Source organism: Pogona vitticeps, chromosome 4 (genome assembly GCF_051106095.1).
Source record: "Pogona vitticeps strain Pit_001003342236 chromosome 4, PviZW2.1, whole genome shotgun sequence".
NCBI lineage: Eukaryota > Metazoa > Chordata > Lepidosauria > Squamata > Agamidae > Pogona > Pogona vitticeps.
In genome coordinates, this window is record NC_135786.1 from 154401435 (window position 1) to 154689792 (window position 288358).

The 288358-nt window shown below is 40.6% G+C and overlaps 1 protein-coding gene and 1 long non-coding RNA gene across 4 annotated transcripts; both read left to right on the forward strand.

Annotated features, from left to right (window-relative positions):
• The first annotated feature begins 19224 nt into the window (after window positions 1-19224).
• Window positions 19225-219952, forward strand: CDH20 (cadherin 20). 2 transcript variants are annotated; one of them, XM_072998524.2, is made up of 12 exons: window positions 19225-19363; window positions 158861-159232; window positions 172367-172661; window positions 178636-178755; window positions 182297-182464; window positions 186399-186586; window positions 193617-193870; window positions 202300-202436; window positions 205345-205466; window positions 208265-208382; window positions 217454-217705; window positions 218378-219952. In XM_072998524.2, exons 2-12 carry the CDS (start codon window positions 158984-158986, stop codon window positions 218866-218868), a joined length of 2394 nt encoding a protein of 797 aa, XP_072854625.1. In that variant the 5' UTR covers window positions 19225-19363; window positions 158861-158983; the 3' UTR covers window positions 218869-219952. The 2 variants fall into 2 exon arrangements, with proteins under 2 accessions (XP_072854625.1, XP_078249518.1); XM_078393392.1 differs by lacking the exon at window positions 158861-159232 and having other exon boundaries at window positions 19282-19363.
• Window positions 219953-256801: 36849 nt separating this feature from the next.
• On the forward strand, window positions 256802-266578 carry LOC144589193 (uncharacterized). Of its 2 annotated transcripts, none has more exons than XR_013545157.1 (3): window positions 256802-256918; window positions 257413-257505; window positions 266451-266578. It is a non-coding gene; the product is annotated as an uncharacterized LOC144589193 (long non-coding RNA). The 2 variants fall into 2 exon arrangements; XR_013545156.1 differs by lacking the exon at window positions 266451-266578 and adding an exon at window positions 259437-259567.
• The last annotated feature ends 21780 nt before the right edge of the window (window positions 266579-288358 follow it).

Genomic DNA, 288358 nt, shown 5'->3' on the forward strand with positions numbered 1-288358 from the left:
TCAAGGTATTGATGCTAACTTACAAAGCCCTTTACGGTCTAGGATCTTGCTATCTGTCAGAGTGCTTCTCCCTCAGGTAATCTTCCCATCCCACCCATGTCTCCTAGTCTTTAATGTTGCAGATGGCCACTCCAAAGGAGGCCTGGAAGGTATCAACTAGAAACCGGACCTTTGGAACTCTCTTCCTGTGGAGGTGCGACTGGTCCCCACCCTCCTGGGCTTCTGTAAACAAATTAAAACCTGGATTTTTACCCAGGCCTTCCCAAGCACCATCCTTTTGTAAAATTATGCTGGCCTGTTGTCTCCCATCCTATGTCCCAGACTGGTGACTTGGGGGGGGGGGGTAAGGTTTTGTTGGTTTTCTTCTAATATGTTTTATATGGTTTTAATATTTTTAGCTGTATGTTTTATAATATTTCGTAAGCCGCCCAAAGTAGTGGCATGCTCATTAAATGGGCAGAGTATAAATCTAAATTAAAAAAAAAAATATAAATAAAATAAACTGCTTCCATAAAAAATGGAAACATGTTCACATCACTGTTATATGAACACATATTATGCATGTCTGGAAGTTAGAAACTTGTGTTGTATACCCTCGCCCCCACTCTTATTCTCTTGTTATATATCTGAGAACACTCTAGGGTGTTCTGTGTTGTAATATATAAGCATAGCTTTATGTACTGTAGATTATCCTAAATTATAACCTAGAGCACTAGATAGTATCTGCATTTTATTTTCATGGTGCTGTGGCATACAGAATAATCAAAGTATATTCATAGCAAGCTCGACTCTATTAAAGCTGTCATATATATTTTATTCTGCCTCACTACTCCCACTGTTGCTACACTGTAACTTATTTAAAAATTGAGATTCAGAGATTTGACAGTAAGGTGGCTTTTATTAATTTACTAGTGAAATACCTGTCATTATAATAGGTGGTGCGTGGGCAGAAGAGGGCCTGAATATTGCAATGACCTGCTGAGTTTGAGTATGCGTATGTGCAAACTCTTCTGTATCTCTGTGCTGGCACATGCAGTTCAACTCTGGATATACTGCATTCAAAGACTTGTTCCATTTCCTGGCCTTTAGCTCCATAGCCAGTTGCTTTTCTGTAGTATAAACACAGGAGCCATTTTGTGAATGAGTACTATATCCCTACAGGTTAGCGGTCTTGTGATGGTGCCCATGGCAATTTCTCAAAATTCGACATAGACCCAGTAGCCCAAAAGGGAAGAAAGTGCTTCTTTACCTTTTCAGTCCAAGAATGGGAAAAGGAAAGCAGAGAGGCATTTTTGGTATAGCAAGGAAATTATTTTAGCTTGCCAGGCCTCCTTCCAAAGTTACCTCAAGCCCCCTTTTCCCTGGGGAACAAATGTGGTCATGGGGGAGACTCTTCACTTCTACTCGTTGACCATTGCATTTATTTGTTGTTGTTTTTTGCTAAAATAATCATAATCATAATCCTGTTTTTTTTTTCACTCCAAAAAGAAGCCAGTGCAAGTGGCAAACAAATCTAAATATAGATTTTTTTTTAAAAAAAAATCCTTCATTAATACTGTACTAGATTTATGTGTTTGTGTGCACACATGCTTTTAGAAATTATTTAAGTCACACTGTTAATTTAACTGCTGTAAATATTTTTTATTTAATGAAATAGGTGTGTACAATATTACTTATACAGAATCTTTCTTTGCTTTAGCAATTTCAGCTCTCTGTCCTTCATTGTTGTAATAATTTGTATCTTATCCTGTCTTGGGGGAAAAAATGAAATAATCTCAAAACCAATCCAGATATAACTATTAAATAAGCCACTCTCTAACAGTGTAATCCTCATCCCCCCCTGAAGTAAATACTACTGAGTTCAGTGTGAGTTACCCCAAGGTAAATGGGTAAGGATGGCATCTTTAAATACAAGATACTCATGACTAAATGGCCTGCAGAGGTTTAATCCCAGATTGAGGGTTGCTTCCAAATAGGTAGCTGCTAAACAAAAGATCTTGCACAAACTGTTCAACTTCCCCCTCATTAATGGTTTTGTGTAGTAAAGTAAGAATGCTTCCAAACAGAGCCTTTCTTATTCAGTCACACTTCTCTGAATTCAAGGAATTATACTGAGCATCCAAGCAAGGACATATTCAATTTACAGCCTTCCTATGTATTCTCATTATTTCTTCTTCTTTTTTTCTTACCAGAGAAAATCATTAAAGAAAAAAAGAAAAAAAAACTGAAATAACTTCATAAAACAGTAGGAGGCCTTTGTCTGTAAGCTTCCTAAGAGATGGAAGAAGCGATGGGAAAACATAGGAGGGTTACAAATGGAAGATGCTGCCACCAGGATACCCTGTACGATTTCATGAATGAAACAAGAGTGATTGCACATTCACCACAGCCCCCTAAAAACCAATGCAAATGAGATTGTCTCTCAGTGACGGAAGATGATGCTCCAGCTGTGACTAGCCTTGAAGGGACCATAGTTTAACTGTTACATTTAAAACATTTCTGTTTCTTTCCGAACCTCACTACTAAGGTATCTCTAGGATACCGAGGATAAACAAAAATAATGAGCATGCGCAGGACAAGAGCGGCTCCACAAATTGTATGAAATGGCACAGGAGAAATCACAGACATAATGGAACCATAGTTAATTAATTAGTTACATGCTCTCTGACTTATGATGACCTGTTCCAGGGTTTTCTAGGTATATACAGACATCATCTTCTGGGGGCACTCTAGGATTGTGCGGTTTGCCCAAGGCTGCACAGGCTGGCTGTTCTCTGGAGAGGGACACTGCTGAATTTGAACTCTTGAACTGTGCCACCCAACTCACTGAGTTATCCAGCCAGCTGAAGCCTTCATTATTAAGACATCATACCATTAAAGATTTTGGTCCGTATCTAGTACAGTTCCATCAACTGTTCTTTCTTTAAAGACACCAATGAGGGGCAGGCAAGCTGTCCCAGTTCCTGAAAGGGGAAGTAAAGTGCCTCCCCATAGGGTGGTAATTCCGAGGTGGTAATGATGCCAGCGGAGATGAAGAGCAGTGTATTCACTGTCCCCAGCATCCTATTATCTGACAGTATGACACTACTTCATTGCAACTGTGATAGAGCCAGCTCTGCCTCCAGTTTAATTCTAGTTCAGGTATTACTTTTAAAAAATGGTTCAGTAACCAGTTAAGTCACCATGTAGTGGTTCAAGTGCATACAGATTATTCCAAGCTTGCATGTCTTGCTGTCCTTCAAAGATAATGAAAGAAATCCAGCCAATATATTGTGACCTGACAGACACAAGCAGGAAAAAAATTAGGCAGACTAATGGTTAGCTGGTGGGTTTTATACAGTTTCTCAGTGAACAATATCTGCAGGATTGGATTAATGTCACTCACTCTTGGAATTATAATTCCTTTAGAACTAATAAAATCAGATATATGCAATGCTTGAAAAAGTTACTTTCTAAAGGCTACAATTTCCCGAATCCCTCAGACAGCTATTTAGTAAGTATTTTTTTCTAAGCTTTGCAATTATGTAACTGCTCTACTTTCAGCATATCATGAGAAGGCAGGATTCTCTGGAAAAGACAGAGAAGGTGGAAGGTAGCAGGAAAAAGGAAGCCCAGATTACAAGATGGATTACTCCCTAAAGGAAGCCACAGGCTTGAGTTTATAAGAGCTAAGCAGGGCTGTTGACAAAGGACATTTTGGAGGTTGCTCATTCATAGGGTTGCCATAAGTTGGAGGTGAAGTGACTGCACATAACAGTAACAAGCACAACTTCGATTATGGCGTAGTCATATTTAGAGAGCCATGTCCAGCTGAAATCAATGGGACACACACAGAGAACACACACACACACACACACACACACAAACACACACACACACACAAAGGACAAAGGTATTGGGGCAGACTTTTTTTTGCATCCTTTACAAGAATTCTGACCTATTCTGCCTAGGGACTATGATATTATCTGTGTGTTTCGGAATCACTGTTTTTTATTTGTTTAATCTTGCGAATGGGTTGAATGTCTATGACCGGGGAGGACTACATAGCATCCTAATTGTGTGCCATAAACAGTCACACCCTCTCAATCCTAACAGGATAATAATAATTTCAGTAACATTTAGTGAACTAAGCTAGTAAACTAAGCTCAGGAAGAGAGTATAGAAAAAGAAAAATATCCAGGAAGGGAAAAGACTACCTAAAGAGCAACAAAAGTCTTCCTCTTTACCATGCAGTTCTGCAAAATTGCTGGCAGAGTAGTTGCAAGGGAATATATATTCCATGTGGTGACTTCAGTTTGAGACCTCTCTAGCTCCCTGGTATTTAGTGTCCAGGGGAAACCCTGGTCAACTTGGTGGGGTGTGTGTCAGCTGTCACACACCTCTTTTGACACCAGCAGCAAATAGTGTGATCACACAGAGAAATACATCACAATTTGGGTTGCCTGTCCAGTGTGATCTATTTTCTGGGAATCACAGAATGCGCAGAGAAATATCCCAACCCAAATGTCCCAACCTGGTCCTGGATTTTGTGTGTGTGCTGCTGCTGCTGGGCTACTACTTTTTGGAGACAGGCTGTTGCAATTCCCCAGCAGACAGAAGAGTCGCTTTAAGGAGATCACACCCAATCAAGCAGTGGTTCCCCAGAGGTTCTTTGACTAAAATTCCCAGAAGCTTTCACTACTATCTGTGCTGGCTAGGCTTTCTGGGAGTTGTAGTCCAAGAACCTCTGGGAACCCAAGGCTGGGAACCACTGCATTGATGTGTCTCTTTCCTATGTGCAGGCATGCCTTTGAAGCTGTCTGACTGCACTGTGAGTATATTCTTTTACTTTTGATTTCCCCTTTCCTCACTTCAGATCCCTGACTATCCTTTTAATCCCTTGGATGCGGAATGAAATATGAAGGATCTGTTGTGGTCTTGTTCCCCTTGGGGTGAACAGCAGCTCCTTGCTCAGAAATTCTACAGATGCTCCTGATCTGGTCCAGTTTTTAATATTTGCTAAAAGACAGTGCACATGCCTGAACAGGAATAATTTTAAGTCCCCTGATTTCAGTATATCTATTCTGAATACAAATCCAGCCCAATATTACTATTGTTTCCAGTATGCTATTTTGGTGCACTAATACCACATGCTACAGAAATATGTCAATCTTAACAGCCCACTTAATGTACAGAATTAATTTTGTTCTACATTGACTTGCAAAGAACAGAAAGCACAGGTTTGTTCTTCCTACTCTTAAATAAATTTCTCTTAGCAACAAAGAACAGGATGCAGGTTGTTATATAAATCTTTCACATGGTCACTTTTGTTCATGTTCTCTGAGGAAAATGGGGAATCACCAAGGTAGTAAAGGCTGCTGACAGCACCAACCTATCATTAATCACAAGTAAGTCACACTGAGCACAACTGTCCAGGTAAGTAGATTCCCAAATAACTAAGGATTTAATTCACCTTACTATGAAGACAAGCTAAAGCCTATGATTTCAGTTTGAAGGGTGAAAATAAGTAGGAACATGACAGAAGTTTATACAGGTAGAAATAGCTAGACAGAATAAGCAGCTTTTTATCAGTTCCACAACTGGGACACAAGCAATGAAGTTAGAGATCTAGGATGAACAAAAAACAAGTATTCTATTATGTGATGATGTTGGCCATAAAAAAATTAAAGCCTTTGACAGACCTGTTCTCTAAGAATGGTGAACATTCCATCTCCAGAAGCAAATTATTTCTGAGGAGTAAACTGCTCTTGAAAATAGAAGTTACACTTAGCTGAAAACGTTATTATTCGAGGTTGCATGAATGAAATCTGTCCTTCTTTTAATTGGAGGATAACAACTGAAGATGGCTATCATAGTCAGGCCTTCCATGTAGTCAGCAGAGGCATCTGGCTGCTTGCAGCTGGAAGGAGAAGGCTTAACCTGACAGAACATGGTCTAAGACAGTTCTTATTTTCTCATTTATGCTTCCACTTAGATCAAGTATGAAGAACCTGTATCACTCCAGATATTGATGAGCTAAGTTCCCATCAGTCACAGCCTGCTGGTCAGTGGCAAAGTACAATGGGAACAGTAAGTACTTCATCCTCCTTCATGGATTGCTGCCATGTCGAGGCGAAGGGGCTTGAATAATTCAGAGAAGCTATGGGCTATGCCGTGCAGGGACACCCAAGATGGACAGGTCATAGTGGAGAGTTCTGACCAAACGCAATCCACCTGGAGCAGGAACTGGCAAGCCACTCCAGTATCTTTGCAAAAAAAACCTCCATGGACAGAAACAGAAGGCTAAAAGATATGACACTGGAAGATGAGCCCCTCAGGTCGGAAGGCATCCAACATGATACTGAGGAAGAGTGGAGGACAAGTACAAGTAGCTCCAAAGCTAATGAAGTGGTTGCGTCAAAGCCAAAAGGACGCTCAGCTGCGGACGTGCATGGAAGTGAAAAGAAAGTCCGATGCTGCAAAGAAAAATACTGCAGAGGAACCTGGAATGTAAGATCTATGAACCTTGGTAAGCTGGATGTGGTCAAACAGGAGATGGCAAGAATAAACATTGACATCCTGGGCGTCAGTGAACTAAAATGTACGGGAATGGGTGAATTCAATTCAGATGATTATCATATCTACTACTGTGGGCAAGAATCCCATAGAAGAAATGGAGTAGCCCTCATCGTCAACAAAGGACTGGGAAAAGCTATATTGGGATACAATCTCAAAAGTGATAGAATGATGTCAATACGAATCCAAGACAGACCTTTCAAAAACACAGTAATCCAAGTTTATGCACCAACCACCAATGTTGAAGAGGCTGAAATTGATCAATTCTATGAAGATTTAGAACACCTTCTAGAACTGTCACCAAAGAAAGATGTTCTTCTCATTACAGGGGATTGGAATGCTAAAGTAAGGAGTCAATGGATAAAAGGAACAACAGGAAAGTTTGGCTTTGGAGTTCAAAACAAAGCAGGGCAAAGGCTAATAGAGTTTTATCAAGAGAACAAGCTGGTCATCACAAACACTCTTTTTCAACAACACAAGAGGCTGCTCTACACATGGACACCAGATGGGCAATACCGAAATCAGATTGATTATGTTCTATGCAGCCAAAGATGGAGAAGTCAGCAAAAAACAAGAAGACCTGGAGCTGATTGTGGCTCTCATCATCAGCTTCTTATAGCAAAACTCAAGCTTAAACTGAATAAAGTAGGAAAAACGACTGGGCAACTCAGGTGTAATCTAAATCAAATCCCTCATAAACACACAGTGGAAGTGAATAACAGATTTAAGGAACTCGATTTGGTGGACAGAGTGCCTGAAGAACTATGGATGGAGGCTCGTAACATTGTACAGGAGGCAGCAACAAAAAACATGCCAAAGTAAAGGAAATGCAAGAAAGCAAACTGGCTGTCCAATGAGACCTTACAAATAGCAGAGAAGAGAAGGGAAACCAAATGCAAGGGAGATAGGGAAAGTTACAGAAAATTGAAAGCAGACTCCCAAAGAATAGCAAGGAGACACAAGAGGGCCTTCCTAAATGAAATTTAAGAAGAAATAGAGGAAAAAATAGAAAGGGAAATAGAGGAAAAGAATAGAAAGGGAAAACCAGAGATCTGTTGAAGAAAATTGGAGATATTAAAGGAACATTTTGTGCAAAGATGGACATGATAAAGGACAAAAATGGGAGGGACCTAACAGAAGCAGAAGACATCAAGAAGAGGTGGCAAGAATACACAGAGGAATTATACCAGAAAGATCTGGATATCCCGGACAACCCAGATAGTGTGGCTGCTCACCTTGAGCCAGACATCCTGGAGAGTGAAGTCAAGTGGGCCTTAGAAAGCATGGCTAACAACAAGGCCAGCGGAGGTGATGGCATTCCAGTTGAACTATTTAAAATCTTAAAAGATGACACTGTTAAGGTGCTACACTCAATATGCCAGCAAGTTTGGAAAACTCAGCAGTGGCCAGAAGATTGGAAAATCTTCCTTTGGGACCTGACCGGACGAGCGTGCCTGCTGACAGAGGGAACAAGAGACCATCTGCCGGCCACAGCCCACTAGGTGAGAGGCAGTGGAACTGTGGTCGGGCCCCTGTTGGATGCCAGCTCTTTCTCAAGGGAGCTGGCTCAGCCTTCCCCTGTGCCTGCAGGATCAGGCCCTGCTGCTCCCGGCTGCCTCATCCCCTACCAACACCGGCCACCTGGCCCAGGGGGAGAGAAAGGTTTTAACCGGAGCTTCCTTTGGGACCTGACCGGACGAGCGTGCCTGCTGACAGAGGGAACAAGAGACCATCTGCCGGCCACAGCCCACTGGGTGAGAGGCAGTGGAACTGTGGTCGGGCCCCTGTTGGATGCCAGCTCTTTCTCAAGGGAGCTGGCTCAGCCTTCCCCTGTGCCTGCAGGATCAGGCCCTGCTGCTCCCGGCTGCCTCATCCCCTTCCAACACCGGCCACCTGGCCCAGGGGGAGAGAAAGGTTTTAACCGGAGCTTCCTTTGGGACCTGACCGGACGAGCGTGCCTGCTGACAGAGGGAACAAGAGACCATCTGCCGGCCACAGCCCACTGGATGAGAGGCAGTGGAACTGTGGTCGGGCCCCTGTTGGATGCCAGCTCTTTCTCAAGGGAGCTGGCTCAGCCTTCCCCTGTGCCTGCAGGATCAGGCCCTGCTGCTCCTGGCTGCCTCATCCCCCTCTCAACATGAGCTACATGGCTGGGAGGGAGAGAAGGGGCTTTAGAAAAGTTTTATTTTATATATGTTTTAAATGTTTTTAAATTGTTATTAATTGCCATCAATGAAGAAGAGACCCACAGTGGATCTAATGGAACAGGAAGGGGGGAGGGTGTTGGAGGGGGCAGCCATTGAGGTGGTGCTGGGTAGGGGAAGGAATGGCGGTGGGGGTAGGACATGCCCGCGTAGGAGAAGAGAGGTTAGATATCTTACATCTATCCCCTCTTCTAGTTCTACCCCCAACCAGATGGTATCAGGCGACCATATCAGCAAACCCTCGAGCCACACGGTGCTGTTGATGAACGCCAGGTCAGTACAAAATAAAACTGCCCTCATCCATGATGTAATTCTGGATGAGGGGTCTGACCTGGCGTGCATTACTGAGACCTGGGTGGGAGAGGAGGGTGGTGTTCCCCTCTCCCAGCTATGTCCGCCTGGGTACTCAGTCCAGCACCAGGGTCGCTCGGAGGGTCGGGGAGGGGGAGTTGCTATAGTCTATAGGAGTTCTATCTCCTTGACCAGGCTTCCTGTCCCTTTGAGAGGAGGTCTTGAGGGCCTGTATTGTGTGTTGGGCTCGCGAGACAGGTTAGGGATTCTGTTGGTGTACCGCCCACCCTGCTGCGTACCAACAGTCTCCCTGCCTGAGCTGACAGAGGTAGTCTCGGACCTGATGTTGAGGACTCCCAGGCTGTTGGTGCTAGGGGACTTCAACATCCATGCCGAGGCTGCCTTGACTGGGGCGGCTCAGGACTTCATGGCCACCATGACAACCATGGGGCTGTCTCAATGTGTCATCGGTCCGACGCATGAGAAGGGCCACACCCTGGACCTGGTTTTCTCAACGGGACTGGAAAATGGTGGTTTGGATGTGGAGGGGCTGGTCGTGACCCCATTGTCATGGTCAGACCACTTCCTGGTCAAGTTCAGTCTATTAGCGTCTTCTTCCCTCTGCAAGGGTGGGGGATCTATTAAGATGATCCGCCCTCGGAGACTAATGGATCCAGATGGATTCCTGAATGCTCTGGGGGATTATCCGTCTGATATGGTCGGCGCTCCTGTCGAAGCTCAGGTCACCCTATGGAATAGGGAGATGACCCGGGCGGTTGACACGATTGCGCCTAAGCGTCCTCTCCCTGCTCGCCGAGCCCAGACAGCTCCTTGGTATACTTCTGAACTGCGGGCGATGAAGCGAGAGGGGAGACGGCTGGAGCGCAGGTGGAGGAAATCCCGCTGGGAGTCCGATCGAACACGACTTGGAGCCCATTATCGGGCCTATTTCGTGGCAATACGGCTGGCGAAACGGCAATATTTCTCCAGCCGCATTGCTTCCTCAGAATGTCGTCCAGCAGAGCTGTTTCGGGTGGTCCGGGATCTTCTTCAACCGGGAAATCCGGTGGAGGTCCCGGACTGCTCATCAGCTCGCTGTGATGAGTTTGCCATACATTTTGAGGGAAAAATCGCTCAGATTCGCAGTGGGTTGGACTCCACAGTTACTGCAGAATCAGAGGATGTGTCCAGTGCGCCGTGCTTAGGTCCAGTATTAATGGATGAGTTTCAATTGTTGAGACCTGATGATGTGGACAGGGTGCTTGGATCTGTCCGTTCTACCACCACTCCGCTCGACCCTTGCCCATCCTGGCTAATTGGAAGATCAGCCAGGGGGGTTCGCACCTGGGTCCAGGAGGCCGTGAATGCCTCTCTGAGAGAGGGAGTGGTCCCTACCGCCTTGAAAGAGGCGGTAATTCGACCACTCCTTAAAAAGCCTAACCTGGACCCAAGGCTGGTGGTCAACTACCGACCAGTGGCGAACCTCCCTTATTTGGGCAAGGTGTTGGAGCAGGTTGTGGCCGGGCAACTCCAGGCGCTGCTGGATGAAACGGATTTTCTGGATCCATTTCAATCGGGTTTCAGGCCGGGTTTTGGTACAGAGACTGCTTTGGTCGCCCTGTACGATGACCTTTGCCGGGAGAGAGACAGGGGGAGTGTGACCCTGTTGATACTCCTAGACCTCTCAGCGGCTTTCGACACCATCGACCATGGTGTCCTTCTGGATAGGCTGGCTGGGTTGGGAGTTGGGGGCACTGTTTTACAGTGGTTCCGCTCCTTCCTGGCTGACCGTGTCCAGAGGGTGGTGCTGGGGGACAGTTGCTCTGCCCCATGGCAGTTATGTCATGGGGTTCCTCAGGGCTCAATACTGTCCCCCATGCTGTTCAACATCTACATGAAACCGCTGGGAGAGGTCATCAGGAGGTTTGGGCTGAGGAGTCAGCAATATGCTGACGATACTCAGCTCTACCTCTCGTTTTCCACCAATCCAGGTGAGGCAGTTTCTGTGCTGAACTCGTGTCTGGACCTGATAATGGACTGGATGAGGGTTAATAAATTGAAACTCAATCCAGACAAGACGGAAGTGCTGTTAGTGGGTGCTTCACCGGACAGGCTGGAGGGCCATTTCCCTGCCCTGAATGGGGTTACACTCCCCCTAAGGGACAGGGTCCGCAGCTTGGGGGTGCTCCTGGACCCCAGTCTAACACTGGAAGCCCAGGTGGACTCGGTGGCCAGGGGCGCCTTCCTTCAGCTGCGGAAATTATACCAGCTACGGCCCTACCTGGACGAGCGGAGTCTCATGACAGTCACACATGCACTGGTAACATCCCGCATAGATTACTGCAATGCGCTTTACGTGGGGCTGCCTTTGAAGACGGTCCGGCGATTGCAACTGGTCCAGAATCGAGCTGCGCGGCTGGTGAATGGTGCAGCTGCCACGGAACATATCAAGCCGATTCTGTATAAGTTACATTGGCTACCAGTTGCTGCCCGGGCCCAATTCAAAGTGCTTGTTTTGACATATAAAGCCCTAAACGGCTTGGGCCCTGGATACCTGAAGGACTGCCTCCTTCCATATGAACCTACCCGGCAGTTAAGATCTAGCCAGGGGGCCCTTTTGAAAGAGCCGTCCCTTAAGGAGGTAAGAGGGACGGCTTGTAGACAAAGGGCCTTTTCGGCAGCTGCCCCCAGACTATGGAATGCCCTCCCGACTGAGATTCGTCTGGCGCCGACGCTGATGACATTTCGGCGCCAGGTCAAAACCTTCCTGTTCCAGAAGGCTTTTAATTGAAATAATATTAGCTGTGGGTCTGATGGCAATTTTAATTGTATTTTAATTGTATTTTAATTATTTTATCTTTTGCTGTATTGAATTTTAATTATTGTAAGCCGCCCAGAGACCTCTGGGTAGTTTGGGCGGCATATAAATTGAATAAATAAATAAATAAATAAATAAAAGATCATTCTATATTCCAATCCCAAAGAAGGGCTGTGCCAAAGCATGGTACAACTAAATTGCACTCATTTCATGCGCTAGCAAGGTTATGCTCAAAATCCTCCAAGGTAGGCATCAGCAGTATGTGAACCGAGAACTCCCAGAAGTACAAGCAGGATTTCGAAGGGGCAGAGGAACTAGAGACCAAATTGCTAACATGTGCTGGATTATGAAGAAAGCCACAGAGTTCCAGAACAACATCTACTTCTGTTTCATGGACTACACAAAAGCCTTTGACTGTGTGGACCACAGTAAACTATGGCAAGTCCTTAAAGAAATGGGAGTGCTTGACCACCTTATCTATCTCCTGAGAAATCTATATGTGGGACAGGAAGCAACAGTTAGAACTGGATGTGGAACAAATGATTGATTCAAAATTGGGAAAGGAGTACGACAAGGCTATATATTGTCCCCCTGCTTATTTAACTTATATGCACAATACATCATGTGATGTATGAGCCTACCCGGCAGTTAAGATCTAGCCAGGGGGCCCTTTTGAAAGAGCCGTCCCTCAAAGAGGTAAGAGGGATGGCTTGTAGACAAAGGGCCTTCTCGGCAGCTGCCCCCAGACTATGGAACGCCCTCCCAACTGAAATCCGTCTGGCGCCGACGTTGATGACATTTCGGCGCCAGGTCAAAACCTTCCTGTTCCAGAAGGCTTTTAATTGAAATAACAACTGTGGGTCCTGATGATGGCAATTTTAATTGTATTTTAATTGTATTTTAATCATTTTATTGTATTGAATTTTAATTATTGTAAGCCGCCCAGAGACCTCTGGGTAGAGTGGGCGGCATATAAATTAAATAAATAAATAAATAAATAAATAAATAAATAAAGAAAGAAAGAAAGAAAGAAAGAAAGAAAGAAAGAAAGAAAGAAAGAAAGAAATAAATAAATAAATAAATAAATAAATAAATAAATAAATAAATAAATAAATAATGTGAAAGGCTGGACTGGAGGAATCCCAAGCCGGAATGAAGATTGCCAGAAGAAATATCAACAACCTCGGATATGGAGGTCATACAACTCTGATGGCAGAAAGTGAGGAGGAATTAAAGAACCTCTTAATGAGGGTGAAAGAGGAGAGTGCAAAAAATGGTCTGAAGCTCAACATCAAAAACACTAAGATCATGGCCAATGGCCCCATCATCTCCTGGCAAATAGAAGGGGAAGATATGGGGGCAGTGAGAGATTTTACTTTCTTGGGCTCCATGATCACTGCAGATGGTGACAGCAGCCACGAAATTAAAAGACACCTGCTTCTTGGGACAAAAGCAATGACAAACCTAGATAGCATCTTAAAAAGCAGATAAGTCACCTTGCCGATAAAGGTCCATATAGTCAAAGCTATGGTTTTTCCAGTAGTGATGTATGGAAGTGAGCGTTGAACCATAAAGAAGGCTGACTGCTAAAGTATTGATGCTTTTGAATTGTGGTGCTGGAGGATACTCTTGAGAGTCCCCTGGACTGCAAGGATATCAGACCTATCCATTCTAAAGAAAATCATGCCTGAGTGCTCACTGGAAGGACAGATTCTGAAGCTGAGGCTCCAGTACTTTGGCCATCTCATGAGAAGAGAAGACTCCCTGGAAAAGACCCTGATGTTGGGATAGTGTGAAGGCAAGAGGAGAAGGGGACAACAGAGGATGAGATTGCTGGACAGTGTCATTGAAGCTACCAACATGAATTTGACCAAACTCTGGGAGGCAGTGGAAGACAGGAGGGCCTGGTTTGCTCTGGTCCATGGAGTCACGAAGAGTCGGACATGACTAAACGACTAAACAACAACAACAAGTACTTCATCAACATCTTTAGAGATAAATTTCCCAGTCCTCGGATCAAATGAAGCGTTTTGATAAAATATTCAGGCAGGAAAGAATAAGTCTATGGGCATTCCCTTGGCTACACTTCACTTTTTCCTTGGAATGTGTGAACTACATGAATGAACAATGTGTAATTCACAATTACATCACTGAAACTTCATGACTCTTCCCCAAGACATCTACATTAAAACCAGAATGGAAATATCCTTGGCTTGGAGGACATTTTGCTCCATTTTCTAGCTATACTAAGAAAACATGTCCTGTAAATATTATGAATTTGTCTAAAGTAGTCACCTTTCAAAGTAATTCATATGATTTACAGGCTAGTATAGCTACTGTGATTCCAAGTATAGTGTAGTGAATAGAGTGATGGACTAAGGCTCTGTAGAACAGGGCTTCAATCCCCTCTTGACCATGGAAACTCACTGGGAGGAGTGGAACTGGTAAAGCCACTCCTTAAATATCTCACTTACCTTGAAAGCCCTATAGCAGTGGTGTCCAACCTTGGCCCTCCAGATGTTCTTGGACTTCAACTCCCAGAAATCCTAGCCAGCAGAGGTGGTGGTGAAGGCTTCTGGGAGCTGTAGTCTAAGAACATCTGGAGGGCCAAGGTTGGACACCACTGCCCTATAGGGTCACTATAAATGAGTTCTGACTTGATGGCATGGAACACACACACAAACACGCACACACAATTTGAGAGAATTGCTGTATTCCAATACAATTAAGAATACTGACATTTTAAATGAGGTAATTTACACAATGACAGAAGTAAGAAAATCATGATTAACCCTTAAGTTAAATGACTGACCTTCTACAAGAAATTATAAATTTTGCAGTGCAGTGAACCATATAAAATATTGGCTGAAATCCTGTTCCATAAGATATACCATATATGTGACATCATCAACTTTATGCAGTGTAGTTGCAGAAACAGGATTTCTGTCACTGTCTGCAATACAGGAAAGTGTGCATTTCCAACAGCTGAAATTCATTTCAGATAAATTAAATCAAAATTTGCCTGTAGCAATAAAGTTCTTGATTCCATTTCAGTACTAAAGCAATTTTAAAATGTATAAAGAGCACTAAATAAAGTACTAAGTGAGATGAGAAAGAGGTCCTTCTTTTATATCTCAGAAGAACAGTAAAGATTTGTGGTAAATGTTTCATAACTTTGGAAATGTTGTTTTCAATCAAGGCTAATTTATGAAAGGGTAAATTGGGAAGGAGAAAATGTACGTATGTTGTTTACTCTTGGTTTGGACTGGAGGGGGGCTACAGTGTTTATTGGTCTGCTGGTAGTTTGACAGTTAACTGTCAGTATATATCACTGAAAGTCAAACCAAAATAACTACATCAAACACACCAATGAAGTTTTTTTAAAAAAATGGGGGTGGAATTTTTAAATAAAAACAGATGGGGAAGGTTTAAACCTCCCTACATGTATGTGATTGTCCTGACCTGGATTGGCACTGTGTATACTGACTCTAGGGTTGTTGTTGCTGTTTTTGTTTTTTGTTTTTTGTTTTGGTTTTTTTGGTTAAACAGTAATCATACTGCACGTTTAGGGTGGTGTGAAGTCTGATACTGCAACTCCGATGAGAACTGGATTTCAGGTTTGTATAAGGAATCCAAATAAGCATGTCTTTTCTTTAACGTCCAAAGTGGCATATACATAAGTATGAAGCAACATATACAAGAAAGTGAAGTATCTCTGAGCATGCACAGATTTCTCTTATTATCGAACAACCGTAGGCTGTCCTGATACATTCTGAAATAAAGGAATAGAGCTTCCTTCCAGAACAAATGGCAGTGCTCTGATTTAAGTATGTCCACCCAACATCTTTTTAAAAATTAAGAACTGCCAGAAAGCATTCTGAGAAAACAGCCAAAGAATATTTTTGAGTTTTTTGCAGACAGAGCCCAAATTGCTCTGCTGGACCAATGGGGAAAAAGGCCACATTCAGACACCCCTACAATTTCATAGACAGACTAATTTAGCCGCACTAAAACCCAGGCTTCCACTATTTCACTTGCCATATTCCCATGTTCCAATAGGTCTGAAGAGCTCTATCTTTCTCACCCTGAAGTTGGAGAAGTACTCTGCAGTTAACCAGTTAGTTCATCATCAGTCTCCCCACTCCTAAGCTCCAAAGCAGGGAAGAAAATTGAGACTTGCTTAGCAGAACTGAAAGGGACCCTATGGATCATCAAGTCCAGCCCCTGTCTAGAAAGCACAGTGAGGAATTGAATTCCCAACCTCTGGCTTCGCAGCCAGATACTTAAACCACTAAGCTTTGGTTTTTAGCAATATATATTAGAGGCGGGAGTATTCATATACAAATATCCCCATGCAGCTGGACTTACCGAGGGGCTGGCCTCTGGGGCTGGACCATCCACTCATGTGTCCATTGGTGGCAGCAGTCTCATTCATCCTTCCAATCACTCCCAGAGCTCTGGTCTCTTCCTGCTTGGCTAGGAACTCAGCAGCCATACAGGGAGACTCGTCCTCCCTCCCATTGCCTGGAGTGGCCAGGTGAGCAGGAAGAGAGCGAAGCTCTGGGAGCAATTGGAAGGATGAGCGAGGCTGCCAGCCGTGGACATGTGAGTGGACAGGCCAGCTGTAGGGGCTGGCCCCTTGTTAAGTCCAGCTGTGCAGGGATATTTGTATTCATTTCTAATATATACTAAACATGGGGAAGAGGGTATCATAAGCTGCTCTCCTTGAGACATAAAAAAATATATCTTGGAGTGGTCCTGAACACCAAGGTATCTAAGAATACATCATGCAAACCAATGAATGCCACATATCTTTTGTGGTCTGAAAGCTGGACAAGATTGCAGTGAGTTCTTTGGCTGCTATATTGCCAGGAAACTTAGAAGGCTTTGGCCAAACCAAGCAAGCCCCTACCACCTTTTTAGCTCCACTCATGGAGAAGGGAATTAATGTAATGCCATGTAATGAGTTAGGTATCTGGCTGCAGAGTCAGAGGTTGTGAGTTCAATTCCCCACTTTGCTTCATTGAGTACAGCCAGCCTGCGTGGCCTTGGGGCAAACTGCGCATTCCCAGGATCCCCACAGAAAAAGGGATTGGTAAATGACCTCTAAGTATCTCTACCTAGAAAACCCTGAAAACGGTCACCATAAGTCAGTACTGACTTGGCAGCATATACAGTACTTAGTTTTATGTAATGTCAGCGACTGCCTATGTTGCTTGTATGGTTTGAGCTCTTCCATCTTTCCCAGATGCCATAGTGGTTAGGGTATCAAACGGGGACCTGGGAGATTTGGGTTCCTGTTCAAATGAACAACTGAGCCACAAAAGTCATTGGGTGATCTTGGGCATGTCACTCTCTCTTAGGGTAACCTACCTCATAGAGTTCCTATGATGTTAAAAGAAGCAGAAAAAGACTCTCCGCCATGAGAGATATTTAAAAGGAGATCTGATGGCTACCAGTGAGGGATGCTTTAGTTGTGGATTTCTGACTTCAGTAGGGGGTTGGACGCAATGACTCTAGGGGTCCCTTTCAATGATTCTATGGCTGAAATCTTATCACTTATTATAGTAAATTGCAATTACAGTGGGTCCATTGAATCAATGGAACATATGAAGAAGCTGATTCTCCAAATCCCAGCTAATTCAATGGGCCTACTCTGGTTGCAACATACTATGCTAAGCAACAGAATTTCAGCCTATGAGTGCCACGGGATTCATTCAGATACAGAATTTGTTTCTGCAGAAATATCAAATTCAAAATTGGTTTCTGCATTTTCCTGCCATCCAGATGTTACATGAGATATCTTGATGTCACCAGTGCCTTTCCCCCTTTGGTCCCCTTTCCAGATTTCCTTGTTCCTCCTGAAGGCATGGTTTATTTCATTCTGGTTTCTTCTGGAAGAGGGGGAAGCAGAGTTTAGTGCTATGGTGCTTTCTATACAGATTTCATTTCAGCATCAGAGCCTCACAATTAAGGTTTTCAATCTGTGTGCCATTGTAGCATTACTATATCAGAAGAGACACGAAAGCTTCAGCAAGGAAATAGATTTCTGGGAAAGAGTTCAAATCTCCTAAAGAGAAGCCATTTCTAGCCAATTTCTTCGACACAGTTCAATATGGATCCATCCCAAGCCCCGCAAGGTGGGCCAGGACGGGTGCAGTGGTCCCCTCCCAGGGTCAACGGCCAGAGCTCACTGAAGGAACAAGGAGCAGAGAAAACTATCCAGCTCAGAGCAATAGCCCTCCTGCACCACCGCAAGACAAGACGGGACGCTCCAAACTACTTCGCTTTCGCCCTTGTATTTGCGTGCCTTTCCACGGTGCAGTGAGAAGTGTGGACTGCAAATCGGGGGACAAATCCCAGGCCGTGGGTGTATCGGGGTGGGTGCAGGGAAAGGCAGGCTCTTGCTGAGGCACCCATTGAGAGCTGCTGCCGCCCCTGCCCCTGCCGGCTCCTCAAGGTGCCAACTGGCCATTAATTATTTCCAGACAGCTCCTCCAGGAGGAAGGCGCGCTCCCCTTCCTGGCACCAATTGGCTAATTCAATTTACTTCAGCAGCGCTCGTTTCGGTCAGAATATTCATGAAGCGGAGGAAAGAGGACGGCGAGCTTGGGCAAGACGGGAGCCACCTGGACCGCCAGCGGACCGGGAAAGGAAAAAAAATAATTCTTCCCCCCCCACACACACACACACACCCTCACCAATAAAATAATTTTTTTAAAAAGGCTCCTCTCCAGCCTCGTGTTCTCAACTAGCGGGAGCTGAAGGAGCTTCCCCCGCCCTCCGTCCGCCTACCTGAGGGAGAGCGTTTCTCAGAGAAGCCGCCGGCTCTGGCGAGAAGAAAAACTAACGCCGTTCTCCTCAAGAGAAGCCACGCCACTAAGCGGAAAGCCGAGGGAGAACCCGCGCGACTTTTCCCGAGAGCCTCAAAAAAAGGAGGGAAACGGGACCGTCCGAGACGGGCTTTTATTTATTTTTATTTTTTAAAATACGGCCCGTTGACTTTTCCTCTTTACCAGGCAGGAGGAGACAGACGGCTTTCTGTAGACAGCGCTAGCCAGCCGTCAAAGGAGGCGAGCGGGGAACGGTTCTTCCTAAGACACGCGGCTCCTGAGGGGGAGAAGGAGCTCGCAGGAAACTCCCGGGAAGACCCAGCGCCTCGGCTTGAAGGAGGGAAAGGGCGAACCCCGGGTCGGCGCGCCGGGCATTTCTCGGGGATTGGTCGGGCTGGAGTTTTTCTCGGGACCTTGAGGAAGCGCGCGCGGGGAGAGGCGCCTCTTGCCTGGCTTGGTGGGCGTGTGTGTGTGTGTGTCTATTCCGAGAGGTTGAAAGGAGGCCGGGTGTCCCCGCGACGGCGCGGGTGGCCATTCTCGCGGGCTTCCCTGAGGAGGCGAGGACGGGATTCGAAAGCGGGCAGGCAGACGTGGGCGAGAAGCTGTGCACTCCCTTCTCCTGCCAACTTAACTCGGGACCAGAGGAGGCGCCGCCTGGCCGGGTAAGGGATGCGCGGCGGCTCTCAAGGGGCTTGGTTGGCAGGGGCAGGTCGCCTCCGAGCTGAGGAGGGGGTGGCGGCCGCATGGGGTGGACACTGGCTGGGGTTCGGAAGTGGCTGTGGAGCGTCCTCTGCATCGAGGAGGCCGCTGCATGGAGGAATTGGTGATGGGTGGCAGAGAAGGAGTCGTTAACGGACCTGTTCCGATCATGCTTGCTTAGAATTAAGGAGAAGCCGTAACTCAACGGAGAAGAGGTGAAAGGGACTAAGGGGAATGCCGCCGTTACCCCCCCCCTCCACCGACCCCGTGCTGTCTCCTGAGCATTGCCATTTCTGGAGGCGGGCAAGGAAGTTTGCCAGCCAGAGGAAGGCAGTGGGCACACCTGGCGCTTCTCTTCGTTTTCTGAGCATCGCAGAAGAGAGGATTGGGGCTCCGTCTTTCCTGACTAAGCTCTTTCCTTGCTCTGGTCCTCTCCTTGTCTTGTTCTTTCTTTCTTTCCTTCTCTCTCAGCCCACCCTGTCCCCTCCCTTTTTCTGCCTATGGGTGCAGGATAACATTGTAGGACCAATAACTTCACTCTCTGGCTCCTCTCCTCTGTCCCTCTGAGAACCAGGATGTTAGTGATAAAGGCCATCTGGCCCAAATCCTTCATATACTACATCCTAGGAGGGAATGAGTGAAGGGACAGAGGAAGTGGCCGTTTTTTGTAGGACTTCATCCTGGCTTCTGAATGGCCCTACTAAATTTGCCCTAGTGCATCACCCTATGAGACAAGGTGTGCTGGCAGCATCACCTTTCTAGAGGGGAAGTTGCAGGTGATAAAATCTACAGCTAACACTTGCCTACCTCTTGATGCTGAGAAAAAGAGAGTAGGTGAACAGGCAAAGAAAAATCATCAGATCATTTCCTCCTTTGGCTCCTTTCCTTCTTCTGGATGGTCCTACTGAGTCAAATCCTGCCTGCTCAAAGGAGGATGTGCGAGCAGTAGAGCAATGCAGAGGGAGATGGCAAGTGAATGCTCAGAGATCTTGGGCAAGCATCACTCTCTGTCTTCGTTGCCAAAAAGAAGAAAGACTCAGTGGTAGTGTCCAGGCAACACTTGTTATTCTGTTTACTGGAGGAATTCTCACCATTGTGATGCCCAACAAGGAAAAGGATGAGCTGGTGACTCAGTCAAGGACAAACTCTGTGCACTGCATTACCTAGAGCAGTGGATCCCAACCTTGGGTAACCCAGGTGTTCTTGGGCTGCAACTCCCAGAAACCCTGGCGAGCACAGTTGATGGTGAAGGCTTCTGGGAGCTGCAGTCCAAGAACACTTGGGTTATCCAAGGTTGGTGGCCACTGACCTTGAGATACAAGGGTAACTGAACAAGTAGAAGTGATTTGGATCACCCTGTTCTGGTGCCCAGATAAACTAGGTGAGCTGTCTCCACAGTATTTTTCACCCTTCTTTTTGGCAGAAAGGTTGGGCAAGTGATTCTTCACCTGCCCGCTCCCTCTGGAACTTTCTACTGCTTAAGCAGTCTTTGAGTGATCTGGCAGGAAGAACTGGGCCTAGCAGGGCCACCCAGAGGGAAGGAGCAAGATCCTTTGCCTCCTGTATCCCTTGCTGTGGAGGAGTGTTGGGTCCAGCCCTCACATCACTCAGTACAAGCAAAGTGAATGAGAGGATGCTCTTTCAGTGACCTTTATGCTGCATTGTCCAGAGGGAGAGTGTGAGAAAGAATGAGAAGGCAGAATCAGCCACTGCTCTGCTTGCTCCCACATTTCCCGGTCTATTACCAGAATGGACAAAGTCTAAAGGAGAGTATGCCTGGGGGTAGGGTGACCTGGGACATCTTAGCTAGACATCTCTATTCCTTGTTCTTTTCTAGTCTTCTCTTTCATTAATATTTGTTCCAACAGATCAGCTTCTTTCCTTTGAAAATAAAACTGGCAGTGTAAAAAACTTTAAGGCCATGTCAAAAATGCCTCTAGAACTGCAAAACTGTCTCTATGACACTTTTCAGTTGTCTTGTATACCTCCCAAATGTAGTATTAAAGCAGCATAAAACCCTCCTTTCAGTTCATGGCATGGTTATGGGAATTCTCATTTGCATTAACAACTGCTATGGAACTAGAGGAATTGAGCAGGGTAATTTATTAAAGGCACAAATTGCCATTTGGCTCATCATTTTTAATATCGCTCTGTATTTATTTAATAAATCTGTTATCATACCTTTGTCTTAAAAACAACATTCAAGGCAAGTAACAATTTAAAAATAAAAACAAATACAATTAAAATGTTAAAGAAGTTTTAAAAAACAGAAGACAACAGCAGAGCATCATTCAGTTATGAACCGATTTAGATGCAGTTTTTGTTATCGTGTGAAATACTACTTAGTAACTATGTATTTTAATGTTACTATGAAGGTGTGTTTTGTAAGCTTCTTTGAGTTCACGTGGTGAAAAAAAGATATGGTACTGTATATATTTTAAAATCTAAAATAGCCTCTACAAGTGGAAGATGTAGTTGATAAGGATACATTTGTGGACTGAAAGGAGATGATCCATGTAAAAGTCTGAAGAGGAGGAGAATAAATAGAGTTTATCCTGTAGAATGGTGTGTGGCAGATCCTGTGTATATAAGACTTCGTAAAGACCGAAACTTAATCCAGATGAGACAGAGGTGCTCCTGGTGAGTTGAAGGACAGAATGAATAATAGGGTTGCTGCACCTCTGAAAGGGTTACACTCCCTCTGAAAACACAGGTATGCAGCTTAGGGAGGCACCTGGATCTATTTCTGAGTCTGGATGCCCAGGTTTATGTGGTGACCTGGAGTGTATTTGAGCAAGCTGTGCCCATTCTGGAGAGGTCTGATCTGGCTACAGTGACACGTTTTTAAGTTACATCTTAGCTGGATTACTGTAACAGACTCTACATGGGGCTGCCTTGGAAAATGTTGGAAAATTAAGTGAATCTAAAATCTGCAGCAAGATTGTAACTGGGACTGGTTTCAGAGATCCTGTAATCCTTTTGTTATAGCAGCTTCACTGACTGCCGATCCAGTTCCTGAAACAATTCAGAGTGCTGGTTTTAACCTGTAAATCCCTAAATGGCTTGGGTTCAAGCTATCTCAAGGACTGTATCTCCCATTATGAGCCTACCTGGGTATTAAAATCATCAGAAGAGGCCTTTCTCTCGACCCTGCCACCTTCACAGGTGTGTTTGGTGGCAACATGGGAGAGGGCCTTCTCTGGAATGCCCTCTCATGGGAAGCCAGACTGGGCCCGTCTTTACTGTCCTTCCAATTGCAGACAAAGATCTTTCTCTTCAGACAGGATTTCCCTTTCGTGTTTGGCTGTCTGAGAGAGGTTTTTTAATGGGGTGTTTTGCCTTCATGCTTTCACTATGTTTTAGTTATTCATTTTGTTTACCATTTTTAGTGAGATTTGATTCTTTTAAAATATTTGTATCCTTATTGTTCGTAGTTTTTAAATATTGTATTTTAGACGTAGAATCAAAGAATAATTGAGCTGTAAAGAGCCTATATGGTCATCAAGTCAGTGCAGGAATCCAAAACAAAGCAGATCTGGCAGATGGTTGTCCAGCTTTCTCTTGAATGCTTCCAGTGTTGAAGCGCTCACCACGTCCCAAAGTAATTGGTTCCATTGTACTGCTCTTACAGTTAAGACATTTTTCCTGATATTCATTCTGAATCTGGTTTCCTGTAGCTTGAGCTCATTATTACTTGTCCTGCACTCTGGGATGATCGAGAACAGATCCTGCCCCTCTTCTGTATGACTGCCTTTCAAGTACTTGAAAAATGCTGTCATATCTCCCTTCATTTTTCTTGTTTCAAGGCTAAACATTAGCCTTAGTGATGTAAGCTGCCTTGACTCCTTCTTAAGGAGAAAGTGGGGTGAAATATTATAAATAAAAACTTACACGCACCTGCATAAAATGGATAACTAAGCACAAGAAAATCCTCTAACGTAGTTGCAGCCCAATGGCTATCGAGATACCTGAAGGTTGAGTAGAATAGAAAGTTCTGAAATTTGCCTTTAAAGTGCTAAACAGGTTGGGACCTTGAGACCTGGAGTGATGTCTCTTACATCTTAAGATCTTGTGGTGAAGGTTTCCCCCAGCACAGTTTCTCATCAGACGTGCTATGTAATTACAAAAGAGGTTTCTCAGTGGTGGCACCCAAACTTTGGAGTACGAGCCTTCCACAAGGAGGGTCATCCAGTACTTAGATGCCAATACATTATTAGATAGTCAGACATCTTTTAATATATGCAGTGCTTCAGCATATCACCTGAAATCTTAAGCAGTAGAGGAAGGTGCATATGTGTTCAGAACATATACATTTCTGATACAAGGAGGGAACTTGTATCGCTCAGTGGAGTATTTGTTCTGAGAATGGGGATTTCAATCAGGGGTGCATAGGAAGACAGGAATGATGAGTAGAAAGAGTAGATTGTTTGATAAGTCTATTGAGGAGAGCAATTGTGTCTCTAAAACAACCATGGGGAACATATGACCATCCGTCTTGGCTATACTGGCTAGGCATGATGGCATTTGCAGTCCAGCAACATCTGGAGAGGAGCAGAGTCCCCACCCCTATTCTAAAAGCTGACTTGGTCCATAAATCAATAGGTAATAGCTGCACCTTTCCCACCACACAATAACAAGCACTGGGAGGAAAGCAGAGAGCCTTATACAGATCTTTTTATACAAAGATTATTGTGTGAGCTGCACACATTAGAAAACTAAAAAGGCATCAAGGCAATAAGGCAGCAAATTTTGAAAAACTGTGGGCACATGAAGCTAAACAGAAGAGTCCTCTAGGTTTAGAGAACATTGGTAAATGTTTGGGGTTCTGTTCAAAGAAGGAAACTCTCAGCAGGACAAAAGATCCTGTTTAAATCTGCCATGTCCCTTATCCACCACAAGTGAAAATGTGGGGACATTTATATAGTAATATGAAGTCGAGCATTCTATTAAAAGAAGAGGCACAATGAAAATTGTGACTGTTGGAAGGTGAAGATCTGTTCATAAAGGAAGATCTGTATACTAATCACTGGGGGGGGGGAGGATTTATATGGCATGTCATATTTTTTTCTGCAACATATGTTTAAGTTTATAGGTACAGTATTTATAAGTAATCTGGTAAGAAAGGCCAGATAACTCATAAACATGTTTGAACTTGCTTGTCAGTTCAAATGTAGGATGCAGAGAAAATGTAATATGTCACAGAAATCCTCCCCCTACCTATCACTATGTGTCCTCCCACACCCTGTGCCTACTTCCCCGCACATTGATTTCACTTGCATCTGGGAAAGTGAGCAGCTGGTGGTTTTACCCACCCAGTTTTAAAATAATTATGAAGATCTCTTACACACTTGATCTTAGTTAAAAGGCTGAGAAGCAATACTCTGGTTTATCTTCAGATTGTATAAATCTTTCATGTTGTACATGATTGTTTGCCCACTTTTTGGCCTCTTCACAGAATCAGTGTGTGTTCTCTTTTTGCGACTGGTTTAACTGATGAGTTTTAGCTGATCCCAGACATCCCTTCCATAAGGTACTTCAGATTCAGGAAGTATTTTTTGTTGCTGTTTATGAAAGGGGGGGGAGTGGTAGAGAGGATGGAGATGAGGTAGAAGAAAAATAAATGTAGAAAAGATACGGAAGGAAGAGACCCAGTGGCTGGGACATAAATCAGGCAGAATATATGGGGCATTGATGCAAATAGTTCTTTTCACCCATTTTTTTTAAAAAAGTGCCCACTTAGAAGAAAGAAAAAGACTGGTTATTGGCACCCAGCTCCGAAACCAAGGCAGCTGATGCTGAGAAGAGCCAAAGGGTGCAGTTCTTCTTAGTTTAAAAACAGCAAGGCATTCTTTGCCAAAGATTGCAGTAAACACTGAATAAAGATTTCATTGTGGGCTGGTGTGACTAGAATAATTAGTCAGTTAATTGTTCATTCTGATTCAAAGGTGCAGTAATCACTAAGACATGGAGGGGTGTTTTTAGGGAGGGGAGAATAGCAACAAGTGAAAAAGAGAGCCAGTATTACAAGCTAGTGACTTGTAATATTGTGCCCCTAATATTTATTGTCTCTTTAATACGGTAAAAGCAAGAAAACTGAACTTGGTGGCTGTTCTTATTTCAAAGGCAAATCTTGGCACACAGTGGTTTTTTTTAATGCTTTGTGCCTATCCCTCCCTTTCAGTTTAATGTGATGGTTGTGATTCTCTGTCTTTCTCTTTAATTGGGGGGCGGGATGTGAAGGTGGCTACAAAATGAACATCTTAAATAGATTGACTAATATCAATTGATATATTCTTCTTCTGTGCTCACTTTACTGCCAGCTCAGCATGGAAGAAAGCTAATGGTGCCAGCTTTTGTGCTGCTCTAACATTCTTCTTGTAGGCCTGCAAGATTCAAGCTGTACACTTTTGGATGGTGTGTATGTGGTTTTAATGCTGTAATTATTGTGTCTGAAGCAAGTTATTTTTCAAAACGATTGTTCTGCCAAACGCTTCCCAAAAGTTTTCACATCGTTATCTATCCTGCATGACTTCACAGGGGCATGAAATGTTCACAAGTGCCTTTAAATTAGAGAAATGAATGTCATTATTTACATAAAATCATTAATGTATGTAGTGCTCTGTAGTAGGAGCAGAAACAAACAAGAAAACTAGTTCAAGCCCCAAGGAATTTATTATTTAAAGTCAGGCAGTGAAGAAGGAAAAGGGGGAGATTTATGAAGGATGAATGTCAGAAAATGGTCTCGCACATATTTAACAACCCTGTCCTATGTATTTTTACTCTGGAGTAAGTCTTCTTGTGTTCATCTCTATATGAATGTTTAGGATTTCAGCTCCCTTCTTCACTGGGAATTAGGATGGGGGGGCAGAAAAAGCAAGGGATTAAGAGTTTTAAGGAGTGATTTGAGGGAAGAGAATTTCCAGTGATTTCTTGACATTTGCTGGGGAAAATGGGGGAAAGGAGGAAGAGCAATGTAAGTGAAATGTGACTGTAACCTCATCTACCTTATAAGCTGCAACTGTCATCTGTCTATTGACATCAACAGGGTGCTACAGCGCTCTGGACTGGAAACACTAAACCAATTTACAGGAGGAAGGTGTCATTCAAAAGTCAATGGCTTGCAGACAAGTCTGTCTTTCACAAATCTAATGCCCCATATCTTCTTAATATGGTGCTGAAGCTATTTTCACGAGGAATATTTTTAGGAAGAATACAATAAAATAAAAATATAGAATTAAAAATGACTATCCAAACCAACACATCAACATTAATTGTTGAAAGCCTGCTGGGGACAACAAGATGAAATAGAGGATAGGGCTCCTGTACGTTCAGTAGCTGCTTGGAAGACATTTCAGATAGTGGTGGACTTTCCTGAGAGAATATCTTCCTCAGGTGGAGTAGGGTCATGATAGAAAGGGCACTGTTCCATGCTGCTGTAATATTACTTAACAACAGAATGTGAAATTGACTCCCTTGTATGTTGTTAATAAAAAGGAGGATTTATGTATAGAGGTACACATTAGAATGTTAAAGATTAAAGCAGTGGTTCTTAACCTTTGTTACTCGGATGCTTTTGAACTGCAATTCCCAGAAACCCCAGTCAGGACAGCTAGTGGTGAAGGCTTCTGGGAGTTGCAGTCCAAAACTCCTGAGTAACCCAAGGTTAAGAACCAGTGGATTAAAGCCAGCCATTTAGGGCATAAGAAGTCAAAAAATAGCATTTTATTTACTGTATCCTAAGGATCAAGTTCAGTTGCAGTATGTTAATTATTCCATCTTCACATACACCAGCATTCAGTTTAAACAAGATTGTCTTATGCCACTTATGTAGAGGCTTGGTCTTTGGAAGATCTTCAGGGAAAAACCACTTTACAGCCGTATGTAAACCACCAGAAACTTCTTCTGTGTTGCAGTCCTGACATGATGTAACTGAGGTACTCAAAAAGAGTGTTTATGGACAGATATAAAAGGTGTCATAAACCTTTTAGGTCTGCTAGGCTCAGGCTGTTTAGAACGGTCAACAATTTGACGTTAAACTGGAATTCTAGACATTGGAGGATTGCTGTAACATGCTCCCAGTAATCCATCCCAATCAAAAGGTAGGTCAATTCCATTCCAACTATAGCTTTGCTACATGCTCCAAGAAAAGTGTTATGCACAGTGCATGAAAGTAATCTCAGTGTAAAAAAATTTAATGCTACCAAAACAAAATAAGAAGACCAGATTTAGAATATATTGATGCTACTGGCTGATTGATCCTAATGTCACAGTGGCTCTCAACAGTGTTGTGCCCCTGCTGTGAGATCTGGTCAACTAATCATATGGTAGGAAGACATTCCACAACCCACCTACTAATACAAAGCCCCACTATATAGAGATGTTACTAGCAATTTTGGCACTCAGGATAAGCAGCACAAAGTATGCTCCCAAATCAACTTTGAACTCATGTTGTGAAAATAGTTTTATAATAAGAAGTTATTACGGCACTGACCACTTTGCTGGCCTCTCCCCTCCTCCAGAGCAGATCAACAGCACTATCAGATCTATAAAAACAACAACAGTGTTTTAAGAAAGAGACAGAGTCAAGACAGAGTTCAGGATACTGCATATATTAGTAAGCTAACTTTCTGTGCTATTCAGTCTAGATACCTGGTCTGTTAAGATCTGGGCAGTCTCTCCCTCCAATGGGGTGGGTGATCTACCCATAAACAATGCCTCCTCCAAGTCTGGGCCAAAGCCCCACTCTAATGAGTTGCAAGTAGACCACCTTTCCTCTTCTCTTTCCTCTGGTGACCTGGTCTAGCTGCTGAAATTCCCCCATGGAGGCCTGATCTACCTGCCTCTATCTTTTCTAGGGCAATAGACGAGGCTGCTGGACCAATCCTGGAAGTCTGCTAGGATAGTAGTTCTGAACATTGGGTGACTCAAGTGTTCTTGGACTACAGTTCCCAGAAGCCTTCACCACCAGCTGTGCCAGCTGGGGTTTCTGGAAGTTGCAGTCTAACACCTGTGTTATCCAAGGTAGGGAACCACTGTGCTAGGAGATAAATGTCTCTACCATGAGCAATCAGGGAAGGGGTGGTGCCTTCTAAATTTGGTGCTCTGGAGCCAAGCCCTAGTTCCCCCTCTTTGGTTACAGCCCAATCTAATTATTTGCCGTCAATCAGTTCTGACTTATGGTGACCCTTGTCTTGCATGTTTAATACAAATTAAGTTAATAAAATAAACATAATGTTAAACAAAACAGGGGAAGAAACGAGATGGGATACTCAGAAGAATCCAGTCTGATGATTTGACTGAAAGGTAGGGTATAAATTTTAATATAAAGTTAACACTATTAAATATTCAGGACAATGGAAATGAAATTATTGTTGTACCAATAAACTTTCCTAGTTTCTAACAAGCATTTCCAAAGCTGTGTATCAAAAGGTAGAATGAGATAAATCTGATTACAGTATATCCTGCAATGAAGTTTCAGAAACTTTAATGGGATTATTTCAAGTCTAATATTGAATATTGGGTCTATTAATCTTTAGTATGACTCAAGTGACAGGCAGGATTTTATGCCAGAGACTAATTTGGCTTTCAGTGCAAATTCAGAGAGCTCATCTGCATTATTATGTCATGCTTAATGGTTTGGTAGTGCTCAGTTCTGTTTTTGTGTGTGTGTGGTTTTTTAAAAAAACAGCCACAGTTGTCATACCTGTCACTGTCATATATTGAAAAGCTGGGAAGTTTCTAGTAAAGGAAAGGAAGTAGAAGGGCTGTAGGCAGGCATCCATCTCCCAGTCTGAAAGTAAGGTGTATTATTATTTCTGAGTGCAGCTGACCTTTGACAGTGTTATTATGCTAGAGAAGGGAAAAGTCACAAATTGGCTCAGGAATAACTTGATTGTTTTCTTTAGGCTTTTGGCCTGAAGCAACAAAAAGAACAGTACACAATACGACCTGTATATTCCAAACTCCAACAAAGCACATGGAATTTTTACAGTACAATGGTTTGACTGACTATGAGAAGTTTATGAAGCATGCAGAGAAAAAAGATACAATATATAGCACTCTATAGCCTTTTGTCTGAACTTCTATGTTTAAATGATAAGAAAGGTGGTATGTTATTGTAGGTCACAAAAATAAAATGAAATTCAGAAATGACATAGCTAGAGTAAAAATGATGTATCTAGACAAGAAAAGTATTCTTGTTGGTGATTTGCTTTCTTAACACAGTGTTTCAAGGCTACACTGCAATTTGCGGTTTTTACAAGAACCAGCTGAAGACACTGACAGAATCAAGCCACTTTGGCGAAGAATAAGGAGGAAATGGATTAAGGTCTTTTTGTGTCCTAACCCTAGAGAACTTGTGCTTGATTTTCAAGCATGAAAATATATTTCTAATGGCTCCCTGCATTCTTCTCTCTTTAATGTGATAGATATAGAATGGTCAGTTACCTGTCGTCAAAGAAAGAGAGAGAGCGCCGTCACCAAAATGAGGACAAGAGGTTACAGAAATTTGGATAAAATATACATATACTGGTTATATGGATCGATTGAAATTTAGAAATAATTGTTGTTGTTTTTTAGTTGTTAAGTTGTGTCTGGCTCTTCGTGACCCCAGGGACCAGAGCATGCCAGGCCTTCCTGTCTTCCACTGCCTCCCAGAGTTTGGTCAAATTCATGTTGGTAGCTTTGATGGCACTGTCCAGCCATCTCCTCTGTCGTCCCCTTCTCCTCTTGCCTTCACACTTTCCCAACATCAGGTTCTTTCCCAGGGAGTCTTCTCTTCTCATGAGATGGCCAAAGTATTGGAGCCTCAGCTTCAGTATCTGCCCTTCCAGTGAGCACTCAGGCTTGATTTCCTTGAAAATGGATAGGTTTGTTCTCTTTGCAGTTCAGGGGACTCTCTAGAGCCTCATCCGTGCCCTGTCCCATCCTCCTCTCTGCTCCTTCTAACTTTCCATAAATAATCACATTTATTGTGGCATTTTTAACATGCCTTGCCCTTTTCATTATATATATTGGGCTTTCTTATGTTGTATAACCCATTGAGTTAAAAAAAAGTAGGATGTACATAATTTGGAATCTGAAAAGGTTGCTGTTTCGGAGTTCATCTCCTGGCATTACCTAGCATAGTTTTTAGTCATAGCAGCTGGGAGATTCTGGGAGCTGTAGTACAGAAAAGTAACTTTAAAAGTTACTCTGAGATGATTGATTGATTGATTGGATTGATTGATTGATTGATTCAAAAAAGGATCTGAACAGAAGTTGAAAGGGTTGCAACATAATGAATTTGTCTAGAAATTATAGTCCCTAAAGAGGACTCTTCCAAGCTGTGCATGTGGATGCAATTGTTAAGAAGGCATTAAGTGATCCTTTACACAGCATAACATCCTCCATGGTGATATTCTTTTAATTCAAACATCTGGGTCTTATATTTTTCAGCCATTACAAAATTTAATAGTCAAGATCAGCTAATTTTATATAATGTGCTTTTTAAAGATGGTTGTTTCCTAAACAGCTCTGCGAAAAGTAACTGATGTAAATGATATGCTTAACGACCAATGATAATCTTGGCAAAATCTCATTCCATCATGAATTATCCACATGTTGCACATACAGGAGGCGTATTTACATTTCTGCATGCCAATACACTCTGGCATTTAGCTTAACATTATCTTTTGCAAAGGAAGGGTTGAAATGTTCAGTACATCTTCATAATGAGATTGCTTTGTCAAAAGCATAATTGTTATTCCTGACAAGCAGGCTCATTGTCACATTCCTCCCTATAAGTATCACATCTCAGGCCAATTATGGCTAAAATACTGCACGTGTCAACTAATTAAAGAGTAATTAATAAAATGTTAATTTCTTTCCATGGCAAAGTCTACATCTGATTGTCGTAGCAGAATATGCTGAGCAGATGGCTGAATGGTCAAACGGAGCAGATTGTGATTGCCGCAGTTGTGCAGAACATCTGGGAACAGCAGCAGCCATTAACCCACAATATTTTGAGGGCTGGCTCACAATTTACACTTTGTACTTGCATACTTAGCTACATGCAAAATATGTGTCAGTTGTGAAGTCTCACTTTTCTTTGCAGTGCATGCAGAAGTAGGAGCTGGAGCTTTTCAGATTAAAAAATCAATTTACATTGCTGAAAAAAAGCACGACTAGTTACAGATACATACATCACTAGTACAGAATGCCTCCCTCATGTACTGGTAGGCTGGACGGTTTCAAATACTGTAGATTATCCACTTTGGTGGTGTTCTTTCTGTGACCTGAAGGAAGGAATCGGCCAGAAGGCATCCCTGGTCTACACCATGCTGCTTTCTTACATCACCTCCAGATCTTGGATTAGGGTAAAAGTACAGTAATATATTGACTCCACTCTTGCCTAAACTGGCCCCCAGCACTGTATTGTCTCAACATATCCCAGACCTATGACACAACATGGAAAGGGGGCTCAGAGGAAATGGCATTTGAGTTTGTACAAACATATGGGGTCAGGAAGCTGGGGTCAGGGTAAAATATATTTGAGAGTGAAGAATTTAAAGGGGAAGATTAAAATAATGAATAGCGAATGATGAAACTTATTGTCTTTCTGAACTATCTCAGGCTCTCTAAAGTGTAGCAACAAATTTAAACTTCTTTTGACCTATAAAGGAAATGTGAGTTGATAAACAATTCAGTTCATACATACCAACTGTTGGCCTTCCTCTCGGTTCCACCACCTTCACAGGTGTGTTTAGTGGGTAGATGGTAGAGGGCCTTCTCTGTTGCTGTTCCCAAATTTTGGAAACCCCTCCCACAAGAGGCCAGGCTGGCCCTGTCTTTGCTGTCCTTCCACAAGCAGGTGAAGACCTTTCTCTTCAGGCAAGCTTTCCCTGGGTGGATGGCTGCTGATTGAGGTTTTTTAAATGGATTGTTGTACCTTACTGAATTGAATGTGTTTTGGTGTTGCTTGTATTTTTTTAGGATTGTATTCACTGTTCTGCTTTAGTATTGTATGTTCACTATTACTAACTTAAATGCTGTTATTGTTGTAAGCTGCTTTGGGTCCTTTTTAATGAGAAAGCTGGGTTAAAATATTTAAAATAATAATGATACCACCATTCTGTACTAGGCTTTCTCTATCTACCATACTTTGGAACAGTAGGATATTACCTTACCAGCCAAAAGAGGCTATTGGACTTCTGTGCTGTTTATGCTTAATTATGAGAAAACATCAACATTTTCTGTATTTCACAAGGACTGCCTTGAATTATTTTCCTTTTCCCTGCTGCAGTCATGTTTGATGATTGAAGGAACTGAGAGCAAAAGTACCATATTTTTCCATTTATAAAATGACACTTTTTCAAAAGGAAATTGAACGATGGGATTTATTATACAAATGGCTTTGTATAAAGTTCTAAGGCGAAGATCCTAATGACCTTAGGATTGTGCTGCTTGTGTAAGGATAGCCCCTGTGCAAGAAGTGATTTCCATCAAAAACATCTCCACTTGCCAATAGCAATGCTTGCGCAAGTGGTGCAATTCCATTTTACTCATCTAGAAGGATATTCTGCACAGCAGGATTCCATAAATTTTTACTAGCTTGACTAAATGCCAGAAAGAGGAGTATTCAGTTTGCTAGTCCACTTTAAAGCATCCTCAAGTGCATATTGACACACTACATCATCACACTAGCAAGAGAACCAGCATGCTTTCTTATTATAAGGTCCACTAATATACAATTCCAGCTGCAGTCCTGCTTTAAAAAATGGGTGGAGGAGAATGTTGACATTCAGTACCAAAAAGGTTGTGCCAGCATCTCATCAGTGGGGAAAACCAGCAAGCCTCCTAATGGTTAGTGGAAGTATCGCAGTTTTTTTCTGAAACAATGCTAAGTTCAGAGCAACTTCAGTTGGCCAAGCTGCCTTTCCTATTTGTAATTTGCATTTAAAGCTCAAAGTAAATAATTTAATTATACCCCACTTTTCTGTCTATCATGTACTCTACATAGTGCCTTCTTCATAGCAAAAGAAATATAGTAAAAACAAAAATCAAAAAGCCTTCTTTTTGTAGCTTTTCTATTAGGAGCTAGGAATATAGTTTCTGATTCTCTTTCATAATTGCATTGTACAGTATTTTCTAAATTGGCACAAATTATTTTGTATTATCACATCTGGTGGCCTGGACATTACCACGTCTGAAGCTACACAGTGCAGTTATGGTAGGAGCAGCAGAGGTCATATACGGTGTATTGAGCAGCCCGTTTTGGATTAACTTTGCTTCATAGAGGCTTTGCCATATATAAAAAATGTTTACTAAAACCCATCAAAAACTTCACTGAACACTTGTGTACCTATTTACCAAGTGCGAATAGATTAGAATAAGTGTTACAGCAGCACTATGAACATCATAATTTTTCAAACAACTTCAAAGGGATTGAATTCAAGTGTTAAATATTGCTGTATTTGCATTGTGGCAGAAATAGTTAGAATCATTTTTTGATATTACTTAACCCTACTGGCATATACTGTGTCAGCTACATTGATGATATAGTTCCTATATGATAGCTGAGCAATGAAATACGACAGTATCTTTTCAGAACTGTGTGACCTTGACAAATATCAGGAAAGCATTTTTGATTCTCTGCACATAGATGAAGAAATTGCAAAGGCTCATTCATACCTTGGGAATACCATGTACAAACAAACCACATGAGAAAACAGAAGTCCCATTCTCTCTCTCTCTCTCTCTCTCTCTCTCTCTCTCTCTCTCTCTCTCTCTCTCTCTCTCTCTCGTTATATATATATAACTTGAAGCTAGAAGTATTGATGTGAATCATAAATGACTACACTTTGTCCTTGAGAGTAATGACACCTGAGAGAAGAAAGGTATTCAGTTTCTATAGTAGACTAAACACCCAGCTTGAAACTTCTGCTCACTGTAAGAAATGGGACTGACCTGAAACATTTTGCTGCCTGAGGTAAAAGAAGAAGTGCTCCCCACAGAAAGAACTTCAGCATTGGCATTAGGATAGCATCCTCTAATACACCAGAGGAAACTGGTAGATTAAAGTGTTTGGAGCAGGCTGTGCAGCATCCACTGTTAAGTCTTCCAACATTTCTCTGCTGCTTCATTAATATATGCCACCTGAGGCAGGTGATTCATTTTGCCTAGTGGTAGAGCTGGCCCTGAAAGTAGAAGACATCATCAATAATACCGCAGCAAAATAAAAGGATTCCACTAGTATTTCACCTAGAATTTTCTTTGAATTTTGGGTCACTTTGGACCCATTTACCATCCATCTACCATGTCAGACTGCGTTCCTTCTAAAATGGTCGTGAAATCTTATTTTGTTGCCTCTAGTAGTGCAAGTCACAAAATCCTTCAGTGAATCAAAATGCTAATAATGTTGTATCAGATGCAATAATGCCATGCACAAGTTTTAGTTTTACTATACATACAGTGTTACAGCTTCTGTGTGTATGATGTCTTGCCAGTTGTGTCTAGTGGCAGTCTAGTAAGACCTGGTAGAAGCATTTATAAGTCTGGTGCGCAGAGCAGAAATATCAACAGCTGTATGGGGATACACTTTAACTTTACTGGCCATTCTTTCACATACATCAAAGTGGTTCTCATCAGAGATTATGAGGTGTTTCATTTTTTAAAAATTAATTAGATGAGCTGGGGCAATTCTTTTGAAGATCACATCATGTGAGAGAGTAGGGTTTTTTTGTTTTAAAAATCTGTCCTTTCAGAGCCTCAGACCCTCCCAAAAAAACAAAACACTAGGCTTCTTCACATACACAGAAACTATAAGGAACCTGGGCCTAGGAATAGGGGAACATTTTCAAACCATTGTCTTTTCTATGGACACACAGTCTTTGTCGTTCCTGTTATTTCAAATTAATGGGTAAGACTGTTTAAAATAATTAGAAATGAGTGGATAGAGTTGTGAGAAAAGACTGAGGAAGAACTGTAGCCCAACGTTTGTGGAAAAGAGTTAAGGCGGGACTACAGACTATACCACTGTACAGTAGCTGTATGCTTTGTGTGCAGAGACCTGAAGTTACCTGACACACACTTCTAAGGGAAGATGCCTATCTGAAAACCTGAAGCACCTTGTTTGGCTTTGTACCCTTGCTCAACTGGGCAGTTTCTGTTCAACCACAGCTCCTGCTGTCTCGCAGGCAACATGAGTCACCGCTGCCAATCTTTGTACAAAAGATCAACTTGTCCAGTAGCCTGAATGAGACCCCAACTTAAGTCACAAAGTCCCAAAAGCAATGAATTCTACCCCGTCCACCACTGTCAAGGACCACCACTATAGCTGCTCAGGAAAGCCTCGTTCTCCAGTCCCCAGGTCTGAAATAACTGGTATAGGGGGGAACCAAGACATTGCCTAAGGACCCTCCCTGAAAGATTGTTTGTACAGTACTGTCAAACCTTCCTGGGGACCTCTCAGAGCTAGTTTGGGGCAAGGGCTAGCTGACTCCATGGATAGTAAAGTGGGACATTTTATATGGTTTATTTTGCTTTCCCCAAAGATCAGGTGGCAGTGGTAAGGGAGGCAGATATGGAGACTAAGGCGGGAGATGTCTGGGCAAGGAGAGATGGAGGGAGGTGTGAGACAGGAGGCGAGTGAGAATGGAACAGAAGAAGAGGGTGGAGATAGAGGCAGAGACAGCTGATATAAAGAGGAGGGAAGAGCAGTTACCACCAGGTGGGAGTGGGTCTGAATGGAGGATCCATGGACCGTAGCATGGGAAAGACTACCTTACGAGGAGGCCGACTATAGAAAAAGAAGGGGGATCCCACTGTGACCATCTTATTGAGGAGAGGCAGAGGCCAGGGAGTGGAGGAGAAAGTTGAGAGAAGGGAAGGAGTAGAGAGAGGAGAAGACAGGGGCTAGAATGGAGGGTGAACGAAATGAGGAGGAAGGGGTACAGGGAGGATCATGGAAGACCCGCACACCCAAAGGATGTCCCATGTGGGCTGATGGCCGGGACGACAACACCGTGCCCCTGCTGGAAGGTGAAGTGGGACAGACAATGAACCTGAACTTCTTGGTGGATTGGCCAGGTCTGTGGAACTCTGGTGAAAGGGACCCGTTCCTGGACAATGAATGGAAGCCCCTTACCGACCCATTGTCAGAAGGAGGAAGACATTGGAACCATTTTGTTGACACTGGTTATTTGTTGAATACACCAATAAATATCACACCTGTTTCTAAACAACAAAAATCTCCTGCTTCCTTTGCACAAAGGAAGGAGCCTAAAGTCGAACCCTCACAGGAGGCAGACAGGCAGCCAAACAAGGCAGGCACTAAGTAAGGCTGGTGGGTTAAGTGAGCAGCAAGGGAGAAGGGCAGCCATGATGTTGGTAGCCTAAGCAATTCTCCTGCCTTAGTCAATGAAAGAGGTTAGGCTGCTGATAGTTTGGCATAAATCAGTTTGTGGCATTGAAAATATCTTTAGTTTAGGAATGATATGTATTTACTTCTTTTCTCCTCCATTTGCTAGTCCCTCCTAGCATTTATTCTAACTTTTTGACTTAAAAACAAGCAAACACACACACATTAAAAATGGAAGAGGGTGAAATAAAGCATCAACAACTTTCCTAACAAAAAGTAAATATTCTGGTTCTTAAGACTATCTGGAAAATGTTAGGAAATGTTTGGAAAATACAATATTCTGTTTCTCAAGTGAGCTTTGTTTCATACTTCGTGACAAAGCCTAAATTACAATTACGAGCTAGCAGAAATAATTCACTTTTAAATTCATTTTAAAGAGTTATTCCAAGAAACTTGTTATTATACAATCATCATCATATTGATGTGAGCATTCATGATCTGTGGGATGCATTGTTATCTCACTAAGACCTGCGGTATAAAATGCCTCCAAAATGCTTCTTAGTTGATTGGTAGTTGATGATCTGAGACTGAAAATAATTAAAGCACACACAATTCTGCTTTTTATACTTTCTGTGGTGATACTTAGTTATTTCTAATATGTATGTTTAAATTTGTTGTGCCAAAGAACCAGATCCACAACAACCACAATTTACTGTAATCTAATAAATTACTCAGTAGTAGAAGAAAATATATTAAAACTTGCAAAGCTTGAATAGGCACTTACAAATCTCTTCCTTTTTCTGGACTTTATGTTTCATTGAAATATCATAATTAAAAGAAAGCAACAAGCTTAAACAATCTTATATTGATGTTATGGTACACTTGTCAATATTCATTAGGCGTAGATGAGTGTGTTTTTGTCTCTGCTTTTGTTTCTGCAGTTGGAGAATATAAGAAAGATTTCACTTTATACAACTTTGGCTTCTCAGTCCAAAGTATTTTTACTGATTTAGTGTTCAATACTGCACAATTACAAAACAAACAAACAAAACCCAGGAATCATGTAGGGAACTAATCCTAAAAGCATGTGTTTATCTGTCACTAGAAAAGATTAGTGGTTATTCAGTGCAGTAGACCTGGATCTTTAGTGGACAATAGTAGATTAATTGAGACTAAAATAATGAACCAATTGTTGGCAATCCAGATAAATCAAGGCCAAGCAGGTTAGTAAGAGTGGAGAACATAGTCTTGTCCTGTTATTTTAATTTGGAGAAGACTCTCTCATCTCTTGGAAGCTGGAAAAGCATTTGACCTGGTTTGCATGATAGAGCATACTTAATTTAGGCACACTATAATTAACAAATTGCCAACTTTGAGCCTTGAAATAAGCACAACTGTGGTTTTTAAGATGCATAGTCAGGACTTGGAGTAGTACTTCTTGTTCTAATCTCATGGTGTTCACACATTAGAAAGATTAGAGTGAGTTCATACAGTAATGGTAAGGAAGTAAACACCTCTGAATGTAGGTGCACAGAGGTGAAAATTATATCCATGTCACTGTACTCCCAGAATATGGGGGGAAATGATTTTTTCAAAAACCTGCACCTTGCCAGACACAGAAATGTTTGCGTGAAATCACCTTTTGTGTGAGTTTTGTCTTTAAAATGGGGGGAAAGGGGGAAGTAAAATTGGGAGGAAGAGGATGCTGCCATATATCCAGATTAAACAGAGTTTTGGCAGCCAAGGAAGGGAGGAAAGGGAGGAAAATTTCTACAGTTTTCAGGTAGTGTAATCATACAGAGGATAAATCTGAGAGCACAGACTATACATGAGGAGCATGATGACAGTCAAAGAAAGGGCTCCTCTACCATGGCATACCAAATAATATGCTCTTCCCAATCCCCAGTGATGTATGGAAGGTGACAAGAGTCCTAAGTTGTAGGATAAGAATAACAGTCTTAAGGTACTCATTCAACCATGAGGAATAGAGGTATACCTGATGGACTTGTCACCCCTCTACATAGTATGGACTTTGATATTACAGTGACAATTTTGTCAAACTTCAGGAAGCTTATTTCATCTTTAGAGGCATCAGTAGGGTCCGCTAGTAATCACAGTGTTAGTGAAACCTATTTAAGCCCTGAAAGAGCCTCAGCCGCTGCTGTTCCATCTTTCATGTCTCCTCAATATAATCTTTCTTACATTGGCTGCCAATTATAATTGACACATAGGTGTGGAATACTTGTTTTGATGAAGAATACATAGTCTCCTGGTTTTGATAATCCTTCCTTTATGCACTTGAGGCACCTTGCTGCTTCTGAAATTATTCCAAAGCAAACCTGCAGGAAGGTAACATACTATGCTCAGCATGCAGCTACCTGGCAAGCTGGTATTCTGAGCCCTTACAAACAATTTTAGCCCTATCATTAGACAGCGTCTGGTAGTGGCTTCAAATGATAGGTGGTCATGGTAAAGAATAATAGCACGTTTTTTTAATGAGACTGCTGTGAATCATATAGTCTTCTCTGCACCCTCTAAACTAGCCTGCTACCTTCAGGCACAGGGGAAAATGCCATCCCAGTATTGGTTGAGGGAAAATTCAGGTAGAAACCCAGCTGTCTTTTGTACCTAGAACGAGATGGGACATCATCTTGTTCTTTGCCTCCAACAGAATAATTTTTGAACTGGCCCTTCATACAAATTACAGAACCTACTATGAGCCATCTGCCTCTAGATCATAGGTTCCAAAACTTTTTTGCCCCGTAGACCACTTGCTGACTTATTTGTTTTCTGTAGACCCCCTATGCAACCATAACAACTACAAAATATGTACAGTATAAAATTTTGTACTTACTTTTCTTAGGTACTCCTAAAAAAGATGATTTTTATTCACTTGACTTTTACCAATTTTCTATCTATATTTTTGAACGTATTTTTAAGCCACTTTTCTGCTCAAAACTCAGAAAGCAACTGAACGTCTCTAACACTCCTATTTATCAATTATGAATCACACAAGTCCATGCAAAGCTTTGATACAAGTCTAAACAAGCACGTACATGCGCGATGTGTGTGCCCATATAGCTCAGTTGTGAGAAATTACAAAATGTCGTGATCCCGTTTACAACACACCAACATTTACCATAAAAATTCACCAATAATTTTATGAGCTTACACATGAATGTAGCACACCACAATACAGATAGTACATAGTACCTAATTAAATAATAATATGAAATATTATCTACACAGAATCTGTGTTTGGTGTAACTACGGATCGCCTAAATATTTATTATGATCTGCCTAATGGGATCTGCTACCGAGATTTACACCTCGTGCAGTCCCATTTTTTTCTCTCTGAGGTGGACCTCCTGCAAGTCAAAATTGACCCCTGGGGGTCCATATAGACCACTTTGGGAACCTATGCTCTGGATTTACTTGTCAAGAGATAAGGCTAATTCTATCACATGTAGGGTTAATTTGACTGGTCTCCTGCAAAGTTAGCAAACTAATCTTGCCATACTCTCCCACCAAGTCAGAAATGTAGGGAACCCAAAAGGTGGAAAGGTTAATCTTGCCACTGAATTGGAAAGACTATGGAGCACAGCTTGTCATGATTACCCAAGAAGCAGTCCAGAGTAAAACCTCAGGGGGGAGGCTGAATGGTCATCTAAAGCAGTGATCCCCAGCCTTGGGCCTCCAGATGTTCTTGGACTTCAACTCCCAGAAATCCTGGCCAGCAGAGTTGGTGGTGAAGGCTTCTGGGAGTTATAGTTCAATAACATCTGGAGGCCCAAGGTTGAGGACCATTGATCTAAAGGATACAAAGACACTTCTGTGCTTAAATGGTCTTGTGTATCCAAACAGGATATGGACAACCAAAGGCTAAATCCAGTTGTTAATCCCAACAAGAGTAGTAGGGCGTGATCACATGAGGCAAACGTTCCCTAGTTATACCCCTGTTAGATCATTGTAGAAATTTCCAGTCACATGTGCATGGCCATTATCAAATCATTTAACCAGCCAGAAGTGTAACTTTGGTTTATTTCCCAGTTTCTGGGAGGCTTTTGTTATTTTGTTCCAACAGCGTTTCTATATATTCCTTACGGGTATGACATGTATGTACAACCCTATTGACTCTTTTCCAAAGCCAAGTCACCAGGGAAAGCAGCTGCCATTATTGCTGCATGGCTGTCCTGCTAAAAAAAGTGATTTTTTTTCACAGCTGGTATTTTGATATGTAGCTAAACAGATGTCAATGGCTAGGTGTGCCAGGTAGGTGTTGCATCACTCCACCTACTGTCTGGTAAGCAACACAGCCCTGGATGGGGATGCTGGGTCCATTGAATGCAGTACAGTTCTTCCAGAGGCACTGGCCCAACAGAGGAAATTTTACCAAACAGGAACCCTTTCCCAAAATATCGATGCATTGTTTTAAAAAAATTAAAATTAAAAATTAAAGTAAAAGGGTTCAGTGCCCCATAAAACAAGAGAGAAAATAAATCAGTACCACAGTGTGGCTAACTATAATGATTCAAATTGGAGAAAATGAATCAATAACATTGAAACACATTGGGATGTTCACCCTGGTACCTATACCACGTGACCACGATTCAGTACAACAAAGATTTGTAATGTATCATTAGAACAGGAGAACATTTGCCTGGTGTGACCACAGCCTTTGATAAATCTTAAGAAAATCAATTAATTCAATTGTTGAAATTCTGTTGCTAAACATTGTGCTATGGAAAAGCTGATGACATCATCAACCACAGAGATTTTTCCCCGAGATAAAACATTTTTATCCTCTCCCTCAAAAGATTCAAAAACATCCATAGGATCCTTTTCTTCATGGGGAAGTTGTTGGGGACTGTAGGAAGGAAGGTACTGTAGTTCTTAATTTTAAAGAGTCTCTGCCAATGGGATCGTTTTATCAATGGCCATGATTTTCAGAAAGTGTAGATTTCTGCCATATACCATGGCCCTGAATGGCTGTCCCATAATGAAAGGGATACCGCGGGAGCCTCAGGAACTTGGGTGGGTGGGTAATCATAATTATTTTATTTCCAAAAAAATGCTATCGACCTTACACCGTGTACATTACAGGACATCAGCAGACACCTCTACTCTAGAAGGGACTAACAATTGAGTTTTAGCTGTAGATAATCCTTAAATAGACACTGGCAGTTTAGTGGTAAATAATCATCTGTGTTCACGCATGGATGAGGAGAGTTGGAAATAACAGGGTTTAACAGTAGCAAGTGTTTTGGAACTTCATAAAGAAGCTTTTCAAGAGGAAAGCTGCTAACCATCAAAGCAAGTATAACAAGTGAACCTTTGCAGACTGCTTTATAGACATCAAGTAAACTAAGTCTTTACTGATATACAAACTTCTGAAAACTGAGCAGGTTAAAAACTCTGGAAGTTGAAGAAATCTGTACAATATAGTGTTTACATTATCACACAGTTTGTTTGGTTATGGCATGCATAAATTCAAAGTATTTCCCATTAACTACATGCTGTAAAGGTAATCATGTGAGAAGCTGGTCCTTTTTCCATGGGCATTTTGTGCATTTTGATCAGCTGGCAGAGGATACAGTGGTGCCTTGACTTATGAACTTAATTGGTTCCAGAACTCCAGTCATAATTCGAAATGGTTGTAAATTGAAGCACCATTTCCCATAGGAATGCATTGAAATGCAATTAATCCATTCTTGCCAAAGAAAAAAATCACCAAACAACAACAAACACTACAAGACCCATTGGAAAATACGATTAATCTGTTCTGGCCAAAGGTGAAAAAAAAAGAAAAGCAAGCAAATCATGCAAGACCCATCGGAAATGCAAAAAAAAAAAGCAAAGCAGGAAGCAAACAAACCATGCAAGACCCATCGGAAATGCAAAAAAAGCAAAGCAGAAAGCAAACAAACCATGCAAGACCCATCGGAAATGCAATAAAATAAAATAAAATAAAACAAAGCAGAAAGCAAACAAAAACACCAAAAAACAAACAAACCCTGCAAGACCCATGACAGCACAGAAACATAATCCCACCACCCAGCCCAAAACCACGCTGCAAAACCCACCCAGATTGGTTTTTAAAAAGCAGAAAGCAACACCTTACCTTACCAGGCAGTCTGAAGCCTCCTCTGATCACGCTTACTCTAACTGTTGGGGTGAAAGAATTACAAAGAAGCAGCCTCTTCGCCACCAACAGTTAGCAATTTGAATTCCCCACCTTTCCCCCCTGCCTTTTTCTGTTCGTAACTGGAAGCTCCGGCTGCAAGTCGAAGCAAAATTTTGCAGCTGGAGCTGGTCGTAACTTGAAATGGTCATATGTCGGGACGTTCGTAAGTCGAGGCACCACTGTACTACTATAATGTGTGAACACTGTTTTGCTTCATTCACTGCCATGTGTGATTGCCTGTCTTGGTTCAAAGGATAGTAGGGATATGTCCTAAGCGACACTGACAGTAACAAGCTCTCATCTTTCCTTTGAAGAAGTTTTTTTTTCTGATTTTGCCATAAATGCTGCTGCTGCCATCACTCCTGCCACTGCCGCCAGCCCAATCCTTTCCTCCAAAATGTCTTGGCTCAGATGTCTCTTATTCAACATGGCTCCCTTCTCGTCTTCCTTCATCCTTAGATATTTCCTCATAGCACGTTCCATAGTTGCTCATACTGCTGTGGAAAAACTTTTCCCACATACCTGCCTCTTTTTTTAAAAGAACATGAGAGGAGACAGCTCTAGGCTGATAAATTGTTATTTCAATCAGCACTATATCATCTGTAATCAAAGACAGATGAAGGGGAGAGGTGATGGGGTGAAAAAGGACAGTGTTAATAGGATGGGAATTATTGCTCAAGGCAATAATTACAGTGATAATGGGTGTGGTGTGGACTCTGCATTTCCGAGGGATGGGCAATCATTACCATGTGAAGCACAGGCATAAGCAAAAATGAAGGCAGATTATTTATTTTATGTATTTTAAACATTTTTACCCCACCTTTCTCCTTAAAAAGGACCCTAAATGACTTACATTGTTAAAAGGTTTTGGTAAAATAATGCAGACAACAGTCTACTAAATAACAGAAGCTACATTTCACAACCCAGGTAAAAGCAGTTATAAGTAAATGTTCTCACTTATGTCTTCTCCCAATAACCTTAGTACAGATGTGCTCATCTTCTGGAATTTTCTAGCATTGGGTAATTCTGGATGAGAGAAATTTCTGTTCAAATTCGTGTGTTGTGTATGTATCTTTAAACTCCCCTTTTAAAAAGCCAGGAAATTCGCTTCTCCAGAAAACGTCCCGTTTATAGATATGGGATATTATGAATCTGTACCAAAGGATGCCAAGCTTTACATAGCAAATGGCAGCCTGAATGTTGACAACACTAATGAGAGCAATCAATATGGTCTATGGAATACCCTCTTCTGTTCACTGCTATTCACATTTGTTGAAAAAAAGACCTGACAATTGCTTTGTGTATACTGATGAGAAAGGGAGTAAGCTTCTGGGATTTTCCCTTGTGTGGTGTCAGTTTGTGAATGGTAGTGAGCACAAGAGGGTAACCTGTAGACCATCTTGACTATTGCCATTGGTGTTGTCAACGTTCAGACTGCCCTTCGCTATGCAAAGCTTGGCATCTTTTTTCCTGCTAGCAGTGCAGGTACAATATTGTGCAGCAATAGCAGACCATTTCCTAGTTTTTTGAATCATAGTTACAGAAAAACAATATACCACATTCATAAACTGGAAGATTTTCTTAAAAGAATTGAACGTGTATAGGTAGATATAATAGATACCTATTAAGTCAGATACAGAGGGGGAGTAAATGTTTCATATAATCCTGCCAAAAAGGAAAACAATAGGCAAGAGGTGATAGCACAAAAGCAAAAACAAAAAGCCTGAACAGCAAATAGACATAAAATTTAATACGAGAAAATGTAACTAAGGATGAAACATTTTGAATTTATCAACTTCTATCATAGACTGGTGTATTCCTAATTGACCATCTTGTCTGATTGACATGGGTTGGCAGTGGAGATAATGCTGCTGTAGCTGCAGTATAAAAATCTGAACTGATTTAATACACGATTTAAATAAAAAAAATTTTTTTTACTTAAATGGTCAAAAATCAGATTAAAAAAAATTAAATTGTGATTTAAATAAATTTGATTTAAATTAAATTCACCCTGTGTAACTGAGAAGCCTCCTGCTACAAAATAGCAAGCCCATCACTGAGTCAATTAGCTGAAAGGGATCAGCTCACAATCCATTCTATACTAATCAATTCATTTGCATGGCAGCAGTTACAAGACCCTTTACAACACTGGTCTCCAAACTTTTGACCGTGAGGGCCACCCCAGACATTTTAAATATCTTTGAGGACCAAAGGAACAGGAATGGGGGCATGTGCAGATGCCGGCATGCAAAGACGCATGCATGTCCCCCGCACAGACACACCCTCACCTGTCCCCCCGCATGTGCTCACAGACTGAAAGGAGCAGGCTGGATAAAATGGCAAGGCGGGCCAGATGGAGACCCCTGCTTTATGACATAAGTTGCCTTTAAATTAAGGTTCAGCCTTCATGGGAAGCATGATACACATGACTTTACATTCAGTCAGAATTCAGAGAATTCAGAATGTGCCCCTGTGATCTCTATGCCACCTGTTCAGCATCTGAGAATAGGTACATTATTGCAGGCTGGCAGGAATGCTAACTACATAAAGACCCAGGGTGGGATTCCCCCCCACCCCCACCCCCACCCCCAGCTTTTTCATTCACTTACCGTGGCAAGTACCCAAGAAAGTTAAAATTCTGGCTAAATCAGTAGAATTCTGGACATTAGCAGACTTACAGCAAAATGACAACTTATTTGGTGGACCTGTATGTATATGTGCACAAGAGCCTGCAGGGTGTGCCCAGTTATCTGTAATCTTAAAACTAGCTCTAGGATTGTAACCACAAGGGTTATGCTCACTTGACTGCAGTAAGTTAAAACCTGCCCTTGTTTTATTTATCAGGCCATCTGATCTCACATCTGTATTGTATTTATATAAAATCCTATCTTTTTAAAGTCACTGAGAAGCTGTACCAAAGATTTCTTTGGAAAATGAATTTTTAATGCCTAGCACCTTCATTGCTAAGCAAAGGCAAGTAGTTTTTTCCTTCTCTTTCTTAGTTTGATTTGATATGGGTTGAGTAAGCCCTTCTTGTTCACATTGTCACAGTTCGCCATCTGTTTGCTTCTTCTTGACCAAAATAGTTAGAAGAAATGGCTACATTTATGACATGGTGATACAGGCAGAGTATGACAGTCCATTCCTGTCATGTGCTCTGGTCATTCAGCTGTATGAATACATTATTCTTACCTAGTTCTAGGTCTTCTATATTTAAAATTAAGAAGTGAATCCACTGGTAGCCAAAAGCAAAAAAAGTCTCCTCACATTGTTTCTCATTATTCACGGTGTGCTCACTTCCTATAGGCTTCTCCCTGCCTCCTATATAAGGTCTCAGCAGGCACCAGATGGTGCCCCCTCTTTACAGTCTAGCTTGGTAGGTGTGCTTTGTGCTTTAGACCCAAGCCAGATTCCTATTTCCTGAGTATAACCCGCTTGCCAGTTCTCCCCCACTGCCTGAGACTGAAGCCGAATGCCTACTGGTTTCCTGACCTGGATCAGGTCCAAGGTCTCCAACGGTCTGACCTTAGTTTGTCTTTTCTGATTTCATCTGTTATTTGTTCAGTTCGTAACATGTTTTGCAATGTGTCACACAATGACTCAAGCTGTTATAGCACATGTTGGGCAGTATGCGCAGAAAAGCAACGTTGCCAATTCTGCTTTGTCCGCATGAGGAGGTCAGAGAGGTACAAGTGTGTACTCACAAGTAATCATGCTCCTTGCTGCCTTGGCCATTTACAATATACAAACTAGTTTGCTATATAAGCATTTCTTTAAAAGAAACACACAGATGTGTGAATCAAAGTGGAGTGAAAAGCACCTAGTTCGTGAAAAACAATAGACTTGAAAAATAATTTATTTTACTTTTATTTTTCATTTATGTGTCATGGTATTATGTGCTGTCAAATCAGCTCTGACTTAGGGTGACTCTAGTAGGGTTTCCAAGGTATGTGATATATTTAAGAAATAGTTTTACCAGTGTCACCCCCAGCACATTTCCATGGCTAAGCAGGTATTTGAACCCAGGTCAACTCTCTCCTGGTCCAACATTCTATCCACTGCACTACACTGAGATTGTCATTAGTAAATGTGTATAGGGATTTCTGTGCAAAAAAAAAAAAATCTTATGGGACGGGGCAGCGAAACAGTGTAAAACAGCTGGGCAGATATAGCCAACTTGTGCATCAGAGAGAGCTACTGTGAAGGCAACTATCATGAAAATGTGTAAATATCAGCACATATATTTGTTTTTGAAGACCAGATATTGTTAAAAGATTAGTATTGGTACTCTGCATTCTGGCTTATTTTTAGTTGCCCACTGTTACATTATTACAAAGACTGCTGACTTGGAATGTCCTCCCATTTGGGTAGTGGAGAGTACAAGACAATTCAAATTCCTCATCCTTTTTTGGAACAAGCTTTTGTTGAGACATTAGCTCTGTGTAGCATAGGTGACAAGGAGGTAAATACAGTCTAGTGAATGGAATTGTATCAAAACAACTCAATGGGTTTGAAGAGGAAAGGTGGCACATTCATCTTTTCTGCTGTGCTCAGCATCATGCTGAGAAGGTTGCTAAATGAGAGGTGCTGCGTCTTCAGAATCCAGCACAAAAATGCAAGGGAGGTGCTCTGTGTGTGTGTGTCCCTCCTCAGCCAGCCTTACTGCAAGCTAGTGATATTTGGGGGGTGTGTGTGTCCCGTCTCTGTCTGTCTGCTTGTTCGTTGTTAGCTAGTAGCTTTGCGGACATGTTTAGAAGGCCAATTTGGATACTTGTGCTGATGTAAACTCTTTTTTTTTTTTTTGAGAAGTGCTATTTAATTCCTATTTTGCAGAATTCGGTGAATGTGTAATCGCATGCACAGACACTCACATGTCCATGTTGCGTTCCTCTTGCACAGTCAGGGGCTACAATTCCTAGTGGTTATATATAGCACAGCACACATCTTCTCTTCCCAAGCCAGGAGTTAGAGTAGACGGGAACAAGCAGTTCTGCGCAACTCTGCAGCTGTTGTGTTTGTGGGGCAGCAAATTGGTGTTTCATTGCAAGAAGATGTTAATTTCAATTGTAGCAATACCAGTGTTGAGAGGAGCATGAAAGGAATTCTTCATTATCTGTATCAGTACTGCTGTCCCCAGGGACAAGCTCTGAATCTTCAGATCGCATATGGCAAGAGAGCTGTGATAAAATATGCATCAATAAAAAAAAGAAGAAGAAGGTGATTTACAATAATAAAAGTGAAGAAAGTTTTTAAAGCCTGCTGTAATTATCTCAGACTTGGCAGCGTGTTACCACTCCCGCCTCATCCTGCTTTACCATTTATTTACTCTTCTGTAATGCATTAATTTTTTGGGGGGGGGGTTGTGACAAACCCAGACCTACTGGGATATGCCACACTTTCACTAAGCTGCCACCAACCATTCCCTATAAGAAGTCACACAGACCAGGGATGGATTTTTAAACAAATAAAAGAACAAGGTTTATTTACATAACACACAGGGAAAAATAAAATGATCAGGTGAATAAGATACAGTAACGTGGCTTAGTCTCAATCATACATACACACAGTTTGGTTCACACAGAACACTTAACTTGAAGCACAGACCCTGAACCTATCAGTTCTGGCTAACCATACAGACACCTGAACCTATCAGGTTGGTACTGACTGACACACAGTAGTACCCTGTCTGACACACAGACTCCCACTCAAGCTTCTTCTCTCAGCTCTTCTCCAGCTCTCCCCTTCAGCTCTGCTAACTTCTCCACACACGCTCCACATATATATACAGTACAGCCCCTCCTCCTGATGTCCCGCCTTCCACTCCCCATAGGATGGAACTTTCCCTCCAAACCCATGACAGACAGGTAACATCAGTGCTGTATGTAACACCTCCCCTCTTTATAAGTTGTTTTGTAGGGGGAAAGCTAAGGTGCTTTTCACCAAAAAACAACCTGGACCCAAAACATACAAAAACAGTCATATAATAACATACAATACCATACTTACTTATACTTACACTCTATTAGGCATTTAAACATTTACCATTAACAATACATCAAGTTACCTTTATTCATACAAACCAACATGTTTAATAAACAGACACATTTGACTTTTTGTCATCAAAATATATACATAGTCCATGTTTCTTTCGCCGTCTTCATTCTTCAGGTCTTCTTGACAAGGCGTCAGCAACACAGTTCACTGACCCTCTGACCACCTTCACTTCAAAGTCATAGTCTTGCAGATTTAAAGCCCACCTCATAAGTTTACTATTGTGGGTTTTCATTGTCTTTAACCATTGCAGTGGTGAATGGTCAGTGCACAGAATAAAATGTCTTCCCCAGATGTAAGGCTTGGCCTTCTGGATCGCGTAGACTATGGCCAGGCACTCCTTTTCCACAGTTGCCAAATGTCTCTCACCTTTCTGGAGTTTCCTACTCAGGTAGGACACTGGATGCTGGTCACCATTCTCATCCCCCTGGCAAAGAACTGCTCCTACCCCGCTGTTAGATGCATCGGTGTAGATGATGAACTCCCGGTCGAAGTCTGGAGCACGCAGCACTGGATAGTTGATGAGCGCCTGCTTCAACCTCTGGAACGCCTCCTCACAGTCGCTGGTCCACGGGATGCGGTCATCAGTCTTCTTCCTCGTCAGATCGGTCAGCGGAGCCGCAATCTCGCTAAACCTCGGGATGAACTTTCTGTAGTAGCCCACCAACCCAAGAAATGATTTGACTTTTTTCTTGGTGTTGGGTCTAGGCCAATCACGAACTGCTTCTATCTTGGCCTCTAGGGGTTTTATCACTCCTCCCCCTACTATGTGACCCAAGTATTTTATTTCTGGGCTACCCAGCTGCAGCTTGTTCTCTTTGTAGAGCCTAGGCCAAAGCACTTCCTCCCCTGGGTCAAAGTGCCTCTCCCTGCCTTCCTGGTCATCCCAAGCTTTCTTTCTGACCTTTTGAGCTTGCAGGGTCTCTGCTGCTAGCTCTAGGTTTCTCTTTAGGTCATTCCTTAAAGAGTCTATGTAGGTCACAACATCTTGTGGGTCATCCTGGGTGATCTGCTCCCAATTTTGTTTGATCAAATCAAGGGGCCCTTTCACCCTTCTCCCAAATAAAAGTTCAAACGGACTGAACCCGGTACTGGCTTGTGGCACTGATCGATAAGCAAACAAAAGGGATTGCAGCTTCTGGTCCCAATTGTTTGGATTCTCTGCCAAGTAAGCCCTAATCATGCGCATTAGAGTCCCATTGAACTTCTCAGTTAATCCATTACTTTCAGGGTGATAGGCAGTGGTTTCCTTGTGTTTAATTCCACAGATTTGCCATAAGCGTTTCATGAACTTCGATGTGAACGATGCGCCCAAATCTGTGATTATTTCTGAGGCAAATCCCATCCTGGACATATACCCCACCAAGGCATCTGCCACTGTGTTAGTTTCAATGTTAGTCAAGGGTATGGCTTCAGGGTACCTCGTGGCATGGTCCACAATGGTGAGAATGAACCTGTTCCCCCTCTTTGTGGCCTTGGGCAAAGGTCCCACAATATCCACCCCTATGCATTTGAACGGAGTGTCAATCACAGGCAAAGGGCACAACTTTGCTTTGGTCCTGTCGCGGCTATTCCCCTGCCTTTGACACACATCACATTGTTTACAGAACTCTTTGATCTGCTTTCCTATGTCAGGCCAGTAAAAATTCTGTGTGATTCTCTGCTGTGTTTTGTTCACCCCTAAGTGCGCAGCAAACATGTCAGAGTGCCCCCTTTGTAAGATCATGGGGCGATACTTTTCAGGTACCACTAGCTGACTTCGGATCCCATCTCCCCCTTTTGAGATATTCCTCAGGGTCTCTCTATACAAAATCCCCTTTTTCTCTAGAAATCTCACTGGGGTTTCAGGTGTTAGCTGGGCGTCAGTCACCTGTTCAAAACACTTTTGGAGAGTGGCGTCTGCCTTTTGCTCTTGGCCAAATCGGCTGTCTGTGGTTAAGGTCTCCACCACAGCTTCGGAACTCCCCTCTGCTTCCGTCTCTGGCTCATCAGTACCCCCCTGAACTGTCCCCGTGGTGGCTTGTGAACGTGTAATCACTAGCACCCATTTCACATGTTCAGCCAGGTCATTTCCCACGAGCACGGCTGCTGGCAGAGTCGCTGAAATCGCTAGCCGCCAAACTCCCCTCCAGCCTTGAAAGTTCACAGGTACCTCCGCTACTGGCAGCGAGATCACCTGTCCCTCAATCCCTGCCACCTTCATGCTCTCATTCGGGATTATATACTCCCTAGGAATAATATCTGGATGGCACAGGGTCACCTGGGAACAAGTATCCCTCAGCCCCCTATACTGATGGTCAAGTATTCCTACGTCCACCCCTGCGGTTTCAAACAACTGTGAATCTGTTCTCACGAGCAAGCAGCGCTTGACCTCCACAAGAGGACCATTTTCCTCAGCCTGATCAGCAGATGTAACTGTTCCAGATTGAGTAGCCATGGCAACAGGCTCCCTCAGTGACAAGGAGCTTTGCTCTTTCTGGACACAGAACACAGCTTTTGGCTTGGTTCCACTCGAATCCTGAGGCACAATTCCTTTTAGCTGCTTTAATTTCTCACACTCTGAGATTAAATGGCCCTTTCCCTGACAGAAATAACATTTTCTGCTATATTTTGAGTCTTTCTCATCTTGTCTTGGTTTTCCCTCCAAAATCTGAAGTCTTGGTTTCATGTCTGAGGGCTTCCCTTCACCATGGGTCCCTCCCCCTTGCTGGTTTCTTCCTGGTCCCTGAGAGTACTTGCTGTAGGTTTCTTTAGGTTTCCCCATCGATTTCCCCTCACCCAAGGGCTTTCTTATTTGGGAAATAAAATCTGCGATCTCGGCTGCTTCTGCCACAGATTTCGGTTTCCTTTCCCTCACCTGGAATTTCAGTTCCCCATGCAGGACTGAATAGAACTGTTCCAGCGCTATCAAGTCTTTGAGCTGCTGAAAGGTCTCTGTCCCCTCCTGAGATAGCCATTTCTCTAGCAGCCTCACCAGTTGGGCCCCCACTTGGGTAAAAGTCTGCTCTGGTTTCTTGGTGATTGACCTGAACCTTTGCCTCAGCTGTTCCGCATTTATCCCATGTCTGGCAAACACCAGTTTTTTAAACTCTGCAAAATCTTTCATCAGTTCCTCTGGCATCTCTGCATAGACTTCTGCAAGGCTGCCACTGATTAAAGATCGCATGATGGTCATCTTCTCAGTTTCCCTTACTGAGAAGTCCACAAACACTCTTTCCACTAGGGAAAAGAACACTTCAGGACAATCTCCCTTGTGGTACACAGGGAATTTCTTCAGGTCAGCTTTAGACAATTGGCCTCCCTCAGAATCCCTATTGTTATTATTATTCTGATTCATCAGTTCCAATTTTCTTAACTCATACGCCATCCTTTCTTTTTCCAGAGCAATTTTCTCTCTCTCTAATCTTTCTTCTCTTTCCAATCTCTCTATTTCAAATTGTCTTTGCCTCTCCCTTTCCCTTTCCTGTTTCTCTTCCTTTTCCATTTCCAATCGTCTTTGTTTCTCCCTTTCCTCCATTCTTTCTCTCTCTAATCTTTCCTCCATTTCCCTCACCCTCAGTTCATGCTGTTGGGCTAGGAGCAATTTTCTGAGTTCTGGGTTCTGTTCTCCCGTGCTGTCACCCTGCACTGAGCCAAATTCATCCTCAGAACCTTGGTCTACCTGGGGGTCTTTCACTTCACCCATTTCTGCCATTTGGCTTCGAGTCAAGGGCATAATTCCCCCCCCCCAGAACAGGCTGCTTTCAAAAGTCAAGCCTCAAAATAAAGCGACCACTTTTTTTTTCTTTTGCCTCAGAACCAGCTTTCTATAGATTACTGCTGTTCTTCAGCACTAACTTGCAACAGTTGCGAGCCAGAGTCTACCCCCCTCTGCTAGGCCTCGCAGCAGGCAGGCTAAATCACCGCTACTACACAGTTTTGCCTCAGCTTTTTTCCCGCCAAAACCGGCTGCCTCAGAGCTCCCAAATCTAGTCTCCCCAGTTGGCACGTTCTTCCACTAGCGCACCTCCCCGTGAGGTACACCTAGAAGATTACCTACGCGCCCTCAGATTGTCCCTGACTAGACCCCCCTTGCTCTGGGCACACTTGCCAAGGCTTTGCTGGACCACTGGACAACTGGACCAGTCGTATCCCACTCGCTGGACACCAATCAATGTGACAAACCCAGACCTACTGGGATATGCCACACTTTCACTAAGCTGCCACCAACCATTCCCTATAAGAAGTCACACAGACCAGGGATGGATTTTTAAACAAATAAAAGAACAAGGTTTATTTACATAACACACAGGGAAAAATAAAATGATCAGGTGAATAAGATACAGTAACGTGGCTTAGTCTCAATCATACATACACACAGTTTGGTTCACACAGAACACTTAACTTGAAGCACAGACCCTGAACCTATCAGTTCTGGCTAACCATACAGACACCTGAACCTATCAGGTTGGTACTGACTGACACACAGTAGTACCCTGTCTGACACACAGACTCCCACTCAAGCTTCTTCTCTCAGCTCTTCTCCAGCTCTCCCCTTCAGCTCTGCTAACTTCTCCACACACGCTCCACATATATATACAGTACAGCCCCTCCTCCTGATGTCCCGCCTTCCACTCCCCATAGGATGGAACTTTCCCTCCAAACCCATGACAGACAGGTAACATCAGTGCTGTATGTAACAGGGGTGAGTTCCTTTCTCTCTCTTTTTTTAAAAAACTGCTTGGTGCACAGATTATTAATGGAGGTGGGGAAAAGGCACTGTTCTGCTTGACCTGCAAAACCCAACGAGGTCTTATTATCTTTCCTTCTCTTGTTACATGCAGCCCAATTGACATGTTGTCTAATCCAGAGTGGAAGGGCTTCTTCATTTGTTTTTTTTTCCCTATCAGGCCAGGCTGCCGTGATTATTTATGGTCTGAAGTTATACAGTGATGACACTGACACAGCATATGCATTGCTGCGAACTTGGCTGAGGAATTGTCCGATCCTTCTAGACAACCTATGACCAGTGGTCACCAGCAGGGTCAGCCCACCACCAAAAGTAATCCACCAACAGATCAAAATCGTTATGTTGCCTGCCTCAGTGTTGGTGTTAATGGCTACATCTGGAAGGGAACTCAATGGATTTTCACTCAATTTGCACACATTTTTACCTACAGGGTTTAAATTTAACACTGCTGATACTTATACCAAGTATAATAGGAGTTTAATCCAGTATTAATGAACATACTATTAAATTGAGATGCTGCTGGTATTGGATATTCCTCAAAGCAAGGTAAATGAGTAAGAGCTGGAAAGAATGATGAGGGCTTTGTTCATATACACCTATGTAATGATCATGTCCGGTGATCTTTTAGGTTATAGTTTTCAAAGAAATGGAACGAATAACCAAACAGATCATCCAAATGCTCTCTGGATTGCCTTTTTTACTTTACTGATAGCAACCGAGATCTTAGACATAAAGAGCTAATTGTTTTTGCCACCAGATTAGCGATAGAATGGAACTGGAAAAGTGGTAAAATGTATCTTTAGATAACTGGAAAGCCAGCTTTATAACCCCTTTAAAAGGGATATTAATTCAGTAAAAACGTTTAAGAAATTTTCAGACACAAGACCCATTGTTTAGTACATGGTGTTCTTGTGTTACATCAATAAGCATAATTCATTATATTCTCCCATCCTGAGTCTCATGCCTTTTTATGAAATAGTTTCCACAATTGTCCATGGGTTCTTCCAAATGTCTCTTTCAGTGAGTTAAAGGCATTGTTTTTTTGCTCATACTGTAGTTTCATGTCATCTCTCCCATACACACACACCTTTGTGTTATTGTTGTCACATGCCATCAACACTTCTCTGATTTTTGCAACCCCAGGGCTGATAGGCAGAAAAATGGAGTGCAAAAGGATGGAGAAAGTTGATGGAGGATGGGGCACAGGGGCAGAATGGGAAAATGTTGCAGGTTGCATCTCATGTGTGAACTGGGGTACTGGAATGTCCTTGAAAAATGAAAAGCCAATATGCTCAGTATGATAAGTACCATTCAGAAGAGTTACCAACAATTATAAAGAACATGAAAAAATGCACTCCAGCTAGCCTCATCTAGAAGAACCCCTTCATGCCATTTCCTTATCGTTTTTATCCTGTCCTCAACAGCCCTGCCCAGCTCTTGTAAACTCAAGCCTGGCTGAGGAATTGTCTGATCCTTCTAGACAACCTATGACCAGTGGTCACCAGCAGGGAGTTGACACATCTCGTGTTTGGTCATTGTCTTTTCCTGCTGTCTTCCACCTTTCCCAGCACTGTCTTTTCCAGAGAATTCTGCCTTCTCTTGATTTGTCCAAAGTAAGACTGTATTCTAATCCGGCGGAGTGAATATACTCTACAGCAATTGTGAACTTATGAGGATTGGATTGCAATGTAAACAGGAGATAACAGCTAAGTTTATTTGGAAACATGGCATACCATCAGAGATTGCAAGGTCCCCCGGCTCTCTGTGGACTGTAATTCCGGCAAAAGCGAGAGTGAGAAGGAAAAGGAAATGTAAGGAGAGGAAGAAGAAAAGGGGCTGTAGGGCTGGTGTTTTGTATAGGCTGCAAAAACAGACAAAGCGACTACCACTCCCAAGTCTCTTTCTGACTAATGCCAGATCAGTGGCAAACAAGATGGATGACTTAAGGTTACAGGTCTCCTCAAGTAAGTTTGTGAAAAACTGTTGCGTGCTGTTAATCACTGAAACCTGGCTGAACCCCACTATTCCAAACACTGTTATTGATATGGAAGGTTTTTTATTACATCGTTTGGACAGAGACAGGAATGTGGGGAAGTGCAGAGGAGGAGGATTGTGCGTGTTTGTTAGAGAGAGCTGGTGCACACGTCATAGCTCTTTGGAGCTGGAATATCTGTCTGTTAAATGCAGACCTTTTTACCTTCCACGAGAATTCAGCGTTATTATTATTCTTGTTGTTTATATTCCGCCGGATGCAAATGCGGATTTGGCGCTGGGTTATCTGGGCGATGAAATTGGCAACTTGCAAAGTAAATTTCCGGATGCTGTATACATTATTGCAGGAGACTTCAATCATGTAGATCTACGTGCAGTCCTCCCCAAATTCCATCAACATGTAAGGTGTGCTACTAGGGGGCTGAACACCTTAGATAAGGTCTACACGAATATTGCAAATGGATACAGGATATTACAATTGCCACACATGGGCCAGTCTGACCATATGTCCCTGTTTTTAGCTCCAGAGTATATTCCTCTGAGAAAACAGTCAGGGCCAGTAGTCAAGACAGTGAAAAGCTGGCCGGAGGGAGCAATGGAGCAGTTAAAGGACTGTTTTGAACAAACGAATTGGGAAGTTTTTGACCATCCTGATCTGGAAGAACATACAGCTGCAGTGTTAGGGTATATGGCACACTGTATTGACACGGTCACAGTGGATAAACGTATCCGGGTTTATCCCAATCAAAAACCTTGGATGACCGGGAAGGTTAGACGCCTGTTGTATGCTAGAAATAAGGCTTTTAAGTCTGGGGATGATCTAGACTACAGTGCAGCAAGAACGAATTTGAGGAGAGGCTTTAAGCAAGCTAAGGCCGAATACAAGAGGAGAATTGAAGACTGCTTTCTCAGCAATAACATGAGGCAAGTGGCAGGGGGTTCAACAACTAACAAACTACAAAGCAAAAAAGGTTTCCTCGGGCGGAGGTGTGGAGGTGGCTGAGGAGTTGAACAACTTTTTTGCTCGATTCGAGATCGATCAAACTGAAACTGTTCGTTTGCCATCATTTACTCAGCAGAGTCCCCCCTTCATTGTGAATGAGCAGGATGTGAGACAGACTATGAAAGTGGTTAACTCCAGAAAAGCAGCTGGACCCGACTTAATTCCTGGTCGGGTGGTAAAAGACTGTGCTGATCAGCTAGCCGGGATATGGACTGTAATTTTTAATCGATCCCTGACACTATGCGCAGTTCCCGTCTGTCTCAAGGCTTCCATCATCGTTCCACTGCCTAAAAAGTTGCCTACAAACAGTCCGAATGACTACAGGCCGGTGGCACTAACTTCAATCTTAATGAAGTGCTTTGAGCAGTTAGTTCGGAAATATATTATCTCCTGCCTTCCTGATCCCTTTGATGGGCTTCAGTTTGCTTATAAAGAAAATAGATCAACCGAGGATGCGATCAATACTGTGCTTTATATGGCTTTATCCCACTTGGAAACACAAGGGAATTATGTAAGAATGCTGTTTGCGGACTTTAGCTCTGCTGTTAACACCATTATACCCCACAGATTAATAGACAAACTTAAAGATCTTGATTTTCCAGATTCTACAGTATCTGTCTGTGGATTTTGGATTTTTTAACAAATCGTCCACAAAGGGTTAAACTGAATGACTACATCTCTACTGACAAGATACTCAGCACTGGCACTCTACAAGGCTGTGTCCTTAGTCCACTACTGTTCTCCATTTATTCATCGGATTGCACCAATAACCATCCCAGTAATAGGATTATCAAATTTGCAGACGCTACTACACTAGTAGGACTTATCTCTGGGGATGATGAGTCTGCGTATCGGGACGAGGTATTACAGCTATCCCGCTGGTGCAAAAAAAACCAATCTTTTATTTAACATCCAAAAAACCAAGGAATTCATAGTGGACTATAGGAAAAAAAGAGCAGACATTCAGCCACTGTATATAGATGGAGTTTGTGTGGAACAGGTGGTTGAATGTAAGTTTCTTGGGACTATCATAACAAATGACCTGACTTGGAGTGCAAACACCGCTGCGTTAATCAGGAAGGCACAACAACGGTTGTATTTTCTAAGGATTCTTAGAAAGCAACAATTGACTGAGAGTTTGTTAATCACCTTCTATCGGAGTTCGATTGAGAGCATATTATCCTACTGTCTCTGTGTATGGTTCACGAGCTGCACAGTGGCAGAGAAAAAGGCAATTCAAAGGGTGATTAAGACGGCCCAAAACATCATTGGCTGTTCACTCCCCTCTTTGGAAGAATTGTATAAGAACAGATGTAAGATATCTAACATACTGAAAGACTCCTCTCATCCGGGACATCAGCTCTTTAAATTATTACCATCAGGAAGGAGATTCAGGGTATTGAAAGCAAGGACAAGCAGATTCAAGAACAGTTTTTACCCAAGTGCAGTACTGAGTTTAAATGCGGGGCCATAGGTTTTTGGTGGAATTTTAATTGCTGAGAGAAAACGGGGTATCTATATTTGGATGGTGAAAGTTGTGTATATTTTAACTTTTTTTTGTAGTGTTGTCCAGTTTTACCTTGGGGAAGAGCACCTCATTTTGTTGCACCCACTTGTGAGCGCAATGACAAATAAATTTCTTATGTCTAAGACTCTATCAGTTTCAAAAATTTTGCCTAAAGGGATAGGTTAGGCTTGATTTGCTCTAGGACCCACTTGTTTGTCTTTCTGACTGTCCGGTGTATCTGCAAAGCTCTCTTCCAGCACCATATTTCAATTTAATCATTTTCCCCCATCACCTTTTTTCCATCTACAGCTTTCACACCCATGCATGGTAATCAGGAATACAAGAGTGTGGATGATCTTGGTCTCGGTCCCCAGTGACACATCCTTACACTTGACAATCTTTTCTAATTCCTTCATTGCTGCCCTTCCAAGTCCCAGTCTTCTGGTTGCTGCAGTCTCCATTGGGATTTATGACTGAACCAGGAAATACAAGATCCCTAATTATTTCAATTTTTTTTTTGTTGCCAACATTGAAGTTGTGTAGTTCTTTTTTTAAGGATGTGTAGCCACCCCCAGTTGCTCCTTCCATGAAATGGACATCATGATATTGTCGAACAGTAGACCCCAACCTTGGCTAACCCAGACCTTTCAGTTAGGGTTCTCTCATGCCTCCTTCCATTGCTTTGCTCTCTTGTGGTTTTCACCTTCCTTCTTATCTTCCCACTACTAGGGGCTCCCCTCCACCTTCCAGTATCTCCTCCCCTGTTGGTCTACCTGCTGCCTGAAGTCCCCCTCCATCTTTTCTCTTCTCCAATCTACTAGGGAACTGCATGTAGAGGGCTAAAGGAGTGGCATGACTCATTGCTGCTGGTCGTTGAGACTAGATGTCACCCTTATTGTCCTCACATCAGGATTTTTGTCTTCTTAATCTTCAACTGCAGTCCTGATTTGGCACTTTTTTCTTTTACTTTCACTAATTTAATAGTCATTTAAGGTCATTGCTGCTTCCTGCCAGTAAGATGGTAAAATCATATATTTAATTATTGTTGTTTCTTCTACCAATTTTCACTCCTCTTCCATATGATATATTCTGCGTAGCAATTGAATAATTAAGGTGATAAAATGCACTCTTGTCTGACACTTTTGCCTACAGGAAGCCATTCTGTCTCTCCATATTATGTCCTAACAGTAGCTTGTTGACCACAATACAAGTTATGCCTAAGGATAAGCAAATGTTGAAGCACACTCATTTTTTTCTGAACAACCCATAGCTTTCTATGATCCACACAGCCAAAGGCTTTGCAATAGTCTGTAAATCACAGACTGATTTTCTGAAACTCTTTGGTTCACTCCAGTAGAGTGGATATTAGCAATATAATCTTGACTCTCTTTTCCTTTTCAGAATCCATCTTGAACATCAGGCATTTCTTGCCCATTGAAGGTAAAAGCCTTTATTGCAATACCTTGAGTATCGGTTGTCTGTTCTGTTGTTTGAAGCAAGTATTTGTAATAAACAGATTACTGGCTTTGCAGGACTGTGAGTCTTTCTTGTGCTTCATTTCTGTCCCCAAGGCCAAAATTTCCAACCACATTTGGTTCTGTTTTGTTTCCTACTTTTGCATTCCAGTCACCTTTAATTATAAGCATGTTTTGTTTTGGTATGTGGTTAATTTACTCCTGGATGTTTGCATAAAACTTTTCAATTTCATCTTGTTCAGCATCTATAGTTGGACCACAGACTTGACTGATATTATGTTGATAAGTTTTCCATGGAGTCTGATTGATATTGTTTGGTCAGTCCTGGAATATTGCCCCTAACTGCCTATGATACATCTAGCCTTCATTTCTTTTGATTTTGCCATTTTCAGAGTAGAACATTTTGTAGTTGTCTGATTGAAAATATCCCATTCCAGCTCACTTTAGTTCACTGATGCCAAGCACTGTAATGTTTATATGTTCCATTTTATCTTTCACGTTTGCTAGTTTACCTTAATTCATACTTCTCACATTCCATGTTCCAATTTTATGTGTTTTACATCTTCGGACTTTCCTTTCACTTCTGTGCACATCAGCCACTAGACATCTTTTAGGCTTTAATCTAGTTGCATCACTAGCAACAGAGCTATTCATATGTGTCCTTTGCTCTTCTCCAGTAGCTAGCAGCCTTATCTTCCAGCACTATCTCTTGTTTCATTTTAGACTGTACCATTCATTTTGGAGGGTGTTCAGGGTAAGGAAAGTTCAGCAGAGGTTTACCATTGCACCTACTGCTCAGTACTAACAAAAGCATCATTACCTTTGCCTCCCCACCAGTGTCATTTTCAGCTACTGCTGCTGCCTAGTAGCTGCTTTGAAGATGGTGGATTCCATCTTTATCTGGTGTCTCAGCTATGTCTATTCCACCTTGGATGATTCTGCTAGGAGTCCAGTCTCATAATGGAGTCTGGCCTCCTGACGGCATTGCTCTCAGCGTCACACACTCAAACCTGTTCACTACATTAAGGTGTGCATCCAAGAAAGAGCTAAAGAGAGGAAAGAGGAGTGAAATCATTCCAACATGTGAATGATCCCTGTCAAAATTAAGTTGCTTTGAAGTCCTATTGATTTCAGAAGGAGGAATTAGAGCATCCACTTAACTCTGTTCTAGTGAAATCAATAGAACCTCAGTATGTTTATGTTTGGTGGTTCTCTCCCTTTTGCTTTTAAATATTTTACTGTAATTCAGGACACTTGAGGAAATTAACTCTGGATCCTGATACAAAGACCTTCTTTTTCCAAAAAATATATTGTAAGGCTTACATGCAGATTGGAATTTAAATATCTGTTAGAGTTGAAATTGGGAAAGTATGGCTGTATAGATTATGCTTAACTTCAGCTCTTAGCATGCTGTACTATGGGTTCTGTTGGCAAGGGGTAATGGGGTTGCAATCCAACTTCATATAACAGAGGACACTTTGTCCAAACCTTCTTTAGAGTATGCACTTCTTTAAGTGCTGCAGGACAGTTCTTAGCCATTTAAACACAATGTGCATTTATATACATATTGGAGAGGAAGTGCTGACAATTTGAAGAGGATATATGTTTCAAAAATACACATTTATATGGCTAGGTAGATAGTGTGGCAGATTTTTCAAAAATGCAGATAAATGTCAGTGAAAAGATATTGGTGGCACAGATGAGGAATCAGAAAGGTTTCTTCATATCTGCTTGTATAGTAGGAGGGATATGAAAGTTTAATGGAAGAGAAGGATCATAGAATCATAGAATCACAGAGTTGGAAGAGACCACAGGGACCATCAATTCCAACCCCCTGCCATGCAGGAACTCCATCAAAGCACTCCCAACAGATGGCCATCCAGCCTCTGCTTAAAAACCTCCAAAGGAGGAGACTCCACCACACTCCAAGGCAGCCTATTCCACTGCTGACCAGCTCTGACTGTCAGGAAGTTCTTCCTGAGATTCATGTGGAATCTCTTTTCCTGTACTTTGAAACCATTGCTCCTTGTCCTAGTGTCTGGAGCTGTGGAAAACAAATCTGTCCCTTCCTTGACAATGACATCCCTTCAGATGTTTTAACGTGGCTATCATGTCCCCTCTTAACCTTCTTTTTGTAAGGCTAAACATTCCCAGGTCCCTAAGCCGCTCCTCATAGGACATGGCTTCCAGACATTTGACCATTTTGGTCGCCCTCCTCTGGAAACGTTCCAGGTTGTCAACATCCTTCTTGAATTGAGGTGTCCAGAAATGGACACAATACTCCAGGTGAGGTCTGACCAAAGCAGAATAGAGTGGTACTATCACTTCCCTTGACCTAGACACTATACTCCTATTGATGCAACCAAAAATTGCATTGGCTTTCTTGGCAGCTGCATTACACTGCTGACTCATGTTCAGTTCATGGTCTACCAAGACACCTAGATCCCTTTCACAGGTACTGTTGTCTATCCAGGTGTCTTCCATCCTATATTTGTGCTGTTCCTTTTTTCTGCCTAGGTGTAGGACCTTACATTTCTGCCTGTTGAAATTCATTTTGCTAGTTTTGGCCCAGGGCTCTATACTTTCAAGGTCATTTTGAATTTTATTCCCGTCCTCTGGGGAATTAGCAACCCCTCCCAATTTTGTATCAACTGCGAATTTAATCAGCATACTCTCTATTCCTTCATCCAAGGAATCATTGTGATAATCCTGTTGATATCACCTCATGTTTCTTAGAAGAAGGCTGGGCTATTAATATGTCAAGCAATTTGGATTGGGATTGGTTGTCTCATCTAATAGGCATTTTGAAACACATCTGAATTTCATTATGACATGGACAGTAGCTGGCTTTCAACTGGTTTCTGATTTTTATTGCATTTTCTTGTACCAGTAATTCTCATGATTATGACAAAGATGGAAAAGAAAAAAAGTATCCCGGCAATGAAAAGATATACCAGGCTAAGATACAAAGCAAATAGCCACTAATTACCTCGTGTAGTCCAGAGCTAATGAAGTGGATAGGCCAAAGCCGAAAGGACACTCAGCTGTGGACATGCCTGGAAGTGAAAGGAAAGTCCGATGCTACAAAGAAGAATACTGCATAGGAATCTGGAATGTAAGATCTATGAACCTTGGGAAGCTGGATGTGGTTAAACAGGAGATGGCAAGAATAAACATTGACATCCTGGGCGTCAGCGAACTAAAATGGACAGGAATGGGCGAATTCAATTCAGATGATTATCGTATCTACTATTGTGGGCAAGAATCCCATAGAAGGAATGGAGTAGCCTTCATAGTCAACAAAAGAGTGGGAAAAGCTGTAATGGGATACAATCTCAAAAATGATAGAATGATGTCAGTATGAATCCAAGGCAGACCTTTCAACATCACAATAATCCAAGTTTATGCACCAACCACCAATGCTGAGGAGACTAAAACTGAACAATTTTATGGAGACTTACAACACCTTCTAGAACTGACACCAAAGAAAGATGTTTTTCTCATTATAGGGGATTGGAATGCTAAAGTAGGGAGACAAGAGATAAAAGGAACAACCGGTGAATTTGGCCTTGGAATTCAAAACAAAACAGGGCAAAGGCTAATAGAGTTTTGTCAAGAGAACAAGCTGGTCATCATAAACATTCTTTTCCAACAACACAAAAGGTGACTCTCCACATGGAAATCACCAGATGGGAAATACTGAAATCAGATTGATTACATTCTCGGCAGACAAAGATGGAGAAGCTCTATACAGTCAGCAAAAACAAGACCTGAAGCTGATTGTGGCTCTGATCATCAGCTTCCCATAGCAAAATTCAAGCTTAAACTGAAGAGAGTAGGAAAAACCACTGGGCTACTCAGGTATAATCTAAACCAAATCCCTTATGAATACACAGTGGAAGTGAAGAACAGATTTAAGGAACTCGATTTGGTGGAGAGAGTGCCTGAAGAACTTTGAATAGAAGCTCGTAACATTGTACAGGAGGCAGCAACAAAAACCATCCTAAAGAAAAGGAAATGGAAGAAAGCAAAGTGGCTGTCCAACGAGGCCTTACAAATAGCAGAGAAGAGAAGGGAAACAGCATGCAAGGAAGATAGGGAAAGTTACAAAAAATTGAATGCAGACTTCCAAAAAATAGCAAGGAGAGACAAGAGGGTCTTCTTAAATGAACAATGCAAAGATATAGAAGAAAATAATAGAAAAGGAAAAACCAGAGATCTGTTCAGGAAAATTGGATCTATTAAAGGAACATTTTGTGCAAAGATTGGCATGATAAAGGACAAAAATGGTAGGAACCTAACAGAAGCAGAAGACATCAAGAAGAGGTGGCAAGAATACACAAAAGAATTATACCAGAAAGATCTGGATATGCTGGACAACCCAGATAGTGTGGTTGCTGACCTTGAGCAAGACATCCTGGAGAGTGATGTCAAGAAAGCATGGCTAACAACAAGGCCAGTGGAGGTGATGGCATTCCAGTCGAACTATTTAAAATCTTAAAAGATGACACTGTTGAGGTGCTACATTCAATATGCCAGCAAGTTTGGAAAACTCAACAGTGGCCAGAGGACTGGAAAAGATCAGTCGACATCCCAATCCCAAAGAGGGGCAGCGCCAAAGAATGCTCTAACAATTGCACTCATTTCACATGCTAGCAAGGTAATGCTCAAAATCCTACAAGGTAGGCTTCAGCAGTATGTGGATCGAGAACTCCCAGAAGTACAAGCTGGATTCCGAAGGGGCAGAGGAACTAGAGACCAGATTGCTAACATGCACTGGATTATGGAGAAAGCCGGAGAGTTCCAGAAAAACATCTACTTCTGTTTCATGGACCTATACATGGGACAGGAAACAACAGTTAGAACTGGATATGGAACAACTGATTGGTTCAAAATTGGGAAAGGAGTACGACAAGGCTGTATATTGTCCCCCTGCTTATTTAACTTATATGCAGAATATATCACGCGAAAGGCCGGACTGGAGGAATCCCAAACCATAATTAAGATTGCCGGAAGAAATATCAACAACCTCTGATATGCAGATGATACCACTCTGATGGCAGAAAGTGAGGAGGAATTAAAGAGCCTTGTAATGAGGGTGAAAGAGGAGAGTGCAAAAAACGGTCTGAAGTTCAACATTAAAAAAAAATCTAAGATCATGGCCACTGGCAAATACAGAAGGGGAAGATATGGAGGCAGTGACAGATTTTACTTTCTTGGGCTCCATGATCACTGCAGATGGTGACAGCAGCCACGAAATTAAAAGACGCCTGCTTCTTGGGAGGAAAGTGATAAGAAACCTCGATAGCATCTTAAAAAGCAGAGACGTCACCTTGCCAACAGAAGTCCGAATAGTCAAAACTGTGGTTTTTCCTGTAGTGAGAGCTGAACCATAAAGAAAGCTGACAGCCGAAGAATTTATGCTTTTGAATTGTGGTGCTGGAGGAGACTCTTGAGAGTCCCCTGGACTGCAAAGAGAAGAAACCTATCCATTTTGAAAGAAATCAACCCTGAGTGCTCACTGAAAGAAGAGATCCTGAAGCTGAGGCACCAATACTTTGGCCATCTGATGAGAAGACTCTCTGGAAAAAAACCTGATGTTAGGAAAGTGTGAAGGCAAGAGGAAAAGGGGACGACAGAGGACGAGATGGTTGGACAGTGTCATCAAAGCTACGAACATGAATCTGACCAAGCTCCAGGAGGCAGTGGAAGACAGGAGGGCCTGGCGTGCTCTGGTCTATGGGGTCACAAAGAGTCAGACACAACTAAACGACTAAACAACAACAAAAGTCATTAAACACACATGTGCACACAAATACACACACATGAGCACATGCAACCCTCTGCAATCTGCAGATCCTCCATATTTGGCTACTTAAAGCATATTACAGGCCACATGTGAGAGTCAAGTAATTACAAATTGCAATTTCTATTTCTTGCTGGTCATTGTTAGAGACTCAGTTCAATTCAGCACCATAGTATTTATTTTCCAGAGTTGAAAAGTAAGTCAAAGTAGATGTAGTAAAATAAATGGAGGAAGGGTTACAACAGAATATATGGCATGCACTCCAATAGCAAATTAATCCTTATCTACCTTTATAATGACTGTGCCACGTAATAAAGCTGGCCTGCTTCTGCCCTTTGTCCTGTGTAGCAATCTAGAAACACGTCCCAGCTTTCTTTAGAGTTTTAGTTCCATCTCTGTGATTTACTATTCCTGCCTGAATGTGCTTGTTTGTGTTTGGGTGGCTTGTAGAACAAGCATTGTTTGGCCCTGAATTCCTTAGGGAGACGTTCAAGCCAAAATATGCATATGGTCCTCGAAATCTATGTCAGAGGGGGATCTACATCTCTGCTTCAAACCAACTGGAAGGCTTTATTTTCCAACAGAAAGGGATTAATTTTGTCCTTAGTTTTATCAGTGAAATCCAGTTGATGGTTGCACAGGGTGTTTTCGGTTATATGTAATTCCATCTGGCTTCTACTTTATTTCATTTTTCCCCAGCACCAGGAAAATGTTAATTTTCAAACAATGCCCACTTCTTGCCTCCCTATCTCAAATCCTAGCAAGAGCATCACATAAAAATAAAATTGCTGCACTAACCATTTATGTTGTCAGATATGATATGCAGAAGTGTCAGCAAATATTTTAAACCCCAACCACAAAACTGACCTTAGTTTGTCTTTCCTTGTTCCATCTATTGCTTGCATTCAAAGTAATATATTTTGTAACATGTCGCAGGGACTCAAGTTTCTTTCTCTGCGGAGACCGAAATGGATTATACCTGAATTATGTAATGGCTAGGAGGCTTGGAGGATGTTTATGCAGCAGTGTGGAAATAAAGAACAGAAGGCTATGCAAAGGATATCAGTGCTTGATCTTTGGAACCCTACCTTGAATAACATTTGTTCCAAGATGAACTGAGTCCTAGAGCAGTATACAGTAGTAGTTTTTAAAACAACGTTTTTAATAAGTAGACCAGTGAAGTTCTATCCAAGACTGAAAATTTTGAACCTCTTAGGGAGAAGCTGTACCTAAGAAGAATATCTTAACTGCAACTCCATGTCAAATTTATCTCCTCTTCATCCAAAACATGTAGTACAGTTCATCAGATGATTTGGAAGGTGAGAAATTTGCTCTATTAAGATTTGTTCATTTGTTTTCACAGTATTGCCTGATTTGCAAACAAGAAAGGACATAATTTATGGATAGTTTGTGAAATCCGTACATTTCTGCACTTAGGAGACATTCTGTAAAACAAAACAAAACGAAATTGAAGTTGATAATGTGTTCATTCAAACATTCTCCCGAAATGTTCTATGCACTTCTAACTGTTGCAGAGTTTTGAATTTCTGTTAAAATTCTCTTTTGCTATGCAGTAGAAGTACAGAAACCCACAAATGAGAATAGCTACAATTTTCCCAAAGTCCATCCCTTTCTCATTAACTGGCACTTAACATTTCAATAACTCACTCTGAAACATTTGTAGTAGTAAGAATAAAAAACATTACTTACAGTTGCTTGAAAGTACGTATTTTGGATGCTGCTTTCTTTATTACACACATACTATTAACCAAACAGATCAACAGCAAACAAAACTGCCACCAACAAACTAAAAAGAAGGATAGGAGCACTTTTTAAATTCAAAGCCTGGAAGGAACTATTGATTGGTGTTGAATAGATAGATAGCAGAGCCAAAAAAAAGTCTCCCAGTCACTCAAAACTTCAGAGAGTATATAAGGTTGCAAATAAAACTCCCAACACTAACATGAGTACAAACATGCTTTAGTCAGTGCAGGCATGTATCCATTAAAATGTCCTTCTGAAAAATGCACAGAAATGCACAAATTATAGTCCATAAAGAAACAAAATCCATGTGGAGCCAACATGGACAGACTCAGTGGTGGACAAAGCATAAAATACAAAGAAATGTACTTGACAAATATATACAACATGTATTTATAATTTTGAAACCATTACAAGGTGTGTGTCCATAACAATGGATGCCACTGACAAGAGTGAGGAAATACTGAGAATTAGAGCATATAATAAATGCACATTAGTTGAGAAAGACTGATTGATTGATTGATTGATTGATTGATTGATTGATTGATTGATTGATTGATTGATTGATTGATTGATTGATTGATTGATTGATTGATTGATTGATTGAGATACCACCCATCTGGCAGTCAGGGCTACTAAGGGCGCTTTAGAACAGATAAACAGATAACAGAATAACAAAATAATACATATACAAAATAATAATAATGCAATTGGGGTATAAATCAAATACTGTATCATAAAGTCAGTGAAAACAAATATAATACAATAAATTACAATTAAAAGCATAAAATATAAAATACTATTTACATAATTTTTAACTCTGCATGAGAAAGCTGAATATAGCAGCTGGTGACTACCTGCTATTGAAAGAAAACTTTCTGTTGAGTGAATCAATATACAATCAATGAAAAAATCCATATAAAAAATTCAAGAGGGGGGAAACTTCCTGATCAAATTGCACAGACAGAATCTCCATTGATCTCCTCTTTTTCTATTCAGCACAGCAAGATCATAAACTATAGCTCCCAGATCTCACTTAGTCCTTGGCTGCTCTCACTCACCTAGCGTCTGATTCAGTAAGCAGCAAGGAAAAAACTTTTTGGGCACACCCACTATCATTGACAAGAGATTGGAGATGGGAAATATTCTCCAAACCCAAACAATCCTATTTCCAAGATCTTGTTTCCTCATCACTTGCGACAACCTTAACAGAGAAAACTGATGAATAAAAAACCTCACCAAGCCACCAGTACTGTAATCTTATTTTCAAGATTATTGTTATTTTGCCACTAATAATATGTAAATACACATGCAACTCTTGGTCTCTGGCCTATGCTAGACATGACCCTTCAGGTTGAAAAAAAATATGTTTGTAGTATACTCTCATCACCACCCTAAAATGTTTTTGCTTGTAGGACTTTCTTCATATGGGGAGACTGCTGAAGAATATATGAACGTTAGTAGCTTGGAAAGTTATACATACATCTTGTATCCAGATGAACAGCCAATACAGAAATAATACGATCAGAAGAAGAAAATGGAGAAGCTCTATTCCCTTTACAAAAAGCAACACTAGGAGTGGATCACAGGCTGTTCATATAAAAATTTAGAATCAAGCTAAAGAACCCTAAAATATGTAAATATAATTTAAACAACATCAAAGAGCACATAAAGAACAAATTTACATTACTAAATTCAATTTACTTTGAACCAGAAGCACTGTGGATTGAAACAAAATGTATCATCAGGAAAAAATGCAGGAAGATTTTTCCTATAATAAAAGTAAAGTAGAACTTCAATAGATTATTAGTGAAACTGAGAAACTGTTAATAGCAGGCAAGAAGCGAAAGTAAAAGAAACAAATATAGGGGCAGAATCCTAAATGCAGTTTTTTCATTGGTTTGCATATTGAGGAAAAGAGAATTATAGTAATAATTGTTGAAAAAGAAATAGAACAACAATAAATGTAAGAATGACAGCTTCTTTTAAAGAAGATTCCTGTGATGAAGAACCAGCAAGTTTAGAAAGGTGCTCTCAAGACAACTGCAAGAAATAAATGATGAGAAATAGATGGGGCGTTGATTAATTTTGTACTATGAGGTTGATTCTGAGTTATAAGCAACCCGTGCCTTGGTTTCTTGGGCCTAAAATGTTCATAAGCGGTTTACCATTCTTCTGGTGGCACCCTGGAACTATGCAGGTTGCCCAAGGCTACACAGCCTGGCTCTTCTCCTAGGAGGTGTAATAATGAACCAAGCTCCCAAACTCTGCATATGATATCAGATGCTCCAGCTCAGTCATAAAATGTGTCAAAGTTCTAACAAGAATATGCCAGCACACATGGAAAACAAAGCAATGACTCATAGAGTGGGAACATTTAATATACATTCCTTCCACAAAGAAAGGAGATGCCAACAACTGTAGATTACAATAAGGCCTTCAACAATATGGTTCAGAAAAGCTGTGGATCATTCTGAAACGTTTGATTGTCCTGATGTACAGTCTCTACTGTTAGGACAGAATATGAAGAAACAGAATGATTTCCGATGAGCAAAGGTGTCAGAGAACAGTATATTTTACCTCTTTTAATTATGGAGAACTCCACTCTAGGGACTTGCAGGAATGGCAAATTGTCTTCTCTCTCTCTCTCTCTCTCTCTCTCTCTCTCTCTCTCTCTCTCTCTCTATCTATCTATCTATCTGTCTATCTATCTATCTATCTATCTATCTATCTATCTATCTATCTATCTATCTATCTATCTATCTATCTATCTATCTCTCTCTCTTTGTGAAGACAGCAGGTATCTGGTCATAGGAACAGGTGATGGTTGCATGCAGCCTATGGGTGACATAATGCTCATCTCCACCATGAAAAAACCTTTCTAGGGCCACGTAACAATAATCTTGTTGCAGATGCAGCAGGGAAAGATAAGCTCAAGATTCAATGCCCTACCTAAGACTTCCTACAATGAACTTGCTGCTGAGAGAAGATTCATCTTGGGTCTTTCCATCTCATTCTTTTAGCCATCAAGTCCAAAATGCTGTCATAAACTGTCAAAACAATAAAATACGTCTGTTTTTTCCCTTCTCACCCAAAGCTAAGGTGAATTTAGTGTCTTTAGAACAGTTTTGCAACGAGGCTAAAGTAAGTCTCTAGGAGAATAGAATTATTTTGCTGTGGAAAGGGCACATAAAAGAAATCCCCTCCACATGACCTTGTTGCAGAAAGCTGAAAAATAAATGGTGCAGTAAATAAGCCATTTTTAATCACAGTCTAGCCTATTTGTTGATCTCTAGAGACACTTACAGATATTCTGAACTGTAGTCACTCTAAGCAACAATGGCACAGGTATGTTTAAAGTCACTGTTGCTATTTTAGTACCACAGTGGATATGTTGGAAAGGTCTCAGTGAATTGCGGGCAATCGCCTCTACATCTGGAAGCAGCCTAACTTACAGTACAAGAAAAATAGTACAATTTCTCTTCCCAATTTTTCAGACTGTCATGGGAAAATGTATAAGTTGTAGAAGATTCAGTTGGCAGTTCTGCAGTTATTAATCTAGGTATCAAAGCAAGCTATATAAAACACTGATAGAGGATGCTTCTAGCAGTACTCAAAATGCTGAACTATAGCACAGAATGTGAAGCTGGGTGGGTATCACTTTCTCTTGTTCAGGAAAGGCTGAACAACAGAGCTCTAAGGGAGCAGGTATTTCAGCAATGCATAAGAATAAAAGCATACATAGAAGCTAGAGACTCTTCATTGGCTAAGGTGGAATGTGTCCTTTCTACAGAGTAGACTTTCAAGTTCCATTTCCAGTCATTTGTCTAGTGTCATTTGGGTTGTTTGGACAAGCAGGAAACCAAATAAATCTAACAAGAGGAACAAAATAGTAAAAGATGAAAATTCAGGCATGAATTTAGTCAGACTGGCATGACACACTTCCAGTCCAATATACCTTTTTTTTCTGGATAAGTTTTGTGTCATAAAGTGATGGCTTAGTATAGATTGTTGAGTTCATTTATAAGAAAGTTCTATAAAATGTTATACAGCATTTCTTGAAACATACTGTGGGAGTTTTTTTTTTTAGCCCAACCACAGAGAACATCCCAGTAGAAGCTAATAAAGATATTTTATTGAGTAAAAAGAAGTCTATAGTTTGCACAGCTAAAAAGTGTGCCTTTCTACCATGTTGTGTCCTATATAAAATGATCACTTACGGACATTCCATCTGGTTTATAAATTGTAATAGAGCAGGTGGATTGCTCCATTTTATAGCGGTTGACAATAGCAACAGAAGATACGACTGAACTCTCATGGAACGAGAGGAGTGCAAAAGGATAGGGCTGTTTTATGGGGAAGTATATAGATAAATTGTGGTATTCTATAAGCCTATTTGATTTTGGTGGCCAGGAACAAGTCTTTAAATTTTATACTTGAACATTTTACAACCGGGTTTTCCACCAGGGTTTTAACACAGCTTTCCAGAGTTCATAACATGGTGCATTTATTTAAGCAGTTGAAGAACCGTATTATTATTTAACCTGACGTTACCTTAAAAGTTTCTGTGTGATAAACTGCTGCTTCCATGCAACTTCAGGCGAGACACCATTGTCCAGTGTACTATGTTTTCTTGTACACCATTGCATCCCAATATTTCCCGTTAGGTCTTGAGACAATAGATGGAGAAGGAAAAAAATATTTCATTTGAACAACAGATACCAAGATAGCTATTTGTAATTTATACAGCCCTATTAAATTGACTCTGATTTATCATAGTGGCCACTTCTGTTGTTCTCAGAAAACTTTATATTCAGATCACATCTTAAGAAGCTTCTTCAGTGTTTTATGTGTGTTGAACTGCACATAGGCTTAGAGAAGAAAACAAATGAACTGTCATACCAAGTGAAGTTTGTAAGATTTATTTGTATGCTTGTGCCATAAGAAAGGGGGTGGGGATTGGGTTCACCCTGCCATTTTGGGATTCAGTAACCACTACCACGCAGTTTGGACCACACGCCACCAAGATTTATGAAAACGTTAATCGTTCATAGGGGGTCAGAACTTGTAAGAGCTACTTAATTATGCCTAGATATCAAAAAGCAAGCTTGTTATAAGACCAATAGAAATACCTGTTTCTGCTTTACAGGCAAAGACAGAGCTTGTAAGTGGATATGCTTAAGTATCACACTCTCATAGCAAAATTTTATTTTGGATTCTGAAGACTGACAGTATAGCAGTAAATTCTGTAGGTTGCAGCCACTGTGGAAACTTCACTGGTGCCATACTTTTTGCCAAGCATATGTAGAGCCCTGAAGTGATGAAGTCACCATACACAAAAATGTTTGTACTGTCAGTAAAATTTTCCAAATCTGTAATGATATTTCTCTGGAACAGCCATTGCTTCAATGAGCAGAGCAGAAATTTATAGCTAAATTCCAGCTTGATTCTTCATACTTGCTACTGACAGTCAGAGAGAAGGAAGAAGATTTTGGCAAAGTTGTGTGAAACAAGTAAAAGAAATATAATAAAATAAAATGTTGAGTCATTTTGAATACCTCAAAGGTAACCTGAAATTATAGAAAGGATAAGGTCTTCCTTGTAAGACATACCGCCAGAAGACTATTTTGAATAATTCATGTGGCCAGTTTGATTCCTCGCACTAACAGAAATATATGTATTCATTGATGCAGCTATCTGTTTCACCTGAATTTTATATTACCAACAAGTTTTGCTTAAAGTGAAATTTGGAGGTATTTGCTCATTTGCAATATCCAAGGGATATTGAAGGAATAAAGAAGTGTATTGCTTTGACTAGGAAAACATCTAAGGGGAAATAAGTGGCTTCAAATACTCCTGGTAAAAGATGACCTTTTTTAGTCTGTACAATGACCAGTCACAACAGAATGCAGGTGGCTTCATCAAAATGGTGTGACAGTGTTATTAGGTTCAACTGCCAATAAAATCAAATCCTTTTTTAAAATTCTGAGAGCTGTACTTTAGGATTATTTATATAACATTTATGTCAAAGAGTTTCCAAGAGACAGGTGAAATAGAATGATAAGCTGGTTTCTTGCTGTTTAGTTTGGAGGAAGTGGTTCCTAACTTCTAATTCTACGCTCTGATGGGCACCTTGGAGAATACGCCCGTTACTTCTGGTTGGGAATATTAATCTCAGAAGAAAAGCCTGACAAAAATCACTTCAGATATAGCAAGAGCACTGCCTAAACTGCAGCTGAACTTTTTGCATGAATTCTCATTCAAAAAGTGAGCAAAATCAGCATACCCAAGTAAAAATTGACCCAAGGCATCTCTTAATATATGCAGAAATACTTCTGAGACAAACTTCAGGGGAAAAAAACTACCTCTAAAGCATCACTACATTTTTAAAGTTTGCTCACTGTGGAAAATCTGCTGGGGTGTTGTTTTTTATATAATTCTTCTTCCTCTGTTGTGGAAATTCCTTGGTCCTTCCTCTTAAACCAAAAACGTCTTCAAAGAAGACTTTGCATAGGACTGAAGGTGCACATTCAGAATGCACAATTTCCATGATAGTAACTTAGTAGCTTCTAGGAAGTACTTCAGGTTTTGTTTTTGTTTTTTTTGTGGTTCAGGGACTGTGCTGTCCCAGAATATTCTGCCATCAGAGACTCTCCCCCCCCCCCCACATACAAATAAAACATAAAATCAAGGTGGTTCTCCCTCCTTTTCTACCTGCTGTAGCTAATTAGATTAACAGTTGAGTCTTCCTTCAATACTGGCAATGGGGAAGCACCTTGCACCGTACCTGAAGCAGTGGACTAGGTGGGGGAGGCTTCCAGGTTTCCTTTCAGAGCACATGCATGAACCTGCATGTGTTCAGAGACATGCCCATAAGGGATTTTTGAGCTATTGCAAGAGTGTATCTTGACACAGTTTGAGCTGAGTATATCACAGTCACACAGAGCTATTCACAGGGAGAATTTTCTTGAAAACAAATTAAAATATAGCAAAGATTCAACATTACAGTATATGACTAATATGGGGAAATACAGTTAGGTCAGGAAGTGCACGCGCGAGTGAGGGGCGCCTGGTCGCGCCATTGAGCCCCGCCGCGTTTTTTGCTCCCCCGGCCCTGGAAGACCGACGCAACGCTGGCCACGTGATGTTGCAAGTGCGGACCAGGGCATTATAAAAGAGCGCTGGTCCGCGGCTTATTTCTCTTTCGTTTTCGGCACCCACCCGCCCACCCTCTTTCTAGTGTGAATTTTGGGTCGCCTATTTTGGGGCCGGATAGGAATTTTTGACCTCTATCCTGATTGGCTTTTGGATGGGGGGATTTTTCGCCTATCCCACACTGGATTGGGGGGTTTTTGGAATAATTGATGGTGGTTTTTTATAATCGGTCACACGGGCGGGTAGTGCGGGAATAACTGGTTGTCACGGTGTCTCCCTTTGGTAATTATCATAAAACAACAGCGCCACAGTCCTGACGGCTCTGCGGATCGTGCAATTACAGGGTCGAAGGCGACTGATGCGCTTGACCACTTACGGACCAAAGGTCATAAAATACGATGGCTAGAGGTCCGGGGTGTTAATTGAGGCCTTATAGGTTCCTCTGGTCGCTAGACAGATGGAACCTGGGGCCTGGGACTCGCCCATTGACTAATAAGGATTTATTTGGCGTTATTTCTCCGCACTACCGCAGGCCCCCTCAATTTTGGAATTGGTTTACTGGGTTGAATTTATTTAGTTAATAAAGTGTGGCCCGGATTTAAACCCAAATGATTGTTGTCTGGCATCTTCATTTCGGGGTCTGGGGGAGCAAATACTTGGACACTGACAACAGTTTTGTTATTTCAACTGTTTACCAAAATAAATTCACATTACAGTTTAATAATGAACGTGGGCTTAAAGTGCAATCTCAGCTTTAATTTGAGGGTATTCACATTTCAAATTGGAGGAAGGGTTTAGGAATTACAGTTCTTTAATATGTACCCCCCCTCCTTTTCAAGGGACTAAAAGGAATGGGACAATTGATTCAAAAGCAGTTTCATGGACAGGTGTGGGCTAGTCCTTCCTTACTTCATTATCAATTAAGCAGGTAAAAGGTCTGAGTTGATTCCTGTTGTGGCATTCTCATTTGGAACCTGTTGCTGTGGACTCACAACATGCGTTCAAAGGAGCTCTCAATGTAAGTGAAACAGGCCATCCTTTGGCTGCCGAGAGAGAGAGAGAGAGAGAGAGAGAGAGAGAGAGAGAGAGAGAGAGGAGATCCATCAGAAACACAACAGGAACATTAGGAGTGGCCAAATCCACAGTTTGGTACATTCTGAGGAAAAAAAGAATGCACTTGTGAGCTCTGCAACACAAAAAGGCCTGGACATCCATGGAAGACGACATTGGTGGATAATTGTAAGATCCTTTCCATAATAAAGAAAAAACCCTTCACAACATCCAGCCCAGTGAAGGACACACTCCAGAAGGTAGGCGTATCATTATCCAAGTCTACTATAAAGTGAGGATTTCACAAGAGCAAATATAGAGGGTCCTCCACAAGGTGAAAACCATTCATGAGCCTCAAGAATAGAAAGGCCAGAATAGACTTCTCAAAAAAATATCTTTAAAAGCCAGCACAGTTCTAGAATAGCATTCTTTGGACAGTAGAAACTTAAGATCAACCTGTACCAGGGCGATGGAAAGGAAAAAGTATGGAGAAGGCTTGAAACGGCTCATAATCCAAGGCATACCAAATCACCAGTAAAACACGGTGGAGGGAGTGCAATGGCATGGGTATGCATGGCTTCCAATGGCACTGGGTCAGTAGTGTTTATTGATGATGTGACAGAAGACACAAACAACCGGATGAATTCTGAAGTGTACAGGGATATATTGTCTGCTCAGATCCAGCCAAATTCAGTGAAGTTGGTTGGATGGCCCTTCTCTTTATAGATGGACAATGACCCAAAAAAATACTGCAAAAGCAAACCAGGAGGGTTTTTTTAAGGCAAAGAAGTGGAATTTTCTGCAATGACCATGTCAATCACCTGATCTCAACCCAATCAAGCATGCATTTCACTTGCTGAAGACAAAACTTAAGGCAGAAAGGCCCACAAACAAACAACAACTGGAGACAGCTACAGTAAAGGCCTGGCAAAGCATCACAAAGGAGGAAACCAGCGTTTGGTGATGTCCACACATTCATTGCCTGCAAAGGATTCTCAAAAAAGTATTTTATTTATTATTGTGTTAATTTGTCCAATTACATTTGAGTCCTTGAAATATGGGAACTGTGTATGGAAATGGTCCCAATTCGTAAATGTTTCATCTATTTTTGTTTAACCCCTTGAATTAAAGATGAAAGTCTGCATTTCAAGTGCATCTCAGTTGTTTCATTTAAAATCCATTGTGGTGGTGCACAGAGCCAGAATTATGAAAATTGTGTCAGTGTCCAACTATTTCTGGACCTTATTGTATACTCAAAAGAAGCATAGCTGGAAGGGTTCTGAGATTCAGGCTGCACTGCAGAGGTCTTCACTGTTTGAGTTTTGTTTGTAACCTCACAGGCTATCTGTAGTTTGTGCAACTGGAAGGGATCTTTTCTGAGCTGGAGTAATTGTATGTCTATCCAGCACTAACCAATCATCCCTTCCACTTTATCAGTGCCAGCAACTGTACCCTGGGCAGGCTGTCTCACTTCCTAATGGCAGGACCAGCTCTCCCAAGCAATACTCAAAGCAGTGGCCAATTATAAGATAAAAAAACAACACCTGTCAAGTTAGCATTCCTAGAATCATGAAAATCTTATTACAAGAGCCACTTAAAACCAAATAGAAATTACCCAGTAAATATAATAGATTATTAACTCTTGATACCCACTGGATACTTAAGCTGCCAAAATGAATCTATGATGGCCAGTTGTGGGGTGCTTTCTTTTCTGGTGGAGTTTTCATATAAAAAATAAAAATTGAGGGATTGCCACAGTTGTGTCAATGATATCAATGTATAGTTATAAGGTCCTGCCCCTGCATCAACACGGATCTTCCATCAAATACAGTGTTAATGTACAAAGGGCATTGAGCTATCAAATTACAAGGGAAGATGGGTGTAGCCCCTGGATTTCTGGAAGTTTCTCCCACCTGGCTTTATCCACTTTATACCTATGTAAGATTATAGAAGAATTGGTATGTCCTCCTACTAATTTGCTTGAAGCCAACTCTCAAGAACAGCTTCTCTTGCACCCTTATTTAATCAGGTGTCATGTTGCAAGTTTGTTCCTATCCTTATGAGTCTTGACTACCTCTCCTGCTACTGAGACTGGGGATGAAACTAGAGAGAAGACAAGAAGGGTTGTGAATAATCTCTTTTTCCCCTGTGACTGCCTTTACAACCCAGCTGTAATCTTCTGTTGCAAGTAAATCTTGAGTTAGCTACTCTTATGGATTTAGCTTCGTGTAATCCTTCCAGTAATATCAGTTCTAAACTTAACTCAAGTAGAAGCATAAACTATATAGAGAAAAGTGGCTTCGTATCTTAAACTATTTTTTCTAATAGACATATGTAGCTCTCCCTCTCCTACTCCTTCCATCTCTCTATGTGTATTTATACCTTGTGTGTGCTGATAGAGAAATTAATAGTAAACTGTACCTGCTCAGGGGTCTTTATAAAATTAAATGGTAATAATAAAGAAATGCATTTCTTACTGTTACTTGCTTAATGAATACATGTATTATATACTTACCTTGGGTTTTGTGAGAAAGAGAAAAAGGTACAGTAGCTATTGGAGTTTAATATCAGCTATCCAAATTCATTGAAAATAAGAACATTTTCAAGCCAGTGTCATTATGCTTGCACAGTCCTCTCTCAGGAATTAAATGTATGTGGTGAGAGGAGGGACAGCAGCTCCGTATTTAACGTTTCCTTAACAGAAAACCGATACATGTAAAATACTTGGGATGAAAAGTAGAAAACAAATGTAAAAATCAGGCATTTATTAAGAGTGTTTCTTTTTTTCAGTGGAACAATATAATTGTAAATAAGTCATCAGGGTCTACAATATCCCAACATTGTATGAAACACCATAGAAGAGGCTAGGTAAACATATCCCGCAGGTCAGACACAGGGGCAAGCTTGTCTCTCACAATAATATTTGGGTGTTGGCCAACCGTCAAGTCTGAGGGCTTTATTGATTCTCTTGAAAAGAGCTAATTATATTGTGCTCCGGCAAACATCAACACGTTTTTCAAAAAATCTTTATGTGAATAGAGAAAAATAGTCTTCTGATAGTCCTTGACTGATAGTTGCCAATAAGTATGGCCCACCTACTGAGGTGGTGGTGCATGCTGCCTGCAAACAGCTGAATATACGACCCTATGGGGGAGGAGTCTGTTAGGTCTTTAAGAAGAAGAAATGTAATTAACAATTGCTTAGTGCAGGTGGAGTTACTTAGTCACTGCCTACGTGACAAGAAGGACACAGCCATGTGGAATTAACTACCATGAGGTGAACCACTAATTTGATTGGTTGAAGGTAGTATGAATTATGGGGCTTGTTAGTGTGCCCTTTGCAGTTCTATTTTGACTATCATGCTTATGTTCTGTCCATTTGACTGCTGAATGCCTGTTTATGTTCTTGTGAGCACTATGTAAATATGTACAGCAAGTAAATATTCTCTGCACTTATTCCTGGTGTCTTTCTGTGTGCCTTATCACGCTGGAGCTTCTGGTCCAAACCTTCATAAGTAGAAAATCTTCTGCTGTGATTTTAAACTGCTAACAGGGTCCCCCAATTCAAAATTTAAACATTTTGTGCAAAGTGACAAGCTAAGATGAGGGGGAGAACAGTTTTCCTGGGTGACAAACAGGTCTTAAAAGAGAAAAGAAGTTCTTCAAATTCAAAATTATGATAGGGTACTCCTGAGGTCTGTTGTTCCCTTGTGTAGTTGTTTCTAATTTGTGATTATTAAAGGAGGCAAATTCTTTTCCCTCCTATTCTTTGAACTCCTTTCTCACAAGAAATTGAAATTCTGAAGAAAAACGAATACCTTGAAACAAGATTTCATAATATTGGCTTGACTCCTCATACCTTATGGATATGCGCCTTTCTTGTTGATAATAGGGGTAGAATTCACACCAGTAAATGTGATGATTTTTCTCTAATTAAGGAGGGAGGCTAAAATGCTACAGGACAATTCAAACCTTATTGTGGCTGAATACTATGTGGAACATAGGTTGTGGAAGACTGATACTAAAGTTTTGTACTATTTTTCAGATCCATCTGGATGCTTTGACCCCTACTGTTGATAAACGATGAAAGCAGTGTTGTGCCAAATCCTTAGCTGTCCTTTTACATGCTGTTTCCCTCCCTGCAAAAGAGGCAGTTGATTTCCTTCCTCTATTACAGGGGGTACTTGGAACTTGTGAAACGTTTCTCCTAAAGCACTGCAGGGCTGCTTTAGCTATGTGGCCACTGGGCGTACGAACGCCCCTTATTTTACATATTAGGCACCATTCTCATGTACCTGAAGCCTAGCTGACACTCCCCCCCCCCCCCCAAAAAAGCTACCTGTAGTACTTTTAATGGTTTTCTGTCTTGGAGCTTTCAAGAGAAAGTGCCTGCAAGATTAACAAGTGGTTGTTATTTAAAAGGAATTAAGATGAAGTTGTTTTAACATCCAAAAAAGAGCAACAACACTTCCCTCCCTTTCCAGATACCTAACAAGCGACAACAATAGGAAGCACTAAAAGAGAAGATGATTAAGGTTAAGTCATGTAGGATAGTTTCAGAGAGTTGGAGAGACTTTATAGTCTAGGAGAATAGGACACGACTAAGAAAATAAAGGGCATGCAAATATTTATTTTTATTTATTTATTTGATTTATACCCCGCCAATCTGGCCTAAAAGACCACTCTAGATGGCTACACACTACTTAGCCACTATGCTATCATAAGGTAAGACAGAAAGCCTATATTGTGGGAAATATGTCACCTCTTCTCACTTGTGCTTAGTGTATCACCTTTCCATGTGCAGAGAGACATCTGTACAGCAACGTTTTCCAGGTAAACAGTCTTCCACTTGCATTCTTGGCTAACATTGCAATTCAGATTCAAAAATACACTGGCTGTGAGTGTGGAATGAGAGGAAGACACTTGTACTGGTGCAACTACTGTACGGGCTGAGACTGGCATCAGAGGCCAAAAAAAGGAGATAGGGAGTATAGAAGGGGTGGCACTCAGGAGCAGCAGAGTTAGAGCAGATACAAAGCCCCCCCCCCCCCCCGGTCTCATAACCACTCTACTGGCAAAATGTTAGTCAAGGGTCAAGATAGTCCTAAATAATTTCTGGCATCCTTAGGCTGGAAGGAATTTGGATTCCACACAGCCTTGGCTGGCTTAGTGTCATTTTTGTCAGATGTCAGCCATGCTGGCTAATTAGGATTGCCCTAAGACCAGTCTATATAGTTTGTCTGAACTGGAAACTTAATTGAAAGATTATTGGTGTGAGTCTTCTGGATATCCAGAGGAAGGAAACTTCACTGCTGTTGTACAACCCCATGAAATCACTTCCAGATTCCAGTCTACAAAGCTGAAATACAAATGCTCCTGGCACAGGATGATATGTGTAAGGATTGATTTCTGATTGTTGATTGTTCATAGATAGGAGTAGTAATTATGTCTTAAGTGTCTTGAAGAGAGGCCTCTCTTTTAGATCATTGGTGAACAACTGCAGCCAGCCCAATGATTTTGGACTGTAGTCCTTGGAATCCCTTGCTGCAGGTTCTGCTGGCTAGGGCTAACAGGAATTGTAAATCAAAACAGTCCAGGAGGCCAGAGTTGTACACTGGTTTCTATAACAATGGTTAGAAGTGTAGTTTTCCCCCCTCAGTGATGGTGCTTCTGCTCACGAATAGCATTGGCAAAATGATATTTAAAGCATTTGGTGCTGCAGAGGGGCAAGGAAAAGAGAAACAACAACAACAACAACAACAACAACAACAACAACAACAACAACAACAACAACAACAACAACAACAACAACAACAACAACATAATAGAAGGAAGTAGTGAGCATCAAAACTGTTCTTGGCATGAACAGTTTGTCAATTGCTCTTCCAAAGGCAGTCCCGCTAGACAGCTATGGCAATATAGTAAAGGTTGCTAAAGGCTGCCTTTTGCTACCTTTTGGGAATATGGTAGAAGCAGGCAATGGTATAGATTTACAGATTGGCAGGAAGGAAACTGAGATTTCAGTTCTTAATGCAAATGTAGATTGTGTAAATCTTTGGAATTTCTAAGAAACATTTGCAGTGTCATCTTCAGATAGCTGTTATTGATATATTCTGCTTGACTCAGTATCTTGAGGCTTTCCCATTTTTAGTCACATTAGCTGCAGGCTTTGGCTTCATTCTTGTAGCTGGAGGCATTGTTCTATTATTAATTTCTACTGCTAGGCTTGGCCTTCTTTCCCATCACTGAAGGGTTAGGCATTTCGCCCTTTGTCTTTTTTAGATTATAAACTTTGCCCCCGTTCTTTTCCTTTAGGCTTTGGCTTATCATTTAAAACTTTGATTTTCATGAACTGGCTACATGCCACTAGATAGAACTCTCAAAATCCTCCATGATACATAAAATAATTCTGATCTAGGCTTTCATCACAGCAGACTACTCATACTTCCTTTGGCTTGACCTCCTTCAATGGACTGGAAAAGAAGTAGTACCACTTTTTTCTGTAACTTGGCAATATTGTACATTTGGCCAGGGGCAATGTCTGAGAAAGTGTAGGATGAATGCCACAGAAGGGTTTAGTCATCCAATTATATATACCAGAACCTTACTTTCTAACTAAGGATGGCTCATTGACTGGACATGGGAGGGCTTATTCCCCAAATTCAGAGGGTAGCCCTCCTGCTCTGAACCTGAATCTCCTATGCTCCTAACCATGCCATGCTGAATTTTGAAAAGTAATAAATAGGTGCTTCCAGATGAGCAGCTCCTAGTAGCTAGAAGTGGCACTGCAATCAACTTCTCAGGGGCATAGCACATTTTCTATGTAAACATGCTGGCATGTGTCATCCCCAGCAGAGCTTGGGAAGTTACATTTAAGAAGAATGAATATAATGTATTGGCGAAGGCTTTCACGGCTGGGATCTAATGGTTGTTGTGGGTTTTTTTGGGCTCTTTGACCGTGTTCTGAAGGTTCTTCTTCCTAACGTTTCACCAGTCTCTGTGGCCGGCATCTTCAGAGGACAGCACTCTGTGCTCTGGTGTACACTCCCAAGCAAACTACACCAGAGCACAGAGTGCTGTCCTCTGAAGATGTCGGCCACAGAGACTGGTGAAACATGTTAAGGGAGTGTGCGTCTGTGACTTTATCTTGTCTCTCGCAGAGTAAAGAGCAGATAAACGCACACAACAGCTTCTTCTTTTCAGCAGTGTATTTACAAAATATATACAGGATATACATACATACAGCACTTCAGTATTCAGTATTCAAACCGGCAGCATGACATGCAGACATCAGTACACAGGAGAAGAGAATGACTGTACAGAGTTCATTTCTTAAATACAGTTCTGGCATCAGTCTGGTCCAATCACGTCTAAGGTGACTTCATGCACACAGGTGTGGCAATCTTCATATTGCAGAGAAATTGCATCAGCCAGGGATGAAGGAATGATGTCATCTCAATCTTGTTCTGCACACACACATATTATGTTCAGGCTATATAAAAATTATATACCTTAACAAAACATTAGGAAGAACAACCTTCAGAACACGGCCAAAGAGCCCGAAAAACCCACAACAACCAATGAATATAATCACTTGATGAAATCATCTATAATTGAGCATCTATTGGATCCCAGAATTACAAATGAAATCAGTATGTTGTTATACCCATTTTTCTTAAATGTAACAGGCTAAATCCAGTCCTACTCCCATTGAAACAAATGTGGATATTTAGTTCCAAGTAGTATAAGGGGCTGGCTACATGGGCATTTAGCCCATTGTTTGGACCTCTGCAGGGACAGGCTAGTGCGCTCTTAAAGATGGCAGTCAGATGTTGTCTCTGCTAGAGCACATTTGTAGGTATATAAAGGAATGTAGAATTAAAAAATTAATGTGCATTTTAATATTTTTTAAAATTAAAACAGTTATTTAATTTCCCCTATGTTTTTTAATTTATGTGTGATAGCCCGATTCCTGTCGTGACTCATAAAAATGTTAATAAACTATTCTAAGGCAGCTTGATTCCTGTCTTGACTCACAAAAATATTAATAAACTGTATTTAAATTGAACTGGAGATAGTTTCATGGAGGGAAATTAGAGTGAGACAAAACATTAATGTTCATAAACTCCATGGTTTGCTGTTTTTAAAAACAGCATTCACGTAATTCGTAGTAGTTTGCCCTCCTTGTTCTAAACGGTGTTCTGTACTTTGGAAAGGGGCATTTTAAGACATTTCATCAAAATTTTGGGCTATTTCCTTACTTTTTATTTATTTTTTCTCCTGGAAAAGCTACTATAAAATAATGAAAATGAAATTACTAACTCATCAAATTATTTTAAATATTGTAACATTCATAACAAAAATCGGCTTCTGTGGGTTTCATAATAAGTTAAGTAAGGAACAATGTTTTAAAAAGTCATTTCAAAGGATTCCTGTGGCAGACTACCATATGCCACCAACCAAAGACTTGTTCAGTGAGCCAATAAGTGCTTAGGATAAGCCACAGTAGCATCACCATCGCTATGGGAAGCATTTGTGCAACTTCAAGTGTTTGGATCATTGAGAGTCTGATGCCAGTATGTATAACACTTCCATAGTAAAACACATTGTCTAAATTTTTTATTGTTTTTCTGTTCTTTTAACTTGATATGTAATTTAGTATGAGGGCACCTCTTATATCAACACTGCAACTCCTCCTGCAGATGTTCCTTGTTTATTTTAAAGGTCTACTGATGCTGTTTGCTTCTTGTCATGTCAGAATCTGTAATTCAGTTTGCATGCAGTATTAAATTGTGGGTGACTTGCAGTCAGTAAAATACCAGCTTTTGCAAAATTAATGTGGATGTTTACCAGTTGGCAGATTCTTTTGATACTTGTGCAACACATGCACCTGTGCATGCACACGTGCACACGTGCACACATGCACACACACACACACACACACACACACACACACACACACACACACACACACACACACACAGAGCACTCCCTTATTTTTCCATTCTGTGGCAGTGGATGGTGTACCTGCTGACAAATACTCTGAACAGGCTTTACTGATAAAAGCATCAAGGAACACAAGCAGTTACATAGTCTTACGCTGGTTACTTTACATTAGAGGCAGTCAAAAACAGACTACTACATCACCAGATGGGGTAGTTATAAATCATTTGGGGTTTCTGTATCTTCCAATGGTTTAGAATGAACAGCACCATTCTTCTCAATCAGGATACTGATACGGAGATGTTAAGGTTAAGGTTCCCCTTGACAATTTTTGTCCAGTCGTGTTCGACTCTAGGGGACGGTGTTCATCCCTGTTTCCAAGCCATAGAGCCAGCGTTTTGTCCGAAGACAATCTTCCGTGGTCACATGGCCAGTGCGACTTAGACACGTAACGCTGTTACCTTCCCGCCGAGGTGGTCCCTATTTATCTACTTGCATTTGCATGCTTTCGAACCGCTAGGTTGGCGGGAGCTGGGACAAGCGATGGGTGCTCACTCCGTCACGTGGATTCGGTCTTACGACTGCTTGATCTTCTGACCCTGCAGCACAGGCTTCTGCGGTTTAGCCCGCAGCGCCACCACGTCCCTGCTGATATGGAGATGACCTTGGAGGAATCAGAAGCTGATTTGTATGTCAAAAGATTTATGTATGAGTTCCTTTTCTGATAAGGGAAACTACATCCCTGGCAAATTATGTACATAGAAGTATTCTTGTTCCACAACCTTATATCTGCATTCCTGCCCCACTGCAATTGGACATGCATACAGGAATGAAACCAGCATCTCTTTAATGAGTGGCAGTTTGCCACCAAGACTTAGCACAATTTCCCTTATGCAAGCATGAACTGCCAATAGGGTACTGGCCATTGTTAACATACATAAGTTCTAATAAAATTGTGACCAGGTGTATAATCTAAACCACTGGTTCTTAACCTTTGTTACTGAGATGTTTTTGGACTGCAACTCCCAGAAGCCTTCACCATCAGCTCTGCTGGCTGAGGTTTCTGGGAGCTGCAGTTCAAAAACACCTGAGTAACAAAGGTTAAGAACCACTGATCTAAACAACTCACGTCCACCTCATTTTCAAGCACAACCAATACTTCTCATTTGTATAGTATTTTTCAGTGCAAGTCACCTAATCTCATAGCAATCTTTTCAACAACCCCCCCAATCATACCAGGATTATCTGCATTTTGCATATCAAGGGCTGAGGCTGTGAAATGGAGGCTAAATCCATCCAGTGAGTTTAGGGGGGGGACGTTTATTCAAACTGGCGATTTCTCTTCTCAGACTCTTAGCTGCTGTGCTATTTTACAAACACACACACACAGGCACACACACACACACCTTTTTTCAGCTGAATGAAACCAAAATGCATTGAATGGAGCTTGTGTAAGAGGCCTGAAACACTCTCCCATTTGTACTTCTCTTTTTGTGGTTGTTCCGTAGTCCCTTGTGACTGCAGGCAACTTGCTGAAAGATCCGTTCTATCACCTTGCATCAGCCACCAGAGCTATGTTTAGTTTGGTGCCTCAGCAGAGAGGAGGATACTGGAGGCTAACCTCAGAGCTCTCTGCTAGAGGGAAGTTGCAGATGTGGACAAGTTTTCTGTTACATATTCAAGATATTGGCAAAGACAAGAAGCATTTTTTCTGGGACAGATTTGGAAAATTTAGAAGTCATTTGGATCACAAGGGAAGAAAAGTCATCTCTTTCTCTTTCAGCTTGAAATGAAGCATGGGAAACAGCTATACTGACCTCAATTCCTCCTTTTTTCAACTACAATATGCTCTTTCTATCAGGCACAAACCAGTCTTTTAGCAGCCTGACCTTTGTCCATTCATCTAAACAACATCTAAATATCTATATCTCTTACTCCTTGTAAGGCTCTGTTGTAATTAGGGATGCTCTGTTATGATTAAGCAATTTCTTATATGTCTAACAGACAGTGAATTGAGCCCCCTGCACCCTCATCCTCTTGTGCACATTGCCCCCTTATCTGGCAGAATCCTCCTCTATATATACTACAAATTTCCATCATGTTTGGAGTCATTTAACTTTCATGGATTTTCCTAAAGGCTTTCAGGAATTCTTGTTTGTTAAGAGTGTTGACATACTATTCCACATAACTTCAATCTCTTCTGTTGGGGGAATTATTATTAAGTTAAATTATGGATTAGTAACAAGCCCTGGAGTGTATCCTCACATTCCCAAATCAGAGTGTGCCTTTTCAGGGTACCAGTTAGCCAGTAATACCTTCTTTGGAGATACCGTTAAACTGTTAAGGGTTAAGGCAGCTCCACTGTTCCCATTCTTCTTCCTTTGATTGAAAACATAACTATTTGCAGCTTCAGGAGACCACAGAACATGCTCAGTTTTCACGGTTTAATAGGAAATAGTCCTAGTTGTTCTGCAAAGTGTATTTTGTATTTCTCGTAGTTCTTTTACCATAGGAATGCCATTTTTATTCCAGTCCTATCAACACTCAACTTTCTGAATTCACTGTCAGATTGAGTGGTTAAATCTGGTAGCATGTGGCTAAGACAGTACTGTATACATGAGTCAGAGGTTTCTCGTTTAAATCTCTCTTCTGTCATAAATTGCTCCAGTGGGTCCTTAGTCAAGTCACATTCAAGTTCTCTTCCCCATTTACTGTATTGTAGAAAGATAATAATGCTGATGTAGCTCACCACATGATTGTAAGGGTCTGAAAATCTAATGTTTCTGAAATAATTTGAATACTCTGTTACTGTGTAACTCCTCTGTCAGTTATGATCAAGGCTTGACTTTCTTAAGAAAAAATGATATTTTAATAATGTTGTTTAAGAAGTGCATTTGTTCTTTCTTTCCTATTGCAATGTAGGAACTCTTGAGACTCCTCATTTGTAATAAAGACAATAATGGCCAGAGTCAATAATATTTGAGAAAACAAATATATAGTTGAAAGAAATTACATTTCTTTCTTTCTGTGTTGACATATAACATATATAAACATACACACTTAGGACCTGTGAAATGTGTATATAAACATATACAGTTCACAAGGATAATCCTCTGTTGTTCAGAAAAGTGCTGTTTCTTATATTGCACATTTGTTTAGATTTTATAATTAAGTGTCTGCAGCATTTGGAGCAATTTATCAATATGCAATATTCTTTCTCTACCCTGTCATTACAGCCATCTCTATTCAGTTTGCATTGGGGAACAAAGTAGTCTGTAATGTAGAATTAGTAAAATATGTCTTTGTGGAATAGTAATGATTAACACAGAGACACCTTGAACATATCACATACCTTGAAAACCCTATCAGGGTTGCCATAGGTCAGAAGCGACTTGCTGGCACATAAAAACAAAACAAAAGATGTTTAAAGTTTGAAATAGAGACTCTGCTATCTAAGACTTGCCATATTTTTGGAGCATTCATGTTCAATCATGGCAAGTTACATTTTGAAGATTTTGAGCATAAAATGTTGAAAACTGATCAAGATGGTTCTTCTAAATGGATAGTATAAATAAGATAACAATCACCAGTGAGAATAAAGCAAACAATGAGTAGAAGAGGGAAAGTAAGCCTTCTGAAAGGCTTCAGAAAATTCACTTAGAGTCTTGCATGTCAGGAACCATTGTGCTCCTCGTTTGAAATCAGACTCCCTACTTTATCTCTGCTCCCTATCAGCTGTTAGACCTTGGCAATGAGCAAACAGTTTCTGAAGGATTGTCGGTTTGTAGCCAGTGCAGGCAAAGCATCCCTGTCAAGAATGGTAATATGTGTCGACAAGCACACATTAATTTTAGATTATTCCTTCTGACAAGGCTGTTGATTTGGAGGTTTGCTGCAACTGTTGGTTTAGGCAAGCACAGAAGGAAGCTGGAGGCATTAAAAAACTCAAAAGGGCTTTTCCTTTTTGGTGGGATGGGAAGCCACATCAATATTCCGATAAAAAGTACAGTATTCCTAAATATGTCTGGAGTCCAGCTTTGTGCTTGGGAAACAAAAGAGCAATAAGGATAAATTTCAAGGTCTAGCAACACGGAAGAGGTGACTATGGCAATTTAATCTTTTCAGGTTCAGAAAAGCAGGTCTTCCACTCCCTAAATAGAATACTTTATTTCAACGGAACTTGCATGTATGTAAGTGATAGGGAGGATTTCCTTATATTAATACTTCTGTGTAGTGCATTACTAAAATATACATATGTTTCAAATTTTACTACCAGTTTGTGTACGAGAAAAACTAAGAAACTTTTCGTACTAAGAAAAGAAGCCCATTCTCTTCCTTAGTCAAGCATACAGTAAATATACTTTCTGAACAGAAAATCTAATACGAAGAACTGTGGTAAGATGACTTGTGTCCAGCTGTGATTGTACTTTCTTACCCATGGTGACTGATGGCTCTGTTGGGAGTGTGCCATCTCACCTTCAAAAGAAGCATCCACAAAGTTCAGAGAAGAAGAAAATAAACACTACAGTATGTGTCCCTGTTGGCCGTACATACATTTTACTGCAGCCGTTTGATTGTCTACTTAAGTTCCAGAAGGGACAACTGCATGCTAGGACTAGTGGTCCAGATCTAAAGAGCTGCTTCAGGCAGTCACTGGGTTTCAGATCAGGCAAAGCATCTTGTGAGGAGCAGATCACACTGCCCTCTCACAAGATGCTGTACAGATACAGCCTGCTGTTTTGTGAAATACAAGCCCCAACTCACCTGAAACTAGTTGTACCATTCTTTGGATTAATGGTTGGAGTTCTGTCGAGCCTAGCATAGTGCAAAATTACAATGACAGATGTTCCCAGGGAGTTATGCCCAGGCAGTATGCATGATGAAGATCGCACAATTAGTTCTGCAACTGAGCCTACAGGACTGTGTGCTGGATACAATTTCCACCTTAGTCCAAAATTTGCAAATATGTATGCAACTTCATGTTATGCAACCATAACTAAGCAAAATAATTTTGGCCAATATTTTGTACCCAGAGTTTCAAATAAAACACATAAAGCTATCCAACTACTCACTTAGATAACTGGCAACAGCAGCAACAACACTTGAGAGTCCGAGACAAGGGTCTTTTCCCACTGTACCAGGAGACCGAAATAGATCATTTGGTAAGGAAAGCAGGTAGTCCACCAGATACTTAGGACTCTTCCATGTTCCATCAAGATTGAAAAAGTTAGTTCATTCACTATAGCTTTTGGGGATATTATCCATATTGGCTAGGCTATTCTGGAAACTGTACTCAAAAATAAGGTAATAAAGCTTTGCTAATACATTAAATATTGGAATATAAATAGTTCTCTCTTATCTACCAATATAAATCCCCTTTTAGAAGGTTGGTTGGTTGGTTGGTTGGTTGGTTGGTTGGTTGGTTGGTTGGTTGGTTGGTTGGTTGGTTGGTTGGTTGGTTGGTTGATTGATTGATTGATTGATTGATTGATTGATTGATTGATTGATTGATTAGATTTTTATCCCAGTCTTCTAGACTATGTCTACTCAGGGCAGCTCACAATAAAATTATTCATAAAACAATTAAAACCACGAATTAAATCAACAATGTTAGTATTGATCAAGATGGAAAATAGAACAAAAGACTAAGTAAAAGTAAGAGTCAAGTATTGACAGGAGGGAAGGCCTGCCAAAAGAGCCAAGTCAGCGAGGGTGCCAGGCAGATCTCTGATGCCAAGCTGTTCCAAAGCCAAGGGGCCAGAACAAAGGAACAAAGGAACCTGCACCAAGCTTCATTCTGATACTGATATTTATTTATTTATTTATTTATTTATTTATTTATTTATTTATTTATTTATTTATTTATTTATTTATTTATTTATATGCTACCTTTCTGCCCATAGGGGACACAAGGTGACTCACAACAACTAAAACTATAAAATAACAAGTTTTTAGAATACTATATAAATGTAATCTAAAAAAAACATATGCATATTAAGATTAAAAAAGATGTTTCAACAGAGTTGAAAATCAGAAACTTAATAAACAAGAATTTGAGAGGTCAGTACTCTTGATCTTGACAGTAATGGGGACCTACACCTAGCTTTCTGCCTCCTGGAGCCCCGTGGTCCCCCAGAAAGCTCAGACACACCCTTCTGTGTTTCATAGCATCAGGCTTCATGTCAGCATCTCTTCACACCGTTTTCTCGTATTCACTCATTTTGTCAGCCTTGCTAAGATTAAATAAATGTTGAGGTTTTTGGCATTTAGATATTTGGTAATTTTATTGGCCTCTCTTAATCTTTTCTCTCTCTCCTCGTGCAGCTCTTCCTTCGTCAGTTCAATATTTGAGCTGGAATTCATTTTAATGCCTTAATATGCAAACACATTTGTGACACAATTGACTCAATATTTAAGCTTGTTCTATTTCAAACACATTTTATGCTTCAGCTGTTTCAACTTGTAGATTATTTGAAATGCAGAAATGATTCCAAAATTAAACAGGTTTGAGTATTTGGCCAATTTGTTTAAGTACTATGTGACATTTGTTTTTCAAACATACAGTACCTCCATCAGTATTTTTCTTCTTTTACTTTTATTCTTTCACCCATAGCCATAAGAGCCAATCTCAGATATAAGATACAAACTGGGCATTCAGAGACCCAGAGTAGAGCCTGGACCAATGTTAATCTCAGAAAAGGCTTTCCATGTGCTGCTTTTATGAACCCCATGTTTTCTCTGTTATGAAGTAGCTTCTACAGCAAGTGAAGAAGCCTCCATGGGCCTAATCTGGGCCATCACAGGCCACACAGTTCAGCCCATGGAAGTTTATTCCTTCCCTCCTCTAAAATACCTCATAGGATTTAGGGGAAGTGGAAGGGAAGTCCATACTGTTTCCTACTATCTCTCCTCAGTTTTTCATCTGTAAAAGCAGTGGTGGTGGTAGAAGCAGCAGCAGTACCAAAGTAATACACACAACACAGAATTGTTTCAACATGCACAGTAGTTGATTCATTCATAATAATGCTTTTCAGATCTTTTTATTAACAACAGCAGCCCCATCTTGCCAACTAGCTTTTTAAAAAATAATTTCAATTTTCTAAAAGTGGATTGCTATGCGTGATAATGTGTTGTCTTCAGAAAAGTTCTACTGGGTTGATAAAATAAGACCTTGAAGGTCCTTGGATCATGCCCTTTAACATCTCCAAGTTGTGTTGCAAGAAATAACTAATCAAGTGCTGGAAGGCATTTTTTACACTAAAGGATACAGCATTATATTGTGGTGTCATGTGAGGCAGAGGACATGCATGGAGTAAACCAATTTCTCTATTTCCCTTGGCCTTGATTGTTATTAATTCCTTCTCAGCTTTGACAGAGTTTGGGGAACAAGAAATGATTGAGAAGTGGGTCTTTAAAAGATTAGGATTTCTATATTTCTATATGGCAATCCTACTGCAGGTTCTCTCAATGATGATGTTGAACTGGCATCGCAATATACCTGCACTAGAAGAACATCTTAAGAATAGCAAAACATGTATGCCAAATCCAACTCACCTGTTCTTTTAAATGGACCTAGATATTATTGTGCTTTCAACTTTTGAGCTGAATGGCAGGATAGTAATGCTAATATTAAAATATATAATTATATGGAAACATATAGATATAACATTAGTAAAAAAAAAATGCCAAGTCAATCAAACAGAAATAAACTAGCTTATTTAGAAATTCAAAATTGATTTTTCCATGTAGGGAAAGAGCATTTTCATGTGCCAGAAATTTGTTACAAGAGATCACAACTTCATGAACCTTTCTCTCTAGACAACATAAGAATACAGGAAAAGACACCCTGCCAATATGCTTTACCCTTTTGATCCTGAAGTGGCCCACCTGATATTTCTTGAAAGCCTACAAGCAAAACTGAGGTGTATTGTGATAGCAATTTCCCATGTCCAGCAACTGTTATTTAGCTTATGAACTCTAATGTTTAAGGGGAATCTATATCCCTCATGACTGTTAGCATGTGATAGTCATTCCCCACATGAATATATTCATGTTTAAAGCCATCTTTCACTATGTGGTGGACAGCCCACACGTCACTCACATCACTCATTTTAGAGCTCTAGTGCAGGAACCTATGACAGGACAGGAGGGGCAGAGTCAATAAAACTGGGGGAGATAGAGAGTCAGTTAGGGAGAAGATTGTGTTTAGACAAGAGATTGGAAAGTCGGTGTGTTAGAGAATATAAAAAAGTTAAAAGTACTGTAATAAGAAATACATAGACAGTCAGAATATATTGAGACCTTGATTAAAGTGAAGCAAGCGTATATGTAATCAAATCCATGTTTATTGAATGAATAATAAAAGAACATCCATGATTTTACTCCTGTGATTTATCTACCAAACCATAAATAAACCTTATTATGGTTGTTGTGGGTTTTTCTGGCTTCTTGGCCGTGTTCTGAAGGTGGTTTTTCCTAACGTTTCACCAGTCTCTGTGGCCGGCATCTTCAGAGGACAGCAAACTGTGCTCTGGTGTAGTTTGGCTAGGGCGTGGAGTATTTATGGATGTGAGTTGGGATGATTAGTGTGTATTGTTGTGGGTGTATTGTTTTCTGTGGATGGGTGATTAGTGTGTTTTGTTGTGGGTGTATTGTTGTGATAAGGAAATTATCTGTCACTGTGGTTGATGGTAGTGATCCCTTTGACCTTGTGGTTGGGTAGAGTTCGTGACCTTTTGCATGCTGTATTTTTGAGAGCTGGGAGCCAAGTTTTGTTGAGTTTCAAACTTTCCTCTTTTTTGTTGAAGTTTTTCTGGTGCTTGTGGATTTCAATCGCTTCCCTGTGCAGTCTGACGTAATGATTGCTGGTGTTGTTCAGTATTTCAGTATTTTGAAATAGAATTTCATGTCCAGTTTGTTTTAGGGCATGTTCAGCTACTGCAGATTTTTCTGGTTGTTTTAGTCTGCAGTGTCTCTCATGTTCTTTGATTCTGGTGTGGATGCTTCGTTTTGTGGTTCCAATGTATACCTGGCCACAGCTGCAAGGTATCCGGTATACTCCTGCAGTGGTGAGGGGGTCCCTTCTGTCCTTTGCTGACTGTAACATTTGTTGTATTTTTGTGGTGGGCTTGAATACGGTTTTTAGGTTGTGTTTTTCCAGAGGTTTCCCCATGCGGTCTGTGACTCCTTTGATGTATGGCAGAAATACTTTGTTTGTGGGTGGCTGTTTTTCTTCTTCAGTTCCATGTTGTTTTCTTGGTTTGATGGCTCTTGTGTTTTCATTTTTGGAGTAGCCATTTGCCTGTAGGGCCCAATTCAGGTGGTCGAGTTCAGTGTTGAGAAACTGAGCTTCACAGTTCCGATTTGCACGGTCTACCAGTGTTTTGATTATGCCTCTTTTTTGCCGTGGGTGGTGGTTGGAGTTTTTGTGTAGGTACCTGTCTGTGTCGGTGGGTTTTCTGTAGACCTTGTGTCCCAGTCGGAGGTCAGTTTTGCGTAGGACCATGACATCTAGGAACAGGAGTTCTTTTTCCATGGTGAATTGTATATTTGGGTGGATGCTGTTGAGATGGTTGAGAAATTCTTCCAATTTCTCTTCACCATGGCGAAACGTTAGGAAAAACCACCTTCAGAACACGGCCAAGAAGCCCGAAAAACCCACAACAACCATTAGATCCCGGCCGTGAAAGCCTTCGTGAATACAAACCTTGTTATATTTGGCAGCCATAGTCTGAGATTCATAATTGGTACAGTGAGGGTAATATCCTCTGGTGGCAGCAAAAATCTGTGAAAAGAACAAGTTGTGTCCGAAGGTGAATCTGTGTGAGTGGGAAAACAACCAGGGGACACTGAGGGTACGCGACACACTACATCTTGTGGTAGCAAGTTCCACAGCTAAACTGTGTATTATATAATAAAGTTTTTCATTGAATGATCCATACTCTAGAAAAGGTGTCTCCAAAGTATGGCCCATGGGCCACATCTGGCCCGCCTTGCCTTTTTATCCGGCCCAGGCAGAGGAAGAGGAGGGAAAGGAGGCCCAAGCACCCAGGCATAGGTATCAGGGGTGGAGGCTCACTTGGCCCCCCCTTCCCTCCTCTTCCTATGCCTGGACATTGATAGGAAGAGGAGCGAAGCCTTACAGAAGCAATCCCCCACCCCTCCTGTATTTGGAAGCTTATTGGATCCTGACTGACATAGTCATAAGTTCAGTTTGTCCTAGATCTGGAGCTGATTTCCTCTTTGAAGACATATCAGGAGCCTGGTTTCAGAAATGAAGCACTCAGGGCTGGGACAAACACAATTGCTTTGTCCTTTTGTAATGCAGAAATACACTGAATATGCTCTACAAAACTATACTAGTTCCCTGGATATACATGGCTAAATGACTCTTTCTGGAGGACTGTCACTTCATTACTTTCTTTAAAGCAAGCTTGTGGTGTTTCTTGTTTTGCAGGGCAGGAGTTGACTCTTTAAAGAAGCTCTGTCTTTTGACTCTGGCTCTGTGACCTTTCATTACCCTGCAGCCTTCCTTTCAGAAAGCTGCACCAATGTATCTATCGTAGAATCATAGAATAATGAAATTGAAAGTGGCCTATGAGGCCATTGAGTCCAATCCCCTGCTCAGTTCAGGAATACAATTCAAAGGGTATCTGCCAGATGGTTGTCTAAATTTCTTTTGAATGCCTCCAGCACTGGAGCATTTAACTACCTCTCAAGCTAATTGATTCCACTGTCATACTGCTCTAATGGTCAGAAAGTTTTTCCTGATATTCAACTGAAATCTGGCTTCCTGTAACTTGGGCCCATTGTTGCTTGTCCTGCACTCTGGGATGATTGAGAAGAGATCCTGCCCCTCCTCTGTATGACAGCCTTTCAAGTATTTGAAAAGTGCTATCATGTCTCCCCTCAGTCTTCATTTCTTAAGGCTAAATATGCCCAGTTCTTTCAATCTTTCATCACACAGCTTGATTTCCAGCCCCCTGATCATCCTTGTTGCCCTCTTCTGAACTTTGTCAGCCATTTATTTGTAGTTGTAGAATTTCCTTTTTTAGAAACTTTATGCTTCTTGGACTCCTTTTCTTGTTAGGATCTGTTGCCATGGGGCCTTACTTATAATTGTCCTGAGTTTATTAAAACTGGCTTTTTAAAAATCCAGGATATATTTGTAACAGGATGTGTATCTTCTTTGGAATGCTCTTTTTGGTAAGCCTGTATAACAAAATTATCATTTTCCCTTTTGAAATGCCTTTTTGAGGATTTGTATTTCAGCCCCTGTAGCCTGGATTCTTTTCAAATTAAAAATAAATTGGGTGTAGACAACTGTGGCGATCCCCCTTTGTGCCCTTTATACCTCTGGGCTCTACAAAGGTAAATCCACCCTTTTCGCTGCCACCAGGTATTATCCTAATACCAATTCAGGTTCACACACAGGAGCTGTCACCCCAAAGGATCATATAATTTTAGGAAGCAAGGGTTTTAAATAAATTTTCTTTTATTATTGAACAAAATCAAAGAGAGAATCAAATATAACTGTTTCATATGTTCATGGATATTAAATCAGGTATTAAAGTATATCAGATCATGTCATTATCTCTCATGTTATACTCATGCGTTCATTCCTGCTTGTTCAATATATTTTACTCTTTCAATTTCCTTTCTTAACCCCTTTTTGCTATTCCTAAACCCTAGCACTGTCTCAATAACTTCTGATCCCTAACTCTCTCTATCCCTATCTGATTCCAACTCTTAACTGTCTCACCCAGCTGTCCCAACTGTCATTCTGACTCCGCCCCTCCTGCTCTATCCTCTGATTGACATGCAGGAATGATGTCATACTTTGGGTTCCCTTACAACAACCATTCTTTCAATATGAACAAAATAGGCCTTTTCAGTCTATTTGATCTGTTTTAAATCTGGGAATGTTTAAGGCCACTTATTTCTGCATAGAGGGAGACATTTAATTAAAAAAAATCATAACTCAAAAACTCTTTGCCCAAACTTCCCAAAATGTGGGACAGGGCAAGAACAAGCAGTCTGCTACATCTTTGCCAAATTTCTTGCTGATCTGAATTCCAGTTTAAAAGTTGTAATTTTTGTCTGGCCCCCATTTTTAGAATTGCCCTGAGCAATGTTGATTTGCTCTACTGCACAGTAATGCCTTGGAAGAACTATATAAGCCATATTGCCCCAGAACGAGAATCTATTATTTATTTTATGTAGTTCTAAGTCTCCTTTCAAGACTGTGCCCTTCCCAGAGCTGCTTGCAATATAAACCTGCTTGAAATGGATCTTCATAACTTCCTGATTCACCAAAAAGTAGTCCAAGCAACATATATCCATTCCACACACAAAATGTATTACATTACATATATATAGCAATGGATCACTTAATGCGGTTTACTCATTTATTTGATGAGTGCTGTGCAGTGTTAAGCACTTACATTAATAATGTATTGCATATTGAATCATCTGCAATGATGAAGTCTGACAGGGTGTGTATTATATTACCATTGTATTGCATTCATGTTTGTAAGATAACCTGAATTTTTTTAAAAAAATTAAATATATTTCTCCAAAACGAGCAATGGCCCTCTGGGATCCACTCTTTGCTTTTGTGATCTGACCCATTAGAAGAAAGTTGTTAGAGCTGATGATTATTGCTCTCAGAGGAAATGCAGATATAGGAACATCCTGACTCACTAAGCAGTTATATGCATCCAGTCACAGACAAAGCTTTTGATATTAAAAAAGCAAATGTAATAAAAAGAAACTACTAACCCATGATACAATAAATAGAAATTTTGATCTATTTTCATGCTAAATTGTGATACTGTTCTTTTCTTTCTTTTAATATGTATCAAAATCAATAGAACAACTAGTGGTCTATACATCTATATGGTTCTACCTTGTTCACTTTTCAGGATCCATTCAGTGGTGATCAGTAACAGACACACATACCTGATTGGCACATCCTGGTGAAGGCACTATACTAAGGTGTGACGGAGCCCCCACATCATGCCTGTCCATCATGGGGAGCTCAAGGGCAGAAGCCTATGATAGGACAGGAGGGGCGGAACCAAAAGGACAGTTAGACAGTTAGACAGTTAGGGAAATTGGAGAAAAGAGGTTGGAGATAGGGAATTGAAGAGAGAGAGATAGGAGATTGAAGTGAGAAAGCTAAGACAGAGATTGGAAAGCTGAAATGATAGAGATAATAGGAAAGAGTTCAAAATTATAGAGAATATGTAGATAGTCAAAGAATATTGTAACAGTGAATAAATACACCTACAAACCAATGTGAAAGCAAATGATATTGAATGAATTATCCTAAACATCTGTGATTTTCTCCTGTGACTTGCATGACATATGTAATATCAATAAATCTGTTATATTGGCAGCACATGTCTAAGATATCTGTTTGGTATTGAGGGATTAATACCTGGTGGCAGCGTGAAGTGAGGAAACTCATCCAGAGGGTGGACTTGTGTTTAGGGAAAATAAACAAAGTATACTGGGTGGATGCGACATAAGGAACATGTAATAATTTCTCCTACAAAAAGTCAAGGGAGAAACTAGATGATTAACTGTACTAAACTTGATTCTATTTAATAGGTATGATTTAGTAGATTAAGTTGCAGTAAGGGGAAAGTGACTGGATTATACTTGAGTTCTTGATTTCAAAGGAAGTAAAAGCTAAATGTAGCCACACATATACACTCAATTTTAAGACAACCAATTCTAATAAACTCAGAAAAAAATATAAATAAGGTCCCACAGCAGGAGATTGTAACAAGATAAGGAGTCCAAGATAGATGGAAGTTTCTTAACAAGGAAATACTAAAAGCACAACTACAAATAATTCCAACATTTAAAAGTGGAACAGTAAAAAAGATAAATGTTGCTTCACAAAAAGCTCAAAGAGGGAGTGAAAACAAAACAAAAATATATATACAGGAAGTGGAAGGAAGGTCGGACCACAAAGGAAGAGTGCAGACAGGTAGCAAAAAATTGTAAAGATGGTATTAGGAGGGCAAAAGCTGAGAATGAGCTGAGATTAGCAAAAGACACTGAAAGAAACAAAAAAGCATTCTTCAGGCAAATGTATAGCAAAAGACAAAGAAAAGAAATATTAGCTTAGCTACTCAGTGAAGATGGCAAAATGATAAGAGATGACAAAGAAAAGGCTGATGTGCTCAGTTCCTACTTCAGCTTGGTTTGCTTCCAAGGAGAGTCTATGACCCACCTGGCAAATGTGAGAACAAGTGAAGTGGACAGGATTCAAGCTTCACACTGATAAACAAATAGTCAAGAAATACTTTATTACTTTGAACTGGCTGCAGAACTCTCGACCACCCTCTACTGTTTTCTTGAAAGCATGCAGTATGTGTGAAGTGCCACATGACTGGAGGAGGGCTACCATTGACTCGGTCTTCAAAAAGGGCAAAAAAGGGGGGGACATGGGCACTACAGTCAGCCTGACATCAATCCTAGGGAAACTGTGGAACAGATTATAAAGTGATCACTCTGCAAGCACCTTGAAAACCATACAATGGTACCTAGAAGCCAGCATGAATTTGTCAAGAGCAAATCCTATCAGATAAATCTTTTCTCTCTTTTTATATTGAATAAAGTCCCTGGTAAACAGTGGGAATGCTGTAGATGTAATATATCTTGACTTCAGCAAAAGTTTTGACGAAGTTCCGCATGATATTCTGATTAGCAAACAAGCTAAGTATGGACTAGATAAAACAATTATCAAGTGGACAATGATTTACTGGTTAGACCTCATCTTGAGTATTGTGTCTCGTTCTATGAAAGACTGAAAGAAATGTGCAAGTTTAGCCTTGAGAAAAGAAGACTGAGGGGAGATATGATAGCATTCTTCAAATATTGAAAGTTGTCATACAGAACAGGGGCAGGATCTGTTCTCAATCATTCTAAAGTGCAGGACACACAATATTGGGCTCCAGCTAAATATCAAGAAAAACTTAACTGTTAGAGCAGTATGACAGTGGTACCAATTACTTAGGGAAGCTCTTAGCACTTCAATACTGGATTTAAGAACGTTTAAGAGCATTTAAGAGATGTTAGATATCTGTCAGATATAATTCCACTTGGATTTTGCATCAAGCAGGGGGTTTGACATGATGGCTTTATAGGCCCCTTCCAACTCCATTATTGTAAGATTCTGTGATTGTTTGATTTTAGCCAATTTGTCTACTCTATCTTTCCTCACCATCTAAATCTGAGGAAGCGTTTTAGGCTCTATATCTGTATTTAGTGTCAATAATGGGCTGGATGAGGGCGAATAAACTGAAACTTAATCCAGATCAATGATGGGGTGCTCCTGGTCAGTCAAAAGACAGATCAAGTAACAGGGATGCAGCTGGTGCTGGAGGGGTTACACTTCCCCTGAAAACCCAGGTGTGCAGCCTGGGGATACTCCTGCATTGTCTGAATCTAGATGCCCAGGTTTTGATGATGGCCAGGAGGGCATTTGCACAGTTAAAATTAGTGTGCCAGCTGCACCCTTTTCTGAGAGGTCTGATTTGGCCATTGTGACATATACTTTATTTCCATCCTAGCTGGATTACTGTAACACACTATGGGCCTTCCTATGGGAACTGTTAGAGCAGCTCCACTGGCTGCTGATCCAATTCCAAGCAGAATTCAAATTGATGTTCCTAACCTATAAAGCCCTAAAGAACTTGGGCACAAGCTATCTCAAGGACTTCCCTTTATGGACCTGCTCAAGTGTTAAGATCATCAGGAGAGGCCTTCCTCGATCCCACCACCTTCAAAGGTACGCTTGGTGAGAAGGACAGGAGAGGGCCTTCTCTATTGCTGCTCCTGGGATGGATTAATTTTCCTAACAATAGAACATTGCACCACAACAGTGTTGTCATGCTTTTTGGTCTTCAATGAGCAACTGAGATCCATTAACTTTTAAAAATCTCTGCAAAGTATCACAGAGAGAGAGAGAGAGAGAGAGAGAGAGAGAGATCAAACACAGTTTTCCTCTTTTTTTAGAATCTTCTTTTTGGGCTTTGCTTTGGGGACTGCCAGAGATGTTGGTAGGTCTTAGGACCTGAGTCTCAAGTCCAAACTTCAGGACCCAAGTCCAAGTCTTTGGTACCAAGCAAGTACTGAGTCTTTGATGGCAGCAGGAAGGCTGGTGGGGGCAGAGGGCTATAGGGACTTGACAAGATGACTTGGACAAATGGATCCAAGTCACAAGTCAAGTCACAAGTCACCCCTTGAAACTCCCAAGCTGAGTCCCGGTGAAGTCCTATGTGCGACGTAACTTCTAGTCAACAGTGGGTCATAAGTCATAAGTCCCCATCTTTGGGGACTGCCGTGATTGGTACTGTTCTTCAAAACATACCAGTCTATCAATGTTCAGAGAATTTCTAGGAAATCTTTATTTTAAAAAAGACTTGTTAAAATTGTGGGAAAGGGATTTCTATGTTTCTAGCATGTAACGTACACTTCTGGGTCATTTTAATGTGTTTTTTTAAAAGTTGGCAATTAAAATTTGGTAGCAATTTTTTTAAAGATGCCCACTGATGTGTATATAATCAAGGTGTGCTGAACCATAATAAATTCAGCTTCCTAATTAGTTACAACCCGTGTCAAAATCACACTCCCTCAAAAAGCAGATGTGTAGCAATAAAGCATGGATGGATCCTAATGGGATATAGTCATGTGGGGGGTGGGATCGTATGATATATCACCTGATATTGTGAAAAATCTATCAAGTTTTTCTTGTAACATACAACAGATTGTGACATCATCACATGGACAGTTTATTCATGGTGGGAGCCAGCTGTCTGGGAACACCTCCAATTCTGAAAAACGGGCTTCCAGATGGATTTTAAAAATCTGTATCTGCAATTGGACATAGCTGAATTTGGTACCTGTTCATATGCATCAACTTTTGCAGTTTTGGAGTAACAACAGCAGCAGCAACAACAAAAAAGCAAATCCAACTTACTATGTGAATTTTCACTTTTCTGCTTAAGGAGACATTCTTGTCTGACATCTTTGTCTATAGGAAGCCTTTCTGTCTCTCTGTTTTCTATCCTAACAATAGCTTCCTGGTCACAATACAGGCTATGTATCAGGACAATCAAATGCTGAGGGACATTCATTTCTTTTAGAACAATCTATAGCTTCTCATGATCCACACAGTCAAAGGCTTTGTAGTAGTAGTCTAGAAAGCAGAGACTGATCTTTTTCTAAATTTTTTGTATGCTTCAATAGCCAGTTGATATTTGCAATATGATCTCCAGTGCATGTTCCTTTTCGAAATCTAGCTTGAACATCAGATATTTCACACTTCATATAATGGAAAAACCTTTGTTGTAACACTTGAGCATTACTTTGCTTGCATGGGATATTAGAGCAATGGTCCTATAGTATGAATATTGTCAGTCTGTAGGCATTGTTTTGTTTTCCATATTTGTTGGGACCTTCTTATTAAGATTTTGATGAGTTGAGTCTCCATGGCTTGACATAATTCTATCAGTATCTCATTTACCCCTGGTGACTTCTTTCATTCTAGTGCTTTCAGAGCAGCTTTCACTTCACTTTTTAGAACTGAAGTTTTTTCATCATAGGGTTGTTCTTCAAATGACTCTGCCATCCTTTTATCTCTTCTGTATAGCTATTTGGTATATTGTTTCAACTTTCTCTTAATTTTCTCCTGGTCAGATAGTGTACTTTCCTGTGGTTCATTCAAGATTCCTAATCTAGGCTTAAATTTCAGACTTAGTTCAATAACCATGAAAAAGAACAATGACACGTTTAGTGCAGTAGACAGATACAGTGGTGCCTTGACTTACAAACTTAATCCATTCCAGAAGATGGTCGTAACTCGAAATTGTCGTAAAGTCAAAGCACCATTTCCCATAGGAATGCATTGGAATGGGGTTAATCCATTCCATTCCAGATGAAAAAACATTACAAAAAAACCCACTGCAAACCCCATCGGAATGCAGGGCCGGAAAAAAAAATCAACAAAAATGAAAAAACAACGAAGACCTATCAGACCGCATCAGGGCTGGGAAAAACAAATCACCAAAAACCAAAAAAATAAAAATAAAATGCAAGCCCCATCTGAACTTGTCGGGGCAGGGAAAAAAATCACTAAACCCCAAAAAACAATGCAAGCCCCATCAGAACATGTCAGGGCCGGGGGGGGGGAAATCACCAACACCCCCCCCAAAAATGCAAGCCCCATCGGAACGTGCCGGGGCTGGAAAAAAATATCCAAGAACAACAACACAGCATGTCCCATCGGAATGCACTGGGGCTGAAACACACATACATACACACACAAAACAGAGCAAGTTCTATCAGAATGCACTGGGGCTGAAAAAAAATTGCCAAAAAAACAAAAAACAAAACAAAACACAGAGCAAGCTCCATCTGGGGCTGAAAAAAAAAACCCACATCAAAACACAAAAAATCACAGCACAGAAACATAACCCCCACAGCCCAAACCCACCCTGCAAAACCCTGTATGTACTCATTGAGAAGCAGAAAGCAGCAACAGGCAGACCGAAGCCTCCTCCGACGCAAACTCTCTAAATGTTGGGGTGAGAGACCTACAAAGAAGCAGCCTCTTCGCTGACCAACGGTTAGTAATTTAAATTCCCCGTCTTTTCCCCCACCTTTCTTCCATTTGTAACTCAAAGCGCCAGATTGCAAGTATAAGCAAAATTTTGCAGCCGGAGCTGGTCGTAACTCGAAATGGTCGTAGGTCAGGACATTCATAAGTCAAGGCACCACTGTACATTGAAACAGAAGCTATTTAGGACACAAGTCACAGGTTGTGTATCTGCATGTTTAACCTGTGATTTCCTGCCTTAGACATGCCAACAGAGTATAATCCCAGCACATTCATAATTTATTTTATTTTTTAAAAGGAAGTTATAATAATCATGAGTACTGTATTTTGGTAGCTAAGACCACAATATTATACACTCTCACTTTAGAATAGGCCTCATTGACCTTAATAAGGCCCCAGTCTAAGTAAACATTACAGATTGCACTTCATGTTCAGACATTACACCATGCAGATTCAAACATTTCTCTCTCTTGTTCTGGCACCATATCATGCCTCCAGGTTTTTATTGTTAAGTGCCATGAACTTGCCTCTGACATACGGCAACCCTATGAATGGGATATATCCAAAATAACCTGTCCCCAACAGCCTTCATTAGCTCTTGTAAACTCAAGCCTGTGGCTTTCTTTAGGGGGTTAATCCATTTTGAATTTGGTCTTACTCTTTTCCTCCTGCCTTTATCTTTTCCCAGCATTACTTTTTTTTCCAGAGAATCCTCCCTCCTCATGATATGCCCAAAGTAAGATAGCCTCACTCCCAAGCCAACTATGTACACCAGAGCACAGAGTGCTGTTGTCTGAAGATGCCAGCCACAGAGACTGGCGAAACGTTAGGAAGAACAACCTTCAGAACATGGCCAAAGAGCCCGAAAAACCCACAACAACCATAAGACAGCCTCAGTTTCAGCATTTTTGCCTCCAGAGATTGTTCAGGGTTGATTTGCTGTAGGATCCACTTGTTTGTCTTTCTGGCAGTCCAGGGTATCCACAAAGCTCTCCTCTAGCAGCCCATTTCAAATGAATCATTTTTTTTTCCTGTCAGGTATCTTTACTATCTTAACTTTTACACCCATGCATAACTATATTCAGCATCACATGATACCAAGTGCAGACAGAAGATCACACACATGTAAACATACACACACATCCTGGTAGAACCTGATATATACAGAATACAGAACTTCCTTTTTAGATGAATTTATAAGGTACCGTTTTAAATATGTATTTTTGGTTCAGACACTACAGCTGAAATGAAATTGATATTTAAGAAATACAGTTAAAGAAACCTAGGATTCATGGACAATGAAGTAGAAAATATTATCATCATTAACCTCCAACTACAATCATTGATTCCTTGCGTTATCCTGTCATGTTTAATTGAATTGAATTTTCCCCATTTTCATTTTTAATTAGCTCATGCTGAATCTTTATTTTTGTGTAAAAGATTGGATAATTGTTTTATATCTTTGCCTTTAGACTCTTAAACCCTAGCCATCTGAGCCAAGAAATGTCTTTATTGGATTTAATTAAAGCAAAGCAGAACCAGAATTTCAGATAAAAGAAACATGTTCTCTCTCTCACTCTCTCTCTATCTTCTTTTTTTTAAGGTATTGATGAGACTGCATGATGAGAGAACAGGCCTGCTTCCTGTAAGGTGTCTGTTTTTCTAATCTATGAGCAGCCATTCTTTATTCACTTCTGCCTGAATGGACACAATTTAGAATCCGGTGAAGTAATAAGATAAGCTAATGAGTATCTTATTAAATACAAGCAAAAAAGGAGAGAGTAAAGAATACACATACAATGGTGACAAAAAAAGCTGTTGCTTGCAACTTTGATTCATCTAATAAATGAGTGTTGGAAGGAAAGAAAGAAACGCGAAGGAAGATGCCAGATCTATCCATGAACCCCTCCATGAAAAGAAAATTATATGCACACTTTTGAGACCTTCTGCCCTTATTCAGAAAGTAGTGTCTTCCCACAATCCACTTGGATTTTTTTTCTTTTTATAGGTAATTGCAGGATTATCACAAAAAAAAAAACCCTAAGAATGACTGACCCTGAAATCTCCACTGTCAGCTCAGAAAGGAAGACTGTAGTAGTAGTAGTGGGAGAGATGGTAAGCCATCAGAGACTTTTTGCAGCCACGAGAGTCCGGACCACATATATAGACTAAAATAAGATGATTGCTCAACAGGGCACTTAGAAAAGGCAGTCAGTCCCTAAAGGCTACATATACTCTGCCACTCACCTCACTGCTGCTGCAGGCATTGTCAAAGGTGATAGCTGTTCATACCTAGGAAATATGAACTCTTTCCCATTCATCTTGCCTGGTATTGGTGACACTTGACTTATAGGTTAGCAGCAGATTCCTGTCCATGACAAACTGACATTTAAGGCCATGTCTCCTGCTAAGCCATTCCGAAGGTAAATGTGAGTCTGCCAATTCCTGTCTTTGTAGCTTGGTTGGAATACAGTTAAAACATAAATATATTGCTATAATAATTGTCAACCTTAAATGTTTAATGACTTTATAATTCAGTAATATGCCTGCGGCACGAAGGAATTTTAGTACGGAGCAACTGGTGTGCTGAGGACATAGAATGTCTTCAGATAGATATGAATGTATGGACCAAGTCAGGGCTATTTGTGTGGTCCTGGCGGCCAGATGTTGGAGCAAATTGTCTCTGTCACCCACAGAGCAGCACCCAGAGGATCCTGTGCTTTCAAACTCCAGTATTCTTGGAGCTAAAAATGGAAAAAGATGCACCACCAAAGGAGAGGAAAATGGAATTAGTACGTAGTATCAGGGATACCAAGTTGCACCAAAGCGGAAGGAGAGTGACTACTGATTGCCCCCCCACCCAAAAAAATACAACCCAAAGACTGATCCTGGCATTCCAACTGCTGCTATACATGGGAGGGTCTCTTAAGTGAAGGAGTTCTGCCGATTTTCTACATTGTCTGGGCTTTTCCTTTGGTTTCCCCACCCCCCTTCATCTTCTAAAGTTTACTTAGCATTATTAGGATTGAGGGTGCATGTGTCTGCACATGGGCAAAGGGCTGCATTCTTCCAATTAGGGCACTCTTCTGGTTTCTGGTTTCTTTTTGGTGTGGTTGTGTCACTGCCAAAGTTCATAATAGCTTTCTTCTTCTGCTGCTGCTTCTTTTCCCATTGTGTTCTCTGTGTTGGAGATGAACAAATAATTCTGCCCACAGTAATTCTGTTGGTGCTTTATGTAAGCCCCCACCCCAAGTCAAAGCCATTCATAATGACATATTCAGAGGAATTTGGTTTTTCATGATAGTCGAGAGACATACAAATACTGATATGGGCACAGACAGGGATCGGGTTGTAGTATATCCAGAGGAGTATAGGGGAGATTGGGGCCTAGTCTGTGTGCCTTTGAACATGGACAAGGATGATTACCAGTGCACATATCTACTTGGTACTAACTCTGGAACCACATTCTGTGTGGTGTAGTACATAAAGAGATGAATAAAGATAGGACATTCAGGAAAAAGGGCCTTCTAGTCCCATAATTCAGCCAGGAACTCCCAGGCCAAATTATGGGACTGGGAGACATCAAAGAGCAGGAGGTAAAGCAACCTTCCTACCACTGCATCATCTCTTCACCACCCCTGAAAGGTGCCGTACTGCAGCTTTTGCAAGTCAAGAGGATTCTCTGCAACTTGCAAGGGTGCATAGGGAAATGAATCTCTTTGGATCCTGGGTCTCCCAGCTCATCACTAGGCATGGGACTTCAAGGAAAAAATATCTCCCAGTTCCATAATTTGGTGGCAGGAGGCAGAGCAACCTCTGTAGGGGCTCATTTCCACAAACAAGTCACTACGAGTCCTGCCATGCATCTTTCAGAGGTGCAAAGAAAGGACATGGAGAATAGAGGGCTGCTGTACCTCCTGTCTTTTGATGACTCCCAGGGCCATCATTTGGCCTGGGTGATTCTCACTAAATTATGGGTCTGAGAATTCTCCCCCCCCCCGAAAGTCCTATCCCTAGTGATGAACTAGGATTCAGAAGACCCAGGATCAAATCCCAATGCAACCATTGGAAACTCATGGGGTGTGGGGGGGGGGGTAAAATATCTCAGAGTTACTCCTTAAATTTCTCACAAAAGCACTATTATGCTCATCAGAAGCAACCTGACAACATTTAAGAAGAGCCACAAACTAATGCTGTTGGGTTCCAGCAATCACACTAGTCTGATGCAGGCGTTAAAACTTTGAGTAACAGCAAAAAGTTGTTAACCCCTTTGCTGTTATCATATGGCTAGTGCCTGCTTCCCCCTGTCCAGCATAACAGGTAGCATGGCTATCTCTGTGATTTTACTCAAGACAGTCCTTGACATGAAGGTCTTTTATAGAACAGTTATCTGTGGACAGAGGCCCTCTAGTTGAAACATTTTTCAGTTAAATTCCAGTTAAAGTTAAACAACTCTCTGGAGCCATTGGGGGGGTGATCATTGATTTAGAAGCCTGTGCTGCAGGGTCAGAAGACCAAGCAGTCGTAAGATCGAATCCACGGGACGGAGTGAGCGCCTGTCGCTTGTCCCAGCTCCCGCCAACCTAGCGGTTCGAAAGCATATAAATGCATGTAGATGAATAGGGACCACCTCAGTGGGAAGGTAACAGCGTTCCGTGTCTAAGTCGCACTGGCCATGTGACCACGGAAGATTGTCTTCGGACAAAACGCTGGCTCTATGGCTTGGAAATGGGGATGAGCACCACCCCCTAGAGTCGAACACAACTGGACAAAAATTGTCAAGGGGAACCTTTACCTTTACCTTTACCATGATAAAACTGCATTACTAGCCAGCCCAAGCTGTTATAACTATGCATTGTCTTTTTTTGTTGGGGATGACACTTGGATTTGTGCTATGTATGACTGCTAGGAGAAGCAAGTTGAATGTGTCCATCTAGTGCTGGGGGCGGCGGCAAATTACAGCTACTGAATGGCAGCCAAAGTCATTATTCTGTCTGAGGTAAAATAGCTTCCTCATTTGCCTGACATTAGTAGCAGAATTGACATCACAGTTTTGGTTTCCTTAATATCATGGGCTAGAGTATTAATCACTAGGACTGTATGATAACTTATTTTTAGAAAAATGTATTAACTTGCTAATACATGAATTGTTTGAACAATTTTCCCCCCAGCAGCGTCTCTTTGGTCTTTAGTAACATTACGAAGCAAGTCAGGGAACTTCCGTCATGGGAGGATTTAGGTAATGCTTTTTTTCACTTCTCAAGTATGGGAAATCATAAAACAAGGAGATTAAATAAATCCTTAGGCATAAATTCAGGTAAAGTATACCTGTCAGTATCTTAATTAAAGAGACTATGGGGCTTATGAAGTCTAATCAGTTGGGAAGAGACATTGACTAGAGGTGAAAACATCAGATTAAAGTAATGTCCTTTTGTTCCAGAGCATCACATGCTTTCAAACATGGCTGTCTTGACATCTTTATTTATTTCACTGGAGGGAGCAAAGGGAGGCACAGAGCTGATGTTTGGGACTGATGTCAAAGCATATATAGCCGCTGTTGTATATTTAGCTTTTGACCAAAAAGAATCTGAACCTGTAAGGACAGTCCTTATGTAACTGATATCTGAGGTCAGCAACAGTTGTCATTTTTAATTTCTAAATTCCTGAACAGCTAGGAACCAAAGAACCTAGGCGCTGGTCCCATATGGACTGCCTTGCCTATACTGTACATTCTGGTCGTCACCTGTGACCTTTTGCTTCATGTTTCTTTGCTTAATGGGATATGGCAGATATCCATGACATTGTCCTTATCTTAATAAGGATCGCTCAGTGGTTTAGCTATCTAGCTACAGAGCCAGAGCTTGGGAGTTTGATTCCCCCCACAGTGTTTCCTTGACAGGGGCTGGACTCAATGATTGCTAGGATCCCTTCCAGTTCTGCAGTTCTAAGATGATGATTATAAAATGGTCATTCTGCAAGTACCTTGAAAGCAATGCAGTAATAGCTAGAAGCCAACATGGATTTTTCAGGAGGAAATCATTCCAGACTAATCTTAATCTCATTTTTTAAAATCAGGTATGTTAGGTATATGGCAGTGGAACCAGATGTTGAGAGTTCAGTTCCCCACTGTACATCCCAGAAGAGCCAGCCTATGTGGCCTTAGGCAAGCTACACAAGTCCCAGGGCACCCCCAGAAGAAGGGAATGATAAATCACTGTTAAATACTCTGTCTACCTAGAAAATCTCAAAAAGGGTCACCATAAGTCTGAAATGACTTGATGGCACAATTATTATTATTATCCTCATCCCTGGTAGATGGTGAGAACGCTGTAGATGTTATATATCTTGGCTTCAGCAAAGCTTTTTACCAATTGCTCCATGATATTCAGATTAGCAAACTAACTAGAAGTGGGCTGGACAGAAGAACTGTCAAGTAGATACAGTGCATACTGTAGTTGATTACAGAATTGTACTGAGAGAGTGGTTATCAATGACTCCTCCTTAAAATAGGAGAAGGGAACAAATGGGATACCCCAGGGCTCAGTCCTGGGCCTTCTGCTCTTCAACGTTTTTATTAATAGCTTGGATGAGGAGGTGCAGGGAATGCTTATCAGGTTTTCGGTTGACACAAAATTCAGCTAATGCTCTGGAAAACATAAACAACATTCAAAAAGATCTTGATAGGCTTGAGCACTGTGCTGAAAATAACAGAATGGAATGTAAATGCAAAGTTCTACACATATGGGAGGGAAACAAACACAGTTACAAGATGGCAGATACTTGGCTCAGTAATACTACACATTAGAAGTATCTTGGAATTGTTATAGAGCACAAGCTGAAGATGAGCCAATGATGTGATATGGCAGCAAAAAAGGGAAATGCTATTTTAAGTTGCATTAACAGAAATATCTCCAAATCCCATGAAGTATTAGTTCCACTTTAGTTCCACTGGTTATGCTTCATCTTGAGTATTGTGTCCAGTTCTGGCCACTGCACTTTAAGATGGTTGCCAACAAACTGGAACAAGTTCAGAGGAAGGAAACAAAGATGATCAGGAAACTGGAATGCAAGCCCTATGAGGAAAGACTGAAAGAACTAGGCATATTTAGCCTTGATAAAAGAAGACTGAGGGGATATATGATCGCACTTTTTAAATAGTTGAAGGATTGTCATACAGAATGGGGGCTGGATCTATTCTTAATCATCCTGGAGTGTAGGACACATACTGATTGGCTCAATTACAGAAAGCCAGATTTTTGGTGAATATTAGGAAAAACGGCCTTATTAGAACAGTACAACAATGGAACCAGTTGCCTTGTGATGTGGTGAGCATTCCAAAACTAGAGGCTTTCAAGAGAAAATTAGGCAACCATCTGTCAGATATACTTTGATTTGGATTCCTGCATTGAGCAGAGGACTGGACTTGATGGCCTTACAAGTCCCTTCCAACTCCATTATTCTATGATTTTATGAGAAATAAGATCTTTTCAGTTATGGTGCCAGTGGGATAGAATTACCCTCTCCAGTGAGTCCTACCAACTCTAGGCTTTACATAATTACAAGTTGCAAGTGAAATTCTGGCTCTTTTATGAGGCATTTCTGCTGAATTGATCACGAGGCAATGACTTTACTGTCACCGTGATAAAAATATGATGGTAGCTTGGTGCTTGCTTGTTTCATTTTGCTGATTTCACAGGAATTCTTAGTGCATGGTTCTCTCTGCTTTATAATTATGCTAATACATCTTTTATTCTTCTATACTTTTTCATTTTTAAAAATTATTTTGCCAATGGTTAGCCACTACGGGTCACATTGGCAAGAATGGAAAGATAAATAGAATTTAAAAACCTTTCTCACATGACTTAACAGCTGAACGAATATATGAACTCTCTTTAGATATAGAGAAGTACTTGTGATTGAGGTGATATTTAGTGAAACGAGAAGCCTGTAACATACGAACTGTTTGACACATGCAAGTAACAGAATTGTAGAATTGTGATGATACTATGAGAGAACACTAGTATTTATTCATTTTATTAAAGTATTTATAGCCGACCCTATATTGGCAGATCTCAGGGCACAGTACAGTCAATAAAATCACATTTAAAAGAAATGAATACAGTGTAAATACTTCCAAACAATTAAAACATTTTAAAGCATTTTAGAACAGTTAAAAATGAAAACAAGAAAAAAAAATAGCAAACCAAAGGACTGATGACAAAACCACTCTAATCTTCCAAATGCTTGGGTAAAAGCCAGGTTTTTAACGAAGTAAAAGCAATGATGGCACCAATCAGGTCTTGCGTTGAAGAGAAGGGCATTCCACAACTGGGATGCCACACAACTTGTGCTGTCATGTACAAAAGTCACATAACTAAAGATCTCTAAATATGAGAAAGAGGGAAGGAAAGAGAGGTTTTCCTAAACCCATATAGTGAATTCATACGTCAGATAACATTTGAAACTGAACCAAAGTGACACAAACACTGGATCTCTTATGTCTTGATTATTCTTATGAGCTGTATATAGGACTACCTTTGTATGTGGTCCAGAAACTACAGCAAATGTAGAATTCACCGGTCATGTTGTTGATTGCCATGCCCAGCCACAAGGACATTAGCATCTTTGTTTAGCGATCTGTTGCTGGATGTTGTTTTGCTCTGGGGGCAAAGTTAAAGTTTCAGTATTGACTTAAGTCCTGAACAGCTCATGCCTAACATTTTTGATAGATTGCCCACTCTTTTACAGACATACTCAGACACTGTAGTTTGTTTCAGAAACCTTCCTAGTTGTATCATATATAGGTTTGGTCCTTTTGTAATGAACATTCACTGTGCTCATGCCTGAAATAACCATCTTCCATGTATGTCTGCCAACAGTGTTATAATTCCAGGACATACTTTTTTGTTTAGCTTTGTTTCTAAGGGCTTGTAATACTAACCACTGTGGTTGTAAGTTGTTCTCATTCATTATGAATATTGGAGAATCTTAGATTTCATTGTATACTGAAGTTGGCTTGTTTTGAGTTTTTTACTTACGTTTTTGTGTACCACCTACAAATGGTTACATGATAGGCAGCATATGCATACTAAAACAATATTAAATAAATATTTTAAAAGTTCACAACAAATAAAAAGTAAATACACAGGTGAACTCACATTCCTAACCTTCATACTATGCTTCATGTGACTCGGCTGGGTGGTTACCTGGCCTATTTGATCTTCATAAGATAATCACAAGCAAAATCTCACCATACAATGGTTCTGTAGCTGGATGACCAGGTCTTATGAAGATCAAATAGGCCAGGTAACCACCCAGCCGAGTCACATGATTCTCCAGTTCACAATTGTAGTGCAGTTTAGGTTTAGGTCCTGGTTGCTGTGTTTTCATTTTCAGTCTTGTGTTCACAAGATAAAACCATACAAGTTCTATCAAAAGTAATGTGATAACGAAATTTAATAAGATTGTACTTATTCTTGTAGTTTATTAAAGTTGACCTTTCCAACAAATCTAGAAAAAGCTGATCTACAATGTCTGTCTCCTGCACTTACAATGATTGTAACTTTATGATTAGATTAGAGGTCCAGCACCTGCAAGGAGAGGATGGTTTCTATTTAAACTTATTATGTGATCTTTTCCGCTCAAACCTAGGTATAGATAATGGGAATGAAGATTCTGTGAAAGATCAACTCACTGTAGGATGCCAATAAAATGATATTAAAAGGGTTTTTTCTCATGGATAATTATTCAAATTGCCTTTTAGAGCTGTCACTGCTAAAAGGTCACAACTAGAAACCATACAGTGATTTCTGCTTTGCAAGACTTATAAATAAGGGGAAACTGTGATGTCGCTCACATCTCTGTGTGGGAACTGTTGCTTATTAATATATTATTTACATGGACATATTAAACCACCATACAGGAACTTCATTCAGGCTCAAGAACCCTGCTTTGTTGTAAACGATTACAAATATGGAACAATCTAGAGCAAGAAGCATACAAGCTTGCTTTAACAGGATGAAGCTTGGAGAAATAGAGTTGCTCTCTTAAAAAAAACCTGTACTGTCTGTGGCCCTCAAATTAAATGGTGTGTGGAAGAAATTGTAAGAGCTGTCCTGTGACTTCTGCTTAGAATTTTGTGGGTTGTGTGTGTGTGTGTGTGTGTGCATGCGTTTAATGCCCTCTAAACCACCAGCTACCTATGAAGAATGAATGTGTGTGAGCTTGGAAAAGTTGCTTTTTGAAGGCTACAAGTCACCAGATCCACAAGCTAGCATGTAGTCCAGAAGAAAAAAGTCAAAGAAAAAAGTAACCCTTCCAAATCAAAAACAAAAAACAGTGTATAGAGATCCTACTAAGGCTTGTGATACCATCCTGCTTCTTCTTCGCCTATTCTGTTTTCCCTATTTTTGTTTCATTTTGTTTTTAGTCCAAAGACTATTCATAACATTGTCCTTGCTCATCATTAGTTCTGCAGTTCATTTCGGATATGTGTCTAGAGCATCACTTGGTCTCCTTTTGTAAGATGGTGTTCAGCTAAGAATGTAGTGAAGGAGCTTGGAGGAATATACTACGATACACACCTTTTAGGTCTTTGTTTTTACTGACTCAAGACATTTTCCAGAAAAAGATTGAGCAGTTGGGTAATTAATTTCAAGAGGTAACTAATTCCTCACAACAGAGAATGGTCCTGACCACTTTGAAAGAGAGTTCCTTGACCAGTCTTAAAGATACAGTTCTTGTATCCCAACTAGACATGGAACTCAAATCTATTTGAGTCCCTTCATCCAAATAGCTGTGCTGCCATGTGGACCCTCATTCTTCTCCCTGGACTGGCTGGTCCATTTAACTTTCATCTTGCACCATTTTAGGGTCCTTCTGCTGTGGTAATCCAGCTCAGAGCTCAGCCAGCCTGTCCCCACCTCCCCCAGCAGTCAACCACTCTGACAAGGAGGCAAGACAGGGATTCTCCCTGTATAACTGATGAGTGGTCAGCTGCTGAGGGAGGCAGGGATAGTCCTGCTGCCATGCAGAGATATTTGGATGAAGGGACTCAAATTGATCGGATGAATGCAAATATTCCATTCTTAAGCCAGGTAAAGAGAGGAGGTTGCTATCCTACTTCAAGGCATTCTTGTTTTCTAGTTCCAGATCTGAAGTCTGGTTTTGGCATAGAAACTGACTTGGTTACCTGGATGAGTGATGCACACTTGGAAGAAGAGCATTGCTAATTCTTCTGGAGGCTTTTGTGGCTTTCGCTACTAGAATAAAGAGGCAATTATTTCTATCATAACTGTTGTCTGTGCCTATTTACCATACGGAAAGCAAATACCACATTATGATTAAGTCCCTAATGACTTTTTAAATTTAAGATGGTTTTTAATGTTTACCTACTTTTAATTATTCAATCATATTTTAAATGGCAGTTTAATTGTTTTTTTTTATGTTTAACTTACTCTGTTTTAAATTCTACTCTTTTAATATTGTGAGCTTCCTTGGGTCCCCTTATCAGGAGAAAGCCTATAGATAAAACAAACAAATAATCTGGAAGTTAAGTAATAGCAACTGGACTTCTTTCTTATTAGGTTGAAATGTTTTGCAGTCTGAATTTGTTTCAGTCATTTGAAACAAATAAGAAAGAAGTCCAGTTGCCATGACTCAACTTCCAGATAACTTCACCTGGATGACAGAGAATCTTCAAACAAATAAATAAATAATAAATAAATAAATTCATTTCCAGAATTTCAGTTTATTTATTTTTAACATATGCCTTTATATGTTGCCTTTACATACCTCTCAGTATAATTATTTAAGAAGAGTGTGTTTGGCAGATAGTACTATTATTTATTTATATTCCAATTTTCAACCTCTTTACCAGAGATATATATCCTTACTATAATGAAATATTTTAGCAAAGCTCCTTGTTCAGTTGCTCTGGTGAAACTATGCTGTTTACTGAGTCAAAATCAAGGAAAGTAAAGGACAGGTTATTCTAAACCAGATGAGTGATGTCAGCTGTTTTCTTCTAGATTCGAGCCATGAATTGTTAAGGTAGCCAATCTTTAAATCCAGAAGTTTTCCCTCTCTTCTAATGTATTTGGATTTGATGTTATCTTCATTCCTACCAAAGACTAGTCCAGATAGGCCATAATGCTCAAGGAATAAAGTGTCTAGATGCTGGTTGTTTCAAATTCTTAGTCAAGATGGTAGTCTTATAATTTCTGAATTGTATATGTAGCTATGATGTTCTTTTGCCTACATACCTTAGATGGATGGCATCCTGGTCACATGTATTCAGTGGCCAAAATCCTCTTGCTTAGCATAGTGAATTACACTGGAGTAGGCCAGTTGACTGGGATTTGGTGAATCAACTTCTCTGTTTATCCTATTGATTCAAATAGGCCTACTCTAATTGCTCCTTACCTTAGCAGAGTAAGTAAACCTATTTGAATCAATGGAACTTACAGAGGAGTTGACTCACTAATTCCCATTGATTCAATGGACCTACTATAGTGTGATTTACTGTGCAAACCAACAGGATTTAGGGCCATGAGATTGCAGGGTCTAGAGATGATGTTTCATCTAATATAGTGGATCCTGCTCATCAGAGTGGTACTAAAAGTGACTGACAAAGATGGATATAAAGATGTTTGCAAATATTCTCATCTCTGACCAAAAAAAGTATCACAGCATATCAACATATCCTATTTTTAGAATTGTCAATTGCTGTGAGATTTTTCACTCTGTACAACAGCAAAAATACCAGCACGTTTTGGCTGCAGAAGCAGCATTAGCAAAAATGTGTGTATTTTATGCAAAAAAAATGTATTTTCCCAGAATTCCTTGTATATTCTTCAAAGTGTGAGATTTTCATACAAAATAGCTTTTATGAAAAACTCCAAGTTTTACAATTTTCCATAAAAATTTACAATGGAAAAAAAGCACACAGAAACTTTTGTAATCTTTCAAATACTTTTGAAATTTTCATTGTTATCTACAGGAATGAAATCATCAAGGATTTCCATCTTTGAAACATTCTTGGTTGGCTCTGTAGCTGATTTATGATCTGAACTCAATTATCTCTCTTGCTAACCATTATAGAGCAGTAAATGATTTTGTATTACCAACAGTATCCTAATTTTTCTCTGTAGTGTAAATCTTTAGTGTTACAAGTAAATGAGGGATTGTTTTAATGAGGTTGCGTATTGAAATGTTGCAGAGCCTGAAGAAAATAGCTTATTATTGCAATAACAGTGCTGATTCATGGTAAGTTTATATCAACCAGTGACACACCACATGTTTGGGTATCCCCAGAGTATGTGTAAGAGGATCACCTGGCTCAACGCTTAATTCTAATCATATTTAGAATAAAAGAATTACTGCTGATCTCTACATGAAAACAAACAAGCATAGCTCCTGGGAGGAAATATCATTAGAGAAACATATGGCATTGGCAAGCTAATGGGAACATAGTTACATTGAGAGTATTCTTCAGAATTCTGTTGAGTTTACAAAATCTGCAAAGCACTTTCTTCAAAATGTTCATCATATCAGCGTACATTTATGAAAACAAAACAAAACAGGGCTGCTGATGAGAAATGTCTAAGGGTCTCCATTTAAATTCAGCAGGTTCTACTTACTGTTTTCATTGGTTTTTGATTTCCTGTGATCTGAATTTTTTAAAATAAAAAGTGAAAAGTCAGGTATTCAAAAATAAAGGAAGCTTTAAAACCACTTTATCATACTGTGAAGATCAGATTATTGAGGAAAGGGGAAGTAGCAGTTCTGGGATGCTGAAAAGCCCATGTATGAGCTTAAAGATGGGCCAGCTCTATCGTTAGGCAGAATGATGCAGCCACTTAAGTCCGTAGATGTTGTAGGGAATTAATTTTGGTTCCTTGGCTGTTTCCTTTGAGCCCCTGACTGTTCCTTGCTGTTGGAGGGCAGAGCTGTCTGTGACCATAGAACATGACCTTCCCTCCCAATTAAGCCTACTGCTCTAAATTGTGGGTGAAATGCACTTCCATTGACTAAACTGTTTCTGTTTGGAGTGGGAAAGACGGTGCCAACTTCTTCTTTCCCTCAGGTAGCAAAATGCCCTCAGGATGTGATTTCGTTTCCCTTATTACAACACATATTTCAGTCTGGTAGGAAAGCCATGTGAATAATGTTCTCTACAGCTTTAGAATTATACATACATGAAATTATGTATAATTATATTTACACTATGTATATACAGTGGTGCCTCGCAAAATGAACGCCTTGCAGGACGAAAAACCTGCAAGACGAATGGTTTTTGCTATTGTGTTGGTGACTCGCAAGGTGGCTTCTTCTATGGCCGTGCTTCGCAAGACAATTTTTTTTTTTTTTTGCAAGACCGATGCCTCGCAAGATGAAAATAATTCATTCAACTTGTGAGGTTTCCCATAGGAATGCATTGCAATGCATTCCTATGGGAAACCGCTTTTCGCAAGACAAAAATTTCACAAGACGGTGCTATTCATGAAACAAATTACTTTTGTCTTGCAAGGCACCACTGTATAATTATACATATACACACATGTGACTTTGGAAAGATATGCCTTCTGTGTTGTTCATAAACACATATAGCTGAATGTACTGATTTTGCAAAAATTTGGGTTGTGCTTGTGACAAATGCTGCTTTACAATTAGAATTTCCTTTTGTAGTTTTAAACAAGACACCATGTTTTGCAAGCACATACAGCTGGGAATGAACTAGTATTTTAGTACTTTTCAGAATGTATTGCACATTCATCATATGTTAATGAAAATGAGTTGAATTTGAGGTTTATCTGTTGGCGTGGGTCCAACTCCAGAGGCTTGATATGGCGTATTGCCTCTCCAGAAGCTTGGAGTCAGATTTGGATGAGGCTTCCAAGAGCACTCTGTTAGGGGAAAACAAACCTTGGAGCCCAAGATAACAAATTACACAGAGTCTCTTACCTGGTAGCTTCAAATCCTCCCCTTAGTAAGCAGAGTAAAGACGCAGATGTATGAGAAAATGTACGGAGAGGATTCTGATAAGACTTATAGCATGATATATTAGACTTGGTCAGACATATATACAAGGCAATATATACATTAGCATAGATAGAGCAACTTCACATTCAAGTATTGACCACCAGACTCACAACTGAGTGGCGAAGTGCTGTTCTCACTCATTTGCTTAAATAGTGAGAGCAGCCTATCAGTGCAGACATGGTTGACAAGCATTACCTAAACTTGTCCCATCTGTATGCTATCAGTCATCCATTGACTTGACGTTATAGGCATGACTTTGCATTGTTACTACAATATTAAATTTAACCTCTTGTTCACTTAAAGGAACAAATCCTGACATTATCCTTCTCCAAAAGTATGCAAAGCATATTTTTAAAAAAACAGGCTCCATTTGGGTAATTAGCTTATTTGCAGACTGCTTTAGAAATGACATCATTTTCTGGGCAAATTTCACAAGCCACAACAGATTTTTCAAGGTCAAAGGAATATATTCAAGTGTTGACAAGCTTGAGATGTGATTACACATTTCTCCTTATTTGTTTGCTCTATGTGTGTGGCTGTGTGTGTTTATAAGAGACAGAGAATAAGATAGTGTTCCCAAAAATTACTTTTTTGTAGGCAGGGTGAGGTGCTAAAATGAGTACTCCAGCATCTCCGCAATGCTAAAATAAGTATTCTAGGGCTACCCCTTTCCTTAGTACTGTTTAAACAAAGAACAGCTCTGCAACTGAGACTGTACAAGTATGTGAGTGGATGAAACATTTGCTTAGAAATGAAAAAGGTAATAATGTGTAACAACATAATCTGAATATAATAAAGCATGAATTTAGAGCCATCACTAAGTGTATGGAAACAATGTAAACAGGTCTGTGAACAATGTGAAGGACAGTTTAAACATTCAGTGCTTCCCAAGTGAACATCACCATAATTCTCCCAGGTGGTACACCATACATAAGATCTAAATGTACCATTTTTAATTTTGTTTGTGGTACCCAAATGGATTCATCAGATGCATGCTATCCCAGAATCATGCTAGTGCATTCTGATAGTTAGGCCTAGTGCACACAAGTTGCATGTGATTGCACAACAGATATGAGCAGGTGGAGCTTTTAGACTCTGCATTCCCTATAGAATGTGCACTAGCACAAGGTAAGACTCTTTGACAATGCAGTAACCTCTAGACCAGTCATTCCCAACTTTGGCTCCCCAACTTTGGACAACAACTCCCAAAAATCCTGGCCAGTACAACTAATGGTGAAGGCTTCTGGGAGTTTTAGTCCAAGAACATCTGGAGACCCAAGGTGGGGAACCACTGCTCTACACAGCTGCTCTTCTAACTTCAGCAACTTTAGCATTCCATTACAGAGATTTTATATATACCTTGTTAGATGGAAATGATTATGAACTAATGTTTATTTTTATTTCCTGAACTGATGTTTCTCTGGAAGCCATATCACACAATATCTTTTCCCATTCCATCTGTACTATTGAAGGTATGCTTGATCTTCATCCCTTAGCAAGTTTGTGCTGTATCTGACATGCCTAGACAGTCACACATGATCTTAATGTCCAGATGCAGCCTGTGAAAGGTTAGTTTTCCACATAAACAGTAATGGAAACATAACTTCTATAGGTGGAGTTCCCACTTTGTGATTAGCCAATGCCTTCTTTAAAAATCCTTAGTCTCCCGTATGTTCAATTTCATTTTCTTCCAGATATGGTTTATAAGTCCTGTTAAGGCTGTTTGTGTGTTTAAAGTAAATAGTTTCAAACTGTTGCTAAGGTTCAGAATAGGTTTCCATAGTTTTCATTGTAATTATTTGGATTGGCCTTTTTTATTCATGGAAAATAGAAAGACCTGCTTAAAGGGTGGCTGCCATCAGATTCTAAAGAAATCCCATTGTTGCTGTGAAACTTCCAACCCTGCTTGAAAGCAAACAGATCAATAGACTGTGTTCCTAAAGGTATAATTAACATTGTACTTATTTTCCTCATTTTATGGAAACAAAATCCATCTCTGAAGTTCTTTAGCTTTATACAATGGTCTTTCTTTTTAAAAAAAAAACCATTTCATATCACTGCAGAGGTTGGATTTTGTGTTGTTGTTGATGATTATTTTACCTTCTTGTCTAGGGGAAAATCCCTACATTGCCCACATTAGACATTTCTCAATCACAGTTTAATGAAATATTACTTTAAGAAGTGTAGCTTCATATTGGTGTTACAAGCACTTAACATCTTAGTTGAAATTAATATCTGCTGTTAAAAGATCTTAAGCTCACATTGTTTCATTGTGTTGATGTAAGATGTGCTGAGGTTAGGATCAAATTCTAGTAGTTTAATTAATGTGATCCATTTCTCTCTTCAGATTATTTTCTGCATATCTGTTTGGGTTTTACTTCATTATTTTTCATCCAGTATGCAAATACATTACATAAAGATGTCGAACTGAGTGTCCTCATGGAATTGTAAATGACTGTGGAGAGGAAGAAGTAATGCTTGTACAACTTTATGTTGGGGAAAGTGTGGGAGAAGACGATGCTCCTTTTCTCGGAAAGCTTCAAGGCCCCACTGTTACATCCAATGAAGTATCCATTTATTTGTGGCTTGAAATGTGGGAGAGGGGAAATGGCAACGATCCTTACTGGTCATTCCTGTGGAGCATCCCCATACTCCCTAAGCTAGGGAGAGGAAGGGGGCAGGGGATAGGCTGTGGGGGTGGGTGGCTGCCTATCGGTGGGCCAGTCAACTGATCGGCAGGCCGGTAGGCAGAATGGGAAAGCCATGGGAAGAGAGGAAAGGTTAGCCTTCCCTCTCTTCATTTGGGGATGAATAAAAATGGGAAAATATTCATCCCTTTGTATTTGCGGGGGTTTCCGGACCCACAAATATGAAGGGATGGATATTTAATGAATCAGCGATTTCTGACAAATATCGCTATCCATTTTTTTATTTGTCCCCATATCTAGACAGGATATTTTGGAGATTGCTCATTTAAACAGTTGCTATAGCTTGTGGGCAACTTGACGGTGCATTACAACAACATGTAGAAGGAAGGTATCATCTTGTCCTTCACAACAAGCAGCAAAATGTCTTGTCTAAAGCCAGCTTGTTTGTGGCTGATGTCAGATTTGAATTGGAACCTTCCAGATCTCTAACTGGATTTTATTTCAGACGTAAGGCCATTCAGATATTGGATGGTCTTGGTTTCTAAAACAAAAGGCTAAATCAAGAGGGCCTTCTCAATGGTTGTTCCTACTATTTGGAATGCACTGCCCTGAGAAGCCAGGTAGGCCACCTCCCTCTTGTCCTCTATTGTTAGATAAAGACTTTCCTTTTCAAGCAGGGTTTTAAGCAATAAGTGGGTAGATAGGGAATACTGTATTTATTAAATGTATACATTTTAAATGTTTTTAAAATTGTTTTAAATATCATTTTATACAGTATTTTAGCATTGTATAGTTTTAATTCTTGTGAGCTGCCTTGGGTCTCCTATGGAGAGAAAGATAGCATATGAATGAATGAATGAATGAATGAATGAATGAATGAATGAATGAATGAATGAATCCATGTCTTACTTTCAACTACAAGACATACTAACTGAATGAATGAGACTTTTAAAGTCAGTACTTATTTGAGTCCCACAGATTCAGCATGTCAACTTTACAGTAGTTGTAACCAACAAGGCTCAAGAATGTGAACTAATCAAATATGAGTTCATGATGGTTGTATGAAGACATGGAAGCTGAACCAATACCAACCTTCTTAGAGATGTGACAACAAGTTTTAGTTATCATCTAGTTGGAAGAATTAAACTTCAGCAAGCTGAAACTCAGGTTGTTCCCAGTTATTACTTAGCAATATTATATCTAATGTAGTTGTGACCTACTACTGAATTTCAGCCAATGCTGATGAGCAGCAATGTCAGTTCCAGGGTTATACTTTACAGCAGTGGTTCCTAACCTTGGCTCACTTGATGTTCTTGGACTACAACTCCCAGAAATCCTGGTCAGCAAAGTTAGTGGTGAAGGCTTCTGGGAGTTTTCATCCAAGAACATTTGGGCATCCAAGATTGGGAAGCACTGCTTTAGAGGGCCCTGCTTCAAATCAAAAGACCTTGGTCCAAATACAGAGAACATTGATCATACTTAAATTTGTGTGAAATTCACATTTTGCACAAACAAGTCACATAAATATCAAAGAAACCTAAGTGCAATTAGTTATTTCTGGATCTGAGTCCTAATATTCCATGGTTCTGTTTAAAAAAGCATAGAGGAAGCTGTGCAGGATATCTCTTTTTTTGTTTGTTTGTTTGTTTGTTTGTGTGGCGTAAAAGATTCCAGAAACATTCACAAAAATAAGTGATTAGGTCTTAATTGAATAATTTTGGATTAATAACAATGTTACTTCTTTAGCTCCTCTTTCTTGCCATATGTATTTTTTAAAGTCAGATGCAAATTAATGCTTACAGGAATTCCAATGTGCTGCAGTATAATAAATGGAGGAAAGTGTGTCATTCCCCCTCCCTTTTCTATTATTATGTCCTTTATACAATTGTGTGCTACAAACTCCATCAGACTCACTGCGTTTCTTGGAAGGAGGCTTTTTGGTGCTAAATATTGTGCAGCTGTTTGGAAAGTGATTAATTCTAGTTACCGTAACACTCACCATATTATGTCCAGTTCTTGTTAACACTTATTTATAACCCCCTCCACACCCGAGCCTTTCTTCTCAGGAAAAGCCTGCTGCAAAAGGAGAGGTAGGCTAGCCTTTATCACATTTCCCTTATGGATCCAATAGTGTTAGCAACTGATACTGTATGTCACTTTCTTTGGGAATTTAACTTGGCCTCTGGAAAATATCCATGCTATTTGTTTAGACTTTTAAAATACAAAGCTTCTTCAGTCAAGGGACACAAGCTGTGTTGGCAGAACTGTAAGCCATAGCATGAAGACTGATTCAGTTTGGTCTACATAGTCCAATCTTTTCTTCCTTAAGACCAGAATAATGTAATTTGGATGGGTGGGCAACGGGAATGGAATAACCTTACTGGATCAAACCAAAGATCCTCGTAGTCTTGAATTCTTCATGAACAGTAGCCATTGTGGTAGCTAATGTACAGGTTTTGACAGGACTGGCCCAAAGCATGTAACTGTCTGAGGCAGCTAGAAGCAATTAGCCTAAGGCAGCTAGTCCCCTCTCTGATATAGTAGCAGAGTAGCCACGATGTTTAGTCACCTGAGGCAGAAAAATGCTTCAAGTAACTTTCCTTTCCTTGTAGTACAAGTACACCTGTAAGTTAAATAGCTAACACTATACTCTATAACAGTATATTTTCATGGCCTTCAGCATCAGACATCTATCTCAGTCACTGGTCACATGAGGGAAATATTCTCTAATTATCCCCCAGTTAGTTCGTTGTTTTTTTCTAGTCACATTACACACCGTCAAGATCAAAACATTTTCCCAGTCAGCATATAAATTGGGATTTCCCCCTGGCTGGAAGGGTTCTGTTATTTTGTACCTCTGTTGTATGGGTGCATTCCTTACCGAGACTGAATTTGTGCACAACCTGCCCTGCTTCTTTTCAGAAATGAAGCCAAGAAGATGGCCACCATTTCTAGGATGCGCATATTAATTTTTTAAAAAAATTTCCTTGCTGGTATATCGATATGTTGATAAAAAGTATGTCATGGGAGTGAGGAGGTTACCAGTGTTGCCGTGCATATTTCTTTCTCTTTTTTTTTTTAAACTTTTTTATTAATTAAATATATACATTCACATATACATTCTTATATTGTATGCTCTTCTTCCCTCCCACCTTCCCATTCCCATTCCCATGGCAAAGTCATATCAGAATTATTATACATCTTTTCAGGGAAAATTATAAATACTTTCCAGGTATATTACAATGACCAATAATTTCTGTATACATCAGGGAGTCCCTTATTATCCATTCTATTTATGTAAACAATAAAAGGATGACAGTCAGTTGCAAAAGAGTCACAGTGTTTTATCCCTTTAACTATATGCAATTTGGTGGTTAAATTTTTCTTGCAGTGCTACCTGCCATACTTTAGAGTAAGGTAAAGGTAAAGGTTCCCCTTGACAATTTTTGTCCAGTCGTGTTCGACTCTAGGGGGCGGTGCTCATCCCCGTTTCCAAGCCATAGAGCCAGCGTTTGTCCGAAGACAATCTTCCGTGGTCACATGGCCAGTGCGACTTAGACACGGAACGCTGTTACTTTCCCACCAAGGTGGTCCCTATTTATCTACTTGCATTTGCATGCTTTCGAACTGCTAGGTTGGCAGGAGCTGGGACAAGCGATGGGTGCTCACTCCGTTGTGTGGATTCGATCTTATGACTGCTTGGTCTTCTGACCCTGCAGCACAGGCTTCTGCGGTTTAACCCACAGCGCCACCACGTCCCTTCTTTAGAGTACCATGCTGCAATTGATCCTCCCTGCATGTTTTTCCACCCTTCTGCTATGGTCTGTCTTGCTGCAGTCAAAAGATGGCCTGTTAAGGTTTTGTATGAAATGGATTCATTTTCCCCCAGAAAAGGAGTAAGAAGTGCTAATTCTGGAGATTTATCAATTGATTGGTTTGTAATTTTATTTATTTCATTAAGTACTTCTTCCCAAAATTGGTCTACCTTTTTGCAGTACCACCAAACGTGTCGAAAAGATCCCTTGCACTTACAACCTCTCTTCTTTCTCTTTTTCTCACACCCTGTGGAGAGGCAGCGGCTGCTGCCCTTACTACCAAGTGTGTGCCTTAGAGCAGTGGTCCCCAACCTTGGGCCTCCAGATGTTCTTGGACTTCAACTCCCAGAAATCCTGGCTAGCAGAGGTGGTGGTGAAGGTTTCTGGGAGTTGTAGTCCAAGAACATCTGGAGGCCCAAGGTTGGGGACCACTGCCTTAGAGGGCAGTCCAGTGTACACTGTGTGCAATGTAATTCTGCAAGAACCCATCAGCGCAACAGAGGACGCTTTCCCAGGCAGAAATCCCTTTTTGATATATCAATGAATCAATAACTATATTTTTAAGAAATATATAAACCAAGTGGCTTATATTGCCCCTTGAAGCAAGGGGGGAAATACTGGTACCATGGTGTAGCTAGTCATAACAGTTCAAATGGGAGGAAATAAATAGGTACCACTGGAAGTTGCTGGGACATTTGCCCCGGTATATATACCATGTGACCATGAATCAGTACAGCAGAGGTATGGAAAGTATCAGAAGAACTAGAGAACATTTCCCTCATGTGAACAGGGCCTCACTCTGCTTGATGGCAGGCCCAGCCTTGTGTGTGTGTTCAGTCGTTTAGTCGTGTCCGACTCTTCGTGACCCCATGGACCAGAGCACGCCAGGCCCTCCTATCTTCCACCGCCTCCCGGAGTTGTGTCAAATTCATGTTGGTTGCTTCGATGACACTGTCCAACCATCTCATCCTCGGCCCAGCCTTGCCCCTGTCTTATTTTCATATTGGTATTTGGAGTTCTCGTTTAGCTGCTATAACTAACATCCTTTCTTAAACCTATCTTATGTCCATTTCTCCAGCCTCGATTTTCATAATTATTTTGAGCTTCTGTTCATAATCATATCTTGTGGTAGTTAATTCTATAAATCAATGATCTGTTTTGTGTGTGAAAGAAAGAAATGGAGAGAAACTGCTGTCTAATCCCTCTGCAATGTTCATAGGGTAAAATCAGGTGTTATCTGTCCACCAAAGGAAAGGATGCCACTGGCAGAATGAATCTCCCCTCCTCCCTGCTGTTTTCCACACCCTCAAAAGCTGCTCTGAGGGATTGGGAAGCATTCTAAAGAGGATTTGGTGGGGAAGGGAGTCATTAGCACTGGAAGGAAGATGAGAAGAGGAAAGCCCCGTGCGGGAATGGAAGTTCACTGGATTTGGCTCATAATTTTTAAAGCTAATAGCATCTCTTCTACTTACAGTCAAACTATAGTTGTTGTTGTTCTGTACAGTGAGGGGATATAATTCACATTGGGACTTTGGTACGCCAGGGATGGAAGACTTTAACCTGTTGTGTTGTGGTCCCAATGACCTGATATGTTTAGTCCCTTGAGGAGAATAAAATGGGGGTCATGCCATCGTTTGTGCTGCCAATAGCTTGGTCAGACTCATAAGATCAGGAAGTGCTATCATTTGGAAGAAAGAATAAGTGCTGCTTCCTGACTGGCAATGAAAAACACTACGAGATAGTTCTGGAATAACTGGATATGATGCCATGCATTCTCCAGAAGAAGGAAAAGGACAAAAAAGAGGGATAAAGATTCCTTTTTAAAGATGCATAAATACCAAATGCCTTTTAATCACAGGAATTAAGTGCTGTTGCTTTTACCCACCACACTCAAATCCAATGTGCATGCCTAACATTCCTCATGACTGAAGCCCACATTCTAATATTAAACACAAACATCAAAACTTGGCTCTTTTTGCAGTCCTTGTGCTGCTGGTCTTCCACAGTGAAAGAGCTGGACATGCCAAACTCTTAAGTGCCTTGTTTGAGGTCACATGCTTCACAAACCGAGAGTAAATCCTTTGTGGCTGCACTGCAGAATTTTGAAAGGGTAGATTCTTCATTAGCCTACAATAACACTATGACATCCTCCATCAGATAGGGGAGACTTGTTTCAAAGTGTTCATGATGTGATACCCATTTCACTCATGAAAAGCAACATGTCCATAACATGAGTTTGCACTAGCTGTATCCAATCTATTTCTACGCTATATTGTCAACAGTGAAAATTGGTCTTGTTCTTCGGCTTCTCCATTTTCCAACTGAAAGGGGAAGGGAGCAGATAAGCTCCAGTTTAATTTGTTCTGGCAATTATTGGAAAGTTCCCACTGTGAGGGAAGCCATTGCCTATTGGTGTGGAAGGACGCTTACCCATACAGGAGCCAGACAAAAGGAGAAGCTGCTTTTCTACAAGTGTATTCAGGCATGTATCGACATATTGGCAAAGGAACCCAGCCCATTCGAATCCTAATGGAAAAGAGAGAGAGAAGAAAAAGAAGCGACGTAGAAAGTAAAGAATAAAAGCTATCAAGTGAAAAATAAAACTGAAGAAGCAAGCACAGAGTTTGAACCAGTGAGAAGAGGGTAGAGTCTGTTTTGTGTACTTACTTTCATAGGTTACTGCAGTGCTTTTATATGCAATTTATAGCTATCTTGATGATTCTGTTACTACCGATGAAGGTTACTGTGAGATTAATTTGGAAGTGTGAATAGAAGAAAAGTGTGTTTGGAGACAGGTACAGGGTAAGACTTTCTTCTTTCTCTTTTTTTCAGCAAATCAGAATTCTACATTAATGCAATCTTTTAAAAAGTATGTATGGATAATATATTTCCGAAGCGCTTTCTGAATTATAATTCTGGCAAAACCTGAGTATTTTACTTTATTAAAAAGCCTTTAAATAGTCAAAAAGTGAAGGAAATATATTGGATGATTATGAAGGATAGAACAGGTTATTTAAGAAATTGCTGAAGTTGCAGTTCTTTTCAAATTGGCAGGCAAGCTGTTGTTAAAAGTGTGATGACAAGAGTAGCCTTTTTCCTTTAAAGCCCCCCTCCTTATTCTCAGCTCCTCAAGCAAAAAAATGGTAGAGAGCTTTTGCCAATGAAATCACTTTAAATTCTTGGTTTGTACTGCTTCTGCTTGAATTTTCCTTATTTCCCACCCTGCCACTGTTTCCATTTAACAAGTATGACCATTGTTCTAGCCATATGGAATCCAGAAAACAATTGTTAGGAAGAGGCATCAAAGTTAGGTTCATGGCATACAAGTAACAGTCTCCTGTGATTTTAATAACATACATTTAAAAGGGAAAGCAGGGAGTGAACTGAAAAGTAACAAACAGAATCTATCTCATGAGGAAGCAATGACCTCCTCCAAAGGCTTGTGATGTGACAAGTGAAAGTTCAGTCAAGCACCTTGCTTGGAATTATACATTTTGCAGTACTTGTTATTTTTTAGCAGGAAGATAGAGAGGAGGGAGGACAGGTTGCACTATTTAAAGAGTGTTTTATGAAGTTAATAAAATAACTTAATAAAGTTTGGACTCATTTCCTAAGTCCAAGGTTTATCATTGGGAAGTGAACCACCAAGAATAAACCAGCCCTCAGATAGTCCCTTAAACCAGTGTTTCTTAACCTTTGTTACTCGGATGTTTTTGAACTGCAACTCCCAGAAACCCCAGCCAGCACAGTTGGTGGTGAAGGCTTCTGGGAGTTGCAGTCCAAAATTCCTGAGTAACCAAAGGTTAAGAACCAGTGCCTTAAACTACAGTGGTGTCTCGATTTAAGAACTTAATCCATAATGGGACTGCGTTCTTAAGTCGAAATGTTCTTAAGTCGAAGCACCATTTCCCATAGGACTGCATTGAAAACAATTTAATCAGTATCTGCTGTTTTTCATTCTGAAGTCGAGGCGCTGTTCTTAAGTCTAAGCATTCATTCCCATAGGAACGAAAGCAAAGCCGGTTATTCTATATCTACCACTAGGGGATGATTTTTCTTCTTCTTTTGACCTAGGGCAGGAAATGCTTTTTTTCCTTTTTGGGGGGAAAAAGCATTTCCTACCCTAGGTCAAAAGAAGAAGAAAAATCGCCCCCTAGTGGTAGATTCTTAAGTTTTGGGTTCTTAAGTCGAGGCTCCATTCTCAAGTCAAAGCAATTTTTTGTGAACAGAGCCATTCTTAACTCGAATCGTTCTTATGTAGGAATGTTCTTAAGTCGAGGTACCACTGTATTTGTGCAAAGGAAAGCAAGACAAAAACAAGATCCTTCTGGCTAGCCAGAAGAGGGCAGGAAATATGATGTATTTTCCAAAATGATGAGGAGCCCTGTTGGAATGAGTTTGATGCTGCCTTTAGTGACAAGGTTGCTTAAGTTTTCAGAGCCTGAGAGGAACTTGCCAATTTAGCTCCACATTGCGGTTCAAGGGAGTTTTCTGAGGGAACATCTCTTAATTAACAGCTCTTTGAATGCACAGTCCAGGTGAGATGCCACATTTAGAGGGAAAACCTCTTGTTTCCTACAGGCATATATATAGGATTGAACCGGTAACTAGAAGCTGTGGAGTATTTGCATTTAAAAGAAATTGTAGCTACAGGGGAGATCATGTTTTCATTTCAAATTCAGATTGCGTTCTGTGAGTAGATACACTTTTGCACAAGAAGAAGTTGGACAGAAGTAGGAGGAGATTGAATTCCTCTTCAGTTCAAATAGCTGTGGAGCAGATGAAGTTCTTAGTTAAGCAGTTTCTTCAGTCACTGAACTTCCCTTTCCTGCATGGCTACTGAAAATAATGGAGACCTGTCTCTGTTGTTTCATCTTCTGTCTTCATCTTTAGACACTTTCTTTTTACTGACTGCAAAATCAATTTAGTTTTTACTTCTGTGTTTGTTACTACATTCTCACCAAGACCATAGTGTAGAGTAGTATAGGTATTTTGACTCAGATTTGGGGCCTGGATAAAGAATTTGGAAGGCATCCCAGTATTGTTCTTTTTCAAGTCAAACTGGAGTAACCGTTTTCTTCATACATGCATTATTCATGTCCCAACCAACTAGGCATAATAAAACACCATCCTATTGTTCCAGCCAAATGTTTTGTGTTCCCTCAGCGTCTTCATCATGAATGGCTTCTGCATACCTTGCCTCATAGACTGACGCTTCCATTCAGTGTCTAGTGCATCAGTGGGAACCAAGGCCAAGCCATCAGATTAAAAATTCTCCTGTCAGTTTAAGAGGTTGCTTCCTGCTTGGAACTTGATAGAGTATTAATTACAAACAAATCTCTCTCCATTTCCATTTGAATCTCTCTTCCCCCTTCCCTTTATTTTAGTTAAACAGTGTGATGATAAAAAGAGATACTAAGAGTCCTGCCAAAGACATTGAATGAAGTACCGTATTTTTTGCACCATAAGACACACTTTTCCCCCCACAAAACAGGGGGGTGGAAAGTCTGTGCGTCTTATGGAGCGAAGAAAACAGATTATATTTTCCTGTTTTCTTCTCCTAAAAAATTGGTGCGTCTTATGGAAAGGTGCGTCTTATGGAGCGAAAAATACGGGTATCTACTTGTAACCCTAGCTGAAGCACAGAGTAGTGAAATTGGTGAAAGAAACAACAAGGTATGATATAATGCTACCTTTGTAGACAATGTATTGTGAATCCCTCATTTTTCTGGTAAGCAATTTGCTGAAATCTAGCAAGGAACTTTGAACTTTGTATTTATTGACTTTGGATAGAAAATCCAAAAATAGTGTCCCCAAATAGTTTGGGGTTTCCAGGAAAAAAAGTATGGGTAGTTTTTATGCTGCCAAGATATGTCCATGTTCATTCAGATTATCAGTCATATTATCTTCTGTGTGTAGCAGTGCGACTTTAAATGGTCTAAGAATTTTAAGAATAGAAGTATAAAATTTCTGGAGCTTCCTAGAAGAAAAAATTTAGAAAAACATTTCAGAGGTCCCATTCTCTCTGGAAATACAAAACTTGAAGAGGAAACTATAATACTGCACAATCGATTATTGTTTCATAATAAAATTGATAATATTTCATTATCAAATGTAGGTTGAAATCCTGTCGTGCAATTACGCAAATGGCATAACTTTTGGAAGAAAACTGTCAAAAGTAAAGATGTTTCTGTAGACATTACCTGGTGCAAGCTGAGATGCACAACTCAGCAATTTGTGATTATTGTGTAAAACGTGGATGATATTAAACTGTCAGTAATCACATGCTAATATTATTTTAATTATAATTTTGTAGTGTTAGAAATAGTTCCAAAGACACACAGTATATTCCATTTTTTTACCTACAGTTTGCAAAATGACTAATCTTTGTTTTAACTGGATAGACTCATATGTTTGAAAAGAAAGATATAGAGTACTATTTTTTTTAATTAACAGTATCGGAAAAATATGTGATTTCTAAAGTGCAATTTATATTATGATCACTTATTTCAACTTCGGAAATTTAAGTGTATAATCTCAAACCGGTCTTTCAATTCTTTCACATGTGTATTGCAATCTTCCTTGCACATTGCAAAGGGATTAACATGATTTGAATGGCAAAAGCTGATAGCTTGGTGCAAAGACACTATACTGTATTATGCTTAGAGGCTACACAGGGATCAAGTTAGATATGCCTGTGTTTTATGTCAGGAAAGAGGGATGTAACACCCTCTAGATATTGTTGAGTTGGAACTCTGGTTATGCCCCTCCATTGGCTACGCTTAGCTGATGAGAGTTGCAGTCAAAAGGGTATCTTGAAGAACACATGCCCCCCCAACCTATTTTATGTAAAAGTTAAATCCAGTTCCTTCTATATATGCATGAGGAGTTTCTACCAGTTCTACCTTCCTGTTGAGTCTTTTCCCTTATATCCTATCTAGTTCCAGACAGTCCCTGAAATTTCAGGAGATTTAAGGATATAATGAGGTGTAAATGGAAAGAGCAGCAAGGAGAGCATTTTTTGTCTATGTCTCATTTAAATAGTTTTTTATAGTTGATAGATTGAAGCTCCAACCTGGGAGGCGCTGACTCAATCTCATGTCCCCATCCTGCCCTAGTCCCTGCAGAAAAATCTGAAGCTGTTATCTCCTTGACTCAGTGCTCCAAAACTGGGAGAGGTAAAAATTTGGTTACAATTGAGGAAAGAACATGTGCTGATCAGATGGAATTGTGGATACACAGTATCCAAAACCCTCCTAGTCAACTGACATAATTGCACCAAAGGAGGATATTTAGAATTGCCTGCAGTTAAGTCTAAATGATTTTCTTCCTCCTGCAGGCATTAGAAGTGAAATAATGGCTAAAACTGAATTGCTTATTAGAGTAGTAAATCACACTAGAGTGCTCACTGAATCAATAGGGAGATGGTGAGTCAACTCCTGCATTAGCTCCATTGACTCAAATGGGCTTACTCTAACCGTGACTTTCTTTAACATGGCAAGCTACAGTTAGAGTACACCCATTGGAATCAATGGACAGAGGTGTTGACCCACGGGAAACAGGCAGAGCAGTGAATGCCACCCTGCTTCTACTTCCACCCTAACAGCAGAATCCTGGCAGGCCTGCAAGCAAAATGAAGTGCTTCAGTTTCCCTCCACTCTCATTTGAGCTGATGATTAGATAGCCAAAACCAGAAGTCCATAATCCAAAGTCCCTCCTCAAATTTGGATTTTGGCTAGCTTTCTTAAAACAATAAGGTAATGGCATGTGGAGAGAGCCCAGCCATGTCTCTAATTCCCATAACTCATCATCATGTACTATCAAGTCGATTCTGACATGAAAATGGCAGAAACAGATTCAAAAATAAAACCATTACAACCAAATAAGGCAAAGTCCATAAAATCAATTTAATTTTTTAAAATTTATTGGATTTCTTTGCACTCTTTTTTTGAAGCAATAAAAATGGGAGCTCCTTTGCTACTCTGAAGAAAGTGCATTTCACAACCCAGGAACCACACAGGAGAATGCACACTCTCCTGCATGCCTGTCAAGAAGGCCTCTGGAGCTGTTCACAATCTCCCAATGATCTTGCCATCTGGACAGGTTCTTGATGAGACAGGTGACTCCTTTGAGATCAGACCCTAAACCACTTAGTACTCTGAAGGTTAGAACCAGCATTTTGAATTTGGCCTGGTGAGCAGTCAGCAACTAGTGCAGCTATGATACCTTGCACTAGCTAACAGCCTGTCTGCCACATATTGCACAACTGAAGATCATAGACACTCCAAGAGTAACCTCACAGAGCACACCGCAGTAGTCAAAACGCAAAGTAATTAAGGCATAGATGGCTGTTGCCAAGTCTGGTTGGCCCAAGAAAGTTCATAGCTGGTTCACTAAATAGAGTTGTGTAAAGACACTCTTCATCACTATTACCTGGCCAGTGCAATGTCAAGGAGCCCAAAGAATACAACCTAAGAGGAGCCCTCTTAGATTATGTCATGCCACCAATTTAACAAAAAAAAAAAAAGGTATTCTAAGCATCAGAGAATATTAATTAAATCTAGAGTTTTTCATGTGCAGTAGCTGAGTATATGAATGCAATCTGTGAATATCTTCCCTTCCAATGAGGGGTGTGTGTGTTTATGTGTGTATATAAGCTATGCAAAAATTCGCTCCACCTACTCAGGTGTTAAAGTGGGTACCCCTTTTCCACAATAACCCTTTGAACACAGGAGATGAAATGCAAAATAGTAACCTATGTATAGACATCTCTTTCCACAGCCAAAATCCTATGGCTTAACATAGTAAACTCCATTAGAGCCAGCCCATTGAATCAATAGGGATTTGGTCAGTCAACATTTATGTAATTCCCATTGTTCAAATGGGCCTATTCTAACTGATTTACTTTACTTTCAAAGTCCTTACCAATGACATGTTACATCAGTTGAAAAAACAAATGCTCTTTTTCGTATTGGATTCTTGTATGCAACTGCCCTTAATTACACTGGATATCCAACATAAGAAGATCTCAACAGTACTGCATTTAGAACTGACACTGGTTTTTAAAAAAAAAAAAAAAAAAACAACCCTACCACTGTGGATTTAGATTGATTGCAATGACACAGAAATTCTCCATCTTGCATTTTGAGTTTAAAACATTCTTTAGCTCACTTAACATCAAAGTAGTTCTTCCAAATAAATATGAGTGCTATTTTATCTTGGGGCATGCCTTGTTATGTAGGATGTAATCAGACTGATATGGTATTGCATATGGAAGTGTGCCTGTTTTTTTTTGAAATATGCCTCATAGCAAAAGAAAAGAGGGATATATAACAATGTATGTATTTCTTTGAAGAGAGAGACAAATTACAATGCCTGAATGGAGCCCTGCTATGCTAATTAAATGGTAGACTCTAGTCTAATCTTGAAATACTGAATAAATATAAAACAGTTTTGAGGGAAAAGTTTTGCTTTCTCCAGAACTCTTTTGAAATCTTAATGTATTCTTTTTATGTTAATTCTTTAACCACTCCATTCTGCAGATGGCAGAGTTTCAAAAATATCTAGTTATAAACAATCAGCTACTTGTAATTCTTTTTTTTTTGTCATAAACAAAGGCATACCTACATTACATTACAATGCTAAGTTAATTGGGATAATTTCATTCTCTCTTTTTTTTTCTGGTGTAACTGTAACTTATTAGCCATGCTTGAGGTGTGACTTCCCTCAAGTGTGGAAACAATATCCTTTGGTTCAAGCAGTGATTCATGCTGTGCTTTGTGGTACTGCCTCATATTCTCTTTTGGATGTTGAGGTGGTCTTGAGGTTGATGAGATAAGAGTCTCTTTTCTACTGCACTATTTGCTGTAGGCGGCCAGCTTGTAACTTGTGGTTTCCAGTTGTTTTAGGCAACTAAGAGGTTAATTGTCCTAGTTGCTTTTGAGAGGATGCAAACATTTACTTAAAAAAAACCCTGTAACTGGATTGCGACTAACTACCTTTGAGCCCTATAAACCAAACTATAATTCTCTTTTTTTAATGAACATTCAGAATGCTAGCCCTCAGTAACTAACACATTTAAGAACAAAAAAAAAAAATCACCTTTTCAATACATATAAACATCACTTGTAATTTAACTTTTTTTCTCAACTGAGAGTTTCAGGGTGATAAAGAGGTAAATTGTCACTTTGGTAAATCTTTTGGCTTTTTTTTTGTCAGCAGAACAAAGAAAGGATGAATCCTTACTTTCTCAAAATCTAATCCAGCAATTGGAGTACCATAGGAAGTACCATATTTTAAGACAGAGAAAGAGAAGGTCCCTTTGGAAAAGTAGAAGTCCATTTGTACCAAATACAATTATGATATTTATGTTGTTTTGTTTTCTCCCTAGGAAATATTAAGAGTTACACTTTGGGTAGGAGATACTTCTACAGCTGTTGGTAATCCTCTAAAAATGTTATTTAACATGCCTCAACAGCTGATTATTCTCAAGTAGAAGACTTAGGGTACAACTCAATATTCCAATTATCCCAGCCTGGTTCAGTCTACATAATTTTAAAGCAGGGTCCCTTTGAGGTGCAGTACACCATATGGGGTGGTCCTTGCATCTGCATGCAAGGATCAGCCACACTCCACCTCAGACAGTGCTGTTTAGCATATTCTAACCTGATCTTCTTTCCCTTTAAAGGAGGAAAAATCCCCCTCCTGTCTTCTTCTCTATGCTTTGCATACACTGCTTAACAATCTTGATAAATGGGAAGTTTCCTTGTGGCTCATCTGTAGAGGGGAAGGGAGAGGAAATGTTGCCCTTTTGCCCCAGAGAAGCTTTTAGGAGCCTCAGGACAGAAGCATTTAAAAGTCCAAAATTATTGTTAGATTGCTAACCATGGTTCCATTCCCAGCCACAAGTAAAAGCTCCTCCCCACTCCTGTCCCAAGGCTCCCAAAAGCTTCCTCAAAAGGGAGCTCTAGGCAGCCTCAGAACCTAAAATGGGAAAATAGGAAGCTTTTAATTAGTGTAAATGAAATGTTTCCAGCACCCAATCTGGGTTACACCAGGCACAAAGTTACACAAAATGATCTTGTCCACTGCCTTCTAAATGTTGTTCATTTATTTCATTTTTAACTCTCTCTTTCAAAGGCAGTCAATTAGTAAGTTTACAACTAATTCACTGTCTTTGGAAGAGCAGAATTAGAACATATACAGTTCAATTCACTGAGTACATTAAGATCATTAGCAGAATACATTGATAATGTTTTGTGTGGATTGTTCTGTTTAAAACTGATGGAAATAATGGTCCCATATTTTGATGATTCCTCATGACAAACATCCTGAAAGTAGAAATCAAATATTTTCCGTAATATTCTACTTTTACTACTGCAAGTAGTTTTCCATTATATATGTATCTGTTTCTTCAAGTGGTGGAGTCTAACAAAGGGTCTGTCATTCAGTTCTGTTGATTATGTAAACTGGCACAATGTGTCATTTTCTCAAGGCTTTTTTTAAAAAAAATATAGCATATAAAAGATTAAATAATTGCAACTTGTATCATCATTTCCTTGTCCCAAGCCAGCTTGTGTTGATTTTTAAAGCAGTGGTATGAATTTGTTGTACTTCATGACCTCTAAGCTCATCTAAAGATGAGAGCTACTATTATTTTCTTATGCACCTATAGACAAGAAGATCCATCACATCTCTCGGTATTATTATTTTTTGAATCTAACCTTTTCTTGATTGAGACAAATCAAGAGAGTGTCTTGGAACATTGATGTTTTTCATTGATATATTTTCCTCGAAATTGATTTCAAGCACCCAGCGCCTATTGGTAAAATTCATTCACATGCAAAACCAATTCAGTTTAGTGCGATAAGCTGCAATATAAATTCATCTGAAAATGAGACATACTCTCAGATCTCTGCTGAAACTCATTTGGAAAGTCAGGGGAAGCCCAAAGCATGCGCATGGCACATTGTTTTTTTTTACTAATTAACATTAACTTTGGTTTTTTTTTTGTCAAATGGCCCAAACCTCCTTTTTGATGATATGTAAATAGCCACCCTATACCCCACCCCCCTGAGATTCCCTGGCAGAGTAAGGAGAGTAGAGACTTTGATTGGTAAATGTCTTTTCTCAGTTTTTAAGTAAAATGGCTTGTGGCAGGTCTTTTAATAAAAGAAACAGGCCACACATACACTGATATATATCTACAGATGCATGGCAGAAAGGGTATGGGATGGCATGTCAATTCTGTATGAACTTGAGATTTGAGATCAGTTCCAGGAGGGAACATTCTGAAAATCCTGTTCAGACCATTTATTTGAAACCGATTGTGGTCTGATTAGATGTTTTTAAAAATTAAATAAATAAAAAGCCCCTACAGTGATTAGTGAGCTGCAGAAAATACAAAGAACAGAGCATTACAGGAAGTTATTTATTTGATATCTGTCTCTTCTTTCTCTCCATACTGTGTCCCAAGATGGTTACCTAGTCAGAAGCTTTTTCAGTATGGTGAGATGCAGCCTATTTCCACTTAAATTATAGTAATAATGTCCAACTTTGACAAAATTCCATATGTTAATTTAAATCAGTATATGCCTTTCTGTGAAGCATGTCTTCCTTTTTGATATTCTGTGTCTTCCATGTCCTCATAGACTCACAGAATAATTGAGTTGGAAGGAGCCTACAAACTCATCAAGTTTACACCCCTGCTAAGTGCAGGAATCCAAATCAAAATAGATATGACAGATATGGTTGTCCAATTTTTGGTCTGTTGAATACCTCCAGTTATGGAGTGCTCACTACCTCACAAGGTAATTGGTTCCATTGTTGTACTGCTCTAACAGTTAAGAAGTTTTTCTACCTCTGTATGACTATCTTTCAAGTATTTCAAATATTTGAAAAGTGCTATCATATCTCCCCTAGCAGTCTATTTTTCTAAAGATTAAACATGCCCAGCTCTTTCAGTCTTTCCTTGGAGGGCTTGATTTCTAGTTCCCTGATGTCAGGAAGGATATGGCATGGCACGTCAATTCTGTATGAACTTCAGATGTGAAATCAGTCCTAGAAATTGACATTCTGAAAACTCTGTTCAGACATAGACAATGTTTAGTCTTTCTTGGAGGTGTACTACAAGAACATCATGAATCCCAACCTTGGGAACCACTGTCCTATACAACACCAAAAATCCTTTGGCCTCTTTTACATTTCCTTCTTTAACACAATGCTGACATATGCTGTTGGAGAAAGTATAGCAGGTACAGTGTAGTAGGTGAATATTGAGCTCCCTTTCCTGCATGGGTTTTTAGGTCACAAAATACAATTTTTAACCAACCCCCCCCCAAAAAAAGATTTAAGAAAGAAATCAGCTGTGAAAGAGCTCTGTAAATCCCACTATTTCAAAATTAATGATTTAAGCTGTGAATTAATAACATTAATTTGCTAAGTTAATTTTTTCAACATTCATAGCACAGAAATGATTTTTGAAAATCTAATGATTAATGCTAACAAATTAATTTGCAAACTGAGCATTTCAAGCTCTGGAAAAAGTACAATTTTGCAGGCTTATTTTCCTCTCTTAGTCATGGCTGGCCTCACAGGTTTCTTGAGCTGAATGAAGCAAAATATTCTAAGATGCTGCACACACTGATGAGTTAAGAAGACAGCCACAATGCTACAGAAGAATAGATTTATTATCAGAGCTGGCCCAAGATATTTTGATGGCTGAGGCAGGGCAAAAATGAAGATTTTTTTTTTAAAAAAATCTTCTGATAAAAGAGCATAAACAATTAGCAGTTTAACGAAAAGAGTGAAATCTAAAGACTGCTTAAATGACCTGTGAGGCTAAAAAAATCTCCCTAGTCTTTTCTGCCCAGGAGTTTGGCTAGATTTCTCATTGGGGAAAATGTATTACGAGTCACAATTAAGACAAAAGTTTAATGCAGTTTACAAATATTATTTGAGTCTCGAATTCAATTCATATCACAGTCCTCACATTGATAGCTTTAATCACACTCATACATAAAACTACTTTGTTCAGTTTTTCAACCTTACTCCTACCATTTTAATGCTAAACTTTCTTTTACTGTAATATTTTAATATCCCCATGGAAGCTTTTCGTTTTATGAAGCTCCATTATTTAATCTAGGTCCCTCTAATGCTATATGAACATCTGATGTATAAATTAACCCAATCTACATTATTTCTACATGTCTTGAAGTGACTGACCCCTGTGTGCTATGTCAAGTCACATCCAACTGGCAAGGACTCTACTTGGGTTTTCAAGATAAATGAGATATTAAAGGAGTAAACCCACCTGCTCCACCAGCAGGTTTCCGATGAATCTTCTGGAATTTGAACCCAGATATCCTGAGTCTTAGTCCATCACTCTATCCAGCCCTGGAGCTAACATAAATAATTTCCTTCTCATTGCTTGCAATGGGAGAATTAGTTTTTAAAAATTGATAATAACAGTGGATGGGGAAGCTGTTCTGTTGGACTTAATATCAGCAGTGCTCTGGCTGTCATAGAAAACTGAACATGAGAGTTCTCCCTGGTCGTTTTTCTGCCTGAGGCAGAGCAGCAGTCTAGGTACCATCCCCACAAAGTGAAATAGATAGTACTCAAGGCTATGTGTGTTATTTTTGTACCTGAGGTAAATTATCACACATACACCTTTTTTCCTCTTTGGCAGTATAAAACTACAAAAACAATAAATGAAATAGCAGGGGGCTTTATGGGGCTTTATGTCATTTTTCACCCATAACGAGGTCCTGGAGACAGCTGTCTTATATTGCCTCTTCAAGTTGGAAACATTTATCCATCCTAACTGGAGATTCCTGGTTTTGATCCCAGGAGATTATATGTGCCAGGGGAAGACATTTTCAATCTGGTTACTCTATTACATTTGTACTGGGCAAAATCTAATTAAAATGCATTGGGCTGAAAAAGTTAAACATACCAGTATTTACTTTATTTATTACAGTCTAATGAAATGAGTAATTTAGGATGCCAGTTCTTCAACACACAGGACTAGAATATTAAAATTAATTCCTGACATGACATTTAAACAGAATATACTGCTTGTTACACCAAAGAGCCAATTATTGCATTATTTTTGGAATGTCCTTTCTTTATGAAAGTAACTTCTTCCAGATAAATGCATGTTTTAGTTCCTTACCTCCTACCTCTGATATAAAATATCATGAAAGAGGGAGGAGGAATATACATATAATAAAACCTCAGATGGAGGCCTACAGTGGTTTAGAAAGTTTTGTATTTAACAACTTTACTAGAGATACCAATCTCCACTTCCAAAAAGCAGAATATTTTCCAAATAAATATTGTATCTGTCTAATAAAGCAGATGCCACTGTGGCTTGATGTAATACTCTATTAAGACAGTTTACACAGATCTTTAGAATTACCTATCTACTATACATTTCTACTAGACTCAATGAAAATCTTAAAGCTGATTTAATATACTCATCTTTATTCTATGAACAAATAACCAAATTATAGTACTTGTTAATTCTTGGATTCAATTTTCTACACATTGACAAGTAATTTATTTGTTGAAAATATAGAATTCTGGTTCATGTGCACACACAAAGTATTAGGACTATCATGTCACCAGACCAAAAAACAAGCAGCTAATGTTTTCTGAGAAAGACATTCAAGAGACCATATCACTAATTAATTTAAAGGCAAGAGAAGGCAGCACCATACAATTAAAGATGAAGGAAATCAGAGTATTTTACCTTGCACACAAAGACATCTTGATACAATATCCATTAGCATCTTTTATTCATCTGTTTCTACAGGCAGTGCATTAGTGACGATTATGGCAATTAAGAAGGCTGTTTCTATATATTGTCCATTTCCTTACAGTAGATAAAAGAAGCTCACACCAGTCTCAAGAGAAATACAGCAGATACTCCCCCCTACAAGAAGCCTCCACTCTGCATGGTAAAATATAGAGCAGAAACATACTGCAGAAAAAGAAACAGAAAAGTTGCATACTTGACTGTTACTGGGAGCCCTTCCACTGTCCCCATAAAGCCCCCTGCATGCGTATACAAAGTGGGGTGGCATGCAAGAATTGTTGTTGTTGTTGTTGTTGTTTGTTGTTGCAAATTATTGGGGGGGGGGACTCCCAGATTGCAACTGTGTCCAGAGCCACCTTTATTCAGCTAAGGGGCATCACCCCAACTCCATACCTTCCTAGACGAGGATTACCTCAGGACCTTGGTGCATGCATTGGTCATCTCCTGGATCAACTATTGTAATGCCCTCTATGTGGGGCTTCCCTTGAGGCTGAACTGGAGATTGCAGTGGGTCTAGAATGTGGCAGCCAGATTGGTGGCTGGTGTAAGCAAGTTCAATCACATTTCCACAGTACTGGTTCACCTGCACTGACTACCTGTTGCATCCCAGATCAAATTGAAGGTCTTGATCCTCACCTATAAAGACCTTCATGATTTGGGACCATGTTACCTGTTGGAACAACTTTCCCCAAGGTCACCTACTCACTCCATGAGGTCCTCCCAGGTCATGAGTCTCCAGCTAGCCACACCAAAGGAGGCTAGGAAGTCATCCACCAGAAGCAGGGCCTTCTTTGCTGTCACACCAGTATTCTGGAACCAACTTCTGGTAGAGCTTGCTTTTTTTTCTTTGTTTCTCCTGTCTGATAGTTGTTTATTTGCCTCACATTCCACATTGTATTCTTCATTTTATGCCTCTTGAAGTTTTTGCTGTTTCTGAACCCTCATTTAATACACTGTTATTATATGTTTTTAACTTCTGCTTGGTCCTAATAGGGGTGGTATATAAATTTAAGAAAGAAAGAAATACCTGCCCAAACAACCTGTAGAACGTGAGAGGGGGAAAAGGTTATAGATATTTGCCTTTTGCTGAGCTAACTGGGGGAGGGGAGATAACTACTGAGTAGTTTGGTGCATCCTTAAACTCAGATGTGTCCCCAACACCTTGGTGCCCTGGGAATCTACCCAGCTTGCCTACCCTTAAAGCTTTCATCTTATGGATAATGGACCAGAGCGATAGCTGAATCTAAGAACAGTACGGGGATTAAGTGGCACAGGCAGACCAAAATATCTCTCATTCTCTCTTCCAAGCTCTTGTCAATTGAAGTGGTCACCTCTCTCAGCCACATTGTAGGGATGGACTTGCTGTGTACACACCTGAAATAACCATGATACTGTACTATTTTATCATGCCACCTTCACAAATCTTAATAACCAGTATCTGTGCTGAAGTATTTCTTGGCAGTTCACCTTGCCATTGTGAGCTCCATCTATATCTTCATTTCATCAAAACTATCCTACTAATTACAACAAAGGTAGGCAAGCTCCAGGGGATTCCAAGGGCCAATTTTATGCCCTCAGGATCCTCTGAGGCTCATTAAATGTCCCAGAATGGACAGATGTAGTGGCTAGTTTTGAAAAATAGTGTAGGTTCTTTTATTTTGGTTTTTCATTTGGGGCATGTACGAGTTAAACCCTGCAGGATGGGCCTCTGATATATTTAAGCACTCAGGTTACAGCATACTTACTTGAAGTGTATTATTAGTACTCATAGTTTATAACCTAACTAGATCAACTATATGCCCCCCCCCATGCCTTTTCTCTAGATCAGGGCCACCACTGAGCTGAAAGAACAAAATATTGAGGATTTTATGCCCAGCACAGGTTGGGTTTTTTGGGGAAAAAATTTTGGTGGCATTTGAAGCTTTGGGAACATTATTTCTACAGCGTTAAGACTGTTTGGGGATGAATGGGGTCGAGGTGTCTTTATTTCCTTTTTGCTTTATTCTTTTAGCCTGAAAGACTGCTGTGAAGGCCATGAACTTATATTTCATATTCCCAGAGGCCCTTTGAAGCATAGATATAAGGATGAGGTAGATACTTCTACAGCTCTTCAGATACTTATACATTAAGTTGTAAGACTCTTTATTTCTTCCCCAGGTTTGATTTCACAGGCAGCTGAAAATGTTCTTTATCTTGCTGGCTAATAGCATTCCCTTCATGAAGTTGAGGCAATCAGCAAGGTCAAGACCAGACAGTACAGATGTCACTTCTGGCCAGCAGTTATAAATGTCAGCTTCGAGAAAAGATAAATTAGCCCTTGGGTTACCACAAACAACAACACTGCAGGGTGAACTAGCAACAAAACCTTGTTTGCAGTTCCTAACCTGCCCTATATATAAATGCAAATGCATAAAATAAAAAGTCAGTGCATATGCATAACCCGTGCATTCAGTTGTGCTTAAGGATATAAGAAGGAGATAAACTGCTGATAGACTGACAGTTTTGGAAATAGAGGCAATCTTTCTCAATGTCTTTTTAGTAACTATTTGAGATTTGAGATTTGGATTGCCACAGGTACCGTTTCAGGGGTTTTTCACATCCATGATATTCTGAGACTTCTCCTGCCCTGTTTATCCCTTCCCTCCCATTATATAAACAAGTTTGGTTGTCCATTCTGCTCACTCATCTAGTTGCCCCTGTAGGTAGGAAGGCAGGCAACCAATCATGAGAGGAGTTTCAGCTGCTGCTTCCTTTGCAAATATATGATTATATCAATTTGTAAAATGACAACTAAACTTAGCCCATATTTTAAAATGTTATGTACTACTTCTTTGGACTGACTCTTTTCCTACTTATTTGAAATAAATATGAATTTCACAGACATATTTCCTCTCTTCAACAAAATAAAGCAAAACATAATGTTAATTTCTAAACATAAGCCATAGTCTAGTGAGTTACTTTGACACCAGTGCTGTATTATGACTGATTCAGTGAATGGTGAAACCTACTTAAAGTCCGACCTGCAATTGTTTTGTTTTGAGTTTTTCCATTCCTTTGATGGGCAGTGAAACTGTTGTTTGAATATATCTGTGAATATTCTCAGTCATCCAGGTGTGGTTATCCGAATGCTCAGTCATGGCAACTGGACATCTTTCTTGTTAGGTTGGAACATTTCACTACTCATCTAAGCAGTTTCTTCAGGCTGAGGAGAGTTGGTAGGAGATCCCTGATATATCGTATCAGGGATCTCCTACCAACTGTCCTCAGACTGAGGAGGCTGCTTGGATGAGTAGCAAAACATTTCAGTTTAACAAGAAAGAAGCCCAGTTGCCATGACTCAGCTTCTAGAGGTTGTTTGAATGGTTTTCAACATTCAGAGGCTTTTAAATTGAAATGGCCTCTCTTTTATTTTAAAAGACTCTTTGAGGGCAAAGGCTTATCTTAGTGCCAACAAACACAATGCAAATCTAAACAATAATCAGTAGCAGCAAGAAAAGAGAGTGGAGGTTCATGTCATAAAAAGAGGTAAGTGGCAGGAAGGGATCCTAGAAACCCAAAGATGGCCGCTGATTGCAAACCATAGTTTCCAGAGAGTCAATGCAGTTTGGGCTGCATCTCTGGGCCAAAATCCAGAATGTCTGCGGCCAAAATCCAGGGCTCTTTTAGGTCTTTCACTGACTAGGAGGCAGGGTGAGCAGCAAAATTTGCAGTAATACTGGCCACCACAACATCTCTTCCTTCTTTTGTTTTCCAAAAGGTAAGTCAGGGGTGAACAAGGGGTCAAAAAGCACATTGTTTCAAATGTTTGTTTTATTATTCTTACTTTTAAAATGTGTCATCTCTTTCCAAAACAAAACAGTTCTTATTTCTAGGTAAGATCATTATGCTGGAGGGCTAAAGTTATTTAGCTGTTACCACTATAGGGAGATACCATTGCAAGTGAGCAAGACCAAAGCCAATATCCTATCCGACAACCAAGTAGTTTAAATAACTGCATGTGGAGCTATCTGAAAGTTACACTGAAGTGTAGAGATATTTATTTAGACCAACAGTCTAATGGAGGAGAGCATAGCATTTGTGGTGGAAGCAGATTGTCTGAACAGTGAAATACATCCTGTCAAGGATTCCCAAACCAGTACATGACAGCAAACCTCTTCTTCCTCTTCTTTTTTGTGCAGTTTGCTGCAGAACTCCACAAAAGATACATTTTGTGCAAAAGTGCACAAATTCCCTCCAAGCTCAACTGAGAGGGGGGAACACGCAGTCTCATCTCAATGAAAAAAAAATTAGAGTGATTTCTTATTAAGAAATAAGAAATGCGATTTTTTAAAATTCAGAAGTCACTCTGAGGTCAAACCAAGGCATGAATTGCATCCCTAATCTTTGCATCTGATCTCTGAAATGAAAAATTAGAATGGCATCGTTTCTATGGCTTATACTTTTCAAAGAGGAAAGGGAGGCTAGACAAAGATTTGTTTGCCGGCAGTCCTGCTACATTCCTTATACACAAGTTGGTCAGACTAGCAGCTGACCTTACTTCATCAGTGTTGATGCAAGAAGCTCCATTCAAGTGTTTTAAAATTATTAACTTGAAAATGTGAACTGGGAGAGACTTCTAGCCGCACCCTTTTCCTGTCACTATCTCTGTGAGGAGATGGACTGTCTGAAGAAGCAGCATACTGCTACACGTGGAGTTTCTGCACATGAGGAGGTCCTGAAAAATGAAAGATCCCAATTGCCTGGAGAGGCTCAACACGTAGCAAGCAGTCTCCTCTTCTGCCTGCCGTTCATTACCTGGAGATCAACAGGCAAGAGTTGGGAGTATAACTCTATGCTGGTGCTTTCAAATTGACTCCCCACTCCCACCCACCCCTTTTTTTTTTGAATGTGTGAATATGGTTTGTATCTTTTTGCCAAAAAAGAAATCATGAACAGAAAGCAAAGACATCACCTTGCCAACAAAAGTCCAAATAGTCAAAGCTATGGTTTTTCCTGTAGTGATGTACGGAAGTGAGAGTTGGACCATAAAGAAAACTGACCACCGAAGAATTGATGCTTTTGAATTGTGGTGCTGGAGGAGACTCTTGAGAGTCCCCTGGACTACAAGGAGAACAAACCTATCCATTTTGCAGGAAATCAAGCCTGAGTGCTCACTGGAAGGACAGATCCTGAAGCTGAGGCTCCAATACTTTGGCCGTCTCATGAGAAGACTCCCTGGAAAAGATGCTTATGTTAGGAAAGTGTGAAGGCAAGAGGGGAAAGGGATGACAGAGGACGAGATGGTTGGACAGTGTCATTGAAGCTACCAACATGAATTTGACCCAACTCCGAGAGGCAGTGGAAGACAGGAGGGCCTGGCATGCTTTGGTCCATGAGGTCACGAAGAGTTGGACACAACTAAATGACTAAACAACAATCTTTTTTTCCATAGCTGAAGATGGCACTTTGACTTAGAGGATGCATAGCACACTTACCTCTTGTTTTCAAATATATTTCTCCTAACCTGCCCTCCCTCTGGTCATCTGCTACCTGTGGTGATTGTCTCATTCTTTTTCATAACAGGGTGGTTAAGGAGAAAAGGGAAGGACCACCACTCTAGAACATGCTGTGTAAAGCACCTGATTTTCTCTGCTTCAAAGTTAAGCCAGCCTGTTTCAAAGTAAACCAGATTCCCTTTTTCCCCTGCAGCACTTTGATTCTTCAAGCCCATAATCTATTCTTTTGGGTCTACAATACATCTGCTGCAGCAGAGAAGCTAAGAAACTGAGCTACAAATCTCATCTCTGCTCATGACATGTCTAAAACTCACTAGGTGGTCTTAGACATGTCATTCTCTGCCTCAGCCTCTCATACAAAGGATAATATGGAGATAGCAATATACTATTGATTTACCATAAGGGAGCTGTTTGAAGGATTATGAGAAAATGTATATAAAGGCTTCAAATGTTTTTATGTGCAAGATGAATGCTGTTGTTATTAATCTAGATTTTCTAAGAGAATTGCTCCCAAATTTAAATTCACTTTTTTGAAAAATGGTCAAATGAATTGTATATGTATGTGCTACATTCTCTCTCTCTCTCTCTCTCTCTCCCTTTGTCACTCTGTGTGTACATACCCATCATTTTTCTACCTAGTCCCATTTTAAAGAAAATATGGTGGAAGAGTTTGGCATGACTCTGTATGTAGAAACTTTTAAAGAAAAAAATGATTATATGCATAAGATCCCGTCAATATTCCTTGGGGTTTTATAGGATAGAACCTTTTGTCTTCCTCTCAGATATGCTTTTCCTCTTTTTCTTCCCTTTCTAAAAATCAGATGAAAGACCTAACAGTATTGAGCAATATGGGCTGCTGATGTGTCCCCAGAGAATCTTTTGACTGATCTGAAGTTATAACTTTTCAACATTGGATTATATTCTAACTTAATATTTATGTACCATATGGTACATTGTCAAGTTCCATTGTATTTCTCCAAGATCTTTATAAAAGAGAAAGTACAGTAGCTAAAAATCTAAAACTTGTCTTTTTCAGTAATGGAAACAAATGCCCCAGGATATGGTGTGGTTGCATTTTCCAAAAAGAAGTTCACGCTGATATACAGTAGTCACCCAACCAAGATAATAAGCCCCTGCATCCAACGGTATGGAGCATCCCAGCCAGTTGTTTTCTGATAAAAAGAGAACAGCATCTATCTACCAGATGTTTTTGCTTTGGGATCTAAATATTGTGCCAACAATGCAACCAGCATAAGCAGCTCTGTTTTGTCACAGAAATCAACAGACAAGGTGCCAAAGATTTCATTTGGTCTGCTCCAAAAGACTAAGTTGCATTCAGCATTCCTGTTATGTCTATTCAGACATCAAAGCAAATTCCCTCTCTGTTTTTAGCTCATTTCCTCACTCTAGTTTTAGCTCAACTTTTAAAATACTAGAATAATATGAACCCTGAGTTGGTTACTCTTTGGAATAGATTTTTTTTTCCAGTACAATATCTGTAAGACATGAAACCTTTCTGTTATGATCAACAGATTAGAACTGCTTTTTAATAGACATGCATTTTCAAATGGAAAGTGGTACAGTTTTTTAAAAAAAACCTCAAAGCTCTGCAAGTTTTTGAATCTGAATTTTTAAGCCCCTTCCCTTAAGAATCATTTTCCTATGCAGCAGTGTTCGTTGAGTTACTCTTTGGGGTATGTGCCTGTAGGGTAGAGGAATAAATCATAGCAAGGAGAAAGCATTCATCATGGCCCTATTCCATGACATTTTGTTTGTTTTGCAATTTTTCACAAGAGAACCTGGTTGTGTATCTGCTATATCAGGTTCAATTGTACCTTGAGTACACATTAACAGTTCTTCAATGCTGCTTTTTGCAGACTCTCAACTGCATTCCCATCCCATCCTCTGTTCATAAGAGATTATAAGACTTGTTCTTCCTTTATGGAAAGTCATCCAGATTTTCTACAGTACAACTTATTATGCACTTTTCCTACTTAGTTGTTTTCATGCATATAAATATTTTCTTCAGTGATGGAAATATGTCTTTCTGTATGTACACATTACAAATGATTCACTTGTTTAAAATGTGTGCAAGTTTTTACATATACAGAACATACCACAAGCTTAGCAACAGGGTGAACTTTGGAGTCAAGTTGTGCTTTGTCTCACAGTGAGACTTAGGAGTGAGCAATGGTGAGATGAGTGGAAAAAAGTGCCTATCTTTTTGCTCTGACGCAAGAATGAAAAATCCCACAGCAGTTGATATTTGGTTCAACAAAGTGCCTCAATGCATCATTCTTCTTAAGACATTTCAGTGTGTCCTCAAGGTGTCTCAAAGTCTTCTTGAGATTTCAGTAGATGTTCTCAACGTGTATTGAAGTGTCCTCATCTTTTTTTAACAAAGGGTGAACAAATATTCATGTGCCTGTTACCTCCTTAATGTCAGTCATGCACTTACCTGTTTTGAATATTTTCAGTCTGTCTTGATGAGGATGGTCTGAGCTTATGGCATTACAAATTATAGTATATTACAATGTACTCTTTAGCTATACAGTGCACATATGCTCATTGCGGTAAATGGGAGAAAAGCAAAAGTAAGAAAATCAAGAGAATGAAATTCTTTAATGAGGAAAGCAGTTACCCCCTGCTTTCAGTTTTAAATATTTCAACAAATTAAAAGGCAAAATAAATAGCTCATTTAAAGCATAGACTGCACTCTGCTTTAATTTTTTCCTATGTGTTAATTACAAGGCTGTTTACTTTCTTTAAGGCAAGATAATTACGAGATAGGAAAATTCTTAAAAGAAATCATACACAGAACTCACACTCTATTAATCTATTCTTAGAACTGTGTGTGTGTGACTAGAAACTGCTTACTATGTAAATGCTTATAAAAATCAAAGCTAAATATACAGTACAGTCATATCTTGGTTTACAAATTTAATGCGTTCCCCGGCACATTACGTAATGCGAAAAATTCGTAAACCGAAACACGGTTTGCCATAGGAACGGGGGAAGCACTATAAATCTCCAGGCACAGTGCATCCTGGGGAAACTTGCTTCATACTGCAAAAAAAATTGTAAACCAAGGCATTATTTTCAATGGATTTCCATTCATAAACCAAAAATTACATTAACCGAGGCGTTCGTAAACCGAGGTACTACTGTATTATAATGTTGACTCTGTCCATTTTATCCTTCTTAAACCACCTGACTCACAACCAAATAGCAGGATCAGCCCTCTCATCAGGCTCTGTGAAACAACCAACTTAGTAAGCAGATGCAGTAGGGGTGGTGAGCACTCCCAAGATGCTAGAGGACATTCTATGATTTGTTCCATTACCCCAAGTTGCTTCAGTGCAATGGAAGACACTTGCTGTAGTAAGATTCAACTGATACAGATACAACATACATATGAAATGGAAAGAGACAGCATCTTATCCATGCCTGTTTGTGGCAAAATGTTATGGCCTTGCTCTAGTGCACATGTAATAAAAGACATGTCTCACTTGTTTTCTGTTATATATTTTTTCCTTCATTACGAACTCTTTGTTACTAGGGCCATAAATGTTCACAAATGTTCAAAAGTTAGAATGAAACATTTCTAAAATGTTGTCACAATTACTCAAGAATTACTATAGATTTTGTGCAGTCTTCACATTTTAAACTTCTTAGGGAAAAATTTGCAGAAGTATTTTTTTGTGCAAAAAGAAAATGTACTTTTGCCTGAGAAAATGTACTTTCTACAAAATACAAGGATTTGGGGTTTTACACAAAATAGGAGGTTCTTCTTCATGGTCTCTGTGAATGCACATTAACGGGTTTAACCTGTGCCTGAGCAGAGGTCTCTGGAATATTCTAGAGCTCAAACATGCATTTGCCAGGACCTGCCCCCTTAACACACATGGTCCACCTGTCCTGGCGATTACCTCAGTTCCTTTTTGCTGCCGCTGATGTCTCATCTTCGGTTCAGCTCTCCATCTGCGCAATCTGGTTCTTTTCCTAAGGAAACATAATTATAATTGTATTGTTATTTAGAATAGACTCTTCATTCTTTTGTAAGATTTCATTTTTTTTCCCTTCTCCTATTCCCCCTCCCCCTCCCTTTCCCTTCCTGCCATTTATGGCCCCCACAGGGCCGTTTAAGGGGTGCATGTCCTGCACGATAAGTTGCCTCTGTCTGACGGCCACGGTTCTTGCCTATTTTATCTGGGAGAATCGCATCAACTGGCCTCTTGCTCCCACTGTAAAAATGTCAACTCTCCGTTGCCAACACCTAAATCTAAGCCCAAAATGCCTAAGCCTAAGTCCTCAGGATCATCATCTTAATTGACCCCAACACCAAAATCCACTCTGAAACAGGTTGGTACCAAGCCAAAGAAACCTAAGGAATCTTCCATCGACGCACAGCCACGGGTACAACACCCTTCCGTGCAGGATCAACCACCTATTGATCTTGATATTGACCATGAAGCTATTCCACCTCCATCCAGACAACCGCCTTCTCCTCTGTTGGCTCAATCTCCCTCCTGGGTGGACACCTCAGCTGAGGTAACTGTACTGCCTTGTTCAGCCTGTTCAAGCCCCAGATACTTGGGTTGCTCTGTGTCCTGGTGTGAGTCTGAATCAACATCTGTTCCTGCTGATCCAGTGCCTTTACGGAAGAAGAGAGCTAAACTCCACCTCACTGAGGACACTGGATGTCCTGATACCGCTCCCTCACAGCCTCCAAGACTTTCAGGACTGTCGGTATCACGGGACTCTCAGGATTGACAACACTGGCCCAAGTGAGTCACCATTTATGAGCCTCCAGCTTACTACAAACCACAGCCTAGACAGTATTGGCATCATCCATACCAGTACTGGCATCATGATACCAAATGTTATGCTGAACCCAAGTGCCTTTAGTACGCATAATACTACCCTTTGGATTCTTCAGAGTCCCCCTCACCTCCTTGGTACCAGTCTGGCTACTATTACGATCAGCCCGGCCAACCTCTTTCTTGGCAGACCGTTTGCACCTCTCCAATTGACGACTCAGATTACAACTGATGCCAGCCCTGTCTGTTGGGGAGCACATTGCAACAATCTGCAACTTCATGCGACCTGGTCCCCTTATGAGAAAGGTCTGCATATCAACAACCTCAAATTGCTTGCGATTTTCAAAGCATTCTTGCTGTCCAAATTTGTGTGTGGTGCCTAATGCGCCATATCTTCCCCATAGAGGTGCACATTGCCACACAGTGCAACCAACTAGCAGACTCTCTGCAGATTGAACTCTCAGATGCATGAGTGGTCCCTCAACGACACCGTATTTTTCCAACTGTGCTCCAAATGAGGCTGTCCAGACATAGACATTTTTGCCACAGCGAGCAACACCAAATGCACCCAGTACTTCTCCAGAGCAGGCCTGGGTCAAGGCTCCCTCAGCGATGCTCTCATGGCAACGTGGAAAACGCATTTCCTCTACCTCCTTCCACCGATCCCACTTCTCCTGCACACCATTGTCTAATTGCAACAGGACCGTTCCAATGCCATTCTGATAGCCCCTTGGTGGCCAAGACAACCATGGTTCATGATGCTCAGAACAATAGCCTCTCACTCCATCCATCTGCCCCTCCTCCCACACCTTCTCATCCAGCATCAGAGGCAAACTTACCATCCTGACCTATAATCTCTCCATCTCATGGCATGGAGGATCCACCCTCATTGAGCACCATCCTCGCTCACGCGACAAAACATGCCACAAATTGGCTTTATGCTTATAAATGGTCTGCTTTCCTAAAATTAACTCATCAAAATGATCTCCCTATGGCTCCAACTACCCTTTCCACAGTTTTGGCTTTTCTTTCCTATCTCTTTGATTGCCATCTCTCATTGTCTACTATCAAAGTCCGTGATTATAGCCCACCAACCAAAGGACTCAGATGCTGCCTTATTCTTCAGACATCCTACTCTGAAGCAGTTTCTTTGAGGTGTCGCCAACCTACATCCATCCTGACCTTCCCCTCCGCCACAGTGGTCCCTGCACGCTGTTCTCCGTTGCCTCTCATTACCACCCTTTGAGCCTTTTGCCACCTCTTCTGAGTGTCTACTCTCCTTTAAAATGTTATTTCTAGTCGCTATCACATTTCCCCTAGGGCGTCTGAACTTGTAGCACTACGAGTATACCCTCCGTTCCTGCAGTTTCATCTGGATAAGGTCACGATGTATCCAGATATTTCCTTCCTCCCTAAGGTCGTTTCCGAATTTCATGTCTGTCAGCCTATTGTCCTCCCTACCTTCTTCCCTACCTTCTTCGTCCCGAGCAACGGATCTCGAGCAATCTTTCCACCTTCTAGATGTGAGAAGAGCTCTGGCATTCTATGTCAAAAGAACTGCCCCCTTTCGGAAGTCTAAGAAACTATTTGTTTCTATACATTTGCCACATAGAGGAACACATGTATTTCCTCAAACCATCTCACGATGGATTGTTTAAATCATACGCCTCACATTTTAGCTTGTTCAAAAGCCTCTGCCTACACAGATTCTCATTCCATCAGAGCAACAGCCACTGCCATGGCTTTTCTGCGAGGTTTACCTATTCCAGATATTTGCAAGGCTGCTACTTGGTCCACTCCTTCAACATTTGCATCCCATTATCGTTTGGATGTAAGGGCCAAGGAGGATGTGGCTTTTGGTCGTGTGGTTTTGTCCTCAGTCTTGCCGTGACATCCCTCCACCTGTGAGGTAAGCTTGTCAGTCACCCTATAGTGTGCATTCACAGAGACCACAGAGAAGAAAGAGAGGTCACTTACCTATAACTCTGGTTCTTCGAGTGGTCATCTGTGAATTCACACTTCCTGCCTGCCCTCCCCTCTGTCTGTCACGTCTGTCTTAATGTGCAGCGGCGGGCTGTTGGGAACTGAGGTAATCACCAGGACGGGGAGATCATGTGTGTTAATGGGGCGAGTCCTGGTGAGCGCATGTTTGAGCTCTAGAATATTCTGGAGACCTCTGCGCAGGCACAGATTAATCGCATTAGTGTGAATTCACAGATGACAACTCGAAGAACCAGAGTTACAGGTAAATAACCTCTCTTTTTATATAGATAATACAGCTTTTTGTGTTTTTGTTTTCTGTGGCAGCAGCATTATTAAAATTTTAACAATGCTGCTGCCACAGAAAACAAAAACACAAAATACTGCTTTTTCACTACCGTGCAAGAGCAAAAGCCTCACAACAATTAACATGGTTTATCAGTGGGTTATCCCAGTGTGTCACAGTAAGATTTCACACTTCCCAAAACTACAGTATGTGACAGAAACACACATTTTTTCTTTAACGTTGCACTTCCGCATGAACTACAAGATTGCACTTGCTTGTGCCTCCTTAATTTGTACACAGTTGCATCATCCTATGGGTGTGGACAGTGAATGGGGAAGTACATTTGTTCCTGTCTCACAAAAACTGAACAGTAAAGATTTGCCAAAAAGAAGGACTTTGTTCCTGAAGTTCACCAAAGAATAACCACATCACTAACAACAGAAAATAATATGCCTTTTTAAACGAAACTGTGCACAATTACAACTAATGAGCAACTTCACTTTCAAAGGGTCATAACAGTGATCTGCTGAACATTAGCACATTGGAAATGCTGTTAAATAAATTCTGTCCTCCATTTTTAAAAATGTATCCCATTCTTTAGCACAGCTCTAATGTATCCACTACAAAAGGCATAATGTCAGTGTAACTCGGTGTTTGTGTGTTTTAACTGACCATCGGAGAGTAGAGACTGGCCTGGACTTGCTTTTTATTACCAAAATGACCATATTAATCATGCACACATACAGAGGGCATCTTACCTTTGCTCTCCTAATTCATCAAAACAACTTTAAGAAAATAATTATAGCGATGCCAGAGTTTGGTCACATAAAGCTGACGGGTGCTCTGCATCCACTTTGCTGAGGCAGTGAAGTTTCCCAAGTTAATTCACTCCTCTGCATTAAAATGCAAGATACCAGGATCCTTTCTGTTTGGCAGGAATAAGCAAATACTACACACATAAGACAGCTGATTATTCAAAAGGCTGATGTAATCCAATTAATCAGAAGCAACGTGTACTTAGACTTTTCTCAAAGATATCTCTTTATAAAAAGAAAAAAATACATTATTACAACTGGGAACCCAATATTTTAATTATGTTTTAATACTGCAGCGTTTACCTGTAATGTGAAATGAAGCTTACTGCCTGGGAGATGGGCATGCAGGAACAGCCTGTGATCTGAACAGGAGGATCCCTGACTCTGAAATAGGGAGTTGAGGTATCCCCGGATCATGTCCCTCCAATGTCAGTGTGAAGTTACACCTTAATTGAGGTGATCTGAAGAAGGATGAAAAGTTTGCCTTCCCCTGATGAACAACATTGTTACTAGTGTTCTTTTAGGTATTATTGTTCCAGCTGGCAGTTCTTAATATACAGTCATTGTCAGTAATTAAATTTTGTCAAGGACTACTTTACTAATTAAATCAAAGGGATAGAGCCAAGGTCATAACTCACTCCCAGAGAAGCCTGCTGGCAAATCCTGACAAAACCCACAAGAATGACAGACAAGGGTGTGATCACAGGTGGAAACAGATCACAATTTGGACTGCTTGTGGAGTGGTCTGGTGTAGAGATTGGCACTTACTGCGCTTAGGCTGATCGCGTCTACAGGTATTGGGCACCCCAGGTTCTGCACCCTGCCTCCTCTGTCAGCCGCCCTGTCAGAAGCTGTGCCACGGGCTTCCCTTCCCCACCTCCTCCTCTGAGTGGGTGCCCATGGGAGGAGGTAGGGCGTAGAATCTGGGGCACCCGCACAACACATTGGTTGAGCCACCAAGCCATGGTAAGTGCCCATCTCTAATCTGGTGTGATCAGATGACACACAGAGACATCTGCTGCAACCCTAACTTGATCCATGCCCAAGCTCGACATTTTTTATCTAGTTGTAGGGATCCTGTTTTGGGGAGCCAGATGTGAGTGATTTCCTGTCAGACAGAAGAGTCACTTTAGGGGAGATCAGCCACATCAAAGTAACCCTTTGCAGCCACCTGATCACAGCCTAACTGACAAGATCCATATTTGTCAGGGTGAAGGGGACACAATGTATGTAACATTTATTCACCATGGGCTAAATCTAATTGTTAATCTTAGCTAAAGTAAGCTGAATGAGTAATGTGATTAGTTAAATCAACATTTGTGTAGGTTTAGGTGGTTTCACTCTAGTTGAGATTGATAATTCTGTAAAGCACTGTATCATTTTTCCATGTTTCTTTCTGTTATTATGTCTTATCAGTTGTTCTATTTTTATCTTATTTAGTGACATTATTTTGTATTACAAATAACAGTAGCATTTAATGCACTTCATAACAAAGAGCAATATTTATCTCCATGTATTCTGACTTTATAGTGAATTCAGCTAGATCGTAATGAAAGATGAATGAAACATCAGGACCAACATTCCCTCTAAGCTGCTCTGCCATGTGGCGCTGCATCAGGGCGATGCAGCTGATCCAGAGTTCCCTCCCATTTGCTTCTAGTCACAGCTAGAACCCTGCATGCATGGGGCCGTGCCCCCACCCCATACTAGTGGAAAATTAGAGGGAACACTGACCAGGAAGAATTCCATAGAAGAACAGTTGCCCAGAAATTTTTGGAAGATTGAGTTCCATGAGAAATCCAACCAAAATAATTTATCCTTGCATAATATGATTCTGGCCATGCTAACCCTCAGATGTGCAGTATGGCAACTTGTAAAGGTGAACAAATAACGCCTTCAGTCCCTAGTTAGAATAGAATTGAATATTGGATAATTTGTTTTCTTTGTTTTCCTGATCTTTGTTGATATAGTACACACAAGTGTTTAGTAAACAAGACTGGTTGCAAGATGACTTTAAGCAAAACTAGTGGCTCATATTATGATCCCTCTGTTGTGGGATTACCAAAAGGATAATTACATACCTGTAAATAAATCTCTGTTCAGCACAAAGTAGGTGTAGCCCCTGGTCTGCCCAAACTGTTCAGTGTTTTGACATAGATTTCTATAGGAAATGAACTGCACAACTCTACCCACACAGACAAATACAATTAGTTAGATAAGGTATAAAAACAGAGGCAGAGAGGTGTGTGTGGCACTGTATATCACCAACCGTTGTAAGAATTGTTTAGGTGTCACTATGTTGACTTGCATGAGACCCACTGACTCTCATCACTGATAGAACAATCAAAATTCTCAAGACAGTTTTGCAACAGATAGAAAGCGGAACTGTTATACATGCATGATTCAACATATCTTGCTTTCCCAAGAAGTGTAAACATTGTATATTTTCATATTTCTTACTCAAAATCCAGGACATGAATTTTGCCTCATGGCACTCTTGTACAGCATTCTAGTATAGGGAAACTTGAATCAGTGGTGAGATGGAATGCTGGTCTGTGCTAGTGATCCCACTTCAAACAGATTTGATTGAAGGACAGGAAAAGGACTCCAGGTATCATGCAGGAATAAGTCTATGATTGTAGATAGCAAGTTGTAATTACTGCTTTCAAATTACCATATTTTTCCATGTATATGACCCCCACCCAATGTATAAGACGACCCCCTAATTTTTACCCTTGCCAGAGGCAGAGGATCAGTCAATGGGCAGCCACAAGGGGTGGCCCAGCATGGCTGCTCCTCCATCTCCTGCTGCTGCCGCCTCCGCTGCCCAATTGCCTCCTCCAGTGCAACTGCTGGGTCTTACCTCCAGTTCACATTGCTGCCTTGTCCCCTGCCCAAAGGAGGCGATTGCTGGAGGAGGCGATCTGGCGGCGACGGCAGCAGTCAATGGGCAGCCACAAGAGCTGGCCGAGTGCAGCTGCTCCTTTGCCTCAGTCTCCGCCTCCTGCTGCTGCTACTGAGCCCATGACTGGCGCTGGAGGAGACTGCAGTAAAGGGCCTGCCTCTTGCCGGGCCCGCCTCTTGCTGCTGCCCATTGACTGCTGCTGCCATTGCCAGATCACCTCCTCCAGCGATCGACTCCTTTGGGCAGGGGACAAGGTGGCAACATGAGCTGGAAGTAAGCCTCGGCAGTGGTGCTGGAGGGGGCAATCGGATGGTAGAGGCAGCAGTCAATGGGCAGCCACGAGAGGCGGCTGAGCGTGGCTGCTCCTCTGCCTCTGTCTCCTGCTGCTGCCTTCTGTGTATAAAAAAACCCTCAATTTTTTTCTCAAATTATTTCAGGGAAAAGTATCGTTTTATACAATGAAAAATATGGTACTTCTCTTCATACTCCCAATGTCAAAGTTTGGAACATTACTTTTGAAAAGTAAGCACAACCCCAAGGTAAGAACTGGAGCAAATCGTTCCAGTTTTTAAATAATTAATTTCACAGTTATTAAAACTTCCTAAAATGGTTACTTTTTAAAAAGGACTGGGGACTATAAAGCCATTGACTTCTGGTACAAAATGAACTGTAGTACAAAACACGCTCCTCGTTGTCGTCTTAACACCCACAACAGATCATGAAGCACTGGCAAGGCAGTTCAGGAATCATGTGATATTCTTCCCACATTTAGTGAGGTCCAGTAACTAAGCAACTGTACAACAGCAACAAAAAAAATGACAACATGAAAAAAATGAGTGGTTACCTTTCCTTATAATGGTGATATATACTTTTTATCAGTAAAAAAAGGAACTGGTTACAATTTGACTACAGTATTCCTCCTTTTTAGTTATCACTACATGAAAAGGGGCCATATCTGTCTCTTGAACCCTGTAGACATTCATCAATTTCCATTTGTATGTAAATATCTGAAGGGAGGTGACTGTATAGTGTAATACTTTTATAAACCTTTTTGCTTCTTTGGAGTTATGTACATAATGAGGCTGACATCTGCTTTTTTTTTAAAATCAACTTCTGTAGATAAAAACAAACCGGTAACAAAATTGCCAGCCTAATTTCACAGTAGAAGTTAGAGTGAAATCTTAGTTGACTGGTAAGACTTTTCAAAGAGATCAATATTAAACGTACCCCCAAGAGGATACAAACCTTTCCCTCCCTCCCTTTTCCCTTCCCTCCCCCCAAATGAACATCTGACTGAAACATTGAGCATGCAGAGGATGTTCTTTCCCTGCATTGACAGAGTAGCAAAATGCAGCACCACCTCATTAAACCCAACAAAACAGTGAAAGAAAAGATGGTTACAAAGCATGGCTTGGAGTGAGGTCACCAGCTAATCTAGCTTCATGACAACAAAGGTCTTTGACAGATGAGAAAGTGTCCTCTGATGGAGGTCAGCATTCCTGGGCCCAAATGAGTCAGGCTAAAGGAGGAAAAATTTGTTAGCTTGACTTCCTGAGGCGTATGCCACAATACCATGCAACTTGCAGCATTCTGAGACCTTTTATGGTTTGATATAATGATTAAGTGACCATTCAAAAGTCTAAAACATGTCACATCAGCTGTGGAGAGAGAGCAGGCAGCAGAGTGTGAAGTGTGGCTAGAAGCAGCCAAAGTTTAGGTGCTAAAAAAATAATTAAGGAGGGAAATAATCTGCAGCTGCTAAAATTAAAGCATTGCACTTTGTAAAATCCACATGCATGCAAGTATGTGTGAGCAGATAAGGGTATAGAATAAGGAGAACCCAGTCAGTACAAGGTATTTGTTACACTTCTCATGAAATGATGCAGCATTTGGTCATATATATGCCTCTACACACAAACATTCAAACATATGCACACAATTATTCTATTAAAAGCCAATCAGTAGTACCAATAAAATCTGGCAGCCACTTTGGCAAGCTGGCATGGTCTTTCTTTCCAGTTATTCAGGCATTATGTTCATTTGACAAAGTAGTAGCGCAAGAAAATAAAGGGAGAAACCATCCTTTTTTGTGAAACAGACCTACCTCGTTATCACATTTCATGGGGGACATGAAATATTCTTGCACAAACGTATGCTCAGAGTTCGTTTTAGAAACTTGAACAGTGGATTTTTCTCTAACTTTACAGGAGACAATTGTCCTTCACGTGTTTGGCTTTGTACCACTTCAAGACTGTTCTTGGAGTTTTCAAAGACCCTGTTGGATTCTTTAAAAGACTGGCTTGAAGCTTGGAAACTATCTTGATATTGCAATGCGGACTTCAAGCAGCATGGACAGTGCCAAGAAGTGGCTTGGACTTAGTATATCCTTAAATTTTTACTTATTAGTGAACCTCATTACTATTGTACTATCCGGGAACATCAGACTAGCCAGCAAAGGCCAAGGAGATGGCTCATCGGACAACTTGCTTCTGCATCAGCGAATGAAGAGGAGTTGGGTGTGGAACCAGTTCTTTGTTTTGGAAGAATACACAGGAACTGATCCTTTGTATGTTGGAAAGGTAAGTGGTGCAGCATGCAGTGAAATGTAAAGAAAAATGCATATGTAGTACATAACATCATTTATTTTTCTCTAGCACCAATATAATAACCAGATAGATACAGGCAAATGCCATTATGCATGGTTTGGCTTATTTCATGGTGGTGACCTAAGATGGAAAGCCAATGGCGTGATGAAAGAGGAAAGTTCTGAGAAGAGCTAGGAAGAACATATTACAAGTAATCACTTACCTGTACGTAGTATATTTAGAACGGCCAGATCAGCACCATCCTGAGACTTGGTCACCCTAATAATACCTTTTTTTGTTAACTCAGTGGCAGCAACTTTCCTTTCCAAAGTAATATAATGACTGATAAGGTTGTTACTTTTGCCCATGTAATGAGTAGCACATGTTCATTACTTTTCTCACAGCATTTTAAAGATTGGGATCTTTAGGATCTAAAAAGCAGTAAAAATGAGTGAGCAATATACAGTGATGCCTCATTCCATGAGTCATTTCGTATTGCGAAAATTTCGTATTGTGAATTTTCCCATAGGAATGCATTGAAATGCATTTCCCATAGGAATGCATTGGAAAAAAATCATATTGCAAAGCATGGCCATAGAAAAATTCATCTTGCAAATCATCAAAAAATCGCAAAACACTTTAGTCTTGTGAGATTTTCGTTGCACGAGGCATTTGTCTTGCAAGACAACACTGTAAATGAGAGACTGAATGAGATACTTTTAAAAACCATAACAAATAATGGCAACAAATTACTTTCTAAAATTGTAACGTGTAACAGTGATCAGTTCTTTTAAAAAATAACTTTCCAAGATGTCATTTTAAATTTTTCAGAAATAACTTTCCCAAGCTCTGATTTTTGACCATACAGAGGACACGTTCTCTATAAGCACAGGGAGCCTTACAGGAACCCTAACCTGGATTTAGAAGTTCGTATGATGGTCCGCATGCTGCAGATGGGATATGGACATGAAGCAGAGCAGAGCCACAGATAACTAATTTTAGCTGCCCCGAGCAGAATTGCCAATTCTGTACAATCTTTATTCCTAAAATAAATATTTGAACTGCAGAAGCAGCTGAATATCTGCACCATTTGCAGTTCTTGAAAGCTTTGGAGTTCTGCTAAAGGAAAGGGTGCTAAAGAAAAGGGTGCACTCCTGGGTTACATGAAAATAGTCTATGAAAACTCAGACCTCTTTTCCATGTCTGTAAAACAGATGTCAAGACTTCTGCATGAGAGGGAGCTGGTTCATTCTTTCATGAGCCACCACATTATTTTCATAATGAACCAAGTAATCTGCATAACATGCAAACATTTCTGCCAAGCTTCTAGCTGCCTCGAGAGACTGGTTCCTGTTGCCTGATAAGGATGCAGCAAGAGTCATGATGAGAAAGGGAAACAAAGCAAAACATGGGAGGAGGGGACAAATGGCAAGAAAAAAAGGGGGAGAAATATGAAGGGGGAAGAAGGAAGCAGAGGGACTGGGACACTGGAGGAATCAAAGGGGTTTTTAACCTGAGCAAAGTTGATACAAGTTAAATAAGAACTGAGTGGAGGAAGAAGAACAGTAAGGGGGGAAAGAGGTGAGAATAAGTAATACTAGCGCTGGATGGGATAGGAAAGGAAGCTGGATACTTACACACTTCCATGTTACAGTATGTCACGTTATGTTGGACAACTCTGTCCTTTGTTCTCAACTATCAATAGTCACGTGCCTGCTGGCTAATGCAGTCATCTCGGCCCTATTCTTTATGTGTCTTCTCATATGCCGTCAATTAATACTGTTCCAGCACTTTGCAGATGTTACATGGTAAAAATGTGCCATGATTCACTTTTCTTTTGGGTGTTTGGTGCTTGTCTCTTGTCTCTCCTGTCACATATTAACAACTTAAAAGGAGAGGGTAGCCTTGCTACTCCCCCACCCCCACCAATCGATATGGATGATACAGATATACCTACACCTAGCTTCAATATGTGACGTATGAAGGGGTACCCTGTTGTTGTTCATCTCAAGTTGCAAAAGGCAGTTCTGGGAGGCATGCAAAGTGATCTCACAGAGTAAGATCATATCAACACATTGAGACACCACCAAAAATTTTTCAGCCTGCAGTAAAGTTCTTGCCTCCAGTATGAAGCAAGTGCTTTTTTTCTCCATCACAGTTTCTGCATTTTTCTGCATTATGTGCAAAAGCAGCCACAAGAAACTGACAGCCTTCATGCATGAACTATCCAATGTATTAGTGCTGGGAGGGTTATTTGTGTCCCTCTGAACAGTAAGCCTTTCCTTCCTCTTTGTCTGTTTGCACCAAATGTGTTTGTGCATGCATGCACATGTACACACATACACAAACACATGCAGCCCCCACCCAAAAAAGGAAAAGCTTATTGTTCAGAAAGGCATAAATAACCTTCCCAGCACTAACTAATACATTCGGTAGTTCATTCATGAAGGCAACACTTAATGAATTGTCCAACATTGTGCATTTTTCAGAAATGTGCCAAAATCAGTGTTGCAAATGCAGAAAATCTCACCAAAACAAACAGAAATAAATTATTGTTTGGCAAAGAGAGTATTTATTGTACGTGAAAATGATATAAATCAGAGTCTACACACCCGGCCCTGACAAAGGTGGACAAGTCCACCGACTCTGCATCATTTGCAAAGAACAAATAAGAGGGAAAAGTTGTCATACTCATGCCCTTCTTTTGAGCTTCCTTACAGCTGCTTTCTGTTGCACTGTGTGGGTAGTGTAGCAGTTCTTATGCTCTGATGAGGACCCCATCCTTAATGTAACTTCATCAAGCATATAATACATAATAATTTTTGGTTTTTAATGGTTCTTCTTGACCAACTGAGACTTGCACATGGATGTCAAAGGAAACAGTGGTGGTGTGGAAATACCAGTGGTCTTTCTCTATTTGAATATCACTTTCATTCCCAGGTTCCATCCTTAGTTCCAGCAACTAAAAAAATGTTAGGTAGCAAGAAAGACACCTAGAGAGATTCTAAGAAAGAAAGAAAGAAAGAAAGAAAGAAAGAAAGAAAGAAAGAAAGAAAGAAAGAAAGAAAGAAAGAAAGAAAGAAAGAAAGAAAGAAAGAAAGAAAGAAAGAAAGAAAGAAAGAAAGAAAGAAAGAAAGAATTACATTTACTTAGCTTAGAACATATCTCACAGAACCCTTAATTCATCTGGACATATCCAGTATTGCAGCAGACATTGGCTTGCTTCCTTCTTCTTAATGCCATTTTAATGTTTCTCAGCAGAACAAGACAAATCTTATCATTTTTCTTCAGAGGTTGTAAACTCGCTACTGCTGCCATCACTTCTCATGTCATCTCATTGATTTTAAAAAGAGTTCTATTCTGGGATACCACATCAGCCATAGTGGCTGTTTGAGTCAATGACTGAGGTACAGCATTGAAACCTTCTAGAATACTGTATACGTAAAGGCACAAATAATTTTTTACATATATTAATGATTTTTTAAAAGTCCATAGATGGACATTGCTTGTCACAGCAATTTTGTAAATATATGAACACAATCTTTTTTTAATGCAGCTTTCCTTGGCCATTTCCTTGACTATCTGTAGATTCCAATAAAATGTCTTCTAATCATAGGATGGTGGAGGTGGAAGGGACCTATAAGGCCATAAAGTCCAACTCCCTACTTAATGCAGGAATCAGAATCAAAGTACTGCATATCTGGCACATGCTTGTCTAATTTTCTGTTAAATACTTCCAATGTTGGAACACATATTACCTCTCAAGGTACTTGATTCCATTGTTGTACTGCTCTAATAGTTGAGAAGTTTTTCCTGATATTAATCCTAAATTTGGCTTCCTGTAACTTGAACCCATTATTATGTGTCCTGCACTCTAGGATGATCAAGAACAGATTCTGCCCCTCCTCTGTATGACTACCTTTCAAGTATTTTAAAAGTTCCATCATATCTTCACTCATAGATATGATAGAAGGAATTTTTGTTCCTTCATTTTCATTCAGCTGGGAAGAAAACTACCTGGATTTAATTCTGAAAGTTTCAGTATTTCTACACACTGATCAAGTCAAAGCTGTACTTATGTATCATGTTAAATTTGTCTTCAGCAAGCATCATATATTTTCTGGGCTGTTTCTCACAGAACTTTTTCTTTGCTTCATAGTCTTTGGCTTCATTCTATCTATAGTGATATGCCATCTTGTTGGCTGTGCCAGTTCACATGCCTTCATCAATAATACCATGATGTTAAGTCTAACACAATACTACAGCAGTGCTGTGGGTATTCACTAATAAAAATTAGGTGCGTTGCTAGAGTCAGTAACATTGAACAGTAGTATAATAAAAATAATTCCAAGAAAGAGTTCCAGGGCATGTAGACCTTTGGTCTAGATGAGAGGGATAGAAATCCAATAAATAAAATAAATAAATGTAGACTTCTTGGTGCCTGATGCCCATATGTATGTATGTATGTATGTATGTATGTATGTATGTATGTATGTATGTATGTATGTATGTATGTATGTATGTATGTATGTATGTATGTATGTATGTATGTATGTATGTATGTATGTATGTAGACCGCTTATATTTCACTCCACATCCTGAGATCTGAGGGTGGAATACAGCAGTGAAAACAATATAGAGCAACTTAATACTTTGAAATAATTAAAAAGCATTAAAAACTACATACATTAAAACAACAGCACTTGAGAAGCCTCCAGAGCCTATTAAAGCCCATTCTGGAAGGCTTTTATGAATAACCATGTTTTAACTTGATGTTGAAATAAAGCTAATGTCAGTACAAGTCAAGTCTCTAAGGAGAGTGCATTCCATAAGTTAAGTGCTGCAGCTGAGAAAGCCCTCCCCCACATCTTCTTATAATGGATTATTCTCCATGGTGGGACACAGAAGAAGCACCCCAGCAGATCTTATTGATTAGGCAGGTGTTTAGGGGAAGAGGCATGTCCTTAAGTATCCAGGTCCCAAGCCATTTAGGGTTTTATAAATCATAATGCATACCTTGAACTCAGACTCAAAATATATTGGCAGTTGTTGAAATTCTTGCAGAACTGATATAATATGAGTAATGGCCTGTGTTCCTTCTAGCATCTTGTATTTACTGCAGTGTCTGTGTTATCTTAAAGGGCAGACCTACATAAAATGTGTTATAGTAGTTTAACCAGGAGATTACCAGGAGGTCACTAGTACATAGACTAATAAAAGATAGCCCCAGGCACTTCAAGATATTGTGCTTGCTCAAGCCTCAACTGCAACAATAGTTCTGTAGACCTACTCTTTCAGAGGGAGTTCTAAATCACTAAGCCATACAGTCTTTGTCTTATTGAGATTCAGCTTCAGTTTACTGATTCTCCTCTAGGCCATTCAGCGCATGCACAGCCTCAGCCAGCCCTGTTGACAAGAACTGGGTGCCGTCAGTGTACTGATAGCTCCTGCACCAAAACTTCAACTTACCCATCCCAGCAGCTTCATATAGATATTGAGCAGCAAAGGGGAGAGAATACATCCCTGTGGTGCCCCACAGCTTAATCACCTTGAACTAAACAGAAATACCCCACTGCTACTCTCTGGAACCAGTCCCACAAAAGGGAACAGAACCACAGCAAACACAGTGCCTCCTGTTCCTGTTCTGTGGAACTGGTCTAAGAGGACACCATGATCAATAGCATCAGAAGTCACAAGGAGATCCAGGAGGATCTGCAGGGCCTCAGTCTTGTGTCGTTACTCTGCAGTAGGTCATCAGTCAGGAAGACCAAAGCTGTTTCAATGTCATACCCTGCCTTGAAACTAGATTGAAATGGGTCTAGATAATCTGCTCCCTCAAAGAATCTCTGAAGTTGCCTTGCAACCACATGTTTAAAAGAGGACATTTATAATTCAGCAGTAGTTCTTGCATACCTCTGCCTCCAGAGGGTCTTTTTCAGAAGAGGATGCACCACTTCCTCTTTGAAGGCAGTAGGCACCAACCTTGAGGCAATGGGGCATTTGCCACCTCCTAGACCTAACCAGTGTGGTGTAGTAGACTAAGACTCTGGAGAACAGGGTTCAGCCATAGAAACTTACTGGGAGAGTGGAACTAGTAAAACCACTCTTTAAATACTACACTTACCTTGAAATCCCTGTCAGGGTTGCTATAAGTTAGTTTCAACCTGACAGCAACAACAACAATGGTCGGTCTACTTCTGCTAGATCTTACTAATCCAGATAGGCAAGGATCAAGCTTGTGATGTTATGGACAGAATCCAGTGTCCTGTCCACATCATCAGGCTGCAGTAACTGAAACTGATCCCTAGAAACCTGAACAGATGGCATCCTACAAAATGACAAAGAGGCTCCATGGTATGTGGGTTACTTACTACATTTCAAACATCTTAATTGTAGAAAAGAGCAATGAAAGTTTCCCTTTCACTGCAACTGGGTGGAAAAGGGGGTAACTTTGGCAATGTAGAGATGAGCCCATTTTGAATTGAGCCTGACTTATCTTGGATTTGAGCTTGGCTTATAGTTAATTAAAGGTCAAACTCACAATTAGTGTTATTATAAGTCATAGGCAACTTAATAGCACATAAGAAAAACGTAACCCAGCGCCTGAGCTTTGTTAGCCAAAAAGCCCTATATTCTGCAGTTACTCTTAAATGTCTCAGATGCCCAGGAAGCACTAAGAAGTAGTGAGCACAATGAAAAAATGTGCAGGGAGAGCCTTGTTGAAGAAGTCTTCTTGTATGATCAAGAATATCTCCTTCATGTTCTTCCTATTTCTCATGCAAAGTCAGAAGGCGCACTTTCAGTTCCACCACAATTACTGGAATTGTAGATGACCCAGTTAGATCATTTTTTTAGGTAGGCAAGGGACCTAAAGGAAAACTTTGAACACAGTTCTCATTCTGTGGAAATCATAAGTTTCCACTGAAAAGAAGAGAGGTCACACACATGGTTAAAAGCCTGTTCAGAAGAGCTGGTTGACATGACTAGGACATGAACAGTTCAGCTTGCTCCTGACTCAAAGACTGGCCAGCTGTGGCAGGTTAAGAATAGGCAGAAGAAGCCTTTTCAGCCACCACCACTCCCCATTTGGCAGTAGGCATGCCCTTGTGGTGCTCGGGCTTCAATAAAGCTTCGGTTCACATCTTGTCAGCTCACCAGGCCTTCAGCCATCTTCACCAGTTAGGATTGTACTCTTAGGGGTAACTACATTGGACTTTTCTCCCTCAATTTGCAGTGGATTGAGCACAGATGAATTTAAATTAAAACCCAGCAAATATACAATGTAAAGTTCAATGCAGGGAAGCCTGTCAAGAAATCATCTATTTTTAGTGGGGATTCGTCTTTGTATGTTTGCTTTGCCCCGCCTGCAGGAGTGGTTTAAAACTGCTCTGGTCATTTTCCTCCCCAAATTTTAAGCTCTAAGGAGCACCCTTCTACTTTTGTGTGAGCCCTTTTCCTTTCTGAAATGTTGGGTTCCTGAGCTGAACCTTTTGCCTTTCTGTTAGCACATTTCCCCTTAAATATTAAATTGAGTACAGCCTGTGATACAACCATGATTTCAGGATGAAATGCTGATTCTGGCTTTTAAGTTTGACATTTTAGTTCTCTTGATCCATTCCAAGGGAATGCACTGGCAGCAAGCTTGGAACAGATTCCTTAGCTAAACAGAAATGTATGGAGCTTTATATGTTTCCTCTATCCCAGCTGCAGTATTGCTGATTCAGAGTATAACCTGCACAACATCTTCCGAATTCAATAAAAGCAGGAGCAGAGTTTATGTAGGCCAAAAGTAGAAGGTCGGCAGCTTGGAAAGAACCACATTCCCTAAAGATTCATTGAGTCATAAGGTCAGGCCTCCTGCTTGGCATGACTCAGCTTCGCTGACACAGAATGAGTGACAATTGGATTTCTCATTTGGCTTTAGGGTGATCAGATAAGGGGTACAGTTCATTTGTTTAGGATTTGGAAATTGCCCTTAGTTTGTAGGATATATCCCAGGACATTTGTGCAAAATTCTTTTTTTAAAAAAAATACATGAAACAATTTCCTATTTGGGGGGTTCTTCCCATTTTTCCAGAATGTTTTCTTGCTAAGTTCCATGTTTACAATGCAAAGTTGGCATGGATTTACCTCTCACCTTCTGTATGTTTTTTGCATTTGGCAAAATGTCCTGGTCTAAAGATATGTACAAAGCATATTGCTGGCTGCAGGCTTATGTGAATGCCAATGCATCTGGAGGGCACGAGGCTGTTGTACGAGATGCAGAGGACTGAACATCTGTTCTGCCCTAGCTTCCAGTACACTAGGGACATGCCTTCATTTAATCCTGGGGCAGGGGAGTTATAAGAAACAAAAAAATCATTCATATTGAAACTACCCAATTCTGAACTAAAATTATGTTATTTTAGATTTCTGTTTCACTTCATTTTAATTCGGATTAGCTATTACGCTTGAGTTTAATTATTTGTATAGTACTTCTATGCTTTTCAGTTGTATAAGACAGGGGAGGCACTAAGTGTCATACTAGATGAATGCCAGCTTCACAATTAGAAACTGATTCCAATTTTTCCTTCATGCATTTCCCTCAAAGCTCTGTACTTGAGCAATCAGACATACAAATGAAACACTTGTTTATCTCCCAGTGACCAATCATAGAGCACAAACAAGTACATTTGCAACACGCAGATGTGAGGAAAATGTATGTGAGGATAAAGAGAAGTATTTTACCTTTTAAGACGTTTTGCTTCTAATGCTGTGTTGTGTCATCTAGTTTGACCCTAGGTCAGCCCCAAAACTAAGCAAGTACTCCAGCGTGTATCTCTAATGTACCCCAAAGAGTTCCATCATCTTATTGTTATTCATGTGCCCACCTCCTGAACTTGTTTTCTCCTTTGCCTTCCACTCAGTATTGACAGGTAGACTGATTTTCATTAAACATAGTCATTATTGGACATTACTGATTTTTTTAAAGCTTTTCATTTTTTGCTTATCAGATTGTCATCTTATCTCTCATCTTTTCTAAACATTGCAGGGGATCTTCTGCTCAGAGATGGAGATTGCCTGTGTATGATAAAGAGTAGAGATCTGCACAAAGTATTGGTTCATTCTGCTCCAGCCAATGACTTCACAGTTGATCCACATTTCAGCGCCCTTGCCCCCTCCAGCAGTCGCCCACTCAGAGGCAGCACCTAGAGGAGGCAGGGCAGGGAAGCCAGGGCACTGCCTCCAAGTGGGTGCCCACCGGAGGAGGTGGGGCACCAAACCATGGATCAGCTGTGCAGCCACCAGCCAAACCAGCATGAACCACCACATTGGTGGTTCATGCCCACCTCTAATAGAGAGTGATTGTCCCAAGAACTGCCAGTGAGATTCATGGATGAGCATGGATTTGGACATGGGGGTCTCCTATCTAAGCCCTTCAGCCTACTGAATAGTAATGAAGTTTTCTGACTGTTAATTAGGGTTTTGCCAAAACCTACAATCTACAAATATTAAGCCTGCGTTTACCTTCCAGTGGCCAATACACACCAAAGGGCACTAAATGCAGGATGTGTCTGTGAGAAAATTACATGCTATAACAACCAGACATCTTGTTACCACTTGAGGGAGCACCTCTACAAAAACATGATAAATATGTTTGTGTAGTTCATCCCTTGGTCAAAATGTATAGACTTTGACAATGAGGCTTTTCTAGTTTTAAACTGTTTTCTACCTACGCTTCACACACATAAAGCAAAGAAAAGCAGGCAGGCTTTACAGCAAATAAATCTTTCTAAACTTACTCTGTTTCTTGGCACTCCATAAGCCATTTGATAAGCCTCCAGTGATTTTGCTCTGAATATTTTTCAATTATTTTACAAAGCTAAGGTGTTTAACAGACTTGTAACTAATTGAATCATTCTTGCCTTTTGTAAAAGATAATTAATACCACGTTTTGCTTGTCTGTGTCCTGTTGCCTCCCAAATTATCAATGCCTACCCAGAACTAATTAGCTGCCATATAGTGCGTTAATTCTCTAATTCCCTTTAATATTCAAGGATGCATTAGCATTTGTAGCAGCTGTGCTGATGGGTTGATTCAGATGTTCCAGGCTGCTTACCATGTCGTGCTCCTTCCAGTGGCTACCTTAGAACTTGTACATTTCCTGGTTGTTAAGCTCTATTTATTCTCCCTTAGTCATCATGGATTTCTATAAAAATCTATTTAATGCCACAAGGCTGTTCTCCTATATAGATTTAATCTGAGGTTAATAATGAAATATTAATTTGGAACGGAATCAAAGTATGCAAAGAAATTGCTGCTTTCTGAATGGCAAGTGCAAACCTAAATAGCAATTGTATTGATTTTCTGAATTTGTAATAAATATGCTGTGACAGTTTGCAAAACTGTCTCTGTATTATGGGAAATTCCATGCACAAATGAGTCTATTAGAATCTGCACATACAAATATGAGTGTTCAGAAAACTGAATGGACCAAAAGCATGAGAAAGAGCAAAACCAACATTGACAGATTTATCCACTTTTTCTGGGGTGAGGGCCTTCTCAGCTGTGCCACCCTGGTTTTGGAATATTCACACATACCCCAGGAGGTCATTCACCCTCCTTGTTTTTTGTTTGTGTTTGTATCAGACATTGACTGGATGCAACCTAAGCTCCTGTTTTTTTGAGTCCCACTGAAAGGAATAAAACAAGTTATTATGACATACGGGTCACTCATTTCTACTGGAGCTAGATATGACTAACTTAGATGTGAAGCCCTTTAGGGAGGAAGGCAAAAACTGAATACGAAAGCAAAATATTCTTCAAACACCATCTTCATTTCCTGTAAAGGAATAAAGGAATCTCCACGCCACCCCAGCATTGCCTTTTTTTTTTTTTTTACCTTTTCCCCAGCCTGGATTGGATGGGAACTGAGAAAGACCATTACAAAATCACTACCCTTCATAGAACCCCCTTTGATAAGAGAAGAAAGCAAACATTCCTTCTCTAAGGGATCTCTCAGTTGTAGTTAGATCATACTGTGGCTGGGCTAATGGGGCAGGGATTATTCTTACCACACCACATGAATAAATGGCACCCATACATTAAATCTCTCTCTTCTAAGACCCATGAGGGTCAAACTATACATTGCAGATAGCATGTCATTAGAAGAGAGAAGTCTGTAACTGTTGAAAGCATCTGATTCTAACAGCAGGATAATTAAACTGATACCTCACAAACTTTGCAGATGAACTTGCTTGCTTCTAAGCATATAAATATAGACTGCGTGCAAGCTCTGATTTGTCAGACACAAAAAAGTGCTTAAATACCACCCTATAGTACTTCCAGCACTCTCTGAGTGCTTTACAATTTTTAATTATGTAGGCTACACATTCGCACCCACCCCACAAGCTGGGTACTCAGTTTACCAAACTCAGAAGGATGGAGCCTCGAGCCGGCTACCTGAGCCCGTCAGGATTGAACTCAGGTAATGAGCAGAGGCTTGACTGCAGTATTGCAGTTTAACCATTGCACCATGAGGCTCCAGACAAAGGTTTTTCAGAATTGTACAGTATCTCTGGAAATCTGATGTGATTTCAGCTTCTAATGATGCTACATCTGTAAAACACAGTTTGGCCTCAGGATGTAAATCTTTATTTTGTTCTCACAAACAAGAATGCAACAATTTTAAAAGTTTTCTCTTCACTCTTCATTTTTCTCATTATGATTTTATGCATTTTTCACATTTTTTAAAAAAATTAATAGAAGGTTTTTGCATGAAAATATATATATTGCACAGAAAGACTTGTGTTTTGCACAGTAAAGCATGTATTTCTGAAGTGTTGTTGCTGACAAAAAAAAGGGGGGGGTGGCTGGTTTTTCCCTCTTGGGTACGAATGAAAAATCTTGTAGCAAATGCCTTTTTTAAAAAACAGGGTGTCCCAATATGTCAAGGAACCCTTTTTTCCTCAAGGGCAAGAATAATTGCAAGTATTCATTACATCCTTAGTGTGGGCCCATGATGTATGTTTCCCCCTAACTTTACCCCACTTTCCAGACTGCTTACTTTGTACCACAGAACCCATCTGGCTGTTATCTGCATCCTGCCTTTTTGCTATGGCTCATCCTATACTGTGACAGAAAGTTGGCCAAGTGGGAGGAAATGTTGGAAATGATGTTTGTTTGTTCATTATTTGTTTGTTTGTTTGTTCATTCATTCATTTATACCCCACCCATCTAGTCAACTGACTACTCTTTGCACAGAGAAATACAACACTGTCATTGGTGAGTCTCTTAAGCATCTATCTAATAAGAGGACAGATATCTGTTCCGAGCACTTGCAGCCTAAACTCTGCTAAAGAGGTCTGCACAGTTTAGGGAACACAGGAGAAGGGAATGAAAAGCAATTCCTTGAACAAGGGTAAAAGCAGTTTACATATATTTACACTTCGTTTTGCTCAGTAATGGTAAGCTGAGCAAAGAGTAGTCACTTCCCCCCACCAGCTCATTCTACAATATCACAGACATCATCTAAATCTTGCGTATTTCAATTTTCCAAATTTTTAAACTTTGCCTATGCTTGGTCATTCAGCCCCACATCCAAACAGTTATGAGGCCGTAGCACTTCAAATCTTTTTATTCAAAAGACTGAGAACAAGCACAAAGGATAAGCCTTTGAATTTTGACTCCTCATTACCAGTACCTGAAAGGAAAATAGGATTGCTAACTAATTGCCAACCTGGGAGATTGAATAGTGATCTCATTGATGGATCCTGTCAGTTCCTTATCTGTAAAATGGGAATGTGGTTCTATTATCTCACAGCTTATTTTTATTTATTTGTTTGTTTGTTTGTTTGTTTGTTTGTTTAACTTATATGCTGCCCACTCTACCCAAAGGTCTCTGGGCAGCTTACAACAATTGAAATATGTTGTAAGCATAAGTGAAATATGGATTATAAAATAGATTGCCAATTAAAACAAGTGGCATAAAACGATGATGATGACAGCATTGGTGGCATTGTTGATGATTAGAATATCTAGTGTTCAATTTCTCTATCATAAGAGCAAAATATTCTGTGTAATAAATCAAATACTTCCCAGTGTAATGAATGTAATCAATCCCTAAATATGTCTGGTTACTTGTTGCAGCTCCATTCTGATATGGATAGAGGGGATGGATCAATCAAATATATTCTCTCAGGAGAAGGAGCAGGTGTTGTGTTTACCATTGATGACACCACTGGAGATATCCATGCAATCCAGAGACTTGACCGGGAAGAGAGATCCCAGTATACATTAAGAGCTCAAGCCTTGGATAGAAGAACAGGTAGACCAATGGAACCAGAATCTGAATTTATCATCAAAATCCAAGATATCAATGACAATGAACCCAAGTTCCTCGATGGACCATACATTGCTTCTGTACCAGAAATGTCACCAGTCGGTAAGGGAGACTTTAATGGCATATTTTTGATCCGTGCAAAACTGATGAATAAATACTCCAAAGAAATCTTGAGTCTTTGTTCTTGCTTCCTAACAAAAGCAATGCAAAAGAACTAATGGAAATTATATTTGCAATCTGGACTTCAATTTCAGATAATGGAGCATAACAGAGTGGCAGGATTGGTTATACAATATTGAATCCTGTAGAGAAAACTGGTTTGTTGGGGTTTTTTTTCCTTACTGTATTCTGTTTTCCCTTATAAAGTATGAGAAAGGAAGGCAGAAATACCAAATAATGAGTGACCCTAAAGTTATGAAAATAAGACTTTTATATCAATGCAATCGAGTCTTTTAATGTGGGGGAAGAGATTAATTTAACCCAGTGATACTTCATTGTGATCAACATCTGAGATCTTCCTTCAGGAGAGGCTTAGAGAGTGGTAAAAGGGTTGGGCTTTTTCATTCATCTTCATCCTCTTCCCACCCCATGCTCTTTGGAACGCTCTCCCCAGTAATGCATGCCTGGCGCATTTTAGGATGCAGTCTTAATCCTGTATTCCCATGCATTTTATAGGATGTAATTAGCCAATGTTTAAATATTATTGTTATGTCTGATTATTAGGTATCCTTGGGATAGATGTATTGTTTTACACTATATATATAGTGTAAAACATATATACAGTACATACATATTCTGCATACACAGAGAGAGTGTGAGACAGAGTATGTCATCTGTTCTGATACTGTTTTTAACTTTTGTTTCAGTTGTTGTAAGGCATCTTGAGCCTCTCTTGTTGGGGGTGGGGATGTATCTAAGAAGGCCAATAAGCTCAAACCTAACCACAACTTGTTGCAGAAGTGGAAATCCTCCCAGGGGTGGGATTCTGCATTTTCTCCTTTGGCCACAAATTCCTTACATTAGGTTTGAATCACTTTTGGCCTTTCCAAAGTCTGGAAATGTTCAAATTTTGGACCAAAAGTAATAGAATCCCATAACCAGCATGCCTATGATCATGCTGGCTGCAGATTCTGGGACTCATAGTTCAAAAAGTAACAATTACAAGCTCTAGCCCTGCTAAAGAGAGTGCATCCTAAGTGCTGGTCCATTCTCCAAGTCACACAGGGACGAACCGTTAATTTGAATCTTCCTCCTCCCTTTTGTCATTGCACTTCACGCCAATGTCTCTCTGCCTTCCCAACAACATGTACTGTTCACCAAGGGTGATCTTGTTTCTTCTCTTTGTGAGGTTTGAGCAATTGTCTCCATTGCACCACCATCCTGACAACTGTCCCCAAGACACTTCAACAAATAAGACAATTGCACGAGTTGCACCCCTGGGTCAGGACTCACAGGGTCAAAGCCCCCAGACTCTCTGAATAACCTGTGCCGTTCCCCACCACAGCCCTTGAGCTTCCTTTTTACTTCTGAGATTAGCTGCAGTCCTCCCAGTAGCTGGGAAGAAAGGGACTTTCCCAACAAGAACGTAGTTTTGCAAGCTATCAGAGTTCTAATGCAAAGAATCTGAGAGTGCATTTGGTCTTAAATGAGTCATTTTCTTTACAAACACTTTTCGTCAACACAGGGATGTAATCCAATCCTGCTGCTTCCATTTTGGGTGGAGGGAACTCTCATTACAGGTCCCTGTACCTCCAAATGTACAATTTCACCACCAGCCAGCACCTACTCCTTATGCGAAAGCTAACTAGGTTGGCAGTTCTGCACTGTTGATGGGATAATACATTTCAGTATCCTGAGACAGCGAGCTAAGTTCACGGGTGTTAAAGCAGGCGGCATGGCAGACTCAGCTATGTCCTCCAACATGGGGGGAATTGCTGGTATTTCCACAGAAATATGTATTGTTCCTGATCCCTCACATCCACTGCCTGAGGCAGATGCTTCACTCTGCCTAACAGTAGAGCTTTGCTCTTCATCACAGGCCTGCAGCATGCCTGATAATACCTGCTCCAAGCCCTGTCCTGTAATTCCAGGCAGATGGCCAAAAAAAAAATAGGAAACATGATGGGCTAATATATAGGGCCAAGGGTTGATTGTATTGGATCAGAAGTCGTGCAGGCCAATTAATGATACCATACGAATGATACTGGAACATGCCCTAATGCTCAGCCGGCACATGGTGCTGCCTGCAGTACATACATACATACACTGCAGAGTGCAAAGATGAGACGCTGAGGACCTGAAGTAGCAAGCCTTCTGCTTCATTGATTTCTAGGCTATTTAACGAACCCATGGGGCCCATCATTACCAGCAAACAGTCAAGAGCCTCAGCCAGTTTTATACCAGAAAGTAAAAGAGAGTTTGACTGCCCATAGATCAAGGAAAAGCAAAGGTTGTTTTAAAGCACCTTAAACCTGGAAAGGTTTATGGGGTAAGAAATCCTTGGGTCTTTTGTAACATCAAATATAGCACAGAAAATAATCTTGAAACCCTTTGTAATTTATCAGGCAATCTTGAAATCTTGCCCTCCTGACCTCAAATGATGTGGTTATTACCATACCAAAGAGAATACATTTCATGTAGTTATAGTTTCATGTAAAAGTGTTTCCCCCTCTTCTTTAATGTCCTTCTGTCCCTGTTTACAGAAGCATTAGTCAGGCAGATACACATGCACTTCTGCTTTAGATCGTATAATGTTATCCTTCCATTTATTGTTGCTTTTTTATTTGTCCAATCTATGCTAAACTTTGTTTTGAGTGATCCTCGTGGTTACTATTATTAAGTCCCAAGTATCTTTATAGTTCCAGTTTTTGAGAACCTGTGGTTATATAAAATAAAATGAGCTGACATGATTTTGTGAATGTGGGTGGGTGAGTGTAACAAACAGCTGTTATGAGAATTCCATGAACCAAGCTTTTGCCTTTAAACAAAACATCTATTCCCTAAAATTGCAAGGATAAATTCTGAGGGAAAGCATTCTAAGAAGTAACATCAGTGCCGCACAATACTGTGTAATGTGACCAAAGTTAAGTATCTTTAAATTTGGTTGATTTGAGTAAGAGAAAACAATATATATTCAATTCTGTTAGTAATCAGTGGGATTTAAAGCAATGGATTGGCCTAAATAATGTTGCACATCTATGCTGAAGGCGTAACATTTAGCAGTGAATTGCCGTAAATTAAGAAATCTCCATAGGCATTCTCTCTTGTGTTTTGAGTAAAGATGTCTATTAGCATTAAAATTCAGAATTTGAAATTGCAACCCTCTGGATTATGAAATTTTAAAAATTCAGAATTTCTGAATATCTGGAACTCCGTTAGAGTCAATATGAACACTATATACTCGTTGTTTTCCTCTTTTAAAAAACACAAACTTTTAAAAGAATTTTCCTGTGTTTTCTGACACAGTCCTCTCTTCAAGTGATTATGCCAAACAAAAAGAGTGCACATCAACACACAACAGGAAATGACTCCCATGAACATACTGATTGAACCATGAACAGTGGGAAATACCAGCAGCATTGGGGAAGCAGAGGACAGGTTGCATTCAGGAGTGGGCAAATACCCTGGGCAGCACTGCCTGGCAGATTGGAGAAGCAGATAGCCTGTGGGGAGTAGGAACCATGGCAGCAGCATGGAGTACAGCGGCATTGAGTGAGTGAGTACAGTCATATAGTAGCAGTTGAAAGAATGAAAGAGGCAGAAGGAGGAGTCAACAGACTGAAGCACGGTGTACCTAGTACTGTGAGCAGAGTGTGCCATTCTCTTACTTAAAGGGGACTTCAGGAGGCCCAGCAATGGTAGGTAGGAAACTAAGTTTTTCCACAGATCCAGATTCTAGGCATGATCAGTATGGATCTGCCTGGGAGAACAGGCTCTCACTGGGCACACTACTTGATAGGCAAGACTACCAACTTGGTCAGGCCTCTCCAAAAAGACTCCTTCTCAGCCCAGTAAGACAAGGGATTGGTCTGTTTTGGCTTGTAGCACTCTTGCATGTATGCCTCTGCCCTGTCCTTCTTTTAGAGTGGTGTCTCTGGAGGACAGGACCCTGCTGCTCTTGCCCCAGAGTTGAAGAGGAGTTCCCACCAACCACAGTGCTTGGCAAAGGAAAGATTGGCTCGGAATGGGAGCTAGGAGTAAACCCTTCCTTGAATATGATGGAACTGCATGGAACGGATATGGAAGGCAATGCCTGGTACTCTAGATACATCTCTTTCCCAACCACAAAAGCAGCAGCACTGCTGCTGCCCAAACTCACATGTCAATGTGAGTGCTAATGCCATCCTTGTCCTTCTCTGGCACATCAGTTCTTTGAAGAAAAGTGGGTTCTTCACCATTTTTATTTTTATTTTGGCCTTTTGCCCTTGCTGGGTTGCACAGAGATGTCACTGGAACATGTCTGATGATCACCCATATCTATCCCACCTTGAACCAGATGCTTCTCTGCCACCTACTTGGCAGACACAAACACACTGTATTGCTGCCTGTTGCACTTTCATAGGGTCAGTGCTGAACAGAGCAGTTGGGTGACAGATTTTGTTTGAAGCATAGCAGTTGTAGGCTGTCATTTTCCTGTCCTGCTCCTCTCGGAGCTGCACTCACTGCTGCAGTGAGTGCAGCTGGTATTCCTGCAGCCTTCCCCAAGTGCCTGCTGCCTCTACCATACCCATATTTTGTACAGCCTGCAGACTCTACACAAAGAACAATATCTGAATCTGCTACAGCAGAACACAAACTCTTCTAATGAAAATCACACACACACACACACACACACACACACACACAAGCTATTAACTTTATTTATCTCTCTATCTATCTATTAGAAAATCTTATTTCTCTGTCTGATATATCTCTAAGGAGGCTAAACCTAATATATTTCCATGTTGATTTATATCAGTCTAAAAATCTACTAACAGTAAATCTTATTCCTAACTATTTTAAGTAAGCAGTATAGAATGAAATGTAGGGAATGTAAATGTAAATTGATGGTTCAGAAAAGGACACAAAGAAAACTGCTGCGGTGCAGGCTTGCACCAGAGCATATTATAACTGCAAATGCTTGGAATTTATAAGCAGCTATGCCCACCTTTCAATTGGAAAGAAGCAGTGTGAAAAAAAATGCCTTCTGGCGTCTGTGCCTGCTTATAGATTTCATTGCTGTAAACAAACATACAGGTTTTGCTCTCACTCCAGCCCCCATCTAGGATGCCTGAAAATAGGTTTCACTTTCACTTCTTCCACTAGGAAGCAGAAAACTAGCCTTTTGTTTTTTAATATGTAAAAGTACTGTAAATGGGATTCCAAATACTAGGTATTATTATTACAGATACTGAGAAATATCATAATTGGATTCAGATATATTCAGAATTATCCAAATACAGCATTATCCTGTGAATTCTGAATATTTCTGAATCCAAATCATATCAAGTCTGACCCACAGTTTTTCCTGTTTTAAGAGTGACAGAATGAGTAAAAAAAATTGTTTAGAATGAGTTCAGTTCAAAAGTCAGCAGGACAATTTTGGTCTGCCAGCTGCTATGTTCTTCATTTTATGTTCTAAATTGAGAAGAGATGGAATCTCATTGAGTTAGGGTGGGGATACAGTTGGTTTAAAGGATTTTGTATACATCTTTCTCCCCTTTAAAATCTGATCTGCTCTTCTGCATCAATCTTCAGTAACAATCTTTTCCTTCATTAGCAAACTACTATCTGAGTTTTAAACGCATATTTTAAAAGAGCAGAACTTACATGATAGAGGGAAAGTGGCAAAATACTACTTTTTATACACTATGAAGTGTTGTTTCTGCACAGATTATGTACTGAGTCATTGTTGCCTGATGGATTTGTGCCTTGCATTTTCATTAGTGCTAGTGGGTTGTGTGTGTAAATTCTTTGAGCTTCAGAAAGAGAATACGCAAACGTACTGGGAGCAGTGCATTTATTAGTGAAACTAGTTGGACCTGTGTCCTTCTCTCACAACTGCAAATCTAACAGCAGTGTACACCATTTTTGGCAGGTACCTCTGTTATCCAAGTGACAGCAACAGATGCTGATGATCCAACCTATGGGAACAGTGCCAGGGTAGTCTACAGCATTATCCAAGGACAACCATATTTCTCAGTAGACTCCCGAACAGGTAATTTGATTCACTGCTATTTGTTGTTTTGAGTCAACAGTGTAGGTTTTTTCTTCTTTTTGATTTCATTCAGTATTCACCATAGGCTTCATCTTGAAAAATCCAAGTCATCAATGACTGTGTGTGTCCCACCCCACCCCCCTTTTTTTACAGCAAGAAGTATTGAATAAGGAGTGATGTTTCTATTCCAGCAGAAATTCAAGCATGATACAATAGAAGTAAAAAAAAAATGAACATGCAATGTGTGGACACATTGCATGGAACTGTAGGAGAGCAAAGCTACGTAACTACTGTATAATAAAGATGAAAAGAAAAATACAAAATGGATGGAACTGACATTGGAAAAACTTATAACAGCATAGTCTTTTGAGATGCACAAATGGGTCACTCAGTATAATAAGCCCTGTTGATCTCTGGTGGCCAAAGGCTACTTGAAAATCCTCAACAAAGCCTACAGTTAGCACGGACTCAGCAATAGACAATTAGTCTGTGCGGGCTAAATCCAGAAAATCAACGTTGCCTAGATGCACATGAAACGGCACCATAATCTTTCAATGCTATGAAAGATTGTCGCTCATTTCCTACCTGAAACTATAGTGCAAGGAATTTTATATCCAAATAAATGAATACCAGCTGTGTTTTACATAGAAGAAGAGACAACAATATTACCTCATGGGTTTGGTTGACTGCAGTGCTAAGCATGGAGAAGGGAATCCCAGTTTTAAATCCTGCTGATCTATTAAGCTGCTGGCATAGCCTCTGGTCAGTCAATGTGTATTGGGCGAGTATGGATTCCCTTAATTTAACCTGTTTTTCCCTCCCCATGACAGTATGTCTTCAGAACTAGTGCCTCAGCAATCAAACCTGCAAATGAAGCCAACAATTATCCTCCATTGATCAGTCACAAAGCAAAACATACTATATATTAAAAAGGACCTGCCTTGGGTCCTTTCAAGGAAAAAGGTGGGGTAAAAATATTTTAAATAAATTAAACAAATAAATAAAATATATAGATACAAAAAAACATGTGCTGCAAAAAAAACAACTTTCACCACTTGAGGGAGAAATCCGTGCAAAAACAAAAACCTCTAAACCTAAACCTAACCCTGAAGTGTCACTACCCAGATGTTGCTCAGCTGCAACACCCATTAACCCTGGCCAAAATAGCCACTGGTGAGGAATATTTAGACTTGCAATTCAGCTATATGTAGAGGACCACAGTTTGTTCACTCTGGTCCAAATTGACCCTAGTTCATATCATATGGTTGGTGTGAGACTGAAACACTTTAAGGAAACATTTTAAATTTCCCTGGATAAATAATGGATGACAAGTCTAATCAATAACAGTAATCAGACACCAGATCACTTCAGTGGAGACATGAAGGCCATAGGCATTTGCTTCAATTCAATGAAAACTGATAGCACAAGATATATCACCTTAAGCTGCAGTGATCTAGAAACAGAATGTTCATAAAGTGTGAAGGGCAATGTAGGACTTAGGTGAGCACTTGGAGTAACTTTTAGAATGTTATCCTGTATATGAGAACACAGGGTCGTGTGGCATCATTTAACAATGTGAATTGTTTTGTTTTGTCTATGGTAAGAAAGAAATTGTTTTGTCTGTGGTAAGAAAGAAATGCCATGCTTTTTGTTTGTTACTGTATATGTTTTATAGTCTTTGTTCTTTAGCTTTGCTGGGCACAATGGCAGAAAAACAAAAGTCCTGAGAAACTGTTTGTATGGGGGGAGAATGTGTGCAAGCGAAATGAAGGATAAAAGTAAGTTGATGATAGTGTTCTATTGGGGTCTTTGAAAAAGAAGAGAGGTGAGATGGTAAGATATTATCTGAAAGTCTGTACTGGTTTAAAGTGAGGATTTCACTCATCTGCCGGGATGAGCGGTAGTATTCAATAAAATTAGTAACCCTACCCAGAAGCTCTTGATAGGCTTTGTTACAAAAACCATGCTGTCACTTCATGTCTCTTTTTCAGTAAAGCTCCCAAAAAGGACATTTTACTTTACTGATCCTGGATGTTAACAAGAAATGGAAGAATTCTGCTTTTGTTCCTATGACTATTTCCACCTTCACAGGGCCAGCCCTGCCATTAGGCACACTGCGGCGGATGCCTCCAGTGGTGTAGTACTTAAGCCAGCAAATGTGCTCCCTTCCCCTGCTACTAGCATGCCATTCTCCATGCCACCCCATGGAGAAAGATACCCCCATCGGAGGCGGCAGCAGGAGCAGCACCTGTTCACACTTTTTGACACGCCTCTGCCCACCCCACCCCCACCCCGGTCACTGGTTACTGAGGAGACAAGTAGCACAATAGCTCATTATTTTGTTTTTTTGATTAACTGGCTCTGAGGTATCTTCATAAATATCAAGGGGAATCATCTGAAATTGTGGGACTGCATTTTTAAAAAACACCCAGCTGTTGTACTATTTTTTTTCTTCCCTCTCATTAGACAATACTATCTTCTGTGGGGTGGGGGTACATTTTTCTCTCTTGAGGTAAGACAGTGGGGCATATAAATGATGTTGGGGGTGCAGTGGTGGCCATGTAGGGAGCAGCTTTTTGCTTCCAGTAGCAGGAGAACTTGGGCTACTCCTTTACCTTTACATACACTCAAGAATTTACAGTATATGCAGCAGTTGTAGCACAAATTCAATCACATCATGTGTGTATTGCTAATTGCAGCTGACTTAATTTCACATCAAGTTCCACATTTCATAGATGTATGCCTAGTACTGTATCTACGTTGCCACAAAAGAGTAATCACTGTAGCTGCCCACTAATGAAATTATGGTAGCTGAGACCTAGAGTGGTTGAAATGACTAGATAGGCGGGGTATAAATACAATAAATAAAATAAAATAAATGATTTGTTCCCTGCCCTCTAATTGATTAATTAGTTAAATAAATGGTTAACTTCAAGTATATTGGTATATTATCAAGATCTCAGTACAGTACTGTATAAACTTTTAAAAAGATATTTAAGATAACATGAAATAACAAAAAATAACAGAAATAGTAACTTACAGTTAAAGATTTTACCTCTTTTTCCCACATTTACTATTATAGAACCAGAATAGTTTCAGAAAATAAGCAAGTACATTCTTATGGCTCAGCCTAAAATTAATGCCTCCTTCAAATTACCCAGGTTGATGGCACAGATATACAATAAAATAATAAACTGTTTCTTTCTGGAGTCTCTAAGAACCAAAAGGAAGACTTGGTACTGAATTTTCATTTACTAACTGAAGCATGAACGGTTTGCAGCAATTCCTTCAATGAATCAAAAATGATGTCAATGAAGGTCAACACTGGCATCTAAGCCATGATGACTTGAGAGCAGAGCTTGACCTTATTCTGTAAGGGATTTTTCAAGAAATCTCTCCCTCTTTCTTTCCTTCTCCTCCCCTCCTTCTCAATCTCTTTTGACAAGGAAGTCTTTTCAAGCAAATGGTCATAACTTTATTACATGCGTTCAGTGACATATCTTTTTGCTTCTTTGTATTTTTTCGCCTTTTACTGTCATAGGATTAATTAGAACAGCACTAATGAACATGGACCGAGAAGCAAAAGAATATTATGAAGTGATAATCCAAGCCAAAGATATGGGTGGACAGCTGGGAGGATTAGCCGGTACCACCACAGTCAATATCTCTCTCTCTGATGTAAATGACAACCCACCCAGATTTCCACAGAGTAAGTACCAGTCATGAATCAGTATTTTGTGGTTCCCACAGCTTTTCAATGGAGATTTCCCAATCCCATGACATGCTTCACCTCATGCACCATTATTTCCTCTCCTAGATTTCTACATGGAAAGTGTTGGTTAATACTCTGCAGGTCACTGGGATTTACCTTGGTGTTGTTGTTGCTGTTGTTGTTTTAACGAACCTCACAAACTATAAAGTTGTTTATGTATTTGTTCTCATTTATATTATAACAGCAGCAATGTGCCTGGCACTTCATAGCTGAGCCCCTCCCCACCCCCAGCAAACTTTCAGGAGAGTCAAGTGGGAGAGGAAGAAAATACAGGCAAGAGCAACCAGGATATGTGACATTTTCTGAGCTTTAGTTTCAAAACAGGAGGAAAACCAAGGTGCTGTGTCAAAGATTTCACAGAAAAGTTGGGTTTGGGGGGAGGCTTTGAAAGAAAAGGGAGAGAAAAGCAGCACAAATATTTTTCAAGAGGCTCTTGCATGGAAATCGGGGGGCAGGTGGTGGGGTGGGGACAAGGCAGATAAAACAACTCTATTTGAAGAATAGCCATTGGGCAACCAAGGGCATCTCTCTTTTCACCTCTAAGAATGTCTTTGGAAGTAGGAGCAATAGCATAGCACGATGTATATCCATGCGTAGCATTGTTTCATTGGGACATTATGCCCCAAATGAGAAAGGGCCAGTGCCGGAAGCAATAGCAAAGCTTTTTGTTTTCCCTCTTAAAAGGAAGATTCCCTTAACCCACCTGATCTTTAAAGGTTAGATCACTCAAGCCCACCTTGATATTCTGGTAAAGGTAAAGGTTCCTCTTGATCTTTAGTCCAGACATGTCCGACTCTAGGGCGCGGTGCTCATCCCCGTTTCCAAGCCATAGAGCCAGCGTTTGTCTGAAGACAGCTTCTGTGGTCATATGGCCAGCGTGACTAGACACAGAACACTGTTACCTTCTCACCGAGGTGATATCTACTCACATTTTTACATGCTTTCAAACTGCTAGGTTGGCAGGAGCTGGGACAAGTGACGGGAGCTCACTCCGTCGTGTGGATTCAATCTTATGACTGCTGGTCTTTGACCTTGCAGCACAGAGGCTTCTGTGGTTTAACCCGCAGTGCCACTATGTTCCTGGTATTCTGAGATTTCATCTATTTCCTAAATTTCACTGTAACCTTTAGGGTGGCATTCCTGCCATACACACCCAGGAACATACATGTAGTCCTTGAAAATACTAAAAACACTTCAGCAGAGTTCTAGAACAAAGAATTGGTGTGTGGCTTGGGGGTGGAGAAATTGTATATTTCAGTGTACAAAGGAAGAGACCAGAGAGATGTGCTAAGTTGTTTACATGATGGAAAGGAAGGCAAATAATGCTGGTGCAACTGAGAACTGGTAGGTGAAAAATAGGACCAAGGGGAGAGATAGAGAGGATCAGAGGCAGGTGAGAGCAGCAGGAGAGACATTTTTACCAAGTGAAAAAATACTGGAAAGGAAAGAGCTGTTGAACATTGTGGGAGGATTCAGAGATTGGAAATTACAACATTTTAACTGTATCTCTTTGCTTCCGGGGGTTAAAAGCCCCAGATACAGATAACATAATTACCTGCTGTACTAGAATAGTACTGATATTACCATTTATAGAGATACGTTTTTAAAATATATATATATAATAAATGGTAATATCAGTTCCATTTTAGTACAGGAGATAATGTGTTGAGTGTAAAGCAAAGTGGGTGAATAGCTGCAAGCCTCTGGAAAGCTTCAAAAGCACAGGAAAAGGGGTACTGATGATCCTTAAGGATTTTTAAAATTAAATTAATTTAATTTTTCTTTGTTTCATATTGCCTCTTTACTTGGCAAGTAGTAACTTCTTTTACAACATTTAGTAAAAAGAATGGTACTTTATTCCTGACATATGAAATAAAGGTCATGTTCTTTAACTAATTAGTGGCACAATATCGGAGCCTTGCATAAGAAGAAAGACCTGCTTTATTAGAACCTTCTGCCTAGTGTACCTACAGGTTTCTTCTACAAATCTGTAGGAGGTACAGATGTTTTCCAGGTGCTGCAGACACATCTTCAATTCTGCGAAACAGTGCCACAGAAACCTAGTTCATCCTATAGAGCATAGGTCATCTTAGCACCCCATACATGGGCTAAGCTTGGGGCATTTCTTTAATAAAATAATATTATTTTTAAAAACCACTATTTTATTACTACTTGTTCCCCCTCCTCCACTGGGTGATTGTTTTAATTGTTTGGGTGGTGAGGAAGCAACATGTTGTACTTCTAGTTAACAACATCCTTGGGGGAAGGGATCACGTTGAGTATTGGCACATTCCAGGAAGTATGGTGGCAGCCATCACATTTCATACATGTTATCATCTTCCTGTTGATTAGTTTGGGCTTGTATGGCTCTGTAAATTTTGTTCTCAACCATTTCCCCAAGCAAGTAGTGAAGAATTCTATTAAGAAATCAACAGAATGACTCGGGTTGTGTTCTCCTATGGGACAAATACTTTTTGAGGTGGTAGTATGTGGCCGATGAGGATGGTAGGGTAGCTTGAACCTCAAAAGGAGGGCATATGAGTTCCCCTCTTGCAGTCACCTCTCTTTCAGGCCATAATTTCCACACTACTCCCACCCTTTCATCTCCCAACAACTCTTAACAGGGACACCTACCTCAGAGTGGTTTCTAGAGAAAGGATACATGCAATCCTCCCACCTTACTTACACCCCCACTTGCTAGTTTTGTTCCAAATGCAAATTTTAAAGAATTTCTCAAGCTAAAATATCCATGGTGGGGGTTGCAACAGGGCATATGGGGAAACGTTGGTGGTGGGATCAATGAAGTCCTAAGCTTCCTCATTTCTCTGTTAGGATCCTGAATGTGCTACGAAATTGTGCCAGCTTGTAGGCGGTGTGGTTACCTCCCTTCCATTTCAGTCAATGACGGGAAAGAGGGAAAGATGTGGAAAAGGGGAGGGAAATACTTGATAGGTTGACCTTCACCTTCTGTAGCAATCAGGCATACGCTTTTGAGGGCTAAGATACACCTTGTCAAGCTTGATACTCTGTGTTTTGAAGCCTTTACTTGAGAAGGTGAGGATTTCTGTGTTTTTTGTGCAAAGCTCTATGACTTCCAATAGAATCCAATTTCCATTTCTACTTCCTCAATCAAATTCTGTACAATTTAAAGTCACCAGCCACACCACTCATGTATTCCAGCTTAATTTGCCTTTCAGTAACATAATTATATATGGCCATCCCCCCTGTTCTGCTCCAAGAGCCTGTGGTAATGAATCATATCATTCTCTATGTCTAAAGACGATAAATAAGTGCAGACTCTTTAGTTAAGAAATCATACAGTGAGAGATGGTAGCAAAATGAATCAATTCAAACTGCAGTATATTCATAAGGGTCAAGAGAGGACTCTTAACACTGTAGAATTGTCTTTCTCCAGACCGGCCATTAGAACAAATCAGTTATGCATCAGTTTTGCTCTCAGTTCAAGTTGCCACAGGAAGTATGAATGCTTTGATGAAAACTATTTATACATCTCCTGATATGCACGGAAATTTACTGAAACTCAGCAAGGAAGGTTTCAATTTGTTCTGTCTTTCTCCACTGGAGTTGACTCTGTGCGTTTTCATAAGGATACATACAAGAAACATTCAGATCTAATTCTCTATATATTCGTGACAGTGTCTGTGTATTAAATTTCTATAAATCTTTTCAACGTATGTATTCATTTAGGGCATGATCCAGGCAAAGGTAAACTATTTTCAGATTTTATTCACTTAGCTCTCTCATTGTTGGACTTGAAAGTTTTAGCTTTAGCTGGGTTGTCCTCCTGGTTACTTATTGTTGCATTCATTTCTCTCTCTTTTTAATCCACTCTTTAACTTCTTTTCCCCAGAACATTATCAGATGAGCGTACTGGAATCTGCTCCGGTCAGCTCTACTGTGGGCCGCGTTGTTGCTAAAGATTTAGATGAAGGCATTAATGCTGAAATGAAATACAGCTTTGTAGATGGAGATGGACTGGATGTCTTTGATATTACCACAGATCCTACTTATCAAGTTGGCATCATCACAGTGAGAAAGGTAATAAGCTTATATGGCTGAACAATGTAAATGTTATCACACACAACAACAGTGACTGTGTTTGCTCCCTCATTACCCATTTCATTAAAAATCTCTTTTCTTTTCAGCTATTGCTGTTGCTTTATTTTATATATTGCTTTTCAAAGCTATGTAAAATGAAGCATATAAAATAATCATGCTACTTATATACCATAGTGCTCAAAGCACTCTTTAGCAGTTTACAGTTTTAATTATGCAGGCTCACACATTGCACACACGCGCGCGCACACACACAGCAAACTGGATACTCAATTTTCCAACCTTGGAAAAAACTTTAGCCAACTACCTGAATCAGCTGGGATCGAACGCAGGTTTTGAACACAGTTTTTGACTGCAGGACTGCAGGTTAACCATTGCACCATGAGGTTCTGCTAATTCCAGCTCTGTAATATACAAATAGAAATATAGAACTGTCACCATTAAGTTGCCTCAATGTTTTAAAAAATAAATAAGAAATTAGATGTATGAACTAAGAGCATTGTCTCAAAGGAATACTTATTACCTTTTTGTTAAACTTTCAGCTGCTTCTAAAATTTAGGAGAGTTAATGGTGCTACATTGCTGTCACTACAGGAAGGGTAATTCTAACAGGAGAAGTTGAACCAATCCTAAGCCATGTGAAGCTGTGCTTAATTGAAACTACATGGAAATTACTTAGTATTAGCATAATCCTGGCCTAGCTTTGTACTAGCCTTGTAGATCTTTCTCAGAACTGAGGGAGGCTTGAAAGTGAAGCTTCACGCTACTGTTTCCCCATCCATTTTTCAGCCCTTCTGTTAGTAGATCTTACACAGTAAACCAGTTCGGCTGACAGCCTGTAAATTAGATGTTGACTACATGCTTGTTTAGCCTGCTGTTTGTACTGCTGCAAGTATGAGATGGTTTGCTTCTAAAGATAGTAATCAGATTATTTGCTAGAGTGAAACAGCCCTTCCCCAGAGCTGCCCTACCCACATCTTTCTAATCCCTCTCAAGGGCTTCTACTTTTTTTGGTGCAGGTAGGATCACTCTGTTTTGATCTATTTTCAGTACATGTGAGAGCCACTTCAAAAAATTTGCAAGTTGACAGTAAGCTACTACTGATCAAAAAGGGTTTCTTGAGGTCTGTATCCCTGTTGGATGTGAGGATTACACTGAATGGCACACCAGACTTCCTAGATTCCCTATGTAGTATAATCCATCCCGCTCCAATTGCTACATGCAGACAAGCCCTAAGTCATTTTTACTGGAATTTAGTCATTGATTTCAATGGATTCCTTCTAAGTATGACCAAATCTGGGGCCAGCACATACTTGTTATTTTGCTTGTGTGGGTGTGATAATAAATATATATACACATGCATATATAAAGGATGTTGCTTATATACCACCTCATAGTGCTTAAAGCTCTCTCTGTTTTGTTTTGTTTTATAATATTTTTTATTTTCTTTGTAAAGGTAGGGTAAGGTAAGGCGCAGCTGGGATAGGGATTTGAACGGATACGTTACAGATCAATATTTTCCATAGTAATTCTATACATTTCCTTCTAGTAGTAGTTCCACATATCAGAAAAAAAATATAAACAGTGAGCGAGAGGGAAAAATCAAATTCAGACAGATATGTTGTTATTCTAATTATTGATTATGTAACTGATAGTCTTTATCCATTCTCATACATGTTCCTTTTATTTCTTTTTTCCCAATATGTTTCAATGTCTTCAGATTCCTTCCTTCTCTTACATATTGCTTATCTTGTGTTGCTTTCAGAATTTTGTCTCTATATGTGATTTTAATGAATCTAATTTGTACCTCTCTTGGGAGATGATTGTTTTAAATAAATACTGAGGATATTTTTTTTGACCACTTAATTTCATCCTTCTCACAATTCACCCAGTCTGATAGTAAATCAGTTGTAACTTCTATGAGGTCTTCATTTTGAGTTTCTGGTACATTCTGTATTCTCAGAATATGTGATGCATTCTCCATCTGGATTTGAGTCATCGGTATTTCATGTTGGTTTCATCAGGTTTCAACTTTACCTAAGTCCTTCTGAAGTTCTATTACTTTTTTCTCCATTTTCTTTGCTAATCTCGCTGTCTTCTGCATTTCTTGATTTTGCTGTGCAATATCCTCTTTCATTTGCCCCAATTGTAAATTATTGTCCTCCTGTTGTTTGGAGAGGTCAGACAGTTTAATTTTCAGGGCTGAAATATCAGAGTTAATTTCATCAAACTTTCTATCAAAATGGGCTGTCTGTTGGCTGAGCATGGTGCTCACGAGCTTCTCAAAATATTATTTTGTTAATAAAGAAGACTGGGTTTCTTGCATCAATCTTAGTGTTGTAGTTTCTGGTGCCAGACTTCCTTTCCCTGCCTTAGGTTTTGCAGCCATTTTTGTATTTTCAAAAAATACCCTTTATATGACAGTTCTCCAATATTCTCCACTAATATATGCTTTCTCCCCCCCCCCTTCTTATATAAACTTAAATAATTTAGGTGGACATTCGAGATATGGAGATATGGAAGGATATGAGAGCAACCAATAAATAGGGATCGCCCAATATACAATGTATCAAATAAAGTATCAATGTTCTTAATGAAGAGGGGAAACTTTCCTTGACCACCTCCAAATGGGGAGAATATATCCTGAATATAATAAGTATGGTAAATCTTACTCCGCTTCAAGAGAGCTATTTGTGTCTAGACTTGACAAAGGGGGGGGGAAGAGCCAAAAGTCAGCTACTTCAGAGTTTGGGGCACCTTTCCAGGCTTTGAGTAGAAAAAGGTAAGGTGAGATAAAGCAGAAGAGAAGCTCCTTGTCTCTTCTAGCGTCGCCACGGAGTCTCAGGAACAGCAGGAAAATTTAATAAAGCCCCCAAAACTACTTTTCCAACTCCACCCCCAACCATGCTCAACCAAACAAATAAAATCAAGAAGAAAGAAAAAATAGAATCCCATCTATTCCCTTTTGTAATTCACCACGGGGGGGGAGGGGTTTTGCTTCATTTATGATCCAGCCCCCATTTTCTACTTTCATCTCTGTACAGGACATACTGGTTTCTTCAGGCATAAATAAACTTCAGGTGGGTGTAGGCATAATCTAAATGATTAGAGTTATGAGACTGTTCAATAACGTTCAATAATATCCTGGTGGGTCTCTAAGAGGAACTTAGCAGACAGATAGTTCAGCAATCCATCAGGTGAAAAGTCTCTTTTAATGAAATTCTGTGTTCCCTCCCATCCTCTTCACTTGTCCGCTTCTGAATGCAGTCTTGCAGCTTACTACTCCCAACTACCTTCATATATCAGTAGTAGATTTCCAAGTGTTCAGCTCAGATGTAGTAATAAAAAAAATTGCTTACAGTGGTGTCTGTAAATCAGGGATATAATTGCATATCCATTCTCCTCCAGCCTTCTGGACTGTGTCAATTTTTCAGATACGTACAGAGTCGTGCCAAAGAGAATGCCAAATTTCTGAGACATGGAGGTAGCTAAGGGCTCCCCAGATGCTGGTTCTCTTCTTTGGATATATTTAACTCTCCTGGAAAATTTGATTAGGCTATCTCAAGCCTACAGAACTTCCATCAGTGGTTACAATTGAGAGAGAGCTCTCAATTTGCAGCCTTCATCCATCTTGGCCCCGCCTCCTCCCTTAAAGCACTCTCTGAACACTTTACAAGTTAATTATGCAGGCTACACATTGCCCCCTGCTAGCGAACAGGGTACTCATTTTACTGACCTTGGAAGCATGGAAGGCTGAGTGAACCTTAAGCCAACTGCCTGGGTTTGAACCCTGGGTTGTGAGCAGAGTTTGGCTGCTGTATAGCAGTTTAACCACTGCACTCTGAGGCTCATTGACAAAATGAAACAAAGCAAGATGTGATAAAGTCTCTTCATATCATCAAGTCCAGCCTCTGTGGAGGAGGCACAGATGGGAATTGAATTCCCAGCCTCTAAACCACTGAGCTATCCAGCAGTATATGTATATACACATATACATACACACATATGTATGCTATATGCAAAAAACTACCCTAAAAACAATTATTTTACCAAGATAGTGAACAATTTTATCATTCATTCAAATCTTCCTATAAAAGGCATGATGGTGAGCATCACGACTTTAAAAATAAACTTTGCAGTTTGGTTGTTCTGTGGGTTGACTGACTTTTAAACCTCACTTTGCAACTTGAGGCAGATCCATGAATCCTGATTAAAATAAAGGATGTTTGCTGTCTTTAAATTGATGACCCTGAACTGCCATTGTTTTCTGTTGTATACATGGATGCTGTTTATTGACTCTGCTAATCTTCTCTTGTTGATGATCCTGAAAGCAATTTATTAGGTCACTGTGTTGTTTATTTGCTTGTTCCAAGTTACACAGTGCACATAGATCATACTCCCTTTTCATCAAACTTGAAATTGTACTCATGGCTGGATATCCTGCAGAAATAAGGTGCTTTTACCTGTTCATTCATTCTTGTAACTTTTAACCCACTGCAAGAGCATTCAGACTAGAAAGCAATAAAATAAAATAAAATAAAAGGAGACAATCCTTCTATATTCTAAGTAGCTAGGTAGTGGCCCAAATGGTATTATTGTAGGTGCCAAAAAGAATGAAAATAATAATTATCATAAATATTTTCTTGATGCTGGATGGAACACCAGCTAGGTAGAAGTAGTTGGGAGGGGGACGCTTTAGGGGAGATGTAATGGGAATGGGCAACTAATGAAACATACGTGGCATTTGCCCTTGTGGCCCCTGCTTGTCTTTCCCTCTCAAAGGCTCACGTCATGTTTTCTTCTCGCTGCCACTAGTCGATTACCTCAATCCACAATATAAATGATGCCTGTCAGAACACTTGTCTTGTGAACAGAAACAGAACTTATTTATTGAAGTGAAGCAGATTGAATAATAACAGAAGTTCTTCAGATACACACTATACATAAGCAAATCATCAACAGTTCTCTCAGTACATACTTCTTTTCTCTTGCAATATCATTACAACCTTCTCTACCTACTTTCCTAATCAGCTCTATCTCTCTGATTATCTCCGTATCTGTTCCCTCTCTTTCTGACTAACCAGCCGTATTTCTATCAGTATCTCATTCCAATCTTTATCTGACCTTATCTCCTTCTCCCGCCAAGCCTCATGTAGCTGCTGACTCCGCCTCTCCAGTCCTCTCATAGGTTCATACAAATCAGCTCGTGAATATGAATGGCATGAGTGACGTGGGCGATCGTCACACACACCCTTATCTTTTCAGATTCAAATGGCTTTCTGGGTATATGTTTCAGAAAAAAGGCCCATCAAACTTCTTTATATGAGCTACATTATGACAAATAATTGCCACAATGAAACTATTCTTCCATTTGTCTCAGTAGTACCATTACTTGGTTTTAATTTGTAATTACATCTTAATGTCAGGTATGCCAGCTGGATAGCTCAGTGAGTTGCAGCATCTGGCTGTGGAGCCAGGAGTTGGACATTGTTCCCCACTGTGTCTAGTGAGAGAGCTGGAATTTGTGGCCTTGGGCAATCTACGTGGTCCCAGAGCACTTGCAGAAGAAAGGGACTAGTAAATCCACATCTAAATGCTTTATACTTAGAAAACCTTAAGAAGAGTTGCCATAAGTTAGTATTGACTTGGCAGCATGCAAATATCATTATTACTATCATTATTCCTAGATATCACAGGGGAAATTCTATTCAGTTAATGCTGCTATTAATTGGCAAAAGTAGTGTTCACACATTGGCTCTATTCCAAGTGAAGTTGCTTAGGGCAAACACCACTGTCCTAAGCATGTCTACTCAGAAGTGTTGTTGAAAAAAGCCTATTCAGACCATCGTTTTGCGATCGCAAAAACGTCGTAATGTGGTTTTGTTGTAATGTGGGGCAATCATAAAGCAGGGCACGACTGTATAGGATACTTTAAATATTAAATGTAAATTGATGCAGATGTCAAATATCTATTTGAAAAAGTATGCCTCCTAAGGGTATCATTATAAGGGACATGTGGCTGAACAGTCCTACAAATGCTTGCTAGCAAATTTTGGATTTGCTGCTGGTAAATGTGTGAACACTCAGTGTGAAACTCAGGTTCATATACTAATCTCTTTAGCACTGGCCTTACTGAAAGAAAATACATGCTAAAAACAAAAGTCAATAATATTGACTTGTGTTTAAAAATCTAGTTCAGAAAACAAAAATAAACATCTTCTAATGCATTTGCTTTTGAAACTGAGGCAATTACTTAAAAGAACATACATTTGGTTTAGATCAAGGTCTGTACCAATTACAAGGATAACATTTTGCTAATATGCAGCACTAAAGTACCCATTATGTAAAAGTAAAGAGCATATAACCATTGTAGTCGTGGAAATTAAATTATCAGCAGGAGTCCTCATAATGTTCTATAAGACCCTTGCAACTGTTTCAATATCCACTTTTATTAAAGTTCCTTGGTCATTCCTTGGCCTCACTTTGCTTTTGTCACTAGGCTTCTTTTCAATTATCATTTTATTGTTACACATAAAAGGCACCCATTAAGTATCACTGCAGAACAATTATCAGCATCAATTTTCTTTTTTGTGTAAAATGTACCAAGAAAAGAGGCATGAAAACTCAGCATGGAACAAAATTTTCTTCTGGAAAAGGGGGAAGTTAGTGTGATGCTTTTACTATGGCATTTGTTGTGCAATATGGGCTTCCTCTAACATTTGGCAGTCGTAATAAAGGGCTTATAAACCCGTGAAAGTACAACATATTTGAGTTTCACTGATTTTAGGAGAGCACTTAAGCATGTGCTTACTTACCTTTTGTAGAAATCAATGGGATTAACAGTGTTCAAACATGGCTGGGTTACAGCTATTAACAGATAACAATATGCCACCCATGTGATATGTTTTATTTTAAAGGAATTGAACTGTGGGGCTCAAAATATTCATTTTAGTTTGAGGTGTGTTCCAAATTCTTATCCTTTTTCTCCCTTCCCTTTGCCTCTTCTTCTGCAGCCACTGAGCTTCGAGAGCAAAAAAACGTACACTTTAAAAGTAGAGGGTGCTAATCCTCACCTGGAAATGCGTTTCTTGAACCTAGGCCCATTCCGTGACACTGCCACTGTGCATATCAGTGTGGAGGATGTGGATGAGCCCCCAGAGTTTGAACCTAGCTTTTATTTTGTGGAGGTACCTGAAGATGTGGACATTGGGACAACCATACAAATGATTAATGCCAAGGACCCTGATGTGACCAACAACTCAATCAGGTTTTCTTCTTCACTCTATACTGTACCTGCTATGTTAACTGATAGGATTATTGTTGTTGTTTTCAGTGACTAACACAAGTTCTAAATGTCCAGCCTATATAAATGTTCAAATGTTAGTGTGGCCCAGTGTGCGCAGTCAAAAGGTCCATGTCTATGTTCTTTGAAATCAGATCAAGAAATTGGATCACAATCTGACTAGGGATGTCCCTATCACGAGACAGGACAAAGCAGTGGCCTCAGGTGACAAGATGCTAGGGATCCAGGAGAGCTGCATATGCTAGATGGCCTATCATGCGCCTCTTTGACTAGCCTTCGGACCTCAGATGTGTTGGAGGACAGTGTCCTGTCACTAGTGTTGAAAGAAGATTGGATGGCCAGTCTGCAGAGCTGCTGTACGTGGAAAAATTGTGGGAAGCAAACTTGTCCTTTGATAACCCATGGTTCAATCTGTCAGGCAAGCCAACTTGCAAAAGTCCACTCAAAACATTTTTGACATTTAGCTTCACCATAATAAAGCAGAAATGGGCCTAGAGCTGTGTGTGGCTCTCAGTGTCATTTCAAAAGAGCTCTGCTAGCAAGGAAATCGGACCTCTTCCAAGAGCAATTTGTCCCGCCGTTGTTAGCTGGCTGCAACAAGAATTGTCAGAGAAAGGGAGAAAGGAAGACAGAGAAGGAGGTGTGGAAAAAGAGAGAGAAACAGTGGGTTGACTGACCCCATATAGTTCCAGCAGACTACCCAAGAAAACATGCAACCCTTAAAGAAGTAGGAGAAATTCCCTAGTGCAGGAATGAAGACATTATCCTACTTTTGCTTTGCCAGGGAAATGATTTCATGTAATAATAAAATAATTTTATGATTTTAGTATTGTATATGACCTAATTAACTCCTCTGTCTTCACAGATATAGTGGTGCCTCACTTGACGATGTTAATTCGTTCCAGCGAAGTCGCTGTAGAGCGAAAACATGGTCAAATGAAACAAAAAAAAACCCGTTGAAACGCATTGAAAACTGTTCAATGTGTTCCAATGGGCTGAAAACTCACTGTCCAGCAAAGATCCTCCATAGGGGCGGCCATTTTCAGTGCCTGTGCAGCCCGTTCCTAAGCACAGCGGGGGGTCATTTTCTGCAGCCAGCGGCCATTTTGAAACCCGATGATCAGCTGTTTTTGATCGCCGTAAAGCGAACATTGGTTCCCGAAGCAGGAAACCGATCATCACACAGCGGAAAAACCCCATTCAAAACATCGTCAAGCGGATTCATCGTTAAACAGGGTAATCGTAAAGCAGGGGACGACTGTATTAGTATTATCATCAGTGTGCCAATAGTAATAGCAAGGTCACCATGTCTACACAGCTGTATGATGGCAATGGTGCTGAATTGTTAATTATGGTATTTGGCTGTATATATATGGGACCTGAAAATAACAAGGCCAACTCCAGTATGCAAAGGTTTGGGATTCTGCTGACTACTTAAATCACAAAGGACAATGTTACATTTATCAGTGACATTTACAAATAAGAGGATTTGAACATTTTTGTTCAAATTATGTTTATACAACAGTTCGCAATGTATAAAAGTGGTTCAGATGATTTGTGGCAGCATTTTGGAAACATGGCTTGACTTTCTAAAACTTTCACTGATAAATGCAATACTGTCTTTTGATAATTCAGAATGACTAAGCGAGAGTATGTAAAGAGTTTGATGGACTCAATTAACTGCCAAGAACCAGTTATTATTAATCATAGGCAGTACAACCCCCTCCCCATCTGCACTGTGTGGCACCAGTAATTAATACTGTACTACTAATCATGAGAGCATATTCAATTTCAGACACAAGTTAGCTATAAAGTGTCCAGGGGAGAAATTTGTAATAGGCCTTTTCAAGGAAGATCATTATTACACAATTTCCCAAAGCTTTTGTGCATAATTTCTTTAGAAATTCAGCACCCCAGGACCACCTTCATTTCAGAAAGAAAAAAAGACAAGAGTCATATTCTCTTCTTCTTTCCTGTGCTGCTTCTGAAGCTACTTCTGTCCCAGTAGGTGGCTTTCCAACCATGAGTCTTCTTCCCTATTTGCTTCTTCTGCATACTGTAATACCAGCTTACAAATGACACATTCTCTACTGTTTCCAGAGCTTTTCTCATATCTTCTCTCAGTCATTATAGTAACTACATACAAGGTTCAGAAATTCTGTTACCATCATAGAAGTATTATGAGTCCCATTCCCCTCTGCAACTCTCAGAAAATATTAAAAAGAACACCTGGTTTGGGGCGTACTCCAAGGCCATCCCTACCATTAGACAAAGAGTGGGTCAAACTAGAGGTTAAAGAAAATGTGTATTCCATTTAGTTGGCCCTTTTCTCCTTCCCATGATACACTTTCCACGAAGGTGAATGCCTCAAGTTCAGGCTTGGAAATTAAGCTTGTGTTTAACTTCCAATAACCAATCACAGTGCAAAGATCACAGGAACGCATAATGCAGAGGTGGAGGAAAACACATGCTATGACAGACAATTTTCACCATGTAAGAAAGTATGCTTCTAATGATGTGCTAATGATATGTAGTTTAATAGGGAACCATCTCAGGTAGTGGATGCTGGGGGTGGCAACCCCAGCACGTCCTATGTTGCATCCCCAAAACTAGCCTGCTGTTCTGTAGAGCAAAACACATTGCCCTCTCAGTGTGGAAGTAAAATTAATTGTCAGTGGAGGTCATTTCTGTACACACAGTGTGGTATGCTGCATCTCACCCTTTGCCTCAGACAGCAAAATATCTTGCCTTGGTTATATTGCTGTTCCCTGATCAAGCAGGACTGCTTTAGAATACAAGAGTAACTGTCTTAGTTTCTTTTTGTATAAATGACTTCATGCTATTATCAGAGCCTCTTTTGAATAAAAACATATTCTACTAGTACAAAAGATAAATTATTATAACTTGTAGCAGTTTTACTCTGTTCCAGTTTAATAACTGACCGTTGAAAAATAAAGCATTAAAAAAGTATTAAAGCAGACCCAGCGAAATCAGTGGAAGTACGGTAGCTAACCGTGGTTAACTTCAGTCCCACGATTAAGCCTGGCTCCAAACCAGACAATCTTGAATCTCCTCAAATCCAATAGATATAAAAATCATTATCTCACACACTTTGAAGCCCACAGAGTCTAGCAGCCACTAATAGCTTAGAAGTTCTTCCTCTTCCTCTTTCTCATTACAACTAACTGGCTAAAAAGCCATGCTATACTATTACTGTATTATGCAGTGCTTACTTACCTGGCTGGCTTAGTAGTTGAGGTATCTGGTTGTGGAGTCAGAGGTTGGGAGTTCCATTCCCAACTGTGCCTTCGTAGGAGAAGAGTCAGCCTGTATGGTCTTGGGCAAGCTCCACAGTCCCAGGGAGCCCCCAGAAGAAGGGAAGGGTCAGCCACTTCTGGGTATTCTCTACCTGGAAAATCTTAGAAAGGATCACCATAAGTCAATTTGTTTGATGGCTTGTTGTTGTTGTTGTTGTTGTTGTTGTTGTTGTTTGTTGTTATGGCTCATCTAAACTGGCTCTTTTGGAGTGAGCAGGCTAAATAGAGTTGGTTGAGATTGGATGGGAAGCATAATATGCCATTTGATACAATCCTCACATCCAAATGGTGTACCAGAGTTCAAATAACCCTATTTAGTCCAGCTTCTTTGGCTATCATGAAGTGAAATTTCTTTGAAAACTCTGGTGGACTATTGCTGAGACACTGCATCACTTTGGAAAAAAACAAAACAGTTTCTTCAGTTTCTTTTCAAGGACCAGTCAAGAAACTGCGTGCAGCCAAATCCATTCAAACAAACCAAAGAAAATAGTCTACCAGCGTTTTCAAAGAAATTTCAATTTTCTGATATCCTGAAATAGCTCACCTATTAAGCCATTTCACAGTACTGGAAATTCCAATTAGAAGGAACCTTGACAGCAAGGAAGGCTCTGTTCCCAGTGATCACACAGGCTGGAAATGGACCAAAACAGAGCAATCCTACCCACACCCAAAAAATACAAGCCCCTGATAGGGGCTCAGAAAGGTGCAGGATTGTTCTGGGGATATTTTGGTTCCCTCCAGTGATTATGTTTTGTGATCACTGGTTTAAAAAAACGTGAACCAACCTGGCCCCACAGTGGACCACAACAGTGGGACAAATGCTGATCTAATTAAGTTCTAAGTAACACTGCATGCTAAGGCAGTGATTGATCTCTCTGAAAAGGGGGAATATGTTTGTATTTGTAATTAGTAATTAGTCTTTACTATTGTCCCTCTTATCCCAATATAAGGATGGGGCAAATTTAGAGAAATCAGTGGCTGGGGAAGTGCTTTAAACGAGACTAGCACTCTAAACTCTAATCTAAATTTTTAAAAGGGAAAGGGGAGCTCACACCACATGATTTATATACCACACAGTCCACCCCCTAGCCTCTTGACCCACTACAATACTGCTATAGTTTTAAAAATCAGAACTACTGCTGGGTGCAGAATAAAGTCTCATAGAACACACTGGAGTAGTAGATCACAGTCAGAGTCACTGTAAGTCAGGAGAATTATCATTTTTTAAATTAAAATAGCCACCTCCAGCAGCAATTAAGGACTAAAAATTGGTGGCTTTTCCTCAGCTACCCACTGAGTTCATATCTAAGCAGAGATGGAAGCAAGTCACTCTTGGCCCATAAGCAATGCTCTTAACCACTAGCATTAACATTTAGCATTTAAATAACACATTTCTTTGGCACTCAGAACACTTTTCATAAATTTGCTTAATAATCTCAAAAGGAAGGACTGCACAAGGATCACCATATTATAGAATCTCTTCTCCTCTGAGACACAGTGGGAAATCAAACTCCCAACCTCAGGCTCAATTACTCCAACCACTGAGATATTCAGCCAGCTCTTATTCCCACAAAGACACATATTGGTGTCAGTGGTAAAGGTAGCTTCCCAGTTCCTCCCAGTCTTCCATTTTGAACTGGATTTAAAATCACTAGATCAAGCATGAATACATTTTGGTGAGCAATAAAGCACTAGAATAAACCATGCAGATGCCCAGGTGGGGGGAAACATGCACATACTTCCCAGATAAATACCTGTGGCATCTCCTTGCTAGATAAGTCTTTCCCCAACATCCAACAGACTCAAAATGACAGAGTTTGAAAAGTTGCTTTTCAAATGTATTTTGCTGTTCAACTTATTACAAAGCCCCAAAAAGACATTAGGTAAAAGTTCCCCTTGGCATTTAGCCCAGTTGTTTCTGACTCTAGGGGGCAGTGCTCATCCCCGTTTCCAAGCCATAGAGCCAGCATTTGTCCAAAGACAGTTTCTGTGGTCACGTGGCCAGCGCCACCAGACATGGAACACCTTCCCATCGAGGTGGTACCTATTTATCTACTCACATTTTTTACATGCTTTCAAACTGCTAGGTTGGCAGGAGCTGGGACAAGCGACGGGAGCTCACTCCATCATGTGGATTCAATCTTAAGTTGGCTGGTCTTCTGACCTTGCAGCACAGAGGCTTCTGCGGTTTAACCCGCAGTGCCACCACGTCCCTCTAAAAAAGACATTAGTAGTAATCATTAATGCCTTTTCCATTTTTTTAATGGCATAACCTTGAAAAATGCCTCTAAAATGCCCTTAAAGTGTAGCTTAAAAGAGACTAGAATTGTTATATGTTGCACCAACAGAAATTGGCATTGTTTCCATTCTTCACAGCATTTTTTAAATGCAGATTGGGAACAGTTGCTTTTTTTGTACTGCTCTTCCCACAGCTCACAAGACATGTGAATTCATTACACCGTCAATTTCCCCCAAAATATAGTTACAGCTGATGTGTTGTGTTACATCCAGGCTGTAAGTTTACACCTATGCACAAATTCAACTGCAATTCTGGTGTCATAATCATATCATAGATCAGAATACAATGAACCGGACCAACATTCTTAAGTTATGTGAGCAGGACAAATTCAGATATATAGCAATCCATAGCCCATCTAAACTCTCCAGATTTAGGCCAGTTTAGTTTTGTTGTGAGTTCTTGAGCAGACTGACTTATTACCTCTGTTGTAGTGCTCTGTCCTGTGCAACTCCTTTAAGTAATTAGGCAACCCTAGACTAACCAAAAGGTTCCCATATATCCCTTCCTCTCTATATGAACAGACTTAAACTGGCTGTCCCTTTGAAAAAAATATTTTTGGTCAGTTTCCCCAACTATGCCATTGGTATCCCCTTCAATGTTGATTTCTAATGGCAACAAAAATGTTTTTGAACAGGTTATAGTTGCATCTCCTATCACCCAGCCCATTAGCAAATGAACCGGTTTTAACTGCTACTGTGAAAACTGCCTGGCTCTGGATAAACTGAAGTAAATAACAACAGGCCTAAGAGGGAATGCAATTATGTTTATACAACAGTTCGCAATGTATAAAAGTGGTTCAGATGATTTGTGGCAGCAATATTTCCTTTCCTTGGAACGTTTCTCCCAAAAGATATCATTTAATTGGAGAGTCAAACAGAACCTAAATCAAAGACCCAAAATGGTTTGGGAGGGGGCAGGACAGTTACTGAACCAAAACTTAAAAGTCAGTTGCTACAAACTGGATTTGAAGCTGACAAAAAAGTGACTGGTTCAAAATAAAGTGGCTGGATAACCAGGTAGAGAAGGAGCCCTGTATCCTCAGGGGATTGGTTTCAAGCCCCCTGCCCCGTGGATAGTGAAAAATGTGGATTATCGCAAACACCATTATATGTATAGCAGATGCTATACATAGCATGTTCTCCGGCTGCCTCTCATGGCCAGTTCTGGTAACTCCATTAAAAATGTATATTTAGGGTTTTTTTCTTTTAATATTTGTTATATTTTTGGACCATGGATAAGTGAATCAGTGGATATTGATCCTGCAGATGAGGGGTTCCTACTGTATTTAGAATGTCTCTTTCTGCCCTTTTGAGGCTGATAAAATGATATATTTCTATAGAGGCCATGTAAAGAGGGAGAAGTGGTTTCTAAAGCTGATAGGTGCCATCTCTCCAGAATTTACCATGACCTACCTCTTGTTAGCAAAGAAAGACTGCTGTCTAAACTGTGGGCTAGTCTATAATTTCAAAAGATTTTAGATGCAAGCCAGCCAATATTTCACCCTCTTTGGGATCCAGTGAAAGAAATGTTAGCATCTACGTAATTATTCCTGTTAAAAGAATAAAATTTAAAACTTCCTAACTTTGGCAGGATGGTTCCTTTTCATTTCAGTTGCTGAACTGAATGTGTCTGATACTTCAATTAGAAATGTCTGACTGTTCCATTATTACATAAATCCTGAACTACTTTGCAGTATGTCCTGAACTAGATTCATTTTTTTTCTCAGTGAAAATGAACATGATAATACAATTATATAATGATAGCTTTGCTTATTTTCCAAGGGCTATAAGTTCAAGTCCAGCATTCTGACCTAAATCCAGTTGTTAAACTCAACTAGGCAAGCTATTGAATCAATAGTAAGGCAAAACTCTTATGTAGGTTCCATTGATTTAGTCAGTAAAAGCTGATTGTCCCATTTTTGTGATCCCACCAAACTTTAAAGACAGTCAAAGTCACTAAAATCAAGAGTTGTCAGCCTCCATTGGATTCAGTGGATCTACTCTAGTGGACAAGAACAAATAGATTTAGGACTATATTTCTGGGAGTAGTGGGCAAGGAGAAGCTCAAAAGGAAGATATCAGAGTAGGATGAAAACCACCTCTTATTTAGTTCTCAGAACTAGTAAACAGAAACAGGAACTTGGTGTGCTGTTCATTTACCCCCTCTCATGCTCTCAAAGGCCATATGAGATAGATACTATGATGACATTTTATGATTACATAAATTAATTGCACATTGTCAGGACAATCCTATGGATATTTACTCAGGACCAGGTCCTAAAATATTCACCAGTGTTTACTTGGAAAGTAACTCTGTCATAAGAGTTATTTAAGCATAGGTTGGTAATAAATTTCCTGCATTATCAGAAAGTTGTACTAGATGACCTTGAAGTTTGTTTGCCACTCTTTAATTACAAAATTTTAAGTAAGTTTAGGACTGCAGTCTTACAGCATAATCATAGCCATTTTTATGGAGAAGTAAGTTCTGCTTTGTTACTACTGGCTTACCCCCTAGTAACTGTATTCAGAAATCACACACTGTGAAGAAGTACTTCTTTTTCTCTGTCCTGAATCTTCAGTTGACTTATTTAGGTGTCCTCAAAGATCTATTATTAAGGAAAGGGGAAGTATGTCCTAATATCTGTTCTGCTCAGTTAGTGTCCAGCTTGGAGTAAAACCTACAATTTTATGTATATAAATGAAGATGAATTAAAACCAATGTATAATATTTTTCTCCCTTAGAATAGATAATAATTGTCTAAATATGTACTTTCACAGGTACTCCATTGATCGAAGCAGTGATCCTGGACGTTTCTTTTATGTTGACATCACAACAGGGGCTCTGATGACTGCAAGACCGCTGGATCGGGAAGACATTGCATGGCACAACATCACAGTGCTGGCCCTAGAGCTGAGTAAGGCGCACAACAGTCATGCATGAAGTTGGAAGAGATGGCATGGCCATTGTGGATGGACTTTGTTCCAAATGTATGATACAGCAGTTCCTAGCCTTTTGTAATCCAGGTGTTCTTAGACTGCAGTTCCCAGAAGCCTTCAGCACCAGCTGTGCTGGCCAGGGTTTCTTGGAGTTGCACTCCAAGAACACCTCAATTACCCATGGCTGGAAACCACTGGTATAATAAGTAATAATGATAAAATCACATTAAGTTGATTCCAACCAATGGCAACCCTTTACAGGGTTTTCTAGGTATACAGTACTCAGACATTGTTAGTCCTTCCCTTCTTCCAAGGGTCATCTAGAACCGTACAGCTTGTCCAAGGCTACATAGGCTGGCTCTTCTCCCAGGTGCTACTGCAGGGATTGAACTCCTGACCTTTGCCTCCATTCTTAAGTACCCAGCTCACTGAGCTATCCAGTCTGCCCTTCATCTGTATGAGCTGATACTAATATAACCACATTTTAACTGCATCCTCCTTTTCATTCTGCATTATTGTTTTTAAGATAGAAGTTTAAGGCTTTATCCATACAATATACAGTATCTCAAACTTCCAATTATTTCTCATTATATCTTTTGATTAGATCGTCCTTCAGAATCCCTTCCCTTTATAAATGTATGCACATACCTGCTGCTACCCAGTGGTGCAATATATAGAGTGATGGACTAGTGCTCAGGAGCTGGGTTCAAATCACTGCAAAGCCCTATTAGGGTTGCTATAGGTCAGTTCCATTTTAACAGCTTATAAGAACAACCCAGTGGCAACGAAGTTCACTACAATGGCACTAAAGAGAACTAGCTAAAGATTGTGAATGCCATCTCTCTCTTCCTCCCTCCCTCCTTTCTTTCCTTCCTTCCTGCCTTCTTGGGGAAAATTTCCTCCCTCCTGCCTGAAGATAACTGAATGGGTTCGATCCAGGATCCTCCTTTCATGGACAGAAGATCGTAGCTTAGCAAAGGGACTTCTGCATCACTTGTTGGTATTCTGCACTCCATTCTGCAGCATACCCTAGTCTTCTGACCTAGGCTCCTATTTTATTACTATTTAAAAATAGTATCCTACAACCAGCGCCTGGTCGCTTCACAGTAGCTAAGAATAAGCTAGTGTTAAATCTACATCAGCCGAATGGCATGGGCATTTATATGCATATAGTCCAAACTGCATTTTCTGTCTGATTGCAGAAATGAAAAGAGCATTTAATTGTTAAACTCCTTGTGGGGGAGGGTTCTACAAATAAAATGGGAAGGGTTGTTTACTCAGTTCATTAACATTCAAAGGAATTTTTGTTCAAGATCTTTTCCTTTCTCCATGTGTGTGTCTTTTTTCTGTAATGCATGTTGGATAAGAGCTAGCATACACATTCTCTCCAGGAACTATTAGTAGCAAAAACAGATGTTCTGAATATTGCAGGGCTTATCAGAGTAAAAAAACAGCATTATCGGGGAGGACTGAATGGCTCAGGGAATTGCTAATGCAAAAGCCTTTCACTTCTAGGTCACTGGTTCAAACCCTCCTTGAGCCAGTAGTGAGTGGCTGTCATGACCATCTGCTTGCTTTTTTTTTAACTGCCCTGTAGAAATGGATCGTAATTGTAATAAATCTTGTCTAGAGCAGAAAAACCTGCTTGACAGCTTCTCAGATATGTCCCAAAACCTAGTCTAGGGTCACTGTTGCTATAGAATTACTGTGGCATTTCTGAGAAATTCTCTTTAGCCGCGGATGGCAGACATTCAATCTGTGAAACAATATGGGTGGAACTAGATGGTATAGCAAATCAGATAAGGGTCATCATAAACAAAACTTAGTTTGTGAAGAGTTTTTTTTATCCCCTTCCCTATAACTACATGACATGAAACCACCAAGCATGGAGTTTTCCCTTCCCAGATACTGGCTTGCAACAGAAATCACTGAGAGTAGCAGAGGAGGTGCTGCTGTCCACAGCAAACGTGGAGCTTCTATTGAAAGAAAAAGAAAAAGAAAGAATAGGCCTGTTAGTGGTTCTTTATGTGAAAGAGACTCATGGCATAATAATGTCATATCACACCATGATATTTTGTGTGGAACAAATTTCCTGCAAACTAAAATTAAAATGGCCTGGTTCAGACACTTTGTGGCACCCTTTTGCTTTTGTAGAAGCACAAGAGGCTAATGAGAGGCTCACTTCATTGAGAAAATTAAAATGTCAGTATCTTCCTTCCCCCACCCCCACACAGGTTTTCATAAGTTTGAAGACAAGGTAGCCCCCCACCCCCACCCCAGATGGGAGTAATTGTATCAGCTTGCTGATAGATAGGTCCAGAGGTTTTGTGGTTCAGGGTTTAAATCAAATCAGTTGCACAGCCCAGTGATTCTAGTCAATATGATGTAAACATTTTTGTGTTCGGGAACATACGTTATCAATCTAAGTCAAGGGTAGGAAATTTTGGGCCCTTCATATCGATTTGGATTGCAGCTCCCGTCATCCCTCACCATTTGCTGGTGAGGTCCCATCATCCCTCAATGTTTGTGCTGGTTACAGTTGATAGGATTACAGTCTAAAACCCATTTCGAAGGGAGGACTTGCTCATCCCGATCCAAGTTTTAAAATGGTAAAGACCTTTGGATGAACTGATTCAAAATTCCAGAAATAGACGGAATAGACATTTTTGGATAATGATGTGGCAGATTTCCAGAGATGCGTAAGTAATTAAATCAGAACCTCAAGAGCTTAACTTGTATGGCTTAAACATACAGTACTGCTTACCCATCTCCTTTTTCTGGGCAGCATGTTATCCACTAGGCGTCTTCAGGGTAGTTCACTATCTCAGGATTAAGTTATGCCAAGACTGAACTGCTCTGATTTTAATTTGTTCTAACTTCTTTCAGACAATCCTTCACAGGTTGGCAGTGTTTCAGTCACAATAAGAGTCTTGGATGTAAACGACAATGCTCCAGAATTTCCCAGGTTTTATGAGGCCTTTGTGTGTGAAAATGCAAAAGCTGGACAGGTGAGGAGTCAAGAAACAGTCTGTGTATAAGACCAACACCATATTCTATGTAAAAGGAAAAACCAATATATAGCTTCTGCCAATAAACAAAAAGAGGAATTTGTGCATCCACCAGTTTTGTTCATTGAAAATGTATGCTGTACACCAGTGGTCAGGGAACAGGGGTAAAATGGGGTAAAAATGGGGTAAAAATGGGGTAAAAATGGGGTAAAAATGAAAATCCTGGGGGTAATGAGGACGGTCACAGCAGGCATGTTATCCCCAGGCATTTTATTTCTGATGATGCTGTGTGTAGGCGGGCATTCCGTCACGGGGAGAGCAATCCCTGGCGAGGAACTGCACAGGGCACCTGCCTGCCCTCCTTGCCTCCAAGTTGGGGGGAGGGTGGCGTACCAGGCCAGCTGGACTCTTTGCCTGGTGGAGCCCTGGCCAGGGCTCTCCTTCCTGCCCATGCCCACCCACCCTGGTAGCAGGTCCCGGGCGAGCACGGGGGGCGGTTGCGGACGGCAAGAGCCAGTGGGGGTAATGTCAACGTATATACATTTTTTGGGAGGTAAAAGATTAAAAAGTTCCCTGACCCCTGCTGTACACATTTGTGCAATGAATAATGGAATTACTAGAATAATGGAATTACAGTAGTAACTCTTGTATTATTCTTTTGGAACTTTTAATTATGGGTGCCACTGGGAAGCCAATCCTGGGTGCCAGAGAAGTTTAATTCATTCAGTGGGCCAGGACAGTTTATGCCAAATTAAGGCAGATTTTTCACTAGTTGTTTCCACCTGATGCAATACCAGACTGGTGTTGCTGATTTGCTTCCTACCAGATTCATTCCAAAAGAAATGTTGGTTTGACCCATTCTTAGTTCTGTACTGCTATTTTATTTATTTATTTATTTATTTATTTATTTATTTATTTATTTATTTATTTATTTATTTATTTATTTATTTATTACATTTATGCCCCGCCTATCTAGACCGAAGTCTACTCTGGGCGGCTAACAATAATAGATATAATAAAAACATATAATTAAAAAACAGTGGTAATATGGTTCAAGATAGGAAAAAAATAGTCACATGATTTTTCTGGAAACAGTTATATGTGATGGAGGTTTCGCGTGTGTTTTGAAATAGACATATCTACAAGGGTGGTGTGGGTTTTTTTTTCAAAATTTGGTGCATTCTATAGTTTACAAATGCTGAAACAATTTATTTTTATTTAATTTGTTTGCTGGAATTATTTGTATCCATTTTTCAATGTAATCTTCTAAAGTGCCTTACAGGAAAACATGCATACTATAACAACAATAGTATACAATATGAAAAAAATCAAAGAAAGCACTACAGATAAACTGCAGCACTAACCCTCATTCACATGGACGAGATATTTTAGTCCTCCAGAATTACGTTTTGTTACAGAACTCACAGAGAACTAGACCTTCAAGGTCAGCATTCAATAACACTGTCATCAGAAGAGTTGCAAACAATATACCTGAGTTTCCGTCACTTGCCATAGGCAGTCTTTTGGGTTACTCTTATTTTACAGACATACCCAACAAACCAAACCGGAAATATCCAGTTAATGTCATGTATTGGGACAAAAATGTCCGATACGGGGCCTTTTGGCAATCACAATGCTGAGAAATAGAACTGGCATGCTCACTGATTGCCGGTAGGTTGACCCCATTTAGAAGGAAATGGTCATTGGAATCCTCAGTAGGGTCAAGAGATGCAAGATATATAAATGGAACTGTTACTTTACTGCTCATCTTGGATACACTGGAATTCCAATGGAGTTCAAAGATCCTCAGAACACAGTGAGTTCTTTTCTTAATCTAATGCCCAAGAATTAAAAACCAGCAGAACAAAATAAAATTGACTTTCCTATAGTCTGATCTCCCAGTTGTAACAGCTCCCTATAACAGATGGAGGAACAGAAACAAGATTTTTCAATCAAAATATGAACTTAAAAGGGTGAGGCATATCAGGCACAATTAGAGGAGACTCACTGAAGTTGATGGGATTTGAGAATGATGGAAGTCCAGTCAATTTCAGTGGGTCTAATCTGAGTCTAGATCCAATCCATTGTTGTGTTATATTTTTACTGTCATTGGACATTCTCACCCATTGTGTTGCCTAACTGGCAGCAGAACCAGGCCAATTTATTTTGCTGCCTGAGCCAAAGGATAGCATCCCCTCCATACGATCTGCAGAAGCCAATTGCACTGGCAATTCAGTCTCTCATCAACAGTCACTTTGGGTCATCCACCACAAACCATGTTGCTTTACAGGATAAAGAACAGGCCTGTCCTTCAAGAGAAGGGAATAGCTTAAAGGCTTCAATTATTCTCCCCCTCAACTAGCATCTGCCACCTGAGATCCAACCTTGACTGGAAGCATCTCCCCAACATTTCAGACAGAGTTCTTTCCCAAACCTGTTATCTGAGTTTCTTTAAGTTGGAGACACTGGAGGTTGCATTTGAGACTTTCTATACGTGGAGTTTGTGCTGCAGCATTAAAGTATGTGTAGGCCATCCAAAAGTATCCTTTGATTATTATTTTCTTTCTCTTGGCTAAAGTAGATTAAAACAAAACATCTTGTTTTGCCAAGCACTGATTGCCACAACATTTTGATTGGCTTTATGGATGTCTGCCTTCATAGCTGTCTTCGTGGATGTCTACAAGATGCTGCCACTCAAATGCTAGGCTTGCTTTGTTTTCAGTGTAATCCTTGAAAGCTGTTTTCTCCCTCCACTGGAGCTGTCATCAGCTTCTTTGTTTCATTCTCCCATCCTGCAGCTGATTCAGACAGTGAGTGCGGTAGACCAAGATGACCCACAGGAGGGACACCACTTCTACTACAGCTTGGCTCCGGAGGCAGCTAACAACCCCAATTTTACTCTGAGGGACAATCAAGGTAATCAAAGTAGACACTCATTTGTTTTGCTAACTAATGTCTTTTGCAAGGAGTTAGATGAGAGAGGCTCTGGCTTAACACTACGTCATGGGACTGCCATTGCAAATAATGTCAAGTGACACCAGCTTCTTAGAGGCAGGAGTGAAGTGACATATTATTTTACACTTTAGATAGTTATACAGAGTTTATGCCTGTATAAATATTTTCTAGTGACAGGTTCCTTTATTTTGAGGAAATATGCCAATGTTGTACAAAACCAAGCCCTCATTGTCAAACTTTGGGCACCTTCTGTTAATGGGACACCAAATGTTTTAAAGGTGAGGCTTAAAAGTAAAAAAACGAGATGGTATTAGGGAGATTTTATTTTGCTCATTTATGTGTCTAGTGTTTTCCATGGAGCACATAAATATAATTTCAGTCTTTCCTACATTCTGCCTTTCCTTCATTCTGTTCTTCTTAATGTAATTGCTGTTTTCCTGTAAAATGTAAGGGACTTCATGTGGGACAGTATTTGGCATAGAGATATAAAATATGTATTGTTTTAGTTTTTGTAAATGTAAAGCTAGAAGTGTATGAGATGTGGTCATGAGGAGCCAGAAAAAAAAACTAGTCACCCAAGTCAGGGATAGAATATTATCCATTGTGAGAGTGAAAAAAAAAAAAAGAAACATGTCCCCATATTTGGAATGACAACCAGAATATTACTGAGAGTTTGATATATCAAGGTTTATGTGGCAGAATGAGGCCAATGATGTTCCTGAATATTCAAAAAACATGCAGCCTGCAATGGCTTACTTCATATTCCCCTCTTTTACAACTAATGCCACCTTCTAGCATCCCAAACTCACTTTTGTAGTCACCGTGACCAGTGCTGTAAATTAGGATATTAGCTTTACCAACTTGTGTCAGGAAGACAATGGAGGTGAAAGGGAAGAGAGAGAAGACATCAGAGGTTGAAGGAGGGCACCCAGCAAAGAAAAAGAAGAATTGAGGTGTGAGGGAGAAATGCAAGGGTAGAGGAGGCGACAGGGGAACACCCAGAAAGCCCCCAAGGGAAAGGAGATATGAGGGACTAGGGAGAAGACATTGGGTGATTAATTGATTGGGTTGAGGGATGAAAATTATCTAGGACTGAAACCTGTATTTTAACTGAGAGCCTACTGGGAAAATAGGGTTCAACCTAAAACAGCTCACTTTACAACTGCCTTCAGGGAAACAGTTATGCTGTAAGTACAGTGGTCTGTTGTTCCTGGACATTACCTATAATTAGGTTTAGTTAAGATGTTACTTAAGGAGTTGGCAGAACCTGGAACGATGTGGGTGCCTTTAGGTGTGTGTGTAAGAAAAGGAGAGAGAGAGAGATGTGAGATCCATTTGACTGTACCATTTTTATCCACGTTGGTTAATCATATCAAATTTGTGTGAAATGCATTGGTTTGGTAAAAGTATCATCCCTCTCCACATCCCACCCCGGCAGCTGGAATTTAAAGGAGTCACTAAATATAAACAGTTATAATGTTTCTGAGTTGGACTCAGACCTAATAAATAAAACTTTTTTTCTAAAATGTTAACAAAAGTGAATATTCATGCCCATGAAGGAGGCTGAAAAGGCCAAGTTGAAATGAGTTGGGCTTTTATTTTCAAATAAAGTGCACACTACAAGTTTTGCATCCTGGTACTATAGACTCTCCCTGCCTAAAGCTTTGGTGGATGCACCAGTTCCTTTTTTGCTATAGGTTTACAACATGATCTGTTCCAAGACATTCCATTCAATTTCACTTTCTCTCCCATTCTCGCCATTCCATTCCCGAAGGGTCACCCAGCATTGCATGGCTGCTGAGCAGCCTCAGGTCTCATTGGGCTGTTGCACAGGTGTGTTCTTTATTTCCTAAATACTTTTTGCACTTCGCACATCTTGGGTTTCTTCTAAGCCTTATGACACCTCCCCTTTGTGCACGGGTGATGCCATTTTAGTTATATAAGGACCAAAAAAAGAGAGTTTTCCACGAACTTATGGAACACAATAGAAATAAACGGCACTGTAGCATCACCTAGTGGTAGAACTTACTTCAGCATCTGGAAGGAAAGGAAAGATTTTTTAAAACTCCAGTTAACTTCTACGGAAAGGGTTCCCATACCCCCAAATGTGACTGACTATTGAGGACATTTAATCCTCATAAGCAGATAGATAATTTCCACATAGATGCTTTACTCTGAATTATTATTTTGTGTGTTTATATTTTATCTGTTGTGGTATGTGAAACAGGTTGATATTTATTCCTGGGTGGTTACTCTTCAGATTGCCACACTGAAGAACCAAAAAATAAGTGTAGACATCCTACACTGAGAGGCCTCATGTTCCTTTCTACTGAATTCCTCCTCAAGCACACTGCTTTCACACCACTACTTTTGGGGTGCTTGTAAACCATGGCAACTCCTAGCAGTAGGCAAAGTGAGATGTGTGCCTCTAATAGCAGATTGGGGGGGGGGGGGTTTCAAGAAAAGGATAGGTATTTAACATATCAGTGGCGGAAATCTTGCTGTGTTGCACCAGCAACACTGGCAGCTCAACACTGGTAAGAGGCTTCCTTTAGTGATTTCATAATGTGCATAACGTGCACGTATACAATCTGGTGGAGCCTTCTGGACCCCAAAATTGCCAAAGGAAGTTTTTTAATCGGCAGCAATTTCCTACTGCTTTTGCCGTTGTTTCCATCGCAGAGGGGGAGCTGCATGACAGGGTTTCAGCCAAAACTATATGTTTTGTTTCAGGGAAGAGGAGAAGCATTTGTCAGGTTTGGTTTGGTTTTGCCTCAAATACCAAAATAACTTGACTTGAGGGAGAGGCTTTTACTGCAGTGATTCAAACCCAAAACATGTTTTGAACTGGTCTTCCCTCCAAGACTCACAGGACAGATACGTAATCCTGTTCATTGTTGAAAACAAGGCATTAAGTGGGTCAATGAGGTAGTAATCTTGTATCTTCAGGGAGCTATCTGGAAGTTCATTTTCACTCACACACCACCCCAAAGGACGGGGGAGTGAGTGAAAATCCCACTTCTGCAGTCAGTCCTTCTCCATCCATTGTCATGGGTCGTTAACAGTCATTAACAGTGGTCTTTCTGGTGTGTGTCCTGTTCTTTCTGAGGAGGGATGAAATGTTGAATGAAGTGGGATTTTTCACTCACCCCCCAGTCCTTTTTCCATCTAAGGAGCCTATCCAGACCAGGGGGAAGTGAAACCAATGTGGAGGATAGATCAGGGATCTCCTACCAACTCTCCTCAGACTGAAAAAGCTACTTGGACGAATAGCTAAACATTTCAGCCTAATACTAAGAAAGAAGTCCAGTTGCCGTGGCTCAACTTCCAGATAACCTCACCTGGATAACTGAGAATTTTCACAGATATATTACTTTAGGAAGATAATTTATACTGAAAAGTGGCTTTAAAAAGCCATGAGCAAAGCAGTCCTGACAAATAAGGGCGGGAAGTCCCACAAGCAGAGAGGGGACCTTATCTGGCTGGAAGACAGGCAGGCACAGTGTTTTCCTCACTGGTTGCTTCGACTAGAACCAACAGGGATGTTGGCACGTCCTTGGGCCGAGTCCCAAGTCCAAGTCTCCGGTATCAAGTCCTAAGTTCAAGTCCCCATTAAAAACAACCTTTTCCCCCTAGAAAAAAGGAAGGGGTGGGGTGGGTTCCGTGTTGAGTCTGAATTGTTGGGGGGGGGAACCTGAGTAGAGTCACTGATGCAACTTAAGTTCAACTTGGCAGTCAGTCCTGTGACTTGAATCCTCATCCCTGAGAGCCAGTAGGAGAGAAATTATGTATGCCTGTTCCAGGGCAGGCATGTATTTCTACCAATGTTAGGAGTGTGCACAGGGGATTGGGGGGAGCTGGAAGGTCTTTAAATGCTTCCCATTTAAAACTTCTTGTGACTCCCCATGACATATACTGCTTATCTACCCTCTTTTTCCATCTACCAACATCCAATTTTCCAACAGACAAAGGGCCTGGTGCAGACTGGCCGTTTTGGGTGTGGGGTGGATCAGGCCACAAAAAGGTCTTATTAAGGTCTCTTCCTCCAGTGGTGCCATTTTGTTTTTTCCTTCCCCGCACTGCTGCCTACCTTCCCGTGTTCTTCCCCCACTATCTCTCACACAATAGCTGCCGGAAGGTGAGGGTGCTGGAGGCTGCTTTCTCCCACTTAAACAGGTGCCTCAGTGAGCATGCCAAAAAGATTGTGTGCCCTAACTCTGGGTCAAAAAGGTCTGTGACAGCTCTTAAAGGGGAAGGATGGATTCTTCTAAGCAGAACCACTTGCGGGTGAGGTTTTTGTTTTGTTTTAATCCAAACTGTGCCACCAGAGATCCATATACTATATCTATATGCCAGTGTATACAGGCCTAAAGACTGTGCAAGTTTCATGGGAGGCCACGAAAGAAAGTCACATTTTCCCTTCTGAGGGCAAGCCTCTCTTTTCATCTTCAGAAAGGAATGGTGGTGTAAAGGGTTTTCAAAGAATCATAGAAAGCCATGCATAAAGTGTTGTAAAAGTAAATGTAAAAGCGAATTTTTTAAAATTAGTGCATTTGTCCTTCAGCGATAAAGTGGGAGTTTTTTTAAAAAAAGAATGCAACTCAGAAGCAGAGGTGTCTTCTCAGATCAGTATATCATAGCTGTAAAACTGCCTGTATCAGTTATTTAAAAAGGGACACCAAGTTTTCCAGGGCATAGCCTTGCTGGAACACACTGTGACCTTGTCTTTTTTCCTTTTAAACAAGTGTGGCTGATGAAGTGGGCGGGGGGGAGGGGGACGTCACTACCACATCCAAGCTCACTTAATCCTGCAGGCATCATGCTAAAAAAGAGGGAGGATGTAAAAACTGTTGGTAAAAATTTTTTACATCAGATGTCTTTTTTTTTTCAAAGTCAACATACAGTATAATTTGGAGTGACATCAGTGACTAGGTTGCTATTTCTTGTGCTTCATTGTCGAAGTGTAGTTTTTGAGTCCATCCATTTCACCAGTCACAAAAATTGACATTTTATAGGTGCATGTCATTTATCAGCTGGTTCTGCCCTTTGGCACTTAATATTCATTTAAATGCTGAGCCAGTGCCTTTTTTTAATGAGGGTCTATGAATTAGAAATACTTGGCTTTCAAAATCCTAACAGATTTTGTAATATAGTGTAATGTCAAATAATGTAAAAACAATTTAGTCCATTTCGGCATTATATTAAGCACCATAATTTCACATGTTGCTTGTTTTGTATAATTCAAATATTCTGTAATAAATATTATGATATATGTCACTGGTTCTTAACCTTGGGTTACTCAGGAGTTTTGGACTGCAACTCCCAGAAGCCTTCACCACCAACTGTGCTGGCTGGGGTTTCTGGGAGTTGCAGTTCAAAAACATCCAAATAACAAAGGTTAAGAACCACTGATATATGTAATAGATGCACAAATTGACCTAAATGAATCTTTTCCTGCTTAGGGTGGATCCCACAGATCATAATCATCATCACTATCATCAGCTAATATTCTTAGGGAGTCTAATTCACAAGTTAGTTTTGACCCAATATCTACATTCAGCCCAGTTTTGTGCAATATCAATGTGTTGTAGCTGCCACCTAAATATCACTTCTCTACTGTCAGGTTTCACAGTTACTGCAGCATTATTTTTAGTCCACCCTGGTATGGACCCTTCCAGCTCAATGCTTACTACCTCTGTTGGCGATTTGCCACAGTGAATATACCTAACATAGGATGTTATTACAAGATCTCTGGAGAAGCCATGCTATCAAGACTTGCCTCTTTTTACATCAATGCCTTGAATATCCAGAATCACAGCTTTCTTCAACCTGTTATCTGGCAAAGGGATCTGTTGATGAGGGATCATGGAATTTATATTCAAAATCTGTGGAGGTTGGGGAAAGCTGTTGTTGCAAATAGGAGCAAAGCCTTTATCATGTGAATAGCAGATATAACTCCTGTTTGTTCTGTAATAATGAAAGTGTGCTGATAAACATATTGTACATACCCTTAATGCACATCTATCATCATAGTATACTTAGAACTGAGACATAACTCAATTTTTGAATAAATCATTTTTGCAGTGAATTTCATTTTTGAGTAATAAGCTGGAGCAACCTACCTTCTTGCCCATAACAAGTACAGCTGTAATTCACTACTTTTCAATGGAAAAGCAATTGTTACTCAGGGAGGTGAGACTGAGCAGTAGAAGGAGGAAGGATTGTAAGTGGCTTATTTTTTGCTGCTGCCTCATGCAGTGTGGTGCAGCATGCAAGGAAGTGGAAGCAAGTGACAGGGCAGTCAACAGCAAAGACCACCCCAAAGAGAGGGGTGAGGTCAGTTAACTGAGCCAGAAGGAAACTAAAAGTGATGGAGTTGGGAGGTAGAGTTGTTGCTGATTATGTCCGTGAACTGTCCCATCTTGCAAGCTCACAAGGCACTTAGGACCTTTTGGGGTTTTGCAGTTCCTCCTTGTCTCCCCACCCTCCTCACCCCCTGCCCACAACTTGATCTCCCTCCCTTCTGTTTTCTGAAATGTACTACAAAGCAAATTACAAAAAGATGGTCTCTAGTAATTAACCCCTATGTATCCAGGGTGAGATGAGGTTATTTGTTGTTTAAGCTACAATCAATCTTAACAGAGACAAGGAGTCACTAAATGCCACGAGATAAGTATATTAGTGTTATTAACACCAGTAATAGTGATAATGTTACAGTGGGGTCTTGACTTGAGAACTTAATCCGTATTGGAAGGCGGTTCTCAAGTTAAAAAGTCTGTAAGTCAAGTCTCCATTGACCTACAGTGCACTGAAAACCGATTAATCCCGTAACAGGTCGTTTTTGTTCCATTTTGGTTTTTTTCTGGTCTGTAAGTCAAATCTCAGTCTGCAAGTCAAACCTAAATTTTGCAGCCAGAGAAGTCTGTAACTCAAAAAGTCTGTAAGTCAAGCCATCTGTAAGTCAAGGGTCCACTGTATTCAATTGTATTCTCAGTTTTTATTGCTTGAAATGGATAAGTGCTTGAGGGATTTTCTGGCGGAAACTAGAGAGTGGTTTCCTGTGTTTTTTAATGGTGCAACAGTAACAATAACAACAACAACAACAACAACAACAATAACAATAACAATAACAATAACAACAACAACAACAACAACAACAACAACAACAACAACAACAACAACAACAACAACAACAACAACAACAACAACAACAACAACAATAATAATAATAATAATAATAATAATAATAATAATAATAATAATAATAATAATAATAATAATAATAATAATAATAATAATAGTGATGTGTTTGTAAGGAGTAATGCAGCAATTACTCCCCCAGCTGCAAAACTGGCAAAAATGATGATCTGATGCCTGTGCAAGATAATGAGTAGTACAATGAATTCCTTTTTTAAAAATATCCCTCTAAGTTCTAACTGTTTTGTGCATGCCAATGTCATCTGATTTCAGAAGTGAAGTAGGGTTGAGCTGCTTAGAACTTAGATGGGGGAATACCAGCAGGGACCTTCATATAAGACTAGTAAAGAATCCAATCCGAAACCCTGGAGAGCTGCTGTCAGTCAGAATAATAAACTTAAGTGAACTCAGTATTAACACAACTTCATGTATTCATATTTTTCATGCTCCTTGAATGTGATAAAGCCATTGTTTCTTGGAGAAAAAACCCCAGAATATTGCAAGGACTATTATCCAGTCTTGTGAAAGAAGAAATAGGAATACTGTAGATTTCTAACATCCATGTCTTATCCCATCATGTTACTTGCAAACAATACTTATGGCTTTAAATCACTCTGGCATCTTATAAGACAAGCACAAACAAGGTTTGGCACAGATGCATTGCACTTGAATTGTCAATGTGTCAACAAGTCTAGAAATTTCCATAGGGGTGAACTGGATGCCTGCCCTGACATTAAGCTAGTGAAAAGAGATAGAGGTTGGGGAAAAAGCAGACATGTTCTTGGGAAATTAACCTCTAAGAATCCAGCTACATATTTGTTCTCCTCAGTAAGAAAATCCACAGCAGGAACAAAACTGATTGTTAAGTCAAGCTAAGCTCTAGCCAAACCTACGTTGTCTATTATATATCCCCCAATATTTGAAACAAGATAAATGTATTTATCTTATATTTTGGAATGCAAAGGGCATTTTGTCTGAATTCCTGAAACGTTATGAATCCTAGTATCTTGATATTCTTATACTTCATCTTTTCTCTCCCCTCTTCACTCACTGTCTCCCTGCTTTTCCTTGACTGACTCTTTTTTTATTCCTTGTATTTGTACCTAACTGAATAGTGTAGGGTGGTAAGTGTAATAATATATTTGGATAAACTATTAATAATTGTTTCATCTTTATTACATCTTTAAAAGGCCTCACAGTGCATGGTATTGATTGTATGGATGCCACCCCCATAGGTCTTGTGACCACAATATACAATTTTCATATTTCTACACTTTAACCTGCTATTATTTATTTTTAAAAAGCCCAGATCCTATTGAGTGTTTAGGTTGGCAAAATAAACTGATTTAAGTCTTACTGGGGAATTGCTGGAGGTTAAAAAGTTAGTGTAGGCATTTGCTATTTACACACTGCATTGATTGGACTCAATGGCTTTATAGGCCCTTTCTGACTCAGTTATTCTATGATTATATGTAACTTGGTGTACAGCAACAAATACCTATGCTAACTTCATAACTTGCAGCAATTTGCCAATCACACTTACGCCAATTGTATTTTGCCAGCAGGTGCAGATCAAATTTTAAACATAATCTCCAAACATGAAATTTTACCAGTGAAGTTCCATCCAATGTTAGGTAAAATTAGGTACATATCAGCAACTTTGATCAAAGAAGAGTGACTCATGTACAGTAAATGGAGTGCATATACAGAGAGTAAAGCATGGCAGATGTCTAGGATTAGTACAAAGCAACTTCTATGTGTAATTGCTATTTCTAGTTTGCAAATAGACACTGGCTTTAATTAATTTTTTAAAAATATTATTTCTTTTACTCTAGACAACACAGCTTGGATTTTAACCAGGAGATCAGGCTTCCGGCAGCATGAGCAGAATATTTTTTATCTTCCTATCCTGATAGCTGACAGTGGACGCCCCATGCTGAGTAGCACTGGGACGGTAACCATTCATGTTTGCAACTGTGACGACAAAGGTCTTGTGATGTCCTGCAATGCGGAGGCCTATGTTCTGCCGGTCAGCCTCAGCAGAGGAGCACTTATTGCCATTCTAGCCTGCATCTTCGTCTTGCTAGGTAAATATATTTACAGTTTCAACAAAGAGTAATCCCATCTGTTCTTAAAATACCACTGGAAATGCTACTTTACTCAGTGAGTGGAACTGCCAATTAAAGCAGTATTTTAGAAACAATAAGGTTTCAAAAGGATATTTCTTCCTATTATAATTATTGTACGGGAATATTTAGTGTGCAATAGTGTTTTTATTCATTGGACTTGGAATGGAGTTCAGGCTCTCCAGAAGTTTCAAGTTCCTATCAGCCCCTGCCAATAGCTGGAAGGTCAAAGGTTTGCCACTTCGGATTTAGGGCATTTAGTGCACATAATTCCAACATCAGTTCTGGGTATCTCCTGGCCGATCAGCAAGGGTTTCCTACTTCTATTTAAGAATAGCAATAATTAAAAAGTTTTTCTCAGTCACACACAGAGTTTTTGCTTAGAAAACGATAACAATAACTACCTAACATTTGAAAGCCTATGAAACTATAATTAATCACCTTAGAATGTAACTTTCCAAACTAAGCACAACAATGAAACAGGGTACTGAAATTCTACTCAGATGTTATGAGTCCCTAAACCCATCTACCTTGACATCTGTCACTGTTTGTTCTTTGGCTAAGAGACAGTGTGACATTGACTGGAAGAAAAAATTCTCTTTCAAAGTTTATGTTTTGCTTACTTCTCTGTAGTGCTGGTGCTGCTGATCTTATCCATGAGAAGACATCGGAAGCAGCCTTACATTATTGATGAAGAGGAGAACATCCATGAGAACATTGTCCGATATGATGATGAGGGGGGTGGGGAGGAAGACACGGAGGCTTTCGATATTGCTGCCCTGTGGAACCCTAGAGAGGCACAAGTGGTGCTGAAGAGCAGACAGGACATGATGCCAGAAATCGAAAGCCTCTCCAGATACGTGCCTCAGGCTTGCACGATGGATAGCAGTGTCCATAGCTATGTGTTGGCCAAGCTCTACGAAGCTGACATGGACCTCTGGGCGCCTCCCTTTGACTCTCTCCAGACATATATGTTCGAGGGCAACGGCTCAGTGGCAGAGTCACTCAGCTCCTTACAGTCGGTGTCTACGGACTCAGAACAGAGCTATGACTATCTCACAGACTGGGGGCCTCGCTTTAAAAAGCTGGCTGAAATGTACGGTGCCACAGAAGCCCTTTGGTAACAAAGAGGGGAAAGGTAGAGTACTCTAGTACTCCGTGCAGCCATCCAGATTTGTACTCGTCAGATACGAGGACATGGGTGAGGTGGCTTCCTACAAATAGCAATATGGTGCTTGAGGGAGAAGGTGGAAGAGAAGTGCAAATAAATAAATGCTCTCTCTGGATCAGCTTTACTCAGTTACATTAAGCTACATTTGTAAACAACAGCAAACAGAAAATGGGTGGGGATTATTTCCTGGGTGTGGGTTTTCTTTTTTTTTTTAATGGTTACCCTCGAACATTACACTCCTGGACTAGAAAGACATTATCATCTTTTGCTGATTTCTTTTTTTAAACACACAACATCTTATTGAAGTTCCTTTTGTTTGGGTGCAAAGAGCAGTAATTTTCAGTTCACGAGGAAATTGTCTGCAGAAAGCCTTCCCAAATGGGGATGATGCCCTCTTTTCCTATCTCAGTTTTTAAAAGCAATTGCTTTCTAGCAAATTCAGGATGGCACAGAATGGAACAAACCGTGAAATTGGGGTTAATTTCACCAGCAAGAGTCCTATGGGCTTTACAGAAGGCCTGACTGATGCCATCTTGCATAGCAAAAGAATCTGATTGGCAGGAGCATTGGATTGCACTAAATTTGAACAACACCTGACCTGTGAGTCATATGCATTAATACTAATATAAAGTTAATGTATGTTCAGCATCTCTCTTCAGCTTTTAAAAGTGTGTCCAGAATTAAGCCAGAAAAAAAGATGCCTCTTTTTGCACTGTAGATATTTCTTCCACGTGCCAAATGTGAAAATCGGATGCTACCAATGAAAGCCAAATAAACTTTAAAAATGAAATAAAATTGATAACTATATGAGGGTTAAAGGGGCTTTCCCAAACTATGTGTGATCAAACTGAGGGAAGTTTACACTGTAGGTAACCTACTTGAACAAATGCAGTATTATAGAGGAATAAATGGATGTAATAAATATTCCATATATAAGTTTTGTATATTTGTTAATAATTTTGGTAATAAATATCATGTACTGAAGACAGTACAGTATCTTAGAACTTCTTTTAATAAAAGTTAAACTGAAGGAAAAAGATTGTCTGGTGATGTGTGATACGTCTTATCTTTTATGTCTAAGAATTGAAAAGGGACCACCACATACCTCCCCTAGGCCATGTCACATTTTCTGAGAAATAAATCCTCACTTGTCTTATTCTCACAGCAAAAAACGAAGAACTGAAATATTCTTCTTCCAACTGGAAAGGAAGGCAATGAATTTCCTTGTCCTCTCAGTAAATATTTTGCACTGACACGAATGTTTTGTGAAATTACCCAATTGTGAGTTTTTCCCTAAGATGATACTATTTGCAGAAAACAGTGCAGTTGCGAACACTGTGAATTGTCCAAAAATAAGATGATTCTTGTTTTGTGAAACATTCTATCGGCCGTTTGAATCTTTTTCAATGACCAGGCAATTCTTCTGTGCTTGGGGGAGTGTTTGCTTCACCAATGGACTCTGTAGACATTACAAGCAAATTATAGAGAGCTGGGGTGGGGGATAATCTCTTTGTCTTGGTGAACGGGAAATCATAGGGCTTTGAAATTCCTCATTGTCTTGAAACACCCTAAACTTACCCCTGTTTCATCAAGCTTGTTTAAATGTAATGAGAGGAAATAGACATACTGAACTGAAGCAACTAATTGTTGAAAATTGAGGGAGGAAAGGTGTGTGTGTGAAAGACACACACACACAGAGAGAGAGAGAGAGAGAGAGAGAGAGAGAGACTTGACTCTTTCATGAAACCATGAAAAAGGAACCTTCTAAAATTTAATCCACACTGCATTTAGCTCTGCAGTATCTGCTGAGAATAGCAGAAGTCTGAAGTGTGTAGCAATCATGTTTTTCTATTTCTCATCCCCAAAGCAGACAAGAGTATCATAGTTTATTCCCAAAATCTGAATCGTAGTCTTTCTGCTCCTGGTCCTACTTTGACTGCAGCACCAAACAAAAGACTGGGTTTCTTTGAGTCAATCCATCTCATGTACAGTCTTCCTTTTTCCTACTGCATTGCACTTTTTCCTGCATTGCTGCCTTTTCCAGTGAGCTCATCTTATGATGCCACTGTAGTCAAGTACCCTTTGTTTGGTTATTTTAGCTTGTAGTGAAAGTCCACACTTAATTTGCTTTACTTATCTTTCTGACAAGTCATGCTAGGTTCATCATCGCTTTCCTCCTGTTACATACAGCACTGATGTTACCTGTCTGTCATGGGTTTGGAGGGAAAGTTCCATCCTATGGGGAGTGGAAGGCGGGACATCAGGAGGAGGGGCTGTACTGTATATATATGTGAAGCGTGTGTGGAGAAGTGGAGACGCTGGGATGTGAAGAAGCAGCAGCTGGGAAGAAGAAGCTGGTGTGGGAGTCTGTGTGTCAGACAGGGTACTACTGTGTGTCAGAGTACCAACCTGATAGGTTCAGGTGTCTGTTGGTTAGCCAGAACTGATAGGTTCAGGGTCTGTGCTTCAAGTTAAGGGTTCTGTGTGAACCAAACTGTATGCATGTATGAATGAGAATAAGCCACGTTACTATATCTTATTCACCTGATCATTTTATTTTCCCTGTGTGTTGTATTTAATAAACCTTATTCTTTTATTTGTTGAAAATCCATCCCTGGTCTGTGTGACTTCTTATAGGGAATGGTTGGTGGCAGCTTAGTTAACGTGTGGCAGATCCCAGTAGGTCTGGGTTTGTCACATTGATTGGTGTCCAGCGTGTGGGATACGACTGGTCCAGTTGTCCAGTGGTCCAGCAAAGCCTTGGCAAGTGTGCCCAGAGCAAGGGGGGTCTAGTCAGGGACAATCTGAGAGCATGTAGGTAATCTTCTAGGTGTACCTCACGGGGGGGTGCACTAGTAGAAGAACGTGTAACCTCAGATTGGGGACTAGATTAGGGTGCTCTGAGGCAGCCTGTTTTGGCGGGAAAAAGCTGAGGCAAAACTGTGAAATAGCAGTGAGCTAGCTTGTCTGCTGAGAGGCCCAGCAGAGGGGGGTAGACTCTAACTCGCTACAGTTGCAAGTAGTGCTGAAGGACAGCAGCAATCTATAGGGAAAGCTGGTTCTGAGGCAAAAGAGAAAAAAAAAAGTGGTCGTTTTATTTTGAGGCTTGACTTTTTAAAGCAGCCTGTTCTGAGGGGGGATTATGCCCTTGACTCGAAGCCAGATGGCAGAAATGGGTGAAGTGAAAGACCCCCAGGTAGACCAAGGTTCTGAGGAAGAATTTGGCTCAGTGCAGGGTGACAGCACGGGAGAACAGAACCCAGAACTCAGGAAAATGCTCATAGCCCAACAGCATGAAGTTCAAATGAGGCAGTTAGAAATAGAAATGGAGAACTCAAAGGGGGAGGACTCTATTGAGTTTAGCAAATGGGATCAACAACTAGATCCAACCTTGCAGCAGTGCTTTAAGATGGTTAGCAATTGTCCAGTAACCCCTGAGAACCATGAGAGATATTATTGTGAAGAAGAAGGCCTTTTATGTAGGGAGATCTTAATAAACTCCAAGAAGGAAAAATTGCTTGTAGTTCCTTCTAAATATAGAAAGAAAGTAATGGAAAAATGTCACACAGACACCCTATCGGGACATTTAGGGATGGCAAAGACTAAGCAGAAAATATCCCAGAAGTACTACTGGCCAAAAATGGGAAAAGAAATAAAAGAATTTTGTCAAAGCTGCACCACTTGCCAAATGAAAATAAATAGTGAGGAAAAATCCAAGAGGGATGATGACTGGGATAGGTATATGGAAGAGATGAAAAATATTGAAAATATATTTAAGCAAATGGAAAATAGATATATTGAACAACTGAAAGAGAAACAGAGGTCTGGGTTTACTCTATTAAGGCAAGTTTTTAAGGATGCATACGGCATAGATGAGTTTTCTGAGGGAAAAGATTTACAATCCAAAGTGGCAGTGGATATGGTTTATGAGTGTGAAAGAAAGATAAAGCCACAAACTATTCTGAAACCAAAAGAAGGCACACAGGTTAAGGCACAACTTCAAAACCTGAATTATTCTGAAGAAAACATGAGGGAAACATGGGACCCTAAGTACTCCAAAGGGTTAGTTCAGAGCCCGCCAGAAATGGGCGGCCATTTTGGTGAGAAGCCCTCAGACATGAAACTAAGACCTCAGATTTTGGAGGGAAAACCAAAACAAGATGAGAAAGACTCAAAATATACCAGAAAATGTTATTTCTGTCAGGGAAAGGGCCATCTAATCTCAGAGTGTGAGAAATTAAAGCAGCTAAAAGGAATTGTGCCTCAGGATTCGAGTGGGACCAAGCCAAAAGCTGTGTTCTGTGTCCAGAAAGAGCAAGGCTCATTGTCACTGAGGGAGCCTGTTGCCATGGCTACTCAATCTGGAACAGCTACATCTGCTGATCAGGCTGAGGAAAATGGTCCTCTTGTAGAGGTCAGGCGCTGCTTGCTCGTGAGAACAGATTCTCAGTTGTTTGAGACAGCAGGGGTGGACGTAGGAATACTTGACCGTCAGTATAGGGGGCTGCGGGACACTTGTTCCCAGGTGACCCTGTGCCATCCAGATATTATTCCTAGGGAATATGTAATCCCAAATGAGAGCATGAAGGTGGCAGGGATTGAGGGGCAGGTAATCTCTCTGCCAGTAGCGGAGGTACCTGTCAACTTTCAAGGCTGGAGGGGAGTTTGGCGGCTAGCAATTTCATCGACTCTGCCAGCAGCCGTGCTCGTGGGAAATGACCTGGCTGAACATGTGAAAAGGGTGCTAGTGATTACACGTTCACAAGCCACCACGGGGACAGTTCAAGGGGGTAATGATGAGCCAGAGACGGAAGCAGAGGGGAGTTCAGAAGCTGTGGTGGAAACCTTAACCACAGACAGCAGATTTGGACAAGAGCAAAAGGCAGACGCCACTCTCCAAAAATGTTTTGAACAGGTGACTGACGCCCAGCTAACACCTGAAACCCCAGTGAGATTTCTGGAGAAAAAGGGGATTTTATATAGAGAGACCCTGAGGAATATCTCAAAAGGGGGAGATGGGATCCGAAGTCAGCTAGTGGTGCCTGAAAAGTATCGCCCCATGATCTTACAAAGGGGGCACTCTGACATGTTTGCTGCACACTTAGGGGTGAACAAAACACAGCAGAGAATCACACAGAATTTTTACTGGCCTGACATAGGGAAGCAGATCAGGGAGTTCTGTAAACAATGTGATGTGTGTCAAAGGCAGGGGAATAGCCGCGACAGGACCAAAGCAAAGTTGTGCCCTTTGCCTGTGATTGACACTCCGTTCAAATGCATAGGGGTGGATATTGTGGGACCTTTGCCCAAGGCCACAAAGAGGGGGAACAGGTTCATTCTCACCATTGTGGACCATGCCACGAGGTACCCTGAAGCCATACCCTTGACTAACATTGAAACTAACACAGTGGCAGATGCCTTGGTGGGGTATATGTCCAGGATGGGATTTGCCTCAGAAATAATCACAGATTTGGGCGCATCATTCACATCGAAGCTCATGAAACGCTTATGGCAAATCTGTGGAATTAAGCACAAGGAAACCACTGCCTATCATCCTGAAAGTAATGGGTTAACTGAGAAGTTCAATGGGACTCTAATGCGCATGATTAGGGCTTACTTGGCAGAGAATCCAAACAATTGGGACCAGAAGCTGCAATCCCTTTTGTTTGCTTATCGATCAGTGCCACAAGCCAGTACCGGGTTCAGTCCATTTGAACTTTTATTTGGGAGAAGGGTGAAAGGGCCCCTTGATTTGATCAAACAAAATTGGGAGCAGATCACCCAGGATGACCCACAAGACGTTGTGACATACATAGACACCTTGATGAAAGACCTAAAGAGAAACCTAGAGCTAGCAGCAGAGACCCTGCAAGCTCAAAAGGTCAGAAAGAAAGCTTGGGATGACCAGCCAGCCAGGGAGAGGCACTTTGACCCAGGGGAGGAAGTGCTGTGGCCTAGGCCCTGCAAAGAGAGCAAGTGTCAGCTGGGTATCCCAGAAACAAAATATTTGGGTCACATGGTAGGGGGAGGAGTGATAAAACCCCTAGAGGCCAAAATAGAAGCAGTTCGTGATTGGCCCAGACCCAACACCAAGAAAAAAGTCAAATCATTTCTTGGGTTGGTGGGCTACTACAGAAAGTTCGTCCCGAGGTTTAGCGAGATTGCGGCTCCGCTGACCGATCTGACGAGGAAGAAGGCTGATGACCGCATCCCGTGGACCAGCGACTGTGAGGAGGCGTTCCAGAGGTTGAAGGAGGCGTTAATCAACTATCCAGTGCTGCGTGCTCCAGACTTCGACCGGGAGTTCATCATCTACACCGATGCGTCTAACAGCGGGGTAGGAGCAGTTCTGTGCCAGGAGGATGAGAATGGTGACCAGCATCCAGTGTCCTACCTGAGTAGGAAACTTCAAAAAGGTGAGAGACATTTGGCAACCGTGGAGAAGGAGTGTTTGGCCATAGTCTACGCGATCCAGAAGGCCAAGCCTTACATCTGGGGAAGACATTTTGTTCTGTGCACTGACCATTCACCACTGCAATGGTTAAAGACAATGAAAACCCACAATAGCAAACTTATGAGGTGGGCTTTAAATCTGCAGGACTATGACTTTGAAGTGAAGGTGGTCAGAGGGTCAGTGAACTGTGTTGCTGACGCCTTGTCAAGAAGACCTGAAGAATGAAGACGGCGAAAGAAACATGGACTATATATATATTGATGACAAAAAGTTAAATGTACCTGTTTTTTGAATTTGGTTTGTATGAATAAAGGTAAATTGATGTAATGTATATGGTAAATGTTTAAATGCCTAATTGCTATGGTTAACTTAGAATGTAAGTATAAGTAAGTATGATATGGTATGTATAACTGTTTTGTGTGTTTTATCCAGGTTGTTTTTTTGGTGAAAAGCACCTTAGCTTTCCCCCTACAAAACAACTTATAAAGAGGGGAGGTGTTACATACAGCACTGATGTTACCTGTCTGTCATGGGTTTGGAGGGAAAGTTCCATCCTATGGGGAGTGGAAGGCGGGACATCAGGAGGAGGGGCTGTACTGTATATATATGTGAAGCGTGTGTGGAGAAGTGGAGACGCTGGGATGTGAAGAAGCAGCAGCTGGGAAGAAGAAGCTGGTGTGGGAGTCTGTGTGTCAGACAGGGTACTACTGTGTGTCAGAGTACCAACCTGATAGGTTCAGGTGTCTGTTGGTTAGCCAGAACTGATAGGTTCAGGGTCTGTGCTTCAAGTTAAGGGTTCTGTGTGAACCAAACTGTATGCATGTATGAATGAGAATAAGCCACGTTACTATATCTTATTCACCTGATCATTTTATTTTCCCTGTGTGTTGTATTTAATAAACCTTATTCTTTTATTTGTTGAAAATCCATCCCTGGTCTGTGTGACTTCTTATAGGGAATGGTTGGTGGCAGCTTAGTTAACGTGTGGCAGATCCCAGTAGGTCTGGGTTTGTCACACCTCCCAATAAGCAGGCGTCTTTAAATTTCATGGCTGCTGTCACTATCTGCAGTGATCATGGAGCCCAAGAAGGTAAAATCTGTCACTGCCTCCATATCTTCCACTTCTATTTGCCAGGAGGTGATGGGACCAGTGGCCATGATCTTAGGGTTTTTGTTTGTTTGTTTGTTTGTTTGTTTGTTTGTTTGTTTGTTTGTTTTTGATGTTCAGCTTCAGACCATTTTTTGTGCTCTCCTCTTTCACCCTCATTAAGAGGTTCTTTAATTCCTCCTCACTTTCTGCCATGCTTTTGCGTAGTAAATGAAGCAGAAGTAGACATTTTTCTGGAACTTTCTAGCTCTTCTCCATAATCCAGCACATGTTAGCAATTTGGTCTGTAGTTCCTCTGCCCCTTCGAAATCCAACTTGTACTTCTTGGAGTCCTCAGTCCACATACTGCTGAAGTTGACCTTGTAGGATTTGGAGCATAACCTTGCTAGCGTGTGAAATGAATGCAATTGTACGGTAGTTGAAGCATTCTTTGGCACTTCCCTTCTTTGGGATTGAGATCTTTTCCAATCCTCTGGCCACTACTTAGTTTTCCATTGATGATGATTTTTTTAAAAAAGATAGCGCACTGGTCCTTTGATGCTGGGCTGTGGCACCAGGGTGGGTGACATGACCTTTCACATGGTTTGTTCCTTTTTGCACACCACACACAGAATGATTAAAGTGGTAGGAAAAGGCCCGCCCCCAACTTTGCCTTGGCTGTCTCTAGCAAGCACGTCATTGCTAGCACCACTCTGGCAGCCATTGATGATGATTAAATCCTTTGTGAGCTAGCAAAAAATTAATGCAACTTGCAAGACATGTTGGACACCTTACTACTCCCTATATCACCCCATAGCTGGTGTGCAATGTGTTCCAGCAAAAATAGTGCACATCTTTATTAAATTTGGTGCATCCTGCTAGTTTGGTACATAGCCTGGCAGTCATTGATACTGATGATATATCCTGCTAGTTCAGTACACAGCCTGTGTAGATTCAATAAGATTTTGAATTCAAAAAATGTATGATTTCCTTCCTTTCAAATCAAGGGGTTATGTCAGTTTATATAAATTAGGGGTGGGTGGGTAAAAGGTAAAAAGTTCCCTGACCCCTGCCCTAAACCGATTAGAACAAGGCATGTACTAAGTATTCTTTACACCTCTACACAACTTGCATTAATCCACACACACAGTTTTCACATATCCAAAATCAGGGTCACACTTTTACTGGATCATTAATATCATTTAACAACCACTTACTTGAGTCCTCCCTGATTCTTCATCATTCTGGACATAAGAAAACTTGGGAATCAAAAGCAGCTCCTCATGAGACACGAACTAAGACTAAACAGGGGGGGACGGAGTCTAAACCACCACTCTGAGTTAGTTTCATAACTGTTCTCCCCTCCCCTATATTTAGAGTAGGACACCCAACCGTCTCTTTGGGACCTTTTGCAAGACCATGATCTCAAAAAAGTGATTACATAAGCATTTCCCCCTATTCCAACAAGTTTCCCTTTGGATGTCCACTGGTTGTGCAATTGATTGCACAACCAACCTCAACAAGTATGACCAGTTTCATATTTCAGAGGCACTGCTTACATGGTTTCCTTTATGCTCCAAATATAATGCTGGTCAAAAGGTCCATTTTAGATTCAAAAGGAAATAATCTAAAACCACAGAGGAGGAGCACATACTATCCCTGCCCTGCCCTTTCACCTGGAGAGCAAAAATCTGAAGAGGTTTGCTGCTTGTGGAGCTTCTTCACATGATTGGCAATCCTGCATTAATGATATTTAAGTAAATGGTTTAGTGCTTCGGACCCATTAAATTCATCAGGATCAATGAATTTAATGGGTCCTAATATGCACCAAGTATAAAACTTGGTGCATATTGCCTGCACATACTGGAAATCCAAAACTGCCTGTAGCTTAGGTTCACTACATGGAAACATTTACAGTTTCCTGAGCAGAGGCGACTTCAGTGCTAAACTTAGAAATAATTACCAGAATATACCTACTGTACTGGTATGGTCAGTGACAAGGCTTGATGGGAGATTCTGAGAGCTGTCATTCAAAAAGTTAACTTCACCGTACTCTGACATTTATGATTTTAAAAACGACATTAGTGTAAACATTTTGCTATATTACATGCATCCCTAAGGTCCACCTAACATTCTTGGGACAGTTTACTTCTATCATGGAGCAGAGGCCCCCATTGTCCATCAGATCATTATCCCCAGTTGTTATGGTTTGGTTTGGTTTGGTTTCCTCTCTTCCACCTATGCAGAAAAAACTCTGGGGTTGGCCCATCTTCCGAGAACAGATGAACATATAGGGGCCCAAATCGTTGGCTAGAATTACTCCTGCCAGCACAGAAATTTGGAATTGTGAGCAAATGTCCTACATGGGCTTTCTCTTGGACATACAACTTGCGTAACTGCAGTGCCTGTGCTATTACACTAGAACGTCTTTCCTTTCAGCAGAATTTCAGTAAGATACTTACCTCTAGGCCTTCAACTACATGTCTTACCTGAACCACACATGACTTCTCACAAGGACTTAGATCAACTGTTCACTGTTTAGTAAATACTTTTCTCTGCTTTAACACTGCTTTTATTAGAATATGTCTTATATGTGTGTGTTTAGTCGTTTAGTCGTGTCCGACTCTTCGTGACCCCATGGACCAGAGCACGCCAGGCCCTCCTGTCTTCTACTGCCTCCCGGAGTTGTGTCAGGTTCATGTTGGTTGCTTCGCAGACACTGTCCAGCCATCTCATCCTCGGTCGTCCCCTTCTCCTCTTGCCTTCACACTTTCCCAACATCAAAGTCTTTTCCAGGGAGTCTTTTCTTCTCATTAGATGGCCAAAGTACTGGAGCCTCAGCTTCAGGATCTGTCCTTCCAGTGAGCACTCAGGGTTGATTTCCTTTAGAACTGATAGGTTTGTTCTCCTTGCAGTCCAGGGGATTCTCAAGAGCCTCCTCCAGCACCACAATTCAAAGGCATCAATTCTTCGGTGGTCTGCTTTCTTTATGGTCCAGCTCTCACTTCCATACATCACGACAGGAAAAACCATAGCTTTGACTATTCGGACTTTTGTTGGCAAGGTGATGTCTCTGCTTTTCAAGATGCTGTCCAGATTTGTCATCGCTTTCCTCCCAAGAAGAAGGCGCCTTTTAATTTCAGGGCTGCTGTCTCCATCTGCAGTGATCATGGAGCCCAGGAAGATAAAATTTGACACTGCCTCCATATCTTCCCCTTCTATTTCCCAGGAGGTGATGGGACCAGTGGCCATGATCTTAGTTTTTTTGATGTTGAGTTTCAGACCGTTTTTTGCACTCTCCTCTTTCACTCTCATTACAAGGTTCTTTAATTCCTCCTCACTTTCTGCCATCAGAGTGGTATCATCTGCATATCGGAGGTTGTTGATATTTCTTCCGGCAATCTTAATTCCGGCTTGGGTTTCTTCCAGTCCAGCCTTCCGCATGATGTATTCTGCATATAAGTTAAATAAGCTGGGGGACAATATACAGCCTTGCCGTACTCCTTTCCCAATTTTGAACCACTCAGTTGTTCCATGACCAGTTCTAACTGTTGCTTCCTGTCCCACATATAGGTTTCTCAGGAGACAGATAAAGTGGTCAGGCACTCCCATTTCTTTAAGAGCTTGCCATAGTTTGCTGTGGTCCACACAGTCAAAGACTTTCGCATAGTCAATGAAGCAGAAGTAGATATTTTTCTGGAACTCTCTGGCTTTCTCCATAATCCAGCGCAAGTTAGCAATTTGGTCTCGAGTTCCTCTGCCTCTTCGGAATCCAGCTTGTACTTCTGGGAGTTCTCGGTCCACATACTGCTGAAGCCTACCTTGTAGGATTTTGAGCATAACCTTGCTAGCGTGCGAAATGAGTGCAATTGTATGGTAGTTGGAGCATTCTTTGGCACTGCCTTTCTTTGGGATTGGGATGTAGACTGATCTTTTCCAATCCTCTGGCCACTGTTGAGTTTTCCAAACTTGCTGGCATATTGAATGTAGCACCTTAACAGCATCATCTTTCAAGATTTTAAATAGTTCAACTGGAATGCCATCACCTCCACTGGCCTTGTTGTTAGCCAGGCTTTCTAAGGTAATCCAAATGTCTTATATGTAACTCTCTCTTTTTTTCCCCCTCCTATGTGTGTCATTGGTTATGAAATTGTCATTTGCCCGCTCCCCAATCTCATTGTCCCGGTAAAATGAACACTTACCAGTTTTTCACTGCTTGACAAAATCATCCCTTAAAAAAAAAAAGAAAACCCTGAATCAAAGCTGGTTGAAATGTTAGGCATCGTGGTTTTCCTCACTGGGAAAATCTGTGTCTATCCCCAGCCATTGCAGCACAAAATGCAAACTGCTTCACACAATCTGTTCTCCAGCCCTCTTTCGGACAAGTCAGAACTGCACAGGAACAGAACGTTCAGACCAACTGCAAGCACTCCGTTCCCTCTTGGAATTTGTCAAAAAAAGTTATGTTGTCTCAGGCAAATCCATTGCCTCTGTATGGCTCTCTTTTCTTGTCCAAAATCCTGCTGAAGAATGACCATTTGGAGGCACTGCATTGACACTAAGCATGGCTACATATGAGCTAAGATACTCAATCAGAGAACTCATTTATTGCCTTTGCAGTACTGATTTTATTTTATTTTTAGATTAGTGCCGCATTGGTACATTCAAACACAGCAACTGCTATCAAACAGCTGTTCTCCCTAAGGAAATGAATTGCAACCTCACAAAGGTCAGACAAGGATTTTTCCTTATGCTAGAAACTATATTTAATACAAGACAGAGGCAACGCAAATGGCAATGCTTTACATACACCATTTCCTATACAAAATGAAATTGGAGGTAGGGGAAGAACAGTGTATGAAAATACAGTTATCACCAAGCATTCTAAGTAGGGGTTGCCACTTCTTAATTGATCCATATCTCATGCCCCCATCAAAAATTCCAAATTTTTCAAATTCACTTTTCATCTTCTTATCAGCGGTGGTTTGGATTACCAAGACTTCACTGCTGTGCTCCCTTGGGTCTCTGAGGGGTTGCGGTGGGGAGAAATATCTCAGGGTGGACAGGGTTGGAAAAGAAAAAGATCTGACTTTTGTGTAAGGTGGCTTTAAAGCCTGAGTGTCCATCTCCATCCATTCCCAGCTGGTCCCAGGGCTTATAGGCTGGGTGCAAAGGCATTTGTATGCTTGGTGCATCAGTGCATTACACTGATGCATCAAAAAGACAAAAGCACAAGGAGGGAATTGAGGCGAGAGGAAATGGATGCCCACACTAGAAACTCCTGTGCCATCTGAAGCAAGGCAAGAGGTGAAACACCAGCAGTGTGAAGTGCAAACCATTTTGTCACACATTATCTGTCTGCAAGGATGCAGGCTGGGTGAGGGAACCCTCTGTGAGCTGGTAGTGACCTTTCCTCAACACACAGCAGCTCATGGGACTGAGGAAGGCCGGAGGTAAGGCCGCAAAGGCCACAAAACCTCAGGGGAACGGCAGCAGCCAATGAAACACCTGAGCACATTTTGCCACATGGCCAGCATCCCATTGCACACACACACACACACCTGCCCCCATGTCTGGGTTGCATATTATCTAGTTAGCTGAGTTTTACTTAGATCCCGGGTCCCTTCGCCCAGATCTCCTCATGCCCACTTAAACAGCCAGCTGGTCCAATTGCAATTCCAGCCCTTTTGCCAATGTATTCCCTTAATCGCATTCAAGCTTCACAATTTAGACCTGCAACAAAATGTCACTGCTTGCTTCCTAACAGTTGCTGTTGAGCTCAGCCAGGAATGTCCTCCCTCAGAATAGTCACCCCATCACACCTTTGTCCCATTGTAGAGTTTTACAGCAAACACTCAGTGTTCTCTAACTACTGAGCGTGTGCGATCCTTTCTGGACTTTTGGATTTTAAAACATCTTAGGTTTTATAAGATTTTTGTGTGCTTCTGCAAACCTCAGGACTTCCCTAAATATGTTCTCATTTCTCAGTGCTCCCATTTTGATTCGAATCAGATCAGCACTCACTGTTTGCATTTGTTATTAGAAACCATCCCATTCCTGTGAGTTTTTAGTTGCCATCTTCCCTTTTCAATTCTTCACAACACACAAGTAATGCAGTACAATACAATGTTCCATCCTTATGCTTTTGACTAGTGCTATGCAGAAAATCTGTCAGGTACAAAACTGATTGCTCTTAATAATGAAAATAGCAGGGAAGAGAGGAAGGGAAATATACAATTACTTCTGTCATATGGTAGCCAAAATCTTGTTCCCTTTCCTTGCCAGCATATCATAACCTTGGTGCCAAATTGCCACACACTAAGAAGTTACCATATTATATGCTATGTCACACAACTCAGTACATAACAGCAAATGCCCACACTAACTTATCAACTTGAAGTGATTCACTGCTGAGATTCCTGTCAATTGAGTTAACAGTGCCATAAAAACCCAGTTGCGTTTGGGCCAATTACTGCATAACATAACTTCAGAAGCATGAGGTCTACATAAATTATCTTCTTAATAACATGGAGAGTTATTCCACCCAGGGTATCACCAAAGAATAAAAATATTTTGAAAGTCAAGAGTGCATTCAAGAAACACCATCAAATAAACAAAGGGTCTCTCAAATACGTTTCAAAAACAGCTAACATTTGGATTGTGGCTCCTAACTAGAGACAGGCATGAACTGCTTGGTTCGCCCGTTTCTCTTGCTTCGTTTACCACTGCAACAGGTATTTTGCAGTTTGACACCCTGTCCCCTCCAGCAGGCGCCGACTCAGGGGCAGCATCCCGGCTTCCCTGCCCCTCCTCTTCCAGGTGCTACCTCTGAGCGGTGGAGGTAGGATGCCAAACCACTGAACAACTTGTTCTGTCAGTAAACAAACCAGGACAAACCACTGAAGTGGCAGTTTGTGTCCATCTCTGCTCCTTGCAGTTCTGAAATTCAGATGATTCTAAGGTAAGCTGTTACAGAATGGATTTCAGATGATGAGTGGCTTATCACATTTTTAATAGTCTTCTAACAAAGGGCAATAACAGTGGACTGATTATGGAGGGAGGGAGGAAGCCTGGGCAAAGGAATCTACACATAAGCAAGTGGTCACTTGGAAAAGACTAGTGTGCGATGGTGGAAGATACAGGTGTCCACTAACTATCAATTAGTCTGTCACTGTCTATCACTCCCCACTGGTTCTGATTACATGTTACGTACATTATTGATTAGTTTGCAACACTGTGCATACACCAGAGCTTCAAATTATAGGAAAGAAAACCCTCAACATCCCTCCACATGGCTCAAAGGAACATATTTGCCTGCTCTTATTTTATCCTCACTACCACTCCGTCAGGTGTGTGAGGCTGACAGATGGGCCCAAGGTCAACAAGAGAGGCCTACCCGGTCTAAGTCAATATTTTGTCCACTGGCACTCAGAACAGAGGAACTGAATGCTCGGATAAACCTACAGCACAGATACGACAAAGCCAGCCCCTGTGCAACCCATTCTAACTTCAAAGAATCGAATGTTGAACAAAGAGCTTGTGCTCTCGTGGGATCGTTTTCTCCTCAAGTCTTTCAAAAGGCCTTTTAAAAATCTGAAAACATGACCCATATTTAACAGACTCGCTCACATCTACCCTGGATCCAATGCTCTCATAACCTCCACGTTTGACTACTGTAATAGAGCTCTCAGTAGGGTTGCATTTGAAGGAGGTTCAGAGACTCCAGCTAGTTCAGAAAGTGCTGAACTTTCTAGAATACTAACTGTGAAGGGGTATTCTGGTCCCACTCCACATGTGCTATGCCAACTACTTTAACTGTGTGTGGTTTTAAAATACAGACTCAGTGAAACATGCCAGCTTTTTCATGCAAATGTTCACAGCTTAACAAGCTATCAGTTATTCAATTGCCATGTGCATCAACCTGCTCCTCGGCCTTCTCTGTTGCTGCTCCCAGACTTTGGAACTCCCTCCCACAGGGGGCCAGGCTGGCCCCATCTTTGCTGTCCTTCCACAAGCAGGCAAATAACATTCTCCTCAGGCAGGCTTTTCCTCAATGACTGGTTGCCTCAGTGGGTTTTTTTTAATGGATGGGTGTGCCTTATGGCTTTGAATGTGTTGTTTGGTATTGCTTTTGTTTATCGTCTTTTGGCATAGTATTTGTTTAATCTTTTTTAGTATTTGCATGTTCACTGTTCTTAGCTTTAATGATCTTTTAGTGATGTATGCCATCTTGGGTCCTTTTTAAAGGAGAAAAGTATTTTAAATAAATAAGTAAGTAAGTAAGCTGGCCAGAACATGGAAACACTGATGGAAAACAATGTGCAGAATCTCACAGCTAGTGCCAGTATCCTCCACCGTGCCCAAATAAACTGTGGTTTTTAGCATCAGCTCATTAACCTATGTCAAACTGTGGTCCTGGTTTACAAAATTACTGAGTCCACATGTTAGCTATAATGGAGATTTTTTTTTTTTGTTTTAAATAGCCCAGGAATGGTAGGAAGGTTTAACCAGATGACTTTAGCCCCATCCACACACACACACACACACACCCCACACACACAGCTATACAATTCTGTGATTTTTATAAAGCACCAGATCTGAAGCACCAGAGAACAATGTTCTGGCTAAATATGAAACTGTGATCCCGGAGGTAAAATAATTTCTCAGCTGGAGACGTTTTGTGGACATTTCCTTCCATCTCATCTCCACCTGCAGCTCTCTAAAACATACAAAACAATTAGACGTGTGAGAGGAATGAGCATTCCAGTAGGATAAAACAGACCTAACAGGTGTTTTGTTGTGTGTGTGTTTTTTAAAGAATCATCTAGCCCAAGACATGTATGTTGGTTCCTTTTCAAAGAGATGGTCAATGAAATTCTAATTTTTGTTGAACCACACTGCCACCCAGTGGCACGATAGTATTTTTTCTTCCTCAAGATCGAGATGCTTTTCTAGAAGTCAGTTTTATTCAAGCAACAATTTACCAAAGCCAATATATAAACGGCAATAGTGGTCAAATATGATTTGAATGTATACAAAAAGAGAATCCTCTCTGACTCACTTTCCCCCAGCATTCCCACATATACAACTTAATAAGGCAGAAACTAGTGACAGGAGGAAAAGAAAAGAATTGCAACTTGTCCATCCAAAGTTTCGACCAAATTTAGGTATTTCTTCCTGGGGCTATATTTCATTGTGTTCAATGGAACATTATGGCAGGTAAGTGTCTATATTAGTTTTCCTTCGAGTGGGTCCAGATTGTGCTCTAAAGATCAAGAGATAAAGATTGTGGTCCTAGATAAACAGGAGGTAACTGACTGGATAGCTCAGTCAGTTGGCACAAGTGTCTGCAGAGCCAGAGAATGGGAGTTCAATTCCCTTCTGTGTCTCCCAGGAGAAGAACCAGCCTGTGCGGTCTTGGGCAAGCTGCACAGTCCCAGGGCACCCGCAGAAGAAAGGAGTGGTACTTTTGAGTACTCTGTATCTAGGAGAATCTAAATATTACTACACTGAAGGTGGCCTGAGACAGCCAATTAGGATGTGGCAAAATGCCCGCTTTGCCAGTGGACATGGGTTTTACTAGCCAGGTAGGGGCTTTCTTGCTAGGATTCTATAGTATCTATAGCAGATCTATATACTGCCCCTTACAAAATCCTTTGAAAAATTTTGGGATGATAATGTGATTTAAAAAAAACAAGTACTATAATTGTATTTAAATTATACCAAAACCTTTACTAATTTTGTATCTGTACATCAGTGAGCTCACAGAATTTCGTGCAAATCGGTGACTGCTTCTGTGATGAAAGCTCTAAGGTCCCCTTACCCTCCTGTACGTCTCATGACACATAAAGAAAGGTGTGTTCATCTGAAATAAATCTGGGGAAACCAATATTAATCAAGTTTTTTTTTTGACTTATATACCGCCCCATAGCGCTACAAGCACTCTCCGGGCGGTTTACAATTTAATTATACAGGCTACACAAGCTGGGTACTCATTTTACCGACCTCGGAAGGATAGAAGGTTGAGTCAACCTTGAGCCGGCTACCTTAGATTCATTATGATTGGGCTACAGGATAATGGCTGGTCACTGCTGTCAAATGACAGAGAAGCTCCCATACATAGATACAGGGTGAGGACTCACTATTTCTGTACAGGTAACTGCAGAGAATCTTGATCATATTAGAGCTGTAGGTGGAGGTTAGCACTTCCAGCCAGAGGGTGGTGCTGAACCCAGATTGGAGAAGTTACTTTTGGCTAGCCAGATACCCCTCATTAATATTGTCACAGCCCACACTAGTTGGGGTATTCTGTGAATCAGACACACAAAAAATTACTCCTCCCATTCCTGTTATTAATAGGCAGACATAGGTTCCAGCATGGGCTCCAGCATCAGGCAGGCAGGCAGGCAGGCATAGCATCTCTTTATAGAGAAACTAAGCGCTGAGTGCTTGGAGGACATAGAAAATTGTACAGAGGTCCAAAAATGTCAGCATGGCAGTAGCAGCAAAATGCTTCCCCCCAGGTCATCACGGAAAGACCAGTAGCTACTTTAGCATTGTTTCTGTGTTTTTACGTATAAGCAAGAGGAAAAAGACTATGACACATTCTTCATCACAACATGTTTTCTGAGAAGGAAAGCTTTAATTTCCATAAACTGTGAAACACAAATTAAAAAGCAGCTGAACCGATCTTGTTGATCAGTTTTAAAAGTAGTTGTTAATAGTAACTAGAGATATCAAGGTTTAGAGATTTCTGGTGTTCTTACCAATGCTTATTCATCAGGAAATGTGAAGACTACAAGACAGATAAAAATGAAAGTTCTTGTTTCCAAGAAGAGAAGAAAGTCACCATTGGTGTCCCCTCATCCAAGCATGGGCTAGGGCTGATGGGACATGCAATCCAATATGAGGAGGACTGGATATTGTCCCCTCCTCCACTTGATCTATGCTAGTTCCCTTAGTAGCCACCAGATATGCCAGGGAAGTCCACAAGCAGGATCTAAAGGTGGCATACACAAACCCCTCTCGTAGTTGTTCTCGGGCTTTGGGGATATAATATCCACTTAGCCTGAAAAGTCCATGAAGTCACTCTGAGTATATGTCACTGATAGACACACACCCCATCCTCCAGAGCCAAGAAGCAATTGCACAGGTTCTTAGTGGCTTTCCCCACCTCCACTTTAGCCTTCATTGTCAGCAATGGCAGGTCCTATTGATGACATATGGGCAATACATTGCTTTATCATTCCTTGGCTGAAATCCTATTGCTTTGCACAGTAAGCTACCACCCGAGTAGGCCCACTGAATCAATGGAATTTATGGAGGGGTTGACTCACCCAATCCCTACACATTCCTGGGCCTGTTCTAATTGTGACTTAGTCTACTAACCAACAGGATTTCAGCTCCTGTGGGAGAATCCTGCAAAAGCCCTTCTAGTGCCAGTTGACAGCAATTACTTCAAGCCTCTTGAAACTCTCAAGTGGGTGACATTTTGCACGCCTCTGGGAGGCAGGAGCAATTAATTTTCCTCCATTTCTTCCACCAGTATTTACATCCTAAAGCTGCCTTCTCTTATCTCGGCTTTGCCAGCTTTTAATCAGCGCTGCTACAGAATGCAATCAATATCTATATCAAGCAGCCTGATTGCACTGAATGACTTATTTACCAACATTAGAATTAGAAAGTGTCGCGTTTAATCCCTCTCTGTACGTGTGGGCAAGAGAAAGCCGAGAGACAGACAGCTACAGAGACCCTAGGAAAAGACTTGGCCCGTGATTGGCTGCTAGGTAAAAGTACCCCCACGCACACGCTCATCAAGGCCCAGCTTTCTGATAATGGCTCTGTGGGAAAATTCCGATGCATCCATTAACATCCGGTGAATGAAATGACTCTATGCCTGCCTCGTTAATCATTTGCTGCAACAGAACCAATTTCCTTGGATGTTATTTTGGCATCCTGTGATCATTACCTTGTAACAAGCAGCTACTCAATCGGCATTTCATCTCAGAGATCTAAGTAATTGGAAGTGAAGTGGCTATTGTAAAACTGTTTGGAGGCACTGCATTGGAAGACATGATTGACATAAATATTTGCTCATTAAGTCTAATGGTCGTTACATTCCGTCTCAAGCTGCTGCGCCAGCACCATCCAGTGCTATTTCCAATCAGATCTAACAATTCAGATAAGGGAGTAGTAATGGAACCAGGGTGAGAAGTTGCAAAAGAGAACACTGAATTGGTATCCTTAAAATGGGGGGGGTGGGCAAGATGTGGTCAATGGGTTTCACACAGTCCCCATATTTTGTTGCCACTCCCACTGCCCTCAAGCCATGCCACTTGGAATTGACGGCAGCACTCCCACAAGAGAGAGGGAAATGGCTTCGTTCTTTGTGAAGGGAAAGAGCTGCTCTGGCCTTGCAAACTGACAAGCCTCTATGGTACAGTAGGGCACTCGGAAACACTCCTGCACCATAGAGAGACACTAATATAGTTGGCAAATCTAGGAAGCAATTGTGATAGCCACAAAATTACTAACGAGCTGAACTTGTTTCAGAGTGTCTCTTTCCTTCCAAAAAGTTGCTTACTCCTGCTTTAAAACAAGGCAGCATTTATCAGATTTATAATTCCTCACATATTCTGCCCCCCCCCCCGAATTAAAACTAGAAGCACATGCTTCATGTTTACGCCTTAAAGATTTTCCTCTTAGGGCCCTGCTTGTTGTGAGGGGAGAAGCACATGAGCCATGAAACCTTTTCAAAGTTAGTGTAGAGTGCACATTTCCATACCAGTTCCTCTGGAGAAAAGTGTATGTGTGTGAATGTTGTGTGTGTCCCAACAAACAAACCAATTACAAGAGGTTTATTCCAGTCTTTTTATACACTGAAAGAATGCTCAACGGGAGTTGTGCTGGTAGCCTCACCATGCCATGCCAGCCACACCTCTTCCTCCGCACACATTCAACAGCTGTTAAGAAAAGAAGCAACAATACGTAGTGAGATACAAGTTTAGGGTTCATCTCCACAAGAGGGGAAGGAACTTGAGCCCATTACTTCTTCTTTTCCCACCTTCTACTGGGAACTACTGTAATGAGCAGTAGTTAACTACTGTAATGAGCACCTACAGTCTTCTCCCAGAACATCTCTAAAGGAAGGTGGCATCTGTGGGAACATCTTTCCTCGGATCCCACAAGGTGGCAAGAAAGGATTCTTATTGCAAAGGGGGAAATGCTTTGCACATATTCAAGAAGATGTCACCCTTTTGTCCTGTTTTGAAAGTGTCCATTCACATGGCAAGGAAGTCTGCCTGTGATCAGGAGCACTCATAATTTGTAAGCAAGATACCTTAGATACATCACTGGTTGCAAATGTCCAGGAACACATCACCCAGGAAGGATCTGGTTCTTCTCGAAAATATTTATTTATTTATTTATTTATTTATTTATTTATTTATTTATTTATTTATTTATTTATCTGCCGCCCACACTACCCAAAGGTCTCTGGGCGGCTTACAACATTTAAAATACAATAAAAATTCATAACAATTAAAATACTATATATATATATATATATATAACAATTAAAATACTATATATATAATAATAATAATAATATATATATATATATATATATAAATTGCCATCGGACCCACAGCTAATATTATTTCAAATAGCAGCTTTTACAGCTAGCAAAGATCTTTTGCTTTCCACCCCCCTAAAAATTATACAGCTTTAAATACCTAGTGTTTATTTTGCACTGGCCTTAACCAGGCAGTCTACTTTGGTGTGGTATCCTTCTGAGAATGAGACAGAGTAAGATGGACATCCTAGCCCTATCACCACCTTATTGTAATCATCATCATCTGAGAGTTTGAAGGATCATCTCTGTACAGTACTAGGAAACCTTTTCTGCTCAGAGAAAGTGTAACCCTCAAAAGGATTGCTGTAAGTTGGAATCCACTTGATGGCACATTATTATTATTATTATTATTATTATTATTATTATTATTATTATTATTATTATTATTATTATTATTATTGAGTGTATCCACTCAACACAAGTATAGTACAGTAGTCTGATTCTACTTCACCTGAACTATACAGCAGGGAATTCCCAGGATTCTATAGGATGGATTCTATATAAGTCTACGCTCTGTAGATATAACTTATAGGCACTCCTCACAGTGTGGAACCCAGGTTTTCCAAGATTCTGTGTAGTATAGTAATTCTATGTATCCAGTGTGTTGTACTGGATAGAGTGACAGATTAGGATTCTCGAGAACAGGGTTTAATTCCGTGCTTGGCCATGGAAACTCAATGAGGGGAGGAAATTGTAAGCTGGTTTCAACTTGACGGCACATAACAACATGTAGTACAAGGTTTTACACTGCACATCATAGAAAGCAACAGGACAGACTAGAATGCACTTGCCCCTATTCTATCCTGTTAGATGTTGATTCTGTCTACAAATAGGGAATGCCTGAACAGATTTTTAAGTAATAGTTTGCTTGAGTCTATCATTACTAATGCATCTTGAGCGTAATTCTTCAATAGGAAACAGGATGTCCCCATTTCTTTTTCCTATCCTTTGAGAATTACTGGTGATAACACTGTTTATAGGCCTTCAGAGAAAGCATGCAGCAGATGCTAACTAACACTTCTGATTAATTTTCTATAACACACTGAGCTGTGGGCAGATGGATTAAAGAGCCATTTGATCTTGAAGAAGGGGTTTAAAGTTGCTTTGATGAATAAGTGCCCAGGGATACAATGGATTATCTCATACAAAGGATTAAGAGAAGAAAGGGCATTTAAATATAGATAGAAAAGAAATTGTATACTTACCATTTTAGGTATGCACATCAGGTTTGGTGACATTCTGATGTCACAGCCAAAGCCCCCAGACATATATTTGTGAACCTTCATTTTGGCACATACAAATTTCAGGACCCTACATATATATATATATATATTAATTACCATACTGATAGGACATGTGCCAGATGTTGTTCTGGGTCATAAACAATTATTTGTTTAAATAAAAGTAAATTTTGCAGAGGGGATGGTACACAGATCTCTGCCATGAACATGGCACGTTTCATCATTTATGGGGAGCCAAAGCACTGGATGGCATTGACTTGGGAGATGCACCTTCTAATTCCCACTAACTCTAGAACATCACTGGCTGATCCTGATTTTCTCTCCTTTCTCCCCGATCTGCTTCACAAACCTCTTGTAAGAACGGAATGAGGAATAAGAGAGCCAGGTAGGCCCCCTGGGCTACAACTGGCAGCTAGAAAGAAATCCAAAATTCAGACAGTGCAAATGCACAAATAATCGGTCAGAGATACCAGGTAGGAAAGAACATCTGGAAAGCATCACAGCACTGTAGATAATTGCAGGCTGACAATGAGTCAGCAGTATGATGCAGAAGCTAAGAAACATCTAATGTGATTTTAATCTGCATTAATGGAATAATAGGTTCCAAGGCATTGAGACTAGTAGTCTATATTCTTCAGTAATCAGATCTTATCAAGAACACTGTGTTTATCCTGTTCCAGACGCTAAGATTTAAGAAGGAAATACTCAAACTGGAACATCTATAAAAGAGAGAAAAGGAAAATCATCACTGTTAGGGGAAAAACACACAACTGGCATCAGGAAAGCTTGAAGGACATACGTAATTATGGGAAGAGGATATGGGAGAGAGGGGAAGACTCATGGTAGTACTCTTCAGACACATATAACTAAAGGGGTGGTTACATGGAAAAAGGCAAGGACTTGTTCTCTGCTGCTCCAGAAGGGAATATGAGATCTAATGGGTTTACAGTGCATGACATCAAGAGATGAACATCAAGAAAAACCTCTTCATGGTAAGAGCAGGTCAATAATGGACCCATTTCCCTTGAAGGCTGGGACTCTTTCTTACTATAAGTCTCGAAGTGGAGGCTAGACAGGCACATGTTGGGAATAATTTAACCAAGGGATAATTTAAATACAGGTGCAGGAGGGCTAGGAGACTGTTCTGAGTCATACTGGCTTTTCTTAGAAAATGGATTAATATCGCAGTGTCCAACACAGATCAGCTAGTTTAATCGCTGCAAGGTTTCAGGTGTGTGCAGAAGGCAGATAAGTGACTGGAACAGAAATTGGGGGAGGGGGAGGCATGGTGGACTTGTTGAGCCCAAAGGAACACAGATAGAAAGCTGCTTTGTTGGGAACCCACCCAAACTCCAAACCGACTGACAGTAGCTTTCCATGGCTTCAAACAGTAGTATTTCCAGGTAGGCTGAAAAATAACCACAGCTGAACCAGGGATGTCTTAATGCAAAACATACTGTATGCTTTATCATTGAAGCATATAAAGGCATGGTATCCTCTCAAAAATGTAGAGGTAGGCAAACTGAGTGCCTGTGCCCAACACCAGCAGGATACAAATCAAATCAAATCAAATCAAATCAAATCAAATCAAATCAATCAATCAATCAATCAATCAATCAATCAATCAATCAATCAATCAATCAATCAATCCCCAAAGTACAAAGTAAAGCTGATTGGAGTTTTAGCTCAAAATACCTCAGTGCACCAGGATGCCCAGGTACTGTACAATCGCTTAGACTGCAACATGGCAACTATGTATTTGAGTAGCCACCTGGCTAGCACTCACTGCCATGCCTGTGGAAGGAGAGATCAAAAATCACACTGGGGTACAAGAGTCTGCTATTTTCTCTATCAATACAAGATACATGATGATAACAGAAGGCACTGGGCTAGTCCTGACTCACAGGCAAGGATCCAGATGAGAGGCATCCCGGCGAATCAGAATTCGTGGCCATGAAGCAACATTGGTGTTGATCACAGTAAGAAAGAGACAGATCGCTCACGGGGCTCCTGTCATTTTCCGGTAACTATTTCTCATTCATCTGAACGTAAAAGTGTCACTCAGGTCATTGCTCAAATTCTGACAGCCTTTTTGAGCACAGAAATAAAGAGATGCACTTGATTCTCCCAAAATAGAAGTAGCACTCAGTCAATCTAATTAGCACCCTATTAACCTTCACCTTGAAGCTGTCCATATGCTCTGGGTAGTTTGCATATGTTGCATATGCATTAAACTTGTCTTCCCAGTGAAAATTTTGTTTTGACTATTTCTTGGAGCAGTTTTTGATAGGAAGACTCACAACAAACTCCACTTTATCAATACACACACCTAGCATCAAACCAGGCATTGGGAGAATGCCACATTCCCTAGGCAAAATCCTCTTTCTTTTCACAGCCTTTAATAAACAGTCCATTGAAAGTGTGGTTGGTTGTTCTTGATGTTTACAGTTGATGTTTACACAGGAGATATTCAACACTCCCTTACACATGTGGAGGTGCCATCACTTTCAACTAGCTGAGCTCCCACACCTATAACTACCAGCTGAAGACAGTGCAGAACGCCACCCTTGTGGGCATTATGTTCTGTATTTCCTTAACAGGAATATATCCATTTCCCCCACTAAAATGGAATGTGCCAGAGCAATTAGACTTGCAAATTAAGCCCATATTGACTTTCCAAAGACCAATGTATGATACCTAGTCAAGGGAAATGAACTGTTGTGACATTGTTCCCCATTTGAGGGAGCACCACTTTGGAAAACAAGTTGAGTTTATCATTTAGTTTTATGCTTAAAAACAACTCAGTGAAAATATTATCTACCAGGAACTTGGGGAATCTGGGGTCTCTGTGTCATTTTAATGATATGGATGGAAGACCTGCATCCCCAGCCCAGTGTCCTCACAACACTCTTAGCATGAGCTAAGCAGTGTTTTCAGGGAATACAATACACATACAAGGTTAAGCACTTTAACTCTCATACCATCTCTGCAAGACAGAAAATGCCATCACACCCACAAACACACAGGATCCCGGTAGTTGGTCAAGGTAAGGCCTAGTTTTAAGTATCACAAACCCTCTATTATATATAAAAAACCCAAACAACTGTGAAGAAATTATATTTTATTAAATATGCCCAAAAAAGGTCAAAATGAACCCCCAAACAGTGCCAAAATAGCTTCAACAATTGCAAAGAATGGCAAAAAGAAAGGCTTTGAAGCAAATAATTAATTAAAAGTATGGGGCAGGAACAATACTGAGTAAACACACAAGAAAATAAGAAGGCTAACTAACCTAAGCTAATATTTGCACATCTGCATCACTTCAGCATAGTTTCAGAGCATATGATTCCCCACTGTGCCTCCTTGACAGGCTGGACTTGATGGTCCTTAGGGTCCCTTGCAGCTCTGCAGTTCTCTCAGCAGGACAGCAAACAAGCATAGCATCTCCCAAGAGATAATTAAGCCAAACTATAGTAACTTTTGACCCAATTTTTATACCTAACACTTATGATTCTTGACTCATCCAGAGGACCTTCCAGTCAGGCCATGCGTTACCACAAACATTCATAAAGGCAACTTTAGTTTCTGCTTCCTCCCCTCACTCAGCTGAAAGCCATCTTCTCAATTAGCCCAGAACCAAAGAATGAGCCAGCCAGGCCTTGGAAACATTTCTCACACTGACAAGCTGCAGGTTTTTCTCCCCTCCAGTTACTAGTGGGCATTGCCCCCTCATCCCAGACACTGACTACAAAGCCTAGCTTTTCCAATAGAGTACCAAAATCCGCAATCTCTCTGTGTTCCAGTTTCTTTACAAGCCCTTAACAAGTTTGACAAGCTCAATATGGCAATTAGAGTGCTAGACTAAGCCTGGGAAGACCAAAGTTCTGATTCACAATTGATCCCATGAAGCTCAGTAGATTATCTCAGGATAATCAGTACCTCTCAAGTTCACCTGCTTTGCGGAATTATTGTGAGGGGAAAATGGGAGAAGGACCCTTAGCAACTTTGAATTGAAGGGGGGAGAGAAACTGAGAGAGAGAGAGATTTAACCAGAGAGCAGACTGAGGAGGCATCTGGTTGCATACTTTTTCATCAATGCTAATTAATAATAATAATAATAATTTATTGTCATTGTAAGTATATTGTATGCAGATCTCTGCCTTATCCTTTGGCAGCGAATAAGTGGCCGTTCTAACACCACTGTGCTGTGCATGGCAAGGAATTCCCAGAGTTCTTGAAGATCCATCCCCCCATTCACCTTTAGAAATATTTCAGAATGCCCTAGAAAAAGTAACTAGTAAATGTTGCTCATTACATCCAAAGAAGGGGGGAAAGACTTTCCAGATTACATCATTCCCACTTACTAAACTTTGACTTTGTCACACCTTTGTTACCAATTTGTAACATAATTTGCACAGTGACGCTGCCAAACTCTGGTGCATATTGTCCCAAGCTTGAACCTCCACAAATTCAAGTAAACCATGTAAATAAGGCTTAAGTATGTGTAGATAAATGTACACATTATTAAGATGTAGGCTCTTTCTGGGCAATTGAAAGCCCAGCCAGAGGTATGACTTTCAGCTGAATCTGATAAGATTAGAGAAAAACAGCAAGTGAAATATTATACCACCATCCCTATCTACATCCAAGTTTTATATGAACAAAGTTTACCCTATAAAGATCAGACAGAGCTGTTACTTAAGATTGTGAAAATGTATGCTCCGTCCTGCTGACTTCATCCAATGAAGCAGTAATGCCAGTTCTTTGAGTTCCGTGTTAGACATGAGACAAACAGACAAACAGGTCAGTTTTAAGTAAGAGCCTAATTAAACCATACAAAATCATGCAAAGATGCACTGTCAAGTCTGACTCATGGTGATCCATGAGTCTATTTTAGGTGGGGTTCTGGGATTGTTATGAGGGTGTGTATGTGTGTTTGGTCTGGTCTCTGAGTGTTCTTTGTGAATTTCGTTGTATGTGTATGCAGTGTATATACATTCAATGACAATAAATACAATGGAATTGAATTGAAATTTCCCCCCCCCAGGTTTTCCAGGTGTAATGACCAGTATCCTGATCAAGAGCAGACCCACTGAATCCATGGCTAGCTTATGTAAATGTCATTCAGTCAAGGGTCCTGCTTGAAGTGGGACTAGCAATAGGATAATAGCTCAGAGTTTTAGGTCTCTGTCTGCTGAGCCAGGGGTTAGGAGTCCAATTCCCCACTGTGCCTCCTTCAAGAGGGCTGGACTTAATGATCCATAGGGTCCCTTCCAGCTCCACAATACTAAGATGATGATTATGATGATTGGCCAATGTATTCAGAAGCAGTTTACCAGCCCTTCCTTCTGAGGGTGCTCTGGGACCATGCAGTTTGCCCAGGGCCACACAAGTGCCAGGCACTCCACGGGCTGTACAGGCTCCAGAAGATCTTGTCTTGATCCTTGAATCCCCCAGATGACAAAATGGGGATTCATACTCCTGCCCCCTGGCTCCATTGCCAGGAACTCAGTTATATCATCTCAGAACCATGCATACAACTTCAAAACTGCCTGAAAAATATGCAGGGTAACAATCCACTCCTACACATGTTTACTCAGAGGTAAGTCACTTTGTTCTAAAGGAAATCAACCCTGAGTGCTCACTGGAAGGACAGATCCTGAAGCTGAGGCTCCAATACTTTGGCCATCTCATGAGAAGAGAGGACTCCCTGGAAAAGACCTTAATGTTGGGAAAGTGTGAAGGCAAGAGGAGAAGGGGACGACAGAGGACAACATGGATGGACAGTGTCATCGAAGCAACCAACATGAATTTGACCCAACTCCGGGAGGCAGTGGAAGACAGGAGGGCCTGGCGTGCTCTGGTCCATGGGGTCACGAAGAGTCGGACACGACTAAACGACTAAACGAATGAACGAAAGTCACTTTGAGTTCAACAGGGCTTGCTTCTGAGTAGATATATACCAGAATGCTTTGTTGTACTAGAGTATGTGTTAGTCTACAGGGTGGAGTTTACGTGAAGAATGATTATGTATCTTTATTTTCAACATGGCTTGGTTAAGCAGAAAGACGGAGTGATCAACCTCACAAAGCAAACACTAAAATGAAAGATAACGTAAGCATGAAAGTGTAGGTAATTTAAAAAGCAACAGTAAACCTAGTTCTAGGAATCTTCAGCAGCTCATTTTCTCAGAATTCAATTGTGTTAAGATCTAATTAAAAGGTTGCAAGATTAAATTATTCAGGATATGCTATGTTAAGACATGCTGAAATGCAGAGGGCACCTTTATAAGAACCTAAAACAAGACCTAAAACAAGAGACAATTTGAAAAAAAATCATATAGTAGAGCACAGTGTTGCCACTAGATGGCAGTGCTTCAGAATGTTATACTTTAGCAAACAGGAGGGATGGATTTAGCTTTCAGTAGAGGCAGGATATGACTGTACTTTCAGCTGTTAAATGTGCAGTGCTGTGAACCAGTAAATGTTTAAATAACAGAGATTGTTCCTTCTCTAATGCAGAAATAGATACACATAAGAATTGTCAATCCATATGTTGCCAGAATCCCACTGTCCCTGCACAACTGGGTGGAATCGGCGAGCTTAGGGGTTGCAGAAGCTCTGTGTATGTGTGTAGAACAGAATGGAGTTCCCTGGAGGAACACTGAAAAGGAGCATTGCCTGACCTAAAATATTTATTGTGTGTTGTCAAAAGCATTCAAACTTATGGTGAACCTCCCAGTCTAGAGATGAAGTACAGTGGTGCCTCGCTAGGTGATGATCATCCTTTCCACTGAAATCGCTGTTTAGCGAAATCATTGTGTAGCGAAAAGCATTTCCCCATTGGAATGCATTGAAACCTGTTTAATGCGTTCCAATGGGGAAGAATCGTCATTGTCTAGCGAAGATCAGCCATAGGAAAGCCGCTTTGCAAACCGCCGATCAGCTGTTTAAATTGCTGTCTTGCGAAGGTTAGGTCCCAAAAACACCTGTTTTGCGAGCGCGGAGGAAGCTGTCAAAATCGTCGTCTACCGAAAATTGGTTTGCAAAGCAGGGACCAAACATTGTCCAGCGAAATTCCCCCATAGGAATAACTGTTTTGCAAATCGCTATAAGGTAAAGGCAAAGGTTCCCCTTGACAATTTTGTCCAGTCGTGTTCGACTCTAGGGAGCGGTGCTCATCCCCGTTTCCAAGCCATAGAGCCAGCGTTTTGTCCAAAGACAATCTTCTGTGGTCACATGGCCAGTGCGACTTAGACACAGAATGCTGTTACCTTCCCACTGAGGTGGTACCTATTGATCTACTTGCATTTGCATGCTTTCGAACCGCTAGGTTGGCGGGAGCTGGGACAAAGCAACAGGAGCTCACTCCGTCGCATGGATTTGATCTTACGACTGCTGGTCTTCTGACCCTGCAACACAGGCTTCTGCGGTTTAGCCCACAGCACCACCACGTCCCTCAAATCGCTATAGCGATCGCTAAAAGTCAATGTCTAGTGAAAACACTGTCATGCGGGGTAACTGTCTAGCGAGGCACCACTGTACTCTGGAGTGTTTTTACTAGTCTCCCTTCTGGTGGCACTCTGGGACTTTGCAGCTTGCCCCGGACTACACAAAGGTCGGGGCAAATACGCCCCATCAACCACACACAGTTCTGACGATCCTGGCTGGAACCTTCTCCCAAAAGGTACTGTGGGCTTCAGACCCCTGACTCCTGATTCCATTAAACAAACACTCCAACCCACTCAGCCAGACGAGCTCCCCAGGAACGGCACCCCATTGGAAATGCTAGCTAGCATGGAACTGCTGAATCAATGGGGTTCTACACGCATGTTGATTTACACTCAGCAACTGACCTAATGGATCTGCTCTGGGACTAGAAATTGGATTTAGACCCCTGGCATGAAACATGTGGAGGAAGGTCTGGTTGGCTGGCTGGCTGAAACAATTTATTACAACTCCCACTCATAGCGATTATGGTCATTTTTATCATACTAATTAACTAATTAACTCAATATACTGACGGTAGCAGCTGCTTGGCCACAACCACCTTTGTACAATGTTAAAACAATCACACTGTGCTGCCTTATGAATTGCTGTAATCATTTCTGAATAATGCATGTGAAGCCTAATATGGGGGATGCCATAATAATCCTTCTCTCTAAGAATAATTTAATCCAAAGAGGGGAGATACAATTTCAATACTCTAGGAGACACTCAGTAAGAGCTAATCCATATCAGTCATGGAGCCTTTTGTCGTATGGGTCAGGATTTAGCAGTGCTCGTGCACTGCAGTCCATAAACACTAGAATCTTGTTAAGATGGATTATTTGTTCAAATAAAAAAAACATTAAATCCATTCCTAGTCATCATATCTAGATTGGGTGAGTGTACCAGGTATGTGTCAGACAGACACCAGCTCGTTAATGTCAGATTCTTCCTCAGTTCATCTTCACATCAATTTGTTTCTCTAAAAAATTTTCATCATTCCCCAGGATATTTCTCATTATTTTGATTAAGTTCGCTCTTTAAAAAAGCTCTTCAAAGAAGGCATAAAGCTCAGAAGATCAGAAGTCAAAGTATAGGTAGAATGCAATCTTCTATTATCAATTCTCTCTATTCAAATTAAAGCACTAAGAACCTGACCTTTTGTACAACTGCATGTCATACAAATGAGGAAAAACCCTAAAGCCTAATCCTAACCATGTCTTTTACTCTTTCTGGTTTTGAGGATCAGGAGGTCAGTTCCTTATCTGAGCTTAGATGTGATGCATTTCAAGGAATACAGAGCTGGCTTGATAGCTCAGTGGTTTAGGTACAGCATTTGGCTGCAGAGACAGAGGTGGGGAGTTTGATTCCCCACTATGTCTCTTGTGAGTAGAGCCAGCCTGTGTGGCCTTGGGCAAGCTGCGCTGACACAGAGTGGCCGCAGAAGAAGGGAATGGTAAACCACCTGTGAGTATTCTCTACCTGAAACACCCTGAAAAAAGGTCATCATAAGTCAGAATTGACTTGACAGCATATGATGATGATTATAGATTTTGAAAACTCATTATTTGAAGGCAAAGTAATGAGAATGGAAGAAAGTAATATAAGAAATAGGAATGTTCAGGATATTTTTAATGTAATTTTTTTTCTAATTAAATGGCATTTTAGAATTATCTTAAGTCAGATTTTCTCAAATTCTATACCATTCTCATATTAATTCTACATATAGACACACACACAGTGAAACATAAAAGAAAGCAGAAATGCAATCCAGAAACATAGAAAACTACCTTACGTATACTGAGTTAGATCATGGATTTCCTCTAATCCAGGATTGTCCGCTCTAAATGGCAACACATCTGCAGAGTTTCAGCAGGACCTTACTTGGCCTTGCCCTAGAGATATATGAAGGTAATCTTATTCCCATTCTATCCAGGTCCCACCCTGCTTAGCTCCCAAAAATCAGATGGGATGAGATGTGTTCAGAGCAGTACACACCACTTTCACGGTAACAATGATAAATTATTGGAGAAGAAGGTTGTAACACACAGGCTGATGTCCTCTTGTGCAATGTTGGGATGCACACAACTCATACACAATGCATTGAAGTCGCATGTACCCTGAAATCCCCAGAGACAGACTTTAGTCAGTGGCAATTTGCCACTGTTGCTGATGTCATCAGAGCTCTACATGCAAAGCTATGCACTGTGACTTCAACTGTTGCATTACAAGTTGCTTATTTAAAATAATTTTCAAAGCTCTGTTCCTTGTGTATCTTACCCATATTGATACACAGGCAACATTTGCTTTTCCAGAAAGAGGATTTATTTCCCAAAATGTACATGGTTAGCATTGATGTTATTGGTATTTCCCAGACATATGACAAATAGCTTTTTAAAAAAAACTGTGGCAAAAAAGTGAAACTGAGCACATATCTTAAGATAAGCGCTTCTTAATTTCTAGTGAGGGAAGGCCTTATAGTGCATTTTCTTATCTTCATAATTTGGCAGGGCTGCCAAGACAGCAGGAAAGTCACAGCTATATATATATATATAAGAACCTGACTATCTCTAGGCTGGTTCATGGATTTACAAATCTTCAATGAAACATGGAACCGGATGCAAGTTGGACACAAAAACATGTACATTTCTGGGCTCCTGATACATTCTGTGGGGAAAAAAAGAAATCACATTCAGTAACATGGATGCATTTGAAAAATGTGCCAAAAGCACTACATATGTTTTGAAATATAGCACATTTTAAAAAGTGAACACATAAATTCTTGAGTTTTCAGTCTTCCAGTGGGTGTCTAGAAGTTATATTAGTCGGGTGGGAGTCAGAGAGGATGATACAGGGACCTGACTGTAAAGAATCTCCATGTAGGTGCAGACTATTTTCCTCTCATTCCTTCTACCACCACTATCCAAAAAAACCCAACACCCTCCTTATCTAGATTGAGTGATGCCTTGCTTCTGATACAACTGCAAAACTGTTAAAGCTACTGTACCCAGTTCCATTTCTGGAAATCTCATGTTCCAGTTACATCTTGTTTAGATAACTGTAACAAGCTCTACATGGGCCTGCCTTTGAAGACGGTTTAGAAACTTGAGCTAGTCTATAATACCGCAGCCAGATTGCTGACTGGAGCTAGTTACGGTGATCATATAACTCAGCTCTACTGGCTGCATTTTATGGCCTATAAAACCCTATATGGCTTGGGTCCAACCCATCTGAAAGACCCCCATCTCCCTGTTTAATTACTCCCGGTCTCAGATTAAGGAGGGCCTTCCCCTCAGTCCTGCTAGCATTTATTGAGCACTCAAGAGAGAATATTTTTTGATGTATTGAAGCTTTTGGGGGTGGGTGGGTTGTGCAGCATATTTATAATTTGCTTTACATTTATTTTAATTTTTTAAAAAACTGATGATGTTTTTAATAATCTTATAGGTTTAACTGTATTTTAATGTTAACATTCTAATTTATTTTTATTTTGCATATATGTATACATTTTTGCTTTATTGGGAGAAAGGTGGGATAGAAATATAGTAAAGAAATAATAAATAAACAGACTAAGCAAACCTAGAAGCACTTTCAGCCATGGATGATGGGAGGGTGGGAGGAGATGATGTGATCTGGTGTTTATCCACCACTTACTGCCTTACTCAAAGAGGTAGAGATATCATGTACAGTACACTGTAAATGACAGTCACAAAATACAAAAAAACATAGCTCCTCCCATACCCATTTCTAAATAATGATGCTTATTAGAAAAGAATTGTTAATTTCATCTTGTGTGAACTTGACTCTAGGTTCCCGTTTTTAAAAATCAAACGTACAAGGCCTTGTTCTCATTTAGGGATGGAGATAAATGTTCTGCTTGTCTCCATTTAAATGCAGATTTACTGAATTCACTTTCTCCAAACATGCGCACAGACAACACAGTTATGCCCTCCTCCACTGCCACCATCCAAACTTTTCCAAACGGTCTGATGCAGTCAGTCAGCAAAATCTGCATGGAGAAGAAGGTCAGCTGCTAGATTTTAACCTCCACAATCTGAGTTTCAAATCCTAGCTCAGCTAACATATTCACATACTATTTCTTATTGGTAAAAGAAGAAAAATGTTAGCCTGTCCCAGAGGGATATGGTGAAGATAATAAATACTGACTGGCACATACTTTGCATCCTAAGTACCATATAAATTATGAATTGTAGTATTTATTAATACGTCCCTCATGGATTAATATGCATGCCGAGACCATAAGTTGTATTAAAAATGTTAATGCATAAAAGCTACATGAAATGATAGAGTCAGATGTAGCTTTTAGGTGAGAAAATTAAAAGCTTTTTATGTTTTACAGTTATAATTGGGTCATTTGTTTGTTTTGAATGAGGCAGCAATTCCTCCAGTTTTCAACAGATTGTCACAACCTCCCCAAGTTGGCTGCACTTGATGACATATATTACAATTATGCAGTTGTGACTTGCACAATAGTACCCAGGCCACTGAATTATCAGGAATATTCAGAGGTAATACCTGGCATGTTACTTATTTTAAAGTAACGTACTGTATACACAATTAAAGCAACACCATGTGTGGTGCCACATTGCATCTTAAAACAAGAAGAGTGGTTTTACTTTACCTTAAAAACTATAATTATATTCTATCTCATTTCCAGAACTAACAGTAGGGATCAGGGCACAACCATTGGGTCGGAAAACAAGAGAAACTTCTAGGCCAGTCCTTTAGTATTACTACTATATCTTTTCCTTCTCATCAAGAATCTTTCAGTGGTTTTGTTTGAAAGAGGTTTGGTCTTGGATAGTGAATTCTACTGATGGTGTAGAAATGTATGCTCTATGAAATAAATAGTTTAGCTCAATGACTGAAGAATCCTCTGGAAAGCACCTCAGCACCCTTGGTTTTCTTTTAGAAAGAGGGAGAGTTTGCTTCAGAGAGGAGTAATGAAGATCCTAATTACCTTGCTTTAGGTCCTAGAATTCAATGTATATATGTCCTGAGGCATGGAAAGACAAATGTCTTTTAGTGCAACTGGCAGTATTCCAAGATTTAGGGTTTTGCCTGTTCCCGTTGTTGGACTTCAAAAGACAAGGTTTTGGAGACGAGAACGATCTGAATTCCAGACTTCAGAAGTACGGAGACTTGGTAGGACATTTCTCCCATCTCCTCCTGCAGCAGCACCTTCCTGATTCACGAAACTTCAGGGAGATATGGATATGAAATATACAGTTTGATGTGTGCTGGAGCTGCTAATTTGTTGTCTTATCTTTGGAACATTTCTAATTGTGTTTGTCCATGTTCGTTTAAATATTAGCCTGGCAGAACCTTTGAGAATGGTCTAGAAGCCCATCTTTGCAGAGCTGGTGAGATTCTCCCACCTACCCCAGCGTGCTTAGGTTTACACTAAATAAGCACAGCAGAAAGACTGCCTTGCGTGCAAGTGAGATGGCACCGGCTGCCATCCCATGGCTGTTGCTATGCATGTTTCCAGCTGAAGAGCCATCCATCATTATGTCAAAGGAGAGAAGCATCTGCTGTGTAGGTAAAATATCCCTGCCCTGTTCCATTCTTGTTTCTTAATCCCTGCCGAGCTAACCATACCTTGCTCTGCACTCTTGCAAATGTGTCAGATCTGCAAGATGCATATTGTTGTAACACATTTTATTTTATTTACTGTTATTTGAGGCGCCTCATATGAAGAAGCCCTAAACTGTTCCATACTTAAGCACAAGTGTGGGACTGAGAGAACTGTCAATGATGCCACTTCCCCACATGCATCAGGTAGAGTCAATTATTCATCTATTTTATTTCTATAAAGTCAGATGGATTTTAATCCCACCTTTTCCCCAAAGGTGAGATGCAGGGTGGATCACAGCAACAGTGGACAGAAAAGATTAACCATTTTAGAAGTGCTCAATTTGCAATGATTACAAATACTGGCGGAAGAAAACTTTTTCAAAGAAAAGGGATGCTTGTTTGTTTTAAAAGCTTATATCCTATCTGTTTCCATGAACTCAAGGCAAACAAAGTCAACAATCTCAGAAATACGAATGAATACGCAACAAAAATAAAAGATTTATACAAAAAAGCAATTGATTGTAAGGGCTAAAACACACTGGGTGTGAATATGTTGAATATATTTAATGCTGCGTCTATTATGGAAGTTGACGTATGGGGCAGGGACACGTCCTAAGGCTACTCTTTTGGCAGAACATACAACGAGGTGAGTCTAGCCATTACAAAGGCCCTGGTACATGCAGCCAAGGACCCATATTTCATCCCCAGGATCCCCCAGCATGCTATACCCTTCAAAACAAAAAAGTTATCTTGTGCAGCCTAAGTATTTTTGCCATGTTTTGAGATGGGGAGCAGCATCCCTAGGGTCCCATAAGCACATATCTTTCTGATGATCTAGCAACCAATTTATCTATTGGCCGCTAGATGGCAAAAGGTGGCTTTTTCAGTGGAAAAAAAAACATTTGTGTAAGACAAAATAGTAAGAGGGGACATGAATGTCATGGGAGCATGCACAACCCCCCAGACTCCAGGAGGTGGTCTACTCATGCTCTACACCTTGCAGTTGGACACCTAGCTTCATGAGGCTGGGAGTTTGAAGCTGTTCCCCCATTACACTGAGAAGACTCAGGCAGGAAGAGCTGTAAGATAATGACCTGAATCCAGTTAACAGTCCCAGGCAGAGTAGATCTACTGACTAAAAGTGATTCGCGTAAGTGTTGACTCACCTTTCAGAAACCTGTGTAATGTGTTCGCTCTAATTGGGACTACTAATTGAATTTAGGCCAACACATTTTTTTCTCGCTGCCCACGTATATCAAATTATGTCTGGATAAATGAAGGCCCATGCATGCATGCAAGCAAGCAAGCCAGCCATGTTGCCGTCCTTTAGCCAACAACTTGTGCATGTGAGCCAGCCTCCAGGACTGTTTCCAACAGCTTCAGGTCAATGAAGTTGCGTCTATGGCTTTATTTTGAACAATTGTTTTGAGCTGCTGTTGGGGGGTTTTTTTGCATCCCTTTTTAAGAGTGTATGCTGACAAATAAATAAATAAATAATCTTGGAACTGCAGAGCTGGAAGGAGATCATAAAGTCGAGCCTCTGTCAAGGAGGAAGAGTGGGGAACTGAACTCTTGATCCCTGGCTCTGCAGCCAGACATCTAAACCAGTGGTTCTTAACCTTGGGTTACTCAGGTGTTTTTGGACTGCAACTCCCAGAAGCCTTCACCACCAGCTGTGCTGGCTGGGGTTTCTGGGAGTTGTAGTTCAAAAACACCTGAATAAGCCAAGGTTAAGAACCACTGATCTAAACCACTGAGCAATCCAGCAGTTCCTAACAGTCACAAATGTAGAAAAAGCATCACCCTGTAGGTTGCAAACACTATCAGCCTGTCATAGCAAAACTGGCAATTAATTCAGTTATTCAGATTGCCATAGAGAGTGGATTGACATATCAGAAATTATCTGTTAATTCCTCACTTGAAATATCCATGTGTAGCCTTTTGATTTACATAATCATTATGCAACAGTAAAAATCATGGTAGTATTAGCCACTTGGAGGATAAGAATCTGTTCACCATGATCCCCACCCCACCCCCCACCCCAGAGTGCAATGAACTAGAGGGATGAAAGCTTTATCGTGTGTGTTGTTTTTTTTCTTTGCCAAATGTAGCTGTTGTTTGTGAAGCAGGCGCCTTAATTTCTCAGTGCTTGAAAATTTCATTCAAATATTTGAATTCTCCTAATCCTCCATTCTCTCTGCTGCAGATTAATGCAATGATCCAGCAATCTAACATACCTTTGAAGCATAAGTGTTGCATATGTAAGCAGGGAGCTTGCAAGCAGGAGAATGTTCTGTGCCTGGAATGTGTAATCCTTGTGGGCCTGGTGGGTTTATGTTGATGTGGAGAGGAGATAAAAGGAAGCGAGGGGGGCGGGGGGGGGAGTGGAAGTTGCTGGATCATGTCTGAAAATGGCAATCCTAAACTCACTGGCTGAAATGCAGGAGTGAGTCACAACTAGAGGAGGCTCACTTAATCGGCAGGGATTTGCTGAGTCAGCTCTGTGAGTTCCATTGATCCAAATGGCCCTACTCTAATTGCAATTGGCCACTGTAAATATAAACAATTCATATTCCATCTAAATCAGTTCAACACAATTGTTTGACATTGGGGTTGGAAAACCTTGCTTTGGCCTTCCACGGCTCACGTTGGTAAAATAACGTTTTCTGTAGCAAAACAGCCCAGCAGGCTTTGTGCAGGATGAACGTAGACTGATTAGGATGCCCCCACACACACACACCCTGGCCCTCAGTGTCCTCTCAAGAAGGAAGAGGGAAGCCTGGCCGATTGTTGAAGGCCCGGTGCCATGGGTAACTAACTAACTACGACTTGCCTGTTTTAAACCAAAACAAGATACGAAAGAAGTAGGGTAGCACAGCACCTGGCTATGCTACCCTACTTCTTATGAATGAAAGGATTCATGGCCCTAGGAGGGAAGCCTTTAATATTTAATCCTTAACATCTAATTTAATATTTTATGTTGCCCCTTAACCCCAGTCTTATTTAGGTCAGAAGATAATACACCGACACAGGATGTGGGTAAAGAAAACAAAAATGAACGGGAGATCAAGCACCAGGTGGATAGATAAGGTAAGATATTGGTAAGCAAGGCAACACAAGGTGAGATCAAACAAGCATTTCACCTGCTGTTTGGACCATCCCGGGGATGGGGTGGCGCACTCTTAAAGATGGTGATCTGGGAAGAGACCACCCTTCCGCTTTCAATTTGACAATATCATGAAGTGACCTAATCGGAGAGCCTCTTCATGATATAGGAGTATTAAACATCTCGGCTCCATGGAAGTGTTTAATTTCCAAAGGCAGCGCAAGGAGGCTGCCCTTTGGAAAGCCAGACCCTTCTGTGAGCACATGTGTGTTTGGTGTTTGTGCATTTGGAAAGGGGCAGGGCACACTGGGCTTTTTAAAAGGGGCAAGTGGAACTGAGAGATTCCTGGAGCTGGAAGCTTAAAAAGCAGTTTTTCTAACCTTTGCCTCATTTTGCTATACTAGAAACATACATTGGATTCGGGGGGAGGGGGGAGCAGGAGCGGGAACCACTGTTTAAGGATGAACACTGAATCAAATCTTTTCTGTATTTTACCTCCTTCACTTCACTCTTGCAGTTTATTTTCTCTGTTTGCAATGTAATCTATTGCCGGTCTCCAGCATAATCATACCGAGCATCTCTAATATTTATATCATCTCTTTTGCCTATTTTGCATGTGCAGTAAAAAAAATAAAAGAATAAAACAATGGGACTACTGAGAAGAAATTAAATTGCAACCCAAGCACAGCTTGTCCACATGGCTGGCTTGGGCTCCTGACCAAAGGAATTATTTGAAGCCAGTGTGAAACTTCAACCTGTGTTCAAAAAAATCACAGACTCAGTCGCCAGATAAGTTTGGGCAACTCATTCTCTCTCCATGCTGGTGATGTCTGTGAAATGGAAAAGGAGTAGATTTCTTTGAAATTGCCCTTCTCTCATGTCAACTTAGAATGGGCCTGATGGCATACAGTGGGGTCTCTACTTAAGAACGTCCCTACTTAAGAACAATTCCACTTAAGAACAGCTCCATTTGCTAAATTTTGCTTCTACTTGAGAATAAAAATCCAAGATAAGAACAGGAAAAAAAAACTTTCCTGCTCTTTTTTTAACCTTAGGTCATCTTAGGTTAAAAAAAAGTTCTCCCCCAAGTGGTAGAGTACGTATTAACCAGCTTTGCATTAGTTCCTATGGGAACTAATGCTTCCATGTACGAACGCACCTCTACATAACAAAAAAACAGCCAGAACAGATTAATTGGTTTTCAGTCCATTGCTTCAAAATTAGCTTCGTCAGAAGTGCTTTTAACACTGTTCCCTGACCTAAGGGGAAAAAAAAAGAAAAAATACCCCCCTCTAGTGGTAGAAGACAGAATAGCAGCTTCCCATTAGTTTCTATGGACGGAAAAGAGCAGATACAGATTAAATGGTTTTCAATGCATTCCTATGGGAAATGCAGATTCTACATAAGAACTTTTCCACTTGAGAACCACCTTCCAATACGGATTAAGTTCTTAAGTAGAGACCCCACTGTAATTTGAAACATTCCTCTCTCTCTCTCTCTCTCTCTCTCTCTCTCTCTCTCTCTCTCTCTCTCTCTCTCTCTCTCTCTCTCATCCCATCTCTGGTCTGAGGGAAGGGATAGGCCCAGAATTTATTTGCCTTGCCACAGAATGTATTTTTTCTAAAAGTGAGAGAAAGACATGGTGTTCACACAACCATAGCAGTGTAATGTTAATAAATACGTTGCAGAGTTTTGAATTTCTGGTAAAATTCCTTTTTGCTACACAGTAGAAATCAGAGACCCGCAGAAAGAAATGCTACAAGTTCCCCAGAGTCCACCTCTTTTTCATTAACTGACACTTAAAGTCTCAGTAATTGAATATGAAGCATTTGTAGGAGGAGGAATTTTTAAAAAATTATGTTAATTGACATCACAGACTTGTGTATACTGCTTTATTTACTGCATTCATTCTTAGCAACCAACTGAAGAGGTCAACAGCAAACAACTGCCTTCAACAAATGAGAGAGGGAAAGAAACACTCAGCAGAGAGACGGGGCTCTCTTTGAATTCAAAGGCTGGAAAAAATGATTAGTTAGTGCTGGAAAGTCAATCACCTCCACCAGAAAATTTCTTCCCAGTCACACAAACTACAGACTGCATGCGAGACTGCAAATGAAGCTCCATCAGTACACATGATAGGAGATATGCTCATGGGAAATCCCAAACAAAATGGCTTCAGAATTAAAGGAACGCTGGCCAAGAGCAGGGATTCTGAGTGTTTATAATGGATTCTTAGAGCTGTTTGTTGGTTTGATGCCACCTGAATTACATCAAAATTCATACGTCAGTTGTGTGAATGTTGCATATAACTGAGGTTTATTTTTCTTCATTTAGTGCATTAATTTTATTTCTATATTTCCAGGTAATTGATAGATGCATAGAGATGTATGTTTCGGTTGATAATGTATAACAGATGGCTTATAGAAGAAAAAGGGAAACAGATGTTGTATATTCATGTACAAACGATAAAAATATTCCTATTCAGTGTTATTAACAAAAAGAGTGAGTGGCTGAGAATGATTTTCTTTTCTCCCTCCTACCCCTGCCATGTACCACAAAAATGTGTAAAGGTTAATGACTATGCAGTAGAAATGTTGAGCACATAAGAGCCAATGTAGAGGGTGGCTCATGGCAGGAAAAGGCTTCTGAAATGCCCTCTTGCCTCTCTGCCTTTCTAATGTATTCCCCTCCTAAGCTACCCTAAGGAAAGCTCTTGGCATGTGGCTAGTGTTCCAAATAAGTCACAGAAGCATTATGAATATACAGCATCCATGTTTGGCACATGCTCCGCCTGCCGGCCTGGAGCACTTGGCTGGCTGAGATTCAGAGAGGTGCCTTTAAGATGTAGAAGAAACACAGAAGATGAGTGGCAGCAGAAGGAAAAAGACATAATCAGGATGCATTCCTTGTCCATCTCTGCTCATAGATCTATGGCTGAAATCCAGTTGTAAGTCACAACTAGAGTAGGCACCCTGAATCAAGAGAACTAAGTTGACTTACCAAATCGCCACTGATTCAGTGGGCCTACTAGATTTCAGCCACGAATGAAATAAAGGATGTCAGATTTCATGATCTACTAGCAATCCTCCAGAATCTAAAAGAAAACATTCTGTGTGCTTTGTATGGCTATGATGCCAGAGACTACAACTCCCATAATCCTCCCCCAAATATGCACAAGGTTGGAGGAAGGCTGCCATATTCTTTAAAAGTTAAGAAAAGTCTGTGTAGCCGTACTTTATTCTGAAATACTCAAAAAAGAGCAAAATCCCACCAGCAGGGTATAAATAAGAACACTCTGGAACAATAATTTACATTTTCATTTTTCCCCTATGAGAAAGTCTCAGAAGCAACCTTCAACACAATAATATATGTAATGTTCTTGACAAGACAAACACTGGTTTGACTGACGAACCCACTGGTGGCACTACTGTCTAAATTACTGAATGAACACATTTACTTAACTACCATGCATATATCAATCCAAACGCTCAAACTATTTCTGACATTTTGATATGACTGAAACATCTCTGGCCACCACAGAATGAACTTGTGAGTTATGTATTAATCTATGCAAGATGAGAAGTAGCTCAAGAGGTTGACTGCATACAGAAGGTTACTAGTTCAGTTCCTGGCTTCTCTGAGGAGGGTTACGAAAGAACTTCGTCTGAAACCATGGAGACCTCCTGCTGCCAGTCAGAGTTGGGAGTCTATGCCTAGATCGACCAATGGTTTTTTTTCCTCGTTATAATGCCACTACTTTATTTTTATTTATTTTTATTTATTTTATTTATATCCCGCCTATCTGGTCATTGCGACCACTCTAGGCAGCTTCCAATACAATATAAAACAGCAAATAAAATAGCATAAAAATTATTACATAAATAACTTGGGCTCCTGAACTGGTTATTTTGTATTCTAGTGGCTTACTGTTATTTCACACATGATCATCTGACCTTACTTCTCAAAACCCTTCATACTAAAAGCATAACAGATTTTCCTGGCACTTATCCGTCTCTTTCCTACCAAATTAACTAATTTGAATACAATACAGAGCAGTTCCAACCTCAGAAAAATTACTTTTGGGGAATATAAAAATTAATAATTATATTGGAAAATGTTTGTTATTTGTCATCAAGTCAGAACTGACTTATAACGGGTCTTTCAAGGAAAGTGGGCATTTCCTTAAAGAAAATTTAAGGAGAAGTTTTACCAGTGCCATCCTCCTGTGATCGTCTATAGCCAAGCACGGATTCATACCCAGGTATTCTGAGTCCTAATCTGTCATTCTGTCCACCATATCCTTAAAAACCCAGACCATGCCACATGGGAGAGTCTGGGAGATGTAGTGCAAACATATTTTTCTCCCTAAAGTCCTTGCCGTTCTGTATCATCCTCAATATAAGGCATTACTTACTACTTCTTCTTAAAGAATGCATCCATGCTTATACGATCCTTAACTGGAACGTCTCTTCCTCTGTATCAGTACATATGTTTATATAAATCCTAAATCTCAAGGGGTTTGGAAGAGTGATCAATAACACTGCAGATCCCCAGTATAAGAATATTTCTGTCTCATTTATAGGCTAGTTCTGCTGATGGCAACATGTGGGGAGCTATTTGGGTCAACATTGCTTCCTTGGCCCAAGGCTCATGGCGAGGCACACCTGTTCCAACCCAGATTTTATTTCTAAGATATTTGCATGGCAAGGGATTACACTGCAGCTGTGAGTGAGACCAAAAGCAAAGGGTGGGACTGAAAAGACCAGGGTAGTGTAGCAACTTAGGAAGGATTTAAAGAAAAAGGGGTGGCCAAAGAGCCTAATTTGCAAAAGGCATCAGTGGCAAGAAGGAAATGGGCCAACTCAAGCCAGGGGGGCACAGGGAACATCTTGCCCACCTGCACCAAACCTGGAACTAGAACTGTCATTTGTGTACAATTTAACAAAGCATTTGGGTCACTGAAAGCAGATGGAGAACAGGTAGATGGGGGAAGGAAGAGCGGGTGCTTTGGGATCTGCTGATTGATCCCTGGCTTATTTTGAGTATGTCAACAAGAGCTTCTGACATTCAACCACTTAACGGCAAAAATTATCAACCATGGCAGGCTTTATGTGAAACACTTATCTTGCCCCCCCAGTGTTCCTCACCTGTGAAATGCATATGCGTATCTATGCATATTTATTGGTTGGTGAGCCACTGGGGTGAATATCAAACTAGACTCAGAAGACCTGTGTTCAAATCCCTGTCAGGTATAGAAATTCACCAGGGAGGGTGGCAATGGTAAACCATCACCTGCACATTTCACAAATCAGGGTCACCACAAGTCCAAAGCAACTTGACAGAATATAGCAACAAATGTATTGTTTGCTATTGAGCAGACATGTTGTGCTGGATTGATTTATTAAAATCCTCGACCTGTAGTTACACTGGTGCAGATGTGTATGTTTTATCAGCAGATCACTTTGCCCTATGAGATACAACAGCCATTTCCAGGACAGCTTTCCTGTTATATCAGTGAAGTTTTGCCCTGCACTGATGGAGGGAAGTTCAGGTCTCACTTGCCCTGGAAGACAGGCACTTGTTCATGGACCCACAAAGCCATGAAATTCACAGGATGACCTTATATTAGTCACTCTCACTTAGTCTGACTTTCCTTACAGAGTTAAGAAGTAAGGAAGAGAATAGGCATGTTTGCCATTGTGAGTCTACTGGAGAAAAGCAGACTAGAAATGTAACTTATAGACAGACAGATCAATTGGAGGTGGTGAACACTGTCCTTTACTGAAGGTGTAAATTAAAAACACAAGGCCCAAACATGGCTTATTTTGCAACTGCATGTCTGTCAAAAACATTTCTTTGAACATGTGGATAGTTTCCTTAATGTCAAATGATTGTGCCAATGACATCCCTTTAATTTGTTTTTAATTAGTAAATGTAATGGTGTTATGCCTAAAGATGTCACACTCTGTCAATTTCATTTTCAGGGTATGTCTCGGAATCCCACAGGATTTCTTGTCCCATCTCAATTCCATATCAGAAAATATAACAGCGTTTTTCTTCCAAATGGAAATTCATACATATTCTGGTGCACATTTTCCTTAATTTACACATCTTAACGGCTAAAATCCCATTGCTTAGTACAGTAAATCGCACTAGAATATGCCTTAAAAACACATGGCCACATCATGTGATTATAGGGACATGGTGGCACTTCGGGTTAAACCACAGAAGCCTCTGTGCTGCAAGGTCAGAAGACCAGCAGTCGTAAGATCTAATCCACATGATGGAGTGAGCTTCCGTCGCTTGTCCCAGTTCCTGCCAACCTAGCAATTCGAAAGCATGTAAAAATGCAAGTAGATAAATAGGTACCACCTTGGTGGGAAGGTAATGGGGTTCCGTGTTTAGTTGCGCTGGCCACATGACCACGGAAACTGCCTTTGGACTAACGCTGGCTCTATGGCTTAGAAACAGGGACGAGCACTGCACCCTAGAGTCGGACCCGACTGGACTAAATGTCAAGGGGAACCTTTACCTTTTCACATCATGTGACTGGCAAGAGAGTAAGTACACATGTTTATTACTCAATGTTTTAGACTTCAGTTCATGTGCTTCTGAGTACATTCCATTTCTTTTAAATGTGTTACAAGTTTTGCAAAAGTGCTAAGCAGCCCCAAATGCATTCAGCTGCAATACATGTACAAACACTATTGAGTCAGTGAGAGAACACATTGGCCAAAATCCTGTTGTTTAGCACAGTAAATCACACTAGGGTAGGCCCATTGAATCAATGGGGATTTGATGGATCAACTCCTCTATAAGTTCCATTGATTCAAATGGGCCTACTCTAACTGCAACTTTCTGTATTATATTGCAAGTCTTGCAAAAATGAAGATTTGTTAGCCATGGTATGCACTGTCTGTCAACACAGCTCGGGAAGGGTGAGGTATATTTTTCCGTGTATAAGATGCCCCCATGTATAAGACACCCCCACTTTTCTAACCCAAAATTTAAAAAAAAACCTAAACTTAGCTTTGAGGGTTGCTCACGCAAGGAGGAGAATCTCCACATGTGACTCTTCCGCAGCTGTTGGAGAAGGAAAGCACGCGGGATGACATCAGCACCACTTGCTGTCACCTGCAGCAACAGGAACAGTATTGCCTGTGTTTGCGAAGGGACCCCTTCTTCCCACTGAGTGGAGGCATCACGGCACATTGGTTTGCACCTGAGTCCGTCTAAGGTGGTGCTGAGCCCTGATTGGCCTTGGCAGTGATGACTCAGGTGGCAGGCCTGGCTCGGCTTGGCACATCCCCTTGCCCCACCCAGACCAGAGGCAGCAGTTCTCAATCACTCTTCTTCTTCCTCCTCCTCCTCACTGGGCTTTGTGTGAACGGAGTGAGGCGGCGGCAGAAGCGACCACCTACCATGTGAAGAATCGGGGGAGCTTCAGACCTATCACCCCCCCCTTCTCTGCCTCTTTCTCCAGGGACAAAGATGCTGAGCCAACTGATGAGCAGCAGCAGCAGGAACCTGGACCTTGGAAGGAAGAGCAGGCCGGCACTTGATGAGGCCTTGGAAGGCACTCCTGCACTCAAGAGCCCCTTCCACCGTGGCAGCTTGCCAGAGCCTCTTCTGACCCAAGGCACTGCATTCTTGCATTGGGAGAAACCTCTGGCAGCCACTGCGGCAGGAGTGGGAACCTCCTGGTCTCTCTCTTCCATTTTGCCCCAGAACTTCACTGTGGGCAGTGCCAAGTTTATAGTCGGTGGCTCTGAACAAAAGGGAGGCGTAACCTGTAGCTATTGCGCAGAGCGGGGGAAGAGGCGGTGGGCCTCCCACAGCAGGGACCACCATGCTGCCCCCTACGCACATTAGCAGAAGAAGCCATGAGAGAGGGGGTTGCACAGAAGAGAGGACACCTCCAGTCAGTCCTGCACAAGCGGGGAGAAACCCTCCTCGGCAGGCCGGCTATGCATTCTCCTCATCATCTGGTCTGAGCAGCATTCCACTGGGCCTCAACTGCCCTTTCCCCACCAGGCTTCGTCCGCCTGTGAGTGAGGGAAGCCTGTTTGCAGAGGCAAGATATGGGCCATTTTGTTCTCTCCTCAGCTTACTTCCGTGTTTAAGACGACCCTCTATTTTTAGTTTAAAGATTTTAGACAAAAGTATGGCCTTATACATGGAAAAAATGCGGTACTTTCATAGAGAATTCCAAAGTATGCAAAACTCTTTCTCATCCCTGCTTGTAATCTACAGTCTGAGTCTAAAGTCTTAATTAATGAACACGTGTACTTACTCCCTTGCCAATCACATTGTGTTCCCATAAGCTTTTAAGGAACAGCTTTTACATTTCAGACTCTGAGACTTACTTATCTTTCTCTAAATTTTCAAACAAATATTCTCCCACCTCACTGGCTGATTTGGCAATAAGACTATCTTCACAACAGGGTTCCCCTTGACATTTTTAGTCCAGTCATGTCCGACTCTAGGGGGCGGTGCTCATCCCGTTTTCAAGCCGTAGAGCCAGCACTTGTCCGAAGACAGTTTCCATTGCCATGTGGCCAGTGTGACTAGGGAACGCCGCTTTACCTTCTCACCAAGGTGGTACCTATTTATCTACTCGCGTTTGCATGCTTTCGAACTGCTAGGTTGGTGAGGAGCTGGGACAAAGCGTCACATGGATTCGATCTTACGACTGCTGGTCTTCTCACCCTGCAGTTTAGCCCACAGCGCCACCACGTCCCTTTATATCTTCACAACAGAGATGCATTCTTTCTTTCAGCAGGTGCCTGACCCTACTCTGGAATAGGTTTAAATTCAACAAAAGCCAGCAAAGCATTTGAGGTGAATGTCAACAAGGTCTTTTTTTTCCCCCAAAGGACGTAAGCAACACACTAATAGCTCTGTTTGTTTTTTATCTCTTCTTTTTTAGCCAGGCTGCCTTGTTTTCTGGAGAGATGGAAGAACACCAAGAGTCAAGACCAGAAGAGAGCAGCAGCAGGAACACATTCAGAGTCATGCCTTAGAGATACATCCCAGGCTGTGAGAGTAACAAATGGGATTGGTTTTTTGCACAAGGCACAACCAGGACAAAACAGAAAGGAACATCCAAAAATAGTTTCTTTTCTTTCTCTCCCTCCTCATTCCCCATATGTGCAGCTGCGGGGTTTGTTTGTTTTTATAAGTTTCACTGGTTTGCGTGCCCCAATAAACGCTGCCATTGAAAACTTGTTTCCAGTGTCCTTTTTAATTATATGAATTGCATAAAGGAACAGTACTGTTTATTAGCTTGGTATTCTGTAGATAGCTGTATTTACCCGCTTTGCCCTCAGTGAAGACTATGGGACAACTTGTTCTTAGATGCACATCGGAGGTCTGACTTGTGACACTCACAGTATGGACAATGACATCCTGGTTGCGAGATTCTGGGGACTGTAGTCCAAAAAATGAACTTGTCTGAGTGCTGCACTGTATGGGTAGCATCCTGCTGATCATTAGTGGAGCTTAATGTCAGGTTACCTAGATCCCAGACCAGTTGGATAGTGTTTCATGATACAAGAAAAGCCCCACTGGTTCATACCAAAGACATAAGGACATAAGAAGAACCCTGCTGGATCAGGCCAAGGGCCCATCTAGTCCAGCTTCCTGTATCTCACAGGGGCTCCACCAGATGCCTCCGGGAGCACACAAGACAACTAGATACTTGTCTCCTGATTCCCCTCCCTTGCATCTGGCATTTTGAAGGTAACTTTCTTTTAAACCTGGAAATTATACATCTCCATCATGGCTTGTAACCTGCGATGGACTTTACCCCCATGAATCTGTCCAATCCCCTTTTAAAGGCATCTAAACCAGATGCCATCACCACATCCACAGACTCACAACATGCTGGGTAAAGAAATACTTTCTTTTGTCTGTTTTCACTCTCCCAACACTTAGTTTGAGGGGATGTCCCCTGGTTCTGGTACTGTCTGAGAGGGAAAAGAGCTTCCCTCTATCCATTTTATCCATCCCTTGCATAATTTTATACGTCTCACTCATGTTCCCCGTCAGGCGCCTTTTTCCCTAGACTAAAGAGCCCCAAATGCTGTAGCCTTTCCTCATAAGGGAGGTGCCCCAGCCCACTCATCATTTTAGTCACTCTCTTCTGCACCTTTTCCACTTCCACTATGCCTTTTTTGAGGTGCGGCGACCAGAACTGTATGCAATACTCCAGGTGCAGCCTTACCAGTGTTCTGTACAATGGCATTATAATATTGGCTGTTTTATTTTCAATCCCCTTTTTAATGATACCTAGCATAGAATTGGCCTTTACTGCCACCACACATTGGCTTCACACCTTCATTGAGCTGTCCACCAGCACAGCAAGATCTCATTTCTGATCCAGTCCAGACAGCTCAGAACCGATTAGCTGATGAAGTTTTGATTTTTTTGCCCCAATGTGCATTACTTTACATTTTCGTATACAGTGGTGCCCCGCATAGCGACGATAATCTGTTCCGGAAAAATCGTCGCTATGTGGATTCGTCGCTATGCAAAATAAAAAAGGCCATAGGGATGCATTAAAACCCGTTTAATGTGTTCCTATGGGCAAAAAACTCACCGTTATGCGAAAATCCTCCATATGGCTACCATTTTCACTGCCCGGTAAGCGAGGAAACAGTGCGAAAACACAGCGGGCAGCCATTTTTTTACCGGCGGCCATTTTGGAGCCGCCAATCAGCTGTTAGAAAAACATCGCTATGCAAAAATCGGTAAGCGAAACAGCTTACCGATCATCGCAAAGCGATTTTTTACCATTAGAAACATTGCAATGTGATCACAAAAATGATCGCAAAAAGTTGATCGCTATGCGGATTTGTCGTTAAATGGGGCGCCCATTAAGCGAGGCACCATTGTATAGAAATGTATTTGCCATTTTGCCACCCATTCTCCTAGTTTGGAGTGATCCTTCTGGAGCTCTTCATTTCCCTTCTGGTCTTCACTACCTGCAAAGGTTTTGTGTCATCTGCAAACTTGTCTGCCTCACTGATTATCCCTCTCTCCAGGTCATTTATGGACAGATTGAAAAGCTGGGGCACACTGCTCTTCACCTCTCTCCATTGTGAAAATTGCTCATTGACACCTTCCTGATTTTAAACTAATTTTCAACCCATCAGAGGACCTGTCCTCTAATCAGACAAGGTATCAGTGCAAGAGAACCATTCTGCTCTTGTTCCGCAGTAAATGCCATACAGATACCTACTGTCTCTTGGACCCGATGGATATACAGTAGTACCTCGGTTTACGAATACCTCGGTTAACGTAATGTTTGGTTTACGAACAGAAATCCATAGAAAATAATCCCTCGGTTTATGATTTTTTTCCCCGCATTACAAAGCTAGTTTCCCCAGAATGCATTGTGCCTGGAGGTTTATAGTGTCGCCCATTCCTGTGGCAAACCGCGTTTCAGTTTACAAAGTTTTCGCATTACTTAACGTCCCAGAGAACATATTAAATTTGTGAACTGTGGTCCTACTGTACGTATATATATATCCAAGATGACAAGTGGCTGCTGATATGTTTATTCTCCATGAATTTGACCACTCCCCTCTGAAAGCCATGCAAGATAGGGGAGGTCATCGGTGCTGCGTCATGGAAGCTCAGTGTTTGCAGAAGCTAGCAAGCTAACTTTACTTGCTTCAGTTTATCACACTGGGGATCACAAAGCCTAGCAGAACCAGTAGATAAACTCCCAAATTGACCAGAGAGCCTGGCTTTCTTAAAACATTTCAGCTTGTCCGCCACATTTGGATTTGTCTCTCTCATACACAAATCTCTTGAGATTTACCCACAATTCATTCCAAATGCATGAATGGCTATGAAATGACCATGACCAGTTTGTTCATTCTGAATGATCTTTCCACCCATTTCATAAATCCCTTGGCCACAATTATTTGATATTTGCGACCGCAGAACTGACACACACATACACAGATTTGCCAGCACAGGGGATTCCTCTGGACTGAGGACCTACTCCAGAAGATAGAGCAATTTTACTTCTTTGCTCTCCTGCCCCCACAGTCGTGATCAAGATACCTATACCTGTAATTTTTATAACAAAAAAGACCCTGTTCAAATGCTTACTCCCTTCTCTTGCAATGTAAATTTTAGGCATGGGAGAGATGAAACTAGATCGGGACCACATTGGATAGGCAAAGAATTGAAACCTCCTTACTCATTCCTTGATCAGAATTGATCTGGACAGGGGCTTCCATGCAAGCAACTTCCTGGGGTAGGGGGTAGGAAGTGTAGTCATGGGCAAAACTAGTCCTATAAAACTAACAGCTAGTCTTCTTCCATAAGCATCATCATCATCATGAAGAGAATGGGCTGGTCTGAAAATTAACATACACAACATATGGTGTGATGCCACACAAAGATTCATTGTGTGGCATTACACCATATACTTTCTCTTACTCTATCTTCCAGTCTCTAAACTGGAAGTAGAAATGCTAGTCTAATTTACTACGACTTCTAAAATTTTAATGTGAAAATGGATATGTAGGGTCTAGTCTAGGTACAGTATGACACAATCAGTAGCATCGTCGTTGTCGTCATCTGTAGTTTGCACTACATGACCATACCTTGGACTGGATCCACAAACTGCCTTTTGTTGGTGGAAGAGCTCACCTTATGGAATGTCCCTCTGCTCCATATGGGGGGATTATTCCTATTCTCCCACCTCATACATCATAGCTCACCTTATTTAGCAAAGCCTATGTAGCTGCCAGAGAAAGGAGGGGGTGGCAAAGTCTGCTTCCACCACACTCCCCTGAATCTAAATCTTGTCCATCTGTATCCCTTTGAATGACTTCCTTTGTATTGCAACTGGTTAAGCCTCCATTTATTTGCCCAGATGAAATGTGATTTAAATATTACTGCAAATGGGTCAGAAATCACTTCTGAAGAAATTAATTAAATGGAAAGCATCAAGGCAGGTCACACCATTCTCCTGCATTTCCTCGAGAAAACAGGAAATTCGGAGTGCACTATCAGTGCAAGGAGACATGGGAAGACATATGTCTAATTAAAAGCGCTTAAAGAATGAGCACTCCGTTATCTTAGCAGAATACTAAATTTAGATAATGCGATAGTGTGCTGCTGAACTCGGATACAGCTGGAAATGGCCTAAGGCGAGACAACTGTTCGAGCAGCACATGATTAGAGTCAGTAATATCTTCTCCACTCTAAATCCCTTTCTGCTCTAAAGTAATCATGATTGCAGCAGAATAAAACACACGTACAAATGGGGCTGTGCTAAAGGTAAATGCTGGTAGGAGAAATTCACCTACATGTAGCATGAAACAGAAACCATTTCCTGGGACATGGCTAGAAAGTCCGTGGAACGATCAGCCATCAAAAAGACCCTTGTAGAAACAGCATGGCAGGCCTCAAGTACTGCTAAAATGGGGCAAGGGAGTGATAGGGATAGGCAGTAGCTTCATCAAGATTAGGATGGCCTGTGCAAAAAAAGTTTCCACAGGAGATGTTGAATTTCTGGTAAAATTATTTTTACTACACAGTAGAAATACAGATACTTTGTCCATCTAATGAGAAGAGAAGACTCCCTGGAAAAGACGCTGATGTTGGGAAAGTGTGTGGGCAAGAGGAGAAGGGGATCACAGAGGATGAGATGGTTGGACAGTGTCATTGAAGCGACCAACATGAATTTGACCCAACTCCGGGAGGCAGTGGAAGACAGGAGAGCCTGGTGTGCTCTGGTCCATGGGGTCACGAAGAGTCAGACATGACTTAATGACTAAACAACAACAGAAATACAGAGATTCACAGGGAAGAACAGCTTCGACTTTCCCAGAGTCCACCCCTTTCTCATTAAATTTAATTATTGTAAGCCGCCCAGAGACCTCTGGGTAGAGTGGGCGGCATATAAATTAAATTAATTAATTAATTAATTAATTAAATTAACCAGCACTTCAGGTCTCAATACGAGCAACTCGCTCTGAGACATTTGTAGAATAAAAAACATGTTGTTACTTACAGTTTGAGCAGATCAGCAGCAAACAATGACAAATAACTTCAACAGACTAAAGAGAGAGAGAAAAAGAAGACTCAGCAGAGAGGCAGGGCTCTCTTTGAATTTAGAGGCAGAGAGGAATGATTGGGTTAGTGCCAGATAGATTGAGAGTCAACCCCGGCCCAGAAAAATCTCTCCCAGTCATTCAAACCATAGTCAGCATGCGAGGTTGTAAAACAACAGATATCTCCTAAATAGACAACCTTTGTTGAACTACAACTCCCAGAATCCATTTGGAACACTAAATGGCACTTCTAGATCCAAAAAGTAACTTATTGAGCTCTGTCCGGTTGCAAACAAAGTAGAGCAACCAACTATGTTTCTCTGTAAGGGAGAATCACTTGTAGTTTACTGAGGCAAGTATAATCTTGCTCAACAATGCAAAGAGGATCTGGAAGTTCAGCAGGTGGTCAGGAAAGAGAAGTGGTTTCTGATGCTTGATGGAAGAGAAACGGGAAGGTGAGGTTGTCTAAAGCCTGAGGATACTTTTGCAATTGTGCATTGGGTCAGCAGAGGACTTATCTGCCTGGATAAATTACCAAGAGGCAGCAGACCTAGGAGATATGAGTCAGGAAAGAAAGAGATGTTATAGTTGGCAGTCAGTCAGAGACGGAGGCAGAAATTGGCTGTCTTGGTGGTGCTGCAGATTAAACCGCAGAAGCCTCTGTGCTGTAGGGTCAGAAGACTAGCAGTTGTAAGATCGAATCCACATGACGGAGTGAGCTCTCGTTGCGTGTCCAGCTCCTGCCAACCTAGCAGTTTGAAAGCATGTAAAAAGCACACACACAAAAAAAAACACAAATGTGAGTAGATAAATAGGTACCACCTCGGTGGGAAGGTAACGGCGTTCCGTGTTTAGTCGTGCTGGCCACATGATCATGGAAACTGTCTACGGAGAAATGCTGGCTCTATGGCTTGGAAACGGGGATGAGCACCGCGCCCTAGAGTCGGACACGACTGGACTAAATGTCAAGGGGAACCTTTACCTTTACCACAGCTCAATGCTACTTGCTGGCATCAGAAGTGAGTTGGAAAAAGTTATTTTTGGGACTACAAACTCCAAAATTCCCTAGCCAACAAGGCCAGCAGCTGTGCTCCCGGTGGGATTCTGGGAGTGATAACCCCCCCCCCAAAAAAAATTACTTTTTCCACACTGTGCAAGAACCAGTGTCATTTTAGGCTCTCTCTTTTTTTGCTCTCCATTTCCTCTGTTTTGGTGCTGTAGAAACGGTCACCACAGGTATAAGTGAAATTAGCAGTTGGCTAGAAGAAATGAACTGTGGGCCACTGAGCCCAGGCACAATTTATTGATTCCAGTCTAGGAGAGCCATAGGAAAATTAAAATTTCAGCAGCTTGGCCTATAAAGGGTTAGAAAAGTGGTGTGGGGTGAATTTTTCTCTTCTGAAATTGCCTTTTCCATTTTCCTTTTTTTGTGAAAGAACAACCAGCAGCATAACACATAACAGACAGTATTCTTCTCTGACTCCCAGCCTCCAGTGTACAGATACACCTTAAGCTATAGGCACTGAATATATCTAACATATAGATAGGACCCGGGACTGGTAGCATAAAGGCTATTCCCAAAGAAGAAAATGTGTAGACTCTGTTGTTTCCAACAGCAAATAATAACCCTGTGACCCATTTGTAAAGGCAAAGTTATAGGCTAAGTAATGCCTTTACCGGACCCCTAAAAAGTTCCAGGTAGGTGAATTTCTAACGATGCAGATTTTTTTGGGAGGCAAAGGTGGCATAACATTTGATGGTGGGGCAACACTGCTGAATAGAAAATATATATTTTCAAAATAAATATATATTTCCTGGGGGGGGGGAATTGAGCCCCAAGTGATGCCAATTTTCTTGAAGACACTGCAGCAACCATGCAAGATGGCGTCTGGAGAGTGAGCATAAGAGGAAACCCCTCTGTTTTGAAAATGAGGATTTGGGGCAGTGAGCACTGTGAGGGAGGCACCACATATTTAAAATCATATTATGTTCTCCTGGAAAGCTCCCAGAGCAGCTATTCATCCTGTTTTTGCTGGGGAAACCCAATTTTTATGGGTTTAAGCCAAGGAGCTTATTGATGCCACAATACGTTTGGGGACCACATGTGGCTCAGGTTGCATTTTGCCCACCTGTGACTTAGAATGATAGAGTTGGACACAACTCTTAGAAATTGCCATTTTAGTCCTAGAAGCCCTGTACCCAAGTCCAGTAAGTCAGCTGCACTAAAATTCACCCGATCATTTCTTTTTCCTGTTCAGGAAAGTCAGCTCCCTAGGCATTCGGAGATGTTTACTGCCATTTAGCAAGAGTGACGGCTACATTGGATTGCCATTCCATGTATGAAGGGCAGTGTGAAAACCTCATGCGTATTTTTAGTTTATCAAATTAAAAAAAAAACCAAAGATACTGGGAAGATTTACTAATGTTTCCTATTTCATTTAGGTCTTAAAAGCAAAATATAGCATCTGCAGGAAGCATTTGGCCTCTGAATGTAAAACAGAGAACAGTGTATATTTAAATAGGTACTTTATAACTACTAAGAGGCAAGGCCAGCAGAGCTTCCCAAGCTGAATTATGTATACACTTCATTATATGTTAATATGCTTTAAAATTTCATAACTTGTTCATTTTGTAGAAGAGACACTACGCTATTTCCATTTCATCTGGGAACAAGCACACCGTTCCAGTCATTGTTGCATCCATTGGTTCCTCTCATCAGTGCAAGGGAGGCATAAGCATCATGTAAATCCAGGCTGAATCAGCTGTACTTCCACCTTTATTCAAAGGGCTAAGTGTCTGCAGGCAGCAAAATATGTTAAGCATGGTTGGAATCCTGCTAGTGTTCATGTAAGGTCTGTATAATTTAGTGCAGCTAATTGTGTTTATCAAATTATATATCAAATTGTTATAAAATTGTGTTAGCACTCTCTGGGCGGTTCTCAAAATACAATAAAACCATACACTAAAACCACCATGTAATAGATGCAATAAAATGCAATATACCCTGCTACTAGCTAAAACTACCTTTAAATAAAACACATAAATTAAAACCCATTCAAACATCTCAGGACAATATTCACACTAACTGAAGGCAGCTTTATAGAATCCAGTCTTAATTAGCTTCCTAAAAACAGCCTGGCAAACCTCTGTAGGAAACTTATTCCAGGGGGGAAAGGGCCATGACCAAAAAAGCTTGATTCCTCATATTGGCCTTTTTTGGGCAACTCAGCCAAATTCTTAATATCAAGGATGAGGAGTGTGTGGGATGGGTAGCTATTTTGTGGGATATACTGTATTTTGACAACTATTGAGGTCCTAAGCCATTAAGGATTTTATTGGTTACGTATAACCAGCACCTTAAATTGAGCACAGAAACTAACAGGGAGCCAATGAAGGTGTGCCAAGACTGGGATTATGTGTTCATATCTGCTGGTACCTGTAATCAGTCTGGCTGCTGCATTTTGGACTTTTTGAAGTTTTCATACTGAGTTCCAGGGCAGCCCTACGTAGAGAGCATCACAGTAGTCTCTTTTAGAGATGACCAAAGCATGAGCCACAATGAAGGTAGGAGAGCAGGTGGGCAATCGTCCAAAGTTGATAAAATGCATTATTGGCCAGAGCAGATATTTCCACCTCCATAGACAGTGCTGGGTCCAAGAGTACTCCCAGGCTACAAACCTGATCCTTCAGGAGGAGTGTCATCCCAGGTAAATATCCCTCTAACTGGTCTAATGATCACCCCAGCAGTAGGATCTCTTTCTTATCTGGAATCAGTTTCAGTTTATGGGCCTTCGTTCAGTCCATTATCAACACCAGGCAATGCTCAAGGACCTGCACAGCATTATCTGAAGATGAAGAGAAGGAGAAGCAGAGCTGTGTTGTCTGATGATAAAGAACTCCAATTTTCCATTAAGACTACTCCCAGCAGTTTTGTATTAAAAAGCATTGAGGAGATGGCTGATCCCCCATAATGGAGGTCCCACATGATGGGCAACACCACCTGGGATTGGGCCTCAAGGAGGAACTGGGCTTTTAGATATGCCCTAGCACACTGTCAATTCACTGCAGTTACCCACAATAATTTTCACAAACCTTGCACAAACACCAGTAAGATTCTGGGCAATTACTGTGGAAACATCCGCATTACACCAGTACTTTCTGCAACAATTGGCATGGTCTTCTAAATACGGAACTGCAGCTTTCATCAGCTGTAGCCAACATTGCCAGTAGTGGTGGATGATGGGAGTCGTAGCCATACAATATTTGAAGAGTCCGATCTTAACTATTTAAAGATGTACAGGTGTACAGATATTGTTTACTTCTCTACCAGATAAACAAGTAATACAGCATATGGGTCTTCAAATATTTCTGTGCTGCAGCTCCTATTACAATAGGCTGTAGTAGATCAAGCCAGTGAAAACTGCAGTTCAACATTTAGAGGGCCACACCAGCAGGCATATATTGGTGTGACCAAATGCTTAAAGACAAGCATATACTGCATGTATTTTATACCATATTTGGATATTTTTTATTAATTCCTTTTTGCTAGGATTACAGTATTTAAAACTAGAATGGAATTCCATAACAACTGTAACATAATATGGGGGGGGGGCTTTTTTTGTGGTATAACTTTAATTGCAGTGATCAGATTTATTTTTTAAAAAATAAAAAAACTAAGTACTTTTGATAAATGAGAAAGAAAAGCATTAAGTAGCTGTAATTGTAACCAGCTAATTGGTGTGGAATTATGTGTTTGTTTGTTTGTTTGTTTTCTCTCTTTTTTTCCTTTTACTGGCTTCAGTTTTAAAAAAAACTTCTTCCCCACTTAAAAACCTAGTTAATGAGGTGGGGATTCCTTCATAAGGCCAGCCTTGCTTCTCAGCTACCAACTTGAAGTGTTCAGGTTTGTTTGTGTAGTAGCAGTTTTCCACCTTGAAGGGCACATGTGCTAAGCAAGAGCCTCGTGGCACAACGGTTAAACTGCAGTACTGCAGTCAAAAACTCTGCTCACAACCTATATTTTATCCTAACAGATTCAGGTAGCTGAATTAAGGTTGACTCTGTCCCCCATCCTTCTAATGTCATTAGAGTACCAGCTCTCTGGGGATGGCGGCAATGTGTAGCCTGCGTAATTAAATTGTAAACCGCCCAGAGAGTGCTTCAAGTGGCATATAAGTAGCATGATCACATTTGCTTTTTAAATGAAGCCTTTTGAGTGTGGGTTACTTGGAAGACACCACCTAGTCAAAGCAGGACTGGGACTGAGGTTTCCCTAGAGGTTTGTAGCCAAGGCCATAAATTGCCTGCCTGAGTCTCACAGATACTCAGGAAGAGGAAGGTAGAAAGTGATAAAGTGGCTAGAGGAACCAGAAAGTGCCATTGCACCCTAGGTGGACAAAAAGGGCAAGAGAGACATTCAACCCTCAGCACAAAGAGGAAGATTTCTGGACTCTCTGGATTTTCTGGTGCAGCTCCCTAAGAAAGATGAAGTCGCCTCTTGCCTTCATTATGTTATAAAGCAGTGGTCCCCAACCTTGGGCCTCCAGATGTTCTTGCACTACAATTCCCAGAAGGCTTCACCACCACCTCTGCTGGCCAGGATTTCTGGGAGTTGAAGTCCAAGAACATCTGGAGGCCCAAGGTTGGGGACCACTGTTATAAAGGAAACAATTGTGAACTCCAAGACAGGTGTTGCCTGGGCTAAAGCCTTTTGGATGTCACCTCTTTAAGTTTGATCCCCTGTGTCAAACATTGGGTTTCACACTGCTTGCTTTTGGAGGAAAATACTCTGTACATCCTTAAGACTGTTGTTTAAATAACACTGTTTTATGGGTGAAAAGTGGTGGACAGGGTGTCAGTGAGAATTGGGGGGAAGGGATGTTTGCATGTGTGTTTTACATGGATATGCAGTCATGCTACACCGCAAGTGAGACCCGAATACCTGAAAGAACACTACAGGCATCGCAGCCGATGTTTCCTACTTCCACCACCTTCTCCTTTAAAAACACACTTTGTTCCTAAGCAATTTTAGAGAAGCAAATAAACCCCAAATGACATTTCTGCTACAGAGCAACCCCTTTTCTGAGACAATCTTTCCTTGAGGCTGGTGTGTTATTACCACCAGCTGCCAATGTTTAACTAATGGCTATTATCTGTGACATTTCCATCTTCTCAAAAAGGAAACAGAAATGTTTTTCCCTTAATTAGACTCATGCCTTAAATACGACAACCGCATGGAAGTATATATTCCCCCTCTCCTCAGTAAGGGCTTTTGAAGGAATGGAAATTGTGGAAGGCATCAGAGTTATTGTGGATCATCTGGGCCCTTAATACTTTGCTAATTGGCCCAGTGCACACAACCAAATATTCTGCACTTCAAGAGGGGGGTGAAAAACTTGGCTGATGGCCTCTATTTTTTCTAAAGGCTAGAAACCTGTTTCAGACCTGTAAGTCCTTGAGGAACACCCTTCATTTCAGCAGCATTTCATTACAACTGTCAGAGAATCAGAAATGAGTGGCAGCTGGAAAACTTCATTATGCATCAGCGGAATAGCAGATAACTTTTGATTAATATTTCGGACTTCATAGCAGCAAAAACCATCTATCTTCTCTGCTTTGAAAAATCCGTTGGCTAATATCCTACAGCAGTCTTCTCCAACTTGATGCTCTCCTTGTACATTGGGATTACAATTTCTATCATACTATGATAGCTGCCCTTTAGATATGTTGAACTACAAGTTCCATTATCCTGTGATAGCTGGTGTTGATTTGTAGGTCTGGTTAGTCCTACTTTATTAGAAAGGTTCTGGGGCAGGGGAAGCATGCTTTATAGCTCCTTATGAATTTATAGAACCATTTATTTCTACAAGACTTCCCCCTTCTTTATACTCTCCAACTTTGCTCCATACATCTATAAATGTGTTTTGTAAGCATGTTTCAGTGCAGGTCTGCAGTTTTTAGATGCATGCTGAGTATATACCTATTTGTGCACACCGTCTGTCTCATGGGCTATTTAGACTGGGTGGTTTCATGTGTATATTCTGTATTTGTATACTGAGTCTATTCCGCTGTCTACTTGGCATAGCACAAACCTACACCTGTGGAAGTTTGAAGGGAGTTATGCCCAAGCACTCTACACTCTGTGTCTGATTGCTCAACTGATTGTGCAGTTGATTGTGTAACTAGTTGTATAATTGCGCCTGCAGAACTGATTGCTAGAATGACTTCTATCTTGGTACAAATTTCACAACCAATCATGCAAATTTTTGTAACATATATATATTAAATACGTAAAAAGATAAACGCAAGTCAGTTATTCACATATTCTATCATGCGACAATTGGTGGGTAACTCAAAATGATTGACACATTTGAATAAGTCTTTTTGCATCTATATGTCATTACTTATCTATTTATAATTAACAATACATATGTTTACATTCCTTTGAGTTTACATTTAATATATAACCAAAGCTTATGGTGTGCTATTTAGTAAAAGTAATTACAAATGCATATTAAAAACATAACGGAATAACAGGGTTACTCATCACGGGAAGGGCAGGAAGGGGGTCCTCTTTCCCTTTCCAGAGTCCCTCACTCCCCTCAGCATCACTGAGCATGCAACTTTGACTTAGACAGGAGTACTAACACCAGAACTTCGACAGTTATATTTTATTGTTGTACATGGCCTTGAATTTTTTGAATATAAATGGTTTATAAAATATAAATAAATACACACATCATTAATTAATTGTGGGGGCCACAATATAGTGGCAGTGATGAAATTTATGGCTGTAGGAGAATTGCACTCCCAACCTCCTAAACCACTGAGCTATCCAGTCACAAAAGAAAGAAAGCTAATTTACAAGATGCAAGAACTGAGAAATCCTCATGCTATGGCAAAGAGATTTTTTTTCAGCACTTAGGGAACACCACCAAACCTTAAATCAACAATTGCACAGAGGAATTAGAAGACATAGTTCTAACACGTACTCAGCATTTGTGCACAGTACTAACAGATTATCAGAGTAGTCAGATCAGGTGGCAGTGTGCATGCTTTAAAGGCCCTGAATCCAGGTCACATTGAAATACAAGATTGGTGCTCCCAACACTGATGGCTTGATCAAGGGCATTCACATGGAGCTAAAATTAGATCATGGGACGGATTTCTGAGATTGAAGGATCTGGAGGTGTTCATCCACTGTCCATCCTTGTCTAAAAAAGGACCTAAGCAAATGAAGGAATCTATGTACATAGTAACACCTTTTGCAGATGGATCACCCTGTGGCAAAGTTAGGTGGCCAACCATTCACTATCTGATCAGTAAAATTATAGTCTGTCAAGCAACATCAAATGTGATCACTTATGCCAATAAAATCTGGAATGTATTCCCCCGCCCTGCAAACACTGGTCTAGTTCTATCTCTGATCCCTCATTTCCACATCTCTGTTCTTAAAGCACTAAGTCTTATCATGGCTTTGCTCTGGACTCAGCTGGTCTGTGTGCACCGGTTTGCCTCTGAGCCCCACCCAAGGGGCCAACATTATTGAAACCAACATTGGCAACCCTAAATGCAAATCTCTGAAGCACCAGAGGCATTTAAGCAGATTGGTTAGTGGATGATGATAAACCTTGATAACAAATAGTGACAGCGTACGTATGAGTGATACACTCTTTCCCCATTAACATGGAAGTTGGGGTTGTGTCTCATAACAGAAATCATTATTGTGTAACAGAAATTGCCATGTTATGTTCCTTACTCACAAGACGGTGACATTTCTCGTGAAGGGCCCAAGGTTATGGGAATTTCTGAAAATTATAAGTGACAGGAAGATGTGTCAGTCGTGAACAAGGCGAAAGGAGTACAATTCATTAAGCATTCCTAAACATACAGCTTATGTCAATACGATAGGAACAATAGCAGTATCTCTGATACCAGTGGCACCATTTGCATGTACAAGGGAAATATTTCACTCATTTGACATGATCGCAACTGAAATTACAGACAGCCAATAAATAAACTGTACTTGAAGTCTGTCTTCCTAGGCTTTGAGAAGTGGAATATTGCTAGAGGGAGCAGTGGCCAGCTTTATATCTTGCCCACAGATGCCTTCATGACTGAATCACTGTATAAATGCCAAAGGGATATCTTGAAGAGCTACTCAGAAGTTGTGACTGAGAGAAACGGCAGTGACAGCAATTCCAGGTGTTCATTTTAACAACAACCTAGCTGGAAGAAGGAGTGATTTTTGTGAAGATCTCCATCGGCACTGAAAAGTGCCTTGCCTTGCCATCAGTGAGAACAGTGTTAAGAAAGGTAGCTTACTCAGAAGCATTTCCCACATTCTGAATAAGAGTTGCTTACCCTCTGCAAAAATTCTAAATTGGCTTTTTGTGCCCTCAGAAACACCAGCACAAAGGGAAAAATGATCGGCTGCTTATCACTCTAAAGAAGCAGTGTATGAAACACTAAAAAGCTTTCTATTTTTCCCTCTTAAAATACTGTTTTCAATGTACAAGCAATTGTCACTAACAGTCTTACCAATAAATTGTCAAGGTTGAAATGGTATGTTATGTGCTGCCAAGTAAGGAGTGCCTCATAGTAATCCTTAGAGGGCTTTCAAGTTAAGTGAGATATCTGTCAAGGATAATTTCGAAACCTGAGACAGAACAAGGTTTGTGTTAATGAGCAGCCATGTTTGTACAGGTGTGCAAGAATGCTGAGTCATGGATGATGCAACATCTGCAGTGATTGGCTATATGCAAATATGTATATGTATATATATGTGGAGATGTACTGAAGATGCATCCGGATCTTTTACTTGAATGTTATCTTGTCATGCTGTCAGTTGATGCTGCTGTACATACTGTAAATATACTCGGGTGTTGGGAGAAGCTGCCTGTGCGTGTGTATGTTTTTTGGACTACCTGGACTGGCCAAGACTCTGCTAATTTCTGCCAGTGCTGCGCCAACAATATCTAAGGAGTGGTTTTACCAGTTCCACACCCCCAGTGAGCTTCCATGCCTGAGAGGGGATATGAACCCAGGCCTCCTGGAGTCCTATTCCATCACTTTATCTACTACACCACATTGGGTAAAGCTTTAAATTGTTTAGCCTATTTACTTGAAGGAGGCATCAATTAAATAAGTAGGACGGCCTTCTTAATACAACAATCAAGATTTGCAAAGGCATCTCTTTCTTGATTCTATTCCATTCATGCTACATGACCAACACAGATATCTAAGTCAGAGGGGCACCCAGCTCCCATAAGCTCTCCCCTCAATTGGTTATAGTGGCTAAAGCTGATGGAAACTTTTTCCCACCTTGGTATAGATTGCAAGGATGTGCTTGGGTTGAGTTGATTGGCACACATTTAGGAGATGCCCTAATGGAAGTGGGATGAAATCTGAAAGCATATTGTGATTGACTGGCAATTGCAAGTCAAAGTGCACAGGATCACAAACAGTGTGCTGTAAAAAATGCTATGCTTCTTCAAAAGCACTCACCATAAGGAAAGCACAACAGTGGGTAAAGTGCAGTACAGTACTGTGCCCTGGAGCAAACAAACAAAAAAAATGCTTTAGCAAAACTGTCTGATCCCATATTTGGGGGGAAAGATATGGAAGTAGAAAATTGCAGGACTGATTACTGGACTGAACTAACTTCTCGTTAGTTCTCTCCTGCAAAAATGAGAACGTTAAAACTGTTTTGATAGAGCTGTCAGATCTGAGAGTAACTAAAATGCTTTGATATGTTGGATCTTCTGGTCAATCTGCCTTTCCCTCTGTTTTCGACACATGATTCACCCTTGTTCTATTGCTCTTTCTGAGATTTTGAGGACATGTGGTCCGTAAATAACCAACACAGCCAAATTCCTTTTTGTACAACATGAACATTTAATGGTAGGCAACACAAAACACTTGCACATTTATATGTCTGGAATCTGGTGAACCTAATTCCCTTTTTGGGGCTGGGGGGGTACTGTGCCAATTAATGTCAGCCAAATAAGAAGCATAAAATGTTACAGTCATTGGTTGACAATTAATATGGGACAAGAAGATTTGGATTTCCGGATCTTGACCTGGATTTGGATACCTGTGAAATCAATCTAAGATGAAGACGGTTGCTTTCCAAATTTCTGAACAGGGGTCCGAAATAAACCTTCTGGTCAGTGTACTGATGTACCCCAAGAGACTCCTGTTAAAAATTACATTATCAGTGTGTTATTATTAAATGAATGCACTGAGCAAAGTTGAAACACTTTGAGACTCTTGTTCATAAAATATATTTGTTATTAACTCTAACCCCTTCATTACAGTTAATGAAAAACTAAAATTCGTAAAGCCTAATTTACCAGCAGTACATAATTTGTTCAAAGTACAAGCATTTATATATTACATTTATTAAGCCATTTCTGCATTTCTCCAAAATGTTGTCACTCATGATATATCTGTTTTTAAATGACACATAATCTACACAGAAATCCCAACCAGATCATGAGTTACTGGTTGGAAAATTATAACAAATTTCCTAAAATAATCTCCAACTATTCCCCAATTATGTAAACAACCCCTATGTCTGCTCATTTAAACAGTTGGTCTGGTTTCCATTAACTAATGTGCTAAACTAATTTGCTAAAGTCAATATAATCCTGACTGTATACAGCAGTATGTACGGTAGTTTCTATGTAGCTGAAATGTGTTTTACCGCTTCTCAAGGTGAAATGATGTCTATGAAAAAGATTTATTTCTCACATCAATAATGCTTGAGATTTGTGTCAAATTCAGACAAAAGGCTTTGGTGTTAGCTTGGAGAGCTAGAAAAAGTCATAGTGTGAAGAATGTTCCATTGTTAGAATTCTGGCTTGTCTTTCTTTTATTTATACTGGGAGTGATAATGTGGGAAAACAAAACAAATTCTTGCACGCACACACACACACACACACACACACACACACACCAATTGTACTGAATTTGCTGCATAGCTACAGTATATGATGTGTTGGGTATGATAAACCAGACATAGTTGCTGAGATCTACAAGCATCATTTCTTGTATTTACATCACCCTTTTAAAAAATTCATTTGTCATTCAATGTCAGCTTAACATCAATTTCTTCCTTCTGCTCTGTAAGGGGTATTACCAACTACAGGCACATCTTCTTAGGAACAGTTCAGAGTCAGACTTACACTAAAGCAGAAAGAAGCATTTAAAATAGAAACACCCATTCTCCACATTTTTTTTGTGGGAGGGGCCACTATCAAATTTCAGCCTCATCCAAATTGGTAAATATAATTTGGATGGAATGAGTTCTGAGGTATTTTCTGACTCCATGGGAATTCTAATGTATTAAAAAATCCCTGTGTCCACAGATGTGTTTTAGGTGTCCAGTGGGGTACAGTGAGTAGAGTGACAGACTAGGATTTAGGAAATTGGATTTCACGACACCCAACACCTAACACAGGTGATCAGATAGGATGGGACATTTCCTCTGAGTAGCTGTCAGCCCTCAATTTCTACACCCTCAAAAAAGGTAAGCAATATCATTTTGTGTCTTTAAAGAAACAACCCCCCTACTCTTATTTTCAAATAAGAAAAACACTAACCTTGTTTAGAAGCACACACATATAATCATAAGAAAGGAACAAAACCCCTGAAGGAAACAGCTCTTGTTATTTCTTTGCAGGTAGGTTTAACGTTAATGGTATCATGGGACAAATTTCTGCATCGAAAATGGAAGAGCCTCTGAGGGAGTGTTCCCAAGGAAGGGCTGTTTGTGCCAGCCACCCTAGAGACACCCTGAGCATGTTATTTGGATACTGCCGTCCCTTTTTTCACATGTAGTAAACTCTCCTTTTGGAGGAGGGGGGTTCCTAGTAACCTCATGAAGAAGTAACAGTGAGATAGGGGGGTATGTATAGCTTATACATCACATAATATAAACCATACATCCCCATCACATTGTGTTAATGTAAGTTAGATTTTTATTATTAGCAGACCCTCTGCTAATTCTAAGGTCCTGGGGAAACATTATTTTCCACTGAGTTTCATCTGCTGTGGAAATATAATTCAACCAGTGTTATCACCATTCTGTAACAAAACTGGGCTTCCCATGGTATACCAGATACTTGCCCAAGTGAATGTCTCCCTTCAGAGGATGCAGTGTCTTAATTCTGCAACAACAACACCCTTGTATGTCACATTTGTTGCAGTGTTTTGAATTTTTGGTTAAATCAGGGATTCACAGAGCAGAATAGCTTGAAGTTCCCCAGATGAGTCCACCCTTTTACTCATTAACTGGCACTTACGGCCTCAATAACTCACTCTGAGACATTTGTAAGAGAAAGAATAAAAGGTTTTATTACTGACAGTTGTGAAGAGATCAAAAGGCAAAATCAGAAATTTGACTTACAACTTGAACAAATGAAAGAGAAGAGAGAGCAGACAGGTGGGGCTCTCTTTGAATTCAGAGGCAGGAAGAAACAATTGGTTAGTGCTGGATGGACTGGCAGTTATTCCCACCCAGAAACATCCCTCCCAGCCACACCTTTTCTAGGCAGGATGCGAGCTTGTAAAAACTTCAACAATATTTTCCTGGTTTACTTGGCATTGACTGCAAGTACATACATTTACTTATCTAATCAACCAGCTGTTGGTCAATCATTATATTCAGCCCTGTTGTGTACTACTTTCAAGGCTGGGATCAAATATAGCCCACATGTTTCAAAAATTAGGCCTTGTCTACATGCCCACTTTGGTGTGGGCAAGAGCAGACTAAATAGGGTTGCTAGGAGGTCCATTATGCTATTTGGTGTGATCCTTGCATCGAAATGGCATACAAATCTCAAGTGATCCTATTCGGCCTGCTGTTAATTTGCCAATATCGTAAAGTGAGTTAAAAAGAGCTGCTTCAGGATATTGGCAAATTGGCAAATTAAGGAAGTGCCAAGTATGGGTTTTTAAAAATGCATTATGGCAGCACATATGTGCTGCATCACTTTTTTTAGAAGTCAAATGGGAAACCTTTCCCATGAAGCAGGAGGAGACCGGAGGAGGGAATGAGGGTGATTTTTGTTCACATTTCTTTTCCAGTCGAGAAAAGCAAAAAATGAAAATGAAAATGAAATTCCTTTTGTTGCCTCCTTTCACTTCCAGCAGGAAGTTTCCCATTTAGCTTTTTTTTTAAAAGTGAGGCAGTGCATGTGCACTGCCCGGTGGAGCCAAGGAAGTGTTTCATTTGCCATTATCCTGGCAGATATTGGCAATGGATAAGAAGGCTTCTTTTTTGGTTCATTTCCAGTGATCTCATGGTGCTGGAAATGAACCAAAACAGAGTGATCATACTCACAACATAAAAATAGAAGCCCCAAAAGGGGACAGAAAGGTCTGGGTAGGACCACTCTAGAAGCAGGCTGGTTCACTCCAGCAAAAATGCCTGATGATTGTCTCCAGGAACAAACCAGTTGTTGTCTTTTTAGCATATAAACCTCCTTCAGTTCTGTAAAACAAAAATTTAAATAAATAAATAAATCTTTGGAGTCCTCATATAGGCCATAGGCAATTCCAGGACCTCTTTCATCCAAGAATGAAATCTCCTAAACAGCAACACTTTAAGACATTTGGCTTCTACCAGAGGCAAGGTTCCTACTTGTTATCTCCTGTTGTACCACTACGATTAAGATAAATTATTACTACAATGTCTCCTAATCATCTTTCAGGACACAAAGCCCTCACAAGGAAGTGTACATTTTTCCAATAAAATATAGTGCACAAGATTCTGAGCTGTTAAAAATATGAACAGATCAAGCCTAAGGACAATGATTAAGGAAATTAAGATTAAAATCTAGAAATGAAGATTAAAATCTGGAAATCTTTAATTCCACAAAACACACGCATGCACGCACACACACACACACACACACACACACACACACACACACGCACGCACACACACACACACACACACACACACACTATACCTTAATATTTACTTCTGGTGCATGGATTTCTCAGGGGTGTAACTCCTATAAATGTTTTCCCCCTAGTCTTCCTGTGTTACTGTCCATTTTTGCTGGGCCCCTATCAGTATTGAACAGTTTAGTGGATACAGCAAAGTCTTCAAGCGTAAGTAAAATGGCTGTTGTGATGTGCCACACTTTCTGCTTGAAAGGCTGGGTACAGTTTAAAGAGAAAAAACTATGACAAGGGAGAAGAAGGGCCTTGAAGTTGTCCACCAACTTTTAGTACCCGGGCAGTAAACTAAGCCTCATCTAGATTTACCAGATGCATTGTGATTAAAATGTACCGTAGTTGTGGTGGTGGTTGCTAGTACCTGTATTATTAATATCCATGCAAGTTTTATGCAAATTGCTAGGCCATGTCCTTTTGGTGGTGTGATTTGTAGAGAGTAACCTTATGAGAATCATCAGACCATTTGGTCAGATGTTAGCTCTTTTCTTTTAAAAAAGTCTGTAGGAGTTCCATATCTTTCTCAGCCCATTAAGGACATTCATCATTGTAAGGGAAATATTGCAGGGTGAATGGTAAGCTTTGTTGTTTTCAGAATGTTTTGAAGAAGGCCACCAGAAGAGAAGTGACCGTAAGGGGAGCAGGGGAGAAAAATCACTAAAGCAGCAGGCTTTTGGACAGGCTCAAGAGAGAAAAGCCAAGAGCACTGCGGCAAAAAAAGAGAAGTACACATTAATCAAAAGGAGAGATAGCCAGCTACAGATACATAGAGCTAACACTGTGGGTGGGGGTGGAAGAATCGAAGAAAAGAACCTTCATATTCGTTCATTGGCTTCAAAAGACCTGCACTTCAGCAAAATTCACTTTTATTTTCCATAATTATTCCAGCAGGCCAACTGGATTATAAGAAGAGAGCATCACACTCTTAGAAAATGGCCCTTGGAATTCAGGGCTTTTTTGCATAGCTTTTTTGCAAAGACATCTGAACACAAGCCAGCAGTCTTCAGCACCAAGAAGTGGCTCTTGTTTCTGTTGGTTATAATATTTAGCAGCTAGTGAAGTTATTCTTGAACAATATTTCTCTGTCTTTTTCATCCTTTTCTGATATTTATTTTAGTCAGCAGCAGCACATACACACACCAAGACACACTGGTTTCTCTTCTCAAAAGGAAATGTCATATGTTATTTTCTTATAATTGTTCACAAATCATATTAAAAGGTTATAACTGAATGCATGAACTAAGGCTGTGGTCTTGTACATATTTATCAGCAAATGAATCTCACTGAATTCACAGACTCTCCTGAGTAGACATGTTTGGGATTGCATAAATAATTTGAGCTCAAACGTTAATACCAAAATTTGGGGGAAACTGAAGAATTGCAATCCATAAAACAATGAGATAATGATATTTGGTATACAGCATTAAATTTATAACATATAATTTTGAGGAGAGTGGATTCTAACAAGAAGCAGTTATAACAGTGATATAAATGTATTTGTTATTTTAAAAATAATTTTAAAAATACACTTCTTCAACAATGCTGGGGTTAGGGGCACCGGATGCCCATGTAGCTCAAAATCTTATGCCCCCCCAAATGTAACTACAAAGCATAAACAGTTGATTCACAGAGAGAGAGAGAGAGAGAGAGAGAGAGAGAGAGAGAGAACTGTTCTCTCTATTAGGGTTGTCTTCTATACCGTTGACAAACCTTTCCATGCATGTGTAATGATCGTTAAAGATTCTTACAACCTCCTGATCTAGATGCTGATTTACAGATGTTGTGTTTGGGA

Bases quoted from the DNA above. Each gene is read 5' to 3' on its own strand.
- CDH20 (XM_072998524.2), top strand. From the start codon at position 158,984: ATGCGGACTTCAAGCAGCATGGACAGTGCCAAGAAGTGGCTTGGACTT. The intron at 172,662-178,635 runs GTAAGGGAGACT...CATTTTTGGCAG, and splicing joins ACCAGAAATGTCACCAGTCG to GTACCTCTGTTATCCAAGTG. The intron at 202,437-205,344 runs GTAAGGCGCACA...AACTTCTTTCAG, and splicing joins AGTGCTGGCCCTAGAGCTGA to ACAATCCTTCACAGGTTGGC.